Source organism: Hermetia illucens, chromosome 1 (genome assembly GCF_905115235.1).
Source record: "Hermetia illucens chromosome 1, iHerIll2.2.curated.20191125, whole genome shotgun sequence".
NCBI lineage: Eukaryota > Metazoa > Arthropoda > Insecta > Diptera > Stratiomyidae > Hermetia > Hermetia illucens.
This window is the reverse complement of record NC_051849.1, coordinates 131,931,102-132,177,741: the sequence shown is the minus strand read 5'-3', so window position 1 is coordinate 132,177,741 and position 246,640 is coordinate 131,931,102. Positions and strand designations below refer to the sequence as shown.

Genomic DNA, 246,640 nt, shown 5'->3' with positions numbered 1-246,640 from the left:
TATTTAAGCAGATATCGGAAAGGGACATATTTTGAGGACTAGATTTCATCTAAGCGCACTTTGCTGATTTTTTTCGGATTTTTGCGGTGGGCAGTTTCCGAAAATAACTCCTGTCTCACGGTCAGTTCTTACATTTTGACTCTTTACTCACACACTTTGCAATCCACGGCAAAACTGATATCAGTTTCGGAAAGCATTAATCAAGACCTTTCATTTTATACCCTACACGCTTCATTTTATACCTGAAAGATTTTTAACATGCTTAGACTCGGGTTATTTCGACTAAAGATTTTAACAACTATCTATCCATGATCAAATTTGAAAAGATGACACATTCTAGATCATAATATATCCACCGAAGAAGATCCTTTAATGGATAAAAAGGCTAGTTACCATAGCATGCAAAATCAGAAACAGATCATTCGTTTTAAAGTTGGGGTAGGTTTAAGTTAGGATTTCCTCACAATATTACTTCACTTTTGTGACTCGAACAACCAGTTATTTCAAAATTTGATAAGACGAAGGGAACGTTCTTTCCTATCTCGAAAGACACTCATCTCGATCATCATGATACCTCTAATAAAAGTCTTAGCCTAAAATATATTTTATCTCTATCATCATCATCAACGGCGCAACAACCGGCGCAACCTAGACCGGATACCGGTTGTTGCGCCGTTGATCGCAACAACCGGTATCCGGTCTAGGCCTGTACCGACTCAAATAAATTTAATTTGTAATAGTGTTTTACCACGTTTAAAAAATTTATTAGAACGGAGCAGAGGATATTCGCGGTGCAAATCAACCAAAATGATATAGGCTCGTCGGTTTCTCCCATTCTAAAGCATCGTACAATGGTAATATCAAATTAAAGTAGAGAATGTGGCATACAGAAAGTTTATTCACATGACAAGAGTATTTCGGCGGAAGTACAGTTTTGAAAGAAAGTCTCACCCGAGATGGTTTCTCTGATGATTGTAAATCACACGTTAAAAAAAACGCAAATGGCGGTAGGTCAGGAACAAGTTACTCCTCTAATTCTAAGCTTCTTTAACAAATCAAAAATAGCCTAAAATTTCGCCCAAAGTGGAGATAAACTCTCCAGACGCTCGCTTCTAGGGCAGAGAAGCGATGTAACCGGAAACAGCTGAATAGAGATGGAGACTTTAGACCTTCTCACCTCCTCAAACAAAATTTCTATTTTCTACTCTCAAGCCAGCTAGAGTCAAAACCTGATGGTGTCATCGCTCTTTTTAATTTACAAACGTGGACAAACAATATCGGCTAGGTTTTGCATCACTATGTGGGTCATGATAACCTTTGAACTGCCTTCATGTAAGGGTTTCTCACAGTGTTGTTTGGCTTAAGCTCACTTTCTTTTACTCCAACTAAATGTATGCCTACGGTGTCTCTAGGCGTTAAATTAAATGTAAATACTGGGACGATTTTATTTCTTCTTCGTCAGTGAAAATTTGCAGGAACAACTTGTTCTCTTCTCAATCCCATCGTAGGGGAGTTATAGTACAGAAGAAGGAAACAAGTTGTCTGCGAAATATCGGTATATGAGGAAGCATTGAAGTTTTTTCCTGAAATATCGGTAAATGCGAAGTAGTATTAAAAAAAAGTAATCAATAACGAATAGAAAATAAAATCGTCTCATTATATTGTTTTCTGTTAGCGATTTTTGCACTTCTTATTAAATTTCATCCATTTGTTCTGAATAAATTTAATTTTCCACCCCAAATCCCTGTCCTATAGCATAATTCCGGTCCTCTGCGGTTTCACCCAGGGTAGAAAGCAAATCATCAAACGCTGTTTCTGTCCTCGGAGTAGCATGATCGAAGTGGCGAAAAGGTGTTATCTGCTCCGTTACGTAAATTCAAAAACAGGACATATGTATGAACAGGCTTAGGTCTGAGTTTCGCTAGCTGGACTTTGTCCTGTTTATAATTCATATACCGGTCATTTATGTTTTTCAACTTATATAATGGGGTACATAAATATGTATATAAGTATTCACTTAGAAGGAAAATGTTGGCATCGCAAATCAGATTTTTTCTCAACTCTATTATTTGAAAGTTTAAACGTGTTTTTCTCAAAACTATGTTTTTTGATACAAGCTTCTGTGTAAGAAACTTTTCCAAAAAAAGCCTACTGTACGCAAATCTTAAAACTTGTGCTTAATCATTTTGGTGTGCAATGATATTACCTTCCATTCTGTTTTAGAATACGTTTGTAATGCTTCAGTGTATCGTTGTATTTTCATTTCATTTCATTCATTTTCTAATCGTCTTCAAGATGTTCAACAATTTTTTTCCTAGGATGTACTGTAACATACTTATTCTTCAGCTTCTTAATGTTCTTGACAAACGAGATGTTTAAGAGGACACTTTCAGTGGTACAAGATTCTAATACCTGGAATTTTTACTGAATACCGTCGTTGAGTAGCGTTCGAAGGTTTCAAAATCTTACCATAAACCGTTGACAAAAGCAAAAGGTCCTAGCCGGAAGACTGGCCCGCCTCTGAGGGATAGTAGCCGTTTCCAAAGGATAATGAAAATTGGAGTTTTTCAATTTGCAGGCCTACAAATTTCTATCCGTCCTAGTCGCCTTTTACGACAAGCAGGGAGCACTTTCAATATATTTTCAATTACCAACTTGAAAGGGAATCACTATCTCAGTGTGGCATCCATCTACGCCTTAGGACGTCTGTTACACGTAGGGGCTTTTCCTCCCTATTCTAACAAATATGCTTGGGAAAATCTACGGGCGGAATTAAATTCACATATAGAGAATAATTGAAAGCATTTATAGATACTACCACATATGCTTTTACTCGATTGTACCTAATGAAACTTTCAAACTTTTATCTAATCCAAACTACTGATTCTTTCTTAAAAATCTTTATGTATTTGCACATTTGATTTCCTTATAAATAGTTGCTCATAATACCTTACGAAAAAAGGGGAAATTTTTAAACTTTACCATTCTTAACAATTTTCTTTTTCTTGCATGAGAGCGGATTGGGGTTTTTCGGTTTCTTTCTCTTTTTGTTTGTAAGTATATCTGTGTGTACTGGATCCTTCCGTAGAGTCTTTTGAGCTTTCGTCAGCAAGGAACTGATTTTCTGCGAAGCGATATCTTTAGTCTTCTTTGACGGAGGTTCAAGCACTGGTGCAGATCTGTGTAAATAAAGCAATGCTTGCCCAGGAATCTGCCGAAGGTAATGCTGAAGAGATCGATCTTGTGTAGTAACTATAAACTTGCTCACCTTCACCTGAAAAGAAAGAAAAATTACGTGCAGAGGCATGTATGAAATTCGAAAGTTCACTCATTTACTAAAAACGTGAATTTAGGGGCTGAAAGACCAATCTACCGATTTACCAAAGTCATCATGTTCCCAATTATAAAATTATTGTCTGTTAAATATTGGTACCTTCACTGGAAGGACGGAGGAGCAAGAGCCCTTCGGAAAAGGTGCATTTGTATTTGCAACAAAGAGAAAAAACTGCGGCATAGAACGTAAACGTGCCAAAAATGGCTAGTAAACTTCTCTAATTTGATAGTCCACACACTCAATATGGTGTTGGCAATGGTTTTCTACGATTCCACCAAATTTGATTTGATGACGGGCTGATGAGGCTCACCATTATATTAGCTGATCGCACAATTCACTTTTTCACCACATACGCACCACAGACAAGTCAACCTAATGCAATAAACTGGACACTTGGGACGGCGATAGAGGTCTTGTCGACTTGTTAAAAGCCGAAACCAACGCACACAGTTTATCGAAAACTTCTGTTGCGTTATAACAAAAACGGTTAGGAAGACTTTGTTTATCCTTCACTTCCACAAGCACTGCCAACATTTGAAGCAACTCCACCTATCAACGCCACTGAAGTCGAAGAAGCAATAAAACGAATGAAATTGGGGAAAGCAATAGGACCTGACGACATCGCATCCGAGCTCTGAAAAGCGAAGAACTGGGACCCAACCAAGTGGTTCAGTGAGTTCTTCAATCCAGTTATTTGCGAAGATAGAATAACATTTGACTGGCAAAAAAGTATCACAGTTCCAATATGGAAAAACAAACGTTATTTAGCAGAGTGTGCAAATTACCGTAACACATTCAAATCACAGTGAATCAGCCCGGGTTTTTCCAGAAATGGAGAAGTACTGACGCAATACACGCTGCATGATTACTCATAGAGTAACAATATGGGAAGCAACGCCCTCTTTACATTGCATCTCTGGATCTAAAGAAGGCGTTTGACCGTGTGCCACAGGAACTCATCTATTATGCTCTGCGACAACACCTAGAGCCAGAAGAACTGGTGCGTTGTGTTAAATTGCTCTATCACGATCCGAAAAGTAAAGTTCGAAATATGGCGTTTCGTGTCTCTGTCAGTTTTCATTAAGGAAGCCCCTTCCCACCAGCCCTCTTTGTTCGTGTTGTGGACACTGTCACACGGGACATCCAACGTCCAACGCCCTATACATTGCTTTATGCATTGAAAATTATTAAATAGATTGTTATCCACGGACCCATACAGGATATTAAGTTCTTTATGACTAAGACTTAGCGATCTTATGATAAAACCCGGACACGGGAGTTTACGAGCGAGGCATGTACAAATGTTTCAGAATCACAATAATATGCACGATATATGGTTACCATTTACATGGTACACCTCTACTGAAGTGCACTTAAGCTGTTTCAGGCCTCCCCGAGAACCCTATACTTCTCTACTGTTTGTTCGCCAAGTGCTCCTGGGCTACCCACTCCTTGCATGGGCTAGCCAGTTATGGAACTGAAGCCCGCCTTCTGATCAACTCGTCCAAAGGTTACTAACCTTTGTCCTTTGTTCGAAATCGAGAGAACATTCGCATAGAACAATCTCAAATTAATCTTGGTATTGAGATAATTGTATTTCCATTTTGAACAAGGCAGCGAAGGCGGACCTAGTGCTGTCAATGCGACGAGCGACAATAAGTTCGGTGCCGCCAACAGCAGAGACCACGCTTCCTAAATACACAAATTGATCAATGCCTTCGATGCTCAATAATACAGATAGGGGAAGTGTAATGGTCAGTCAGACAGATAACCTTGATTTGTTGGTGTTTATCTTCAGTCTGAACCTATTGGACTCTCTTTCCAAATTCAAAGTCGCGTGAGAGAACAAACTGGTGTCATCAACGTATTCGAGGTGTTTAAGAAAAGATGTGTCCACTAAAATCTCCGCACAAGGCAGCAAGATGGATATAACCGATAACAAGAATATCGATGAAAAAATGCAACCCTGGTGGCCGAGAGAGTAATCAAACCGACCTTTGCAATCTGAAAATTTTCTGGATTTAGGAAGGGAGGCAAATAGATTCGACTGAAGTGAAACACTAACAGACCAAGGTTTTCAGTCTAACTGGTCATTGCACTCTCCCTACCTACCTCCTTATTATATCAAATAGATGTAGCATTAGCGATCCGTAATGAAAACTCATTCAAAGTATTTTCTATCAAATTTCGTGTATTTATTCTATCGAAAATAGCTCAGTTGGTCTTTTCAATAACTGGAGGAATGATTATATATAATACTAACTGAAGCTGACAGACGTTGTTCTGCCTTTGTATGTTTGCAAAAACTATGGATTTTTTTCGAGTACTGGAAGAAGTAAACCAGTCAGATCAGAAGCAGGCAGATTGTAAAATCGTGCAACCCACTCTTTTGGTGTGTAATATATCCGGCGTGCATCCCGGTATTCTGGTATTTTAGTAATAGAGGCTCGATGTTCTGATTTCTTCTATTTCTGCTTCCAGTCGTGAATGTTGTTCTTCACAAATTTTAAACTGCTCTACTGGCTGACAGTTGCCGTGCATGACTGGTTGATCTTCCAATGTTCGATTCTTTTAGTGGCATTTTAAATAGTTTTCAGAATTTAATGTCTGTAAATTATTTAATTTATCTATGTTTGTCTCTATACAATCAATAGACAATATTAAATCAGAAATAATATAATATAATTTTCATAACAATCCTTTGAACGGTTTAGGTGCCTACAAATCGCAAACGGATATATATACCAAAATCCATTTTTAAGGTGTTGTCACCGTATACGTGAAAAAGGGCTGCAAGCTGTGCGCCGAATATAACCATGTAGGTTATCAAATGAAAGGTCTCGATTAGTACTTTCCGAAGCAGGTATTAGTTTTGAAATTGGTTATACAGAGGAGGAATGCGGGGATCCGAAAATGGTTCGAAATGTTCCATGCACATGGTATCTGAGCCTCAAAATAATCTCGACTGCGATATCTGCTCAAATAAAGTTAATTATAGAATATAATTATATTTTGGAAATTTACTGCAAACACCCTTAACTTCATCTTGGATTAATAAAATGTTGGAAAAGTGTATAATTGAATATGAAGCATCAACAAAGATATAACAGTTCAAATTTACCTCTTTCATGTCAAATTCCTACTTCATGGGAGACAAAATGTCAGTACCAGATTGAATTGAATACCGGGTACGTATATACACTACGTACTAGGTATAAACAGAAACATCGTGTAGCAAATATTCGTATCTAGTGTAGCAAATATTCGTATCTAAAGGGTCAACAAAACCTTTCATACCTGAACCGCCGAGTTTCCGGTTTCCCCACTTGTTTAAATAAACGAAGAGAAGAACAAAATCATGACACAAACCCAAAAATAGACGCCAATCAAACCAACCACGACACTAAATGACTACAAATTCGAACAAGTCCACAATTTTTTGTAATTAGGCACAACTCTCATAAAAAACAAAACCGAAATAAACGAAATTAACATTCGGATAATGCTTGCAAACAACAAAACATTTTACCTCGTACTGCCACTTCTGAAAAAAATATATACAGGAAAACAACATTTACAATACATGATTCAGCCTGTCCGAAGAAGAGAAAGTCAATGCTTTCGAACGTCGAACCCACACTCGCTGTTATTCATATTAAGATTTGAAAGCTCCAATAGGCAGGTAGACGACCTGTATGTACGACAAAAGAATTCCCAGGCAAGGTGGAAGGGAATCGCCCGAAGGCTCTCATATCCTCGGACTTAGTAGACAATGCAAATTTCACATTGCTCGTTTTCCTAAATTAGAGGAAGCGATCGCTGGACTGAGGCGAATAGAGACGTAGACTTCGAGACGCTTGGTATCGACATCGCATTATAGGACCATACGCCTCCTTTTCGAAATCTAGTCCAATTTAGCCGAAATCCGCCGCCCAGTGGAAAAGGAAACAGATGTTATTAGCGTAGTTAAGAGGGAACGAGGAAAAAAGACGATGCATTGTACCGCCCGTTCTCATAACCTTTGAGCCGATTTCTGACAAGTTCTTAACTGCAAAATTTTGGTCCACGAGTATCATAATTAAGCAGTGCTACGCACCAAAGAATATTTTCCATGTAGAAGAGGACGTTGCTTTCTATTAGGAAGCACACACAGTTCAGGAGAGACTTCCTAAAGGTGACATTCGGATCGTAATTGGTCAGAGATGTGATAGGAACGCATGGTATCGTTGACCGTAACAACAACGGTGAACGGTTTGTAGACTTCTGGAACTTCGGTCCTCAAATTGAATAGACAACTTACTTGCCCCTCAAAAAACATAGACTTTGAACAACCAGCTCGAAAATATTTATAAGTGCTGAGTTGCCAGGGAGCTTAGAAAACCTTGCTGACTTCGGGAACATGCAGGCTGCTCAATGAACGTAAGAAGCTGGGAGCTTTGTTGATGGTTGTTAGCGCGATGCCCGGGAATTTCACCACCGTGAAAAAGTACGTCCAACTCTTAAACTCTCTACAGAGTTGTTACTTCCACTCATCCATTAATGCAGGCAATTTGAGAATTTCCTTTCCTTTTCTTTAGTGCAACAACTGGAGGAGTATACACACGCTTCCTGTTTTCGTGAAGGTATTAGCTAAAACCATTCTGAAGCGCATCAAGGAACACTTCGAAAGCTTGATCGATATAAAGCATTCTGATTTCCGCTCTGGATCCTCCTGTAACGACCACGTTAACACCCTTCGCATTATTGTGGAGCAATATGTGGAATTCAAATCGCCGCTCCACCTGCTCTTTATCGATTTCAATAAAGATTGATACACTAGGACTATATTTTTAAGGCTATACAAACATTTTTAAACATTTTTTATTTAGTGTGTCATTATTTGTCATTCCTATGAGCTATATTGATTTTCTAAACCATACTAGTGAACAAGGGAACATCCGAAAATAAGATCTGTTAGCAAACCCTTTTATTTGGAAAAAAATCTTCTATCGAAATACACACCAAGTTGTTGGAAGCACTAGCGGACTCTCTTCATCCTTATATCACAGTTGCACGATAGTGTCCTGACTTTAAATTGGTTGGAGGCTCCATAATATATCATCACCGCCTAGTTAGCCCATCCATATCACACACAGCTAACAGCGTAAAAAAATCGAAGACAGGTCGTAGCTGACCAAAGAGAGGCCATCAGAAAATTAGTTGGGGTCACAAAGATAAAATATCGCAACAACTAGTACCAACATGACATGTTAAATAAACAAGTCGGAATACCCGAAGCTCGGCACTTCAGATAAAAGGTTCTGTGTTCACCTTATCTGAGCAAGTCTCTATGCACGTTTTTCCAGTTTTTCCATTCGTACATAGCTAAGAATCCAATTCACGCATTTCCATTTTACTTTGTGGACGGAAGCATACATACGTACACGTTCATCTTATTGAACACTAGCCGCAAATTTCACTAGCATATACGTATACACGCACATGCAACTCGCCAGAAATTAAAATTTATATTCAAATAACTAAAAACAGCTAAAAAAGAAAGGCGAATGTGTCTCCGCCGTTCATATAAATTCACATTACACATATGATGATGACCTCATACACGTCCTAGAATGCAATAAATTTACGTGAAATTCAATATTTTGACTTTCAATAACTTTGTTAATAATATTTAGATGCGTTCCAACTTCCCAGAGTTATGTCCTATATTATCGCCTATGTTATCACAAAAATTTTGTATTTCTAGGATAAAGTTAAGGGGGTTTTTCACCAAATTTTGTATCTTTAGGACAAACTTAAGGGGGTTTCGGGTAAATTTCCAAAATATGTTCTCAGAACGAAACCTGTTTCACTTTTTGGATCACACATTTTGAGCCTTCACTCTCCTATGTTTCACCTAATGTCAGAAATAAGATCAGTTTCAAAGTACTAATCGAACCCTTTCTGATACCCCATGACCATATTCTGTGCAAAAAAAATTGCGCTCCCATTTCGCACATATGGGGGAGTCCCCTTTAAACTCAATACAAAATAGCGCCACTCGCTGCATGAAAAGGAGCACACAGACCACATGTTCTGACCAAATTTCGTAATAATCGGTGCAGCAGTTTCGGAATAAATCAGATGTACCATGCAGACAGACGGACAGACAGACATTGAATTGATTTTAATAAGGTTTTGTTTCACACATGAAGTTATGATGGCTATTATTAGCGAATCGGGTTTTACATCTAGCTTATTGTCCATATGAGATATCCAACGACGTCAACCTGTTTTCCCCTTTTCCCGTTTCTACTTCTACGTCGATTATTTAGAAATAATAGAAGCAATCGCTGCTATAGAGGCTTTTTTTGACCCAGGCAATGCGTTAAAGTCTTGGAAAAGAAGCTTGTCAACGGCTACGTAAAAAATTAAGTTTATAATTATATTTGTACTTTCGATGTTAGATCCCAATTACCATTCCTTCTTGAACACCTTTCGTATAGTAACTATCAATAAAGAAAAACAAAGCAACATATTTACCATATCTCGTACACAATCGGACCCCCCAATCGGTTTTCCTTCATGCCCGCATTTAAAAACTGAAAACTGCTTAACAATCCTAGTCGCACCAATTAAAGGTTGACCCAAATGCTCTGCCTCAAGGATGATGCATTGCGTTGTAAAACATCTAAGATCAGTTTGCAAATATTTTTTCAGTTGATCTTCTACTGCAACTTTATTCTGTAAATAGGAAATGAATGAATTTCCAACGTTTATGTCCATGAAAAAATACTCACTTGTAGCGCAGCTTGGCAAAAAGTGGCGTCAACTAACACTTGATATGGCTGTTTGTAACCAAAATTTGTTGCATAATATGCAAGCAGCTTCGAAGCTTTTTTGTTGCGCAAGATTTTCATTCTGTATTCGTTTCCATTAACAAAGTCCTGCAGAATAAAACGACAATTTTTGTTATAAGATTTACGAGAATTCTACATACGATCAAAGGAAACTTGACAATAAGATATAGAGGGTATTTCGGAGCCTAGGCACTGTATAGTGTCAGCCTCTTGATTTTTTTTTAGATTTTTCAGTTGTGTAGTTTCTGGTAATAGGTTTGGTAAAGAAATAATCACTTTCGACTCCCCGCATTCTCCAAGTTTCCAACAAATGTCAAAATTGAGACAGGCGTCGGATACCGAACATGTCTATATTTGCTGAAAAAAAAATGTACACCCCTTTATTGCATGTATGGAGACCCCCCTTCAATTTTACATAGAAAAATATAACCTTTCCTTTCCTTTCCACCAAATTTGGTTGCGATCGCTAAAATCGTCTCCGAGAAAAATGCGTGTGACAGACAGTAAACCGATTTTAATAAGGTTTTGTTTTACACGAAACCTTAAAAATTATTAACGGTCTTAAAGATGTATTCTTCCATCTTTAGTGTTTTCAACTGACTAAGGCTATTTAATGTTGTTGCTACTTGGTTGTTTGTAATATGAAAGTGTTAAAATTTTATTATAAAGTTAAAAATATCAGCAGTATAAGCACTTATGAGAAAACATCTCTCTGAGTTAGTAAAGCCGATATGAATACTAGATTGGACGATCAGGTTCGAAAGGGAACGGATTTGAAATTTGCTGAACTTGAATTTTGAATAAAAAATCTGCAATTTGAAATTGTTGAGAGATTCTTCCCAAATTTGTCAGAAACTGAAATAATGCCGAAATTTTCGTTAGCTCAAACACTAAAGTAATATAGATACGGTTTCTTTGGGCCAGATAAGTATTCTGATAATTGTTAATTTTATGCTTGCGGAAAATGGTGTTTGGATTAAATAGCTAATTACATATCGATGACGAATTCAGTTCCTCCTTCGCATCTGGTTATTATGATATTCATGTATAAAGTGTTGTACCACTGTACCACATGCTTTCCAATTTCAATTTACAGCGGTTATTATACGCTTTGTGGTAGTCGAAGAGGCTTTAGATGGATACTTTGAGGTATTGCCTGCTTTCTGTTTGGTTTCAGTTGACGTTTTCATCGTCACCGTGGTTGGATGCCTGCTTTTGAAGTTCATGGATTTAGCTTTCACCTTTCTTTTCTTTCCTTATTTTAAGAAATCATAGCCTCCTTCGCATTTCAAACACTTTCGTTTGACAAACCACGGCCCTCGGTCCCTCAGCTTAGACTTACACTATCTGATGACAATAATTCCAACATTATATGTGTGTATATCAAATTGCAATTTTCAAAGAGCTTTTGATGATTTCAATGATCGTTTCTTCAGTTAGAGTCAGCTGTTATGAAATTTATTTATACTATTTTATTAACACTAAGAGGGCAAAGACCCTCTTTTAAGTTTGACATTGATCGGATTTCTGAGACTTGCCGAGCTATATTGGCCATTTTCTTTAACTGCGCTTTGGTACGCTTTTGCACTGTATAATACAGTAATTTTCTTTTAACTATTTAAAACCCTTTTCAGATAATTTTGGTGAGAGCAGTAAGGCATAGCGCGTCAAACACACCAACCTGCCGGTTGCCAGCAATGCACTGCAACTGTTTCCACAATTTTCCGAGAAGCTTGCACTTCTCCCCCCATTGTCCCATGGTAAGCAATTCTAGGACGCCCCACTTGTAGGCCATTCTGGAAATTAAATTATCGCCCTTCCTGAGTTTGTGACCTATTCACTACCACTTGCGCTTTCTGATTAACACATTCACGGATATCAGGCCCGTACGCTAAACCAGTTCTTCATTAGTTATTTTCTTAGGTCATTATTGCCGTTCTTCCCTTGGGTCTCCTCTTTGTCAATAGCATCATCTCATAGTTCCACGCTTTAGAGCTGAAGCATTAGGAGGAGTCGTGTGTTAAACGTAGGACCTCCAATGTTTGCCATTAGCCCTTCTCCGCTGCTGCCTTGATTTGCTCCAAAAAGACTTTTTCGGAGTCGATGAGGAGCAAGTCGAGCGAAGGTCTACACTTCGCCCACTGTTCCGATGATCTAAAGAGTGTTAATGTGGTCGATACCGGAGGATCAAGAGCGAAAACTAGCCTACTATCTGTCGATACTCGGTGATTGCCTTGAGTGCACAGATATTTGCACTTCTGTTTGAAGGGGAAGTCGGCATGTAGTTGCTCATAGAAAGCATTTTTCTTCACTATATCGGGAATCTCCGTTGGTAAGTACAACTACGCAATTGTAGTGCTCCTTAACCTGTACCAGAACCTTACAGTCAAGATCATACTAAAAACCAGTCCCCGGTCAAGAGAGCGCGATGCAATAGTCAACAGCAGCTGTCTGACACCGGGACGGTGGAAATGCCTACATTGAGCACGAAGTTTAATTAGTGCCCATTATGTATTTTGACAAATATTACCATTCCACTTACCTTGAAACGATTAAAAACAGTTTTAAATCCTTGAACCGCAGATTCTCGCCCTCTTATTTCAGACAGAAAATTGCCCGCAAATTTACTTTTTCACATAAAAATTATATTCGTACTCTCGATTATTATTATTATTGCTTCAGGAGAAACTACGAAACTTAAAAATAATTTTCATCCCATTCGCTAACTCCAGCGTGAAGTGCTCAGAGCAAAACTCATCTGACGGCCGTCAAATGGTTTGTTTTGAATGAAGCGTGGACATAACAACAATAGAAAGCGCACAGGTTGTCAAAAATAACCATGTGCTAGAGTTAGAAAGGGTCAAGCATATGTGTATGAATAAGATAAAGAATAGGCCATGCGATAGTTGAGGAAAGAACCTCCTCAGATGAGGCAGTCCTAACTTGGTAAATTGAAAGTTCCCACCAAGGAGTAAATTTTAATTTCAAATATTCAGACATACCAATATTGATTGTGTGTGCCCTTTAATATAAATGTGTAGCTCAATTAGCTACAAATGAAAAACAGCGGCAAATCAGTTGGTTGTTCTGAACAGATACCTAGCACTCTGCAATCAGGAATAAATTATGAAATCAAGGTTTTTTTTACGAAGCATTGTGAACGATTGAAAAGTCACTGAAGCTATTCGTTCTAGCTCAGAAAAAGCCGTTACCACCCATATGGCAAATAAAGAAAATAAAATTAATGGCGCTTCCAATCTGATTTAGATCTAGGCCTTGAAGCGTGTAAGAGCACCTCATGTGAAAACGGTAACGGTACGCTAAGAGGCAATGTGGTTCGCTGATTTCGCTGAGGCCTTCTTCTTCTTTTTCTTCAGCCTTTGTCCCGTTCACAAGCGGGGTCGGCTCGTCGTGATCGGCTTCGCCATTTGGCTCTATCGAATGCCTGATCTGGGTGCAATCTCGAGGCTTTCAAATCCCCATCCAGCGTATCAAGCCACCGCTGCTTAGGTCTGCCTTTTGGTCGTTTACCATCGACTTCGATGTTCAGACCAATCTTTGCAAGTGAATTCTCGTTTGCACGAATTGCGTGACCATACCATCGAAGACGCCTCTCTCGCAACTTTTCCACGATCGGTGCAACCCCATAACGATCGCGGATTTCCTCATTTCGGACGTGATCTAAACGTGTGACGCCACTAGTCCAACGTAGCATCTTCGTCTCCATTACCGCAAGACGTCGTTCATTGTCTTTTATGGTCGGCCAACACTCAGAACCATAGAGAGCGACTGGACGGACGACATTGCGGTAAATTTTAGATTTGAGACGTTCGTTGATACGTCGATCACAAAGGACACCAGTTGTGGAACGCCACTTCATCCAGGTTGCGTTAATGCGTGAAGCAATTTCATAACGCAGCTCTCCATTGGCTGATAGCGTTGACCCGAGGTATTTAAATCGCTCAGTTCTGGGCAGATCACTGCCGCTGACAGTGATTGTGCCTGTTTCATGGGGATCGGTCGTCAAAAATTCAGTTTTGTTTAAATTCAATCTGAGACCGTGTTGCATGAGGCGATCATTCCATTTTTGAACAAGTTGCTCGAGATCATTTTTGCTATCAGATGCTAGGAAAACATCATCTGCATAAAGCAGTGTGTAGGGCGCTGGACGTTGGATATCCCGTGTGACGGTGTCCATAACAAGGACAAAGAGGAGTGGTGAGAGGGCACTTCCTTGATGAACTCCAACAGAGACACGAAGCGGTTTTGATACACCCGCCATACTTCGAACTTTACTTTTCGGATCGTGGTAGAGCAACTGAACCCAGCGCACGAGTTCTTCTGGCACGAAGTGTTGTCGTAAAGCATACCAGATGAGTTCGTGTGGTACACGGTCAAACGCTTTCTCTAGATCCAGAAAGGCAATGTAAAGAGGGCGATGCTTCTCACGGTGTTTCTCCATGAGTAACCGCGCAGCGTGTATTGCGTCAGTAGTTCCGCAGTTCTTGACAAATCCGGCTTGATTCACGGTTATTTCAACGATTTCGCGAATACGGTTGTCAAGAATACGTTCAAAAATCTTCATGGTATGGGAAAGTAAGCGGATCGGACGGTAATTTGAACATTCTGCTGGGCTACCTTTCTTTTTCCATATTGGAACTGTGGTACTTTCTTGCCAGTCAGATGGTGTTCTTCCTTCCTGAATAACCCGGTTAAAGAATTCACTGAGCCACAGTGTTGGGTCCCAGCTCTTCGCTTTCCAGAGCTCAGATGCGATGTCGTCAGGTCCTGTTGCTTTCCCCGATTTCATTTGTTTTATTGCCTCCTCGACTTCAGTTGCGCTGACTGGTGGAACTGCTCCAAATGTCGGCAATGATTGTGGAAGTGGAGGATGAGCAAATTCTTCAGTTGAAATCTGCTCGAAGTATTCTCGCCATCTATCCGTCGCGGCTCGACGATCAGTAAGCAAAGTACCGTTCTTGTCATTAACGCAACAGAAGTGTTCGATATCCTGTGTGCGTTCATCACGGCTTTTAGCAAGTCGATACAGATCTCTCTCGCCATCCCGAGTGTCCAGTTTATCGTAAAGATTTTTGAAATGGTTCGCTCGGGTGACAGCGACCGCTTTCTTTGCTTCCCGGTTGGCATTCTTATACATTTGCCAATTAGCAGGCGTTTTATCGTCGAGAAATTTGTGGTAGAGGCGTTTCTTTTCACGGACCTTCATTTCAACATCATCATTCCAAAGGCAAGTATCTCGGTTGATGTACCGCTTACCCGGCTTGGTGACCCCGAGGGTTGCAGAGGCCGCTTTGTGGATCGTGTCTTTCATTTGGTTCCACGATTCTTCCACATTCGTAATGGTTGGCAATCGTATGAGTGAGACCGTTTCTTCTTTCTTCTCACCAAATCGCCACCATTTAATGCGCGGCGGGCCAGTGCGTTCCTCACGCCGTTTTATCGGTGGCTTTATTCGCAGGACAGCAATCAACGGCCGATGTTGAGGTGCGATGGTCTCATATGGAACGACTTTGCAATCAGTGACAGTGGTAAAATGTTGGCGTCTTATGAGAATATAGTCGATTTGCGTTTTATTGTTCCCACTATAAAATGTGGGAAGATGAGACAATCGTTTGATGAACCATGTATTCATAAGTACAAGGTCATGGGTGTCCGCAAAATCGATTATACGCTCGCCACCTTCATTGCGCGCTCCGAACCCCTTTCCCCCATGGTACCTGTTACCGTCTGCCTTTTCACCCACATGACCATTAAGGTCGCCGGCAATGATTATGTAATCGTCAGCAGGCACGTGACGAGTCTTTTCATCGAGAAGTTGCCAGAAGGCATCTTTCTCGGCATCAGGTCGGCCTGTCTGTGGTGCATACGCGGTGAAGAAGTGAATAGTGCGATCAGCTGATATAATGGTGAGCTTCATCAGCCGATCATCAAATCGTTCGACTTCTTTAATGGCATCACGGAAACCCTCTGAGATGGCAATGCCAACACCATATTGAGTGTGTGGGTTACCAAAATAGAGAAGTTTGTAGCCATTTTTACCGCGTTCGCGTTCAATGTCGCAGCTTTTGGAACCACACCATCGGGTTTCTTGCAGAGCGCAGATGTCAATGCACCTTTTCCGAAGGGCTCTTGCGAGTTCCTCGGTCTTTCCAGTTAGGGTACCAACATTTAGCGTGCAGACACGTATTTGTTTTGTTCGTTGTGTGTGGACTAACTTGCTTACGTCCTGACGCCGTCCATGCGTCAAGAACCCTTGCCCATTTCTCGACAGGACCGGGGCCCGTCCTGCCGCGTCGACTGAGGTGGACGCCCTAGCATTTCTCCGAGGCCTGTGACTTAATCCGATCATCATGTTTGTAACGACATTCTATGCATTTTCTTGATTTCGCTGAGGTACTTGTATATAACTAAATTGACAATCACGACTGCAATGCCTCTGCTACCAAGATGCGAACCGTGAACCCCCATCATATATTATTTACTAATTTCCCATCGAACTGAACTTTAAGAATTCACTCGGAAGTCGTAAAACAGAATTAAAAGGGATGGAAATTTGGAAATTCTATTGAAGCCTGCCTGCTTGTTGCACTCAATTTTCTCAAAAACGATTACACCAATTGTCACTCGCAAGAAGGTGGTCAGTGCCTATGTTATCTAGTCCGCAAAATACTCTCCATTACGAAATCTACTCAAATAAAATTAGAAATAATATATAATTATTAATTAATAAGGTACTAGCAGTGGTTAGAGCACTAGGCTGTCATACGGAAGGTCGCGGTTCAAATCTCACTGGTGGCAGTGGAATTTGCATCGTGATTTGACGTCGGATACCAGTCGACTCAGCAGTGAATGAGTACCTGAGTGAAATCAGGGTAATAATCTCGGGCGAGCGCAATGCTGACCACATTGCCTCCTAGTGTACCGTTACGGTCTTGAATGAAGTGCTCTAACACATTTCAAGGCCCTGATCCAATATGGATTGTTGCGCCAACGATTATTATTATTATTACTAGCACTGAGGAAGGACGCACGTGGTTTCCGAAGCAACTGTATGCGGGGGAAAACATAAAAATATTTACAGGATAAGGAAAAAACACCTAGTTCTTTTCTCAACTTATATACCAACTGTAAAAAATAACGTGGACATTAATTTCAACTTAGTAATAATATATAATTATAATTTGAAAACTTACTGCGTTCCTCTTAGATCCATGGCATTATACTGGTAAGGGGAATCCTTCTCCTGTTACCAAAGTTATAGTAAGTCAAATTTGCCTCTTTCGCGTCAAATTACCACTCCCTAAGACTCATCAGCATTTCATCAGTGTGGCGTTTCTCTGAATAACAGTATTGTGGCAAATCGTCTAGTGTTTTTGATGGCCGTAACTGATGGACTTTTTAAATAAAATCTATCAGACTGGCTGGACTGATGATAATTCGAGTGTAATGCAGTTGTCATTACGTTGTTCATCGAAACATCACTTCCGAATGGTTTCAATCTTTAAATACTTGCAACAAAAATGTTTTCTTGTCGTCTTGTTTATACAGACCACTTCAGCCCATCAGTCATTTCATCAGCCGATTTTTGTTGGTTTGACTTATTGCAAACTGATGAAATACTGATCGTGCAAGGTCCGCCAGAGCAACACCCTGACCGTCAAGTTGTGGATAAAATCCGGCTCAATAGGTTACGGTGAGCGGGTCAATTAATCCATATGGATGAGGATGATCCAGTCCGCAAAGTCCATAAGGGCAATATCTATGGTATAAAGAGAAGACGAGGCAGACTCTGCCTAAGATGGAGCGATGGCGGAGATCATGACGTCAGACAGCTTTTGGGGATATCGAGGTCCAGCCGACCTCGGCGCAAAACCGGGATGTCTGGAATTCCTTATTAAGGCAGACCTAGACCGGATACCGATTGTTGCACCGTTGATGATGATGATGAAGGTCAGCCTCAAAAATAAAATGTCAGTATTAAATCGAATTTTAACAGGCACAATAAATACACTAGGAGCTTATAACCATCGTCTACCCAAATATTGTCGCATAAAAGATCAACAAAACTTTTCACCTGAAGCGCTGTGCTTCCGGTTTCCGCCTTAATGAGATTTCGGTCAGTTTGTGTTCTCTGCTATGTTGTTTACTAGTTTTAACAAGAGTCGTGGGCTCAGTTCCCGATTTTCTGTAGTTATGTTTTAGTGAATAAAGACGTAGCTCTCCCAATAACAATGAATTTTTATTGATGTAAATTGTTTTTTACTATGTTTGATGATATGATTTTACTCTGAGATTTTTTATATACATCGAAATTTACTTGGCTAATCTTTTGATCCTAATTACATGTCCCTGATTACATCCCTTCATTACCTTCCCCGTTAACATTACGCATATCTAATTATTCGAACAATTTTCTTCACTTATGCAAGGGTTTTCATCGTCTACATATGCCCCCCAAATTTTACCTTCAAGGGTACAGTCGCTTCCATTTTATATGGGCAGACATCATACATCTCTAAGTACACAAAAAGATAAGTTGCAATTTAAAAGGGTACTTTGAAGGTATCGCATAGATAAGAAATATTGTTAAAAAGCAAATGAATTTCCAATTTACAGACTTTCAATGTGATTGCAATTCATTTGCCAAAGAACGTAATTTAATTACCATCGCCATCAAGTTTTGAAATCTTGATCGATTACTGTTGTTGTTTTACGATGCTGATGTAACGAAGAGTTGTAAGTTCCAATTGAGTAATGATAAACAATTCTACTGATACCTACAGGAGAAAATTGATTCAGATTATTCACGACACAGTTGCCTAGTTCACGGAATAACAACGAATATTTCACAAAAATTTTTAAAATTTTTCCCGGTATTTTTCTTATGTCATGTTAAAAAATGGTAACTTTTACTATTTAGTAGGTTCACCCTATCCGTATATAATTCTACAAAATTATTCGTTGTACTGGTTAGGATTGTCTCATTCATAGTTTCCCCGTCTGGTTGTTCTGGTGAGATTGTTCGCGGTGGGTGTAAGATGGTGTGGCGTTGAAATCACTTCTAACTGTTTCTTCTTCCGTTTTAGTGGTCTTCACTATATTTACCAGTTGTGGAAAATACAAAATAGAGTGAAGTGGTAACAATTCGGCGTAATTGAAGAGTCGCTTTTTGTGAGAGACCATCTTTCCATGGAAACGTCGGAAGTGATTGTCATAAACGAAAACGAACCAGAATCACCCGAAATGGACGTGGATATCTTAGTTCAGGACAATGATACGTAAGTCACACCGAGTATAATAGAAATAACAATAACGGCGGCTCCCTTACTCCGTCAGACACCCTTTAGCCCAAGTGTGGGAGGTCGGAGCGATGAAATAGAACAGTCAGCACTTCTTGCCTTTGACAGATTGCACTTTTTCGACGAAAGCCTTCTTCAGAAATGCGGTCAACGCAATGGTGGCCTGTTTTATTCATTTAGTAGATGTTTAGACGAAGAAATCGGGCTTATCACCCAAACCGGGGACTTGCGGTTGAGGTTGTTTCGTAAGTCCCCCATTACCACAGCGCTGTCATTGCGTGCGCACGGAAATGGCAGCGCAATGGTCTGCATTAGCCTAAATGAGGCCTAGGACATGAGGTCGGCTATCTCCCAACAGATATTAAAAAAAAAAATACTTTGCGAGTCAACAAACATGACGAGGTGACTCAGGCTGCATGAACCCATTGTCGTTTCGGTCAACCTTTCTGTCATTCCAATCGACTTGGATGTTCGATTTAGTTTATTTTGGCCAACAAGTTGTCAGCGCGTTTCTCGCGCAAAACTTCAATGGTATCAAACTATAATTGTTTGTTTGCGCAGAAGAAAAGGAGAATCTGGCGGCAAATCGGGACGCAGCGAAATGAGATTTGAGACAATTGCTGAAATTGGACGTGAGTGAAATTCTGGATGGTCTGGATGGGTGATCATTGGTGATGATGTTTTAACGGTCCAACGGAGGATTTGATTACGACCCTAAATCCAATCATATAAAGCGTCTTGTTGTTGCTTGTAGTTCCTGCTGCACTTATTTGGAAATTTGGGTGAACAAGTAATTGATTACTAGGGTGAAACAACAAAGGAGCAAAGACTGAAGATCACCACCAATGAAACAAACGTTCTTATTCCAATGGATCAACACATTCTTCGGATTAGCATAGAAAATCAGAATATTGAAGGCTTCGAGCAATTTTTCTAATCAGATAACGATCTTGATGATGGTGGCATTGAGCATAGAACAGTTAGGGTTACGGGCTTCCCGGGATATAGGCGTTATTACTGTAACCATGATCATGGATTTGCTGGCATAGAATCATTCATCATAACATGAAGCGCATCCTACATTATGCGGCTCTGGAATGCTTTTTTTGAGCGGTGGGTAGTAACCATTTCATAGTTTTCGGGCTTTGCTCAGAGTTTTGTTTGCATAGTTATTTTATCTATTTAGCGAAATTGAACTTAGGGCCAATAAGTTCTTCCTATTCTTTTTAAGGTTTTGTGTAAAATAAAATCGATATACTCTGTCTGGCTGTCCGTCCATCTATTTGTCAAGACACTTCCTCAGAAACGGTCGCTCTTATTGATTCAAAATTGAGCGGAACGGTGGGAACTGCGAACTGTGCTCTTTGACATTGATATTGATGGTCCCCAGAATGCTCGCTTTCTATAACGATGTAAGCGAAATGAGATGGTGGGACCCTTGGAGAGTACTCCTCTCCCTCCTGTGGCATTGCGCTTTTGTTCTCTGGAAAGCCAAGCGGTTGCGGACGCGAATCCGATATTGGATTGTTATTGGCTGCCATCGGAAAAAGCGCTCTTTTGATCTGAAAGATGATTTGACTGCGAGGTTTCAGTTCAGGCTAAATTGCAACACAATTACACAATGCTTTGCACCAACGAAGATTTTTGATATAGTAAAGAAGGATGCTTTCTGTGAGCAATTACATATATTCAGTTTAGTAGAGGCTTGCTAAAGATGATATTGTCATGGTGATGAGTAATCTGAATGACAAGGTGGGCTCTGACAAAACTTTGTTTGGAAATGTGTTGGGAATGCGCAATCCTAGTGACCTTAACGACAATGGTGGGAGGTTTGTTGAATTTCTACAGATTTCAGCGCCTGGTCTTTTATGACAGAGCTTACCCCATGTTGGGTATCGGAGTATAGCAAAAATCCTTGGAATATTTGCTTAAGGCTCTTAGGCCACAACAAAGATTACCAATCCTTGGGACGGGTAATGGGGCTAGTAAAACTAGTAATGGAAAACATCACGGATTGATCATAGTCTACTTTATTCAATTCTTTCTCATTTATATACAAAATTATTTCTTACCTTAAATGCTTAATCAACAAATTATAATTCTTTGCAAAAATCTAGATTGCATATTCAACAAGAATTCTTGGTTGTAATTCGTTCGTCTTGACCGTGATGAATTTCCGTCAGCGTTTTGTTCCCTATATTATTGCAGGCACAGTTGATATGCGTCGATTACCTGTTCGTACCTGGTGAGCACGTTTTGTGATGCAAGGTGAAGATCGCTGACTTGAGTATGGGGCATTGATAGATTAAATGCTTGTTTTGTATTTTGTATTTCATTCAGTTTATCTCTTGATGTGGTTCAATTCTTTTGATTTATACAGCGAAAACTGTTCGATGATCTGTTTCTCGAACACCCCATAAAGTCAGTTCAGTTCCAACTGACCGATACCGTACGAACAAACCAATTGACAGCTTTACGGTCAGCAGTAGATTTATGAGTTGTTTTCTGGAACTGCATAACAATAGAGGCGCTGACATTAGCGTCGAAAGAGATCACCATCTAATGGTCATTTGTCTTTGCTTGCGTGTTGTACCCGCAATTCTCGTAGGGTTCGGGAGCTGCGACCCCCCAAGTTTAACATTGACTGCTTATATAATTCAGCTGTTATTCGACAGTGGGAGAGCTATCTTGCTGATCGGGCGGCAGATAACTGAAACAATTTGCCTGATAATATTTTAGAGCATGAGCAGCGCCATAAAAAGCAATTTTTGAAGAGGCGTCACAAGATCTGACTAACTGTGGAACTATGGGAACGGATCGAAGAACGCAAGGATTCGAAGGCCGTATAACATGTGCTGTAGTCCCGCCTTTGTGGATGAAATTGTTAGTTACCGTCAAATGCAAATACGGACTGCTCCTCTTCATCAGAGTAAACCGCTGGGTTCGGTGGTTTGCCCATAGAGGGGTCCGTGAACGTGCGTAGACGTGGTTAATGCGCTATGCCCCATTAAGGGATAAATGGCAACAATATATTTCTAGACCGGCTTTTATTCGCAACTGAGCTTCTGTTAGTATCTTACCTAAAACAGGGATTCTAAAGTTGACATCATTACTAATCATAAAATAAATTTTATCAGGAAACCTTACCACCATAGCTTGGTTGTATTTTGTTCCATTTTGAGGTTTTTGTGTGAAACAAAATCTTATTAAAATTAGTTTACTGTGCCTCTGTCAATCACACCCATTTTCCCATAAACTGGTATTCTTATTAATACTATATGGTGGAAAGGTTGGAACCGCCTCGCATGGAATAGGTAACATCTACGTTAAATTTAAAGAGGTGTAAATTTTTTTTTACTAATATGGACTTGATTAGTACTTTCGGAAGCTGATTTTAATTTTGACATCGGTAAATAGTCTGACAAACAAAATGCATGAAAATTTCAAGTTTGGTACAAATAGTGTAGATTTTTGGATAACGCCGTGGACCATGCTGAGTTTCGGGGTTGGAACTGTGAAACTGGTAATTCACGCCGCGTAGTTGTTTATTAGGAAACAAACTGAGAAACAAAAGACAAAAAACTTCTTTTTCCTGGCGAAAACAAATATGTAAACCACTATTATCTCATCGTCCTAAAAATTCGGTAGAATCCCTAGTATTAATAAAATTGCTTTGACGGTTATAGTTAATATCTTGTTCTAAATCATGTTGTGGTAAACGATTTTTATTGTATTTGATTTTGTTGACAATTTGTATAAGTGGATGCATAAATAAATTGTAGTTATGTCAAGGGGTGAGTGATTCTAAAAAAAATAAACAGCTATAGAAATTCCTATTTTAAAGAAATTTCCTGTAAACATGTGTTATGACCTATCTTCTAGTAAAATACAAACTTTTTGCAATTTTACTTTCTAGTGTCGCATATTGAAAACGCAAATATTGTTTTTATGGTTGCAACGGCTCTCGAGAAACTTGTCACTCTCCACGTTTCTGGGGCGGTCTACTCGCTGGCCATCTTGGGATAGTGAGCTCCACTGTATGTGGCACCCAGCAACGCAATTGTCCCCCTTCCCCTTAATTGAAACTTCTGCCTTCTGATCAACACGTCTGCGGCCAATTGACCTGTGCGACGATGAGTTGTTCGTTTAGAATTGTGTCAGTGATAAGTCGAAGACAAGACGACGGCTTGGGATTTTTAAGTAACTGTGGAGATGTTGTTCCATATTGTACCCCTAGGAGGTGGCTGATAGGAACGTGAGCTAACACACAGACAGTAATATTATATCTATGGGGGACCAAATTTTGTCACAATAATGGCAAATTACTACATTTTAGAAATTTAGCCGGAAATCCCCTTAAGTTCATGCTAGAACTGAAAAGAAGAAAAATTGGCACTTGCATAAGAGATAACATAAAGCATAACTTTGAAGGAAATCCAACCCTTATTAACAAAGTTATAGAAGGTGAAATTTTTAGATTTTGTGTGAATTTCGAGCATTCTAAACCGTGTATGACGTCATATCAGAAAATATCAATTCTTCAATACCACACAAAGTGAGCTTACGTGAATAGGAGGTCGGAGGGAAACATTTCGTTTTAGTTTTTTATTTTATATATCAATATCAATTACTCCAGACAGGCATATATATATGAAGCTTTGGGGTAGTGCCTAATTCAGATATATTGGGTTGGGGAAAAAGTAATGTCATATTTATGATCGAATTTTAACGCTTTATATAACATACTTGGAATTATCCGATTTATGTCAGATATGCGCCATTTTGTTCGCAAACTTGTTGCTATTTAGAAAGCAACTCCATTATCCCCCTCTTATAAAACCCCCCCTCCTTATTTGCAAAAAAACTCAGACAGCCATATTTCGCAAGCTTCTTTTGAGGCGAACTTAGTAGCACCAAGAGCGTTTTGCATGGACCGGAAGAGATGGTAATCACTTGGTGCCAGGTCCGGACTATACGGTGGGTGCGATAGGACATACCATCCGAGCTCCCGTAGCTTCTGGCGGATCATCAAAAATGTGTGAGGCCGAGCGTTGTCCTGGTGGAACAGAACACCATTCCTATTAACCAATCCTGGCCGCTTCTGGTCAATCGGCTGCTTCAAACGGTCAAGTTGCTCACAGTAGAAGACCGAATTGAGGGTCTGGCCATAGTTGAGCAGCTCATAGTGGATGACTCCCTTCCAATCGCACCAAACACACAGCAAAACCTTATAATAATAATAATAATCGTTGACACAACAATCCATATTGGATCAGGGCCTTGAAATCTGTTAAATAATAATCGTTGACACAACAATCCATATTGGATCAGGGCCTTGAAATCTGTTAGAGCACTTCATTCAAGACCGCAACGGTACACTAGGAGGCAATGTGGTCAGCATTGTGCTCGCCCGAAATTATTACCCTGATTTGACTCAGGCACTCATTCACAGCTGAGTCGACTGGTATCCGACGTCAAATCACGATACAAATCCCACTGCCATCAACGAGATTTGAACCGCGACCTTCCGTACGACAGCCTTGTGCTCTAACCACTCAGCTATCCGGAAAGCAAAACCTTCCTGGCCGTCAATCTGGGCTTGGCGATGGTTTGGGCCGGCACGCCGTGCTTCGACCACGATCTTTTTCGCTTGAGATTTTTTCCCGTCAGCTCGTGTGGCACTCAAACATCCAGTTTTTTTTTTAATCCAATCTTCCGCAAATGGTTCCAAACGGTTTTATGGTCCTTACCCCAATCGAGTGAATGCTCACGTACCAGTCTACTTGGATGATTTCGACGATTTTATCGGTTTGTACGACGATTGGCCTACCAGTACGGGGTGTATTTTCGACATCCACTACACCAGAACGAAATCGATGGAACCAACGCTGTGCTGTGCGAATCGTTACAGTATCGGACCCATAACCTTCACAATTTTTTTTGGCCACCTTCGTTGCATTTTTACCTCTCAGGTAGTAAAAATGTAAAATATGACAAATTTCTTCCTTGGTGGACGCCATGTTTGACGCGCTATAACTTGAGACTGAAATTTACGATCATAAAACTGTCAAAGAGACACCTGTAGCCCAGATTGTCGTCTTCAAATCACCGTATAGTATGACCCGATGCGATAAGTAAACCACAAGATATGTTTAAGTGTCGCCATTTATTGACAAAATACGACATTACTTTTTCCCCAATCTAATATTTGTACATTGGACAAGCGGTGTTCAATATACGTACGTTATATGTACATATGTATGCTTTTGTGCAGGAAGTAAATCGGAAATATGTGTATGATCAATTTATATACGTGCATATATAACTATAGTATTTGGTAATATGCAATGTTTGTTTGTTTAGGGTGAGCATATTATCTGCGTCTGTATGTACTTATTTTTTGTAGTTTAAAAAAAAATGAAGGAATATTTTGGGTTTTTAGCCATATATGTACGAATGGAAGAATGTGCATAGAGAGTTTCTGGCATAAGATGAACACAAAACCTTTATATCCAAAACCCCAGCTTCCGATATGAGGTTGACTATTATCAATACACTGCTTTACATTAAATTATTTATTTAAACAGCTTTCTAAAAAATAGAGGGCAATGGGATTTTTAACTATGTACACACGGAATTTTTATGCATTCATTGCTCCTCACATAGGGAAACACCAAACCTTTTATACCGCAAGCGTCAACCTAGATGCATGATTGGAATACGCATTTATTCGTACGATGATTTTCTATGCATGTATGTATGTATTCTTACTTCCGCAAGTGACTACAAATATTCGTATTTACGAATGTGAATACGAATTCCATTGGATTCATATTTCCAAGTGCGGATACGAATTCTTTTGCATAGAAATATTCATTTTCGGCTGAATTAACGAATATTAGCTCCTTAATAATCTGATCATGTGTTTGTTATGAACATCCTGAAGGCAACCCCTAATGAAAATGTGGTTAACCTGATTGCTCGTACGTTGCCGATCGTCCAAATCGTTTACCACTGCGATTTCAAAACGATCAGGCAACACGCACTGCTACATGTGACAGTAGCCATTTGAATCAATGAATCTACTCCTGGAATCGCGATAAATGCAGCAGAGGAGATTTCGCTGTGATTTCAAAGTAGCCACAAGTTACTTATTCACCATTCACAAAAATGTATTCAAACTGCGAGTAAATTTTTTCCGCACTCACCTCAATATCTCTCGGCCCGAACGGCCGTTGTAGCGATTTTTCTTCCTTTTTCAATTGATCTTGCGGCTTACTTTCCCCAACTTCGCAACTTGACAGAAAACTCATCCCGACCGTATGCCTATTCAACTAGAATCGCTTTTCAAAAGATGTCGTTCAATCTTCTTTGCATCTTTTTAAACAGTAAATTTGCAATTTCTTTTAAGTATGATCATGTGAAAATTAGCATTGGAAAAATTTGTTTTGAATTAACCAAGATTTACACTATATCCCAGTTTGTGGATTTTACATTGAAACTGATTTTTTAAAAATTATTTCAGCATTGCCGAAGAAAAGAAAAAGTTGGGAAATGATCAATACAAAGCACAAGACTACCAATCAGCGTTAAAATCATATACCGATGCCATCACTTTATCTCCAAAAACAGCAAGTTTTTACAATAACCGTGCTGCATGCCACATGATGTTACTGGACTACAAATCGGCATTAAGTGACGCTCGGCGGGCTATAGAGTTGGATAATACCTTCGAAAAAGCATACGTTCGTGTTGCGAAATGTTGCTTAATATTGGGTGATATAATCGGAACGGAGCAGGCTGTGCAAAAAGTCCTTGAGCTGGTCCCAAACAGCACTGCCGTTAAAGCAGAACAGCAAAATTGCGCTCAATTACGACAATTGGAGGAAAAGATTCAGAGTTTCTACGAAAAAAAAGTATACCGAACTGCAGTGTTTTTCCTAGATAACGCACTGAAAATAGCCCATGCATGCACCAGATATAAGATAATGAAAGCCGAATGCCTCTCGTTCTTGGGAAGAATAGATGAGGCGGCTGACATTGCGGTAAACATCATGAAAGTCGATACGACTTGTGCTGATGCAATTTACGTGCGAGGTCTTTGCTTATATTACAGTGACCACTTAGACAAAGGTATTGTGCACTTCGAACATGCCCTACAGTTAGATCCGGATCATCAAAAATCGAAAGAATGGCGTGTGAAATCTAAGGCTCTGAAAGATAAAAAAGAACGAGGTAATACGCAATTCAAAGCTGGTAAATATCGTGAAGCGCATGCTCTTTACACTGAAGCGTTGAATATTGACCCCTTCAACAAAGATATTAACAGTAAGCTGTATTATAACAGGGCGTTGGTAAACTCTAAGTTAGGTAATCTTCGTGAAGCGGTCGCTGATTGCTCTAAAGTGCTCGAAATCAATGATCAGTATCTAAAAGCCCTTCTGTTGCGTGCAAAATGTTATAACGATTTGGAGAAATACGAAGAGTGCGTGAAGGATTATGAGGCAGCATTGAAAATCCAAAAGACGCCTGACATCAAAAACTCCCTGCGTGATGCCAAATTCAACTTGAAGAAATCGAAACGTAAAGACTACTACAAGATTTTGGGTGTTTCGAAAAACGCAACAGATGAAGAGATTAAAAAAGCTTATCGGAAGAAAGCGCTTGTACACCATCCAGACCGTCATGCCAATTCATCCGATGCTGATAAAAAGGCTCAGGAACTTAAATTCAAAGAGGTTGGAGAAGCATACGCCATTCTGTCGGATTCAAAGAAAAAACTTCGTTATGATAACGGCCATGATCTTGACGACGAAGTCCAAGGTAAAAACCAATAGGAAATTTATTTTTTTTATCCTCAACGGTATATTTTGCTTTTCTTTCAGAATTCGATCCTAATCAAATGTTCCGACACTTTTTCCAGTTTTCCGGTGACGGCGCAAACACGTTCAGCTTCCAGTTTTAAGGTTTTATTTCATATACTCTCTATAATATGTTGTGTAGAACGAATAAATCTTGCTTACTTTATGCCCTTTGTCTTTCACATTCTCAGAGTTACTGTGCTAGTTAAACGAGGAATATCCTTGTACTTAAACTGTGAGCTGAAAATGTAATTTGCAAGTTAGGTTCCTAACAACTTGTAGACTAACAAAATTGTCGCGGTAGTATTACATTAAATACCTATTAACACGTGCATATAAAAGACGACCCTTAGGTCAATTATTGTTTTTTTTTATCTCTATAAAGCATGAATTGAATTTTCAATTATTTCCATGAAGTCTAGAGGGTCGATGATGATACTACTACTCTCTCAATTGTGTTAAAAAGAAATACAAAAAATAAATACCGAGTAAATTACAAGCGGCTGTGTTTTCATAATAGTTTCGACTGGAAGTGTGGTTGTATATCTGCGTAGAACCACATTATGTTGCATGGTGCGACGCACATGACGGCACTTGGAACTCTTAATGAAGCAACATTTCATATTATTACCACATCGGAAATGAATTGTGATTATTACATTAGCATCGGCAAACGAAACCTCCTTCCGGTAAGTATACTCAGCTGACCGGCACCATCTTCTAACGGTAAAACTATGAGAACATCTGAGAAAGTCTTGTGTGCAAAATATACGCAAACAAAACAATGCAAGTCAGTTGAAGAGCGTATGGCAGCTCCAGAGCGTAGGTACATTTTTAACAAACTTGTTGTAAAATCTAGTTGGCTTCCTCGAGGATGGATTCTCGTATTAATTGGTTTGGCCTCCATGAGCCAAATTGACCAGTAAATATCTCGATTTTTTAAAGTGAATGTTAACTTGTCACATCTGAAAAATCAACTTTTGTGCATAAGTTAAGATTTAAACTAAATCATATAAGAATGCACCGGGTTTTTTCGAAATACTTTAAAACATAAAAATCTTTTCGCTCTTCAAAACAAAAGGGAAAAGTTCAAAACTTGCAAACTGTCGCGCACTATTTATTTCGAAATGAAATTGTGGGTAGGTAGGTACGAAAAAATCAGGACAGGAATTTCTGTTGGAAAATGTTAGAAATTTTCCTCTTTCACGAATTAGATGATAAACCTGATTTAACTATGCTAACTTTGCATCGGGTTACTAGATATAAGGCGTGGAATTAGTTGGTAAAACGATAAATAATTGCTCTCACCAACAAAAAGGCAGAACAGGCAAAACAGCTTACATACTTCGAATTTCGGTCCCCTTAATAGGGGAAATCACATTAAGAGGCCGATTTTCACGTACTTGACTTCAATCAAATTTAGTCTTACGCATAGTTCGAGAAACTTTTGAGAATTTATTGAACTAATTTGAGTCAAAAATAACGAAAGTTACGCGGCATTAATCCGCTGACTAGAGTCCCCCACTGCGGGGCGTGTAGCGACTCGAATTTTTATCTGAAACCAATAAGGTTTTGATTTTGTATTACTAACTTATTTTCTAAGAATATGAACCTCAATGCAGGGAAAATAATAAAAATTAAAAGTTTGCAGCTGTTGAAAATATCACTCCGAGTGTTGGTTGATATTCTTCGTACTTTTGTAAACATCCATACCTCCAATTTTCATAATGATCAGTTCATTACTTTTTGAGTTCGAATTCCTACAAATGTGAAAAAAGTCATTTTGAGAAAAACGTGCTTGGAAAACCCTTTTTCGGATATGACGACATTTCTCACTCTTAGCATTTTACCGACCGCGAGCGGTTCAACAGCTACTCACGTCCGATCGCCTGCTCAGCGGCGGATTCTCTCTGATTCCGGCTCTACTTTGGTTTGTCTGTCACGGCAGAATCTGTGCGTTTCGAATGCTCAGATAAAGTTGCTCATTTTTTTGTAAATTTATGCTTATTTGATCTATTTCAACGGTTGTTTAATAATTACATAATGTATCATAACCTATGAAATAAGAAATAGGTAATATTTTTGCAAGGTATGATATGGTTCACAACAGTCGCCTTTATGTAGTGGAATATTACAAAATTTAGAAGCAAAACATTTTCTACTTGTTTTTCTTTTTTTTGAACACCACAAACCGCTATATCTGTCCATTTTTAAGGTTTTGTGTAAAGCAAAACCTTATTAAAATCGATTCAATGTCTGTCTGCCTGTCTGCCACACCCATTTTTCTCCAAAACGGCTAAACCGGTCCGAACGAAATTTGGTGGTCGAATGGGAGCTATGAAATCCCACGCATACAGCGAGTGGCATAAATTTAGGTGGAGTTTAAATACATGCAAAGAGCGGATTCAAAATTTTTTTTCACCAGATATAGTTGTGTTGTCTCGATTTGTACTTTCCGAAACGGACATTAGTTTTGGCATAAATTGCAAAGTGCGTGAGTAAGGAGTCAAAATGTACGCAGTTGAAGTGAGACAGGACTCATTTTCGGAAACTACCAAACCTAAAAATCCGAAAAAAATCAGGGCGGTGCGCTTAAATGAAATCTAGGCCTCAAAATATGTCCCATTTCGATATCTGCTCAAATAAACTTACTAATAGTGTATTACTACTTTTTAGAAATTTACTGAAAAACCCCCCTTAAATTCATCCTAGGGCTTCCAAATTTTGTACCAGCACAATGTTTCGTATATACGTGCTAAAATTTGTGGAAATCTGGCAATTAACGCCAAAGTTATAGCAGTTCAAGCTTAGCAATTTCGCGGGAATTTACTGCTTCCAAAGCCATGCAAATCAGATGCTGACGTCATAATTACCCGGAATAATTGACATTCGCGTGAATTTATGATGCGCGCATTTATGAAGAATCTATTTATCTGCAGCCCTTTTTAAGGTTTTGTGAGAAACAAAACCTTATTAGAATCGAGACGGTGTCTGTCTGTCACACCCGATTTATTCGGAAACGGCTCGACCGATTGTCATGAAAATTGGTGAGAGTATGTAATCTGGTGTTCCCTTTACATGCAGTAAGTGGCGCCATTTTGTGTTCAGTTTAAGGGGGGCTCCCCATATATGTGAATGGAAGGTGCAAATTTTTTTTCACAGAATGTAGTCATGTGGGGTACCAAATGAAATGAATTAGTACTTTTTGAAACTGGTTCCATATTTGATATTGGGTGAAACATAGGGGAGTGAGGGCTCAAAATATGACCCACAAAAAGTGTAACAGGTCAAATCACGGTGGTGCATCTCTACAAAATCTAGGCCTCAAAATATATCCGGTTCTGATATCTGCACAAATAAGGTTAATAATAGTATATTTCCACATTTTAGAAATTTACTCGGCACCCCCCTTATGTTCATCCTAGAAGTACAAAATTTGGCATGCGTGTAATGAAGAATAATAAACAATTTGGTCAAGTTTGAAGAAAATCCAACTACTATTAACAAAGTTATAGGGAATAAAACTTTACCATTTTTCGTGAATTTCATGCAGTCTACAACCGGCATGACGTCATCATCACATGTCAATTCGTCAATACCACAACGAAATGAGTTCTTATGAATGGGATCGGAAAGAATTATTTTGTTTGTTTTTTAGTCATTTGTATATGAATATCAATTACTCCAACCAGACATGTGTGTATGTAGGTATATAGTATATGCGTGCTAATGAACTTTGCGGATAATGCCTAATTCAGATAGATATAAGAAATCGGAAATATGGGTACGATCAATTGATATACGGGCATATGTGTACAGCATTCGGAAATAGGCAGTTTGTTTAGGGTGCGCGTAATATCTATGGCTGTAATATATACGTATGTCTCGTAGTTTGGAAAAATATGAAGGAATATGTTTGATTTGTAACTATCTACGGATAGAAAAATGTGCGTTGAAATTTCTTACATAAGATGAACACAAAACCTTTATATCCGAAGCGCGAGCTTCCGGTATTCCAACTTGTTTATATTTGATGTTGGTTAAATTGTTGGCATTTGCTAATAATATTAAACTCAGAGTGTGAAGCGTATGAGGTTGACCATTATCAATACAGGGCTTTCCATCAAATGATTTATTTAAATCGCTTTCTAGAAAGTAGAGGGCAATGGAATTTTTAGCTGGGGCTGTCGTGCACTCGTCGCTCTTCACATCTTTTTCTTTTTCTTCAGCCTTCAGTTCACAAGCGGGGTCGGCTCGTGGTGATCGGTTTCGTCATTTTATTTGATCAAATGCCTGATCAGGATGTAATCTCGAGACCTTTAAATCCCTATCCAGCATATCAAACCACCATTGTTTTAGCCGGCTTTTTGGCTGCTTACCATTGCTTTCGATGTTCTGACCAATACTGGTTGGATGAATTATGCAGTTCTCCATTGACTGATAGCATTGACTCGAGGTATTTAAATCGCTGAGTTCTGGCAATGGCAGTAACCTGCCCTTCGAGATATTTAAAGCGCTCAGTTCTGGCAATGGCAGTAACCTGCCCAGAACTGAGCGATTTCAATATCTCGGGTCAATGCTATAAGCTATAAGGAGAACTACGTTATGCTCCGCACATAGGGAAACACAAAACCTTTTATACCTGAAGCGTCAAGCTTCTGGTTTCCCGACTTGTTTTCATTATTGGTGGAATTTTATATTTTCCAAAAGATAGTTGTGATTTCTATTAGATTCCCTCACCAAGTGTTCCAAAAAGGCATTTCCAATAAATAAATTTACACTATTCTTCACATTTTCTGGAAAACTTGGTATAATTTTTATGCCGGAGCTGCCTTCGTAAGGTTCCAAAGTTATCTGCACTACTTTTTTCGTGTTCTTATGAATTGCTATACCTTATTGCCAGCATAGAAGCTCACTTCTGAATTGTCTCTCAGGCCAATCTCACAATTCTAAATAAAACTCAACTTTTTAAAACGGTATGAAAAGCAACACAACTAGCGTATCTAAACGACGTACCTCAATACTAAACGAAAACCTGCTTATATAATAATAATTATATATCACTATGGTAACCGATTGATATTAAGCGTCAGGAATACAGAGCCTATTAATAGGCTACCGGTCGGTAAGTGTTGGCGAGAAAAGGCCGATAAATAGGCTGTCGGTCGGTTAGCTTCGGCGATAAGAAGCCGATTAATAGGCTACCGATCGGTAAAATGTTAATTACAAACAAAATATAGTTACAAGAAATAAAATTCCACTGGCGTCAAGTAATTATATAAATACAGGTGAGTTCTAAAGGTGTAAGTACTAACCCAAGTGTCAGAGCTTCCTCTGCTACTGCCTCAAAGGTCAAATAGGAGAATCCAATTACGGCATATAATATTAATGTCCCGCAACTACTGAAATCCTTAAATGGCAAGGGCCCAAAGGCGACGCTAAAAAACACGAGGGGTGATAGAACCCTAATTTTGCGGACCACACAGGGAACCATGGCAAAATTTTTCGCTCATTAAAGAGCATGGGCTTACTGCCACCACAAAAGCCCGTCCATCCCTTATAACTCAGGCCATAATTAGCCACGGTCTGCACAGAGAAACTGACGCAAATTATGGCCGAACTCATTTCAGAGTACCGACTTCTGAAAGCTCGCTCGGTTACAAATTGTAAGACCAAACAAAGTAAGGCCCTCCATAGGGAAAAGTCCTCGCTCTCTATCGAATCTCAATTTGGTCTTTTTACAGTGAACTTTGAGCCCGGCCGAGAGTTAAATGAAGTTTTCAAGGTGAAGTACATCCTTCTTCAAAAGATTACCTTCGAAAAAGTGGAGGATGTTACAACTGCCAAAACTTCGGGCATATTGCCCGAAGTTGCGCGATAGTGCACAGATATGTTAAATGGGTAAAGAGTGCGTGGGGATGCTCAAGACACATCACGGAAATTACGCACTGCGGCCAAACTCGGCAACCTGTAAGCTATCGTGGATATCCAGCTTATAAAGAGATGGTAGCCAGACCGGAAGCTTCCAAAATCAGGAAGGCAACTGTGGAATCTTCAGTCAGTCAACTGTGGAGTCTTCAGACTCAACTTTCACAGTATTGGACAGCTCAAGCGTGCCATATGCGCAAGCTGCTAAGAAATCTCTAATCGTACGCAGTATTTCTAGCGATTAAATTATTTGAAATAACTAAGACTTGATTTTTTCTATTCGTTAGTGTTATTTATTGGTCTTACAAATACCGATATTTCGGGAACCACTTGTTTCCTTTATCAGTGAGGTCTGATGTTAGCACTGATGAAGGGTGCAAGTGGTTCCCGAAATATCGGTTTTTGCAAGGCCAATAAGAATTGGTTGAAGCGCCTAGTCACGAGCAGCACCAATTCGCTTTTGGAATTAAATATTGTCACATTCAACTCCGCGTTCCTGATTTCACACCCCCAACGTGCCACCGTTCAATTGTTAATCGACACTCAGACTTATACTGCATTTCGGAGACTCACTTTAAAAGCAAGCATGACGTAACGTCTAACGGGTATAACATTATTCGGAACGATAACAATTCAGGCACTGCCCTCCTGGTTCGAAAAGAAAATGTTTTAAGGAAGTCGTCAGCGCAACTAGGACATGACTTGCAAGTCGTGGGAAATCTCCAGTTAAAGTCAAAATAACTTCTTCTCGAGGGCGATTTCACCTGGCACAAGGCAGTCAAATGGGAAACGCCTGTTCAAATGGATCCATGACTTTCTTTCGCTCACCAATATTGAGATGGTTTTCCTAGATACACCGACAAGACCGAGTAATCAGTCTATCCTCGACTACTTTCTGCTGTGTAATGAAAACAAACAAAATTTTGAGATGAAATCCATTTTGCAATTGAACTTCAACTTTCCTCGTCTTCTCAACTGCAAAAGCGAGTCCTAACGACTATTAGATCCTTCGCGCAGATAGCCTGGGACAAATTAAAGTCAGACTTAGCGCCTTATTTGAATATGAAAAACCCGAAACTGGTTCAGATAAAGAAATCGACGAAGCAATAATTGTGGCCAGCGACGCCATCAACACTGCTACACGCAGAAATACCAAGCTAATAAAAGTCGGTGAGTTCAAATATAATTCTCTACCACATGATATCATGTTGCACATGAAAGTCAGACAAATATGGCGCAGAGATCTCAAGCCAACTTTTCACAAATATGGAAATAAAGTCAATTTAGGATACAAAGCATTGTTTCCCGAATTAATTGCCCGAGTACAATTATTCGGTAAATGGTGGCGAATTTCCGCAATAAAAAATTAACCCGGAAATTAGCAGACATAAAACCCGGGCCTAATATGTTTCAAAATATAAACAGGTTGACGGGTAAACACAAGTCCCGAAACTTCACTCTTACTAAGAACAGTTCTTGCGGAATCATTTGAGGCTCAGCTCAATACTTCTCCGCTTCGAAATGATCCGGCCTTAATTGCGACTGTTGAAGCGACAATTAGTAAATTTCTTTGCAAATAATCTAATAAGTTAGTGACCTTTTCGCCTACGATCACCACAGTCAAATCGGTGGATTCGCAACATTTTCAACATGGAAAACGAATCTTCCGATCTCTTGCTAGCAACATCAGGAGTATCGCAAGCATCCATTTCAGGGCCTAACTTATATAACATTTTCATGGCTGACGTTCCCATTCCTGAGACCGGCACTGACATTATTCGATCATACCCTTATCTACGCGTCAAACGTCCCCCCAATAAGATCGCTATTTCCGCTATTGGGGCATTAGAATAAATGAGGCCAAAAACCCATTATCTGTTACGGAGCACCAACGCGGATTACCTGTTCCGACCCTGCCAAGAATAAATGTAAAGCATTTGAACGCCGAGTACTAAGATATTGCACCGGCATATTTTACAACTACAAGACCAGAAAGGTCGGAAAAAACGTCGAAGTCTGGAACAAGAGTGGAAACACTTCAAAGATATGTTTTCAATTTGATGAAAGGTTTTTCGAGAAAACCGAAGACAACCCAAATCCATTAATTCCACAACTATACCAACAGAGTAACACATCCCCATTGGCCATATTTCTCAGGCCCTGCCAAATTTTCCATATTTGACACTCCTGGCTTGGTAGGGATAAATAAAGAACAAGCACAAGTTACTGTGCTGTGCAATTGTATATAGTAGTTTTAAGTATCCTAAGTAATTAAGTATATAAATAGCAGTTTTTTAAGTAAGTAAAATAAAAACCCTCTGGTGCTTTTAGTGCGAGCGCCTTTTTTAAGGTTTTGTGTAAAACAGACCCTTATTGAAATCGATTCACTGTCTGTTTGTCTATCACACGCACTTTTCTCCAAAACGGCTAAACCAACCCGGACAAAATTTGGTAGACATATGGGAACTATGAAATCCCACGCGTACAGTGAGTAATATAAATTTACGTGCAGTTTAGAGGGGAGCCCCCATGCATGTAAATTGGGGGTATACAAATTTTTTCATCGAATATAGTCAACCCACATAACTCATCAAAAGAAAGGTCTCAATTGGTACAAATCTGATGTTAGCTCTGTAAAGTGCGCGAGTAAGGAGTCAAAATGTACACATTTAAACTGAGACACAACTCATTTTCGGAAACTGCCCAATCTGCAAATCCGAAAAAAATCAATAAGGTGTGCTTGGATGAAATCTAGGCCTCAAAATATGTCCTATTCCGATATTTGATCAAATAAACGTACTAATAGTTTGTTACCAACTTTTAGAAGTTGACTTGTTGTGAAATCTAAGCCTCGAAAGATGGCCGTTCCGAAGCTCAAACAAACTTACTACAATCGAAACCGAATATAACGACAGATCGGTTGTAACAACCGAATGGCATGATCCCGACCGAATTTCTATATAAACTAATAAGGAAACATACCGCCTATAACGATATCGGATACAGCGACATATCAGTTACAACGTCGAAACTTTGTCGATATTCATCGGCTATAACAACCAAGCGTTTATTTGTTCCAGTAAAACAAAACAATACGCACAATTTTCTACCTTATACATACTAATCTATGGAAAAATTTTAACTTGTGTATTATTATTCTCCACCCTAACCGAACCTCTTTCGCGCTCTTTGCCATTTGACCTTGCATGTTTTACGACTTACATATTTAGCGCGATAGTTGACCGCGTGAATGACATGATGCAAAAAAAAGAGGAAAGTGTTTCATATTGAAGAGAAATCACATATTATAAGGACATTACAAAATGGCAAGTCAAATAGTAAAATTTCAGAGGAATATGGAACCTCAAACTCTACCATATCAACGATTTGGAAGAATAGAGATAAAATAAAAGCTCTTTTTGAGAACAACTCTTTGAAAACTAAACGATCGAAGACTTCTGAACATGAAGTTATAGAAGACCCTTTATTAAGTTAGCTTAAACATCAGAGGGCAAATAAGTGGCCCAATCCTGCAACAAAAAGCTAACGAATTCGATGAAACTGCATTGCTTTATAATTTAACCCCCGATAAGACACTTAAATTCAAAGGTCAGCAATGCAATGGTGAAAGGTTGTCTAAAACAAGAATTACAGATCGTGTTAAAAAAAACTTTTAGTGGTAGGAACCGCTAAAAAATCGCGTTGCTTTAAGAACATACACTCGTTGCCTAGCATTATGAAAATAAGAGGAGAAACTAAAAGCTGGACGCTTCACGTATGAAAGATTTTGTCTATGACTTTTATAAAGACATTTGAGTGTGTATTTGTCTCATTACTACCTAGCAGTCTTGAATTTGCAAAGAAGCGACAACTTTGATATTATAATTTTTTGGTAATAGTACGATTTCCACCAAACTTGGGACAATGTTATTGCCTATATTGCTACATGGTTCTTAGGAAAACTTATGAGTGGGTTTGCAGCCATTTACTAAAAATTATAGTAATATATCATATAGTGATTTGATTTTTTCTTAAGATTTTTCGGTTGGAAAATTTCTGAGAGAGGGTCCGTTAAAGAAATGAACATTTTCGACCCCCCCTCACTCCTCACCTTTCCAGCCAATGTCAAAACCAAGACGGCTTCGGAAAGTACTAACCGAAACGTTTCATTCGATACCCCACGTGGCTATATTTAGTGAAGAAAAATTGCACTCTTCCCCCTCTTAAATTCGACGTAGAAAAATGTGACTCACTGTATACGAGAACGTTCAGTTCCCACGTTTTCATCAAATTTGGTTTCAATCGCTATAACCGCCTCCGAGAAAAATGCGTGTGATGGACAGACAGGTAGACAGTAAACCGATTTTAATAAGGTTCCATTTTACACAAAACCTTAACAACGCTAGGTCATGGATGACGTCGCTTATTTTTGAAAAATGGCTGCAAAACTGGGATGCAAAATTGAAAGCTGGAGAAAAGAAAATTCTTCTCCTAGTAAACAACTGTCTCGCGCACCCTGTAGTCGCTATTCTAAAATGCTTTTATGTTTTTACCGTCCGTGTATTTTACAGCTCATGGATCTTTAAAAACACGGTACAGAAAACTTCAAGTACTACAAATGCCTCAGCATATTGAGAACGGCAAAGATACAAAATTTTAATGATTTTTTTTAGATATCTCTCCATTACAAGTGTAGGACGATGATGATATTCGCTAGCGAGAATGATACTATCTTCTACAGATGAAGATGACAACGTACCACCAGTTCAATTGGCTGCTCAGCTGCGAGGATCTACTGCTACAGAACCAATGATTGAATTAGAGGAATTTAGTGGAATAGACGACAACGCTGCCGTGCGTGTCTAAGCTACAGAAAAAGAGATTCTTGCAGAAGCTGAAAGTAACAATCATAGCAATGACGAAGAAAACGAAGACCAGCAAGACCTTCAAGAACAGTTTCAACCAATAACAATATGCGAGGCACTTAACGCTATAACAGTTTTACAAAAATTTCTTGCCCTTAACGACCAGTTTAATAATGATGATACCTGACTATGAAACGTAAAATGCAAATGACCGATTACTTTAAAAACTTAGTGCAGTCTACGAACTGTATTGTAGCTGCTTCATTTTTTCATAATAAACTTTTTTATTTCTTTTTTCCACATTTTATTTGAAAACAAGTTCATAACCCATACCCATACTAAAAACATATATATGACTAGTTTTGTATGTGTTGCCCATAACAACTATCGGACATCCAGTCCGAAGTATACGGTCACTTCAATGGCGTTATATCCGGCTTCGACTGTAGTAGTATATTACCAACCTTTAGAAATTGACTGAAAACCCCCCTTAAGTTCATCCTAGGATTACTGCAACGGGATAGAGCACAGTATCGTGCATACGCATGCCAAGTTTCATGAAAATCCGACTGTTAGACAGTTATGAGAACTTTTTTCAAAAATTGATTGTACACATCTAATTCTACATAAGATATATTACAAAATTATATATAACATAAAGTTTCAAAATAATTTTGAGCACGTTTTTTTCCGGCACTGTATGAAACCGCTTTTGGGACGTAGCCGATCAGCAGCGTAGCACCAAAAAAGCACATTTTTGATAGCGGTTGACAGGGCATCAATATCCTCCGACTCTTCAGAACAATTGTTGCCTAAGCAGTAAAGTAGTTTTTCTACTGTCGAATGACAGCTGGATCATGTAAGCAGTGGACCTTAATCATGAGGATTGAAGCGCTTTAATCCTGCGTGTCGTCGCGGGCGCAACACGAAGATATGCCACCATGAAGTGATGACCTTGTCCAATACCTTCCCTTCCTGTGCACATCTGGGGCACAATTCCTAAATCAAGTGCTTATTTACGATGTGGTGTATTTGACTGCATGATCGTTAGCGGTTGGTTGAAATCCAACTAGCCTAATAGCAGGCTCTATGCTCGGACAATTTGCCACCAATTACGTAGCGTTAAAAATTGCAGATATTTACAAACCCTAGGATCCCCAATGAAGCGTGTCCTGGACCGGATTCAGCTCATAGAAAAACTCTGCCTTTGTATCGGAAGTTTCCGTTGATGTACAGCACTGCATTATTGAGGTATTTCTCATTCTTCGCTGAAATCTCGTTGTCAGCAATCTGCCTGTTATTCCCAGAGGTGAACATTATTTTCTTCGATTTCTTCGCAGAAATCGATTAAATAGTCAAATCTAAGCAAAAAGTGTTTTATGAAAATTGTTTGTACAAGTAATAGTTTTGGAGTTATTTATGTTTAAACATGTCGTTTTTCATCTTTGTTTCAAAAACAAAGAGTCTTTTCATTTTTGTATGTGTAATATCGACTGAGTTACAGCTCCTCAAACGTAAATTTGCAATGTCTAGAAAAAATTTAATATTTTCAATGGGGAAATTGATCTGAAACTTTTTCAAAGTGCTTGCTTGATATCATTTCTATATAAAGTACATGGTTTTCGAGTTATTTGCGAAAAACTATTGAAAAACATATATGAAAAAACGACGTGTTTGAACATAAATAACTAGAAAATTACTAGTATGAAAAATTTTCATAAAACATTTTTTGCTTAGAATAGGCCGTTTAATCGATTTCTGCAGTTATTTCGAAGAAAAAATTCCCACCCTGGAGCGGGAGCTTAAAATATTTCGTTTTTTTTCGAAGCCTTAATTCGTCGCAAATTCTAATCGTTTATTTATTTGTGTATGAACTTTCTCTCCTATAAACAAAAGTTGGTAGAAACGCTCTATTAACTATCCTTCGCAGTTTTGCTCTGCAATCTAGATATTAAAATATATATATTACAGTTCGAGGGTATGATTTTATTTACTTACATTACAGTTGTCTTGGCAATTTCTTCGATGTCCTACTAAAGTTTTTCCATTGGGCAAGCAATTTCGCAACTTTTACAATTTGGCCCATCGTTTTCACAGAAACACGAACTTTTTGGCTGTGTTGATTGTAGCCTTTAATTTTGGTTTTAAAAATCTTCTGAATATCGAATCCCATGAAATGTAACACATTCTATCGGTCTATCTAAAGTGAAATTTGGAAATGGTTTATTGGCCGAACGTTTCAGAGGTGGAAATAGAAGTTAATATATTGCCGTGAAAGCCTTATAGCAAAAACGATAATTTGTGACAAACGTTCAACCAGGTCCATAGCTATGAATGGTTTTAGCCGCAGAATTTTCAAGCGTGAATTTCCAAAATCTCTTTCAAAATCACCAATAGTCCAATTGAAAAAATCAAAATCACAATAAATCCGATGTATTTCTTATGAAAACAACACATTTTTCTCAAACGGTTACCAAGCTTACGACTAAATAAATATCTTTGTAATTATTTGCTAGTTAAATACTTCTATCTGAAATAAGTTCCGCTAGCTTTATAAACCTTGGGGCAATGTTTTTCAGCGAACTCTGCATAAGCGGCTTTTGACCCCACATTTATTACTTTTCCCGTACTATGACGATTCCATATATGTACAGCAATAGAATTTTTTGTTCTATTCAACACACTTTCAGTAAATGATGGATCAAAGAAATGTTCCCACTTTGGCCAAGGGATCGCGTAGAAGGCTTCTATGGGAAACACTTTGAAACCAGTACATCGGTTACGAGTCATCAACTGAGGAGATTTAGTTCGACAAATATCGTGGAGAACACGTGTTATAACTCCAGGTCCGTTACTTCCCCAGTTATTGCCATTAAAATTCATTTGAAAATTCCTAAGACAGGCAGCAGCAATTTCATGCCCGAAATCTTCATTATCAAAATTCATAACCCCTGCAGCTACGTGCGTGTCTGATTCAGCTCCAGCAAAATTGGGCTTAATGTTCTCCAGGCTTCGCAGGATAACGACATCAAGATCGAGGTATGTTCCACCCCATTTATACAACGTCAAATATCGCAAAAAATCTGAAATGTGTGATTTAACATATTTCGAACTGAATATTCCGCCGTCCTCCAGCCATTCGGAAATTGGTGTATCAGCTGCGTACGTCCAAAGGTTTAAACTTCGCAGATAAACATTAGAGTAAGTGAGGATAGCATCGACTATCTTTGATTTGGACGTGTTACTCGAATGAGCAGGTGAAGTGAAAAGTACAAAAACATCCAAGCTCGGATTTGCTAACGCTGCCGACTCGATGGCACAGGCTTGTCTTGATGTTAAATGTAGTTGATTCAACTCAGAGCACGATGTTTCATGAAAGAAAATGGTCTTTCCCGGAGTTGGCTTCCTTTTGCTCAGTAGAACATCCTCTAGTAGAAACTCCTTTCCAGACGACGAATTATAACGAAAGCATACTTTGTTACTGTTCGAGCAGGCTTTGTCATTTGCAGAATTGCACGTGGTACGGATAATAAAAACAATGATTACACATACAAACGCAAATGACCCATAGTATATGGTCTTGATTTGTGGAATTCGTCGAGATAATTTAAATGAGAGATTCATCTGAAAAGACAGAGACAACATATTAGTTTTGTTGGGGTTGTGTTTACTGAGCACAAATGTTGATTGATTGTCATTTCAATATGAATATATTTCGGATCGTATCGATACTAAGAGCAAGCATCTACATACATCTATCACTTATTTTGCATACAGGGTGAGCAATTGAACTGCTACTTTTTAAAAAAGGTATTACTGTTTTATTTTTAATCGATTTTACTGTGCCAAAGGAAAAAATGTTCAGAATTACAATGTAAATTCGGCAATTCACCACTTTCGGCCCGACGAAGCAATTCATTGGTTCGTTCTGCTGATTTATTAACGTTGAGGTGTTGTAGGGCTCTAATAAAAGCTACTTGTGAATTTCCAGCCATATATAAAGCAATCACACTATTAAAGTAGTTGTATGATGCAATATTGCATCGCACATGCCACACGCAATGTGATCTGTTGTAGCGATCCAGTCTAGATCGCGGCGACTCAGTTTAATGAACGAAGATACGGTGTTGTGAATTTTTATGATAAATTATTAAAATCTTAGAAATTTAAACTATTTTTAAATTTCATAATTTGTCTCGAACAAATTATTAGTCTTTCCCCTTGTTCTATTGGTCTTCTCGAATTCATTGTGTACTTTTCAATGCTAGGTGATACAAATCTATTCAACTTTCTCAAGACATGCGGAAATATAGGAAAAACGTATCTTCGTGTAATTGCAGTTTACAACCGAGATTCCAAGCAACATCATCGTTTTCTTCTGTTCCATTATAATGCTAAAACAAGAAGGAGTACCTCTTCGTCTGAACTATGTACTCATTTTTACTCAAATTTCATGAGAAATGTTGGATAGTACTAAACCTGCTGGCTAGGAAGCAATCACTATACTGAATCGCTAATAAGATATCGCGTTGTGTGTGACGATGCCATATCGCCGAGACAATCTCACGATCTCTGATCGCCGCGACAGATCGCTTCCTGTATGCCAAATTTTTTAGAGCCCCACAAATAATGTGCTTTCAATCATTGATATAATGTAATGAAATGTATGTATACTATTGGTAGTTTAGCGGTCAAAGGGTAGTATAGGTCCCAGGGCAAAACGTGGATTGGTACCCACGATGGAGCACAAAACCTGGGAAACGCCTGCTGGACCAACATCAAAAGCTCTACTCATCATCATCATCAACGGTGCAACAACCGGTATCCGGTCTAGGCCTGCCTTAATAAGAAACTCCAGAATCCCGGTTTAGCGCCGAAGTCCACCAATTCCATATCCCCAAGAGCTGTCTGGCGTCCTGGTTTACACCATCGCTCCATCTTAGGCAGGGTCAGCCTCGCCTTCTTTTTCTACCATAGATATTGGCCTTATAGACTTTCCGGGCTGGATCATCCTCATCCATACGCCCACCGTAACATATTGACCCGGATTTTATCCACAACCCGACGGTCACGGTATCGCTCATAGATTTCGTCGTTATGTAGGCTACGTAATAATCGTTGGCGCAACAATCCATATTGGATCAGGCCTTGAAGTGTGTTAGAGCACTTCATTCAAGACCGTAACGGTACACTACAGTACACTGTAGACGACAATGTGGTCAGCATTACGCTCGCCCGAGATTATTACCCTGATTTGACTCAGGTACTCATTCACAGCTGAGTCGACTGGTATCCGACGTCAAATCACGATACAAATCCCACTGCCGCCTGGGAGATTTGAACCGCGACCTTCCGTACGACAGCCTTGTGCTTTAACCACTCAGTTATCCGGACACTAGGTTTCTTAGTCAGCCAAAAAATGAAACCTGCTGTTATCGGCTTTGGAAATATAAGCGAAAGGCTATGCACTCTGCGCTTGCGAAGCAAGGTTAGCCTCATAAACGTTCATGCCCCTACAGAGGAGACTGCAGAGTCGGAGAAGGATACCTTCTACGAGGCAGTTGAGGGGACCATCGAAGCCTGTCCCAAGTATGATATCAAAATCATACTTGGAGATTTCAACAGTCAAGTAGGGACGGAGCCCGTATTCAGGGGATACGTCTGCTCCCATAGCTTACATATGGATACCAACGATAACGGATTACGCAGTATCCAGTTAGCAGTATCGCACGAAATGGTTGTTGGAAGTACCTGGTTTGCGCGGAAAGCGGTTCACAAACATACGTGGGCCTCTCCAGACGGGACCACTTTCAACCAAATTGACCACGTGCTGATTGAACGCAGCCACCTCTCAGCCTTGATGAATGTCAGAACATATAGGGGGGCCAATATAGACTCGGACCACTATCTCGTTGACATGGTGCTCCGAGCTCCAATTACGACACCACTTACAATCCCTTCTGAAAATCAGGTGAGAGTGAATACTGAAGCCATCGTAACAGGGAAATGGATGACGCAATAATCGCAGTCAACAGAGGTCCTGGAGATGAAGCATCAACAAATAATCTTCACAACCACCTGAAGAACGTTATCATTGATACGACCACAAAGATACTTGGCCCCAGCCGCAAAAAGAGTCGGAACGGCTGGTTTGACGATGAATGTGAGCTAGCAACGGAACGGAAGAATGCTGCATACCGAGTAATGTTGCACTCTCAAAGAACGCGGGCACGCGCAGAGACTTATCACGAACTCCGTCGAGCGGAGAAGCGACTTCACAGACGGAAAAAGGAAGCCTGGGAAAACCAACAGGTCTGTGAACTCGAAAAATACAGAGAGCCACTGCACCAGGCACGCAAGATTTACCAACAAGTCAGCAGGATGAAGCCTTACACACCTCGATGTTCATCCTGCCGAGACAAAGAGAGAAATCTGATATCCGACAGAATGGGCATATTGGAGCGATGGGTTGAGTACTTTTATGAACTACTGAACAACCAGAACATCGGCGAGTTGGAGGTCCCGCCAACTGAAGACGACGGACAAATACTGTCACCACCGAGTATAGAAGAAATAGTCCGTGCAATTCATCGGCTTAAAAATCATAAGTTGCCAGGAATCGATGGAATTACAGCCGAATTGGTTAAATATGGACGTGGTTCATCAACTTGTGCTCAAGGTATGGAACAGCGAATCAATGTCTGACGAGGCATTATCTGTCTCATACATAAAAAGAGAGATATCACACAGTGCAGCAATTATAGAGGTATCACGTTGTTGAGTACCATCTATAAGATATTCCCCGCTATCTTGCTAGGCCGGATAGCCCCATACGCCCACAACATCATTGGCCCATACCAAAGAGGCTTCACTCCAGGCAAATCAGCAACAGAACAGATTTTCTCTGTGCGGCAAGCGATGGAAAAACTGTTGGAATATGGACAACAGTTGCGCCATCTATTCATCGACTTTAAAGTCGCCTATGATAGCATAGCCAGGGTAAAACTGTACACGGCCATGAGAGAATTTGGTATCACGACGAAACTAATAAGACTGACTAGGCTGACCCTGACCAATGTGCGAGACCAGATAAAAGCAGCAGGATCACTCTCAAGACCATTCGACATCAACAACGGTCTACGACAATGGGATGCCCTATCATGTGTTCTCTTTAACCTGGTCCTCGAGAAAGTGATCCGTGATGCTGATGTAAATGCACGAGATACGATCCTCTTTAAGTCCACCCAACTACTGGCCTATGCTGACGATATCGACATCATGGGAAGAACCACCCGAGACGTACAAACTGCCTTCATCCAGATCGAGCAGGCGGCTATCAGGGCGAGATCTTGGGCTGCACATCAATGAAGGCAAGACAAAATATATGGTGGCAACGTCAGCACCGAAGACCAACCAACCAACAACATCAAACTGCACTGGTCAAACAGGAAGAATAAGGATAGGAGAATACAACTTTGAGACCGTTGACAATTTCTCCTATCTAGGGTCGAAAATCACAACCGATAACAGCTACGATGATGAAATCCGCGCACGGTTGTTGTCAGCCAATAGAGCCTATTTCAGCTTACAAAAACTTGTTAGCACTGATGAAGGGAACAAGTGGTTCCCGAAATATCGGTATTTGCAAGAATAAATACCCACACCAACGAAAAAGAAACAACAAGTTTTTATTACTTCAATTTACAAAAACTGTTCTGCTCGAAACGTCTCATCATAGGGTCAAAGCTCTTACTGTACAAGACAGTGATCTTACTAGTTCTCATGTATTCTTCGGAGGCTTGGGTTCTTAGCAAGAAGAATTGCGAGCTCTTAGTCGCGTTCGAGAGAAGAATTTTTGGCCCCCTACATGAGGATGGACGTTTCCGTAGCCTACAGAACGACGAAACCTATGAGCGATACCATGACCGTCCGGTTGTGGATAAAATCCGGCTCAATAGGTTACGGTGAGCGGGTCACTTAATCCGTATGAAGGAGGATGATCCCACCCGGAAAGTCTATAAGAGCAATATCTATAGTAGAAAAAGAGGACGAGGCAGACCCTGCCCAAGATTGAGCGATGGCGTAGGCCAGGACGCCAGACAGCTTTTAGGGATATTGAATTGGTGGGCCTCGGCGCAAAACCGGGATGTCTGGAGTTCCTTATTAAGGCAGGCCTAGACCGGATACCGGTTGTTGCGCCGTTGATGATGAGATTGTGGCATTAAAACGGCGCACCACAGCGCTAATTGTGCTCCTCGGAGCATCCACTGATACCTACCTACCTACATTCTGTATATGTGCTTGATATTGGGGGATTTTCTCGATAGATCTTCTCAATAGCCAAACTTCCATCAACCATTCTATTCTTATGGTTTTGTGGGAAGCAAAACCGTATTAGAATCCAGTCGATGTCTGTCTGTCGGTCACACTCGATTTATCCAGAAACGGCTGAATCGGATGTCACGAAAATTGTTGGGGGTGTATTCATTTTACATATAGCAACTGGCGCCATTTTGTGTTAAGTTTGAAGTGGGGCTCCCCATACATGTGACTGGATGGTGCAAATTTTTTTTTTATAGAATGTAGCCATGATTATGCGTGAGTATAATATCGATTAGTGTCCGGATAGCTGAGTGGTTACAGCACAAGGCTGTCGTACGGAAAGTCGCGGTTTAAAGCTCACTGGTAGCAGTGGGATTTGTATCGTGATTTGACGTCGGATACCAATCGACTCAGCTGTGAATGAGTGCCTGAGTTAAATTAGGGTAATAATCTCGGGCGAGCGCAATGCTGACCACATTGCCTTCTCAGTATACTGTAGTGTACCGTTACAGTCTTGAATGAAGTACTCTAACACACTTGAAGGCTCTTATCCAATATGGATTGTTGTGCCAACGATTATTATTACTATATCTATGGCTGGGTTTTTATATACGAATGGAAAAATGTGCGTACAAAAGTTTCTCACATAAGATGAACACAAAACTTTTATACCCGAAGCACCAGCTTCCGGTATTCCGACTTGCTTTTAACATCATCTGAACTAATTTGTTCGGTACTTATTAAAATTAATAAAAAAAAACATGCACAAAAGTATATGAAAAATATTAAGAAAGATATTTCTGAATACTTGTGATACTTTTGTGAATGAGAGGCTGATACCACGGTTAGTTAGATTCTAAAAATAAGGATATTTATGTGAGGATCAAGTATTGGACCAATGAGAAAATCAATGATATACGTGTATTGCAGTAGAACAAGGAATTCTCTAAATTATGTGCAAACGGAATAAAATAAAGTCAGTACTGAGCGGTTAATGAGCTTTACCAAGAGGATAAGAATTTTAATTAAAATAGTTTCTTTTATAGGTATGCTTGCACGAAACTAACCAGGAATCAACGCAGAAACGAACACACACAAAAAATAAAACAAATTGAAAGAATCGTTTTGACGAAACGAAGTGTGAACAAATTTCTACGCAACGCATAATCAAACTGTTAAGTAAAACTATTTAGTGCCATTTCTGATAGAATGAGGAGGAGCCTTAAAAAATATGGAATATGAAGGGGTGGAATCCAGAAGAACCAGTGACAGTCATATATCTAGATATCAATGTACTATTAATAGGCAAAAAATGGATTTTTCATTAGTAGTGAAAAATACAATCCAGACTTCCAGTGTGGCTAGGAAAAAGGTATACTAGGATCGAATTGAACATAAAGCGATACAAATTTTGAAGGGCTCCAACCATTTTAACAAGAATGTGGGCCAAAGGAGATAAGAACACCATTATTAGGATAAGTATTGGACATATATTTTATAATTAGGTTAAGATTCGATTTTGTGGAATAAAATTCAGTATATAATAATATATAACACTACCTTGATCAAAAAGTTCCAGAAATTACCACCGTGTGGTGTTCCTACTGACTCGTTTTAAGTTCTGCCTTTTCTTTTATTAGGTTGCCACATCTTTTACTGATATTTGCTTAAAATTTTAGTATCATAGCTCAGCGGCTTTGAAAGTCGTACCGTGGTAAGTACATATGACTGCGTGCGTTTTGGTTTTGTGTAAAACAAAACTTTATTGAAATCGATTCAACATCTGTCATACCCGATCTACCCGGAAACTGCTGAACCGATTGTCATGAAATTTGGTGAGAATTTAAGGGGGGCTCTCATATATGGAAATGAGGCGTGTACATTTTTTTTCAGAATATGGTCATGTGGGGGCTTGATTAGTACTTTTCGAAGCTAATCTTATTTCTGATGTTGGGTGAAACAGAGGGGAATGAGCGTTCAAAATGTGTGCCCCAAAAAGTGAAACAAGTCTCGTTCTCAGAACCTATCCAGTCGAAAATTCACAATGGGGCATCTATACGAAATCTAGGCCTCAAAATACATCTAATTCCGAAACCTGCTCAAATGAAGTCAATAATAGCATATTCCTATATTTTAGAAATTTTCCCGAATATCCCCCTTAATTTTATCCTAGAAATACAAAATTTTTTGGGGCATAACTTTGCGAAGTTTGAATGAATTCCAACCACTATTAACAAAGTTATAGAAGCTCAAATTTTGCATTTCATGTAAATTTATTGCACTCTGGGAAGTGTATGACGCGTTAACACCGTATCATCGAACTTATATTGCGGAGTCCATGGGGACATTTTCGTTTTCCTTTTTTTTAAAGGACATGTGTATGTATATGCATGTGCTAATTAGGTTTGCGAGTAATGTCCAATAGGATAGACATGTGTGTACGTTAGTACCGGTGATATTTACTTTAAGGGCATACATGTATGCTTTTGTGCACTTTTGAGAGTTCCTCACATAAAATAAACACAAAACCTTTACACTCGAAGCACCCAGCTCCAGTATCTTGACTTGTTTACTTACTTGTTTTGAAAATGAAAAATGAAAACAAAACTGATCATATTGAATTCAGGGCCTCGAAAAAATGCAAGGGCGTTCACTTTAGTCGACATGACAGGACGAGCCCGGGTGGTGTCGAGAAATTAGCAAGGGTTCTTGACGATGTCAAGACGTAAGTAAATTAGCCCGAGCAAAACAAATATGTCTGCATCTTGAATAATGGTACCCCCAATACAAACACGGAGGAACCCATAAGAACTCTTCGGAACTGGCGCATTGATATTTCTGATCTACAAGAAACTCGATGGTGTGGGGCCAAAAGCTATAACGTAACAAAAATGACTATAAACTTCTCTATTTAAGGAGGTAATGTAATTCTGTTAAGTGAAGTTACACTGCGTCCCAGGAGAACTATTGTGCTCTTTTACTGGTTGTGAGTGGAGAGAATATTGCAAGTATGATTCGGAGGCCCTTCTTGGTGAACAACCATTGTAGGTTGGTTTAGTATAGTTCCCTCAGCCATTCTTCGTCAATTTCCAACGTTCTAGTCATGAACCCGTTTCCAATTCGATTGAAGGGCCCTGATCCGTGTAGACGGTCCTACTCCCTCATTGCCGTCTAACCCAACATGGCCTGGACACCAGAGTATCGAGAGCTTATTGTGAGAGTCGAGGATGTTCAGTCTCTCAAGGCGTTCCCGTACCAGTTCTAATTCACCTGGTTGGACGGAAATTAGTTCAACACGCAGAAGTGAGTAAGTGGCTTAACTTACGCTTGAAACTAAAGAAAGGCACTCAGCATTGATATTGCAAAATTTTTGTTTAGGTTAAAAGAAATTGAGGGAACCGTAAGATTATCTCATAGAAAATTTTGGAGGTAGAAAGAGTTAACCCCTTGTACCTAGGGATGGTGTTTGCCCAAATTAAAAACTTTTTTTTATATAACAAAATGTTCAATGACCACGGACTAGTTTCTTCTCAAAATTTGCTTTCATAATTAACTCTCAATTAACTAAAAAAATAATCAAGTAAATTAAGAAAAAATAAACGCGAACTTAGATAACTTTGTTGAGTGTTAATAAAATAAGCTTTGAAATATTATATGTAAAGATAACGATCTTCACTCTTCTTTGAAGGCGATTGCGGGAATAGTTCCAAGGTCGTAACCTCATTTAAATGTTATTTAAGCACGTCTGAGTATTAAAACCCCTGCAAAATCTTCTTAAATGATTCTTGAAATTCATGTTCAGAAGTCAAAATTCAGGCTAAGTTGATTAACCTCGCTGGAATAAGGTAAAAAGCAAACGTTACCGTCACATCATTGACACTTTAGTTTTCACTGCGTTGGTGATTAATCATAGAACGATGTTATTAGAATGAATGAGACGTGGTAAACACACCCATACATTTTTATGAATTATCATTCACACTAATTTACATAGTTTCCATCAGTAATGAGTTTTTCCTTGAAATGTAATATTACCGGCGAAGTGGTAACGAACTTCCTCCAACATGATTCTGAACGAACGAGGGAATCCTGATTGAGTTTTCAGTGGATGTTTACGATTTTGTTCTTATTTCTTCTCACTGCGCGTTTCAATTTTAAATCCGACTTTTCAACCGTTTGTTTTCCCGTCTACTATAGTGATGAATAAACATTCTAGAACTCACGTTTTAACGCGTTGAATGGCAGCCTAAGCACCCTCAACTAGTAGGGAGCAAAGTGGCAGGTGCAAAACTAAAACTATTGATGTTTTAAAGAACTTAAGAGCAAAAGAGTTGATAAATTAATGGAGTATAACATTACAATTATTGGATTATTGCTCGGAAATTGTGAAAGGAGAAAACATGAGATTTCGAAATTACCTTCTTTACAAGCAATTCGATTCCTCATGTAGAATCGTTGTCAGTTTTAATGCCGCAGGTGCTGTTCCTTCTAATGTGATAGAAGATAGTTTAACTTGCTTCTAAACATGCCACTCATTAATGCTGATTAACGCACAACCACCGCGCTACCATCGGCTTCATGTAAGCGAGCCCTCTGTTTACGAAGGGCAACTGTCACAATTCAAAGCGTCTTCTTCTTCATCAACTAGTGAAATGTTTACTTCTCGTGCTAACTTACTTACGGAATTCACAATAAATTTGCGGGGAAGTACAAAATCGAATTGGAGCTGTTCTTCCGATATGGAAGTTCCCATTTTAAAGTCTAGCTAGGTAGTAAGCAGTCGTACGTATGTATGTACTATGTACGAATATATAACAAATTATGCCATAACCAGAGAAGACGTCTATGCGCTTTGCTTTTAATTCCTTTAATTCCTATAATTCTATTAACTTCATCGTAAATAACTTTTTGAAGATTCCAAGTTTAAACCTCACAAACGTAACTGCTTGGGCGACTGGTAGTTACAAGCCTCGAATTATTTTAGACATAAATTAGTAATACGGTTTGGTATTTTTGAAATGTTTTCACCACAGACTCTCTCTAGTTCAACTTGAAAATGTATGTCTCCTGTTGACTTCTCTGTGGAACATAGGACATAATTTTGTTCTCTCTGAAAATATCTGTGTTGGATGAATGAAAGAGCTCGATTTATTATCACCAACAATTCGATATCTCTAAAACCTGTCTGATGTCCTAACCTACGCCATCGCCCCATTTCAGGCAGGGTCTGCCTCGTCTCCTTTTTCTACCATAGATATTTAGACTTTTACACTTTTTGGGTTGGATCATCCGCAGCCTCATCCACGCGGCTAAGAATTCGCAACTTTTCTTGCTAAGAACTCAGGTCTCCGAGGAATACATAAGGACTGGCAAGATCATAGTCTTGTACAGAAAGAGCTTTGACTCTATAATGAGAAGTGTCGAGCGAAACAGTTTTTGCAAGCTGAAATAGACTCTGCTGGCAGCCAACAACCGTGCGCGGATTTCACCGTCACAGTTGTTATCGGTTGTGATTTTCGACTCTAGATGGAAGAAGTTTGCAAAGGTCAAAGTTGTAGTCTCCTATCTTCATTGTTTCCGTTTGACCACTATCGATGTTGTTGGTTTTTTGTTCTTTGGCGCTGACGTTGCCACCATGTACTTCATCTTGCCTTTATTAATGTGCAGCCCGGGATCTCACACCGTCTGCTCGATCTGAATGAAGGTAGACTATGTATCTCGGGTTGTTTTTCCCATAATGTCAGTATCGTTAGCGTAGGGCAGTAGTTGGGTGAACTTGAAGAGCATGGCGCTTCTTGCATTGACATCTGCATGGCGAATCACTTTCTCCAGGGCAAGGGTAAACCGTTGTTGATATCGAATGGCCTCGAGAGTGATCCTACTGCTTTTATCTGGTCTCGTACATTGGTCAGGGTCAGCCTAGTCAGCCTTATAAATTTCGTCGGTATACCGAATTCTCTCCTGGCCGTGTACAGTTTTATCCTGGCTGTGCTGTCATTGGCGGAATTTAAGTCGATGAACAGATGGTGCAACTGTTGTCCATATTCCAACAGTTTTTTCATAGCTTGTCGTAGGTAGAAAATCTGATCTGTTGTTGATTTGCCTGGAGTGAAGTCTCTTTGGTATGGGCCAATGATGTTCCGGGCATATGGGGCTATCTGGCCAAGCAAGATAGCGGAGATTATCTTATAGATGGTACTCAGCAACGTGATGCCTCTATAATTGCTACACTGCGTGATATCCCTCTCATCAGTTGATGAACCGCATGGTGTAGTTGGTCACCACCATATTTAACCAATTCGGCTGTAATTCCATCGGCTTATGGTTTTGAAGCTGATGAATTGCACGGATTATTTCTTTCATGCTTGGTGGTGGCAGCATTTGTCTGTCGTCTTCAGTTGGTGGGCCCTCCAACTCGCCAATATTTTGGTTGTTGAGCAGTTTATCAAAACGCTCAACACGTCGCTGCAGTATGCCCATTCTGTCGGAAATCATATTTGCCCCTTTGTCTCGGCAGGATGAGTATCGAGGTGCATAAGACTTCATCCTACTGACTTGTTGGTAAAACTTCCGCGCCCGGTGCGGTTTCCCCTGTAATTTTCGAGTTCACAGACCTTTTGGTTCACCTAGGCTTTCTTTTCCCGTCTGTCTTTTCCGCTCGGCGGAGTTCGTGATAAATCCCCGCGCACACCCGCTTTCTTTGACAATGTAAGATTACTCGGTATGCAGCATTCTCCCCTTCCCTGGTTTGCTTACATTCATCGTCGAACCAACCGTTCGACTTCTCTTGCGGCTGGGGCCAAGTATCTTTGTGGCCGTATCAATGATAACGCTCTCCAAGTGGTTGTGGGCATCATTTGTTGATGCTTTATCTCCAGGACATCTGTTATTATTGAGGCATCCATTTCCCCCTTAAAGGTGTTACGGAGGATTTCATTGTGAATGATTTTAGTATTCGCTCTCACTTGATTATGAGGTGGTGTTGTAATTCGAGCCCAGAGCACTATGCCAACAAGATAATGATCTGAGTCCATATTGGTCCCCCTATAGGTTCTGATTTTCATCAAAGCTAAGAGGTGGTGGCGTTCAATTAGTACTTTAAAAAACAGATTTAAGATTTGACATTGATTACGAAATTCACTATTGCTGGGTTTAAAAGTACATATTTGTAATGAGACAGGACTCATTGATAATACTATACTACTAGCTTTCCGTTTTCGAGTTGTTTTTAGTTAGAGCTGAACTTCTAGTAGGATTTATGAGTCTTTCTAAGGATAAGCGTAATAAAATGTTTTTTCATGCGGTATGGCACTGTTGTTCTTTGGTTAGCCTGACTGAAATTATGTTGAATTTGCATTTGGAAAAATGTTCACATATTTCAACCAGCAGAGTTAAAAAAAGAGTCTGTTTACAAAACTTTGGATCAGACAGAAAACGCAATGAAATAGTTCAGTGTTAAATACTAATCGAGCCTTCCAATGCCGCGGAGAATATAATTTCTCGAAAACTTGCCACTCTTAAGGAGAGGCTCTCCAAAAGTGATGTTATCTGTGTACTGGAAAATCACAACACTACGGTGGGTTCTCGAGCAATTAATAGATAACTACCGCTTTATTAACTATAACAGTAAAAGTGAAAAGAATTAGAAAACATCTACAGTTTTTACGCAATACATAGTTGACGCACTGATTGAGCACAGAGTTTCGGAAAAGGAACTTGGTCGACAGCATCGGAATCAGAAGTAATTTTTTCTATGTGTACAGCAAAGGACTGACATTGACTTCAGAAGTCCCTATTACTTAAAAGAACGTAACAACTGAATATACTTGCACTGCTGTGAGCTCCAGTTCTGAAATTCAAGGCAAAATATGTTGGCAAGCTGGCATAGGAAACTGAAATCTTAAATTTCTCTTCAGGACATTTGGGCACAAGGTCTAGGTTAAACTATGGTTGCCTCTAATATCATGCAAGTTATCGTCCGCGACTATGTTACGCTGGAAGCTTCAGAGAATTGTAGAGCTTGAAAAGTTGAATGTACTGTATCCAGTTTTAGGAACCAGACATTGCTGCAAAATAAAACATTTCTTTTACTGCGAAATGGCATATTGAATACTATTTATGTGAGGAGGGGATTAACTGAAGGTACAGGGTAGACACCAGATTTGATGTTGGTCGAGGACATACTTATAAGACCATCTTCTCAACCTAAAAAAGCATTTCAAACGACTACAACCAAACAACTGTAAAGTCCATAAACAGCCAGGTTTCCCAGATTTTTGTTGATATAAGAATATGATACGTGCTCGATAGTTCCATTTGTACAAAGCTCGTACTGCATACGTATTAAGTAAGGCAAACTACTCACTTTAGTGTGTGGCAATTTATTTACATAGGGTATCTTAACGTACAGTAAATTTATGCAAACCGACACTTTTGACCTACTCTAACTATGTGAATGAAATTAAGGGGGTTCTCCAGTTAACAAAATATAATAATACATTATTATTAAATTTATTTAAGCAGGTATCCATATTAGGGGTATATTGCGGCCCAGATATCCTATACAGGTAACTGACTCTTTCCTAACTCGTGCTATTTGCAATCTTCGCAACTGATGCCTAAATGAATTTGTTTCAGAAAGTACTAATCCAGACCTTTCATTTGATACCACCCACGACTATACACTAAAATAATTTACACCCTTCTTTTGGACCCCTCAAGCTTAACGTAGAACAATACCACTCGGTGCATGTGTAAGCGTTTTGGGAAAAGTGGAGCGATTTTAATAAGATTGAGTTTCCTTCGAAAATAGATGCGTTACACAGATTTTTAATTGCAAACTGACGATTCGCATAAGATATCACCACAATAAAGAAACTACTAGTAAACTTTTAATGAATGACTTATTGTTGTAGCGGCGCACACGCAGCAGATACCGCACATTTCAACAACGGCGGTAAGTCTTTTTGTAAAATCCAATTTGCTTTCTAAAAACTATTGTTAGCCGCAGAATACTAATTGAAAAAAAAACAAGTAATTTCAGCGTGATAATACACCTAGCGAATATTTGTAATGTAATCGGACTTGTCAGCAGCTCTGCATTATTTTATGCTCTGTGCAAATGAGGTACTATGCCACTGCACACTTGTAACAAACCTTATATTTATTCTTGATTGGAATTGAGGGAGCCCTGAATCTGCCATCCATTTGATAGCGGCCTGGATCAACTGGAGAGGAGCTGCCTCTCACTTTTCTGGTCTATGGGCTCCTTGTTTTGGGCTTACACCTAAAGTTAAAATTTTTTTGCAGAAGGCTACGATTTTTGTCCGCAGCGTAACCGAAGTGGCCAAAAGCCGCGCGATTTTGAAATAATTTACCTTTACCTGGATGGCCTGAACGAAACCGTAGTCGTTTGTAAAAATGTTGTATTTGTATTCAAATCACTTGCCAACTAGAATAATATCTACAGTCTCCCGCTGACTCCTGAATTTTGATCAAATGACCCCGCACTCGGAAAAACGAACAAGGACGATCCCATTGATCATCGTATGTTAAAAGAAATTATTTTTAACTAACCCTTTTAACAAAAAAGTCCAGATTAAAAGTATGTCATTGAAGTGCAAGCAGTACCGGGTGGAAGAAATTCTTCTGCTTCAAAATTTTAAACTGAAACCCTTTATCGCAATCTCTCTGTACCACTTCCAAGCAACATCTATCAGACTAGCGGAATGGATTGATGAGGTAACTGTATGTAGTCTATTCCCCACCAAAATTTAAAATTACAACGGATCTATTCGAACATTTGAGCCACATCCTTTTTGCTACTGCAGTAGTGATTTAGATTTAGATAATAAGATTTAACAAATTATTATGTTTTTTATACAATTCAAGATCGATTTCAAAGACGTACGTGCGGAGATGTAACTTGGACGGCTCTGTCCTTTGTTCAAGACTGGAAAGATTGGAAAGAGCGACTTTCGGAACATCACAAGAAAGTACACAAAATGGAGAGGAAAGTAGTTCTAAATACAATACTCCGTCATCTAAACTCACTGAAAGCTATTGAACAATTATAGGATAAACATTTATTTAATAATAACAAAAGTCAGCTCCACTTCGGATTAACGTATCATATTACAGACAGTTTAAAATTAGCATTTATGTTTACGGATGCTAGTTCAGTTACTAAATATTTGAATGCAAATGGAACTTCAATAAATCCGATGTTTGTGCTGTCATGACACAGTTTGCATGTAGACGGAGTTGCTGTTAGCCCTGTGTTCGATCGTTTAACTATTCTTCGCATTGGTCCTATAAGTGTTCCGCATTTATTGCAAATTAATGTTGAAACTTTGTCAGAATTATAGAACAAACGATCTTGAAGCAAAAACGCAGAGCCATGTGAAATCAACGCGTCACGTTCCATTTCCCCAAAACGAACACCACCTCCACGTTTTCTTCCTTTGATCGGTTGCTGCGTAATCACATCTACCGGTCCCGTGGAGCGTACCTACGAAAAACGAATTGCAAAAATCAACTTATCACTTATTTCAATATATTACCTGCCACTTGTCGAAAACCATATGCCTTAGTCTTTGATAATAGACAACACCGAAGAATACATCGGCAACTATTTCGCGGCCGTCGACGCCGCTGTACATTCGTTCTGTTCCATAATAATTGTAGCCGCCCGCCTGTAGCATTTTACCAAAATAATCGATTGCCGTATTTTTTTCTGAAAATCTGAAAGGAGTAGCATCATGTGCTAATCCGTGAATTGCAGCACTTTTCCCTGCCATCGCTTCTATCATCATAGCAATCGTCATTCGAGATGGGAATCCATGTGGATTGAAAACAATATCAGGTATTAATCCACTTTCGGTGAAAGGTAAATCTTCTGCTGGATATTTTTGGGAACATATACCCTTCTGACCGGCACGTGAAGCGAACTTATCACCAATGTTGGCTTTTCTCTGGAAAAAAAAGAAAAATATTTTAATAAAAATAAAAGCAGAACTTTTTCGGTCTGCATTTTTTCTGTTTTTGTAGTATTCATTCGCATTCCAAGCAGTTTTTCGGTATTTATATATGTCTGCTGAAATATTAACAATACTCGGCATCATTGTCGACCAAGTTCTTCATTAGTTATTGTCGCAGCTCAGAATACCCTAATGACACGACGCATACATGGATTGATGAAAGTTTGGAGCTTTTGAGAAACACTGCCAGTCCATTTCCACGTACTACTCTCAATTTGATGTTAGCGTTGAGATAGTTTGTATTTCCAAATTTTGGACAAAACAGCGAAAGCGGATATAGCACTGTTCGGTGCCACCGTCGGCAGAAACAACGATTCCTAGATAAACAATACAATACAAATATGATCGACGCTTTCGCTGCTTTATCCAATAAGGCAAATAAGTAAAGTTCGGTGATCACTCAGACTGGGTTGATGGTTTTGTTAGAGTATATCTTCCAACTCAAATCCATAGCCATTTAGCCAAGTTCAGTTTCTCTATGAGAACAAGCAGATGTCATCCATGGTATCATAGTCGAGGTGTTTGAGGAAAGATGACAAATTTCATTATACATTAAAAATTATCGGTGACTAGATGCAATATTTGCGGAATCTGCTTTCGACTTCGAATTCCGCTGAGATTCTGGCTCGACACAGCGCCCTTATAGGTCGCTCTAACCAGTTTGCTTTCTGTCCATCAAGTCTTCGATGTGTTCCTTGATGCGTCGCAATATGATTTTCGTTAATATCTTTGCGACAGCAGGAAGTATGTAAATATTCCTCGCACTCAAGATGGGTGTACTTATTCGGAATTTTAGCGATCATCCCTTTTCCACTCGTTGGGAAAAGTTCTCAGATTCCCAACATTTACGAATGAGTGAAAATACTTTAACAACTGTGCAGAGACTGCAGGAGACTGTGCAGAGACCGTCAAAGTCGGCTTTACTCCGTGTGAATGTCTTAATGGTAAAGATAATTTCGTTTCTCTTGGGTGGAGCAGTCCGTATCCGAATGTTACGGTGGCTTGCCATATTATCCAAAAGATATGGAACTTTTATACGTTCAAAAATTGAGGTTAAATGCCCTTTCCACTTCTTCAGCTGCTCATCATCCTGGAAAAAAGCCTACAATTAACGTCTCTCAGGCGAAATTGTTATTTCCTTTTGTCACGGCATAAAATAGGCTACAGCCAGGACACAAATCTCTATCACTTTCAATCGCCTTTTACGACAAACAGGGAATACGCAAATCCCTGCATACATAATACAGAAAATATTCCAGACACTCATTAAACCCAGGTCAATCGACGTTTAAAATTGAGTGATTCATAATGTAATTACGAAACTGATATCAATGGCACGCAAAGCCGATACACTGTTTAAAAATGGCGCTTCTGTGAACTGAGGCTCTGTCGAGAAAAAATTTAAAAACTATCTAAAATAATAGTGGCGACTAGTACATGTACATGTAGGCCAGTTGGATAGGGGACGTATTCTTCTCCAACTTAAGGTTTCAAGTCGGTCTTATGTATGTAAGTGATGGAAGTTAACATATGGTATTGGATACATTACTACAGGCTTAACGTTTATAAATCACTTCGCATTCAGAGAGAGTACTCGCAAAATAACAAAGGAAATGCCGGAACTAGCCTTTCGAAGGTAAGTTATTCACAAAGGACAAAATTCGAAACAATTGCACATTGCGACTCTCTTCCTCGAACTACCGATAACATATTCCCGGGGGAAACGACACCATACTGTTATTTATTTATTGTACGATACATAAACACACATGAAACAAGAGGATTCGTCAAAGCACCATCTATTTCGAATAGGTCAGCATGTTAAGACAAGTCTTCATAGCACAGCGTTGCATAAGATAGACTCGCAACAACAAATTTCAACATCAGCTCTACTTCCAAGAGCAAATAAAAGAATATACCAAAATTATGATCATAATCTAAGATGTAGATACTAACTGGAGGATTCAACTTTTGTGTTGGCTACACAGATGATAGACATTTTGAACAGCCCAGCATGAGCATTGAGTCTGGGTAACAACTGCCTTTGTTTCTAGAGCGAAACAATCTGTCGGTCATGCCCCAATAGGGTTAAATATGGAAAAGGGGATATAGACAGCAGACAGTCAGTATGAAACGACAGGCAAACAGGTGGATAGACAATTGACTTACACAGTAAGTGCATATAAATAATTGCCAAGTTTAAGTTTCTGCATAGAGAATGCTTAACCACCTGTTTGTTTCATACCCAATAACCTGTCTGCCTGTTGTCTGATACTGACTGTCCGATGTCTGCAACAGACTCAGATATTTGTCTGAGATAGCCTCAAACATTTGCCTGATACAGAAGCAGATATTGTCTGAAACAAATATGCCCAACATTGCTTCCAGGAGCAAGTTCGATGACTTAGAGTTTCAAAAACACAGCACAGCGTAATGTAGAGAAATACCCATTGCACCAGCCGGAGAAGCAAATTTCGGGTGTTACGGTCCCGTTGATCGCCTCATGAAATAACGTGATGATGGTCACAATTTAGATTTCGATTTCTTCCAATGAAAAGTTTAACAACAAACTTCTCATGTAAATTTACTATGAGAGAGACAGAGAGATGTAGAAGAACTTCAAGTTGTTACTTACTTGTTTGCCATTTCCCATGAATTGGAATACTCTGACCTGATACGATCTTCAATAAAAGCATACATTGGGATGGGAAATGCAGAATGGAATGAATACCGGATAACTCACACATTTGGAAAAGATGCCAATTCCACTGTTGGATAATTTGCGTTTTGAAAGTCCGGGAGATGGTGTACGGGGGATAGACAACTATGCTTCATATAATGTTATTAAATTTTTTCTACTTACTGGAATCCTTATCGTGATGCAAATTTTCTTAGGAGCATTCAATGCAAAACTTCCACAATATCGGACGTTATCTACAACAGCGTCTTCCTTCTCTTCGTTTTTTACAACCTTATATGTAGCTTCGTCTGTGTCAAAGTAACTAGAATTTAAATACATATTTATTTGACACATCATATTAAACATTTATTTCAATTACCAATAAAGAACACATTTATACGTTAATTTCGTCCCAGGGGCCGGTAGTCCATCATTATCGATATATTTCGCTAACTCAGGGTCATGTGGATTGCGAGCAAAATAGTCATTGCCTCGAAGTTCAATGAATTGCGATTTATAAATGCTGCCGTAAGCAAAGCCCCGTTCATGAGCCGATTTATTAATTATCATAGCATCTTCCATATCATATCCCGTATATGAAATAACTGCCACAATTGCATTTGTTCCCATGGCAAAATCGTCCAAATCAATATTATCATAGTGAGTTGTTCGGAAAAGTGGCGATGATGGCGTTTGCAGGCGATACAGTTTTGTTTCCGATTGTAAGTTGAAATTTTGACATGGAGTTCCCATGGTTTGTTTACCCATCTGACATTGATACATGTTACTATAAAGAAGGAATTAGACTGATGTTAACTGTTTGTCTAGCTTGCAAATGGAAATATTTTAGACTATTATAAGTCAGCTGTCTTTAATATTACGTTATAATTATTCTAGTAAGGAAGAAAGCCCTGATTATCGATTTCTCCACTCCTTTATATCTTAGATAGTATCATCGTATTGAATGGTAAAAAATATGTAATAAAACCCCGACAGAAAATGTCTATTCTAGTTGTTTTATAGTCGAAAATGGTGGTCATAAAAGCAGCAAAATGATTGTCATTAAGCAAATTTGAATTGCTGAAGTCTGATAAGAAGCTTTATAGAAAGAAATATTGAAATGGCTTTAGGTTTAGGCTTAGGGAAGGAAGAGATAAGGGTCGTAAAATGTTTCAAATCAATCAGAAATGAGGAAATAAATAAGAGCAGATGCTGCGGGATGTCTACACAGAGAACGTCTGTTTGTCTAGGCAAAACCTGGACAAAGATTACTAAGTAACACCAAAGGCAGCTGCCAGCAAATCAGAAATTCCACTACTAAGTAGATAACTCATAGGGGAGTCGTGTACAACATAGGATATTGCTATCTCTGCAGTCTATTAAGTTATTGATGGTGAAAGCCCGTGCTTGGTGTGTTTACTGACCCTGAATCAGATAGTAAGTTTCCAACAGGAACGAGATTATAATAACGACTTGCACGAAGAATTTCAAAACACCAAATTGGAATCTGAAATGTCCATACGTTGAGCAGATAGATAAGAACAAAATTAACGAACATGGCAATCCAGGAAGTTGAGAAGAAAGTGTTAGCAGCGAAATCTTCCCCAGGTGAGCACGTTCTCATTAAGAAACATAAATGAAACGGTAGAGTGAATGAAAAATACGGGTGGAAACGTAACAAAAGAAACCATCAAGGATCCAGCGTAGCAGAAAGGAATGATTTAATGTAGAGTGCTGGATTGCCTTGGATGTTAAAATACTATTTACAAACAGCAAAACGAGTGAGTGAGATGTTGTGAAGGAGTAAGCGCAGTCGAATGAGAGTTCGCAGATAAATTTTGGGTGGTGGGAGAAGTTGGACGATGGGAAATAAAACACATCGTGAAGTTCTACACCGTATATAACGAGTCGAAAGCATCCATCTTTAATCTGTGCAAGAGTTATGGTTTGTCCTCATTCGCACCTCTCGTTCTCTTCGAGCTTGAAAAGAGAAACAACTCTAATGTCTATGTAAGATATGAAAACACACATTGCTAACACAGAAGCTCCTTTGGATTGCCTATAAAGCGAAACTGTAAACATGTATGTATATTTGCTGTAAGGAAGCATCACATCTAGGATAATTGCAAGAAATTTTACGTCTTAGCTTAGTTCAGGGTTTATGTCTATCATGGTTCGTATCCCATCGGAAATATGCCTTTCACGTATGCTCAAAAGTCGTGGTGTTACTCATAGATTAAAGAAATCATCATAAGTGGAACTGAAAAATCAACAAATATTCAAAGGTTACTCCGAACGAACATCTGTACTTACGCTTAAAAGAATAAGCACTTCAAATATGAAAATAAACAAGACTATTTCGAAAGGCAATTGCAAACTTATATGGGAAAAGCAATGATGGTAGAAGCAGATAAATTGTTTTATATATTTTCGGCTAAATCTGTTGGGAGCAAATAACTTTATTGAAGATGAGTTTTCACTTATTGTGTTTTAAGGGAACGGAACTGAAAGTTTGGTGGATGTTTCAGGCGTCGGACATAATTTCGACGGCAGCTGGATTGAATCAGGTTTCATCAAATTTAAAAAATTATGTGAGAAAAAGTTGATTTTAACGGAGCGATAAACTTTTTCTGACTAGTAGATTAAAAAGGAAGATAAATTATTGTTTAGGATAAATGAGGGATCCTAAGTCCACAACCACTTGCTGTTGGAGATAAATTAAACCTTTAAAAACCATGAAGGGTGCTTGGCTTAGTAATCTGAACATATGCATTCAAGGATTAATAAAGTGAAAAGACAAACTTACCGTGGAGATTGATTGCAGTCTGGCATAGGAATCAAGTTTGCTAAATTACTCAAGAATGAAGTTTTGGAGAGTTCCATATGAGTCGTTACATTGGGGTAAATTTCTTTTACATCAATTGCAATGTTCATGTACACTTGTTCAAATGTCCCAATAAATTCAACTTTATTCAGATGTAAATTTTTCACTGGTCGCATCATTCTTGCCGGTCCAACGAACAGAAACAACCCAGAATATTGGCCTTTCTCCTCGTAAGGTAGAGAAACAATTTCCATCATCTGTGGCAATTCCCCATTAACTTTCAAATATCTTAACTTGTCCACTATTCTGGAGACATCTACTTCTCGGATGTATCCCAAAACTCTGCCTTCTAGCATAACACAAGTGGTGTGCTCATTGGAAAATTTCCTTGAACTAATGGGAGCCATTCCAAGCTCAATGAGTATTTCAGGAATTTTCGCTACTAGTGTTTTATCCGGAGCACCTGATATCTGACAGTTCACCGTCAAATGGTTAAGAAGACCGCATGGAGCGCCATCGGGAGTGTGAACAGGACAAATAAAACCCCAAGCGTCTGGTAATAACTGCCGAGCTTCTGTCGTACGCATTGTTGTGAAATAAGATCCTCTGTGTACAGCTCGAAAATGTGACATATATCGCATTCTATTGATATTTTCTGCCATTATTACAAGCCCTGTACTTTGCATTAATCCGAGGCCGGAGCGGGACGAAATGCTTCCAGTAGCCAAAAATGATTCTATACTTCTGGTGATGGTTCCAGCTTGTCGTATGCAAGCTGCGAATAAGGCAGGACTCAAATTGGAAGAGCCGTCGTTGCATTTTTTTAGTATTGATCTTTGCAGATAGATAAGCCACATTTCTATCCGTTCTATCAAGACTCTTTGGTATAAATGTCCTCCAAGTAACACGTCTTGCATCATCACTCCATCGACATTTTCCACCTGTAAGCAAAATAAAATAAGAAATCACAAGATTTCCACATTCAATTCATTGTACGAACCTTTGTTTTTTCCTGTGCGCACTGAAATAGTTTCTGAACCATTAGAACAATGAAGTTGTATTTATCTTCATGCGAATAGAGATGCACTAAAATCCTTTCATTAAGGATATAATCAGTGATTGCCACATTCTCCGTCCATGGAGGCAACTCGATAAATCTCGATCGAAACAATTCTCCGACATAATTTTTGCATTCAAGCTGTGTGTGTATTCCTTCTTCGTGTAACTCACGGAGCATGTTTTGGATGCACTGAGAGTAGTATTGATCAGCTTCATAGCCTCGCAATAGATCCGAATAAATGATATCATCGGTTTTATTCGTCAGGGCCCTAAGCAGCAGACAAACAGGCACGTACGAAAGCATTTTACTTTGGGAAAACATGAATTTTGCACTTCCGTTATTTAAGTAGTGAAGTACGTTGTTGAACGACGTTTCATCATTTCGTGCCGTTCTTACTAAGATTCCAAGGTCGCTAAACAAAGCGCCTCGATCCTTCCAAACACTTCGTTTCACTGCGATGGGGTAGTTTCTCCGAGTCATTAGTAACATCCGAATCATCTTCTCATTACCTTTGACTATAAAATAACCACCCCATTCATTTTCGTGCTCACCTCGTTTAACTAATTGCTCTGGAGTGAGGCCTTTTAAGTTGCAGGCATCGGACTAGAAGAAAATGCAAATGTCTAAGTCGATTTGAAAAAAAATTAACGAATCTACAAGGAGATGAGAATTGTTTGACAAAATTCAAACTGTAGATATGTATAGCCAAAACTTACTGTCAATCGTCTGCGTGATTAATGGCAAATCAAATCGGAATAAAAGAAGCCGGGTATTTCGGGTGTAAAGGTTTTGTGTTCATTTTATGTGAGAAATTTCCTATGCACGTTTTCCATTCATATATAGCTTTCTATTCATATATACCCTTCAAATGGTAACGACGTCATACACGTCGTAAAATGCGATAGATTCACGTGAAATGCAAAATTTTGACATGCTATAACTTTGTTAATAATAGTTGGATTTCCTTCAGACTTTCCAAAATTGTACATTTTATTTATATTTATTTTTATTAAAGGTACCAAATTGTGTACTTTTAGTATGAACTTAGGGGGGGTTTCGGGAAATTTTCTAAAAGATTGTATTATGCTGTTATTAACTATATTTGAGCAGGTATCAGAATGGGATGTATTTTGAGTTTTTTGAGATTTTTTTTAGTTACCTATAAACGTTCTGAGAACGAGACCTGTTACACTGTTCGGACATACATTTTGAGCAACCACCCTCCAATCCCCCAATATCAGAAATGAGACCAGTTCTTAACGTATTATGTAAAAAAATCTCACCTCCCTTTCGCATGCATTTGCTATATGTAAAGGGATTCACAGATCACATTTTCTCAACAAATTTCCTGACAATAACATAAGCCGTTTCCCAATAAATCAGGTGCGACAGACAGACGGGCAGACAGACATTGAATCAATTCTAATTTTCTTTTACACAAAACCTTAAAATGGAATAGAGGAAGTATCGGCAGATAGAACTTTAACATTTTCTGGATGATTTGCTAATTTACAATTGTGGAAGATTGCCTCTTTCGTAGCTCACTTCCGATTGAGGCGATGACGCGGGATTTGCACGGCTTTCTAGAATATGGAAGGAAACGTGACCTATTTCGATCATTTGCCTCTACGGTGAAACCCTATCGAAATTATTAACGTACATTTGAACATCACATAATTGCAAGGATACTACGGGTAACAAGGGGTTTTTTAATAAGCCCCTTTGGATCAATTATTTCCTCCATTTTTCCCTTGCTAATTTTCAGTGATACTGTGCTTCACATTCATTATCATTGCAAAATAATGCTGTGGCAACGAATAAGTTTACATCAGCGAAACAAGTACAAAAGTAAATGCAAACATCTATGCCAACTGGGATTCGAACCCAAGGCATACGGCGAATTAATTGTGAGACTATAAAAATATCTGAAGTAAAGGGAAAGATTTCCAGTCCCTATTCAGATGTCGTGGGGACAGGCAAAATATCAAAATCGTGTTCAGAGTAGAGATTGTAGACAACATTTTTGATTGAGCTTTCACAAGATCCACCATCGATATCTTTCTTCGAGCGCTGTTAATCTGCAGCAACCTAAATATCGCAATTGGATAGCAAACACGGAACAGTCTAATCTATTGATCAGAATGTACCGAACACGAACTTTCTATATTGATTTAATGATACTGAATCAGCGAGCATTACAAAGTATCGTATAAGTTGATTAAGTCTAGGAACATTCGCAGGTTGAATCTCAATATATCAATGATACCAATGTTCACGACAGTTTCTTTATATAGCTTATTCTAGCGTTAAATTTTTTTCTTTTCGATATTATTATTTTCTGTAATAGATAATACGTCCAGCTTTTTCTCAAAACATGTTTTTTAGTGCGCACCCTTAGCGCAATTGGCCGGTATGCCGAACATATCTTCCTCCGGTTGACAGCGTGGTTCAACGCTCCCGCCCAGACAGGGGCCGCGTATAGCAGGATCGACCTCACCACTCCCGCGATGGGCAGCCTGCGACTATACTTCGGCCCTCCCACGTTAGGCATCATCCTTGCAAAGGATGAGCTGGCATTTGCTGCCTTCTCTCGCGCATAATCTAAGTGTCCCTTGAAACTCAGCTTGGCATCGATCATCACCCCCCGGTATTTGACAACCGATTTTGAGACGACCTCACGATTACCAACCTGGATGGTAACCGTGTTGTTCTTCCTACGGTTGGTAATGAGGACCGCCTCCGTCTTTTCGTCTGTCAGGTCCAGCTTGACCATTTGTAACCATGACTTGATGGTATGAATGGCTTCATTTGCATAAAGCTCCACGTCCTCGGGATGCTTTGCAATTGCAACTACCGCCAAGTCGTCCGCAAAACCAATCAACGTTGTCTCCTCCGGCACGCGAAAGCCAAGCACTCCGTCGTACATTATGTTCCACAGCAGCGGTCCCAATACAGAACCTTGAGGCACGCCTGCTGTCACAATGTACTCCTTCGGCCCGTCGTTCGTCTCGTACCAGAGAAGTCTGTCCGAAAAGTAACTCTCGATGAGCCGAGCCAAGTAGCTAGGAACACCCAGTTTGGCCAAAGCGCCCTTAATCCCGCCCCAGTTGGCTGAGTTAAAAGCATTTTTGACGTCCAGCGTCACCAGAGCACAGCATTTGCCAATGGCCATTGCATTTCGAGCCAATTCCACGACCTTTGCTACTGCATCGACCGTAGAACGGGCTCGCCGAAACCCATATTGCCGCTCTGAAAGATCACCCGCAAGCTCGATGAACGGGAGCAGCCTGTTGTATATCACTCTCTCCAACATCTTCCCCATGGTGTCTAAGAGACAAATAGGGCGATATGAAGAGGGCACGCCGGGTGGTTTTCGGGGCTTCGGTAGCAAGACCAGCTTCTGCCTCTTCCACTGGGCGGGAAACACTCCTTCCGCCATGCACGATTCGAATGTGCTTGCGAACCACCTTGTTCTGGCCTTGACCGCCACCTTCAGAGCCCCGTTCAGAATTCCGTCCAATCCCGGAGCCTTGCTGTCCCCAATACGTCTGCAGATTTCCCAAAGTTTCTCTTCGGTAACATCAGGGATCGAGAAGACGTCCTGCTGAGCTGCCAGTTGGGGTTCTCTTTCGTCCTGCTCCTGCTGCGGGAAAAGAGTTGTAATTATTTGCAACAAGAGCCGTGGGCATGCCACCTGAGGTGATTTTCGCCCGCCGATCTTCTTCATTACAACTTCAGTTGGCACTTAAGAATACATTCGTAGTCTTACCTGGTTACTTACTTAAAGTGATAGAAACTTCTGGGCTAGCAACTCGGATAGAATAGGATAGGGACTGAGCCCACGGCTACAATCTCCAGCTTAATCGAAGTAAGATAGGGGAGAGCACTCCTTTTCCACTTGCAGCAATGTGCTTTTGTATTCTGAAAAGTCAAGTGGTAACAGACGCGAATCCGGCGTTGGATTTTTACTAGCTAGGCAAACATCACAATTGTGCTATGCACTAACGGAGACTTCCGATATAGTGGAGAAGGACGCTTTCTACAAGCAATTACACACAGTTCAGGAGACACTTCCTAAAGGTGATATTGTGATTGTGGTGGGTAATATGAATACCAAGTTGGGCTCTGGCAACACTTTGTTGGAACATGTGATGGGGAAACAAGGGCTTGGCGACTGTAACGATAACGGCGGTAGGTAGGTCGATTTTTGCAGCTTCCGACGTAGCCGTGGATAGCACATTCTTCGAGCACAGAGCTTGTCATAAGGTCAGCTGAAGGCCAATTCCCTGCGAGCAATTAGATGGACCACATTGCAATTATAAGTTGGATTAGCATCTGATGGTAGCTTACGTTCGCGTACGTGTTGCGTCTGTTAATTCTTGGAGTGTTGGAGAAGTGCGACTTTCCAAGTTCAACATCGGCGGCTTATGTAATCCAGCTCAAGGTCAACGTGGGTTGAACTCCTATACCGATAACGTATTGTGCACCGTGACAAAATGGTTTTTTTTATTACGTACACTAGGCTTCGCAAAGGCATAACATCATAAGTCGTTACTATCTTTCAAATTATTCATTGTAGATGAATTCAAAAAAAAAACTTTAGGGAGGAATTCCTTTCCTTTCCTTTTTGTGCCCATAATATTGCTTGTCTCTAACTTTTAATCATCCACGAAAATGTCGTTTACCCTTTTTTTTGGGTCTGGAGCCAAATATATTTATGGCGCTTCAGTTGATTATGAAGTTCATTTGTTGATGCTTTATTTCCGCCACATTTGATAGTTGCGGTTATTGTGGTATTCATTTTCCCCTTATAGGTTTTACGGAAGGTTTTGGTGTTTGTTTACTCTCCCCTGATTCTCAGTGGGGATTCCAAGTGGTGTTGTTAATCGAACGAGGAGCACCATGCCAAAAGGATAATGATCTGAGGCCATATTAGCTTTCCTATATATTCTGACATCTAAAAATGATAGGAATGACTGCGTTCTTGTTATAGACACTGTCATATGAGACATCCAACATCCAGCGCACTCAACAGTATTGTACGCAATGAAAAACTGCGTTAAGAAATTGCTTCACGCATTAGCGCAACTTGGTATTCTTTGCGATTGATGTATCAATGAAAGTCTCAAATCTAAAATTTGCCGACCGAAATACCGGTGGTTCCATACGCCGGATGGGGATTTGGAAGCCTCATGACTACACTCAGATCAAGCAAATGACAGAAGAAAATGGCGAAATCGATTATGACGAGCTGATCCCGCTTATAACCGGGACTAAGGCTAAAGAAAAAATAGAGGAGCGGCTTCGCTCAATTCACGCGTGGTGAATTTGAGTGAATGTAGTCTCATCTGGAAAGATCCACATATGTTTATGCATCTCCTAGGGAGCCTGAATACAAGTCCCGTCTTTACTTAGTCCTTCGAGGGTTCGTTCCCCGTAGAATGTATACTTCTTCAACTCAGTCTTCTTCGTCTTAGTTTGCATCTTCCGAAACTTATTCATCGTCCATTGTTGTGTACACTAAATACAGCATTCATGTCGTATAGGCTGGACGAGGAAAATGAGGCGCATATTGCTGACCATAAAGTATATTTCCATACGGCGAATATTTGTAGTTCCAACTCTTTTTAATTACAATTTACTCTTGACTTCAAATAGTACCATTTTTCCATAAATTTTGAATAGATTGTTAACTCCGCTTCCATGCAGAGAATGGACCACCCACCGGACTTTATGACCATACCTTCGAACACGATAATATCGCAATTCCTTCAAGATGACTGCAAGGTCATGTTGATTGCAAATGTCCTTGTTTCGAATATGATCATAGCGGGGTGTGTCGGTGATCCAACGAAACATTTTTGCCTATATTGTCTTTGGAACTGGGAACTATAGAAGGCACTGTGCTAGATTTTAAGATGCCAGTTTTGAAGCGCTCTTTCGTTGCGCTTATGTGTTGAAGCAACTTCATGGCCCAGATCACTATTGGCTGAAAACACGGATTCTAGGGCACTTAGATCGCTCAATTTTGAGTCGCTGTTACTCCCAGTGCTTGTTTCATTGGGGTCGGTTATCTGAAACCAGTGTTGTGCAGTAGTTAACTAATTTGTTAGTTAGTTAATTATTCGACTAACAATTGATTCATTTATTAATTGCAATGATCGACTAACAATTGATTAGTCGTAATCGCGAGCAACTATTTAATAATTGACAATTACTCTTCTAACTAATTCTATAGAAATCGGGCGTATTAAAGTTGTATGAGTTGAAAATGAAGGTTTTTGTATAAAACCAATCATTTTTTAAAATTCTGTGTCTGTCCATCTGTTGGTAACTTTTATTACAAAATAACTGAATTTGGTATTTCGAAATATGATGGGCGGTATATGGTCTACGAAATTGTTAACAAGTAATCAACGACTTGATTTTATGTTAGCATTGTTGTTATTTCGTTTAATAGGGGCTTCAAAGTGAAATCTTTATCTTATCTTTATGGAATGGGTGCGGAATACAGGTTGTTTTCTACAGAAGAGATGAGGGTTGTTGCTGTTAAACTTTGGAAAAAAGGGTTGACGTTTAAGGATTTGCGGCGAAGAAAAAGTGCAAAATATTGAGTTGCCGAATGTGAAATTTTTCGGGAGAACTCAAATAACTTGTTAAAATCCAACTGCAAAAAATGTCTCAAAGCAACACCAAAAATGAAAATTTTTTCTACGTGCGGCAACATAATTTTTCTGAATTTTACTGTCAGAAACACTAAAACGGCAACCCTATTTTTTTCGAATTCGAACAGTAGCCCTAACCTCTTCTATCCAAAACGATCTGCGATCCGCGCCTATTAACATAAAAGAAATCTAAAAAGAGCAAACGAGTATCGAATAACGACATCAACACTGTTCCAGCATTCCCACGCTAGCGTAACTCAAATTTCAGAACATCTCCCAGCCCCAAAACGTCTATGCTAATTTTTACAAAATTCATAAGGAAATCACAAAACCTTTCAAATGTAATGCGCTTACGTTTCCAATCATATTCAATTGTTAATTATTAATCAAAATCACTGAATAATTCATTAGTTAACTGGTTTTCCAATTAATTGATTTCTATGCAACTAACCATCAATCAATTGAAATTATTCGAATAACGAATGAAAATCAAAAAATTTGTTGCTCATTTTCGAATAATTGAATTCTCAATTGTTAGTTGCAGCTAGCTTTTGAATGAATTAATTTCATTCGTTAGTCGCAGTTTACTTTCGCACAACACTGAATCTGTGTTTCCATCAGGTTTAGTCGTGGACCGCGCTACATTGGATGTTTGAAGCAGTTCGTCAAAAACAAATAAGATTTGACAACTGAATAAACGTTTTTTAAGGTCTGTTTGTCTATCACACGCACTTTTCTCAAAACCGGTTATAGTTATTCGTTTTGAGAATGATGGGGTCCTAAGTCCGCATCAACTTAATGCAGGACCGGACCAAATTTGGTGCTAAGTCCGCATCAACTTAATGCAGGACCGGACCAAATCATCATTCTCAAAACGCTCAAAGCTCTGGTCAATAAGGCGGATTTGCGCTCAATATAATTCGTAGGCATGTCGTGTTCTACGAATTATATAAAGGAGCATTCAACATCTGCGAGCCGCTACGGTCACGCTGCTCCCAGGCCAGAGGTGAGGCAGCGTCTGACGATTTGCCTCTCCCCTGGTAAGAAACCGTAAAGCCGTCGTCGCTTGACCGGTTATAGTTAGTATGATGGAAAAGTTGGACCTGTTAAATTTCGTGTTACGTAAGGTTTAAGGGTGGCCTCATTCATGCAAAAGGATGTATATAATTTGATTCGGAATCCGGATAGAATATTATAGCGGAAGCGGTTCAAGTCTGCTGGCAGATGAATTCCAATTGTGATTGGATGTCGAGTCAGCTGGGAACGAATACCTGAGTCCCGGCGATCGCAATGCTAACCACAGTGCCTCCTACAGTGTACCTCTTGTAGTGTACCGTTACGATCTTGAATGTAGTTCTCGATCCAATTGGATTGTTGCACCAACGATTATTATTATTATAATTTCAGCCTTGTGGGTTAACAAATGAAAGGTCTCTATTACTTTCCGAATCTGACCATTGTTTGAAAAAGGGGATAAAAAGTGATCACATGTTTCTCATCTCAAGATTCCCCCATACCAATATCTAAAGAATCTAATAGTAAATTACTCTATTTTTTTAAAAATTGGCTGGAATCCTCTTGAATCATACAGTAGTATAGGCTGTGTCATAAGGCGAAACAAACCATATCGGGTCAGGGCCTTGAAGTGTATTACAGGACTTCATCCAAGGCCGTAACGATGCACTATCCGGTTACACTAGCCTGTAGGAGGCAATGTAGTCAGCATTGGGCTCACCCGAGATTATTACCCTGATTTGACTCAGGTACTCATTGACGGCTGCTGCCAAATTAGGTGAAAATCGAACTATTACTTACAAAGTTATAAAAGCTCAATTTACTGAACTCCAATGCATTGAATATCAATATCTCACACAGTGAAGCGCATTGTTTGACATACGAAATGCATATATTCGTACATTCCGAACTACTTACGAATGGAGCAGCGTGAACTCAAATATTCTTACATAAAAAGTACACAAACCTTCTATACCTGAACAGCCAAGATTCCAGTTTCTAACTTGTTCTACAGTAAATATTATTCTCCCCTTAAAATAACTCGCTCTTTTTCTTCCATGCTTTATACTGGCTTTGCAGTGCTGAGTTTGATATTTGCAGCTGACAGAAGAACCCTCTAATTTCTGTTTTAAAAACGCACCACTTTGCTATCTATCTATCTCATTCTAGAGATTTTTTTCTTATTCAATTTTCACAATGTTCTTCAGTAGAACAAACGCAAACCGGAACAATTGTTCGAAGTTCAAATCGAGAAACTGACCCTGAATTCTCTCAACTGGAAAACTATCAGCGCTAGCGTTAAGCTCGACCGTGTTAGGCAAAACCATGACAAATCTATTTTTCGACACTAACAGCGAACCCACCTAACACAACCCAAATGAACACTATCCTTAAATTCAAAACTAGTAGAATAAACGCTAACATATCTTTTCATGGGATATAAACAGTTCATTAAGTAAAACAGCTATTGGACACCAGATTCAGAGAGTATTGTATGACTAAGACCGTAAGATGGAATAAGCTTGCTCGTGAGAAGTGATTTCATTTTTCCCGATATAATATGTCAGTCCTTGCAGAGAGAGTCACCCTTGTAGATACTTTGAGTCCATAACAAACTCGTAACTTTCGTAAAGCAAACACTAACCTTCAGCATTATAGGCACTTCCCCTAACTCTACGTCCACTGATGGCTTTTGTAGTCCGTTTATGTTCCAGCCGATCCTCGCTGAACACATTCCCTTGTAGGTCTCTCCCCGTTGCCGGCACTCCATGGGATACACCTTTTTATCTTTAGTACCAAATGCGTCAGGAGGCACCGAGGGCGAGGAAATGTGTATACTTTCCACTTTGACCTCCACCTTTTCACCTGTCGGTAGTTGAAATCTCAGCGGCGTAATGTTGGCCGCTGAGGTATTCAACCCGTTGGATAACATTTGGTTGAAGGAGTCAATGTGAGGTTGGCCCAATGAAGTGAGGATCTGAAATCAACATTCGTTATAATCGTTTTTCAACAATGTGACTGAAAAGTTACCTCATTGAAGCCTTTTTTGAATTGCTTGAACTCTGGACGGGAATTGGTTAGTGGCAAGTTCTCTTTCATCGTGGCTTGTTTCAAATATTCGACGTACTCAGAAGCAGGAACTCGAGCGAGTAGAAAACGCGGTGTCCAGGCCTTACTACACGTGATAATAACAATGTCACATTGACAGATGATTCCGGGGAGTTAGTAATCAAACATCAAAACAGAGTGCTTCTGCCTTAACAAGTGACATCTATATTGTACTAGTACAGATTGCGATGGAGTGAATATCGCAACCGTGGAAAATTCCAGTCAAATGCATGACGCCATAGATTCCATATTACACTCTACGTTATACTTTTACATTCACTACCTTGAGATGCTTATTCGCAGTTTATAGGAGTCAGTCCAGTCATTAAAGCTCTGAATTCTTTCAGTCAAGGCCGATTAACATGAAATTTGGGGTGGGTGTAGAGGGTGACATAAGACGCGAAAGTTATATAGCGCGATTAAGTCAGCACTTTTCCACTGTCATTTTTATTTTTTGAGATATTTTGAAAAAATTATTCCTTTTTTGGGAAAATGAAAAAAAAAAATTAGGGTAAATCACATTTTTTTTCGAAACTATATCCACAAAATTTTCAGAATTTATTGCAAGGGGTTAAATGCAGTAGATTTTCGAAGGATTCGATTCACTCTCAATTTATATGAGAAAATCAGCTTTTGTTTTTATTGATTTTTATATTAAAAATTCAGATAATTACATTATTTTCATCATAGATCCAGTATTATTTATCCCACTGACTTCTATTATACCTCATTTTAAAGGAATTTCAAGCACTTTAAACGAGCTTTAGATCAATTTCCACCAAAATTTACTGATTCTGGGTTATTTGACCTTGAGAGCATTAATTTTTTTTAGAAATTACGAGTTTACGCTTGACGAGAAAGAATTCGGAGGTCGCACACGATTTTCGACTTTAATGGTTGGACTAAATATAAAAATGATATGTCTGCAGTAAGTACTATAAAAGTGTACAATATAGATACCATACACACTCATGTAGATACCATGGACATATAAATAAAAAGATATTTGTGTTCAACGAAAAAGTGCATTTCTGCAAAATATATTTGGTATATAAACTCGGTTGGATTTTTTTTAAACCTTTGCTTCTGGCATTACAGTATTAGTTAAAAAACAACAGGCGATTTTCTCTTATTTGAGTTTGGTGTGTACTTTTCTTCAGCAGCGTGACTTTCGCAGGTGTACAAATAATTAAACAAACACAATTTCGTTAAAATTTTGCTGTATTCTTGTAATTTAAACGGCCTGATCTGATTATGCTTCAGGTTAAAGTTGCATAATTCGGCAAATCCTCACGCGACCTCCTCGCGGTGGCTGCTGGAAACCGTCTTCGGACGGGCCAAGAGTGTGCAGGGCCGGGCTAGGAGTAGGCTCAACTAACTGACGGAGATCATCATCCTACCTGCACTGGAGGAGGTCTTAACAAGGCACCAAGCCAAGGTGGGACAGCATACGCCGAGGACTGCGTGGCCAATGGGTAGCTTGGTCTTTAGTATGCGAACTCTGAATACCTTGGACACTTTCCCAACCCAAAGCAACCGCAGGGACCTCCCGGAGTGAGGCGGCAGGCGGACTAGTGGTTTCCAGCCAACTGCCGTCAAGCTGGGTATAGTGAGTACTAGGCATAGTACTCCCAACCCGAAACCACAGTTAGATACTAGACAGCTACCACACTCCCCCTTGCCCCTCAAGGGGGGAAATCAGTGCGAGTACACATGATTTCAAATTGTTTTGCCCTTGAGCATGAGCGAGATGTAACGAAAATCCGATCAGCTGTGTTTGACATACCGACCGAACTTGCCAATGTATTGGTGAAATTGGCAAGTTTTTGCTTATGTAAAAGTGAATACGTGAAACAACTTTTTGCTATATGGGTGAGCACGCCGTAGTACCAGAATAGCAAAAGCTCACCGATCTCTCTCTTACCAATACGATTTGACGAAGATTATGCCTTTTCCTTGTTAACCTGATGTGTACAGATAAACTTCTGCAAGCACATTCGCAAGTGGGGTCATTTTAGTAAGGGTACTGCCTATAGTAGATCTACTGTGCCCGAAACTTTAGAGGTTAGGGGATTCCCTCAAAAGTAAAGACCGACAAGAACGCCGGTCACCGGAAATCAGCTAAGAAGCGTCCACTGGTGTCCTGCTCAAGAGCCAGTACCAGAAAGCCATGCATATTCTCAGCAAGATTGCTAAGAATAAGGAGGCCGGTACTGTCGACGAGCGGATTGAAAAAGACCTCGCTAAATACCAGGCGATTGTTGAGGAATACAACAGCAAGTGCCTGGGAGACGAGCAGAACGCGAAGCCCATCACTTCGAAACGCAATCGATCTCAAGACGAGGTCGAGCAAGATAACAAGCGGAGCAAAGCAACATCCACGAACTGCGAAACCGTTCAGCGACGTGGTCAGGAGGAAATTATGCGGTGTTTACAACGATTAATTATTTGAAATAATAAAAAACTTGTTGTTTCTTTTTCGTTGGTGTGGAATTTGTTCTTGCAAATACGATATTTCGGGAACCACTTGTGGTGGTCAAAGGGTAGTATAGGTCCCGGGGCGAAACGTGGATTGGTACCCACGATGGAGCATAAAACCTGGGAAATGCCTGCTGAACCAACACCAACAGCTCTACTACCAAACCCTATCTCCACCTCCACGTGGTGACCGCTGGGAGCTCTTTCTTGACGAAAAGCTGCAGACGGAGAAGGATGAAGGCGAGTCTCCCGCGCCTAAAAACGGGACAAATTGTACCAACTGGTCCTCCAGGTTGGGGGTTGGGTAGGGCTGACAACCCTACACGGAAAACAACCGTTACGAAGCCACAACAGGAGCCTCGGATAGGACGGATATTAAAACGACGGACCCGGCAACGACAAAGGAACAACGATTTGCGCATTTTCTCATGGAACGTGCGCTCCCTGTACAGAGATGAAGCTGATAAGCAGCTAGCCGATACCCTGTCCCAATATAGGGCTGATGTAACAGCGTTGCAAGAGATGCGATGGACAGGGACGGGTTTCCTGGAGAAGAGCCACTACACCATATATTATAGCGGCCATCCAGTAAACCATGTGCTCGGAGTAGGTTTCTTAGTCAGCCAAAAAATGAAACCTGCTGTTATCGGCTTTGAAAGTATAAGCGAACGGCTATGCACTCTGCGCTTGCGAGGCAAGTTTAGAAATATAAGCCTCGTAAACGTTCACGCCCCTACAGAGGAGACTGCAGAGTCGGAGAAGGATACCTTCTACGAGGCAGTAGAAAGAACCCTCGAAGCCTGTCCCAGATATGATATCAAAATCATACTTGGGGATTTTAACAGCCAAGTAGGGAAGGAGCCCGTATTCAGGCGATACGTTGGCTCCCACAGCTTACACGAAAAAACAAATGATAACGGACTGCGGACTATTCAATTAGCAGGGTCACACGAAATGGTTGTTGGAAGTACCTGGTTTGCGCGGAAAGCGGTCCACAAACATACGTGGGCCTCTCCAGACGGGACCACTTTCAACCAAATTGACCACGTGTTGATCGAACGCCGCCACCTCTCAGCCTTGATGAATGTCAGAACATATAGGCGGGCCAATATAGACTCGGATCACTATCTCGTTGGCATGGTGCTCCGAGCTCGAATAACAATACCACCTAGAATCCCCTCTGACAATCAGGTGAGAGTGAACACTGAAGCCATCCACAACACAACCCTCCGCGACACCTATAAGAGGGAAATGGATGCCGCAATAACCGCAGTCAATAGAGGACCTGGAGATGAAGCATCAACTAATGATCTTCACAACCACCTGAAGAACGTTATCATGGATACGGCCACAAATATACTTGGCCCCAGCCGCAAAAGGAGTCGGAACGGCTGGTTTGACGATGAATGTAAGCTAGCAACGGAACGGAAGAATGCCGCATACCGAGTAATGTTGCATTCTCAAAGAACGCGGGCACGCGCAGAGACTTATCACGAACTCCGTCGAGCGGAGAAGCGACTTCACAGACGGAAAAAGGAAGCCTGGGAGAACCAACAAGTCTGTGAACTCGAAAAGTACAGGGAGCAACCGCACCAGGCGCGGAAGTTTTACCAACAAGTCAGCAGGATGAAGCCTTATACACCTCGATGCTCATCCTGCCGAGACAAAGAGGGAAATCTGATTTCCGACAGAATGGGCATATTAGAGCGATGGGTTGAGTACTTTGATGAGCTACTGAACAACCAGAACATCGGCGAGTTGGAGGTCCCGCCAACTGAAGATGACGGACAAATACTGCCACCACCAAGTTTAGGAGAAACAGTCCGTGCAATTCATCGGCTAAAAAATCATAAGTCGCCAGGAGCCGATGGAATTACAGCCGAATTGGTTAAATATGGAGGCGACCAGTTACACCAAGTGGTTCATCAACTTGTGCTCAAGGTATGGGACAGCGAATCAATGCCTGACGATTGGCAGCGAGGCATAATCTGTCTCATACATAAAAAGGGAGATATCACACAGTGCAGCAATTATAGAGGTATCACGTTGCTGAGTACCATCTATAAGATATTCTCCACTATCTTGCTAGGCCGGATAGCCCCATACGCCCAGAACATCATTGGCCCATACCAAAGAGGCTTCACTCCAGGCAAATCAGCAACAGATCAGATTTTCTCTCTGCGGCAGGCGATGGAAAAACTGTTGGAATATGGACAACAGTTGCACCATCTGTTCATCGACTTTAAAGCCGCCTATGATAGCATAGCCAGGGTAAAACTGTACACGGCCATGAGAGAATTCGGTATCCCGACGAAATTAATAAGACTGACTAGGCTGACCCTGACCAATGTGCGAGGCCAGATAAAAGCAGCAGGATCACTCTCAAGACCATTCGACATCAACAACGGTCTACGACAAGGGGATGCGCTATCATGCGTCCTCTTTAACCTGGCCCTCGAGAAGGTGATCCGTGATGCTGAGGTGAATGCAAGAGGTACGATCCTCTTCAAGTCCACCCAACTACTGGCCTATGCTGGCGATATCGACATCATGGGAAGAACCACCCGAGACGTTCAAACTGCCTTCATCCAGATCGAGCAGGCGGCTATCAGGGCGAGATCTTGGGCTGCACATCAATGAAGGCAAGACAAAATACATGGTGGCACCGAAGACGAATCAACCAACAACATCAAACCGCACTGGTCAAACACAAACACGAACAAGAATAAGGATAGGGGAATACAACTTTGAGACCGTTGACAATTTCTCCTATCTAGGGTCGAAAATCACAACCGATAACAACTACGATGATGAAATCCGCGCACGGTTGTTGTCAGCCAACAGAGCCTACTTCAGCTTACAAAGACTGTTCCGCTCGAAACGTCTCACCATAGGGTCAAAGCTCTTACTGTACAAGACTATGATCTTGCCAGTCCTCATGTATTCCTCGGAAACTTGGGTTCTTAGCAAGAAAAATTGCGAACTCTTGGCCGCGTTCGAGAGAAGAATCCTCCGAAGAATTTTTGGCCCCCTACATGAGGATGGACGATTCCGTAGCCTACACAATGACGAAATCTATGAGCGATACCATGACCGTCCGGTTGTGGATAAAATCCGGCTCAATAGGTTACGGTGGGCGGGTCACTTAATCCGTATGGATGAAGATGATCCCACCCGGAAAGTCTATAAGGGCAATATCTATGGTAGGAAAAGAAGACGAGGCAGACCCTGCCTAAGATGGAGCGATGGCGTGGGCCAGGACGCCAGACAGCTTTTAGGGATATCGAATTGGTGGACCTCGGCGCAAAACCGGGATGTCTGGAGTTCCTTATTAAGGCAGGCCTAGACCGGATACCGGTTGTTGCGCCGTTGATGATGATGATGACTTGTTCCCTTCATCAGTGCTATAAATACAACCTTATTGCCTACAGATGAACAAACTTGTTGGCAGACTAGTACTGGATTGGAGGGGCATCTCACGCATCCATGCTAAGAACCCGGGTAATCCAGTCGGATCTGGGAGGCAACCACTTGACTAGAGCTGTAAACAGAGGCATGCTTTAGGTGGTACCAATTCTTCAGTGATTTTGTTCATAGTGATGGACGAAATTTTGTGAATATTGGACAGCAGCGAGGTGAAGGTGGTGGCGTATGACGACGACTTGGTGATATTAGAGACTGAGATGACTGGCATCATGGAAGGAGCGTTGCGAAAGGTGTGTTTTTGGGCCGCAAGATGCGGACTGCTATTCACTACCAAGACAATGGTATCTGAATTCCACTTACCGCGTTTGAATGAACAAACATTGGTTTTTTACTTTAATGTAAAGTAACTGCGTGTAATCCTGGATCCAAAGTTACATTGTAGATTGAACATATAACTACGGGTTAAGAAGGCCTATATAGGCGTCTCTGTCTGCAAGAGAACTTGTGCAAAGAAATGAGACCTCCGTGGATTTTCTCTCTCTACACTGCTGTGTCCTAACGCACGGCTCTATTGTTTCGTGGTAGGCTTTGAGCAAAAAGTACAACACAACGAAGCTTAATAGGATTCAAAGAAGGTGCCACCGGAGCTTTGCAGTCCTGCCCGGAGGATGCTCTCAATGTACTCCTGCATCTCCTCCCCCTGAGCCTCCACGTTAAATATGTTGTAGCGTGCAGTGCCGTCAGATCACATGAGTCCGGATGGTGGACAGCGAAGCCCTACGACTATAGTAATATGCTAGACACGGGAAAGCTGGGAATTCCCCACGGACTACGCCATACGCAAGCGGAACTTCACGAGAAACTTTTGTATGGCCTTTTCAGCCAGGGTTTTGGAAAACCGGCGGCCTGTTGCAAGGTTATGGCAAAGTATTTTTCACTGACGGATCAAAAATGGTCTCGGTGCGGACGTTTTCTCGAATACCACACAATGTATCCGAGTCGTATGGTCTCTCAGGTTTCGCCAGTGCATTGCAAGCTTCAAGTATAACTAAGAAGCTTGTCGATGGTTGGGGGCATGCTCCGAGCCCCAAGCGACCCCCTCAGCGACGACATCCTCCAGGCTAGTGGGGCCGTGCAGGATTAACCAGGCGGGGCTCTGCTCTTGGCAGTCCTTTGGCGGGTACAGTCGGTGCTTCGCTGACGACTTTCAAGGGCGCGGACTCTAGATGGCGAACGCTCACCACTTGTGCGAATCCGATCATGGGAGCTCCTTTGCCAGACGCGTGCAAATGCATACAAGTTTGCGGCAGTCTATATTGGGCACTGGCCCATAGGGAACCATGCCGCCAGGCTTGGTATACTCTACAATTCGCATTGCCGAAACTGCGGAGAAAAGGAGGAAACCCTCAGTTAGGCTCCGGACGCTGTGTAAACCTTTCTTTGGGTAATTTAGAGAGATAGGGGTGGACTGGACTCTGCCTCTCTGCTAAATTATGTGAGTGTAAAATAAAAGGGAAATCAATTCCACTAAGAAGGTTATACAAATCGAACACTCGACTACCTGACTAGCTCTCTCCAGGCGCTCATTGAAGTTTCCAAATAGTTCTTGTTTTTACACGTTTCTTTTAGAATATCTAAAAGAATGACCCTTCACACATATCTATAAACAACGGAATCTATATGGGTGCAACTTGTTTCCCATCACCAGTAGTTTTTGAATATTTAGAAGTAACACAAGTTTTTAGTGGCCTCAAAGTCTTGGCCGGCAGTGTATATTACCATCTACAATTGCTAAGGGATGGGATTTGATGCCGTAATACAATTGAAATATTTCGGCATCAAGGCCAATTCGTTAGTGAGTTCAAATTTATGAAACATAGTATTTTGGCAAATGGTGTACGACGTGCAAAAGTGCAACAACTCTGCTCACATTCTCGGGTAAGTCAGCAATGATCGATGGTTATTTTTGTGGACTGAAATACCAAAGTGTGGTAAAGGTCTGCCCCCGTGCTTGATAATAATCGACTCGGTTTGGTTATTGCCAGCATGGTAATCCGGATTCAGTCATGAAATACCATACAATGGGGAATTCCAAGAAAAAGTACATATTTTCTTAAAATATCATTTAATAAAATAACTTAGATTTGTACAGTAAACCTTGCTAGTTGTAATTTATGTTTTAAGTATATTTTCACTTTCACATTTAACATTAAAGCATTCGAAGTCATTTACTCTTAGTATTCGATACATAATATAATATTCCGTAAGCTTACCTTAAAAATATAAAAACGTATAAAACAAAATATTCGGTTTATACTAATATAAGTCTTATACACATTACAATGGCTTAGATTCGAATGTATTGTGAACAATTAGTAAGTGCTCCGCTTCAACCCTATCCCACCGATCACTTTTCGTTCCTCTGAAGGAATCGAACGAACCGCGGCTGCAATCCCCGATTATATTCGTGGTAAGTAGCACGTTCCTCACTTTCGCTTTTCGTTCACATTATCCAACATCAGATATTCGGGGTTGCTAAATGCATCTTTGGTTCTGATTCTGTTTATATCACTGTTTTTAGCGTTTATATAGTTATCATTGCCAACTTTCCCTAAACTGGAATCGGGCACTTTGTTAAGACTTGAAAACTGTTTGGAAGGTGAGGGGATGACATCGGGGCTAAGTTCTGCTTCCGAATCAGAACCTGCACTTCGATTGAGCATCGGCACTTCTTCTGGGATTACGCCCTTCCTACGGTTCTTCGAAGACGGACTATCGAGATTATTCGAAATCGTCGGTGAAATAGGAGTCGGGAACACAAAGTGTTCGGGCCGTACGTAGTCATCTTGTGGACGTGGGCTGAATATGGCGTTCCCAGATTTTGGATTCATTTGCACGTAGTCGGCGTCTGTAGAAGCATTTGCAGCTGAAAGTAAGAGATGCGATTCTAGTGAGTTGTGGGTGGAATTTTTTCTTTGGCCTTTCCATACCTAGTTCAGCAATTAATTTCCCGTTAACGTATCGTGGTGCTTGTGGCGCGGCCTCTTCAGGACATCCCATTAGAGCCAGATAATCGGTTCCACCGGTTTTGCAGTACTCCGAGTTCATTTTCAAATAAGGATCATTTAGGTCTAAGTAATGCTGTTTGGAAATTGTTGTTACTACTGTTTTCAATGCAGAGTAAAATAGGTCTTACGTTGGTGATATCGTCTCCTAACATCTTCGCGAATCTTCTCTCCAATTCACCGAAAGGTGGTCGCATTTCTGGGTTCGTGCTCCAGCATTCCAGCATAATATCGTAGCTTGAAAACGGGTATATTTTTAATAATTCAAAAATATATATAAGACATGAATAATTACAGTTCTTGATTGGCATATTCTGGCTTTTCCATTCTATATCCATCCTTCAACTTAAGATATAGACTTTCATTTGCATCCATTCCAGGGTATGGTACTTTGGCTAGTGAGAAGAATTCCCACAAGACAATACCAAACGACCAAATGTCGGAGTGCGTACTGAAAATCTGATCACTCATTGACTCCAAAGCGAGCCATTTGATTGGAAGTGGCGCTTCGCCATGTTTTTTATAGTTGTCGCTTTTGTACATTGAACGAGCCAAGCCAAAGTCACAAATTTTAACGACATTATCGTCACAAAGTAGAATGTTACGGGCAGCCAAATCTCCGTGCAAAACTTTCCGAGAGGCTAAATAATCCATTCCACGAGCAACTTGGAAAGCCCAGCTTACTAAATGCGTTGTGTTGATATCCATGCTAGTTAGTTCGTCGGGTTTATAGTTCGAACGCCATGCAGGCTGGATAGAGTTGTTGGATAATATGACGCTCTCATCACCTAGATTGAATCCATGCGTTAAGGAAATCCTTACATTATGTTAAGAGAACGAATCATCATTTTTAAAAGTGGAATAAATTTTTAGTTAATGCACTATCCTCTACATGAGATGAGTTGCTCAACACTGTCCTGGAAAGCGTTTACTATACTAGCAATCCGTGGTGAAAGGGTAGTATTCGTCCCAGGGTGAATATGTGGATTGGTACCAACGATGAAGCATAAAACCTGTGAAACGTCTGTTGAACAAACACCATCAGCTCTACTAGTAAACCTTATCTGTACCTCCACGTGGTGACCACTGGGAATTCTCTTAGGATAAAGGCGAGCCGGCGAGTTTTCCGCGCCTAGAAACGGAGCAAATTGTACCATCTGGTCGTCCAGAAACTTGATACGGAGCCGCAAAAGGAGTCTCGGATTGTATGGATTTACAATGACGAATTCAGCAACAAAAACAGACGAACGATTTGTTAGGCTATTGCTTCGCAATCCTCCGTAACACTTTTAAAAAGGAAATGCGTGCCGCAATAACCACAGTCAACACCGCTCCTGGAGATGAATCATCGACAAATGATCTTCACAATCACTAGAAGAAAGTTATCATTGATACGGCCACACACATACTTGGCCCAGTCGCCAAAAAGTCGAAACCGCTGATTCGACTACGAAGGTGAGCTAGCAACGGAACGGTAGAATGTTTCACTCGCAAGGAACGTGGTCATGCACTTCGTCGTGTGCAGAAGCGACTTCACAGATGAAAAAAAGAAGCCTGAGAGAACCAACAGGTCTGCGAACTCGAAAAGTACAGAGAGAAACCGCACCAGGCGCGGAAGTTTTACCAACAAATCAGCGATATGAAGCCTTATATACCTCGATGCTCATCCTGCTGAGACAAATGATTTTGATGAACTGCTCAAAAGCCAGAATATCGGTGAATTGGAGGCCCCACCAACTGAAGACGAACGGACAAATGCTGCCACTACCAACCATGGAAGAGATAGTCCACGTAATCCATTGGCTTAAGAATCATAAGTCGTCAAGAGCTGATGGGAATATAGCCGAACTGGTTAAATATGAAGACGATTAATTATACTAAACGGTTCACAACTTATGCTCCAGGTGTGGGGCAGCGAATCAATGCTTGATGCCTGACAAAGAGACATTATCTGTCCCATACATAGAAAGGGAGATATCACGCAGTGAAGCAATTGTAGAGGTAACATGTTGCTGAATATTACTACAAGATATTCTTCGCTATCTTGCTGTACACCCAGAACCTCATCACCATATACCACCCCAGGCAAATCAGCAACAGCGTCATCTTTTCATTGACTTCAAGGACGCCTATGATAGCATAGCAAAGGTAAACCTGTACACGCTATGCGAGAATTGGGTAAGCAGCAGGATCACTCTCGAGATCATTTGACATCAACAACGGTTTAAGACAAGGAGATGCCTTATCGCGTCTCCTTTGTAACAAGGCTGAATGTTAGCGGTGATACTGAGGTGAACGCAAGAGGTACCATCCTCTTTAAGTCCACCCAACTACCTGCCTACGCTGACGATATTGACATTATGGGAAGAAAAACCCGAGATGTACAATCTACATTCATTCGGATCGAGCAGGCGACGAGAAATCTTATGCTGTAAATCAATGAAAGCAAATGAAACCAACCAACCAACAAAATCAAATCGCACGGCTCTAACGAGAGGTATAAAGATAGGAGACTACAACTTTGAGACCGTTGACAATTCCTCCTATCTAGGGTCGAAAATCACTGCTCTACCATAGGGTCAAAGCTCTTACTGTACAAGACAATGGTGTTGCCAGTTCTCATGTATTCCTCGACTTAGGTTCTTAGCAAGAAAAATTGCGAACTCTTGGACGCCTACGAGAGAATGAACGATTCCGTTATGAGAATGACCGATATCGCTCCAATTCGCACACTCAAGGCGGGTGCCCTTCTTTGGAATCTTAATGATCATCCTCTTCTTTCATTCTCTGGGAAAAGTTTTAGATTCCCGGGATTTTCGTACCTTGTTGTCTATATCGTAAAGCCATAGCTTTCACCGAGATTAATACGATGTTGGCTAGTTAAGAAGGGAGTAATGATGGGTTTATATTCGGCTGGATAGTTGGGTTCGTGTGTATAAGTTGACGGATTGAATGATTATACCCTGCACTTTCATTACATCGTTGTGGGGTCTAGGTGATATCCCATGGTATTGCATTGTTTGTTGTTTTTGTAAGTGTAGGTATTCTCCTCCGGGCGTAAGAAATTCAAATTCATGGCTACCATGAGAGATGAAGGACGATTTACAGATGTTATGTTTTTTCTTCTGTAATACTACAATCGAAATACGATGCATGTCCCTGAAAGCAATAATTTCGTGCTGGTGTAAGATTGTATAGTATCAGGGCTTTGGGCTTTGGTGGCGAAATTCCAATCCATGATTGAGGTCGGAACAGCTTCTAAGGTGGCATTGCATACAGAGCAAATCCAGGGTCCTAGATTGAATTTAATGTTGGCGCAGATGTGGTGAAATGATAGTAGTAACGCTGCCGCATGTTGTTCTACATTCTCTTGAAAAACGGATGGCGTAGAAGAAACACATACATATATATGCCCTTCTTTCATCAAAGTTATTATGACAGCTCTTGGTCTCGGTGGAAAGTAGCACTCCGTTGCGAAGATCTCCTCGCCATCAATGGCGATCTTGTTTTGGTTCCCTCTGCTTGTGACAAAACTGTTCAAAAAGTGGAATTAACTGCCAAAGGAATCGGGAAAACAATGATTCGAAAACTAAATGCGTAAGTCAAAGAATTGTCGCTAGCGGGCAAAATCTTAGGGTTGTGGTTACAATTTCGATCAACTTATTTATTCATAGGCAAAGGATGACATCAAGGAACACAACCTTAATCAGGAATCACGGCAGTAAACAAAGCATTCTATGCAGTTCTGCCTATATTGAACTTAAGGGACATCTACAAAGGTTATGAAAGGGGCAGAGGCCGAAAAAAAAGAATCTATGTCTTCATAGTGTCATAGTGTCCGGATAGCTGAGTGGTTAGAGCATAAGGCTGTCGTACGGAAGGTCGCGGTTCAAATCTCGCTGGCGGCAGTGGGATTTGTATCGTGATTTGACGTCGGATACCAGTCGACTCAGCTGTGAATGAGTACCTGAGTCAAATCGGGGTAATAATCTCGGGCGAGCGTAATGCTGACCACATTGCCTCCTACAGTGCTCTGTAGTGTACCGTTACGGTCTTGAATGAAGTGCTCTAACACACTTCAAGGCCCTGATCCAATATGGATTGTTGTGCCAACGATTATTATTATTATTATTATGTCTTCATAATACTGAAAAGTGCATTTTGACACAGGAGTCAGGGGAAGTGATGAATATATACCTAAGAATGAAAGAAATGCACGGACAATTAGGTACAACCAAGTAATGTAAGATTTATTTGACGGTTCACGAGCACCATAATATATAAAGCTCTGCAATCTAGAATGCCCTCGATACTTCGAACCGGGATATCAGACTTCCAAAACTACTGCTAAGTGAACATACGCAATGATACCAAGCTGAGAAATATGAATCATGGGAGGACTCAGTCGACACAGCAGGCAAAATTGTTCTTTTTTTTTTAACAGGAGACCGATATCATAGATTGCGGATCATAGTTTTTCTTAGAAAATTTTCATATTTCAGTCGACAAAAGCATGAATAAGTGGATGAAATGAATATATTTGAAGGATTTATACTTAAAGATATATTCTTGTGTAGCTAGGTACAAGGACACTGATGTAAATCCGGAATTTGTTCATGAATTGCCCTCTGCCAACATTTGTATGTAAAATTGCAGTTAATATATATTGCCACATCGCGTTTATAATAGGTCAAATCAACCCACACAAATATGAGCCGATAAGATGACCAACGTGCAGTCATCGACAAAGGGGATTTTTCAGTGATTTGAGGATAGAAAATTAGTATAGTTTTGGGATTTTGGAAGCCTGGATGAGGCGGGGGAGCTTCAGTCATGACTTTGTGGTTCTAAGCAACAAGGGGTAGTAGGAGACTCCAGGAGTCCTTAGGATAAGGAGGATTTTGGAGATGATGTTGATGTTCTAGCTGCCCAGCAATCTGCCCTCTGCTTTATATACCACTGGTTTCTAGATCTTTGGGTACTTTCCAATTTAATCTGCCATGCCTTGACTAAATGTAAGGGGGTAGAGCATAATTGAAACAAATGGCAATGCAAACCCATGTAGTATCAAGAACGACTTGAAGGCCACCATTTCCGAATAAATTCGAAACTAAACGTAAAGTATTATCCTCCGTTAAAAGAGGAAGTTTGCGTAAACTGTTCTCCTAATTATTGAAAAATGATACTGAATCCAATTTTGATTCTCATGATTCGCTCTCCAATAACATATTTAGAAAATCTCACCTGGTATTGTAGTCATTTCAGTTGTTGCACTATTGACATTAGCACTCACATAATCCACTCCAGACTCTCGAACGTAATTGATACTGCCGTCGCCTCGTGGTTTGCTGTTATTATTCAAATGGGGGTGTGAGAATGATAATTTAGCGTATTTCAAGCCTTGGCTACATTTCAGTGTTTCAAATGACGATACAGTTGCGAAAGTGATTCCATTAGTGATGTTAGTGTAAAAAAATCCAAGTTTCAACCCAGGAAAACATGTTATATATTAAAAAAGGAAAGATATTCATAGAAAACTGATTAGTATGAAAGAATCCATCACCAAATAAAATAAATAGACTGTGATATTGGTTAATGATTACGTTGTGCACTCTAGAATAGCTTAATTCTAGCTAGTGGGGTATGCAATGACTACTTTCTCTTAATTTTCTGATACTTCAATATTCACGGAACAATTACTCATTTTCTACTTCTAACAAAGAATATTAGACTTATTTGAAGTAAGATAGTATAGGAGAGGTGGGAAGAATGCGTGGTTACTTCTGAGCCACCTTTCATTATTATGTCCTCCCCAGGATCAAAAAGGGTTTAATGCGTCCCTTCATTGCTTACCTCTTAAAGCTATTTAGATTTATTAAGAAGTAAGATTGTTAACTAGATTGGAAAGTAAAATTAATGCCAATATATTCCTGAAAAGAACTTAATTTCTAATAAATAAGATCATATAAGATTTATGGCAAAATTCTTGAGTCGTTCTAGTTTGCTGGTATTGCTAGCTTAGTCTGGGACTTAACTGGGTGACAGCAGCAAACGATGCCATATATCTTCCAAATCCCTTATAATTACGTGTTAGACATAATAGGAAGTTATTCAAGAGTTGAAATATAAAAGTTTCCTGAATTATTTTAAAATGTCAGGGAAGAAATACTAGTTCAAAAGCTTATTAACATCATTCCATTGATCTAATTCAGAGTCTTTTGTAAATGGTAATCGAAAAAACCGCTTTACTTCAGTCTGGCTCGAAGCACGAGAGATTTCGGGCGACATGGCCATGAGTAAAGGTGTAGTTAAAAATTATAAAAAAACCATGCTAGTGTAAAAATTCAAACCGAATTCACAATTAACCCAGGGTGACCTCCATCTATAAGAATTTTCTCTGCGTAAATGTACATAATTCAGATTATAAACGAAGAAAATGCTTTGTGAATTGTAGGAGGAAGTGCCGTGCATTACATTTAATTAAATTCGCTAATGTGGAGAAATTGTCTATAGTTCTAAATTACACGAATGCTCAGACAACTCCACCTAGTCATGACTGTGCGCTATATATGCGGCATTGTGGCAGAACGCAGTAATGGAAATATGCACATTTACCGATTTACTTACCTATTATACTCATAATCTCCAGAAAATCGCATCTCTTTCGTTATAATTGACGGATCAATTTGATCGGTTTTCGGATTGATTTGGTTTATGAAGTTTTTACGATTTTTCAGTAGAAAGTTTTGAACATTTCCAAATCGACAAAACTCAACAATAACCATAACTTCTCCTGAAACGTGTCGTTAAAATAATAAAAATCAGTAGCCCATATGTTTCTCTAAAATAGAACTTACGTTTAGCAATATTTTTGGTTACCGCTCCCAGTAGGTTTACGACGTTGAGGTGCTGTCCTAAATGGACCATTATTTTCAGCTCGGATACGAGAGCTTTCATTACTTCATTGTCAGCGGTTTTCTTAACCATTTTGACTGCAACAGTAGTTTCCTTTTCTTCAGGTATAATACCCTCAGCAACGGCTTTAAGGACGACACCAAACGCGCCTGCTCCTAATTGTTTTCCTACAGTTTTCGTAAAGTAATTTGGTAAAAACTTCTGAGCGAAGATACGACGTGCTGTTACCTAATTTTAATTTCTCTTTCGGGAATTCAAATCGTCTGTCATATGGTAGTAAGTCTGCTTGTTCGTCAAGTGACAATGCTGGATTAATGTGTTCAACGGCACCTTCTTCGAAGTTTGCGAGTCCTGCAGCTTTGAGTTCTTTCCGTAGCTAAAAAATGTTTATTTGTTAATAAATAAAGGAAACATATGGAAAGTCTGTTTTGATATAGGCAAGTCCCCATTTATGGTTAAGACAAAACTAAGCTGGCCGTTTGCATACATTTTATACTTGAGACAAATACTAGAATCAAAAACCTTCGTAAGTTACGGAAGATATTAAAGGGATTCAGGCCCGAAGGTAGATTTTTTATTGATTGAGGACTGCAAGTCCGCATCCACTTGATTTCGGACCAAAATAAATGGAGAGCAACTTATTTCCACGTTTTCGGTCAACGGACTTAGGACTCCTCAGACAAAAATCTAACTCCGATCAAGCTTTAGTCAAACTATAGCAGATTTACGCTGGTTGTAATTCGCACTCATGTTGTGTTTTGCGAGAGTATAAAAAGAAGCGTTGAAATCTGCTAACTGCATCCGTTACACTGCTGCCAGAGCAGAGGCGAGACAGCGTTTGATTATCCTCGATGAAACCGTAAGTTTTCATCCTTGAATTCTGAATGTTGGTCTTGGGAAAGAAATTAATTGCTGTTGAAGCGATCTCGTGGCTTGTATTGAAAATAATCACCCAATTAATTGAAAACTTATGATTTTCAGTGTTCAGTGTTTCAGTGCTCAACTCAACCAGTTCGACGCATAAATACAACTTCAACTTCTTGGGAAAAATCTTAAATTGGCTCCAGAATTAAAAAAAGGCAGGAAACCGGAAGCAAGGCGCTTTAGGTATAGAAGATTTTGTGTTCCCATTGTGAGGAACGATCAGTGGATGACAATTCCGTGTGTGTACAGTTAAAAATTCCATCACCCCTTATTTTTTAAAAACCCATCTACATAAATAATTTGATCTGAAAAGAACTGTATTGATAATAGTCAACCTTATACGCTTCACACTAGCGGTTCAATATTATTAGCATTATTAACAATGTAAAGAAGTTGAGCTACAACAGATACAATGAAATTGGAATAACGGAAGATGGCGTTTCGCATATAAAGTTTTTGGGTTCATCTTATGTGAGAGAGAATTGTCCATTCGTATATAGCTAAAAACTCAAATATTTCTTCCTATTTTTTTTCAAACCACAAAATATATGTACAGTCAACCAATTAAAAAGGTGGAGTATACTTGGACACTTTAAGTTATCAATGAACAATGAGCGGGTGTCCTGCGACTTAAATGAGCTGGTCATTAAATATTATAAACGCATTAAGAAAATAGCTCAAGAACAAAAAAGCCAAAAGCGGGCTGTTCATCACGCAATAAAAAACTTTGAAGAAAGTGGCTTCGTTTCTTGCAAAACAGGCGGTCTAACTGTGAAAACCTAGTCGGAGTAAACAACACGATAGATTATAATAGGTTTTCCTAAAATCATTCGCAATTTTCTTCACAAAGAGGGAATAAGAGCTTCTATTCCAAAGAAGAAGCCATCGCTTTCCCAACGATAAATTGAAAATACAAGTTGAATATGCTCAAGTGGCCATTAATACGACAGAAGAACTTTTAAAAACTGTTATTTTTCTATGAATTCAACATGTTCGGTTCCGATGGCCTGTAATTGGTCTGGAGAAGAGTGGTCACTGCCTTAAAAGTTTTTAATATTCAGCCAGCAGTTAAACACAGCGGTAGCAACATCATGATGTGGGGTGTCAGGGCGTCTAAAGGACCAGGATTACTGCATATAAACCAAGAAGATGTCACGAAAATATACTAATTTGACACACCAAGCCAGTATATACCAACAACGGTTGCTATATTGGGCTTGTCATCTGATATAATGTTAGATCACTACAATGATCTAAAACACAACTAAAGTCGTTAAGGAATGGGTCCTCTATAATGTCAAAAGGATTCTTGTTCAGCCATGTCGTACGTCGTGCGTACACTTCGAAAAGGAGCTACGCAAAAGAAGGACAAAAGGCAAAAGGAACTTGAAGAATCACATAAAGGATATCTGGAGATCTAGTCCTGCAGAAGTTACCATTCTCTGTCTCATGTTCTCTTTGCATTAAGTTTAAAGTATGAAGTTTTGTTTGACTGCACAAAACGCTCATTTTTTTGTTTTGTTGGTATTCTTCTGTTTGAAATAAAACTATTCGAATGATATAATAATAACGGTAGAATATGCACATACAAATGTATTGTTTTTTTTCTACAATAGGTTATCTAAAATTATGAACTGGAGATTGTCATTTGTCCCCAATGGCAATCAAGTTTAATGGACGGCGGTTAAAGAGAAGCTTTTTCGTGTCAACTGATTTTGTAATAGCGTAACATTCGTCGTAACCACGAATGTCACATGGAGTCAAAAGCTGATTTATAAACGACATACGCTGTCGAGTTAGTTCCTTTTTGCAGGACAGCCTGCTTTACAGCTATTCTTTCGATTCTTTATAGCTTCTGTCCTTTGTGCGTTTTGCTCCTTAGCTATAAATTTATGAAGCTCCTCTAGCGATGTGGCCACTTTTTCTCATATAATGGCATTTGACCCCAGAAAAACGAATGCCTTCGCGTAAAGTATTAACCTCAACTGGTGTCATCGTCTTAAGATTTTTACGCGCGATGTCATTAACCATTTGAGATGCTTGCGCAGAGAACTGCAGTAAAAACCTTATAGATGGTGGGAAGACAAGTTATTGGTCAACTATTTGAAGGGTAAGAGGCATAAGGGGATAAGAAAATTTGTCCCTTTGGTGGAAACTGGTGGAACCCATCAATAGCAATCATCTCATTGAAATTATTCGCCAATAGCCTGCGCTCTTGGAACGCTTTAGCTAAAAGTTGTGCCGGTTTTTTCAAGGGCCTTTTTAATTTAAATTCAGTTATATCGGCCTATTGGATTCTGTTCCAAATTTGTGACGCGGTGGTAGGCACGAATGATAAATTTGTTGACTTGGTTCGCCCCAACCGTACGACTTCTAGGTCTTCCGTTAATGGTGGTTGACGGCAAAATGGTCAAAACGTTGAAAAACGAAGAGCCACCCTAAATCGTGTCGGGTACTGTCTTCTTGTCTTTAGGTTTCCTTTGCAAGAATTTAAAGTTGTGTCCCCAATTTCTTCCCACGAGTAATAGGGAATAAGGTAGGGATGTAATAGGGAATAGGGAAGTAATAGTAGTAGGGAAGTTGTCAACCCCGCAACAGAGTCCCATTCAAAATTTGGACGAATCGCTGGAGATCAAATTTTTTTGGGAAACACCAACAAAATATCATCTGCTGGATGCTGGATATCTGATGTGTCTATGACAAGAGCAAAAAGGTCTGGCGAGAGGGCACTTCTTTAGTGAGCATCACCTGTTACACTTCGAACTCTGCTTGCCAGATCCCCGTAGAGCAATTTTCATCAGTGTGAATTTCTCTGGTGCCGACCGATGAGTCGCGACGAACAGATGGCAGGAAGCCTATCATCACTGCAGAAGTTGAAGAGACAATCAAACGAATAAAATCAGTGAACGCAACAGTTGCAGTTGAGAACTGGAAAGCAAAGAGCTGAGGCACAACATTCTATCCCAGTGAGTTTTTTTAATTGAGTTGTTCAGAAAAAATAGAAGCTTGGTTGACTTCATAGATGGAAAGCCCGTGGGGCGGTGAAATAGCTAAGGGTGATCGTCAGGCTGCACTGAGAATACGAAAGTGGCCGCAACTTAAATGCGGATGAATCAGCCCTATCTATAAAGTACTTTCTCGAGTTAGATGAGCATATCGGAAGGGCAATATCCCTAGGATAAAAATGTATATACAGAGACTACCGTTGCTTTTTATGCGCGATTCCGATGGGTCTGATAAGCGTATTTTTATGATTGGAAGTGCAACACAATTTAACTCCTTTAGTCCCTCTACCATATTATAATTCAATTGCTTATATTGGTCAATCCAAATTGCAGCAAAATGAACAGAACTTTTGGTTAATTTTAGAATAGTTTTGCTTGTTTCCGTACCGTACACATCTTGTGTGAAAACATCTTTTCGCGTTAGAAAGCGAAATTTCGCTGGAAGATTTTGCAAAAGCAAATTTCATTCTAGAAGCTGCAAAATTTGCTAAAATATTTTGGTGGTTAGTTGCTCCCACCACAATGCAAAACTGTTTCAAGAAGGCAGGGTTCGTCAATCTGAATAATGAAAGCCTTCCAGAACTTGATGCCTTTGTCGATAAAAAGGTCATTGATTTAAAAATTTTGGAACATGAATTTAGAGAATACCTTTAATCAATGCAAGTATTGAGTGCTGTGGAGAGATTACACATGAGGGAACTATAGCAGAAGCCACAACGAAAACGAAAAATCCATAAAAATTGAAAGTATAACACTAACTGCTGCATATGGTGAAGCCTTATATGCACTTTCTGAACTCCAGAAGTATTTTCATAATAATGAAAATGTTCACCTTAAATTGATTGAGGAAGCCATTTTAAAGAAGTAAACAAAACTACATTTTACACAACCAAAAATCATCGAGTTTTTTAATAAACGAACATTATTTTTTTTTAAATCCACGTCTTGACGGATAAACCCAACAATTGTGCAATTATACAACGGTTAACGGTGAATTGCACAATATTGCATTTATCCGAGTTCCTACTCAATGCACAGCCCGGTTAAATGCAAAAGATTTTTACGCCACAATTGATTACATTTGAGGGGGTCCAATTCCAATTTTTGACAACCGTTTTTTTGTATTTTACTGTTATTAATAGTCACTATTTTCAGCACAATGCTTGTAAGGAAGTTGACTATAGCAAGGAAAATGAATTGAAAACCAAAGTAGAGAAAAGAAAATGACAATTAGACACGTGGATGTCATACAGTTATGCGCCAAATGGACTAAATAAGAGATATATAGGGATATGTGTGAATAGTGATTTAAACTTGAATTACGGTGGACTTATCTGACTGCAACTCACCTTCTTTTCACGGCAAAATCGTATACATAGGTATATTATAAGCAATACCAGCACTATGAATAAAGCAACGATGCCTAGTATTACTGATAAGCGTAACCCTGGCAAATCTGTTGAACAGAAAAGCAGTATATTTATTACTGTTATACATACAGTGCTTAAAAAGTAAACTTACTTGTTATAGCTACAGAAACACTTCTCTCGGCGGATCCTAATCGGTTCGTCACAACGCATTTGTAGACTCCTTCGTCTTCCGGTTTTATGAATGGTATGTTCAGTATCGAATTTCCGTGGTTAAGAAAACGCCTTGTGTCATTTTTGCCGAACTGGAGGGGTACATCATTTTTGAACCATGATATAACTGGCTTTGGAAGACCTTTATGTTGACAATCAAGTTGAAGAAATTCACCAAGTTTTTTGCCAATTTTTGAACCGTCCAAATTTGAATGAGTGATAGCTGGCGTTTCAGGGGCTGATCGAGAATAAATAAGATAAGCAATCATATTTGGGGGCCGTTCCAAATTAATCTTGATTAATTAATTTAGAAGAATTGTTTATAAGAGTACATCTAACACTCGCAATTGTAGCACTTACCATTAACTGTTATGTTTATATATCGACTTTCTGGTGTTGAGTCGTCATCTATGAGACTTGCACGACATTCGTAGAGTCCGGCTTTATCAAAATGAATATTTTTCATAGTCAATTTCTTTTTATATGAATATTCAGATTCCGTAAACTCAACTTTATAGTCTGGAAAGACATGAAATTTATCACTTATTTTGCATGCATGGATATGGATAAATTGATTCTTTACCCAAATTCGTTTGTATTAGGTTCTCATCTTTATACCAATCGATGTTCCCAGAGTAGTTATACGCAAGAACTCCACAATTAATAGAAACATCATCCCCTGCCGCTATCACGTGAGACTCATCTATTCCAAAAATTGAAAACGATTCGTGTGGGTGATTTTCAAGATCACTTAATAGGATTTGCGTGTCGGCTGTGTCATGGCCTTCCGAATTATTTGCTATACATTTGATAAATCCAGGCGAATCTGGGGTGAATTTCAATTCCGAAATTTGTGTCAAAATCGTTTCTTCCAGAGTGCGAAAGCTGTTGTTCTATAGGATAATTTGTAGAATTCAATTAGTTAAAACATTTAAGGTTAATTGAAAATAAGTATTGAAACTGTTAAAGCCAATGAAGATATATGGAATATTATTTCAAAACAACAGTTCGTGCAGACTGAGATAAAGCGTGCAAATAACGTAAGTAAAGATAGCGTAAAGAAAAATATGCAGTGATTACAACATTGACAAGTGAATAGCAATACCTCCTGTCGCACCAAAAATTACTAATTATTGAATTTCAATAAAGTTCTAATATGAAAAAATATAACTTCAAACCCGGGATCTCTATCTAATATGGGATATTTCTTAACGTTAACCTAATCTAATTTTGCCTTCTCCCTTCTTATTCGATATCTAAATGGTTTGAACTTTTTTGAGCTTTGCTTGAATTGTTCACTTAACAGGCCCGAAAAGTGACTAAATAACATTAGCAAACAAGATTGAAACGAAATAAATTCTAATACGAAAGAATAAACCTAACATTTTCCATCTATTCGAAGTCAAAGTAAGGACGCATGACAACAATATATGAACAACAAATAATGTGGGGAAATATTCTATTCATATATGTATTCCGCGGGAATTGGATGAGAATGAAGTCGTCTATTTAGGCGTCACCACCACCTCCAACTCACTCCGCATCTCTTACGTTAACAAGGCACTAAACTGTGTAAATAGCACTTCCAAAATGCTATATCCTATTGGTCGCTTGAACCAGCTCGTTTCATAAAAGTTCAAAAACAACAGTTTATTAGAACTTTGAACACTTTCAGTTGTATCTTGGACATGTGGGAGATTTGTTAGCAAGATTAAGGGGAGTCATACTAGAAACGGCAGCACCAAAAACCAACCAACCAACAACATCAAACGGCATTGGTCAAACGGGAAGAATAAAGATAGGAAACTACAACTTTGAGACCGTTGATATTTTATCTAAGGTCGAAAATCACATCCGGTGTTGGCAGCCAACAGAGCCTATTTCAGCTTACAAAAACTGTTCCGCTCGAAACGTTTCACCATAGGGTCAAAGCTCTTACTGTACAAGACAATGATCTTGCCAGTCCTCATGTATTCCTCGGAGAGTTGGGTTCTTAGCAAGAAAAATTGCGAACTCTTGGCCGCGTTCGAGAGAAAAATCCTCGGAAAAATGTTTGGCCCTCTACATGAGGATGGACGATCCCGTAGCCTACATAACGACGAAATCTATTAGCGATACCATGACCGTCAGATTCTGGATAAAATCCGGTCCAATAGGTTATGGTGGGCGGTTCACTTTATCCGTATGGATGAGGATGATCCAGCCCGGAAGTCTAAAGGGCAATATCTATGGTAGAAAAACAAGGCGAGGCAGTCCCTGCCTGAGATGGAGCGATGGCGATGACGCAAGACAGCTTTTAGGGATATCGGGGCAAAACCGGGATGTCGGGGTTCCTTATTAAGACAGGCGTAGACCGGATACCGGTTGTTGCGCCCCGTTGATGATGATGATACTAGAAACATGACCACGATATGCACTTCTGGGATTGAATACAATATAAATCCGGTCCTAATTGACATAATTAAGTTGAGTGAAATTATGCGGTGTTTCCAACGATTAATTAATTGAAATAATAAAAACTTGTTGTTTCTTTGTCGTTGGTGTGGATATTTATTCTTGCAAATACCGATATTTCGGGAACCACTTGTTCCCTTCATCAGTGCTAACAGTGGTTCCTAAAATATCGGTATTTGCAAGAATAAATATCCACACAGTGTTAGCACTGATGAAGGGAACAAGTGGTTCCCGAAATATCGGTATTTGCAAGAATAAATATCCACACCAACGACAAAGAAACAACAAGTTTTTATTATTTCAAATAATTAAGTTATTTTTTCCTAATGCTCGGGAAAGACCACTCTCTAGTATTTCTTTGTGAAAAATTAATGAACTATTGAATTAGTCTCTCTCTTTGGGTCATTTCCCTCAAAAACTCTAATGACTGTAATAGATCGTACAGATATATTAAAATATTTTGAGTAAAAAATGGCCACACACAAATAGGCAAGGCACCGTTTTTTTCAGGCGTATTTTCTTATGCAACCGGTTCTTTTTATGTTTTGATTTTTGCACTTCTAGAAAATAACACACTCAGAAGATATTATCATCACTTAAAGTATCCGCTGTTAAAAGACGAAAGGGTAAGGGTAGAAAAAAACTAACTAGCAAAATTTATCAGAAGAAAAAAGAAAAAATCAACAATGAAATGAACTATACTTTGGAAGGGTAGAGGCTGCGAACAGCGAAGCAGCTATGCTTGCTAACCAACCAAATAAAAAGAAATAGCACGAAAAGGTGTGGCGAAAGTTATTCAAGAATACAACTAATAATAATCGTTGGCGCAACAATCCATATTGGATCAGGGCCTTGAAGTGTGTTAGAGCACTTCATTCAAGATCGTAACGGTACAGTACAGTAGGAGGCAATGCGGTCAGCATTGCGCTCGGAAGAAAAATACAAATAAAGAGAGCAAATTGAACAGTAATAATTTTTATCTAAAAAAATAAGCAAGTCCGATAAAGAGGATAAATATATACATATGTTTGCCATAAACCCCTGTGTAGGGTACAGCATCATCGCTGTCGATTCCTGGCCCCTGCCTCCACGTCCTACACCACACCTTTAATGTGTAACCTCTCCACTCCCACTTCCGCTTTCTGGCCTGTTCCTCTGCGAAGTGCTGTGGTGGGCGATTCCCATGCACTACTCCCATATAGTAACACAGAAAGAACACTGTCACGAAACAGTCTCAATTTGATGTTAGTTTTGAGATACGCAATTGCATTTGCAGATTTTCGGTAAAACAACGAAAACGGATAATGCGCCGAGCGACATGACGTTCGGTGCCATCGTTGCCAGAAGCAACGCTAAATATACAAACTGATCAACGCCTTCGATGTTCTGCCCATTAATGCAAATAGGGAAAGGGCCATGAGTAGTCCGACTGATACTCTTCGTTTTGTTAGTGTTTATCTTCAGTTCAACTCTACTTGCATTCTTCTCCAAATCAGGAGCTAAAATCCATGATTCGGTGAAAGCAAGTAGATGCCGTTAATATAGTTGAGAGGTTTTTGGGGAAAGGCGACATAGTCCAATGAACCCCCACTTATTCTCGAAGGCAGCATCCTCACCGAGAAGAAAAAATATTGATGACAAGATGCAATCCTGGCGGACTTCGCTATGGACTTTAAATTCCTCTGAGATTTTACCTCGAGATAACACGTGACATTTTCCGCCATCATAGCTTGCTGTGATAATAACTATTAGTTTCTCATGTGTAGAGAATTCAGAAATGCTGCCTGCTCACGCTGCAGAAACCTTTTTTGAAATCGACGACGAGCAGGCTAAGCGGAGATCTGCACTGTGCACACAATGATCCGAAGGGTGCTAATTTCACAGTTCTCAAACATTTTATCGGGCGAGTTACAAGAAGAAAGTTTTTCGCTGCTTAACGACGGCCGGATCGCAGAGACGAGTATCCTTAAAAGCGTCCTGGCTTACACCATCGCTTCATCTTAGACAGGGTCTGCCTGGTCTTTTTTCTATATAGATATTGCCCTTATAGACTTTTCGGGCTCAATCCTCTTTCAAACGGATTAAATGATCTGCCCACCGCAACCTATTGAGCCGGATTTTATCCACAACCGGACGGCCATGGTATCGCTCACAGATTTCGTCGTTATGTAGGCTACGGACTAGTCCATCCAAATGTAGGGGGCCAAAAATTCTTCGGAGGATTCTTCTCTCGAACGCGGCCAAAAGTGCGCAATTTTTTTTGCTAAGAACCCAAGTCTCCGAGGAATATATGAGGACTGGTAAGATCATTGTCTTGTACAGTAAGAGCTTTGGCTCTATGGTGAAACGTTTCGAGCGGAACAGTTTTTGTAAACTGCGTGTGCACCCACAACAATAGAGTTTCGAAATTTGAAGGTAGCTAACTCAAAAAAAAATTAATGACAAGCCTATTTAAGGGGCTAGCCTATTGTTCGTTAATTTTTTTTTTGCAATCTTTTTTCTTACATATTTTGATGTTGTGTTAAAAAATTCCTATCAATATCTAAATCCGTTTCGATTCTACAGTGTTGGAGTCCACCTCAATTCTATTATAATTTTTGGAACGTAGTAACATATGTTGCACTATTATTTATTTATTTTAATAAGATAAATTATTAACTTCAAAATTTTAAATTTCAAATCGATAGCCTTCGTCATATTTTTATGATAGGTTAGAAAAGAAAAGTATGTTTTCGTGTTTTAACAGTCGACCAACTCCTAAAGTGTATTTTTAAACCCCACTGAACTAGAATGAAGGTCTGGCTTCTATTCGCTTCCAAAAAAATTAATCAAAACGTTTATCTGATCTCAATACTCATGAGTACACTAGATGGTGATTTAAGAGCCTGTCGATCCCATCCAGATCATCAAATGACCGAGTAAAATGACGCAGCTGATCAAGACTAGCAGGACCCTGCTTTGAACGGAACAAAGGCTGAAGAAGAAGAAGAGGAAGATACTCTTCAGCACACTGCAATACTAATTAAGGTTGAAATCAAGTTCTGTAAAAGGCAAGTCGCCAAAAATAATTATTATTATTATATTAATTTAGCAAGTCCTCTATGACTTTTTCTTAAGGGGGACATCCCGTGTGTCGGATCCGCTGAATCGAATTTTTTTTGGCATCAATTGTATCTAGATAGAGTGTAGAATATATGGGCAAAGTGATTTTTTGATATTCAAAGTCGTTCGGAAATTATAGTGTTAAACACGTGATAAGTCACATGCTAGCGTTATGTCGATTGCCGTAATAAAGCTCGTATTTATCGGTCCGAATGAGGTTCGAATGACTTCGTTAAAAGGACAAGAATTGAAGCTAAGGCCGTACATGTGTTTCTTCAAGAAACCTAAGGTTTATATGAGATTGATGATCAGTTAAGGTTTTATGGCTAAAAATCGCATTCTACTTTTTAAATGCGTTTTTCTCGAAACTGCATGTTGAAAGTTGGCTGCCACCATAGCCCAAAATCTATCCAACGAAATTCTTTAAAATTTTCACCACTTATTCAGAACATATTTCTACGGTCCGCAAACTAGGATAATTACGATTCATTCAGTAGTTTTTTTTTATTCATTGAAGAAGCCGTAAAAAAACACCAAAATTCAAAAAAAAAGTTTAACACGGCACCAAAAATTTAGCTTTTAATATTTTTTAGTAATCCTAGTTTGCGGACTGTAGTTAAAATGCCGTTTACTTTTTTCTCTAAGATGATCGCAGCGCCCTCTAGTGCGGCAGCAGAAAAACACTTTTTTTGGAATTGGGTGTATAAATTGCTTTGCCCCCTTAAGTTAACAAAATAGAATGTACAATTAATGCTGCTGATAAGTTTATATCCTACTTTACTTCAAATAACTTTTCTAGGTAGAAGTGCGTGATTCCGTTTTTATTAGTTAGAAAGATTTTCTGCCAAAGAAAGAAAGATATCAAAGTGTCGAAAAATATTTTTTTTCGTTCGGATATATGCTGAGTACCGTTAATGTACAACCACATTAGCACCCTGTAGAACGTGTCATTAGCAGGAAGAAACATTCTTTGTTGCTCACGATGGTCGAGCAATTACTTTTCAACAAGGATCTATGCTATTTATTTAAAAGAAAGCCAGGGCCCGTCACCATAAAATTCCAGTTCATTCTTCAAATCCAACTTACCTCTAATTCTTCCAACTCATCAGGATTCTCAGGTACTATTTCATTAAACTTAAAAATATGACAATAAAAAGCATGCCATTAAAATAAATAAATAAAAAGAAAATATGATAAAATAACAAACAAAAATTCTATGGCACACATAAAAATTTAGAATTGCAACCACAATTTGTATTGAAACAGGAAGAGTACCTGGAACAGAGTTGGACTGGATGCCGGACAATGCGGCCATTTAGGTCGAATTAAGCAGGGAATCCACATCCAAGAAATTCGTGGTTTTGGATATCCTGCACATCTGCACGTCAAATTGGCTTTCTCGCCAACCTGCACATAGTAAACCTTTTCCATTTGCACGGCTGGCTGATCTGTCAAAAGTGCAAATAAAATTTTTCGATATATTTATGATATCCTATGTACGCGTCCTATGGCTTACCTCTTATATATAACTGGAACTCCACTTGTTTCACGACATGATCATTATACGCTTTTAGAACGTATTTTCCCGTGTCTTTAAGTTCGATATTATGGATTTCCAGTAAAATACTGTCCGCAGTCATTGTGATTTTGTATTTGTCGCCGGCTTCGTCTTTAGCAGGTCCCTTCGGATTGATTTCTACACCTTCATTGTTGTACCAGGTAAATTTCGGTATGGGATACGCTTTGTATTTCACAAGCATTTTTGTCCGGCGCTTCCTACGGGCTGTTTCAATTGTATAGTGATTGCTGGGTTCACTCATGTTGATATAACTTTCCTGTGGGTCTGGAATTAAAGGATTAAGAATGAGACAGAACTAGCTTCATAGATTCCATGTAAGAAACATGCTAAGGTAGGCTATTTGATTTAGGAGCCAGGAAAAGGCAACAACTCTATATATACACAGAGGGTAATTCAAAAACATTCATCCGGTTCCAATACGAGCATTAACAGTTGGCAGCTTCTATTTAATCCAATCTATACTCCTAGAAATGTTCCAAAAATCAATCAGAAACTAGAAGGCGACCAACTACACCAATCAGTAAATCAACTTCTATTCAAGGTATGGGATAGCAAACCAATACCGTAGAGTAGACACGTCGGACGACGATGGGTAGCAGTCTGTTGTAGATGACTCTCTCCATCATCTTCCCCATTGTAGCCAGCAGGCAGATAGGATGACACAATGCTGGGTTTCCAGGTGACTTGTTAAGTTTCGGAAGCAACATGAGCTTTTGTTTTTTCCACTGGACAGGGAATATTCCTTCTGTTAGGCACGCCTCGAAGGTGGTGGCAAAAAGGTCAGGCCCCGTCTCCACTGCCAGTTCCAAAGCTGGGTTGGGATGCTATCCAAACTTATGGTCTTGTTCTCACCAATCCTATCACATATTTCCCGCAGCTCCTCCACAGTTACTGGAAGTATTGCGCCCTCATTTAGCTGTACAGCCGTTATTTTCGTTGTGAGGAAATAGAGAGAATAGAGTGGTAACAATCTGTTTTAGGATGCGCGGACAGATTAGCTGGGGTGATCTCCGCCACCTTTTCATCACCACCCTGTAGGCTTCTTTTAGGTGACCACGTTGTTTTCTGTGTGCCTCGTTGCGACCGTCGTCACCAGGCTTTCTCCTGAGCTGGAAACATGCGACCCCTAAACTTGCGGTTTCGTTGTTCCATCAGTAATTGGGTTGCGTACTGGGGAGCAATCGCCTTGTGGGCATAGTATCATCGCAATGTCCGTTACCCATCGGGTAATTTGGGTGGCTATGTCGGATTCGAGCGCCACGGAAAGCTTTCGCTGCCCAGCCAGACAAACTACTCGCCATTCTGCGAGAACTACGAGAACTTTCGAGTTCGATTCGCCCTTGATGTCCATGCAGATTGCCGGGGCCGCGCTGTAAGTATAGTCTTCACTGACGTGCACCACGGCTCTACTGGCTAAACGGCACTCACTACCACGCCTAGCTCCGCAAATGCTTTGAGGCGAACACGTCGACTCACATTAGTTGTCCGACTGCCTCATTCAAGAGCCCACGCATTAAAATCGCCTGCTATTATGGTCGGTCAACTCAAACTCTTTCATTCAAAACCAGAGTGCTCAGCATCTGCTCATACTCGCCAAGTGAAGGGCTGGGTGGAGCAGCTGCAGATGTGAACTTCTTTCACCTTCGCTCTGATGAAGACTTCCTTCCGGCGCTGCTTGATTCGTTTGGTCTTTGACCCAAACGTTACCACCGTGGTTTCGATATGGCTCATTAATTATGGGCGCATCGATGAGCTCCTGATTAGTCATTGTTTCCAACATCGTTTGGGTGATTCAGCGTCAAGGATTCTTCCTCATCGAAGACTCCCGCTACACAATTCCTACTGGGGGTCGCGAGCGCGGGGTATGTGCCGGTGTGGGGTGGGGATCTGCGAAGAACCGAGCTTTTTCTGAACGCTAGTGCCGGTGCCAGGTCCAGTTCCTCCCATATATTTGTAACATTAGATGTCACAGTGGCTAAAGTTTCCACTACTGAGGCACTGCGGTCGTTAGGTATCGACGGCCGGGAGCCCGCTTGTCCACTCCCAAAAACCGCCGGCACTCGGTTTCCTTCATGTTTGGTTTTATTTCTGGGTATCCTTCCCCGAATTTATTATCTGCCATGGCGGTAGCCTGAAGCAATTGGCTAGAGGATTGTTTCTCAAAGAAAAACTCACGAAGAGAATGCAATTGATTGTAGTGCACTGTTTTTAAATATATATATACATATATATATTTTAAATACATAGAGATTGTAACAACTGTGCATCATTCACTAGTTCAGTTCAGTTTCTGTACACAAAACTATCGAATAATCGTATGATCTATTTTCAAATTGATTCTTGACGATTGAAAAAAAGGGATTTACTTGTGGGAGGAAGTGGGCTTAATGACTTTAAATTCTGTCGTATAAAATTTGCTTTGCACTTACCTAAAATTCTAACATACATAGATTCATTATTACGATTCAATGAATGGTCTAGAACACCGCACGTATAATATCCCGCATCTTTTTCGCTAACATTGAAAATCGTCAGTTCATTTTGACCAGTTTCTAATTCAATGGTGTTGTTATTTGTTGTTTTTGTAGTATCCGTAACAAATGCTCGTCCTTCCTGAAAATATATTGAAGTGTAGTATTACTATTAAAGAATGGTACTATGTAGCAAACAAAAAACACTCATTACCATCATTGCTGCATTAGCGTTTGGTAAAGTCCAATTAATTGAGAACTGTACTGAAGGACGTACGTCAACGGAACATTTCAATCGCAACTTATCTCCTTTGATGGCATGGCCGTGCGTTTCAGATTCAATTGTTGGCCGATTTATAAAATCCGTTTGAGCTGAATTTAGTAGGAAAAACACGAAACTGTTAGCTGAGGGATTAATTTTAAGTCAACTCAAAAGCAACATGCACTATTTGAATTTAAGCAGGAAAATCAAGTAACATGCGTTCACTCGAATACTGAATAATAATTATGTGCTATTGCAGAGAATTATAATGTTTCCTTTTTTGAAAAAGTAGTAATATTCAAAGAAGGATGTAGGCTTATATCATATCGTTTTTGAGCAGCAGAATTCTTTTTACAATTTATACAAAAAGCCGGCAAACATAAAAAAATATTCCCAAGCGGTCCCCGATTTTAATACTAACCACCTCCTGCAATGCTTAACATCAGCGATTGGACGAGAGTTATTTTTTCCTCTCAAAAATAAAAATGTTTAAAGAGTTTTTGAGAGATATAAAATATGTCTATACATATAAAAGTATAATAAAAAGAAAAAAAAATGCGAGAGAATGTTTCGTGTAATTAAATGTTATCTACATCCCTCTTTACAATTTTCAGCTCTGGTGGATGGGATTCCAATATATTAAAAGGCGGGCAACTTGCAGTTCTTTCAAAGCAAATCAAATACATTATCTGTGCAATAGCATTTTTTTAGATATATGGCATGCATGTAACTAAAAATTCTAGCTATTTGTACATTACAATAGACAACACAAAGAAATGAGAGAAGATAAGCAGCAGACAGAAAAAAACCCATAACCACTTTTGGAAAACATTCAGTAAAAAACATAGAAACGTGCAAACATTTCCATAGACAACATTAGATTCAGTGAAAACAATTACAATTGCGACGAGGTAAGTCCTGTCCTCGACGTCTACGTCCAATTTCAGTAGAACTAGGAGCAAGTTTGAGGTGATTAGTAGTAGTGGAACCAGCGGTGGCTGGTGTAGATAGAGTTTTTGTTATACGTGTATGGTTAGATGCATGATCGCTATTAGTCCTGGAGTTTCTAGTTACTCGAAGGAGTTTGGGAGGAATCGGCGTCGACGTTAACATCGGGAAGAATGTTACGAAATGCGACGTGCTCGCGACAGATATGCTTCGAGTAGCTTTAGTAGTGAATTCATTAATAGGGATTGTGCTTTTACTGAAATTGTTAGGCGTTTTATTGACATTTGTGTTTTTAGAAACCATCACCACATCTTTTGAACAATTATTATTCCTCAACTCACAACCGGTTACTATAACTTCTATGTACGTCATTTGGTTATGGTCGGATTTCGCACGGCAAATGAATATGCCTGCGTGGGTTATATGTATCAATTTGGCTATGTATCCTACTTTCGGGTCGTAACGGTTCGGCATATCGAGAGCTGACTGTGAGAGATGAAAAAATAAAGTAATATTAGTGTAAAATACAATATGGATCTCCTAAGCAATTCAAAGGAGAGACATTCTCAAGATAGTACAATACGCTTTTTTTGTTTTTCACCTATTTTTGTTTATTTTATTTGGCTGCTTTCCTAGCTTTTTTCTATCGAATGAGGAACATATTCCAGACTTGAAACAGACCAACAGTAAAGCAGTTGAATTCAGTTTCGACTTACAAGATTATTTCGTTTCTTTGTGTCTCATTTATTTTATAATTCTCAATATTTGCTTTTTCAATAATTGATTAACGTATATTTGTATGTATGTACATAGGTAAAGCAAAATTATAAAATATAACCTACTCCGGACAGTAAGATGAAAGAAATAACTTTCCACTATTGGCTCCTGAACATTTTTGTATGTAAGTACACACTGTAATGTCCCTTCTTTCTGCACATTTGATAATATGAATCCAACTGTTGGGTCATATCTAGTCTATCATTTGTATATTAAATCCGTGTATAAATATTTTTTACTTTTCCTGATATTATATATTGTAAGGGTTAAGTGCGAATTGTAAACGAAGCTACAGTGCGCACTTAGACCGATGAACAAAGGATGGAGGAATGAATAAAATAAACCATTATAATATAAGACTTGTTTTCAGACGAAATTAAAACAATTTTTTTTAACTCAAACCTCCTTGAAAGAAACTGAATTTATCACAAAGAAAAATTTGAAACATTACCTCATCCTCCCGCAGTAATTCCACTTCAACATTTTTGGAAGATGGTTTACATGGTATTATTGCATCGGCGTACTGCGCAGCCATGACTACCAAATGCGTTGGAACGAGAAGTCGATTAGGATCTGGAAGTATAATAGTATAATATAATATATGAAAAAATACCAGGTTGGGAAAAGAATATTACGGTTTTTCCTATGAACTCCACTTTTCTTTTTTAAGGTTTTGTAGGAAACAAAACCTTACTAAAATCGGTTCAATGTCTGTCAGTCCGTCTGTCTGTCTGTCACACGAGATTTACTCCGAAACGACAGGAGGGCTATATCTTATGAAATTTTCTGACAATAGGTTCAACTATTTCCGAGGAAATCAAGTGTCGCGGAAAGACAGACAGACATTGCATCGATTTTAATAAAAAAAAGTTAAAAAGAGCGGAAATTTGTTTCCACATCCAATAAATTAATACAAAAAATGTATGACCTAAAAATGAATTCATATAAAAAAATTGAGTAGAACAACTTACCATTAACAAACAAATAAATGGTTTCTGCTTTATACAACGTTAGTAAAATGTCCAATTGTGCATCATTTGTGGAATTGAATTCCGTTTCAAGGCAGTAGTATTTTCCCACATTCTCCACTTGGACATCGCGCAGAAACAAGGAGCTTCCATGGGGCAAACTAGATCCAGACTTTTCAAATGCCGTTATTTCGTATTCCACCATGATCTCCGGAAATCGCCATGTTACAGGTTTTTTTGAGCGACATGTCAAAGTGAAATCGGTGGCTGCCTCTAATGTCACGTCAGGTTCGGAGGGTATGATTAATGGAGCCCCGAACTTTTCGCTGCCCAATTCAAAGTTATCCAGAATAGGATCGGGTGTTGGTACTGTAAAGAGAAATATAATTCGTATTAGTGCTATTCCCTTCGACATATTCAGAAAAGTGAAATTATTTGAAAAACAAAACCTTAAAATTGCATTATCCATTTTGGTCTATTCTGCTTCACTTTAAGACCAAATAACACATTTGCAAACGAATATCTACAGAAATTGAACACTTTCGAACCGTAAAGTAGAGAATACACAAATACAAATAGGTGCACATATCTCCTCATGGAAAAGACAGGATCACAATCAGAATTGCAAGAACTTCCAGCAATTTACAGAAATATGTACATATGCATGTGCTACGCGATTAGAATAAGTAGAATGGAATACATCGTCTTGTCGATATCACCTCAAATATGAATGACACCATTTGAACTATTTGTCTGTTTAATTAAGGTATTGAGTGATTTATTGTAATCGCAGAATTTACGATATTTCTCGCAAATGCGATGAACAACAAAATTCGTAGAATTGTTCGGTAAATATTCATATGTATGCATGTGCATATTTGCATATCATTGCCGGGTAAAGAAATTGATGGAGTGGAAATCGGAAGAAAGAACAATAATACTTGAAAAAGCCAAGTGATATTCCGCCTTTTGTGCAGCCATTGCAAAGTACAAAACACTACACTCGCGACGGCTTGTGACGTCACGACTGGAATTCAGCCTTATTTAATGAGCATACAAAAGTCCTCAACTAAAAATTTACAAAATAAATGGGAAAAACACCTACTGTAAATATTAAAACGCACCCCATCGATCTTGCAAACCCTAATGCCGATGATTGGAAAGTTTTGTGCGAAACAAAACCTTATTAGAATCGAGTCGATATCTGTCTGTCTGTCACACCTGATTTATTCGGAAACAGCTGGACTGATTGCCACGAAAATTGATGAGATCGTGTGGTCTTTTGTTCCCTCTACATACAGCCAGTGGTGCCATTTTATGTACACATACATGTGAATGGAGGGTGCAATATTTTTTTTCACAGAATGTTCTCGTGGGGGGACCAAATGAAAGGGCTCAATTAGTACTTTTCGAATCTGGCCCACATTTGATATCGGGTGAAACGTAGGGCCCTCAACAGGTCTCGTGCTCAGAACCTCCCCAACCAATATCTGAAATAAATCACATGTGCATCTAAACAACATTTAGGCCTCAAAATACATCCCGTTCCGATATATGCATAAATAAAGTTAATAATAGTATATTACCATATTTTAGAAAATTTAGCCGGCAACCCCCTTAAGTTGATACTAGAACTACAAAATTGGCGCTTGCATAAGTTATAACATGGGGCATCACTTTGGGAAGTTTGAAGGAAATCCAACTATTATTAACAAAGTTATAGAAGGTGAAACTTTTACATTTTGTGTGACTTACGTGCATTCTAAAACGTGTATGACGTTATCATAACATATTAAATCGTCAATACCACAACAAAGTGAGCTCACGTAATTGGGAGGTCACAGGAAAACATTTTGTTTTAGTTTTTTGATCATATATATATCAATTTCACTTACTCCAGATAGATATATGTGTGTATTTATACGTATATGAAAATGATGCTTTGGGGTAGTGTCTAACTCTGAAAAATATATTTGTACATTAAACAAGCAGTATTCAATATACGCACTCTATATCCACTAAATTTCCAGAATTTATTGCAAAGGGTTAAATACAGTTGGTTCTTAAAGGATTTGACTTACTTCCAATTTATATAAGAAAGTGGATATTCCCACATAATATATGCATATATTACGTATTAGGTACTACTGGGATAAATGTCCACTCAAATGTTTTTATTAAGGGGGGGGTAGGGTATTTAATTTTTTTTTTTTTCATTTTTTTTTTATTTTCGAAATTCAATCCGTAATATCTGAAGAATATTGTGTTAAATTTTCAAGTCAATTGGAGCAAAATTGACGAAGTTATGAGTATTTTTATACCTGCCGGATTTTTGTACCTATACCCGAACCAACCCCAACGCCCCGAGCTGAAGCTGAACGACAAACCAAAAAAGGCAGGATTCTTCGTAGGCAGGAGCAAAAAGATGCATTAGACATCATCGATGATAGCAACATGCTCTATGGACCTGGCATTGATGACTCAGTGTGAGGTATGTCGATAAAATTCGCTTATGAACGTTTTAACTAGATTTTTTTGTGATTAAAACTTTAAAGCGTTTTTCCCACAACTCACGTTTTCAAAGTCGGTGCCCCTCATAACTCCAAAACTACTGCACCGATCCTTTTGAAATTTTAAACACTATTTCTGTACATCATTTACGAGGTAACGCTGTCGAGTTTTTTTTTTTTTTATTCATAATTTTGATTTTGCAATAACAAATTAGCCGATTTTTTTCCACAAAATTGTGTTTTTCACTTTAAAGTGTTCGAAAAAATTAAAAAAAATTGGGGAAAAAAAAAAACTCGACAGCGTTACCTGGGGAAAACTATTATCTAACGAATGAACTTTGATTTTTTGATTTCAAATGATCCAGCACCAAGTTATGAGGGGCACCGCAATTCAACTTTTTTTCGAGACACGTCCGAACAATTGCTGCCATTGCCGTATTTTTTAATATTTCTTTGTAAAAATTTGATGAAACATTCTTCGAATGTCATACTTTAATGTACCATTGGTTGAGTAAATAAATTTTAACTGTGTCGTTAGAAAAAAAATCACAAAAACATGGCTTTTTTTGTACGATTTGACCTTACCCCCCCCTTAAAGGAATGCACTAAACCTTTCATAACCAGAGCTTCCAGTTTTCGGTTTCCGGACTTGGTTTTCATAAATTAATTCTTTTAATTTGAAGTCAAATGTGTCGCTGGTATTATTGGAGATCAAATAATTCTTAGGAATTAAGGAGCTCGGCTGCTAAAATAAGTACATTAAACGCCACCTAATGCGACTATTTTGGTTAGGTTGCTTTCCTCCTTTTTAGATAATATGATTGAGGATTACACCAAAATTATTTATGTTATATCTAAATTGAGTTCAGCTTGTAAAGTTTTAGTCAAGTGGATTGACACAGATATATAATAATTATAATTATGTTAGGTAATTTGCACAAAATTGCAGCAAACATCTGAATTGAATGTAGATTATCTAATAATCGAGATATTGTAAATATAAATGTGTTTCATGAACATTTAGGACTGCAACTTTACAAAGCTTTACCAGCATTTCATGCATTCGCCGATTGTAATTGCATTTTTTGAAAAGGCAAACAAAGATCATTTGTGAGCAAAGAATTTCAGAAGGCATTCGTTAGCTTAGGAGACACGTCGATTGACAGCGACGAGACTTTTTCAAAAATAGAGTTGCTCGTTTGCAACATGTACGTGTTTGTTAGAAAATGGTCTTTGAGTGTAGTAACAGAATTGGTATGTAATGTCCCTATAAAATTACAAAGTAAGAAATACGGAGGAAGCTTTCTTAAAAAAAGATTTTGAAAATTAACTTCTCCAGCAAATAAGAATAGTTCACTATATTTCGCACTTATAGAACAAGGAATAGCAGGGGCTGGACACTTCGGGCATAAAAGTTTTGTGTTTATCTTGTGTGAGACACTTTCTATGCACGTTTTTCGTACACAGTTACAAATTTTAAATATTCTTTGATATTTCTCCAAACTGCAACTCTGTTCATATGAGTTCACATTACATGATGATGACGTCATACACGTCTTAGGGTGCAATAATTCACGTGAAATGCAAAATTTGGACTTTCTCTAACTTCGTTAATAATAGTTGGATTGCCTTCAAACTTTTCAAAATTATATCTAATATTATCACATACTGATGCCTTTTTGTATTTCTAGGATGAACTTAAAGCGGGTTCTTGGGTCTGTTTCTTAAGCAAGATGCTATTGTTCACTTTATTTGAGCAGATATCGCAATGGAATGCATTTTGAGGCCTAGATTTTGTATAGATACATCATTGTGATTTTTTCACATCTTTTGGTTGAATAGCCAGACCTATTGAAGGTCATATTTTGAACCCTCATTCCCCTACATATATTGCACTTTTACTTTTTTGGGGACACACTTTGAATCCTCACTCCTCTGCATTTCACCCGATATCAGAAATATGATAATTTTTGAAAAGTACTAATTGAATCCTTTCATTTGATAATCAACATGATTTCGTGAGAAAAAACATTTTCCACCCACAAACCACATATTCTCACCAAATTTTGAGACGATAGCTCCAGTCGTTTAGGAGTAAATCTCGTCTGGCAGACCGATATCGAATTGACTTTAATAAGTTTTTGTTTCAAAACCTTAAAAATGCTACTTCAGAATAGATATTAGCGGATGATAAATACAAACTTCGATGGTTTGATGGATTAAAGTTATCACCGTCAATGAAAGATATTATTTTGGATAGCGGGGATTCCGAAGATAATTTTCAATTCATCATCATTAACGGCGCAACAACCGGTATCTGGTCTAGGCCTGCCTTAATAAGGAACCTCAGACATCCCGGTTTTACCCCGAGGTCTACCAATTCGATATCCCTAAAAGCTCTCTGGCGTCCTGACCTACGTTATCGCTCCATGGCAGGCCGGGTCTGCTTCGTCTTCTTTTTCTATCATAGATATTACCGAATTAAGTGACCCACCTACCGTAACCTATTGAGCCGGATTTTATTCACAACCTGACGGTCAAGGTATCGTTCATAGATTTCGTCGTTATATAGGCTACGGAATCGTCCATCCTCATGTAGGGGCCCAAAAATTCTTCGGAGAATTCTTCTCCCGAACACGGCCAAGAGTTCGCAAATTTTCTTGCTAAGAACCCAAGTCTCCGAGGAATACATGAGGACTGGCAAGATCATTGTCTTGTACAGTAAGAGCTTATGGTCAGATATTTCGAGCGGAACAGTTTTTGTAACCGTGCGCGGATTTCATCATTGTAGCTGTTATCGGTTGTGATTTTCGACCCTAGATAGGAGAAATTATCAACGGTCTTTTTCAATTGGGTAGTGTTAATTGTATAAATAAATTATTCAATTTACTTAACTGCTTATTATAGTTATGTGCGCATGTAACAGCGAAAAAGGTCTTACAATTGAGGAAAATTTAGAAGATGCGGAAAATGAAATTTATTGTTAGTTTTAACTTTATTATTTTGTCAGAAATAAAATAATTATTTTGTAATTTCTTTCAAAAGTGTATATCTTGCGAAATGCCCTCTAGCAATTTAATAATAGTTACTTTATACACTCATTAAAATTTAAAGAAATTTGTCAGAAATGATATAAAATATGAGAAAAGTGCAATGGGTCGTTCAGATTTCCATCGTATACCGAAAGATAGTTTCACATTTTTCACCCTCGTTTTCGTGATCTTTTCACTTTGCCTTTCGACACTTTCTACTTCCGAATTGGGGGGGGGGGAGCTATTCAGATTTGCCCTTCCAGGTAGTTTATTTTATACGTGAAGAATATAAATGCGAATTGTCAGAAGTGCAAACTTTAAGTGTTTTTTGACTTTGGGCCTTCTGGCAGCTCTTTAGTCTCCACCAAGCCTTCTGGCAATATTTCCATGCATCTGTGGGTCTTTGCTGGATGTCTATGCAAAAATTCCGGCGTGCAAGAAGTTAGTTTTTTTACGAGATTTTGACAAGTTTGAAAACCCGCTCACACTTTTGTCTTCAAGTAGGCCTTCTAACTTCACTAATACACTTCAAGGCGTTGATCTAATGGGATTGTTGCGCCAACGATTCTTATTATTAACTAAGTTTTGCAGTCTAGGATTTCGCAAGTATATTTGAAGTTTTGGACTCCCTTCCTCCATTTTTTTGCATCATGTGTTTCTGGAGCGACACACTCGTCGTACCCTCTGGGTTAGTGGATCCCATTGTAATGCATGTCTAGCAATGGAGTTATTGTCAGCTGTGAATGTATGACCTATTCACTACCCCTTTCGCCTTCTGATTAAGATGCCCACAGGTGTCTGAAGCTCAAACGACGAACGTTGACGAAGTTGTCGGTTCGAATTTTTGTGGGATGATATGATGCAGGCAAGTGTTGATAAAACCTTAGTTTCGAGTAACAGCGATGACCACTTTTAATGCGCTGCTTCCATATAGGAGAACAGAAAGAACATTGCCACGGAATAGTCTCAACTAGATGCTGGTGCCGATATATCTGCGTTCACAGATTTTAGACAAAATAGCGAAAGTGGTTCTGACGTCGTTAACGTGTCAAGCGATATTGAGTTCGGTGTCGTCTTTAGTAAGATCTACGTTTTCTAGATATACAAATGAATCGACGTCTTTAAGACTTTGTCCATTAATTGAGATAGAAGAGTGCGGTAATCCATCAAACTGAGTTGGAGTTTATCTTCCGATTCTGTTTGCCTCTCTCTCCAAACCTAGGACCATTTAGAAAGGTGTATAAACTGGTGAGAGAGTAGATGTTATCAGCATAGTCGAGGTGTTTGAGGCAAGAAGTGATTCTTTCAAGCTCTCCACGTCTTACTGAGGGTAGTTTGCTTATTTGCACGTTTCTTTCATCTCACCCAAGGAAGCCATTGCTATTGAACTTTTAAACTCATTCAATGAATGGGAGAATGTAATATTTTACCAACTTTTAAATGATTCTGAAACAGATGTATCAACATAATATATCCAGTATTTTATCATTCTACTTCTAAGAAATTCCTGCATATCTTCTATTATCTGTTGCAAAGCTAACTTAAGGAAAATGTTAAGATCACTCTACATTTGTAGATTAATGTATACAGTGCCTGTATAATTGTAAGTTGCAAAATTTTAAGTGATCTAATTTACTCGTATACGAGAATTGAACTTTCTAAATGAAATAAATTGTATACAGTTCCGAAAGTTCCATTTACCTGCGAAACAACAAAAGGTCGCAGCTCTTGATGTATTCTTAGAAATTACAATAATTTATATGACTATGAGGCCTCCGTAAATTCATGCATCATACAATCAGAGGGTAAATGAATGGTTCTGTGGATAAGTACATTAGTGCCGAACAATGAAATCTCCACTTTCCCTGAACTGCAGGTCATTTAATTGCAAAGTGTTCAATCTAGCTTTGTTAGAGCAAAGAAAGTAACGACACTGAAGTGCAACTAAAATTGTTTCAGCCTTTATTGCACTTCATAACAATACCACACCAGCCTACATACATTTTATTCATATGAAAAGAATGCCTCAATAATTTACCCAGAAACCAGTTGCTTTCTGGTCGTGCTTTCCAAGTCGAGAACGATTTGTTGCTTAAGGTTTTGTGTAAAACAAACAAAACCTTATTAAAATCGGTTTACTGTCTATCGGTCGGTCACAACTATCTTTTTTTTGTTGAACTTCATGTTGTGTACATTTTGAGTCTTAATTCTTCAGCTGATATTGAAAGTTAGGCCAGTTTTAAAAAGTACTAATTGTTACCTCAATGACCATATTCGAATAAAAAAAAATACATCCTATTTGACATGGAACATAACAAATTGCAAGTAAAGAGATTCGCAGGCAACACATTCTTACCGAATGTTGCGACAAAATGTTCATCCGTTTACGAATAAATTGGATGTGATCTCGATGGCCTCGATCTTAATAAGGTTTTGTTTTACGTAAGACCTTATAAAATGCAGGTAATGTTTAAATGAAATGCAGATATCCAAATGCGAGAAGCGTGGTTCTGTAACAGAATGTTTTATCTATAGAATGGAAAGCAATATGTTTGTGCAAATTTATGAAAAGTGCGTGCCTGCTTTGAATTTTACATAAAGTTCTTAAGAAAAGACAGCAACAACGATAGAAGGATAAAAGAGTCACTATAGGGTGAATAGGCCCTTATGCATCAAACAATGTTCAATTCATCAATTGACAATGACATTGAATGAAGCGATCTAATATATTGAGAATCATCAAAATGCTCGCTTTCTCCGGTTAAAAAGGAGTTACGACAGTGGAGTTCGAACGTTCCAGGATAAACGACACGACCCGTTCCTAATTTGAATTTACACTTTAGACCGGGAGGCGATGACAATGTCTTAAACACTATCCTCAATATATATGTCAAAATATAATTGCAGAAATTAGAGATATATAAAATAACACTGGATAATACCACGAGGCTGAATTCGATTTCAACTTACTCATCATATTTAATCCTGTTTGTGAGAGGGTCCGTATATCTTGAATGGCCGTGTTGCAGATAGGCTTCTCAGGGAGTAGGTGAGGTAAACTGAACCCGGTTTAAATGTATTTACAATTAAGGTCGAACCCCGATGCCGGCCCTCACGACTGCCTGAATATTAACTGTGAGATTCCGGTCCGGAATGGGGGATATCTCAATAGTTCAGTGGAGAGCGAGGCTTTTTATGAGCAACTGAACACAGGAAAGACTTCCTAAAGGTCAGATTGCAACCGTGATGGCTAACCTGGATAACAAAACACATTCTCCTTATTTATATTAATGGGTGGATTTTTGAAGTCGTCGATGAGTTTGTCTACGTTGCTAGCGTTGTTTCGGTTTATTAACCATAGAAATCCTCTTCGCCGCTTTATTCAAAATCTGGAAATGCAGATACTTCAACACCAATATCAAGTTGAGGATGTTCCAGAAGGGAGCAGTAGATGCTAAGCTACGGCCACTGTTACCTGAAAGCTCTAAACTTTCATCAACTCATGTCTGGTTTTTTCATCGAATTGGCTACATCAAATATGACGCACGCTCGTTTTTCTCGGAAAACCGAAGTAGATCGAGCTCATGATTCGTGTTGATATTATAGTCTGTATGGAATGTACTTAAGATAGCAAAAGATGTACTTAAGATGCTGTTAAGTCATACTTTAATGTCAGGCTTTGATGGTGAATCTTGCAGAAAGGGTGTACTCAGTACTGCTCACCATACTTTACATAAATTGTATGTGCAAGTTCCTCTTCTCTTCGCAATTGCACTACAACTTTCCGATCTTCATATTTACAGTCTGTTACATAAGAGCGTGGTCACTGTTACACGTAGATAAAAAATCAGAGCGTCCTGTTTCTTTTTCTAGGACATAGAGGGCACCTCAGTCCTTCATGCTTTTTGTAAAAAGTCAGCTCTCTCTCAAATTTAGTCTTCAATTGAGTGGTTTTTCGAAATGAGTGCTGTTTACGCCTCTCGCTTTGAGGCAATTTTTCTATGTTTGCTTGAAAAAGGACCCAAATTAACGCAAACTGCTGCTGCGAAATATATGGGAAAGTCGAAGCAGTTCGTTAGCAAGTGGATAAATCGTTATAAAAAGGTCGGTAGCGTTGATGATTTTCCTGATTGCGGAAGTGCAAGCAAAGTCTCAAAAAAAGACGAAAAAAAGATTCTCGCATTGTTCTCGAAAGATCCAACTTTGACTTTACGTGGAGCTGCTGTGAAATTGAAAGCAAAAGGTATTGACATATCTTACGGAACGATTCGCAGGCACTTGCTTGCCAATAAACTGAAATATCGCAGTACTTTGGAAAAACCAATGTTGAGTGCAAAACACGTTGAAAACCGAGTGGAATGGGCGAAGGAAAACTTGGACCGCGATTGGAGCAATGTAATTTTTTCTGATGAATCCTCCTTCTGGGCATTTCCGAATATCAAACACGCCTGGACAACCTCCACCAGTAGGATGCTTTAACGGACTGTTAAACACCCCGTCAAGGTCCATGTTTGGGGGTGCTTCTCAAACAAAGGTTTCGGTACTTTGTTCTTATTTACCGAGAATTTAAATGCCGAAAAAATGAATAAAATATATCAAAAGGCTTTGTTACCATCTGCTAAGCAATGGCATATCAAGAAAAATGAAAGCTGGATCCTTCAAGAGGACAACGATCCGAAACATCGGAGTCAAGCGTGTAGCGAATGGAAGGCGCAAAACAGAGTTGCCACTTTAGATTGGCCATCTCAGTCACCGGATGCAAATCCCATGGAAAATGTGTGGGTTCTGATGAAAATGCAGCTTCGCACACGCAAGCCATGTAATTTAGATCAACTTTCTCGACAAATTCGGAAAATTTGGAGGTCTTTTCCGGTAGAATATGCAGAAAAACTAGTGGAAAGTATGCCCCGACGGTGCCAGGCCATAATTGACAATGCAGGAGATAGGACTTGCTACTGAGGTATTTGCATTGAGTATTGACGACCAAATTATCAATAAATTTGCGAATTTTCGAAAAATCAATTGTTGTTATTATTTAACAGTGACCACGCTCTTATGTAACAGACTGTAATTGAAATTACATTCGACATGGGATCTCATTCTCTGCTTTTCAAGTTCAAAGGAAATAGCTTATGTATATTTGTCATGAAAGAAGCTTGATGTAATCGGATAAAGGATTACTATGTATTCCTAGAAAAACGGAAAGAGTGCACTTGATTGTATTATAATATTTTTACATCAGCGATACCTCTCCCTTTCTGATGAGGTGGGATAGCGATCGTCAATTTTCCGACAGTTTTTTCGTGCAAGTTGAGGTTTATCCTTGCTCGTCTCCTGAGAGACTCTAAATCAGTGTTATTACTGGAATGACGAAGAGGCTGATTTTGTTTGGACAGTTTTGTTTTCAGAGCCACATTAAAATAGTCCTAAAATTCCCCCAGTAACCTAGATTTAATAATTATTGTTATCGAAGGTATTATTGCTTGCAATATGTGGAAATATTTGTGCATAGTATATGTCGGCTGTATCCTTCATTCCCGGTATGTTTTCCACAAAAAATTATTTTATAAAGTATTTTTCCTGACCCATCTTTTATGGGTATGCATTCATAAAATGTGACCATGTGGGGCTCAATTAGTACTTTTCGGAACTAGTCCCATATTTGATATCGGGTGAAGCGTAGGAGAGTAATAGCTTAAAATATGACCCCCAAAAAGTGTAACAGGTATCGTTCTCAGAATCTAGCCAACCGAAAAATCTGAAAAAATCACAGTGGTGTATCTAAACGAAATTTAGGCCCCAAAATATATCCCATTTCAATGTCTGCACAAATAAAGTTAATAATAGTATGTTAGCATATTTTAGAAAATTAGCCGAAAACCTCCCCCTTGACGCCATCATAACATGTCAATTCACCAGTTCCACAACAAAGTGAGCTCACGTGAATGGGAAGTCACAGAGAAACATTTCGTTTCAGTTTTTTAATCATTTATATATCAATATCAATTACTCCAGAGAGATATATGTATGTAAATGCAGCTTTGGGGTAGCGCCTAATTCAGATAGATATATTTGTATATTAAACCAGCGTACTTCATATGTACACATGTATACTTTTGTGCACGAAGTAAATCGGAAATATGTGTACGATCAATTTATATACGTGCATATATAAGCATGGTATTCGGTAATAGTCAATGTTTGTTTGTTTAAGGTGAGCATAATATCTACGACTGTAATATGTACGTATTTCTTGTAGTTTGAAAAAATATGAATTAATATTTTGGGTTTTTGGCCATATATGAATGGAAAAGTGTGCGTAGAAACTTTCTCACATAAGATGAACACAAAACCTTTATACCTGAGGCGCTGGTTTCCGGTATTCCGATTTGTTTTTTTTGTGTATAGCAAAATCTAATTGAAATTGAAAAGTTTGATGCGAATCCTATAATTTTTATTTTAATTTTTTTAATATCAAAAACTATTGTTGTGGAAATCACTTAAGCACAAAACATCATCTGTTGAATGAGATGAGGTAATCAAAAATTTCAATGAAGCTTTTACGTGCGTACTTAACATCAGAGAAGACTCTCAGCTTCTGGGTCCCGGCTGCTCTGAATTTTTGGTTTATGTTGTAATATTTAATTTTACTGAACAAAACGAACTATTTAAGTGACAATCAATCTGAAGAATTTATTCCTCCAGCGAAATGGTTAGAAGTGTTCTTTATCATGGAATTGTTTATGATAAGACAATGAACATTCCGAAGGCACGAGTCATTGTTTCCAGAAGTTGGTTTTGCATTAGAAGCCTTATGTGTAATATGGGTATTTACTCAATCTATGCATTGTATTATATGAACTTTATTTTACTCATTCAATGTTGAAAGTTTTTCATTTCTTCCAAGCGTAATGAGTCAAATGCTGCAGAACACCCAACTTTTCTATGTACTTTAATGCTATCGGGATTTCCTGTTCCGAAGGAAGTTCAGAGGTATTCCATTCATATTTTATAACGGCGATTTCCTATTCAAATTGATTTCCAACTCGATCCAGATATCCCAGAGCACTAGTTTACATGGCTCAGTTGCTAGAAATAATTTGCATGGGTTGCGTTGCAAATATAGTACATACTCTGTCTTATGTCTAGTATTCGTGACCAGAATTAAGTATGCGTAAATGATTCACATGTGAAAACTACCGCCAAGTGTTTTCTTTCAATTAGGGTGAGTGAGTGTGTGAGATGTGATCATGAATGAGCTGTGCAGGTGACGCTTTCCTAATATACATGCCCGTATTTCAAGGCGTGATTGATTTCGTCGTGTTACCTTTTTTAGTCGTTCATAAATATATCAAGGTGTGTTAAGTTTCCATGGATAATTACTCAGGGTATATTGTTGAAAACAACTTCAATATCAATACGCTCTTGGGGTGTTGCTTTTCCCTACTTAGCTGGCAATGTCCATGTTTTGTTACTGGGCTCACTGATTGCGTAGAAACAACATACTAATTTCTTATCGGGAAGGGAGATTCATTCATCAACTAGGGAAGGGGGGGGGGGGGGGGGGGGGGGGGAAGTGGCTGAACAATATCCTATATTTTTCCCGGTTATTGATGTTTCTACTTACTCCGTTTATGTAAGCTTATTACTTGCACAGTATCAAGTATAGCGATAATGAAGCTGAGCATATATGTATAATATAACATATTTGCAATATAAACAAGTCGGGAAACCGGAAGCTTGACGCTTCAGGTATAAAAGGTTTTGTGTTTCCCTATGAGAGGAGCATAACGTAGTTCTCCATTGGTTACTGCCATTGCCAGAACTCAGCGATTTAAAAATCTCGAGTCAATGCTATCAGCCAATGGAGAACTGCGTAATGAAATTTTTTCATGCATTAATGCAACCTGGATGAAGTAGCATTCCCCAACTGGTGTTCTTTGTCATCGACGTATCAGCGCACGTCCGAAATCTAAAATTTACTGCAATGTCGTCCGTCTGCCACTCTCTATAGTTCTGAGTGTTGACCGACTATAAAGGACAATGAACGGCGTCTTGCGGTAATGGGTACGAAGATGTTGCATTGCACTGGTGACGTGACACGTTTCGATTACATCTGAAATGAGAATATCCGCGATCGATATGGGTTTGCATCAATCGTGGAAAAACTGCAAGAGAGGCGTTTTCGATGGTGTGGTCACGTAATTCACGCTAACGAGAATTCAACAACCAGTATTGATCAGAACATCGAAACCAATGGTAACCCGGCCAAAACAATGGTGGCTTGATACGCTGGATGGGGATTTAAACGTATCGCGATAACATCCTGATCAGGCATTTGATAAAATAAAATGACGAAACCAATCATCACGAGCCACCCCGCTTGTGAACTGAAGGCTGAAGAAAAAGATGTGAGGAGCGACGAGTGCACGACAGCTCCGAGTAATATAGCTAAAAATTCCATTGCCCTCTATTTTCTAAAAAGCGATTTAAATAAATCATTTGTTGGAAAGCCCTGTGTTGATAATGGTCAACCTCATACGTTTCACGCTCTCAGTTTAATATTATTAGCGAATGAAAACAATTTAACCAGCATCAAATATAAAAAAGGGCTAGGGAGAATTAGATTCTTCTTGAATGGAATTTTAATATTTCACTCGAATTTCAATTATTTTCGTTAATTATGACGTCAGCATCTTATTTGTATGGCTTAGAATGCTGTTAATTAGCACGAAATTGATAAGTTTGAACTCCTATAACTTTCCCACTAATAGTTGGATTTTCATGAAACCTGGCATGCGTATGCACGAGGCTGTCCTCTATGTCGGTGCAAAATTTAGTACACTTAGGATGAACTTAAGGGGAGTTTTTTAGTCTATTTCTAAAAGTTGATAATATACTATTAGTAAATTTGTTTGAGCAGATACCGGAATGGGACATCTTTCGAAGATTAGATTTCACATAAGTGTTTTACACAAAACCTTAAAAAGGGCTGCAGATAAATAGATTCTTCATAAATGTGACTTTAATATTCCACGCGAATGTCAATTATTCCGGGTAATTATGACGTCAGCATCTGATTTGCATGGCTTTGGAAGCAGTAAACTCGCGCGAAATTGCTAAGTTTGAACTGCTATAACTTTGGCTTTAATTGTCTGATTTGCATGAAATTTAGCACGTATATACGAAATATTGTCCCCTATGCTGTAACAAAATTCGGAAGTCCTAGGATGAATTTAAGGGGGGTTTTTCAGTAAATTTCTAAAAAGTAGTAATATACTATTAGTAAGTTTATTTGAGCAGATATCGGAATGGGACATATTTTGAGGCCTAGATTTCATCTAGGCGCACCACCTTGATTTTTTTTCGGATTTTTAGGTTGGGTAGTTTCCGAAAATGAGTCCTGTCTCACTTCAAGTGCGTACATTTTGACTCCTTACTCACGCACTTTGCAATTTGTGTTGTCAGTTTCGGAAAGTACAAATCGAGACCTTTCATTTGATGCCCTAAACAACTATATTCGGTGAAAAATTTTTTTGAATCCCCCTTTTGCATGTATGGGGAGCCCCCCTTTAAATTCCACCTAAATTTATGCCACTCGCTGTATGCGTGGGATTTCGTAGTTCCCATCTGTCCACCAAATTTCGTTCGAATCGGTTTAGCCGTTTTGGAGAAAAATGCGTGTGACAGACAGACAGACAGACATCGAATCGATTTTAATAAGGTTTTGTTTTACACAAAACCTTAAAAAGGAGAGGTTGTATGGATGCTGGTGGTCAAAAGGTGATATAGGTCCCAGGGCGAAACGTGGATTGGTACCCACAGTGAAGTATAAAACCTGGGAAACGCGTGTTATACCAACACCAACAGCTCTACTGCCAAACCATATCTCCACCTCCACATGGTGATCGCTGGGAGTTCTTTCTACATGAAAAAGACGGAGGGGAATGAAGGCGAGTCTCCCGCGCCTAAAAACCGGACAAAATGTACCAACTGGTCCTCCGGGTTGAGGGGTTGGGTAGGGCTGACAGCCTTACATGGAAAACCAAAGTTACGAAGTCACGGAAGGAGCTTCGGACAAGATAGATTTCAAAACGACGAACCCGGTAACGACAACGGAATAATGATTTGCGCATTTTCTCATGGAAGAAGCGCTTCCTGAACAGATCGAATGCTGCTAAGCAGCTAGCAGATACCCTGTCCCAATATAAGGCTGATGTAACAGCGTTGCAAGAGATGCGATGAACAGTGACCAGTTTTTTTGGAGAAGAGCCACTACGCCATATATTATAGTGGCCATCCAGTAAACCATGTGCTCGGGGTAGGTATTTTAGCCAAAAAACGAAACCTGTTGTTATCGGCTTTGAAAATATAAGCGAAAGGCTATGCACTCTGCATATGAGAGGCAAATTTGGAAATATAAGCCTCATAAACGTTCACGCCCCTACAGAGGGACTACAGAATCGGAGAAGGATAGTCTTCTACGAGGCAGTTGAGCGGTCCCTGGAAGCCTGTCCCAAGAACGATATCAAAATCATACTTGGAGATTTCAACAGTCAAATGGGGACGGAGCCCGTATTCAGGCGATACGTCGGCTCCCATAGCTTACATAGGAATTCCAATGATAACGGGCTGCGGATTATTCAGTTATCAGTATCGCACGGAATGGTTGTTGGAAGTACCTGGTTTGCGCGGTCCACAAACATAGGTGGGCCTCTTCAGACGGGATCACAACCAAATTGCCCATGTGCTGATCGAACGCCGCCACCTCTCAGCGTTGATGAACGTAAGAACATAGTGCTCCGAGCTCGAATTACAACTCCACCCAGAATCCCCTCTGACAATCAGGTGCGAGTGAATACTGAATATGGCCATCAGTTGCACCATTTTTTCATTGACTTTAAAGCCGCCTATGATAGCATAGCCAGGGTAAAACTGTACACGGCCATGAGAGAATTCGATATCCCGACGAAATTAATAAGATTCACTAGACTGACCCTGACCAATATGCGAGGCCAGATAAAAGCAGCGGGATCACTCTCAAGATCATTCGATATCAACAACGGTGTACAAGGGGATGCCCTATCATGCGTCCTCTTTAACCTCGTCCTGGAGCAAATGATCCGTGATGCTGAGGTAAATGCAAGGGGTACGATCCTTTTTAAGTCCACTCAACTATTGGCCTATGCTGACGATATCGACATCAAGGAAAGAACCACCCGAGACGTACAAACTGCCTTCATCCAGAAATCTGCGTACGGTTGTTGGCTGCCAACAGAGCCTATTTCATTACAAAAACTGCAAAAACGTCTCACCATAGGGTCAAAGCTATTACTGTACAAGACTATGATCTTGCCAGTCCTTATGTATTCCTCGGAAACCTGGGTTCTTAGCAAGAAAAATTGCGAACTCTTGGCCGCGGTAGAGAAAAGAATCCTCCGAAGAATTTTTGGCCCTCTACAGGAGCATGGACGATTCCGTAGCCTACGTAACGACGAAATATATTAGCGATACCACGACACAACACGGATCACTTAATCCATATGGATGAAGATAAGGGTAATATTTATGATAGAAAAGGAAGACGAGTCAGACTCTGCCTGAGATGGAGCGATGGCGTTAGTCAGGACGCTAGACAGCTTTTAGGGAATTGGTGGACCTCGGCGCAAAATCGGGGTATCTGGAGTTCCTTATTAAGGCAGGCCTAAACCGGATACCGGTTGTTGCGCCGTCGATGATGATGTGTGGATGTTCATGCTGCACAAAGGAGTGATATAGAATTATATTTGTTTACAAAAGTAATAAAATATACTGGGATTCGTTTGAAATATTTAGCATAAGTCGGAAAATCATCCGCAATGTGATCACGTTAGACAGTGTGGTCCTATTCACTACACTGCGTTATGAATCTTCTCTAACTTAGCGCATTCTTTAGTTTCTTATTATTCGATTTGTCTCTATTTAGTGAATATAAGTATGAGTAAACATGAAATAGGAACTTCTTCCAGGTGAAACATTTGGCCATTGGTAACTTGGATTCACACATTGTGATATACTGCATAAGTTGAAATCGTGTAACTCGGATAGCACTCTCCCCGATTTCAGCTCCGAAAAATTCGTTAGCAGTATCAAGCAGCAACTAAATACCTTGCTAGAGATGTGAAGTATGAATAATACATAATACATGCAGCTACAATAAGGAGAGAATCACAAATATTGCTGTGGATTGAATGCGATTAGAAAATATTTACTGAGACTATTTTTTACCGAAATGTTAGTCATAAATGACGCTTTACTTCGACATGATCCCACCTGCTTGTAAGTATGGTTAGCAGTACTGAGAATCAAATAACAAATGAAATGTTCAATGACTAGTAGGTTTGGAGTTTCCTCGTTAAATATTCTCGTCTGTAAGAATGCGACGATGTAATTTATATTTGTGGGCCTCTTTTATTTGTAGTGTTGAACTGAACCCATAACCAAAATATATCCGTCAGGAGGGTGCAGTTACTACTTTTCACCCAATGCATTTGGTTGTTGTTGCGTTTATGTATGTTATACAAATTATTTGAGGTTTTTATTCCAACGAGTTACTATCATTCCTCTAGTTAACTCGTGCAAAAAAGGCATAATTTTGTGAATATTTTTTAGATGACGCAGTTGCAGCCTATTTATTAAAACCAATGGTACATTAACTTATGACATTCGAAGAATATTATGTAAAATTTTCATGACGACATATTAAAAAATAAGACAATGGCAGCAAGTAGCAATTAACTCAGTGCTGGATAATCTGAAATCAAAAAATCAAAGTTCATTAGATGATAGCTTTCCCCAGTTAATGTTTTTCGAAATTTCAATTTTTCACTTAGAAGTGAAAAACGCAATTTTTGTGGAAATAAATCGAGTATTTTATCATTGCAAAATAGAAAATACTAACAAAATTGAAAAAAAAACTGTCCAATGTAACCTCCTAAATTACGTATAGAAATGGTGTGCAAAATTTCAAAATGACGAATCCTGCCTGTATTCTGTCAGGTCCCGGCTCCGCTCGGCTTGTCGCGCTTGGTCCATTACTGATTCGTATGCCTTGCATAAACGTTAGTAAAGCAAAAAATCTTCTTCGCCTGCAACCTCAACGATGCCAGAGGTTCCATTCAAGGGCTTTAGTGAGATTTTCCAAATAAGTTGGTTCGAACTCTCATTGCTGTTCTGCGTAAAACCTCCGACAAATCTCTCCAGGAGGACATCTTTGTTCAGATCTTCATAGATTGGCTTGATGACATCCAAAACATCCTTGGGAAGAGCACTATACCTGTGTTTGAACGAATCGAATGCTTTACCAGCTGCAGCTTTTCAAATGGCATTCGAACCACATATAAGACGTGGTTGGACGGCTATATCTTTCTTAGTTTTACTTCGATTCATTTCAAATTTTCTCACAATATTCTTCAAAGGTACTCTATTCAGAGAATCAAATACAATGAAAAAAAGTTTAAAAACGCAATTTCCACAAGCTTGGTGAGTGAATTAGAAAATTGGTCAGGATGCTGGAGGACGAAAAAGGAGTCAACTCACCAATAAGATGCAATTGCAAGGATTGAAGCTACTTATAAGAGATTGAATGATGGGACGAGAACACGAAAGAAGCGATTCGAAAGAGTAACTTCTCATAATCGAATCTGGGATTCGTTCCATGGTAAAGAGGAAGCATACCCTGAATCAAAAGTAAACAGGAAATTATGCTACCGAGGAGGACATAGTCGCGCGTATGGCGACACTGTCCTTCCTCAAGAAAGCGCGAAGGTACTGGCAGTACGATGAATAAAAACAGACTGGGTTGCCTGTTGCATTCGCGAACAGCTGATAATTATAAAGGGATTCAAATTATTGGAGTGTGGACACTCATTCAAAAAGTGTAAAGTTAAATAGGATCGATCCAAACTATGCAGCGGATCCGGAGTTTAAGGACATACAGCGAACAACTGCGATAAGAAGCCATCTTGTATGTTCTGCAGAAAAGACCAGCGCAAGGACGCTAGTCACACTGGCAGTAATAGAGTTGGTGTTCAGGAGGGTCTTGAAAACTATGAAATTATTATGAGGATAATATAAATAAATCCGAATAGTAGATGTCGTTCCAATCAGGCAACCATGTAGAAATACAAATTATAGTGCGTTGATTCAGGACAAGAGTCAACAAGCCAGAGTGTGGACGTGTGCGAAACAAGCGTTCGAAGAAATCGGTCAACTGGGCCCAATTAAATGGCATTGATTTTATAGCTGCTCCGCTCGATCCAACGAAGTCAATCGACGATCTAATCTAATATGTTCTCAATAATATTACAATCCGAGGATCGTGGAGGAGAAGGGGGTATATCGCTCCCGAAATATAATCAAGACAAAAAATTGTATTATACTTTGGGGAAGTTACTCCTTGTCTATTAACTATAGGCTGGACTACAAGCATCAGGCGAAAATTTAATCTCTTGGAAAATGCCCTCGTTGTCCGTCCCCTAGCAGCTCCACACCATAGACTAACGATTGTGAAGTACTAACTAGTCATTTTTTGAGTTCTTGATGCCATTATTACAAGTTTTTAGTTCTGGTCGGATTTCAATTTTGCCTACGAAAAGACAGTTAATTCATGATCGCTCTCATAAGGGATTTTATTCCGCCTTGCATCCAACAGGCTGTACGTTACATCCTTGTAAAAAACACAAAATATATAGAACTTCTTTTATACCCTTTCTGAATGCTTATGTAGTTCTTACGACGGTGTTCACATTTCAATTTCAGTCATTGTAAATTAAGATCGATAGTGCATTATTGCAAAAATCGAAACCGTGATAGAAGCAATCGCGGCAGTCAATTCATGCCCTCTGAATTCACGTTTTAAAGGAGTGAAAAGAATCTTTGCAATAATCCCCAAAGATGTAAGGAATGCGCTTAACTTGGTTAACTTGTCCTTCATCAAAATGCCGTCTATTAGAATAAATACTCCTAGCTACCTGAGGAATATTGAATATAGTGAAGTCATGACTGCTACGAAATATCGGTGGACCTAAATCCACGACTGTAGTGTTTTGCCCTCTCTGGAGTCATTAGTTTGATTTTGCTCTATACCGCTCCTGCATGCTGTGTGGTTTTAAAGCCCGAGGAAATCAGAAGAGGTTTTTGGCGATTATATAGGATATGTACCCTGATGGTAAGTAGCAGCATTTGAAGGATATCGGATGACGCTAGTTGTAACCGTTCTGCTGCCCAGAAATAGATGACACAAATCTACACCAGGAAATCGACAACCTAAAACGATGTGAAAATGTACCTTTGGTACGAAGCAAAGAAAGTAAATACAATTGCTGACATGGTTAGTAAAGTTCATGCAATATCGGAAACCATGTTTAAAATTGTATTTACAGCATAATTGCTAACCGACCACGCGAAGTAACATCCAGAGATAGCTCCGCGAGTATGGCTTACTACTTCGGCGCCGATTTTCTGTTCGTGAATCCTGCTGTTCCCGCTGACAGTGTTTCGTACATTTCACGTCCATCATTCACCCAATAATAATATTACTATAGAACTCGCCTGAGTGTACTAGTTGTGTAAAACGGTCTGCAAAAGTAGTGCTTATTCGAGTTTCAATTATGTAAAAACCAAAATTTCCTCACACAGAAAAACACAAACCCATTCATGTCTATAGCGTCCAGTATTCGTTTTCCCAACTTCTTTATTATTTGAGGAAGTAAACATATTGCAAAAATAACACTCACACCTTGAATATGAATGAACTCATTGGGGACGTTGGTCATCTAGGTGGTAACTTGAAAGCCTCACGACCCTGTCAAGCCTATGAATTGCGAATGCAATCCAAACGAGCGGACTTCACTTTGCTAAATGGTTCGTCTATGAACCTTCCTTGATCTGAGATGGATATTTCAGCGGTTTCAGCGAGATAGCAGAAACCGGAAGCTCGACGCTTCAGGGATGAAAGGTTTTGTTTGTTTCGTATATTTGAGTGTAGTGTAGTGTGGAGAGTATTTTAAGGCTTGGACAATGTATAAGAGCGATTTCATGATTGTTTTCCGATTTTTCGGTTGGGTAGTTGCTGACAATGAGTCCGTTAAAGATATCATGACTTTTAACCCCCGCACTCCCAGCCCACTAGCATATATAAGAACCCCTTAAACTCCACGTAGAAAGATAAAACGTACTGCATGTGTGGGCGCTTAAAGTTCCCACCAGGCCTACGCGGGTACCATGCTGATAATTTGTTCAATTTTTACCTAATTCGTTCAAGTTTAGCTAAAAGCGAATAGAAGCCAAGAAGAATTATTACGCCCTTTTTCTCGGACGTTCCTGTTTCAACTGCTGAACGGAGTGGACTATTGGATCCTACAATGTTTTGGTATTCTGGATAAAAGTAGATAATAAGTTCTGGTAATACTCACATGCTATAATGCTCTCCACAATAACGAGACACACTATAAGAAAAGCTAAATAATTCATCACTGCACATGGTTTCAGTGAAAGCGTTTTAAGGGACTCCATTTTTACTCAAAGAGGTGTTCACAGAGCCAAATTATTCGCACTAATTATTCAGGTCTTTTTTCAAACTCGCACTACAGAATAAGATACCGTTTATCATGTTTATCACTTGAATTTGGGTTTCACTTTATCATTTTTCAAGTATCACATCAGCATACAATAGGACCATGACGAGAAAGCTTGGATGTGATCGAAATACGAATCAAAACATTGATAAATTATTAACACAAGACGCGCGCAGTTTTCAAGGACTGTTTATTTCGCGTTTACTGGCAAAGTAGTGCGGTCTGCACATTGACGCGCGTTCCGGTTATGCACATTCAAATTGTTACATCATCGACAAAACTCAATTGCCTCACGCTGAATTTATAGAATTCTATTATTGAGTAGAGTACTTGGAGTTATGACTTTGTCGTGTATCTGAAAAGAGACAAATATGTATATTAATAAAGAACGAATCTGGTTAGTTAACACTTAAATATTAATGAGACCTGGAAACAACTCCGGGTGAAATCATTAATGGGTTAACTCTATTTGTTGCGCTAAAAATAGTTTATATTCATGATTTTTACGTAAACTACGAAATTATTTTTGAAGATTAAGCGACCCTTAATTACGCATCCAGTTGTTGTTGGGTTTGACTAATTGGAGATCCCTCTTTTTTGAGCTAAATCCTAAATTTCCAGAGGTAGAGGCAACTCATCAGACGCTGTCTCACCTCTGTCCCGGGAGCGGTGTGTCCAAAAGTGGCTAATTTCGGCCTAGTTTGGATATAAAGGTGGATTTCACTTGAATATAATTCGCACTCATATTGTGTTTGCGATTATGTTATTATACTATTATATAAAGGTGTGATTTTCCACCACCCAGGGCAAAGGTGAGGTAGTGTCTGATGAGTTGCAACACATTTAATTGGTTGTTGTAGTTACACAGCAGCAAATTTTTGGTGCATTATTAAACTTTTTTTTTCGTAAATTTTGGTGGTTTTTCTGAATAAGTCATGAAAATTTCAAAGAATTTATTTCGATAGATTTTGGGCAGATTTTCAACATGCAGTTCCGAAAAAAATACGCATTTAAAAAGTAGAATGCGCTTTTTAACCATAAAAACTTAACTGACCATTAATCCACTATATATTATAATAATAATAATCGTTGGCGCAACAATCCATATTGGATCAGGGCCTTGAAGTGTTTTAGAGCACTTCATTCAAGACCGTAACGGTACACTACTTTACACTGTAGGAGGCAATGTGATCAGCATTGCGCTCGTCCGAGATTATTTCCCTGATTTGACTCAGGTACTCATTCACAGCTGAGTCGACTGGTATCCGACGTCAAATCACGATACAAATCCCACAGCTACCAGTGAGATGTGAACCGCGATCTTCTTGCGTTCTAACCACTCAACTATCCGGACACACACACATCCACTATACCTAGTCCATAAACCTTAGGTTTCTTGAAGGAACACATGTAAAGCCTTCGCTTCAACTCTTATGATTTTAGCGAAGTCATTCGAACGCCATTCGGACCGATAAATACGCGCTTTATTAAGGCGATCGACGTAAATCTAGCATGCGACATTTTACCTGTTTAACACTGTAATTTCCGAACGACTCCGAACATTAATAAACCACTTTGCCCATATATTCTACACTATATCTAGATACAATTGATGCAAAAAAAATTTGATTCCTCGGATTCGACACACGGGATGATCCCCTTAAATATGGTAGTTCTAGTATTTTGGCGCATTAATTTTCCATTGTTCGCATTTAAAACTAACAACTGACTCTTTTCGGACCTTCGCACTCTACCCTTTTCCAACCAATGTCAAAACTAATGCCAGCTTCAAAAATTACCAATCGAGATCGATGATTTGAAACCCCACAGCATTGTACTCGGCGAAAAAAAATAGACACACTCATTTTCCTTTGTTATGCCCAGGTATATTTGTGTACTGGAAGAAATCAATAAATCAAATGATACACTTGCCCTTGAACTTCGTAACCACGTAGTCGCGGAAGTAATCGGACCCGAGTCTGCAATGGGAATCAAGTGTGCGCCCGTTTTCTAATATGCTGTAAAACACTTTTTACAGATTCCTGAGTAGCTCCACCAATATGAGAAGTGGATCTGGCAGGTCAGTGGGGCAAATTTATCTTGCCAGTAGAACAATGCTAGCCTGGCATTTCTTACTGAAACTTCAATGACGATTTAAGCACAATATAGCCATTGGATCAATGAGGATATTTCGATGCATTTTGTACTCATAGTCCTTATCGTAATTGAATACTGCTTTATTGGGCTTTTAGCTTCACGCCGTGTTTTTTTCTCTTCAGAAATCACAGCAACCAGTAAACGTTTTTGTTTGAAGATTTATAATTCGTGCATCTAGTTGTTGAGATGTTTCGGCAGTCCTTGAAATGGAGGCTCAAACTCTCATGTTGTCAAGTCATGCACCTTGCTTTTCCGATGTTTCAGCAGCTCTTGAAGTAGAAGCTCTGATCCGGTTCTATTTTCGGCGTTGGTCTTATTTTAGCGCCATCTAGGGGCAGTTTACGCTACCAGTGAGATTCGAACCGCGACCTTCCGTACAACAGCCTTGTGCTCTAACCACGCAGCTATCTAGACACACACGAAGTGACGAGTAGGCCCGAACTATTCGCGAATATCATTGAGGCGTGTCTGAAAGAAGGTATATCCCCGGACCATAGAATTATCCTACCCTCACCCTCAGACTCAGCTTAATATCGACTTTTACATGTCAATGAAACGGTAAAGGCGTTGTCTGTCTTTTTCATGATGAATGTAACAAGCATGGATTTGCACCTGGGAAAAAACACAATCAGTTCTGGCAAGCGCTGTACCGTGTTGACTTAGGTAATGGATAAGAAATATTGGCTGGAATAGTTGTCACTGAATACTTGCTGAGAGTCGTACTGCTTTATGTGCCGCTCGTATGGATAGAAAAGCTTACATATTGGCAAAAGTGGAAAAAAGTTAAATACTGTTCACCGCCTGATGGCTTTCAGGGTTTGCAGTGCCTTTAGAACAATAGAGGGTGTTTTAAGAGATAAAATCCCAATTGATTTGAAGACAGAAGGATTTATCGGCAACGGGGATTCGTCGGCATAGGCATGTTGTCATAATATAAACTTGTAAATGTTGAAAGCGCAGATTGTACGAGTCGTCGAAGAGTCGTTGGTCGAACGAAGTTATTCCTAAATTTGCGGAATGGATCGAGTCACTTGTATATAAACTATAACCTTAAACTTACAGCACTTGAAGGGCTATTATAGATAGAACCCAGGCCGCTTTGGATTGAATGATTTTCTGCATTGTCTTAGATTAGCACGTTGAAGACGCCGAAAGGCGTACTGAAGGTCAGCGTATGCTTTGAGAAGTTGAGGCAATGTTGAGCGAGGTATTGAGGGGAGCAAGAGCGAGAAGGCTTTAAAGTATTTGTCTATTGGCAGGGAGGAAGGGGTACGAGTGGTTGGTTAGTAGGTTTCGTTCTAACTCGGTAGGAATTCAGTTTGAAGCTTATAGAAATCCTGAACAAACTTCTTCAAGGTTGGGAATGAATTTTATAACGGAAACTGTCCTCACAACTAGGCAGCCTTAATGCTACACAAGTGATGGGTTTGCAGCAGCGAGAAAAGCACAAAAATCCATGCCACCCAGGATTAAAACTCTGGGCAACGAAATCAAAAGGCTATCACTCATCAAACCCAAGCATCGCGTCTTGTTTAGTGTATGTGAAATGTAGATTATTAGCCGAATTTTCCTTGCCGAAATCTGCTCCGATTTGTTTGGATGCTCTGTTTGAGAATTTGTAGAGGATGAGATCCGTTTTTGATGATTCTGATCGGGTAGTGAAATAAACAACAATAGTCATGGCGAGACGGTGGCTTTTTCCTAATGAACAAATAAACTCTCCACAGAAGAGAATTGAAAAATAAGGCAAAATCGATTTTTTCAAAGTTTTTGTCAATATAAACTTGGACCCAAATTTGGATATGATGGTGATAGAAGCTAACCATGCCTGTTTTTCCGGGGTCTGCTCTTCGTGATCGGTTTTGTTCTATCAAAGGCCTGACCTGGATGAAGTCGCATCTTGAAATGCTTTGAAATCACCATCCAGCGTATCAGGGTACTGTTGTTTTGGTCAGCCTTTTGGCCGCTTACCATTTTTGGATATAAGTAAGTAACGATGCAGCGTGTATTGCGTCAGTTGTTCTCCAGTTCTTGATAAATCTGGCTTGATTCACGATTATTTGAACTATTTTGTGAATATGGTTGTCAAGATTGCGCTCAAAAATCTTCATAGTATGGGACGGCAACCGGATCGGACGGTAATTTGAACATACTGCTACCTTTTTTCCTATTTGAGTTTCTTACTAGTCAGATGGTGTTCTACCTTCCTGAATAACCCGCTTGACGCATTCATTGAGCTACAGTGTTGGTTCCCAGCCCTTCGCTTTCCAAAGCTCAGAAGCGGTAAATGGTGTACCAATCAGGCCCAGGGCGGAGACTAGAGGTGATCAATTACTTAAATTACATGGGAAAACCAAACGCATACACTTGAGGTTTGAGATATTAAAAGATTTCTAATATAATTATGGAAAAGATTGAATTTTTAAGAAATTGAATTTCGTTGCATGTTTCTTCCTATAACCTCATTAATGACAACACTAGTTTCAAAGAGACGTCGAAGGAGTCACTTCAACCTTCGCTTGAAGGACCGAAAATCATTTCTTTTATAAAACTGAAGAGAAGAAAGCATGAATATGGCGGGTACAGGAATAAAATTTCAACCTTACCAATGCTATCCAGTCCACGGGGACAAAAAACGTGAATGCAACGTTGGATTTTCATAGGCAAGAAGTTTCTGATGTTTCGATCATGCATAGCAGGCAGGTTTTCGACAAGGAGGCTTTGACTGGAGAAGTTGTTGTGATTGGGTGTGGATATTATGTCACCTTATTGACAAAAAAAGCATCGAATGAGTTCGCGGAAAAGAGGTCCAATTCTGCACTTTGAAAATGGCTTCAATCAATCACTACAGCTGTTTGAATTGTGATATTCCTCGAATAATTGTCCAATTGGCAATGTTCATGCAGTTTTTCCAATATACTTTGCAGCTACCATATCTGTTTGACAATTTTCCTAATACGAACCGTTTCGATAAAGGGAAGTTCAAGACGTAAATAGTGGAGTAGATGCGAGATGAAATATACGAAAGCTCTGCTACATTAACTAACAATCAACGAAATTAAAAAAAAATAGATACGACACTTGAAATCTTGCTGATTAGCGTATCCATGAGAAATTCATTTTGTGCTGTGTTCCTTCATGAAGGGAGGTATCACTCTGGCTCGGAATGAGTACTTGGGCCACTAATAATGGTGGCATTTGTAGATCTTGTAATTGTAGTATTTGTAAATAGATCTTTTGAAAGCCATTGTATAGTTGAATAATTGAAACAACTTGAAACCGATCAGATTACACTAAATATAATAACAAATGAAGCGAGCATGAGCGTGAGAAGAATCTGAAATAAGGAATACTCTATAACATGGAAAACTGACATAAAATTGGCCGTAATCATCGCAAGAAAACTTACATTAGTAAGTAGAAAGTAAAAAAATGAAATCATGGAGGACTGAGCGAACTGTGAAGTAATGAAAAACAAAGTAAGTTTGCAAACACTAGATTCTAACAACCTTTGCAAGATAAGATAATTTTGTTCTAAACACTAAAGGCACGCACGTAAATTAAGCTTTATCCACTTGAGAAAGTTTTTGAAGTGAAAGGAAACGAAAAATTCCACACCACTCCCGAAGTTTTCACTAAACTAACTGAAAATAATGCATACAACAAACAGCCAACTTTTAATCTTTTTTAAATGGATAAAGTTCTCAGGACAAGTGTCGCAATATCTACTACAACTATTCACACCATAAAACAGATAATTTTATTACATATAAACAACATTCAGATTGCTCTTATCAGCAATACGTCGAAGAAGAAAAGGCGCGAGTAGCATAATGTGATTAATTATTCTTATTTATGGTTGTTTTGCCACTTATTAAAAAAAGGAATAACAAATTCAAATACATTTGTAAATGGGTACGTATGTCCGAATGTGTAGATTTCTTATCAGCACATTCCGTTTCATTATAGAATACATGTACCGCAAATGCCTTTCCCTGCTTCAGCACTGTAGATAAACTTTGAGCACTATACAATGATATTCTGGGTATAAATAACAATATTTATTCCGAATCTGCCGCAAAATAGGAAACAAGTCGAGGAATCGGAAGCTGGACGCTTGAGGTATGGAAGGTTTTGTGTATTTCTTATATAAAGACATTTGAGTGTGCATTTGCTCCATTAGTACGTAGCACGTAATATATACATATATTATGTGAGAGTATTCATTTGCGGGTGATGATGACATTCATATGGTAGTCTTGAATTTGTAAAGAAGCGACAAATTTGACCTATTATAACTTTCTTGGTAATAGTGTGACTTCCACCAAACTTGGTGATAGCTTGGTAAGATGATGCACCATTTTGCAGCCTACATTACTGCAAAATTTCGCGGTGCTAGGATGAACTTAAGGGGAGTTTTGCAGCCATTTAGCAAAAATTATAGTAACATACTATTATTAACTTTATTTAAAACAAGTCGTGAAACCGGAAGCTCACCGCTTCAGGTATGAAAGGTTTTGTGTATTTCCATTATAAAGAGATTTGAGTGTGCATTTGTCTCATTAGCATGTAGTACGTAAAATATGCATATATTATGTGAAAATTTCCACTTTCAAGTAATATTTACATTCATAGTCTTGAATTTGCAGAGAAGCGACAGTTTTGACCTAGTATAACTTTGTTAGTAACAGTGTGATTTTTACCAAATTTGGCAGGATCATGCTCTATGCTGTAGCCTACATTTCTGCAATTTTGTGATTGTAGAGTGAACTTAAGGGGGGTTTTCCTGTCAATTACTAAAAAATCTAGTAATGTACTATTATTAACTTTATTTTAACAGGTATCGGTATGGAGAGTAGTTCGGAGCCTAGGCACCATATAGCGGCAGCCCCCTGATTTTTTTCAGATTTTTCGGTTAAGTAGTTTCTGAGAATGGGTTCGTTAAAAAAATGACCACTTTCAACCCCCCGCACTCCCAAACTTTTCAATAAGTGTCAAAACTAAGACCGGCTTCGAAAAGTACTCGAGACCTTTAATTTGATACCCCACATGACTATATTTGATGAAAAAAAAAATGTACACCCCCCTTTTGCATGTATGGGGACCCCCCCTTAAATTCGACGTAAAAGGATGTAACTCACTGTATGCGTGAGCGTTCACAGTTCCCACCTTTCTACCAAATTTGGTGCCAATCTCTATAACCATCTCCGAGAAAAATGCGTGTGACGGACAGACAGACAGACAGACAGTAAACCGATTTTAATAAGGTTTTGTGTTTACACAAAACCTTAAAAATATCAGTATTTCGGAGGCTCGGCACCATATAGTGGCAGCCTCTTGTTTTTTTTTTCAAATTTTTCGGTGGGGTGGTTTCTGAGAATGATTCCGTTAAAGAGATGATTAATTGCGACCCCCTGCACTCCCCACGTTTCCAACAAATGTCAAAACTAAGACCGGCTTCAGAAAGTACTAATCGAGACCTTTCATTTGATACACCACATGACCTGAAAAAAAATTTACACCCCCCTTTTGCATGTATGTCCCCCCCCCCCCTTAAATTCGACGTAAATGGATGTAACTCATTGTATGCGTGAGCGTTCACAGTTCCCACATTTCTACCAAACTTAAAGTCAATCGCTGCACCCGTCTCCGAGAAAAATGCGTGTGACGGATAGACAGACATACAGTAAACTGAATTTATTAAGGTTTCCTTTTACACAAAACTCTAAAAACGCAGTTGGTAAATATGTGTAATGAGAAACTGATAAGTGAAAACGGGTTTCTTTTTTGCCTCGCCACCAAAAGAAGGTTAATCTATACTACATTCTTCAAGGCTATAAATCATCCACAGACCAAATCTTCTATTAGATTAGAGGCAAGGCCTGTTGTGTTCTGGAGTGTCTGCTTCCTGCCATGTTGAAGGGAGGACGCGGGATTAATATCCTTAAAGTGGCATCAAAGTCCTGCCTTTCTGAGACTGCATCACTGGTTATTGATATTGAGCCGTCACGAAGAAGCTACATATTTAATTCCGAAGTAAAGTTACCTTTGGCGTCTGAGTCTTTTAACTTTCCCCTGCGAATTCGTTCAATCGGTCAGGCCTTTTCATTTATCAAATAAGTCTCCAAATCTGTCTAGCTTCCTCCTCTTTTATGCATATAATTCACTTTCTAGATTTCCCTATTAAGCCGTGGTCTTTTACGCCCACTTTTGTTCAATTGATGAATATGTGGATTGGCAATCACGGAATAAACCAAGCAAGTTTAACTCTGCAAAGTCAACATTCCAGAATTTTACCTTGGATTTGGGATAACTTTAACAGTAAAGAAGGAGAACATGCTAGTAAATTTAGGATGTGATTAAATATTGAAGGCTTCTAAAGATATTGCAAACGTGCCTTTGTCAATGGGTACTATCTCTTACCTCAAAGAAAAAGATTGTTGCCGTAAATCCCTAAGTGGAGCATAGCGCGTCGACCTTCATTCCCGGCAATGTGTTTCAATTCTCTCCAAATTTTCCGAGAAACATGCACTTCTCCTCCACTGTTTTACGCAACGTATTTCTTGGGCGGCACACTCATTGGCTATCCTGGGATAATACTCCCGCCTTCTGATCACCACGTCCACAAGCATTTGGCCCATGCGTTGGCTAAGTTGTAATTTTCTCAGGCTAAAATACCCCGATGATATGCCGCTGACATCAAGTTCAATGCGGCCGTCGGAAGAAACAAGGCTTCAACACAAATTAATTAATGCTCTGCCCAATAATGCAAATAGGAAGTGGGTCGTTCGTGTTTACCTTCAGTTCAGGTGTACTTGTCCATGACTTGGAGGGGGAATAACAAAATGTCATCAGCGGTGTCCAAATGTCTGAGGAAGAAACAGAGTCAAATCATCCTGGAAAGGGTCTCTTATAATGAGAAAAAGTAATATCGGCGACAGAATGATACTGGTATCTTCCACACTCTGGGAAAGGTCTCAATTGCCAGAACTTCCGTATAAGTGGAAGTAGTACCTCAGTAGAAACTGCAGGAGTAGTGTTGAACGGAGAGACCAGTGGATTTCTCCTGTTCACTTTTTTGGGGATTATAAGGCAGAATGTGTTTCAGTTTCATTATCATCATACTTAATGCTGTGCAAATGATAAGCTTATATCAGGGGGACAGTACGAATACGAATATATATCCAAGAGGAACGAGATCCGAACCAGGGCAACGAAAGCGAGAGGCTGGAGCACAACGGTGTCGACTACATTATCATTATGATTTCGATGATCGAGATAATTTAACTTCTATTTAAAAGATAATGATCATAATATACAGGCACTTCCTCTACATGTTATCATTAGCTAAGTCATCCACAAGAGGTGGAACTTTGCCGAATATTATACGATCGAGAACTGTGAATGAGGAACCGATTGTTGACGTTTTTATCCAGACCATCGAACAATTTGCGATCCTGTAAGTTCTTTCATGATGCGGCATACAAATCATTTGCGGTAGCTTCTGCTTCGTTAACAAGAGCAATCATAATATTTTTTGTAGTGGTGTCCAAACTCTAGCGCGTCATGCTCACCACCACTTGAAGTGATCAATTGAGTCCTCAATTTGGGGGACCGAAGATCTCTTATCCTACGAAAAGCGGCGAAGGCAATACGTAAGCGAAGGTGGGCGATCATTAGATGATGATCCCTTTCGAGGCCGATGTCAGTGGCCCCTTTGCAGCAGACACCTCCTAAATCGGCTATTAGTTGAAACCCATGTGCTCGAACAATGTGAAATTAATAACGAGGCTGTCAAAGTTGTAGAAATCCATGAAACTTTTGCCATTATCGTTTGGGTCACAAAAATCGTGTTTAAGCTTCACATTATCAAGGAAGGTGTTGTCAAAGCCCACATTGTCATTCAAATCGACCATCACGATCACAATGTCAGGAAGCATCTCCTGGACTCCATTTAATTGCTCATCAAAATCTTTTTTTCTCTCTATCGGAAGTTTCCTTTGGTACCACAATATTGAAATGTTTCGCAGCCTGGACCGCAACTTTGCAGTGACCATCCTATACGAAATCAGTTTTTCATTCAATCTAATTCACGCTTACTTCCGCAAGGTTTTCTGCAGTATAATAGTACAGTGCAATACACGCGGCGCGCTAAAATCTGGAAGTGCAGCTATCTCAGCACAAAGTTCAAATTGAGATTGTTTTGTGCTAGGGTTCTTTATGTGTTGCTATATGGGATTCGCACATGGAAAGTAAACTCCACTGTTGCCAAAAAGCTCTAAACTTTCGTCAATACTTGTTTGCGTCACACCACCAGAGTAGGCTGACCTGATACAATTACAATCAGTGGTATGCACTGTGTGCAGAGATGGCAGTGGGCAATCGCATTACTGGCATGCACAAGGAATCCATTCTACCAAGGTGACTCGACGAGCGCTTGTCATCGTGTGGGGAGCTGAAGCGTAATTCGGGTAACCATGGACAATGGCGCGTAGGTGTGGTTGACGCGCTATACCCCACAAAGGGGTGAATGACAACCATATACATATATGACGAATTGGGAAAAAGCTGGACCTTTCCAACCGTTTCCTTTTCGGACTCTTGTTTGATGTTTATTAGAAAGCAGAATACTAGACAGCGAAAGAGCTTCTTGCCTTTACTGAGAAGACCCTGTTTTTCTTCATTCAAAGTCAAGTTCTAGTTTCATGGTCTAATCCCGCTCTGATTAAATGATGCAGAATATCAGTGCAGGTGGTCTTAAATTTATTGATCTTGACAACTTGCTTCACTGCCATGTTCCAATCTGAAGATAAATTGTTGTTTATGGTGTCAATATGTTTTTAAGTCGCTTGGTGAAGAAGCCAAATCATAGGAACGTTGGGTCAGGTAGAACCGAAACAGGCACTGAGAGTCGAAGATCTAATTTTCATCTGTAGGGATCAAATTACAAAAGGATTCTAAGTTGCCTATATATGGTTTTATTTAATTTAAGAAAGATTTCTGTTAAATTATCAAATAGGTATAATTTCTGTGTATAGTTCTCAGCAGCAAGACAAACATAAGATGAACGCAGACCCCCATAAGGACTGGGATTCGAACCTATAACCGCGAGGTTGAGAGGCTGACGTTCTATCCCTCCAACGATCGTGATTATAATACACTTTTATTTGTGATTTGCTCACACTGATCCCCCATCCCCCCATCTGATCCTTCAGTCGTTTTTAACAATACACAAATTCAACAACGGGTAAGTTTGTGAGGCTTTATTGTGCCCCACAGAGGTCTAACGAACACGTAGAATCGAACTGGAGCTGCCAAAGAAATTCCGTGCAAACATTTTGATTTGTTCGCAAAAGCTTTTCTAGGTTCGCGCCCTGCTGTGCTAATTTCACACATCGTCAACAATCTATCTTTGTACGTGGGTCTCAATTTTCGACGTAGCTATTCAATTAATCTCTCCACATGAGGAATTGATACAGCAATCAGAACACTGACTCATAGTTTCATAATAGCTGTTGAAATCCTAGTATCAATTCAAGGATATTCTAGTCACCTAATGACCTGTTAGTAAAAATTTTGCCTGTCGTTCAGTCAGTAAATTAGAACAAGTTGGAAATCGGAAGTTCGGCGCTCCAGGTAAGAGAGGTTTTACGTATTTCATATGTGAGCATTTTTCATTGATCCATGGAAATCTTTTCTTCGGCAAGGACGTTTCGAAAGCCTACAAATTTCTATTCCTTCTAATGGCCTTCCATGACAAGCAAGGAATACTTTGAGTGAATTCGCAATCCCCACTTTGAAGTAGAGTCACTTCACGAGTCACGAACGTTTGAAAAACAAGAAAAATGAGTGTCCAAAGAAGTGAAGGAAAGGGACAACGAATAACGAAAAGTTACTTGTTTAAAAGATACGAATGTAATCTTTTCTTTACTGAATTCTTGCTAGAGAAGATTTATTATGATAATCTTAAGTGATCAAAATGGAAAGAAGGCTTTTCTGCACCTCTGATGGAATAAGAAAAATGTAATTTATTATACACTTTATATATTGCTTATATAAGCATATTTGAGTGGTAATTTGCTCCATCGGTATGATATTGGTGTGGAGAGTATTTTGAAGCTTGGATACCATGTGCATGGACCACTATATTTTTGTTCAGATAATTTCCGAGGATGGACCATTGAAGCAACTGACGCTTTTCGGACCCCCTCCCCCTTTGCAACTAATGTCAAAAGCAATACCAACTTAGTTCCGGGGGCCCGAAAAGCGTAAGTACTAATCGAAACCTTTCATTTGATGCCTCACATGAGTCTTCCCGGTGAAAAAAAGTTTTACACACCCCTTTTGCATGTATGGTAACCCTTAAACTCAACGTGGAACTCTGTTACAATGGGATTCACAGGTGCCACCTTCCTACCGAATTTCATATCAATAGAAGTAACCGCTTCTCAGATATAAGATGTGGCAGACAGACAGAGGGACGGAGAGGCAGACAGTAAACTGAAATTTTGAAAAAAGTGTTCTAGTTAAAAAAACTCAAAATTAATAATGGTTATTGCCGCCTCTGGCCCTTGTGAGTTCTAGGAGTCGGTTTGGCAATTATTTCATGAAATGTTGGAGATCCGATTGGGGGATATTATGCCACTCCTCTACCACAGCAATCTTAAGTTCTCCTATGGTCGTAGGGGCGGGTACTCTTGCTCAAAAATTATTCAATTGAATTAAGATCGAGACTATGTGTCGCCATGATAAAACTTGATAAGCTTTGTGTAAAACAAAACCTTATTAAAATTGGTTCATTCTCTGTTTGTGTCTGCCACACCCACTTTTCTCCAAAATGGTTATACCGATTGGAACAAAATTGTTTGGACATATGGGAATTATGAAATCCCATGCATAGATTGAGTGACATAAATTTACGTAGTTTCAAGGGGCACATTAAACGATAAATGACATTATATTTCTGTGCCATTTTCAGGTTATTCTTGTCTATTAAATATGGGGCTTTATCTCCAGATTCAGTTTAAGGTTTTTAGCTGAGTTGCGTATAATCAACAGGCAGTCACTACAGAATGACGTGATTAGATTTTTATTCGCTCATAGATAGGACATCTCCACAGGGGGAAAGATAACAACAAATACATAAAGATCTATTGAGTGCAATATTTCCTTCACATTTTGGAAAGGTGGACGAAAATGTTGTCCTCCGTCATATTTTGGCTCCAGCTAATGGCATTAGTTGCCAGGTCCGCAAATTAGATGGATATGTAATAACAAGCTGGCGATTAGCTAAAGGGGTATGAAATGAATCTATCTAATTATAAAAGTAATCCGAGAGTTTCAGTGGCTTTTTAAATATATTTTGTATCGTGCCGTATACTAATTAACTTAGAAGACTCCTTGCAATTAAGGTGCCGGGCATAAAGGCCACCATTATTCAGACACTAAGTTAACTTTTTGTGCTTTTGTTCTTACTCCACTTATTCTACTTTCTAGAATAATAAATAATCTCATTTAGCGACATTAGCATAGGGTGTGTCTGGCGTATTACAGCCAAATGATATGCGGTTTCGTTTTTACATTCTACCAGTAATATTCGTTTCTCGGGGAAAACACGTTCCTGGAGTACTCGGGTGTAATGAAATGTTAGGGAAATTCAAATCCGTTTAGCTCAATAAATAACGAAACGCGAAAGGAGTAATGGGACAGAGAAAATAATCAAGTCGCTTTATATCCTCACAGTAGTAGCCGCTAAGACCAATTCCAATATGAGCACTATACTTCGTTACTTTTCCTAGCGATAATTACTCGAATGCATTTATGTAATTCACTCGTTTTTCATACACATATAATACTGCCACATGCCAACAAAAGGAGCTTTTGCAATAAATAAACGGACTCATGAAATATAGTTAGTTACTTGTGAATATAACTTTGGGCTATAGAAACTTCGTCTATGCTTTTCTTTCATGACTATTTACTGGAGTTATTTTTGACAGTTAGCTTTTCTTTCAATTAAGGGAGTCATCCCGAGTGAAGACCGTTTTTTAACGTTTTGTGTAAACACAAAACCTTATTAAAATCGGTTTACTGTCTGTCTGTCCGTCACACGCATTTTTCTCAGAGACGGCTGTAGCGATTGACACCAAATTTGGTAGAAAGGTGGCAACGGTGAACGCTCACGCATACAGTGAGTTACATCTTGTTACATGGAATTTTAGGGGGGGGGGTGTCCCCAAACATGCAAAAGGGGGAGGGGGGCATTTTTTTTCATCAAATATAGGCATGTGGGGTATCAAATTAAAGGTCTCGGTTAGTACTTTTCAAAGCCGATCTTAGTTTTGACATTTGTTAGAAAGGTGGGGAGTGCGGGGGGTTGAAAGTAATCATTTCTTTAAGGGGGCCATTTTCAGAAACTACCCAACTGAAAAATCTGAAAAAAATTGGAAGGCTGCCACTAAATGATACCTTCCATACCGATATCTGTTGAAATAAAGTTAATCATTTTTAGTAATTCACCGCAAAATCCCCCTTAAGTTCATTCTAGCACCTAGATTTTGCTGTGATGTAGGCTAATGTAGGGCATTATCCTACCAAGTTTGGTGGAGATCGCACTATTACTAACAAATTTATAATACGTCAAAGTTGCTGCTTCTTTGAAAATTCAAGACTATGAATGTCAATATCACCCGAAAGTGGATACTCTCACATAATATATGGACATATTACGTGCTACGTGCTACGTACTAAGAAATACACAAAACCTTTCGTACCTAAAGCGTCCAGCTTCCGGTTTCCCGACATGTTTGGGTTTTTTGGAAATTTTTTGTGAAGAGCTGGATAAAGATACAAATACAAAATTTAGATTTAGTAATATCTTGAGTGTGCGTAATAATTTTTCTAGCCCGATCGCATAGTTCGTTATTGAAATACAAAGCAATTTCTACTACCATCTCCAAAAAAAGTTGTTTTTCATCTGCCACGCTAGAGGGCGCAGTGATTATCTTAAAGTCCGCAAACTAGGATTATTAAAAAATATTAGAAGGTAAATTTTTGGTGCCGTTTTAAACTTTTTTTGTGGATTTTGGTGTTTTTTCACGGCTCCTTCAATGAATAAAAAAAAACTACTGGGTGAATCGCAATTATCCTGATTTGCGGACCGTATAAATATGTTCTGAATAAGTCGTGAAAATTTCAAAGAATTTCATTGGATAGATTTTGGGCTATGGTGGCAGCAAATTTTCAATATGCAGTTTCGAGAAAAATGCATTTAAAAAGTAGAATACGATTTTTAGCTATAAAACCTTAATTGACCATTAATCTGCTATACCTAATCCATAAATCTGGCATGTGACTTATCACGCCTTTAATACTATAATTTCCGAACGACTCCAAATATCAAAAAATTACTTTGCCCATATATTCTACACTATATCTAGATACAACTGATGCCAAAAAAAAATCGATTCAGCGGAACCGACACACGGGATGACCCCCTTAAAATCCCAGTTAAATTTAAACTTGCTGGAAAGGATTCATCATTCCTTATTAGGTTTTCAAATCTTCTTGGAAATTTTAATAACCATAGACAAAATATTAATGGTTTCTGTATCTTATGATTGTGTTCAAATCGCAATTCAAAACGTTCCAGAAATTTACCAGGTAGAATGGTGGTAAATGCCCGTATCCCTTAAGTTATGAGTAACTTGCCTCTTAGGTTTCTTATTATTATATTTGGTAATGCAGAAAGTCATCAAAATTTTAATAAGTGGATTTGGGTGTTTTAAAACGCACAATAGAAATTGTTTCCCGGTTGTGAGTTGCTGTGTCTGTCTTTGAGTCTGAGCACTCAGACCCTAGTGGTCCTCTGTCTAATGGAATATCCCAGATTCGTTTGTGTATCGCAGGATTCCCGTTAGTGGATGTGACATTACCAGCTGTAGTTGTCCTTAGATGGACTCCGCTTCCGCTTCCTCACTACAGCCCCGATTCCTAAGCAGCATTAAGACTACTACACTATTCTCTGGGAGAGAAATTTTATTGAGTAAATTCATTTTAGTTCTGGTTTTCTATATTTTGGCTATGTTTTCAAAAGAACTAGTACAAAACAACTAACCAGGATATAAGTGCTCTGCGTCGTGTTAGCATTGAGGTAATAAATGTTTTCAGGTATCCTTCTTATATGTTGCTCCAAGTTCGAAGTATTGCCACCTGACGCTCCTAAATGGTTGTTGGCTGAATCCTGGGTACATAGTACTTTAAATATTTTTAAATAGATTGGGGTCAGGACTTTGTGAAAGTCAATCTAAGCGAGTGCAATGTTGACCATATTGCCTTCTATAGGGTTGCAGTACCCTGTATTCTGTAGTGTACCGTTACGGTCTTGAATGAAGTGGTCTAATACACTTCAATGTCCTGATCCAATTGGATTGTCACGTCACCCACTATTATTATTATTATTAATCCAAAATATCAATTCCGCAGTTTTGTAGGAACATTGATACCTAAAATATTTTTAATTTTTATATTCTGTGTACTAGATAGAGGTAACTTATTTTTCTAAATTTATAAATTATGAAATTATCGAGTAAAAGTAATGGATTCTACGTACAATATCCGAGTAACCCAGTTTTCGTTGGCCAACAAGATTGCGTCAACTTTTTGTTCGGGTATGGGCTATTTTGCAAGATAAAATTTTCTAGTATTCATTATTCAACTGTTTTTCTAAACTATTTGTGGCGCGGCAGGATTCGCAGCATTCGAAATTTATTTCGAATGTTGCGAGTGCGAGCGAATAGATGGCGTGGATCTATCCACTTTGCGGGAGTGGAGGACCGGCGAGAAAAGTGTGCCATGAGTTAGGGGCAGAAAAGAAACAGATGAAGCGAGACTTCTCTTCTGCCTCTAACGTTTTGGAAATGAGGTATCCAACCGTGGCTCTGAACTCGTGACTTAAAATTAAAAATATCGTTTGTAATTTTTCTCTCTTAGAGATTTGAATGCAGTTTTAGTACGACTACCCCACTACAATGTCAATTAACAAAGTGTTTAATTAATAAAGTTAAATTCAAAAATAAAATTGGATAAATACTTAATTGGTGACCCCGATATTAAAAAAGTGACAAATTGTCCGCCATCGCCGCCATTGGTGAAGTTCTATTAACGACAAAATTCGTCCGAGCAACACGGCAGAAATAGAACTTCCAAAGACTGAGAAATCCATCAAAAACATCAGTAGACCGTACGGCAAGCGATTTTCACGCGTTCGCATCTACAGTTGAGTGTGGAGTGCCGTTGTAAACATCACGAAAACGTGTCGCATCTCCACATCCCGAGTCGGAGCAGAGGCAAGAAAAAACGCGAGAAAACTTTCTCTACACAGTGTACTGCGCGACACACGACGGACCCTCACCAGAAGTAGATTTTCACGCGACTTCCCGTACGCGCGCCCGCACAACACCTTTCACGCACCGGACCAGTCATCATTGCCACGACCTTCCGACAATCTTTGCAGGAAATACTATCCGCGCTTCAAAAGTGTTCCCAATGTGTGTGGTCGGATTAATGACGTAAAAATAATAAATCCGGAAAATCAGAATTGTGCAGAGTCCAGCCAGCGAGCAGGTTCAGAGCAATTTGGCGCTGCAGCGTTCGGAAAGGATAAGTTGAACAACCGCCCGGTCTCCTCGCAGTCAGTGGCCGCGTCATTGCCGTCGTCATTTTGGTGAGCGTTTCTGCTGCACATTTTCCTTGAGAATTTAGGAGTAGTCGCCACAACGATCAACAACAGCAGCAAACGGACGTCCCCAGCACCGCCAACGCCGCAGCTACAGCCGACAAATTCGACCAGCGCCGCCGTCGAGGAGGACCCCAGCTCGGCTTGAAAGTTATACTTAAGTGAAATTATTGTTCAATATATTAAAAGTTAAAAAGTGGAAAATAAAAAATTGAAACCGCTGCAAGAGACGGCGTGGAGGTGTACGTACGCCCAACCTTGGCGGCCGTTCAACCACCGTCGGATGAGGTGGGTGACTTGAGGCGCGAGATTGCCGCTTTAACAGCCAGTGTGGCCGAGATGCGGGCGACGTTGGACGCTCAGCGTTCGGGCGCCAGATCGCGAGCACGCTCGCGGTCTGCCACCCGAAAAGGGCGATCAGGTAGCAGGTCGTCAAGACAGTCCACGGACCAAGGGTTTTGCTGGTACCACCGCAGATTCGGGGATAAAGCGACAAGATGTACGCTACCGTGTAGATTCTCTCCTACCGCAAAAAACTAGGTCCGCGGGGGGTCTTGGCGGCGGCCACCCAGAACGCAGCGCCACGTCGCCTAACTATTTTCGACCCCCTCAGCGGGCGCAGCTACCTCATCGATACTGGTGCGGAGGTTTCGGTTCTTCCCGTACCTCGGCAACATCAACTTTTCCCTCAACCGCTCAAACTTGCGGCAGCAAATTCCTCCCGCATAAACACGTACGGGTATAGGCAAGTGGACGTGAGTCTTGGCTTGCGTAGGACGTTTTCGTGGCGTTTCATCCTGGCGGATGTCAGCTTCCCCATACTAGGCGCAGACTTCCTGTGTCACTATGGATTGCTGGTGGACTTGCAAAACAAGTCTCTTATAGATTCCACGACCAACCTTAATTCGTCGGGACATATGGTATCTCACCCAGGCAATAATCTTTCCGTTCTTTTAGAAGACATTACCGACTCTCGTGTTCGGGCACTTCTCCAAAAGTTCAGCCAGATTACTACCAACTGTAGTCTCTCCAAACCAGTGAAGCACAATGTGCAGCACCACATTATCACTACTGGTTCCCCGATCTTCTCGAAAGTGCGTCCTCTACCATCTCAGAAACTGGCAATTGCACGGAAAGAGTTTGAACAACTCGTTCAACAGGGTATCTGCAGGCCCTCAAACAGCTGTTGGTCTTCCCCACTGCATATGGTCCCTAAGCCAAACGGCGAATGGCGCCCATGTGGGGATTACAGAAGGCTAAATGCACAGACTGTTCCTGACCGATATCCAATTCCACTCATCCACGACTTTGCGCATCACCTCGCGAATTGCCGCATCTTTTCGACCTTGGACTTAACCAAGGCTTATCACCAAATCCCAGTAGCTCCTGAAGACATTCCAAAGACGGCAATATGCACACCCTTTGGACTCTTCGAGTTCACCCGGATGACTTTCGGATTGTGCAATGCGGCGCAAACCTTTCAAAGGTTCATTCACTCAGTCCTGCGAAACCTCGAGTTCTGTTTCGTATATTTGGATGATGTTTTGGTCGCTTCTTCCACTGAGTCTGAGCACTTAGCCCATCTCGAGTGCATTTTTCAACGTCTCCTTGAGGCCGGTTTAGTCCTAAACGTTGAGAAATGCAAATTCCTTCAACAACAGGTGAGATTCCTCGGCCATTTCATTTCCCCTGAAGGAATACAGCCCGACCCAGACAAGGTGCAAGCGATAACAAGCTTCCCGCGTCCAAAGACAGTGAGGGAGTTGAGGAGGTTCTTGGGCATGCTGAACTTCTACCGTCGTTTCCTGCCCAAGGCCGCCCATCTCCAGTCCATTTTGAACGCGTACTTGTCTGGCCTCAAAACTAAGGACACACGAGAGATCGTGTGGTCTGAAGAGGCTATCTGCGCGTTTGACAAATCCCGTCAACAACTGGCCGACGCTACACTCTTGGCATTCCCTCTGCAAGATGCACCCCTAGCCGTTTTTGTTGATGCCTCTGACATCGCAGTAGGTGCTGCCCTTCACCAAAAGGTGGACCAAGTTTGGCAGCCGTTGAGCTTCTTCTCGAAGCAGTTGAATCCCGCTCAACGGAACTACAGCACCTACGATCGCGAACTGCTCGCCGCATACCTGTCCATCAAATACTTCCGTTTCTCCCTAGAAGGCAGGCCGTTCACAGTGTTCACGGACCATAAGCCTCTCACGTTCGCTTTGAAACAGAAGCCCGACAAAGCGTCCCCTCGTCAGCTTCGACACCTGAGCTTCATAAGCCAGTTCACGTCAGACATCCAGCACGTGTCCGGGAAGGACAACATTGTTGCTGACGCTTTGTCTCGTGTCTCCGAAGTTAACATCCCCGCCTCACTCGATTTCTCGGCTATTGCCAAGGCGCAAGTGGATGATGCAGCACTTCAGAGCCTCAAGTCCAACCCCAAATACAAATTTCGGGAGTTGCCCATCTTCGGCTCAAACCTCTCGCTCTGCTGCGAAGACTCGGAAAAGGGACCTCGGCCATACATTCCGGCCACATTTCGCAAGGAAGTGTTCCACGTAGTTCACGACTTGGCGCACCCCGGCATCAGGACAACAAATCGGTTAGTCACCGAAAAATACTTCTGGCCCTCCATGAACAAGGATATCAATTCCTGGGCCAGAGAGTGCATCGCATGCCAAAAGTGTAAAGTCTCCAGGCATGTAAGGAAAGAAGTGGGCTCATTCCCCCGCACTACCAAGCGTTTCCACACCATACACCTCGACATAATAGGGCCTTTGCGAGACTCGCACGGTTATAAGTATTGCCTCACAATCATCGACAGGTTCACGCGGTGGCCTGAGGCAATACCTCTGAAAGACATTACGGCGCAATCATGTGCTGAAGCCCTCTGTCGAGAGTGGATACCTCGCTTTGGCGTCCCTGCAGTGGTCATCACTGACCAGGGAATGCAATTTGAGTCCACCCTTTTCTCCGAGTTAGGCAAACTCCTTGGTTTTAAACGCCAGCGGACTACTGCATACCACCCGCAATCCAATGGGATGCTGGAACGTTGGCACCGGACGCTGAAAGCCGCCATTATGGCACGCGACGACCCGTCCTGGACTCAAGTCTTGCCTCTCGTCCTACTCGGCCTTCGAACAACCCGCCGAGAGGAATTTGCTGCCAGCCCCGCGGAGCTGGTATACGGGGAGAACCCGAGACTCCCAAGCGATCCGGTCTTCGACAAGAGATCGGGTCTCACGGAGTCGGGGTTGGTGCGTCTGCTGAGGGACAATCTCCGACGCATCACTCGTCAGCATTCGAAATTTATTTCGAATGTTGCGAGTGCGAGCGAATAGATGGCGCGGATCTATCCACTTTGCGGGAGTGGAGGACCGGCGAGAAAAGTGTGCCATGAGTTAGGGGCAGAAAAGAAACAGATGAAGCGAGACTTCTCTTCTGCCTCTAACGTTTTGGAAATGAGGTATCCAACCGTGGCTCTGAACTCGTGACTTAAAATTAAAAATATCGTTTGTAATTTTTCTCTCTTAGAGATTTGAATGCAGTTTTGTAGTTGTACTACCCCACTACAATGTCAATTAACAAAGTGTTTAATTAATAAAGTTAAATTCAAAAATAAAATTGGATAAATACTTAATATTAAAGGATTCGGTTGACAGATGATCTAGGCAGAAGACACTTAGCAGGTAGCCATTCTCTAACTGAAGTTCAAATTTACTTCATTGTGGGAGCTTCCCTACACTTCTAGCTGGTAACGTAAGGTTTCAGAAATTTTTTTTTTGGCTGCTAGTGTATGCATATGTATCTAGAGCACGAAAAGAACTTTTTCTTTTAACCGAATTTGTTTTAATGTAACCAGAAATTATGCATTATATTTTCGGCCATGTCATGGTCAAAATTGGTTTTAAGATGTCCTATGGCAAATCAAATTTTATTAGAATCCTTTTACTGCACTGTCACAGTGAGTTACATTGGTCGGTTTTGAACCTAAGGGCGAAGTGTATTCAAAAGAAGAGTTGCCATTTTTTTAATCGAATATAACCCATAAATGAAAGGTTAGTACTTTTCGAAACTGTTTTTAGTTTTGACATTGGCTGTACAGGAGGGACGAATGGAGATTAGAAAGGGATCGATTATTTCAACGATCCATTCTCAGAAACTACCCAAGCGAATACTTTTTAAATGTACTACAATACCAAAATTGATAGACCAGTACCTTACTCCAAACTACAATTTTTATTTTACAGTGTAGATATATATTTCGGGAGCAACACAAGTACAAAGCTACTAAAAATAATTGAGATTATACGGTTCTTTTTATACTTAAACACTAATTACCTAAATTAAGTATTTTTAAAAATTACAAGCAAAAATCTTCCATTCCATTCCGTTCCAAGCAAGGAGGAAATGCGTCCACCATGGAAATTGTTGTGATGTATCCGTTTGCTGTTTAGCAGAGGGTGTGAGATGCAATTCAGGAGCAGAATATATACCGATTATTGAAAGACCGCTTGATTTGGATACTCCTTAGGTGTCGAGAAAAAATAAAGAAGGAAACGAACATTGCAATTTTGGCCAGGGGATAAAAAGGTGAATCCCTTCAAGTAACTTCTAAAAAGCTAACTAGGATATATGTATTATAAAAAGTCGTGGGAAGATGAAAGAGGTACAAAGGAAAAAACAAAACTTATCCTTCCGATATTCTCGCCAAAGTACGAAAGTCCTGGGGTTTAACGTGAGTACCTGCCGTGAAGGCTTAATCCCACGGTCCTCTTCGGACACGGATTGATTTTGGGACTACAATCAGAGCCCCGCCATGCAAGCACAGCGGTCCTGGTTTATACCGAGTCCAGGCTCAGCATTCATAACTAAGGGGTACGGCACCCGCTTGAGCTCCGAGGAGCTCTGCCCGCGATGAAGGCATAAACACAACCACCATGAAACTCCCACTAGGGGTCGCCAAAGTACGAAAAAATAAAATGAGTGCAAGAAAAGAAGGATGCTTAAAGGTACAAGCAAGTGTCTACAAAAGACAGAAAGAAATGCAAATGGTTGCCAACTGAGAAGCTACGTCCTATGCACAGGTTTTTAAAAGCAAGGTAAAGCAGAAAGAAAATGATCGCAGAGGAAAACAAACAAGAAGAAAACAAAGATACTTTAGTTGAGTATTTAAGGCACAACTCTTATCTACTATGGTAAAACCATGAGAAAAATATTGATAATTTATCAAAAAACAACAACAAAATTCTCATATAATATTTTATTTTGTTTTCTCCACTCATGACAGACATTTTTCCACCAGAAACCATGACATGACAAGTTGGCATGAGCCCCAACTTCGGAAAAACATTTTTTGAACTTTTACATGAAGCTTTGGTAGAACTGAGATCGTTTGATAGAAACGAATACCATTGTTGGAGAAGAAAACACACAATCGTATTAGTATGGATATCATCATCGCCTTTGTTTCTTGTATAATTAGATCAATTAGAATTGGTCCGAGAAAGATACAAATTATATCTTTTCCTAACAATGACCCAAAAAATACATTTTAATTTTTCAAACTTTTCACTCACCAGTAAATCAGAAGTAACAAGTTCTCCTATTTGTTGACTCTGAACATTCCAAAGCAATATTCCTTTCTAGCCACGCGCCAGAAATTTGAAACAATTATCAATTTAGCCGAGCTTGAGTTTAATTCACAACAATCCCACTGTTCGCTGAATGGGGGGCTAAATTTAGTGAAGTGCGCCGGAGAACAGATTAAAATTCCATTTCAAACATGTTCCAGATGAACAACAAACGCGCTCTTTTGTATTAGCGAAATACGATGCGAAGTCAAATTTTTCCAGACAGTTTTGTCTGTTAACCAGCAAAAATGATATATGGCTTTCTGACAGGACTTTTTCGAGAATTAAAGGTCTTGAAGAAGTGTAGGATTGTTCAGCGAATCTGAATTTGATTTAATATTTTCTACAGAATCTTGTGTGGTTTTTTTTATAGTTTTCTAAGTTAGCTGTTAACGGGAAAATGTCCAATACGTTCAAATCTGTGCACATGAGCATTTTAATAATCATAGAAACAAGAATTTAAGAGAGAATTGCATTCCTTTACCTTGGACTAGAAAAGATTCGCGCATAAAAAGATATTTTGTATCGAAAATAGTTTGTTTCTGAAAAGAGAGTTAGCCGAGATTGATTTATTGTCCTCAATTACAAGCGTGAATTAGGCACAGAAACAAAGATATTTATTCATTGAATGTCGAAATTGGGGCTCATACAAAACTTAGTTATTTCAAAATCTGATGGTTTCCCTTTCTTAAAAATTGCGTCACACGACAATGTTAATACTTCAAAAGATCATAGCGCCTTCCCGTCTAGAGGGCTCATTTCTGTTTAGCAAATTAAACGAGTTACTTGAGCGCCGCTTACTCGTTCCCGTGGGCCCAGGTTCGAATACTGAAATTATACCGGAACCTGCTGGATGCTGGTACGTATTATACAGATAATATTTATATCCCAATAGAAAACGCTTTTGTATTAGATTGCCTTACCTGAAGCATTGCTACAAATTGATCCATAATTCATGAATTATTCAGAATTCATCGATTAAATTGAGCCGAAAATGTTAAGGGCCAATTCCGTGACCTATCCACTGAAAGTCAGGGTCATGTGGACTATATGCAGCCGAACATCATTCTGAGTTCCTTCACACTCAATTGGCTGCTACCGACAACACGTCATGCATTTCCACTTAGGCTTCCTGAATTTATTTGGTCTACATTTAACGTTGGCTGGTTTTTGTTGGAAGTCATTAAGTTGAATGAAATAAAACAATTAATTGGCCAGATTTCAATAAGAGCGGAGTGGGCTCATAATAGCGATCTAAATTTGGCCCGGCCGGATAAACACATGTCTGGGTGGTTTGTTTAAGATGTTAAGGCTTGAGTGCAATATGGAATAATGTTCCGGGCAGTTGTAAAATTGAATGGAATTTGTGAAGCTGAAGATGATGTCATTTAATTATTCTAAATCAAGGGTTTCAGAAGACTCTAATTCTAGAATCGGGGCGAGTAGTTTAGTGTGGAATTTGGCCAATTGGATTGTGGCTATAGCATTAAAGTGTTTGGTTACGGGGGATGTCTAGTAGCAGTAGTGGTAATTGGAATACCAAAGTTATAGTCGACAGGCCATTATATGCATGTAATTTAGAACAGCTACACCACTACATCATCGTTCATAGGGCACCAAAGTCAGTAAACTTTTCCAGCTAATATCGACCCCATGTAGCTTTATACGACGTTCGCCACAGTTCCTTCCCATATATCTTTAGCCAGTTTCCCCCATAAATTTTGTTATTCGCATTATACAATGATAATAAATTACATGATTTGCTACAATTTGCAAATAGACAATTGAATGGTTTGAGGTATAATGTCATCTCCCGTTATAGTGTACTTCTCAGGCATAAACATTAAAATGAATATTATTGTGGGGTGGCTTATATATTGTGAATTGAATTTTTCAATTAATGGTGGGCAATATATCATTTTGAATTTAATTCAAGTATAATTGACGATTATTTTTTATGTTAGAGAAAGAATGTTTAATTGGTTATGTTCTAGGTAAGAGGATGAAGGTTTCTTATCGCTCAATGCAGTTCACAGCAAAGCGAACATAATTCTGGATTTTAGAAGCAACTTAGCACACGGAGAGTTTCCCAGAGAGGTTTAACTGTACTATATACTAGACTAAATTCAAACTGCGCTGTTCCCATCTGACAATTTCGTGAAATCCTACACATGCAGTGAATGGCATCATTTTGTCGGGAAGGTATGTATAATTTCTTTCCTCCGATTATCGGGGTAATTTGCCCAGCGAAAGCTAAGGAGCAGGACTTTCTGAAAAGAGGCCTACTCTTGATGTCAGTTGCGGAAGCCAATAGTAAGAGGCGATAACGTACGATATTAAAGTAATCGGATCCATTCACTGAAAGTACCCAAGCGAAAAATCCGAAAAAGTCTTGATGCCAACATATGAATGAACCTCAAGATACATTTCATCTAGACATCCTTTGTACCTTTTGGAAATAGAAATTCCTGGTCATGGCGGTTACTTGGAGGGTCTTCCGCCTCGAGGAGTACACAAGGAAAACACTACTACTGTGATGGACTGAAGGCCTGACCTAAGAAAATTGTCTAGGGATGTTTTGAGGCTCCACGAGGACTTCTTTCAAATCTGAAAGTACGCCGAGACGAGGTTCTGGGTGGAACCAATCCATTGAAAGTATCCGCGACTCAGCAAAATTCAAAAAGATTCTGTCCATGAAACAGATCTGCAATCTGCAGATAGGAAGTCTGAGGAGAGGCGAACAGAATTGTGTATCTGGATAGCTGAGTGCTTAGAGCATAAGGCTGTCGTACGGAAGATCGCGGTTCAAATCTCACTGGCGGCAGTGGGATTTGTATCATGATCTGACGTCGGATGCCAGTCGACTCAGCTGTGAATGAGTACCTGAGTCAAATCAGGGTAATAATCTCGGACGAGCGCAATGCTGACCACGTTGCCTCCTAGTGTACCGTTACGGTCTTGAATGAAGTGCTCTAACACACTTCAAGGCCCTGATCCATTATGGATTGTTGCGCCAACGATTATTATTATTATTATTATTATCTTTTCAACGAATTATTAAGGAACGAATTATCGGGATTCGACTTTAATAGCATAATATAAAATTTTTAGAAATTTTGTGGAATTCATTCGAGAATCAAAAGATTTGGCATATTATTGGCTAGGCTAGGTTATGGTATGAAACATTATGTTACCATTTTCGGTAAAAATTTCATCACTGTAACTCGCTAAAGTGGGTAGTGTCTGACATACTAAATGCATATGCATTACCAAGCTACGAGTAAATCGAACAGTTTTGCGCTTCACTATTGCCACGCCTTTTGTTTTTACCATAGATATTGCCTCTATAGTCTTTGTCGGCTGGATTATCCTCACCCATGCAGATTAAGTGACCCGCCCACGCATCCTATTAAGGCGCATTTGTCACCAACTAAACGGCCGTGGTATTGCTCAGAAATTTGGTATAGAGGGCCACAAATTCTTCAGGAGATTCTATTCTCAAACGTGGCTAAGAGTTTCCAAAAATGTCTCCAAGACCATTGTCATATGCAGTATGGACCTTTTGATGGGACGTTTCGAGCGAAATAGTTTTTGTAAAAATTTCAAAATTTATGAAAGATTTTAAGTGTTTCAAAATGTGAATTTTAATTTTGAAAAATTGAATTTGAAGTGGGGTTCGTGTTATGGAATCGGATTGGGAGTTGCTGAGTTCCTTAACAACAATTCTCTGAATAGAGCCTTTTTTACCTCTTTAACAATAAACAGCTCCAGCTTCTTGCTTTCTAACAACACCATAAATCAACAATGCCAATAAACGATAAATTGAGAAATTATTTGGACCACGTTTTTTTTCCGCTCAAAAAACTGATGGCAATAATGAAAGTGGATAATTCATGACTTTTTTCAAAAATTGAGATTACATATCTAATTGCATATGCTACAAAACCATATATAACACAGATTAAAAATATATTCCTTTTGTAACGGAAACATCTTCAGTAATTTTGAGCACTTTTTTTTCCGCAACTGTACATTTGAATATTGTCATATCTTGGATACACACGCTAAATTTTAATAGAAATTGGGCCATTAACGCCAAAGTTATAGTAGTTCAAACTTAGCAATTTCGCGCGAATTCACTGCTTCTGAAGTCCAAATAAACTTACTAATAGTATATTACCAACTTTTAGAAATTGAGTTCATCCTAGCAGTACTAAATTTTGCCTAGAGGTCAGCATCATGCATACGCATGTCAAGTTTAATGAAAATCCGACTATTAGCGTCAAAGTTATAGCAGTCCAAACTTATCAATTTTGTGCGAATTAGCTGCACCCTAAGCCATGCAAATAAGATGCTGATGTCATATTTAACGAGAATAATTGGCATTCGAATTTTATATTAAAATTCCATTCATGAAGAATCTACTTCTCCCCAGCCTCTTTTGTATCTGTTGTAGGTTAACTTCTTTACATTTGCTAATAATATTAAACTTCAAGTGTGAAGCGTATGAGGTTGACTATTGTCAATGCAGTGCTCCCCATCAAATGGTTTATTTAAATCGCTTTCGAAAAAATAGAGTGCAATGGAATTTTTAACTATGTTGCACGGAAACGTCATGCAATCATCGCTTTTTACATCTTCTACTTTTTCTTCAGGCTTTGACCCGTTCAAAAGCGGGGTCAGCTCGTCGTGATCAGTTTCGCTATTTTATTTTATCAAATGCCTTTACTGGATATAATCACGAGGCTTTTAAATCCCCATCTAGCTTATCAAGCTACCATTGTTTCGGCCGGCCTTTTTGTCGCCTAACATTGACTTCGAATGTTCAGACCAATATTGGCCATTGAATTCTCGTTAGCGCGAATTACGTGGTCATACCATCGAAGATGCCTCTCTCGCAGTTTTTCCACGTTTGGAGCCACCCCATATCGTGTTACGCCACTAGTCCAATGCAACATCTTTGTCTCCATTACCGCAAGACGCCGTTCATTGTCTTTAAACGTCGGCCAACACTCAGGACCATAGAAATCGTCAGGACGGACGTCATTACGGTAAATTTTAGATTTGAGACGTTCGTTCTTACGTCAATCTCAAACAACACCAGTTGTGGAACGCCACTTCATCAAGGTTGCGGTAACAACAGACGCTCGGACAGAACTGAGCGATTTGAATGTCTCCAGTCAATGCTATCAGCCAATGGACAACTACGTTATATTCCTCACATAGGAAAACACAAAACCTTTTATACGTGAAGCGTCAAGCTTCCGGTTTTATATAAAACCTTCAAAGTTGACTAGTGAACATACTTAATTCTCAACGGTGCTTATCATTTGACTTTTTTTCATTTATCATCTCTACGACACCGAAAATCTGTGAACGCTTTATTCATCCCAATCTACTAGTTCATTGCCGCAATCCAATCTATGGTGTCCGAACCTCAAGTGGTTTTGAAGTGCCATTCGCACAGCTTCATTATTCCCGTTTAGCTAGTGTACCACAGTTAGAAAATCATCGCAGTTTATCCAGCTTATTAGAGTAACGCCTTTGATACTCTGTGAATCAATAAACAGTATAACTTTATTTTCTGTCAAATTCGCAGGTGGACTGTCACGGCTTTACTCCGTTTGATATAAGAGATGATTGGTGATGGTGATATGGTTACCAAAACCATTTCTGCTCATCACATGCTCGAACAAAGTATTGTTAGAGCTTGGCTTTCGAATCACCCATCACAATGTCACCTTTAAGAAGCCTTACCTGAACTGTGTATCGATGCTTTTCTAAAACATTCTTGTCCGCTGTATCGGAAGTTCCCGTTGGTGTGTAATATAGCATAATTGTGACGCTCCTTAATCTAGACTGAAATCTTGCCGACAAGATCCTTTTAGAAACCAACCGTATCTTAGCTTATGAGATATTGCCTAATTGCCAAATTCTAGGGACCTTCGTTCTTGCGGTGTTTAGTTATATAAACAACCGAAAACCGTTTTCAATAGCCAAAGGTTAGCTGTGAGATCAGAGGTGCAGTTCCTGGCTTATAAATTTCTTCTGTTTTATGTTTTGAGTGCATTTGTAAGTGCTAGTTATGTGAATCAATATTTTTAAGAGCTTTTGAATGCTTGACAAGTAAATCCCAACTGGAGTTTGTTCATTTATTTTTCATTACTTTGACGATAATTATCTAGCTGTTCAGAGGCCCATTAATTTGGTGTTTTTGCTTATATCAAGTTACATATTCTGCTAGTCATTAAAGCCTCGAACTTATACAAACTATAAAGTATCTCGTAACTTCCTTTTCTTGGATTACATTTAGTAAACAGTTGAAGTGCAATTAAAACCGAATTGCTGCCATGTGCGTCAAATTTCTATGTACACTTGTCTAACGTTTCGTCACAATATCGGTTCCATGTTGACAGTTCATAGTCTCACCCGGCATTAAACATTTCCCAAACGATAATTCTTTTTCTTGATGAAACTATAAAGAAGAATGTACACAAGGATAAACAATAGCTTCTTTATGATCCACCACTAAAACATTTACAGCCCAATCAACGTTTGCATCTTCCATGAGACTATAAACAATTCGGTAGTAATCAATTAGAATGCCGTAAACTTCGAAGTGGGCCGTGCCACTTTATAAAAATAACAAAGAGTTCAGTTTGTTCCAAGGGAAACCTGTAGATGGTGGACGATGTGCAGCCAGGAAAAAATAGCTGGAAGATGGATGGTTATGGTGAGTGAAGTATTTTATGTTTTCGCATTCTTTGCTCCTCCTGGAATATGGTAAATATACAAATACCTATATTTTTAATCATCGGCTCTTTAACCTTCTGTCATGAAATTCTTTGAAACTTTCTGCAAATAAAGTTCGTTTTTGTTAGCCAAATTAACAATTTTATTGCTGGAGCATGATTCGTGTTTTCGAGTGACTTGTTGGCATGCCGACAGCCAGTCATCAACACGCCATTTTCGCCCAGGACACGCAAGAATTCGTTCACAGTGCAAGCAGTAAACAGTTCCGCAATATCGTACTCGTGTACTTGTAGATATCGATTTCGGGACGTGACACCAAGGTCAGGACCTGCAAGCACAGGTATAAGGATTTCCTAATTTTCTGAATTGAAAACATTAAAATATATCGACCTACCGCGAACACATAGGTGTATATTAGCAGAAATGTTCTAAATATACTATATATCTGGTTGTAAACATTTTTTACCTTTAGGCCTCGCGAACTTGCGCGAATGGGGACAGAATCATGATTTTAATAGAAAACTAGGATGGCACGGAAGTATAAGCAAAGTTTGGAAATAGATTTCAACCTAGGACTGCAGAATTTGGCATTTACATTCAAGTTTCTCACTCATTGAATTGAAAATAATAAGAATTGAATTTTCAGGTTGAACCCTAGAATGTATACATACAAACCCTTTTATGGGTGGTTTTCGGCATTGTATATACAGTAAAACCTCTCTAAGTCTAATTCTCTTAGTTGCAAAAATTACAAATTAATTAAAATTTGCAACCACATACTCCACGTACTTCATATATTTATGTACATATATTTAATATAAAAGAATCATATCATACGCAGCAGTAGAGACAAAGAAACTTCTAAACCGAATAATTGTTCAAATTGAGTGTCCACATACGATTGTAGAGAGGTTAAAAGCAAGGACGCAACCAAAAGAAAACTGTTCACGATCTAGATGGGTGACCAAACTTGGGAGACAACCAAGAGCAACAAGTGCTGTATCAATTACCAATTGAATCGTATGCTAGTGCATAAAAACAATCTGAAGAAGGATATTTGGAAGGACAAATCGAGTGAAAAAGCAACCAGAATGTCTGAAAAAAGCGTGAGATACATGGAAACCAAAAGGGCAAGAGCAAGGAGGACAATCTTGATTTCCTAGGGCAGCAAGGTGATAGTTTAACACTAGAGAAGAGCGCCAATCGTAATTAAACTCAATGACCAACATTAAGATAGCCCAGGAAAACCTTCATAATGGGGCAATTTTGAAGGATAACTTAAGGATCGTGCTGGCACAATAACTCCAGGAATGCAGGGGTAGATCCGTGGTCAGCAAAGAAGAAGTTTGATGGTAAAGGGAGTATTTCTTATGACAAACCAGGAGGTTGCATCATTGTTAAATCCTAACTAAACTTCTTATTGGAGATTTCGTGGCTATCCAATATCCATTGAAAGTCCGAAGAGTGAATGCCTCTTTGAATTCGTTGTTAGTAGGAAGTTAGATATACTGAATGTAGAAACTAAAATATTTGTAACTAGCACACTAGCTGAAGAGCTTCGAAAGAACCCTTTCTATGGCCTCACAAAATAATCAGATTTGATGTTGAGAATAATTTTGAAATAATCAGGAATCTTGGGAGAGACGTGAGCAATAATATTGTTTATCGAGGGGTAGATGCTGATACCTGGAATCAACTCGAACCGAAAACAACGTTAGAAGACTTCAACAGAGTGCTTATTGACGCGTTTGAGGCCACGTGGTGAAGAATTTCTGAGCTCATCTTCAAGTAATGTTCTTCAAAAGTAACAATATGCGCCGTATATTCCGCACAAAAATGTAAAACTACTGCGGAGCATTGAAAAGTTTTTTTCACATCTTATGGAACAAGCAAACCATTCCACTTCGCGTCAATAAAGTTGAAGTCAGTATGCAGCAGCTACCAATGTAACATCTTCGTCTCCATTACCCTGAGACCCGCTTCATTATCTTTTATAGTCGATTAACACTCAGAACCATAGAGGGCGACATTACGGACGACATTGTGGTAAATTTTAGATTTGAGACGTTTGTTGATACGTCGACCACCAAGAACGCCACTTCATCCAGGTTGCGCTGTAAAATCGCTCAGTTCTGGGCATATAACTGCTGCTGACGGCGATCGTGCCTACTTCATGGGAATCGGTCGATAAAAATTCTATTTAATTCTGAGGCCGGGTTGCATTTCATTTTCAAACAAATTGATTGAAATTATTTTTGCCAGGAAAATGTCAACAACATAAAGCAGCATAAACGGCGCTGTACGTTTGATGAACACCGACAGAAACACGAAGTCGTTTTGATACACCCAGCACAATTCAAACTTTATTCTTAGGTTCGTGGTAGAGCAATTTAAGTCAGTGCACAAGTTCTTCTGGTACGAAGTGTTGTCGTAGTGCATACCAAATGAGTTCTTGTGGTACGTAGTCAAAAGCTTTTACTAGATCCCGAAATGCAATTTTAAGAGGGCGTTGCTTCTCCATAGGTAACCGCGCAGTACATATTGCATCAGTAGTTCCGCAGTTCTTTACAAACCTGGTCGATTCACGGTTAGTTGAGCGATTTTGCGAAAACGGTTGCCAAGAATGCGTTTAAGAATAATATGTAATATGAACACTCTGCTGCACTAACTTTCTTTTTCTATATTGGAACGGTGGTGCTTTCTCCTCAGTCAGATGGTCTTTTAGCTTCTCCAATAACCCGATTAAAAAATCCACTGCGCCACAGTGTTGGGTCTCAACTCTTCGCTTTCCAGAGCTCAGATAGGTTGCCATCAGGTCCTCTTGCTTTGAACAATTTCATTCGTTTTATTGCTTCGTCGATTTAAGTTCCGCGGCCATTTGGAATGCTACAAATGTCGGCAGTGCTTGTGGAAGTGGAGGATGGGCAAATTCCTCTGCTTGAACTGTTCTCGACATCTATCCATCGCGGCTTGTCGGTCGGTAGGCAAAGTACTGTTCTTAAGTGTTCGATATCCTGTGTGCGTTTCTGTCGACTTTTGACAAGTCGATGTAGATCTCTCTCGCCATCCCGAGGGTCCAGTTTCTCGTAAAGATCTTTGTAATGGATCGCTCGGGTAACAGCTATCGCTTTCTTTTCTTCCAGATTGTCATTTTTGTAAATTAGCCAATTGGTCAGCGTTTTATCTGCGAGACTTTTTTTGAACATCGTCATTCTAAAGCCAAGTATGTCGATTGAAAAATCGCTTACTTGCCTTGGTGACCCCGAGGGTTGCAGAAGCCGTTTTGTGGATTGTGTATTTAACTTGCTTCCACGATTCTTCCACATTCTTGTCATTGAACCTTAGCAACGGTGGGAATCATTCCTAAACCCATTGTGCGAACTTTTTAAGGTATTGTATCAACAAAAATCTTATTAGAATCGATACATGTGAATGGACGGTGCAAATTTTTTTTCATAAAATGTATCCATGTGGGGTATCAAATGAAAGGGCTCAATTAGAACTATTCGAAACTGGTTCCATGGTTAATATCGGGTGAAACATAGGGGAGTAAGAGCTCAAATTGCGACGACCAAAAAGTGTAACAGGGCTCGTTCTCAGAATATATCCAACCGAAAAATCTGAAAAAAATAACAGTAGTGCATCTCTACGAAATCTAGGCCTCAAAATACACCCGGTTCCGATATCTGCACAAATAAAGTTAATAATACTAATATATATTTCCACATTTTAGAAATTTACCCTGTAAAAACTGTTCCGCTCGAAACGCCTCACCATAGGGTCAAAGCTCTTACTGTACAAGACAATGATCTTGCCACTCCTCATGTATTCCTCACAGACTTGGTTCTCAATAATAATAATAATAATCGTTGGCACAACAATCCATATTGGACCAGGGCCTTGAAGTGTGTTAGAGCACTTCATTCAAGCCCGTTACGGTACACTACAGTATACTGTAGGAGGCAATGTGGTCAGCATTGCGCTCGCCCGAGATAATTACCCTGATTTGACTCAGGTACTCATTTACAGCTGAGTCGACTGGTATTCGACGTCAAATCACGATACAATCCCCAATGCTACCAATGAGATTGGAACCGCGACCTTCCGTACGATAGCCTTGTGCTCTAACCACTCAGCTATCCGGACATCTTGGACACTTGGGTTCTTAGCAAGAAAAATTGCGAACTCTTGGCCGCGTTCAAGAAAAGAATCCTCTGAAGAATTTTTGGCCCCCTATATGCGATGGCGTAGGTCAGGACACCAGACAGCTTTTAGGGATATCGAATTGGTGGACCTCAGCGCAAAACCGGGACGTCTGGAGTTCCTTATTAAGGCAGGCCTAGACCGGATACCGGTTGTTGCGCCGTTGATGATGATGATTGTACAGTGAGGATAATATCTATGGCTGTAATATGTACGTATGTCTTGTAGTTTGGATAAATATTACGGAATATGTTGGATTTGTAGCTATATATGGGTAGAAAAATGTGCGTTGAAGTTTCTTACATAAGATGAATACAAAACCTTTATACCCGTATTCCGACTTGTTTGTTTATTAGTAGCACGTTAATCCGCAGGTGCACCATCCTCACGTTTATAATCCTGTTTCAATTTTAAAAAATATTCAACACGATCCAATTAAAAGAAAAAAATTTAAAGTGGTGCATCCATTATATTCGTTCGTTTCACTGCCTCCAGTCTTCTACAAAATTTCATGATATTTTAATAAATTAGATTCAAACGTTCCCGAGTAAACTGTATGAGACAGAGAGCATATCTACTTACTGAAAGTTTCCGGCGAATCTAGTTCAGTAAATTAACTAGGAATTTACACTAGAAATATCTGACATTAAATGCAATTAGTGAGTAGCGGAAATCAGAGCTAATCTTTTCGGTTAATTCTGAAAACGTACTTGTTATTATCAATTTACGTTTCCATTAAGTCTAATTTCGCGTTAATTGTACAAGGACCTCATGTCAGAATTAATTTCCAGGAGAGAACGCAATGTCACTCCTTCCTGTCCTGGGATTATTCCCCATATGAATAATAAATTGACTTTATTTGATTGCGTATTCGTGTCTGAATGGACAACACACGACTCCTAATGGAACGTTATTTAGGTAACTTCATACCATTGCAAGATATCTATCATTTATGACTTTTGTGGCTTCTAAAAATAAACCTTTTCAATGAAAGGCCGAATCAACCGAAACGTGAAAACATTTCTGAGTGTTCTGAAACGCTTGAGCATACACATATATGTACATATGTGAATACATTACGTATTTTCCCGGAAAATTGCAAATATTTGCATCAAATTCGCTTCGATTTCCGTTGGTTTACTTATTAGCTAACACAGCTTAATTGAAATGATTTCATTGGCGGCTGCATGCATTGATAAAATTAGATTATTTGCCTGTGGCTTTTAGTTTTCCGGATATTTGGCATAGATCCTGGTCGAAAATAGAATGAACATACCGGGATCATATGCTTGATTATCACAAATATGTACTGTTTTTTGGATCACGATTATACGACACGCGTCGATTTTATCTCGATAACACATGGTCTCACTTCAAAGTGGTTTTTGGATTCGTTTAAATGTCTTACTAGTTTTTGTCTTTTCTGTTATCCCTATCATCATTGAAACAGTTTGATTATCTGAACTGGCACTTTTAACATCCGAAAAACATCAGAATTTTTGGTTGGGACGCTAGCTTCCGAAGAGCTACTAGAAATATAGTACTATATATTTTCAAGATTACTTACTTATTTCCCACAAATGAATTTGTTATCAATAAACAACTCGACATCTGAAACAAAAAACATTAAAATATTTAGCGAATGTGATTACATCTGTACATATACGGTCATAAGTTGTTAGGAGCATAACAATTATTGTGGTTTTCTAGGAAGACTTTGTAAAGGAGGTACATCCAACGATAACGTAAGAAATGTATGTGAATTGTCCTTTCTAAACTTTAGATTCACGGATGATAAGCCCGACTGGTTATTTGAGATTATCAAGAGGACAGAGCTATAATTTCCTTTAAAAAATTTGTGATTCTAACCGTTCAAGTCCGTGTATCCCAATTGAAGTACTCGTCGACACATGCTGACTCGCCTCACTGTTCGAGAAGGTGGGGCATATGCACTGGGCTTTCATATATCATAAAAAAAATTCCAATAGCTTGTATGGACCTTAAGACGCTGGTATAGGCTTTCAGAAAAATGATCAATAGTTTTTCAATACGCTAGAAAAGATAAGCTTTACCGAATATTCTTCTTCGATATGCTTGATTGATTTTCAATTTATATGATTTTCCGATTAAGAAAAATTAAAATAGATTATACTATTTGCAAAAATGTTTGGAAATTTTCTTGCTTGTGGACGTAAGGACATTGAAATTTTACAATACAAATTTTGATTCATATCTAACAAGACACACTTCATCAAACTTATCTTTTATAGCGTGTTGAAAAATCGACTGGTCATTCTAATAGCGCGATGGTTGAGGGGGTAAAGTTTCAGCCTCCCAATTTCGCTGTTCTGGGTTCGAATTCCAGTTTTCATGGGTGGCTGTGTTTGTCCCCCTGTTGTGAGCTTACCACTTGTACAGCGTTAAGTGTGACGATAGTCAAACAGATGTATAATCTGATTGCATGGATGCACTATACTCCACCAAGGAGTGAACAGGAAACACTAATTATTCTGAAAGGCTATAACTCGGGCCTAAAACTCAAATATTAACCAATATCAGGTTTAAATTTAATATGGTCAAACAAAAAATAGTGTGGCCGAATAAAGTGAATATTTTTTAGGATAGCCAGTATGTAAATAAGCTGCTTGAATGCATTATAATTATTTTTTAAATAGAACTCCCGTTAACTTTGTAAACTCTACTGTCTACTACTTGCACCCCTACATTGGTAACGATTTTTCATTTTGGCGTATACAGATAGTGCCAACTTATTTATCCAATTCCATATAATAATGATACAATCGAAAAATATTTCCCGAAACTTCTATTGCAAAAAATTTTAAATTGAACGAGTGACAGCGAATCTCCGAAGGCACTTCGGGAAATAGTTGTTTTGCGGTGTACACGATATCTCACGATAGAATCATCTGAAACACAAAAATCAAAATACATTCGTTAAAGGAGATGTTTCTTGAGGTAATCCTGGAAGGATTTTTTTGTCGATTTTTCATTCTCCGTATCACTTGGAAGCCAAAAACTCAATTTTTGCTAAAAAATCAATTAATTTAACGAAACTTAAAATTAGTAACTATTAAAAAAAGCTCCCAGGCATACCTGGACAATTATGTGAAGAAGCATTGTGATTTAAAGCTCACTAAAAATCCGGTACTGATTTTCAATTTAAAAATTCGATTGTCGATTTGATGGGTATAATTATTTGATGTTTAACCCAAAAAGAGAGGTCCGTGGACCACAAGATTTGAAGTAAGTTGCTTCGCAATTGGTCTGGTCCGCCATCAAGTTGATGCGAACTCAGGACTCTATCAATCTTCAAATAAAAAAATTCACTTGGGCCTAGTTCAGACTTGAACAAAAGGCGTTTTTCATTTGAATTCATGTTGTGTTTGCGATTACAAGTAAATAGAGCGATTACCACCAGTGGCCACTTTCGATTACACTGCTCCCAGGGCAGAGATGAGTTGCCCCTGCCCTGGATGGAACCTTCAGTGGATTTTATGAATACTTTGGAAACTTCAGGAGGGAAGAGGATTTTATATTACGCACCGAAAATGGCAGCCATAATATTGTCCTTGTCATTCCCGTTCTTTTATACAACATCGGTCTGACGCGGCGAAGCAACACTAATTCACAGTTTGCCAACATATGAGTACTCTTAACTCATTAGGAAAATGGGGAGACGTTCGCCTAATGTGTAAACATTGGGTAACAATTAAATGCTCTCTTCACCGTTTTTTTTTGCGGCAAGCAACCTCCTAGGGCCTTGACAGATAATAAGTTGATTGCTTTGAATTTGAAAAGCAACGAGTGGGGCCCCATCTCGAATGTTACTTCAGTTCAAGAGAAAATTGATATATGGAGGGATAAACTGATTCTCGGAGCAACCATAAGAAAGTTGTAGTTGCCAGGTATTAACATGGAAGCCTCCAAAAAACTATTGACCAGTGATGTATCGTTTTACGAGATAGTAGCATTCCTTAAAAAAGGGTAGAATGCTTTGCTCCCAACAAATAATTATAAATGGTACATTCTCCATGACCCCTCAGTTGCCTACTCCAGGTTGTGCCAGTGTGAAGAGGGAGCCACCGTACATATAACAGATGTGTATGTGGCCGGCGTTATCACGATGAAAAAACCAGCCTACTTTTCGCCTCAGTTCCAGCCTAAAAGTGCTGGTAAACAGTTCAGGGGAATAAATCTCCGATGGACAATTCTATGAATATTAAAAAGACTATGAACACCACCTTCTATGAGAGTTGGGTGTTTCACTGGCTGAACGCTTGCTGCGTTTCCAGATCATACTCGTAACATTAACTCTCATCATCTGTAATTATTTTGAGCAAAAAGTTTGGGTGTTTTTTTTTCAAGTTCTGATTCAAAGTTAATCGATATCGAAATTTTTAGCCTGGTTGAAAAGCCGTGGAACAACACTTTTTATTTGCAACTCCTCTGCAATTATCCGCTGTCATTAGCAACAAATCACGCCTACTTTTTTGCTGGTCAATCATGAAATGGAGAACATCCTTGATTTTTTGTCGGATATTTTCATCGTTTCGAGATATTGAAGGCGAAACCACTTTAGGAGGTTTTCAGAATGGTTTTGTTATTGCATAGATCGATAGTTTTAACTATCTGGGATACGCTGGTAAAATTGCAAGACGAAATTGGTGTTCTTTTAGATTTTTTTAGCGTAAAACCGAGCGATTATAGGGTGCAGGTTCCAGTTCGAATAACATTAATAATAATTATATTATATTTTACTACCAAGCCCCCTTTAAATTTATCCTAGTATTAGATTGTGTGATTTTACTGAACGCTAAGACATTATGGAGCGCCAAAATCACAATGAAGTGAATGCGATCCGTCGTAGACCATCCCTCCTCGTCTCTTTTCCCCTTTTGGGGATATCGCTGCCCTTGTGATTAACCCCAGTCAAGTCGGGTGGGTACTTTGACATTCCGCAATATTAATACTCATTACAATCCCACGCCTCGACGAAATTGGCGTGGTTTTCTTCTAACGTGTCCTTTTACTGCCATTTTTATGACCTCTATTCCTTTTCTTTCTGGATAACTGTTATACTTTTAACATTGTTATCATATTTCATCTTAACCTTTCATCTCAAATGTGAAAACCAACAGAAGTTTAAATTGCGTGAAAATTAGTGCGTACAGACAAAATCGGATTACAGATTTGAATACAGCGATGTCGAAATATATGGAAAGACTATTTTTGAAAGTCCATGCAATCAAAAATAAACAAAATAGAGGAACCATTGTTGCTCTTTATAGTTCCATGAATGAAATGAAACGAGTCTTTGTCTAGTATTAAAACCGCAAAAGATTACCGGCATCAATAGTACTCCATTGAATGAATTAAAAACAAATATAATAAACATTTCAATTCTGGTATTGTAGACCTACTTTCGGAAAATATATTACATAAATACAAGATAATAATTAAGAAGAAACGAACACGCGAGGATATTATGAATCACAACCTTGGAGTCATCCCAGATTTGCTGAAATCAAGCAAATGCTTTTGCAAACATATATTTTTAGAGAATGAACTTCTTGACCACAATGACATTCCACTGGTTCGTCGAATTAGACATACCGCACGGGAAACCATTTAATATAAAAATAAAATGAAAACACAATTTATTATTAGCTCGGGCATTCGGAAACTGCGAAAAACAACTGGAAGTGAAAAATCACCATTTTTTCAAGAGGAAAATTGCTTCTGTCTTGAAGAATCTAGATCAATGCTTGTATTGAAAAAAAGTCTGGATGAAATGTTTTGATGAAATCATGCTGGCTTTAATTTAGTTCATTAATCAAAAAACACAAATGTTTATACTTGCAGATCAACGACGCCACTGAATCTTATTCGATGCTAAAGTTACCTGAGTTTCATGATGAATAGAACTCCAATCAGTGGAACGTAGTTGAACTTATAAATTTTGGGATTTAGCTATGTTATTACTAAAATAGAATCGATATTATGGTTGAATCCGATGTCATCGGTGCAAATAATATTAGCATCCAAATATATGGTATTTATGACATTACTATGTGCAGAAAGACGTTGCTTGACTACCTAATGATTATCATAAATGACGGAATTATATACATTTCCTTTAATACATCGAAGCACTTTGAAAAAATTTGAATGGACTTTCAACATATTTTTAAACGGGTCGGCCATTTTCAAAATCTTTCACAATGATCGAATAAGTACTTCTAAGTTAAAGCATTACCGCAATTCTATTTCGCACTTGATGTCCTACGCAAAATTTGAATATTTATCTTCTTGTTTATGACGCCACAGAATAGAATATTTGTAATTCATATACCTCATATCTATATGCTCTGTTTACATCCACAGATATGGACCTTTCTTCTATCTATCTGCGTTCAGTCTGAGTGACGTTAGACAGTGTTGTCGGAAGCGGAAAATAATATCAAAAGAATTTGACAAAAAGGTACTAGGTGGTGGCGTACTTAGGTTCAAGTAAGAAGAAAAGATTTTCACCTTTGCTGCTGTATATAGTGCCATACTCGTGTATACCGGGTAATGTGACTACCAATATTGTTGGGACCTTGCGAAAAATTGAGAGAGGAGGTATCTAAACCTGTATGCGACAATGCAATGAAAAGATCAGAACATTTATTCCCACTTAATACTATCTGTACATAAAAAGACAAAGAATATGAACTAATTGAGTGCAAAACAATTGGCAAAGCAAGAGGAATGAATAAAGTTCTAATTACAAGTCGAGGAACCGGAAGCCGGACACTTCAAGTATGAAAGGTTTTGTGTTTTCTTATGTGACGAACTTTGAGTTCATGACAGTTCCCAGTGTGTTAAAAATTCAAACGAAATTTGTTTTTTAAAGAGCCATGTACGCAAACAATTTGGTCAGGAAAGTCCTATACTGATAATAGTCAACTTCATACACTTTGTACTGTAGGAGTTCAACGTTATTGGCAAGTGCGAAGAAGTTCACCGAAAACAGATACAAACAAGTCGGGATTCCGGAATCTTAGGCGCTTTAGGTATAAAGGTTTTGTGTTCATCTTATGGGAGGATGCACCGCTTTCGATTCATAGATAGCTAAAAATATTCCTTCATTAATTGCTAAACTCCAGATATACATAGACACGAATATTGTGCTAATCCTAAATAAACAAATGTTGGCTATCCAAATTGGTCTAACGCATGTACTTGAAGTAAATACAAACTGGTACTAACGTACCATATGTCTATCTATTAGACATTTCCCGTAACCTTAATTAGCACATATGTTACGTATACAAACAAAACCTTTCGAGTTCATACTGATATTATTAAAATAACTAAAAAAGGAAAACCACGCCATTCATATAAGTTCACTTTATGATGATGATAACACTTAGTGCCAGAAGAACTCGTACGCTGGGTTCAACTGTTCTACCACGATCCGAAAAGTAAAGTTCGAAGTATGGCGGGTGTATCAAAACCGCTTCGTGTCTCTGTTGTGTTCATCAAGGAAGTGCCCTCTCATTACTCCTCTTTGTTCTTGTTATAGACACCGTCACACGGGATATCTAACCTCCAGCGCCCTACACACTGCTTTATGCAGACGATGTTTTCTTAGCATCTGATAGCAAAAATGATCTCAAGCAACTTGTCCAAAAATGGAATGATCGCCTCATGCAACACTGTTTCAGGTTGAATTTAAACAAAACTGAATTTTTGACGACCGATCCCCATTGAACAGGCGCAATCACTGTCAGCGGCAGTGATCTGCCTAGAACTGAGCGATTTAAATACCTCGGGTCAACGTTATCAGCCAATGGATAACTGCGTTATGAAATTGCTTCACGCATTAACGCAACCTGGATGAAATGGCGTTCCATAACTGGTGTTCTTTGTGATCGACGTATCAAAGAACGTCTCTAAAATTTACTGCAATGTCGTCCGTCCTGTCGCCCTGTATGTTTCTGAGTTTTGGCCGACTATAAAAGACAATGAATGGCGTCTTGCGGTAATGGAGGCGAAGGGGGGATGGGAATTTAAAAGCCTCGAGATTGCATCCAGACCAGGCATTTGACCACGACGAGCCGACCCCGCTTGTGAACGGGAAAAAGGCTGAAGAAAAAGAAGACTTTATATGATGATAACGTCATACATGTCTTAGAATGCAATAAATTTGGATCGCGTTCATCCAGAATTATGTTCTATATTATGGTCGATACTGACTTCTAGTATGAACCTGAGGGGGTTTTCCGGTAAATTCTTAACACATTTCTGCAGATATCGGAATGGGATGTATTGTGAGGCCTAGATTTCATGTAGATATAGGTTGTTCGGTTATATAGGTTCTGAGATCGAGATCTGCTTCAGGGATACACATTTAGAAAGCCTTATCTCCCTAACGTTTCACCTTATATTTCCCCGTTTCGCATATATGGGGAGCCCCCCTCAAACTCAACACCAAATGATGCCATTTTCCATATATTGGGTTGGGGAAAAAGAAATGTCGTATTTGTGATCGAAATTTGACGCTTTATTTAACATACTTATAATTATGCGATTTAAGCCAAATATGCGCCGTTTTGTTCGCAAATTTGTTGCCATTTAGAAGACAGCTTCACTATTCCCCTTTATAACCCCCCCCCCCCCCTCCTTATTTGTAAAAACCTCAGACAGCAAGTTTTCGCAAGCCTCTTTTGAGGGCAACTTAGTAGCACCAAGAGGGTTTTGCATGGACCAGAACAGATGGTAATCCCTTAGTGGCTGGTCCGGACTATACGGTGGGTGCGATAGGACATCCCATTCGAACTGCCGTAGCTTCTGGCGAGTCATCAAAAATGTGTGAGGCTGAGCGTTGTCCTGGTGGAACACAACACTATTCCTATTGGCCAATTCTGGTCAATCGCCTGCTTCAAACAGTCGAGTTGCTCACAGTAGAGGACCGAATTGAGGGTCTGGCCATAGTTGAGCAGCTCATAGTGGATGATTCCCTCCCAATCCCACCAAACACACAGCAGAACCTTCCTGGCCTTCAATCCGGGCTTGGCGATGATTTGGGCCGGCTCGCCGCGCTTCGACCACGACCTTTTTCGCTTGAGGTTGCCGTATGTGTTCCATTTTTCATCACCAATTACCATCCGCTTCAAAAGTGGGTCACATTCGTTCCCTTTGAGCAGTGCATCGCAGGCGTTGATTCCGTGCAAGAGATTTTTTTGTATCAACTCGTGAGGTACCCAAACATACAGCTTTTTTTTAATCCAATCTTCTGCAAATGATTCCAAACGGTTTTATGGTCTATACCCAATTCCTGGCCAATCGAGCAAATGAGTATGACCCGATGCGATAAGCACAACACAAGATATGTTTAAGTGTCGCCATCTATTGACAAAATACGACATTTCTTTTTCCCCAACCCTACATAAAGGGACTAACACATTACACTTTCTCACTGAACTGCGTGACAATTGATTCAGCCGTTACCGAGTAAATGGATTAAGATTTTCACGTTAATTATGGCGTTAGCATCTTATTTATTGAAAAGTTGGTAATATACGATCAGTAAGCTTATTTGAGCAGAATTCGCAACGGGACATATTTTGAGGCCTAGATATAAGCGCATCGCCCTGTTTTTTTCAGATTCAGAGTTTTTTTTCACTGTGTGCACATTTTGATTCCCTAGTGCTGTATTTTATAATTCATGTCAAAACTAATACCAGTTTCAGAAAGCATGTATTAATCAACACTTTTCGTTTGATACAACACACATGACTATATTCGGTGAAAATTTTCCTTCTAAACTCCACGTAAATTTATGCCATATATCCACCAAATTTCGTTTCGGTCAAAAAGTGTATATGACCTGAAGTTCGAGCAAATGCTGCAGATGCGAAACCAAGTCAAGCGTTACCCAATGGGGAGGCACATAGATTCGGCATTGGACATTATGTGATAACTATTCTCGAGTGGAGAAGGAAATGTATTTGGTTTTGCCCTACTGGAGAAAAGACGATTGTTCTACGCCTAAGGTGCGTTTTGTAACAACAAACAATCTGCCCATTATAGTCCCTTTACAATCCCAAGTTACTTGATTCCCGCCACCACGCTACATCGCGAGTTTTAAGCTCCGTATTGAGTTAGGTACAAAATGCAAACAAGTTGAATACCAGAAGTTTACGATTGCTGTTTTCTCGGTTTCCTCGCTTTTCTTTCTGCTGGGCGTATACTCTAAAAGTGAACCTGTCTACCCGTGCATGTGTAGTGACCGCGGCTGCGCGACGGGAGCGGAATTTCATTCGGCTCTTTCTTAATTAATTTGCTTAAACAATGCATTTAATAGTGTGCAATTGCCTTAATGTTCGCCGCAGATTGCACATTATTCAATGCATTCGAGCGAATTGATCTTGACAGGAGGCGAATGATTTGCCGCATCTGCAGGCGCATGCGCATGTTGCCGCAACATTGCCGAGTGAGAAAGGCTATGTAGCGGGAATAGAAGCGGTGCATGAACAAAGACAGCGAGGATGTTGCTGGGGAGAAGAGTTTTGGCGGCAGGGGATTTGGTTTTTGGGTGCTGAGTGAGGACGGAGGAAAAAAAGAGGAGCGGTTTTGTTTTCTGGCTTGAGTATCGAGGAAGAGGAAAAATTGAATTGAAAAATCTTGGAGAGGAGGAAAAGGAAACGTTGAATTGAAAAAGTCTTGGAGAGGAGGAAGAGGAAACGTTGAATTGGAAAAGTCTTGGAGAGGAGGAAGAGGAACGCAAGTGATTTTTAAACGAAGGTTCAGTGAATAAGTTCAAATCGTTGACAAATCGTTCAATCGTTAACAAATAATAAAGGCACAGTGATTTAAAGCAAACAGTAGAAAAACAATTGAAAGGACAGATAATCGAAATATCAAATGAATAAAGTTAATATTTAGCGGCAGAAGTAGAGTGTCGGAATTCCCGCGCTGTGTATAAGCCAACCCAAACACATAAAAAAGTGAAGTACGAAATTATAGATAGAAAGTGAATTAACGTTAGTTTTTTTTAAGGACTATATATCTTGTAATGATTAATATTTTGAATTTAAAAACAAAAAATAGGTACACCAGCCGCCAACCGAGCTCGGCGTGACGACCTGGGTGAGTCATTGTTTGGATTTTCTTTTTATTTATTTTTCATTTGTTTTATTATTTTCTTCTTTGTATTTGAACAATTGTTTATTTTTATTTTCATTTTTGTTGTTATGATTAATATTATAGAATTTGATAAATAATGATTGCATAATCTGAAGTAGTTTGAGGACTTCCTCCCCTTAGTTCCTCCTTGCTCCCGCAGAATTCCTATAAAAGGGACATCCTCTAAACGAATCACTGGCCGGAGGATGTCGAGGAAGGGTGGGAACCTCAGAGGCCGCGCCTCGTACAAGATCTGAGGCGGAAGAGACGGCAATCGAGACGGCGATCCGGCGTGGATCTTCCCCTCCTTGATCGCGGCACTCGGGTCCGGAGACTTACGGCACCACGCGCGCGGTCGAGCCGGTTTTTTTTTATTTTCCAATTTAGCTCGCGTTCTGTTTGTCCATCGATAGGCCGTCGCGAAATTCCTTGTAAAATCGACTTTAAAATCCGGTGCGGACCCACGCATCGGAAAAGGCACGTTGTTATAAGTAATGAAGCGTGAGGGATCAAAGCGCTCAAAGGACCCCCCCACATTCCCGAGCCTGGCTAGCACAGAGGCGTGCAAGAACGTGTCGACCGAGCACTTTGATAGAGTTTCAATCTTTGTGGGCAGACCTTCACGGTCAATCTTGCCAATTTGTTTAGCTTTTTGGGATAGCTCTGCCCTCTAGGTCGTTATCGGCCACTCAGGATGATCGAATTGATCTCCTATTCCACTATTATCATTACACATGTCGCAACATTTTCTTCCAATAGCGTGACACTAGTGTTACTATTTCCCCGGCTCAGAAGACCTTTAGAGAGAAGTACTAAGATTGTAGATCCTTTGCTCTAAATGTCGGATGTGGCCATCATCTGTGTTAGTGTTGTTTAAGTCTACATATGCACATTCTTCCAAGAATGTAATATTATTGAGTATTGCATAGCCTCAAAAAATATAGCACCTTTGCGTAAAAAAAGGATACAAGAAATAAGAACACCTAGGAAAACCTCGAAATATAGATTTCCGTCTGACGAGCTGCCTCTGCCCTGGTACGAAACTTTGAAGTCGTCTTCGCTTTTTATTTTTGAAAAAAGTTAAAAAGATAAAAACGTATATATTCGCGTTTAGTACCAGAAACTTTTCACTTGAGTGAGGTACTGATGCGCAATAATTACACATATGGATTACATTCTGTGTATAATATTTTAATGTGAAATAGACTTATATGGAAGAGGAAACCTTACAAAAACAGAGAAAATAATGACATTGTAATATTAATGGGTGATGCAAATTTCACGATGAAGCGAAGATCTTGACAAACTACATTAAAATGTACTCGCGATTGATTTGCTGGTCAGTATGCATTAGAATGAAGGAATTATATTGTAGGCAGGGTGTTGAATGCCAGTCGGCACAATTTTAAATAGATATTTAAATCAGAACTAGTAATCCCTTTTCTACTGAATGTGGCTATGTTTGATTTCAATTATTTCCGGAGAAACCTTAGAAATGGAGGACAAAGACAAATACAAGGACCTATCAGGATACACAAGGACTTATCAAGATACCCGGTCAGAGACGCCCACATTAAATAATTATGGCGTTATTTGCTAGCCCGGAAAATATCTACATCAATTCACGCATTAAATGAGAGCTACTTCCCAACAAGTTGCACTGATTCAAAGACAAATTTTGATCAAGACGAATACAATGTTAACTGCCTTTGTATCAATAACACCACCCAAAGAAACGTAGAAGTCAAAATGTACGTTCATATGTATGTATGTACTACATGCTATCACAAGCTACGCCACTAAAGTCGGACATTTGAACGCAGCTAGGGGGAAAGCAAGATGTAGACTTAAAGGCGCCATCTAAGATAGTATTGTACATATATAATAGTTCCAGGCATTAACACAAAAGGATGTCTGTTTAACGTAGAAAAATGTTTGCTTACATGTATGTACATATGTGTATAGGGATGCATATCATATACGAAGGATATGAAAATGGACAGGCTGATTTTAAAGTCCTTAAAGCTTTTACGACCAAATAAAATCGTTTACGCTGCTCAGTAGATACATAACATCATACGTGAAAAGGGGAATTTTATTGGATGTTCATTTTCATATGTGAAAAAAAAATTTTCATACAAAAGTTTTCAATAATTTTGAAGTATTCGTTGTAAAGGTTTTGTGCAAAAGAAAGTCGTTATTAGATTGGATTTACTTATGGTCACTTGTCCGTTAAAAACAGTTTACTTGAAAATGGTTGAATTTGTTGTTATTAAATTTGGTTTCACTTTTGAGTATTAGTGAGAAGTGTCCTCGTTGCATATGGCGGAAATTTGTATGAGGACTCTGAAAGCCGTTGAATTGACGGAGGTCTCCGCATATATGCGAAAAGGAGTTCTAACTTTTTAAGGATTTGTGTGAAACGAAAGCTTTTTAAAATCGATTCACTGTCTGTCTGTCTGTCACACGCACGCGCTCCATACCGGTTAAACCGATTCGAACGAAATTCGATGTTCAGATGGGAGCTATGAATTGGAATTTAAAGCTGGGTTCCCCATACATGCAAAGAGAGGATGTACGAAATGAAAGGTCCCGATTAGTACTTTCCGAAACTGATATTAAATTGTAAAGTACGTGAGTAAGGAGTCAAATTGTAAACACTTAAATTGCGACAGGACTAATTTTCGGAAACTACCCAACCCGAAATTCTAAAAAAATCCGGACTGTGCGTTTATATGAAATCTAGGCCTCAAATTATGTCTCATTGCAATATCTCCTCAAATAAACTTACTAATAGTATATTACCAACTTTATTATTATTACGTTCTCCCTAGGAGTACTAAACTTGCATACGCGTGCTAAGCTTCATGGAAAGTTAAATCATTTCAAAGTTATCAATTTCGCGCGAATTTACTGCATCTTAAGCCAAACAAAAAAGATGCTGACTTCATAATTAAAGAGAATAATTGGCATTCGAGTGAAATATCAAAATTCCATTCATGAAGAATCTACTTCTCCTCAGCCCTTTCTTGTATCTGTTGTACTTTAACGTCTTCACATTTGCTATAATATCAATACAGTGCTTTCTAGATCAACTTATTTGTGTAAATGGCTTTTTCAAAAATAGTCCCAATTGAATTTTCAACTATCTACACAACGAACTGTCATGCATTCATTAATCCTCACATAGGGAAATGCAAAACCTTTTTTACCTAAAGCGTCGAGTTCCGGTTTCCTGACTTGTTTTGTTTTCATATGGTTACATGTAGATCAGATGAGCCACCTTGATTAGCTATATTTGAAATTAGTTAAACATTATAATATAATTGAGCAAATTAAATAACTAAATCATCACGGAGAACCTTCCATTCAGTTAACTCCAGAACATAAGTATATTAGACATAAAATTTACTGATCAATATTGCATTATCCTGAGGCGATTAAGGTAGAAGCGGTGGTTTCGGAAAGGCCTGCAACAGAAGATTCTGAAAACGAACAGAAGATCCGTTTAGTTCTTGAAAAGTTATTTCTTGAGCTGGAATTACCCGTAATCTCCTATTGTAACATATGACCCATGAGAAATTAATGCTAAAAATGGTGCACGTCGAGAACTGCTAAAAAACATCTTTCACATGCACAACTATCAATACTTATTTACAATTTTCGGTATTTACAGAAATTGTTCCAAAAATGTGGCACTGCAAAAATTGGCAATTTCCCTTTAGTGGATGTTCAACTATCTCGGTTTTAGGAAACTTTCACATATCAAAAGTAAAAGTAACATGGCAATTACTAATCCGTACCTCTCTATAGGGGTCCCTATAATCTTTTAATGTTTTAATAACATCTTGTAACAATTACTGAAATTTTTAAGTACCATTCCAGGCTTTACAATAGATTGAAATCGGGTAGGTATTTTTGTCGTGAAGCAACAATTTTGTTCTGATCACAAAAAACCTACCACTTCCTACCCGGTCATAATATAATCTTGGGAAGCTTAGCCGGCTAAATTTGTAGCCACATAGACAAAATCAGTGAACATCAAATACACAGAAAGCATTTCCGGAACTTAAAGTTCTAGTTTTGCTCACCTCAAATGAGAGCTCGGGTGAATCATGAAGCAAGCAAATTACGAGAATACAATTTAAAAAGTTCAAAAATCTTGAATTTCACTCTACTGATATCATCATCATTAGCCAATGATTCATCCATTATATAGGAAGCCGATTACTTAGAACCTTACTCCAGATTCTTAATACAGAAAATAACTGAACTAATTGCATAGTGGCTGTTTAATGCAGGACTACGTCGGCACACACCCTACTTTCAAATGTTTATAACTCAGAAATATGAATACTACAAGAATGGTTTGGAGATCTTTTTAGTACCAAAGGTTTAGTACCTTTAGCAATATTAGAAGTTCATTAGCATCTCAGTACTTTTTAATTTTCTGAGATTTCAGTACCTTTTAACAGAAACCGAAACGAAATTAATATTTGGCAATATCACGTTTTGCTGAATAACAAAATGAAATAAAATTTAAACTGACGATGTTACATAAAATTCGGAAAAACAAAGCGGCTTCACACAAAGTTGTGTATAAAGTAGGAGGACCCATTGCGGAAGCTGTCGAACGTCCCATCATTCGCAGTTTACGAAAAAAAAACAAGTCGGGAAACCGAAAGCTGAACGCTTCAGGTATGAAAGGTTTTGTTTGCTTCTTGTGTGAGTATATTTGAGTGTAGAACTATCCCATTTGTACGTAGCTGGTTATGTGTATGCATTTAGCATGTCCGATTTAATACTTTGGGTTGTAAATTTATACGGTAAAGGCAATTTTGAGTTACTTGCTAATAGTATGATTTTGATCAAACTTGAAGATAATATGCTTCATATTATATTTTATAGTACTACCAACTTTTATAACTCTGAGATAAACTCAATTTTCCCAAAATAATGGTAATATACTATTATTAACTTAATTTGAACAGATATCGATATGGAGAGTATTTTGAGAGCTGGGCACCATATAGAGGCAGCTTCATGATTTTTTCCAGATTTTTCCGTTGGGTAGTTTCTAAGGATGAATCCGTTAAAGAGATCATCACTTTACACCCCCGTCTTTTTAACAAATCTCAAAACTAAGACCGGTTTCGAAAAGTACTAACTAAGACCTTCCATTTGATACCCCACATGACCATATGCGGTGAAAAAAAATTGTACACCCCCCTTTTACATGTATGGGGCCCCCTCTAAATCTCAACGTAGAAGGATATCACTCATTCCATATCTGGGGGTCCACAGATCCCACCTTCTCAGCAAATTTCGTGTCAATCGGAATAGCCGTTTCTGAGAAAAGTGCCTGAACAGACATTGAACCGATTTTAATAAGGTTTTGTGTTGCAAACGAAACCTTAAAAACACTCAAAAGCGTCATCATAGTAGAAAAAGATGTTCCGACATGCACGGGTGGACAGGTTGACTTTTAAAGCATGCACAGAGCATTGTGGGGAGGGAAGTTTCATATTCGCCCGGTAGAAAAGAAACCGTTCATCTCCGAAAATAACCGCGAAAAAAGCTTGCATTCGTGAAAGGGCGTGCTGTAAAAAACTTCCCGTATTCAATTCTAGTAAAGGTAAATAACACCTATTTAAATTTTGTAGATAAGCCGTCAAAATGCAATCGCCAAGCTTGGTGGGGGAAGCAGTTAAATTGGGGCTTCAAAGCGAGCAGAGTGGACAGATTGATATTTTTTTGACTAGAGTATGAACTAATGCGCCGTCTTTCATATTATTACAAAACAACACTTTGTTTTCCAATAGGACAACAGCACCAAGTATATGTCATTCTTGGCAAGAGAATGGTTATTGTGTAATGTCCCACGCCGAGTCTATATGCCTCCCCAACTGGTAAACCTTAAACTGGTAGCATTTACCCGAACTCCAGGTTCATATACGGCACATCCCCTAAAACAATTATTTCCGGAAAGCATTGTGATTCAGTATCTTTCAAATTCGATGTAATTGCGTACCCAACATTCAAATTGAGGCTTATTTTTTTGCTATTTATTAGAATCGGTTTATTTTTCATTCCCTGCTAATACTTTTGAACTCGATTATGTTAATTTGCTTGGCCTTTCTTTTATTATCTGTATTACGGGGGAGTGAATGCTCTGGTATTTTCATTGTGTCGTCCCATACGTGTTTAATTGCGCGCTCTTTAGCCTCCTCCTCCCTAGAATAATTTTCCGCTGGATACCAGCAATATTGGCAGTCACATTAAGCAATGTACTTAGTTATAGTGCAAAATGCAACAGCAGCAGAAGTGCATTTTTTTTCTTCTTACTTTAACCTAAGTACGCTTATATAAAAGTTCCATTTAAAACCTTTTTGTAACATTTTTCGATATCATAATTTTTCCGCTTCCCACAGCACTGGCTCAGAAACAAAACCTGTCTGACCAAGTAGCAAGCAAGTTTTACGCTAAGTTGTTTTCGTTTGACGGCAATATTGGTATAGTTGCAAGGTACTCTCCACAATATAATGTTGCCCTTTCTCAACGTGTGAGCTCTCCAGTGTCAATTCCAAAGTTTTCACACTGTCGATAAATGAAGCGGGGATGGAAACTCAAAACATCGCTAGACAAGGATCCGTAAAATGTACTATGTGTCAAACAAAAGAACGACAATGTCGTCCAGTTCGTTATGATCGCCATTGCATACAGGAGCGCACCAAAGGCCTTGCTACCTTGTCATTTCTTATCTCAGATACGACCCTTGTAAACTTCCGAGAAAATCGGGCGTTGAACGCAGGAAACATCAACCGAATCTCAAAAATACTAAGAAGTGAAACCGAAAATAACGAGCGAAATGGCGGCGATTTAAGACGGGAGAATGGTCGATATTCAGGTTACTGTCGAATGGGTAGCAAACGCTCCCAAACCAAATACAATGTTCAAGAAAATGCTGAAATTCATGGATAACAAACGATCGAAATTACAACCAAAACATGCTGTTCTGAAACAGTCTTATGTGATTGAGATGATCAGTACTGAAGCGGATAGAATTCGCAATACGTGGACTTCCTAAGCAAATTGTTAGGGACAATGGAAGGGCAGTCTGGGGCACAGTTAGATACTAGACAGCTACCTCACTCCCCCTTGCCCCTCAAGGGGGGAAATCAGTGCGAGTACACACGATTTCAAATTGTTTTGCCCTTGAGCATGAGCGAGATGTACCGAAAACCCGATCAGCTGTGTTTGACATACCGCCCGGACTTGCCAATGTATTGGTGAGATTGGAAAGTTTTTGCTTATGTGTGGTCTGGGGCACAGTAGATCTACTATAGGCAGTACCCTTACAAAAATGACCCCACTTGCCAATGTGCTTGCAGAAGCTTATCTGTACACATCAGAGACGCTAAACAAGGAAAAGGCATAATCTTCGTCAAATCGTATTGGTAAGAGAGAGATCGGTGAGCTTTTGCTAGTCTGGTACTACGGCGTGCTCACCCATATAGCAAAAAGTTGTTTCACGTATTCACTTATACATAAGCAAAAACTTGCCGATCTCACCAATACATTGGCAAGTCCGGGCGGTATGTCAAACACAGCTGATTGGGTTTTCGGTACATCTCGCTCATGCTCAAGGGCAAAACAATTCGAAATCGTGTGTACTCGCACTAATTTCCCCCCTTGAGGGGCAAGGGGGAGTGAGGTAGCTGTCTAGTATCTAACTGTGGTCTGGGGTACAAGAACTTGAAGAGTTTTGCGCTTCTCATCCAATTCTACACACATTGTTGGCCTTTTATCATCCATAACGGCGACGCGGAACGATTCTCCAAATAGACAAGGGGTCTCAGGAAAACAAGAAAAGATCGTGCAACTGGATTTCTAGAAACCGTAGATCATCAAGTGAAATATTCTTTGGAAAGCGAGTGCGTGAAGCTGCGTCTGATGAATTGCCTCTGTTGTGGGGTTTTGGAAGAAATAAGTGGTTTGTTCAAATTGAGAAATGCGTTGACGAAAAGGAAAAGTGGTGAATGGTGGCCATGCAGATCTGCTAGGACAAAGTTACTGTGCCTCTGAGCTAGCCACGTTCTCGAATGTAGGGTGAAGGGCCCTTTTGGACATTTTATTTGTATTTCTATTACGCTGCGACTGAAATGTCTAACAGGTTTAGGGGTTGATGGAACCAGACAAAAATACAAAACGCGAAATTAAATCGATAAACAAAAAAAAACAGTTCGACCAAGTAACCGGCAAACTGTAAACCAGTGCGCCGCGATCGAAGAGGGCAGTTCCATGACGGATCGGTGCGGAGCGCTTTATTGGATGTTCACCCTTTCTGGGCATCACAGAGCGTAAAACTTATAAGAAAGATGCCCTCATCTGAAAGAAAGTTCATCTATGATATGAAATAGAAGAGCGGGAGAGTCCTCAATTAGTAAGCTATTTCACTAGAGCTCATTGTGTATTTTGAAGTTAGAAGTTCGGTTTATTACCATTTAAAATGAGAAAAAAACCTTTTTCCTCCTTGTTGGGAACACAATGATCCCCAGTCTCTCCTCAAGACACAGTGTACGTCGGGCGAGAAGCGTCTCTATGATTGTGATCCCCAACACGGCGGAAGAACAAGACTCAAAATGATAATCAACATTCAGCGAAAATCTTAGTGTGAAAAAAATCAGTTGAAAAAATGGCAACGAAATTCCGGCTTTTGTCGGGAGCGAATTATCCAGTGAACTGTCAAAACTGACGTAAGAACTGGTTGAACGAAATTATCATCACGTCTTGGGCGCATGGGTTCATATACGAAATTATCTAGCTTATTGGCAAGACTTAACTCCGAGGTGCTCAGTATAAGGTCAATCAGAACGATAGGTTCAAATTCTCGATATCCCTTGTACACTTCTGCTGTGAAATCACAAATCCAAATGCAGCGCTAGCCCCTCAATCGTGTTGCTGTGGGCTCGAGTCCCGTTGCTTATGGATGTTTGCCTTTACCTTTGGGCTCAGTGCAGTGCAGATACAACAAAATTGAAGATTTCTAAGGAAATAGGGTGATAGGAAGATGCGAGAACAATCGCGTTGGTTGTGGAAAATGTACTATAAAAAAGTTTGTTAAAGATAAGAAGTAGGTTGTGAGGAATTTTTATTTACAGGATTGAATTGGAAAATGTAGCTCCAAGTAAATATGTAACAGAATTACTAAATATTATAAATATATTATTGGCATAGCAGGAGCCAGATAAGTATATAAATAGAATGTATAAAGACACTAACAAAGTAGACAAGAATCTGAAACCCTGAACGTAGTTACGAAATCAGGGAAGTTCCCCTCAGAGAAAATCTTTCTCCCTACCTGGATAAAGGTTAGAACAATTTAACGTTGTTGTGCTTACTATCACGCTCTATATTGCAGGTATTTCTGTATTCGGTTCGATTTATGGTGGTTACGGTTACCTCTAATCGGGTAGAAACATATTGTTGTGATTTGCCACAACATAGTGAAAACTAGGACAAATTATTTATCCCCTTTTTTCTAGGAACGAATTGACTTCAACGGACGCCATCGACACTTATTCAAACTGATAAGAACTTTTGGTGGTTAATTTTCACAATCTTTACATAATCTTTAGTGAAAAGACTAAGAACCTCTGGATAGCCTTACCTTTAAACGTTCTACATCACCTAACGAACGTCAAACCCCCAAACCTCACTGGTGCCCCTGGAAGACAAGTATTTCAGAGGTCAAATATATAAATTTCATTCCAATGTCAAGAGGAAAATAACGAATTTCAACTCTATTGTATTGAAGATATCATGAAATTATTCAAGCATGTATTTACTTGAAACAGATATACTCCTTAATGTGAAGAGTGCATTTACCTTAAATTCAATGATCGTAGAAATTGGGAATAATCAGTTCATTAACACGAGCCATTTCTACTTCGACTGTGCTATATCTGAAAGCACCAAGCGACCAAGTGAAATTTGTTCCATTTTTATCCCGTTTACAATTCATCAGCCTATATATTATAATATCTTGTCTTCATCATTGTCTGAAGTGCTTTGAATTTTTTTTACTTAGTGGTTGGGTAATTCTATGAAATATGTGTTATTTATAGATATTTATATGAGACCTGTGTTTGATTAATGTATAGGTTTGGGATGGTTAATAATTATTCAAATGGGAACGCCCCTACTTTAACGTTCTAATTTTTCTGGTTATTTAACGTGAGAGTAAGGGCTCTTCCCCTCGGACACCACCTTGTCGTGGTGGGGGGCGCCTGCGGTAGTTTACTACTATACTAAGGGTGTCCAAAAACACATGAAGTTGGAAACAAAAGATTGTAACTTTCCAAGTGGTAAGAAGTCACAGACTTCGAATCCACCCGCAACTTTGAAAAATTAGGCCGAGCCATGGATTTTAAAGGTCTCGTCAGATGTCTTTTCTTCCACGGAGAAATCTGTGGAAGACAGGCTCTCCATTTCAGTGGAAAACCAACACCCGGTGTCTACGGCGCGGTCAGCCAGAAAGGATAGTACAGCAACTCTCCTAATAAGAGGAACTTTAAACTTGACTACGGCCGGCCTGTCGGTGACACTGTTGCCTAACTCGCAAGCAGAAGGGACTACATGCTTGCCTGTCAGAACCTTCTCCTCCACCTCTACTAAGAAAAACGGAAGAAAGGGAAGCTGGTGTTGTGGACGCATCTGGTCTAATTACGGTATGTGGAAATAGATGCATGCATCCCGGACACCGTGAACCTGGGAGGGCTGCCAGCCGGCGACAATGGAAGGCACTGTGAAAGAAGGCGAAGTTTCTAGGGAATGAGGACGGGGGCCGTTGCCAAACCACCAAGTGTGGCGATATGCCGAGAAATCGGGTATCGCTGGTAACTGGTAGATTCACACTGAACGCAGCAGATTTTTCAGTTAGTGGCGGCTTTCATATTAAACGGCACTACAAACATGAGAGTCAGTCAAATTAACCTGTAGCATGCCAAAGCCTCTTCCTATCTACTGGTGGCAAGGCTGGCAAAGTTGCAAGACTATCCTTGTATATTTCTGAGTCACGAGCCATATGTTCGTTTAAACAAACTCAAGGGGACTAGGATTTTGTACGATGAAAGATCCTCAAGGCCGAGGGCCTACGTTTTGGTGCTCAAATTGTTAAAAGCAACCATGTTGAGACAATTCTATTCCCAGCACTTTGTTGCGGTCAACTTACAAGACCAGGTTAATGGTAAGGAGAGAAACGTCATAGTTGCCTTTGATTACTTACCCTATAAATCTTTGTGCCTTCCGTCGACACAAGAGCTAAGGGATCTGGTAGTGTATGCAGAATCATGTGGCCTTCAACTCTTAATAGGTTATGATGTAAACGCACAGCATGTTTGTTGGGGTAGTAGCAAATGCAATCCTAGAGGAGAGAAGTTGTTTGAATTTATCATTTCAGCTGGTCTGATGGCTGAGAAGAAGTGAAGTAATTGATCTAATCTGCACATCAAAGTTGGTAGAGTGGATTAGATACTGCCGAGTGATAGATGAAGTCTCAATCTCAAATCACCATTACTTAGAATTTAGTCTGCAGGCGAACAGTATGTAATACAAAAACGGAATCCCAGGAAAACGGATTGGACCAAGTTCAAACAATTTCTTGGCGACATAGTAGACCTCCCTAGGAGACTCCTTTGGCGATAGAAGATCAATTGGAAACTCTCAACCGCAAACTTTTAGAGTGTTTTGCTTTTGAAGCTTATCCTATTTCCGGAACACGGTAAAACCAACGGACGACTTCTAAATCGCACTTGCAAAAGCAATAAGGAAGAAGACTGGTTAAATTTCTGAAACTCACAGCGTGAATATAAGAGGCTCGTAAAACGTTCGAAACGCGACACTTTTAGAGCATACTGTGAGGAATTGGAAGGTGAATGGGAGACTTCCTGGCTGAGAGTCCTTAATAAGGATGAGCCGGCCAAGTTGGACTCTCTTGGAAAGCGGGATGTTACTTTCACGAGTTCTAGACTTGAGTCCATACAGACTGTCTTGGAAGTACATCATCCGGGAGAGCAAGTCTCAGAAGTTGGAGGAAGAGGACTGGCGATTTCTGTAAAGCATTCAACACGAAGTTGTTGCAAGAGAAATTGGGACACTGCGAGAGAGGTTGTTACTAACGAAAAGGCGAGAACTACTATACTATCATTTGAACGCTTCATCCACCCAGCGATGTTAAAGGAGGGTATAGAGCACTTAGAACGACTTCTAAGAAATATTTCTCTTGGATGTCTTGCTGTAGGTGGTCTTCATACCTAAGCTGGGAAGATGACTATTCAAATCCAAAGAACTCCAAAGAACAGGCAAATCAGCTTAACACCATTTTTGCTGAAATGGCTTGAGAGATTGGTTGAGCGTCACATTCGCGAGAAGGCGCTAAGGTCGCACCCACTAAATGAAAACAAACACGCTTATCAACGTGGAAAGTCCTGTGAGTCTGTTTTTCACTTTTTGGTTTCAAAGGTAAAAGACGCAACTCAGAAAAGCGAGTACGCGATGGAGGTGTTCGTGGACATTGAAGGGATATTTGACTGTGCGTCAAAAGCTCTACGATGCCACCAGAGGGCATGGTGTCGATAAAACTTTAATTAAGTGGATCTACGCTATGCTAACGGAGAGATTTCGGTGTGCTGAAGTGGGTATTGATCGCTACCTAACAACGGAAGTGACGAAAGACTGCCCTCAAGGAGGTGTGCTATCGCCACTTCTGTCTAGTATGTTGATCGACTAAACACTATGCGAACTGCAAAATCTCTCAACACACGCTCAAGCTTATGCGGATGCCGTGATTGTGCTAACTGTTGGTTGGGATCTCGAAACGGTGTATAAAAAAACATAACGCGCCGTTGATTTGATTGACAGTTCAGGCATCGACTTTCAGTAAATCCAAATGAAACTACAATGTTATTATTTACAAAAAGGAGGAAACTATATGGTCTTTCCCTTTCAGAGATTAGGGGTACAACCTTTCAACTCTCTGAAGAAGTGAAATATCTAGGAGTTATTCTAGACAAGAAGCTTCTTTAGAACAAACATGTAGAAATAAAGATGAAACGAGCTTTCACAGCTTATGGGCTGTATACAGCCTATAGGCGGACCTTTGTCAAGACATAGGGACTTAGGCTTCAGGTAATAATGCACCCGTAGGGTGGTGGGTTAAGGTGAAACAAAATAGCTTTACTGCAAACTAGCCGCACTGCAAAGAACTCTGTGTCTGAGTATCAGCGGTGCTATGAGTACGACATTCGCCGCAGCTCTGCTTTTTGTATTACTCAATTTGCAGCCCTTGGATTAGCTTATTTAGAGCAAAGTAATGAGAGCAGCCCATAGACTTCTTCGGTTAAATCCAAGGGGAAGCAATAGACATGGGGGCACAGCACACAGACCTTCGGAAAGTACTAATCGAGACCTTTCATTTGAGATATGACTTTATTTGGTGAAAAAAAATTTACGCCTTCCTTTTGCATGGGGACCTCCCCTTAAATTCGACGTAAACTCGTTGTATGCGTGAGCGTTCACAGTCCCCACCTTTCCACTAAATTTGGTGTCAATCGCTACAACCGTCTCCAAGAAAATGCGTATGACGGACAGACAGGCCTACAGAAAACTGATTTCAATAAGGTTTTGTTTTACACAAAACCTTAAAAAGTAAAAATGAGATGTGGAAAGAGATTGTGGGCTTTCCTTCAAACTTTCCAGTATTATCTATCTACTATCTAAACTGAATTTAAGGGGGTCCTGTATGAAGGCCATTTTTTTCGCCTTTTTTAGAATTTTTTTCTGAAAAACTGGATAAAAGTACAAATACGAATTCTTCATCATACATTTATTAATATCTTGTGAGCATGCGTAGTAACTTTTCTAGCCCGATAGCATTGTTCATCATTGAAATGCAAAGCAACTTATAGACCCCTCTCCAAAAAAGGTGTTTTTCTGCTGCCACACTAGAGGGCGCTGTGATCATCTTAAAGGAACAATGTAAACGGAATTTTACCGTTCGGACTTAACTACAGTCCGCAAACTTGGATTATTATTGAAAGCGAAATTTTCGGTGCCTTGTTTAACTTTTTTTTGTAAATTTTGGTGTTTTTTCAAGGCTTCTTTAATGAATAAAAAACTACTGAATGAATCGCACTTATCCTAGTTTGCGGACCGTAGATATGTTTTACATACGTCGTGAAACTTTCAAAGAGTTTCGTTGGATAGATTTTGGGCTATGGTGGCAGCAGATTTTCAACTTGCAGTTTCGAGAAAAATGCATTTAAAAAGTACAATGCAATTTTTAAGCATAAAATTTTAACTGACCATTAATCTGTTATACTTAGTCCATAAACCTTAGGTTCCTTGAAGAAACACATGTAAAGTCTTGGCTTCAATTCTTATCATTTTAGCGAAGTCATTCGGACCGATCAATTCGCGCTTTATTACGACGATCGACGTAAACCTGACATGCGACATTTTACCTGTTTAACACTGTAATTTGCCCATATATTCTACACTACTATCTAGATATATATAACTAATGCCAAAAAAAAAAAGTCGATTCCTCGGATCCGACACACGGGATGATTTTCGGATAAGCTTTTAAAATATAATAATATTCCATTATTATTATTTAGGCAGATATTATTTTTATAGTCTGAAAAAAAAAAATCGCACACACCATTTCGTATGTTAAATTCAGCGCAAAATGATACCACTTGTTGCACAGATCACATATTTTCAAATTTGGTGACGATAGCTTCCGTCTACGAGTAAACCGGATTTGAAGAGGGTGCTAGCTATGATCTTGAGCCGTTGTCCCGTTCAGAAGCAGGGTTAGTTCATCTTGATCTGTCAAAGGCCTGATCTGAATGTAGTCGCTGGACTTTCAAGCCACCGTTGTTTCTGTCGGTCTTTTGGTCTTTTCCCATCGACTTCGATAATCACACCAATTTTGGTAAGTGAGTTCTCGTTAGCGCGAATAACATAACCGGACCATCCAAGATGCAACTTATAGACCCAAGATGCTTTTGTCCCGATCATAACCGGGGACGGTTCAAGGGTGCTAAATACCATATGAAGGGAAATTCATTATCTTAGGGTGGCTTACAATTGACCCGTGCTAGAAACACATCGACGTAATAATAGTTGCGAATACTCAAACTAGGCCAATTCAATGGACTTTCAGCAGTTTTTTTAACTTATATAGAGTCAAACAACACAACATATTTTTAGAAGAAATCGATTATGACCTCCGAGTCCCCGAACTTATTCTGATTGCTAAACCGAATATCATTTGAAGTAAAATTCTATTGTGCAATTCCATCTTCCCTCATTATCAAATTTGTTTTTGATAGACCTCATTAATCATGAACAATTCATTAATAAAATCCCTCATCAACAACTTGAATCATTTGTTGACTTTCATGTGCTATTCAATTGAAGTAACGAGTCAGCGATATTAGCAATCAATAAGCTGGAATTGTGGTAGGTTTGTTTGTTTACTATTTGTTATCAGTCTCCGAAATTGAATCTGCAGGACGCCGGATCTGGGTAATCGTTTTTACGTCAATTGCTAATTATTGATGTTTTTCTCAAGACCTTCAAAACTGATAAAAGGCAATTAGAACTAAAAAGTGACAGTTGGCCATCTCTTTTAACCTCGGTATCTTGCTGGAAATGAACCTGACAGTTGTATTTACATGCAGTGCACAAGAGTTATCAAAAACGCAGTATTTCAAGCGTACATAAATGGAGTGCCGGATTCGGTTGTTTTCGAAAACTGGACTGACGCCTTCCATGAGAAAGGTCAAAAGTCGCTAAGAATGAAAATTTGCTTTTGGTGTTGCAAAAATATAACATTCTTGCAAAATCGTCGCGACTCCAGTATTTTCGTCCTTGGACATTTAGAATATCTGCATTTCCGCGAATATTTAAAACAATTTGGTTTCTTGTTTTGAGTTCTTCGCGGAAAATTCACTTGTTGATTGCACAATGCTTGTGGAGATTTTTAGTTTCTACCGAACTTGAAAATTTATATTATATACGATTTTCTTACAACAACGATAATGTTCAAACCATCGGCCGTGGATTGCTATCTTGCAAATCAAGCCACCGATAAAACAGCGTGAGGAACGCACTGGCGATCGCTGCTACCGAGCCGTCCGTTGCAAAGATGTTTACTATAAACTGGACACTCGGGACGGCGCAAGAGATCTGTATCGGCTTTTCAAGAATCGACACTAACACTTTGGTTGCGTTAATGACAAGAACTGTACTTTGCTTACCGATCGACGGGCTGATAGGAATAGATATCGAAAACATTTCGAGCAGATTTCAATGGAAGAATTTGTTCATCCTCCACTATGACAAGCACCGCCGCTGGATGATGATTTGAAAGCCGGGCGACTGCATACAGATCAGGCTTTTGATAGAACAGAATAATGGAACCGATCAAGACGAGCTGACTCCGCTTCTGATCGGGACATAAGCTGAAGAAGAAAAAGATTTAATATCAGCCTTTTATGGAGAAGCATCTGCCCTGCCACGGTAGATGTGCAGGATAGGCCCTGGTTCTGTCAAAAAGTCAGCAAGGTCTGAGCGGCGTTAGAAATATTTTCCAGTATGCCAAATATTGGTAATGCTACTGATAATACGGAGAAACTAGCAAAAACCTTTCAGAAGAGGCATACTGACATCTGCCCTCCGCAAAAAACTCGATGGTGTGATACCAAATGCTACGGAATATAGTGTGAATGCGGGAAAACTGCTCTACTTTAGTAGCCCACGCACTCAATATGGTATAAACATAGCCATCTCTAAGCGCTTGCGTGGCGCCATTAACGAAATCAAGCGAATGATGACCGGTTGATACACGATTCATTTCTTCATCGCATACGAGCCACAGCGGGGTCAACCCGACCCAAAAGAAAACAATTATTCTCATTCGAACAGACCACTAGAAAGATCTTTACGATACACTGGACACTCAAGATGATAGGGTTTTTGTCGTAGGCGGTGCTACACGGGACATCTAGTGTTCAGCCCTTTACACTCACGTCTCACACAAAGCTGGTCTCGTGTAACTTGTCCAAAAGTGGAATGATAGTCTCAAACGGAACAAAGGACACTCGCTATCGATATGGGGTTGCGGTCATCCTGTAAAAATTCCAAGAGAGGCGTCTTTAATGGTGTGGTCATGCAATTCTCGTTGATGAGGACTCATCTGCTAAGATTGGTCTAAGTATCAAAGTCGCTGGGAAACGACCGAAAGGCCAATCGAGGCAGGCCTTGTACGTTAGATGATTTGAGAGTCTCTCGAGTTCACAAGAACCAAGCTTATGGACGGATAAAAAACCGATCGAGGCGAGCCAAGCCTACTGCTGACTGGGGCAAAGGCTAAATTAGAGGGAGAATATATCATGCTACTGATACTGTCATTTTATGCTAATTAGGGTACAATAAATTCACATTTGCTCTACTATAACTCGGTTAACAATGATAGGATCTCTTTCTACCGTGTTTTACATTTCTGTAAAATTTTGTTGTCCAAGAGCGAATTTAGGAATAGCTTCCAGTAATACTCGATTGGTGATGGTATGGAATGTTGCCTAGATCTTTTGTAGAGGCAACATCATGATTTTTTTCCTGCTTTTTCGGTCAGCTTGTCTCTGGGGACGATTTTTGTTTCACTTCTAATTTACACTTTCTGATGGCCATTCCTCTATCTTACAACCAACCAATGTTTCGCAAACTGTAAATCGTAGCACACATGATTATATTTGAAATCTCAAGGGATTATACGCATCCTGTGAAACCCGATTGATCCTTGGTTGGTATCGATTGAATTCCATACGTCTCGACGTTGGCAGCTACCTTTTGGTTATCGGCAACAAATTTACGTATAAATCTAATCAAATATTATGGCAATGTATTTCAGTGTATTTTCATGTTTTAATTCGATAAAATTATTTTGTAATATTCGCTTTTCAATTTGACTAAGATACATATGTATAAATTATTTTTTGTGTGAACTTCCTGGTTTGAGTCTGCAGTATTGTATTAACACGTTCGCTACGAATGGTATTTAAGAAATACGTCACCACAGACCAGCTAGAAATTTATTTATTTCTGTCAGGTGTTGTGGGTTTTGGTTGTCACTGGGCATCTTAGAAACACTTAGGCGTGCTCGTCATAATACTGGAGCTTCATCCGAAGACAGATTTTCGCCAGGATAATAAATGCTGTGAACATTACGCAAGATGCGTTCAATTGCTTGGTCAATTTTGTGCAATCGGCCAGAAATATCGTTTCTTGAACATATATTTCCAGGGTAGTTGTAAATAATGTTATTGCCCAATAAGACTTTATACTAGGCAGCTCCGCCATGTTATTTACATAGCATGCCTAGGTAAAGGAGGAGGGTTTCAGACAAAGTGCTTTGTACTATCCTCAGTAAAACAAAAATAAAGTGCTGCGATCAGGGAAAGAGATAAATATAGTTGGAGCTATTCCAGTATACTATATACTACCTGATCATTCTTGGTGACAGGTCTCGTGATAGGCCGAGCAAGCAAATGCAGCCAAAGTTGTTAAAAACAAAATGATCGTGTTGAGTCATAAACCTCGGAAAATGGGCCCCGGTCCTATCGAGATATGGGCAGGGGTTCTTGACGCATGGACGGCGTTTGAGTAACATAAGTAAATTAGTCCAAGCAATACGTGTCTGCACGCTAAATATTGGCACCATTACTGGAAAAACGGAGGAACTAATAAGAGCCATTCGGAAAAGGCGCATTGATATCTGCGCTCTACAAGAAATCCGGTGGTCTGGTGTCAAAAGTTGCGACATAGAACTTAAACGCGGTGAAAATGGCTATGAACTTCTTTATTTTGGTAGCCCACACACTCAATACGGTATTGGCATTATCATCTCAAAGGGTTTCCGTGATGCCATTGAAAAAAGTCGAACGATTTGATGACCAGCTGAGGAAGCAGGCAGATGGCAAAAGGAGGAGCGTGCAATGAGAATGGCGAGCATATAATCGATTTTGTAGACACCCGCGACCCTGTGATTATGAATATATGATTTATCAAACGATTCTCTCATCTTCCTACAGTTTATAGTCGGAACAGTAAAGCGCAAATCAACTATAGTCTCATAAGACACCAACATTTTACTACCGTAACTGATACGAAACCATCGCACCTCAACATCGACCGTTGATTGTCGTCTTACAAATCGAGCCACCGATAAAAAAGCGTGAGAAACACACTGGCTCGCTGGTATCAGGGTGGCGATTTCGTAAGAGGAAAGAAGAAATGATCTCATTTATCACCATTACGAATATGGAAGAATTGCGAAATCAAGTTAAAGACACGATCTACAAAGCGGCCTATGCAACCCTGGGGATTACCAAGGCAGGTAAGCGATTCCTCAACCGAGATAGTTGGCTTTGGAATGACGATGTTGAAACGAAGGTCCATGAAAAGAAAGGCCTCTACCACAAGTTTCTCTGGCCAAATTGGCAAATTTACAAGTATGCGGGAAGCAGAGGAGGCGATCCCTGTCACCCGAGCGGTCCATTACAAAGATCGATACGACAAACTCGACACTCGGGATGGTGAGAGAGATCTGTAAAGCCGATACGAACGCACACAGGACATCGAACACTTATTTTGCGCTAATGACGAGAACGGTACTTTGCTTACCGACCGACGCGAATATTTCGAACAGATTTCAATGAAAGAATTTGTTCATTCTCCACTCCTATAAGAATCGGAAATTTGGAGTAATTCCACCTGCCAGCGCCAAGTCGAGGAAGCAATAAAACGAATGAAATCGGAGAAAGCAACAGGACCTGACAACATGGCATCTGAGTTCTGGAAAGGGAAAAGCAGAGATCCTAATACTATGGCTCAGTGAATTCTTCAATGGTTATTGAGGAATGTAGAACACCATCTGACTGATAAGAAAGCACTACCGTTCCAATATGGAAAAAGAAACGTAATTCAGCAGAATGTTCAGATTACCGTCCGATTCGGTTACTTTCCCATACTATGAAGATTTTTGAGCGCATTCTACACAGTCGTAGTCGCGTATTGAAATAACTGTGAGTTAAGCCGGGCTTGCCAAGAACTGTGGAACCAACTGACGCAATACCCACTGGGTGGTTACTCATGGAGAAACATCGCCCTCTCTTCACATTCCATTTCTGGATCTGAAAAAAGCGTTTGACCGTGTGCCACATGAACTCATCAGGTATGTTTTACAATACCTAGTACTGCTAGCTTAAATTGCTTTACCACGATCCGAAAAGTGAAGTTCGAAGTGTGGCGGATGTATCAAAGCCGCTTCGTTTCTCTGTCGGCATTCATCAAGGAAGCGCCCTCTCACTGCTCCTCATTGTTCTCGTTTTACACACTGCCGACGGCAAGCGCCGTATGCTCTTCTTTATGCAGATGATGTTTTCCTAGCATCCAATAGCAAAAGTGATCTCGAGCAACTTGTTCAAAAATGGAATGAATAAAAATGTGTTTTTGACGACTGATCCCCATGAAACAGGCACTATTACTGTCAATGACCTGCACGGAATTGAGCGATTTAAATATCTCGGGACTATGTTATCATCAATAGAGAACTGCGTTATGACATTGCTTCACGCATTAACGCAACCTGGATGATGTGGCGTTCCACAACGCCGCAATGTCGTTCACCCTGTCGCCCTCTATGATTCTGAGTGTTAGACAATTGTAAAAGACAATGAACGGCGTCTTGCGGTAATGGCAATGAAAATATCACATTGAACTGGTGACAAGCCTTGATTACATCTGAAATAAGGATATCGGCGATCGATAAGGAGTTGCACCGATCATGGAAAAATTGCGAGAGGCGTCTTCGATGGTTTGGTCACGTAATTCGCGGTTACAAGAAGTCACTTGCCAGGATTGGTCTGAACATCGAAGTCGATAGTAAGCGACGAAAAGGCTGGCCGAGACACGGTGGCTTGATTCCCTTGATGATAATTTGAAGGCCTCGTGTCTAAACTAAATTGTGTCAACTCATGTGCACGGGATAAAGGCTAAGGGAAAAGGAAGAAGAAGACTTTGTACTGGACATCTGGATATTTCCAATAATGTTGCACAACCTCAAAAACGTTTTAATTCTTCAGACGTAGTTCCATTTATTCATACATAAACCGTGTTTTTGTTTGTATGCCAAATCTTCCTATATTTGCTGGAGAAAATCGTCCCTCATGGTGTTAAAGGGATGTATTGTTCATGGATCGCTGGAGACAATTGACAGGATTCATCCAATGTTGACTGATAAACAACGGGTTTCAACGCAGGCGGCGGTGAATAGAGTGGTAATGGAATTCAATTAAACCGGCGACACATATATGTGACGCTTGGCAGCGAACGCGTTAAAGAAATTGAATAAGAAGTTTAAAATTGAAGAGGCAAATTCAGATAAAAACAAGTTGAAACGTTGTGTTCCAAGTACTTCACTATTTCAACATTTTCTGTTGACCGTAATGCAATACACGTTTTTCTTCCCCCCGCACCCCCAAAGCAAAGTATTCCTCGATTGAATTAAATTAGTTCTTCTGTTTGCTTATTTTTCCTTCGCCTACTTAATGCTGATATGCACGTATACCCACATAGCTAGTGAAATTCTAAAAATATATTCTTGGCGAGAATTCTCCCCCGCGGTAAGAAACAGTGGTCATTAATTGACGGGAAGCATGTGCTCCTTCGCTGTCAGCGTTATCCGCACCATCTTTAAGGAATTCGATAATTCTTCCGTGGTTCTCCAGCCATAAAACAATATAACCAATCAAATAGCTGGCGTGCACCGCGCTTGTCTTCGCCGATACTTGTACACATGGGGGCTGCTAAATTGAACGATAATACCACGGTAGTCTTAATGTGCACTTTTAGCTCTCAGTAGCATCCTTCCAACAAACACGTTAAAATTACTTGTTGGAATGGAGAAGTTCCGTTGCTTGGATTATAAAGAAACGTTGCGAAATTGGTTCAGCAATACATGATTTTGCCAATTTTATTGTGCTCCTCACGGTTCCAGACCAATAAAACAAATTAAGTGGTAACATATTTGGTTGAGTGCCTTCATATCTTCGAGCAACAATAGTAGCTAATAGCTTACAAGGGCTTTTAGCTTGTATGAGGCACCACATGTTGTACCCACTTATGGCGTTTTTTATCTCGGCATAATATTATGTTTTAATCCATTATCTATACGCGTTCGTGATATAATCGTAAACATAAAATATGTGTCGACTAATCGTGTTAAAACTCGTCAATTATGACCTTCAGCTAATAGTCCAATTTCAATATGGACATAATTCTAATTGAATGATTGGATGTCGTCTGGAGAGTTACAATATGTCATACACGTCCGGAAGAAAGATCTTCTTGGCTTTCCCGTTTCAAATCACCTCTTGGAAAATGGTGTTTCGATTTAAGGAGGCGATACGCAGACATTGCTTGATTTACATGTATAATGATCCTATGATAAGTAACTTATTCATCCAGTTAATATTCTTCCTAGCACACTCGTTAAGAATGAAGTCAAGGAGGGATTTCTGAGGTACAAAAAGGTAAAGACGAAAAAACAGTTAGATAACCGTTGAGGTAGGAACTGCACAAAAAGAAAGTCTTTCATCTGGAATTATTTCATTCTTCCACTCCTTGAGATGGAACTCCCCCAAGTTTGTCACCATATGCAGGCTTTAATAGCGCTAGAACAAATTTCCTTTACAGATACACCTCGGCCCGATTGGGATAATAGATTCCACCGTAAGGTGTACAATACGCACTTCCTTTATGTGTGACCAACCCACTTCCGCTTTCGCCCACTCACCAACCCATTCACATCAACGTTCAGTGCCAACGACGTTCTTCATTCGAAATTATATCAATCCGGAGTCCGCCGATAACTCCGTGCAGGCAAGTATTGATTTATAGCTTCCAAGTAAAAATGGAGGTCATTTTCCCCTTTATTATAATATATAATCATATATCATTGAATTCATATTAGAATAATCCTATATTATTATAATAGCCATCAATTTGAACTAGGACCTCACCCTCAGATAACAATAGTTGCGTCGCCATTATCAAAATGACATCATGTTGAAGATAACTTACGGAAGACTTCCCAGAATACCATAGTGCAGTATTTTGAAGAGGGGAAGGCCGCTAAAGTGCTTTCACAAGCTGAAGCCATTGAATCGGTGACCTTTCGTTCGAAAGTGCGGTCTAACCTGGGCCCAAAGATCCCCTTTAAATAAATATAATCCCTGCCGTTGGGTGCATTCTGAATGGATGATGCATTCTTTAGTAAAAACCTTCACAAATACAAGTCGACAAACCGAACGCTTATCGCTTCAGGTATGAACGATTTTGTGCATCTCTTATACAAGAGAATATAAGAATATTTGGGTGTACCTTGTACCTTGTTTGTGCATTTAGTTTGTCGGACTATTCTCTTTAGTGTGATATTTACACTCAAAGTCTCAATTTGCAATAAATTTGCACAAACGTGACAAGTTTTACCTGTTATAACTTTCTTAGTAACAGTGCGAGTATCATGCTCTACAGTACAGCTTATGTTACTAACTTGATGATTCTAAGATAACCTTAAGGGAGGTTTCCAGCCAATTTTTAAGAATATAGTATTAACTAACTATTAACTTTATTGCACACCATCTGACTGGTAACGAAGTAGCACAGTTCCAATATGGAAAAAGAAATGTAGTCCAACAGAATGTTCAAATTACCGTCCGATCCGGTTACTTTCCCATACCATGAAGATTTTTGAATGCACTGTTGACAACCGTATTCGCGAAATCGTTGAAATAACCGTTAATCAAGCTGAATTTGTCCGGAACTGAGGAACTACTGACGCAATACAGGCTGCGCGGTTACTCAGGGAGAAATACCGTGAGAAGCGTCGCTCTCTTTACATTGCATTTCTGAATCTAGAGAAAGCGTTTGACCGTGTGCCACACGAACTCATCTCGTATGCTTTACGACAACACTTAGCGGCAGGAGAACTCGGGCGCTGGGTTCAATTGCTCTACCACGATCCGAAAAGTAAAGTTCGAAGTATGGCGGGTGCATCAAAACCGCTTCGTGTCTCTGTTGTGTTCATCAAGGAAGTGCCCTCTCATTACTCCTCTTTGTTCTTGTTATAGACACCGTCACACGGGATATCTAACCTCCAGCGCCCTACACACTGCTTTATGCAGACGATGTTTTCTTAGCATCTGATAGCAAAAATGATCTCAAGCAACTTGTCCAAAAATGGAATGATCGCCTCATGCAACACGGTCTCAGATTGAATTTAAACAAAACTGAATTTTTGACGACCGATCCCCATTAAACAGGCACAATCACTGTCAGCGGCAGTGATCTGCCTAGAACTGAGCGATTTAAATACCTCGGGTCAACGATATCAGCCAATGGAGAACTGCGTTATGAAATTGCTTCACGCATTAACGCAACCTGGATGAAGTGACGTTCCACAACTGGTGTTCCTTGTGATCGACGTATCAACGAACGTCTCAAATCTAAAATTTACCGCAATGTCGTCCGTTCTGCCGCTCTCTATGATTCGGAGTGTTTGCCGTCCGCGATCGATATGGGGTTGCACCGTTCGTGGAAAACTGCGAGAGGGGCGTCTGCGATGGTATGGTCACATAATTTGCGCTAACGAGAATTCACTTACCAGGATTGGTCTGAACATCGAAGTCGATAGTAAACGACCAAAAGGCAGGCAAGCCTCGAGATTGCACCCAGATCAGGCATTCGATAGAGCCAAATGGCGAAACCGATCATGACGAGCCGACCTCGCTTATGAACGGGACAAAAGCTGAAGAAAAAGAAGAAGAATTAATTTTATCATTATTATTAACTTAATTTAAATAGGTATCGGCATGAAGGGCATTTTTAAGCCTTCACACTGTATAACTGCAGTTGTATGATTTTTTTAGATTTTTCAGCGAGTAGTTTCCGTGAAAGAAATTATCATTTTCCAGACCTCATTTTCCCCCTCCTGCATCAAATGTCAGCTTTGGAAAGTACTAATCCTTTTATTTCATACCCTACATGACTACATTCGGCAAACAAAATTATACCCCTCTTTTGAATGTATGGGGAGCACCCCATGATATTACTCACCACATGTAACGGGATTCACAGTTCCCAGCTTTCGTAGCAATAAATGCAACCATTTCCAAGAAAAGAAGTGTGATAGACAGGCAGAACGATAGTAAACCGATCTTAGTAAAGTTTTCTTTCAGATAAAACCTTAAAAAAGTAAATTGAATATTTTTCCCTAAAAAATGAAGTAAAATTTTTAGGTACTTACCCTTCAGATTAATTTTATATCTTCAGCTGAAAATAGAGGAAATTCGGAAATGAATAATGAATGGAATATAGTACGCTAAAGTTAAAGTTTTAAATTAATTTACATAAAAATAATCCAAGTTTGGCGAATTGTTCATTCCAGATTTTGTTCAACCCAAGAGCAGTTATAATATTTTCACGATTTAATATCTTTGGCTTGCTAGTAATTAGATTTTGGTTGCATCAAAATGTGCCCAAAATATTCTTGGACGTTTTTTAATTGAATGACTCATAAAATTTCGGTTCATCAAATGTTGAGCTGCCCCAAGCAGTAATTAATGCTGAGCTAAACGAACGATTGGAAAGGACCGTTGTATTTGGGACTGATAAAGGAACGGCTGGCCCAATTTTTGAAAAATTTCCTTCAATTCATTCCGTGCTGGAAATTTAAAAAGAAGATCGTTTGATCCCGGTTGCCAATGATGGTAAAAAAAAAATGACGGAAGTTTATAGGCCTATACGTTGAGTACCAGATCAAAAATTTGGTAAGAGGCTTCTTGTTACAATAACAAGTCGGGAAACCGGGAGCTGGACGCTTCAGGTACGAAAGGTTTTGTGTATTCCTTAGTACATAGCACGTAATATATGCATATATTATGTGAGAGTATCCACTGTCGGGTGAGATTGACATTCATAGCCTTGAATTTGCAAAGAAGCAACAGCTTTGACGTATTATAACTTTGTTAGTAATAGTGCGATTTCCAGCCTCCAGCCTCGCGATCTTTTTCAGATTTTTCGGTTGGGTAGTTTCTGAGAATGGCCCCCTTAGAGAAATGATCACTTTCAACTGTCCGCACTCTTCACCTTTCCAACAAATGCCAAAACTAAAACTGGGTTCGAAAAGTACTTACCGAGACTTTTAATTTGATACCCCACATGACCATATTTGATGGAAAAAAAATTTACACACCCCTTTTCCATGTAAAGCCTTAAAAAGATAAAAATGCGTGTGACGGACAGACAGACATTAAACCGATTTTAATAAAAACCTTAAAAACAAAAAAGATCATTCTTAAGCCATCATATTTTAAAGTCGATAAGAGTGAAAAAAAAGTAATTTGTCATATTTTACTGGCCAGAGATGGCATACCAAGTATAGGATTCCGTTCCTACCTACTGTAATATATTCGTAGGCAACCAGCTGTCATTTACATTACACAAATGTTTTTGTGGAGCGTAAATAATAATACTTTTCAACGTTTTTTTCTGAAGCAAAACCCGATCTGTCACCCCCGATTGAAATTTGATGAGATTATGTGGTGTGTGAACCCCTTTACATTTAGTATGTGGCACCGTTTTGTATTGAGTTTAGCGGGGTCTCCCCATACATGCGAGAGGGGAGTGTATACTTTTTTTCACAGAATATGGTGATGTGGGGTAGTACTTTTCGAAACTAATCTTATTTCTGATAGTGGGCGTAATATAGTGAATGAAGAGGTCAAAAGGTATGTCCCCTAAAATGTAAAAGGTCTGGTTCAATCATTTCAAATCTAGATCACGAAGTCCATCCCATTCCAATACCCGCTCAAGTAGAGTTAGTAATAGCATACTAACACATGTCAGAAATTTATCTGCAAATCTCCCTTAAGTTAATTCTAAAAGTACAAAATTAGGCACTATTATAAGTAATAGCCTTATACACAATTCTGTGTGAATGAAATCTAAGTATCGTTAACAAAGTTATAGAATGTTAAAGTTTTGCATTTCATGTGAATCTATCGCAATCGAAGACGAGTATGACATCATCATCATCAACGGCGCAACAACCGGTATCCGGTCTAGGCCTTTCTTAATAAGGAACTCCAGACATCCCGGTTTTGCGCCGAGGTCCATCAATTCGATATCCCTTAAAGCTGTCTAGCGTCCTGGCCTACACCATCGCTCCATCTTAGGCAGGGTCCGCCTCGTCTTCTTTCTCCATCATAGATATTGCTCTTATAGACTTATTTCATACACAACCAGGCGGCGGTGGTATCGCTCATAGATTTCGTCGTTATGTAGACTACGGAATCGTTCATCTTCATGCAGGGGGGCAACAATTCTTCTCTCGAACGCGGCCAAAAGTTCGCAGTTTTTTTGGTATATACCCCGCTGCTATATATCCGCGGAATACATAAGGACTGGCAAAATCATTGTCTTGTACAGTAAAAGCTTTGACCCTTTGGTGTGACGTTTCGAGCGAAACAGTTTTTGGAGGCTGAAATAGGCTCGGTTGGCAACCCACAACCGTGCGTGGATTTCAACGTCATAGCTATTATCGGTTGTGATTTTTGACTCTACATGGGACAAATTTTTAACGGTATCAAAGTTATAGTCTTCCATCTTTCCTTGTTTTCGTTTGGCCAGTCCGATTCGATGTTGTTCGTTCGTTGGTTTTTGGCGCTGACGTTGCCACCATGTATTTCGTCTTGCGTTCATTAATGTGCAGCCAAAGATCTCGCGCCGCCTGCACGATTTGGATGAAGGTAGACTGTACATCTCGAGTTGTTCTTCCCATATAATATCGTCAGCATAGGCCAGTAGTTGGGTGGACTTGAGTATAGTGCCTGTTGTATATACGTCTGCATTGCGAATCATTTTCTCCAGGGGCAGGTTAAAGAGGACGCATTATAGGGTATCCCCTTGTCTTAGACCATTGTCGATGTTGAATGGTCTCGAGAGTCATCCTACTCCTTTTATATAACCTTGCACATTGGTCAGGGTCAGCCTAGTTGGTCTTATCAATTTCGTCTGGATAACGAATTCCCTCTTGGCGGTGTACAGTCTTACCCCGGCTATGCTATTACAGGCGGCTTTAAAGTTGATGAAAAGATGGTGCAACTGATGTCCATATATTTTTTTTGAGAATTGTGGGGTCCTAAGTCTGCATCAACTTAATGCTGGACCGGACCAAATGGGGAGGAACTTACTTCGTCTTTTCTTGGTCCACGGACCCCCCGCTTATGGCTTGCACCCAAACTATACAAAAATGCCAGGCGATGACGGCTTTACGGTTTCTTACCAGGCCAGAGGCAAATCATCAGACGCTGCATCACCTCTGCCCTGGGAGCAGCGTGACCGAAGCGACTCGCAGATGTTGAGTGCTCCTTTACATAATTCGGAGAACACGACATGACTATGAATTATATTGAGCGCAAATCCGCCTTATTGACCAGAGCTTGGCCAGAGCTGAAAATACTTAGGATCCCACAATTTGCATATATTGCAGTCATAGAGATTATCCTCACCCTAAACAAACAAACTGTCTATTTCCAAATAGTGTACATATACATGCACGTATATAAATTGATTTAATGTACAAATATATTTATCTGAATTAGGCACTACATGCAAACTTCATTAGCACACATATACTATATACCTACATACACATGTCTGTTTGGAGTAATTGATACTCATATACAAATAGCTAAAAAACTAAAACAAAATAATTATATTCATATGAACTCACTTCGTAGTGGTATTGACGAAGTGATATGTGATGATGACATCATACACGTTGTGAATCTTGTCAACTCCTGGCACCTTCCAATTACCTGCCTTTTCAAGGGCTGTTTCTACGTCGACTTCAGTTACGTCAGGCATGGTCATTTCGGGGAGGGCCTCGCACAACCGCATAAAGTGTGGCAGCCACACTGCTTCTAAATTGCAACATCGGGGTTCGCTCCAAACACTTTTCCAGAAGTCTTCCGCCTGATCCAGATCGAAGTTATTTCCATGACCTGAGTTAGTGAGATTTTTATAAAATCCCCGTTGGTTTTGGAAGAGAAGGTGTTGTCTGTCTTTCGCTGAAAGCTTTTTTGATATCTACGGATGCAATTGGAGCATACTGCAAGTTTCTGCTTCAGTACCTCGAGGATTTTTTCGATTGGCATATCATAGGACAGGTGGTAGTTTCCAATGATGTTGGCAACGCATTTGTGCACTCTGTTTGGAGCGAACTCAGCCGTTGCAATTTAGAAGCGACGTGGCTCCGACACCTTATGCGTTCATGCGAGGCCCTCCCGGAAGAGACCATGACATTATTGAAACTAATGTAGAAGCAGCCCTTTGAACAGCAGGTAATTGGAAGATGCCAGGAGTTGATAGGATTCAAAACTTCTGGTTGAAATGGTTCAAGAGCATTCACAGGGTATTGGCAAATCATTTTAATCAGATGATTGTCGATTCGAAAATAGTACCAAAATTTTTCACTAATTTTGACCAATTATTTGTCTTCCTACAACTTACGAAGGTTTTCACTTCAGTTCTGTGCGCGAACATCTCAAATCATCTTGATGTTCATAAATTGATAGTTGAGGAACAAAAAAGATGCACAAAAGGCTCCCGAGGCTGTAAAGAACAGCTTATAATCGATACGGTCGCTGTAAAGCAGGCTGTTCATCAGAAACGAAATATCTCGACAGCGTACATCGATTTTACATCAGCCTTTGAGTTCATATCACATTCGTGGTTACTGCAAGTATTACGCTTGTATAAAATCAACCCGAATGTTGTCCTTATCCTCAGAACAGTAATGAAGAATTGGAGCACCAAGCTATCGATATGCTCACAAATACCAGGAGAGATACCAATCAGGCGTGGCATCTTCCAAGGCGACTCTCTAAACCCACTGTGGTTTTGTTTGGCTTTGAATCCGCTGTCCCATCTTTTGCATGAAAGCAAATACGGGTTCCAAGTCAAACATGGCATATTGTCGAAATGCACATTAAGTCATTTAATGTATATTGACGACGTCAAATTGTATGCCAAAGACCAGAACCAACTTCGCTCCTTGCTGGACATCATCATCCAGCTCAATATTAATATCGGCATGCAGTTGGGTTTGGAGAAATGTCACATGAAAACAACTGTTTGAGGAAAACACACTGACAACGATAGATACAGCTAAAATAACATCCGAATTGAGGGTATGGATTCGGACGACGTCACCTGCTGTAGCAATAGTCAAATCTAAATTGCTGGAGGAATTTGAACGGCTTCTGGATCTTGTCCCTAAAACTGAGCTGTTCGGGCAAAATAAAATCATGGCAATCAACACATTCACCATTCCCGTCCTTCGTTATACTTTCGGTGTGATACAGTGGAGTAATACTGATTTAGAATCTGTCAATAGACGGGTAAGGGTAGTTCTTGCAAACAACAACATGCATAATAGAGTTGCCGAAAAATTGAGGATCACTATCCCACGTTACCAGGGAGGAAGGGGGGTACTTGATTTAAAAACATTGCACTACAATCAAGAGCATTCTCTTCGAGAGTTTTTCTTTCAGAAACAATCCTCTAGTCAATTACACCAGGCTACCGTCATGGCAGATGTGGAAAAAGAAACCCATTCACCGAGGTCATATAAAAAATATGTTGTTGCCAGGCATTGACATCGAAGCCTCCAACGAATGGTCAACTAACGGTGTGCTTTTCCACGAGACCGAAGCATTCCTAACTTCAATTCAGGATGCTTCGCTCCCAATAAAAATTATAAATGGTACATTCTTCACGATTCCTCAATCACCAACTCCATTTGTAGGTTATGCAATTGTGAAGAGGAGAGCATTTAGCACATAACATCTGCGTGCAGGATGTTGAGCAGTACCGAGTACACCAATCGTCATAACTCCATCTGCAAGATTCTCCATCAAAACCTTGCGTTGAAGTATAACTTGGTGGCAACTTACCATCCTTACTACAAGTACACTCCGCAGAGAATCTTTGAAAATTATCTGGTCAAACTACTGTGGGATCACACTATTGCCACCGACCACAGTGTTAATCACAACAGATCCAATGTAATTCTGCTTCTCAAGGACGAACGAACGTGCTTCATAATCGATGTAGCCGTACTGTTAGACCGGAACATTATTGAAAAGCATCAAAAAAAAGCACAAGGCTGTCGTACGGAAGGTCGTGGTTCGAATCTCACTGGTGGCAGTGAGATTTGTATCGTGAATTGACGTCGGATACCAGTCGACTCAGCTGTGAATGAGTACCAGAGTCAAATCAGGGTAATAATCTCGGGCGAGCGAAGTGAATGAAGTGTTCTCACAGTCTCCAAAGCCTTGATCCAATATGGATTGTTGTTTTGATAATAATATAAAAAAAAATCCGGGTCTACTACAAAAGATCGAAGTACTAGTAAGGTAGTAATTTCAGCGACAGGATTGGTCCCGCAGAATTTACATAGAGCGCTGAAAACGTTCGATCTTAGAGCTGGACTATACATGGAGATGCAAAAAGCGGTTATCCTTGCAACCTGTGCTATAATCCGGACAATTCTGTCCGGTAACAATCTGACCTAGTAGGCTTTAGTCTTGATCCCGATTGTCGGGATGTAGCAATACATTTTTGCATGGTCACACACACTTTGCATTGAAAAGCATCATCGCTATAATGTGGGCCTTTGGATGTTGCCTTCAGCCCATCCTTAGCTTGGTTACCCCTCGGTCCGGTTGAGCGGGAAGAGGGTCTGTAATGCTAAACTTTACAACAGTTTGAAGTATCGGTAAAACAATTCCCGCCTCTGAGATGAACCTAACTTATGTCAGGTTTGGATTTATGTATCGGCGCGGCGAAGGGGGCCATTTAGAAACCAGCTGAACATTTTGTTATCTAAGTTCTGGATTATTGTTGCCGTTGTATTAAATTTTGTTTATTTATTAAAAGTTCATAGAAAAAAATGTTCCTCTGTTTTTTTTCCGCAACTTATATTTTATTGTATTGAACTTGCACAACGCAACATATTTTAGAGATATATTAGATTACTTATAGGAGTTGCAACCAGTAATTTTGTTTTCGAAAATAAATATGAGCCTATTTACGTAGCACAAGGGTAGCCTAAGTAGACATCGAATCTAAAATATGCACTTTACAGGATTCCTATTTGCTAACAGTAAGTTTTTACAATATTATTCTTATTATGTCATGGAAATCTATTACAGAATGCGGAAAGAAAGAAGAAAAAAGTTTCTAACATTCTATCTGATTTTATATTAGAGCAAATGAATCAATCGCGAATTGTTAAGTGTCGCCCATAAATAAAGCCAAAGAATAACATTTTCCAATGTCAATATGAAAAATGCTTGTGCGAAACAAAATCTGACATTGATATCATTTGGGATTCAGAAGCACAATTGTGGCGAATGGTGCTTGGTTAGAAAGGGGATTTAGTTTCCCACTATGTTCTTACGTTCGTGGGTTTACACCGCCAATTTTATGATAACATCATGAAATATGTAGGCTCAAGCAATATTAACTTCAGATTTAGATAGAGCGAGAAAAAATTCAAGATAAGATGAAAAATTCAAGCAATTCATGAATTTACGACTAAGGAGTGTTTCTTTGGCCCATCTCCACCTTCTTCTTTCAAGAAAATTTTATCAGTAAGAAAGCCCACAACACACTTCAACTTTTGCACTATTGCCGAATTTCTTCGCCTAAGTTTCTCGGATATAAATGCAGGTTTTCATTTATCTCTTTTTATTATTAACTTTCTACAACCGGCCCCGCAACAGAACCAGTTTTCGAAAAATACTGACCATCACTCCACACTACCTGGGGTATTTCTATCGGTCAAGATCACGTAAGGTCCATAACCTCGGAAAAAACTATCCAATCTATGGCGCAGAGAAAACGAAAATTCAGCTGTATCTTTTATCTTCCTTGATTTTCGAATAGTTCGGGCAGTGAATAATTCATATCTTCTCACTCACGTCATACACTACAATTTCGTCGTAAAATTGCTGAATTTTTTAAAGACCACATATCGGAAACGGCCAAATTACTGTTTTATATGGAATCCATTAGTCATAAATCCAATGCCACGATTGACTAGTTTTGAATGGGATTGTCTGGGCTGGGCATTCCGCACCGAAGTTTATCTTCTTCCAGTTGGACCGTCCCCGCTGCATAGTACCTACGTTCCGTGGATGTGTTTAGTTTACACACAGGTAACCAAGGTATCGCAGCATGCAAACATTCTAGTGTATAGAACGTGTCGAAACTAAATATTGGAATGGGAGAGCTAAACAATCTCTCATAGTCAGACTTTTAAAACACGAAGCATGCGAGCTGCTTTGCAGCTAGCTCCGGTGGAAACGTGCCTGTAACATGTTAGAATGGACTTGGATGGACTTTTCCCATTCACAACGCTTTTCTGGAGATAATGGAAAAAGCAAGGTGAATCCCGAGTACAACTTGACCATAAATCTCAGCCATAACCGTCTGAATAAAATAACAGAAGAGAAAACTGACTGGAGATAGTAAAGCAAGAACGTTAAGGGGACCATCTAAACTACTGCAGTTTCAAGGCTTATTGCTTTACTTTAACAATATAAATTAATTTGTTATTGCCTCACAAAAAAGCTAAAAGCTCAAAAATTATAATAGTTCAAATCAAATATAATAAGAAACCCAACTAAATGCGTGAAGGATTATCGTCCACGACGTGAAGGTGAAATTTGAAATTGAAAGGGAGAAATAATTAGAAATCTTCCAACTGGATTGCTGAATAATAGTGCAATCTTCCACCCTTCCGGCCAGAATGTTGTCTTCCGAGGGCGATTTTGTCTGTAGCGGAATGGAATGGAATTTATCGTGCGGCCATCAAAAAGTTCCTTCTGCTTTCACCTTGCATCTGTACGGTTATCTTCGGGGATAGGTGGGTGTAATAGATATGGCGATTCAAAATTTCTACATAAAGTACGTTTTATTCAGGTTAATTGAGTTAACATGTTACCATCTGTTTCCTTTGGGGGTGATGTATGATATGTTTGTATGGCTACAATGGGCCAAGAATGTTCAAGTGGCTTACGAGTTGATATTGCCAGGTAATGTTGAATAAAATAATAAAAATTAGATTGCGGTCAATTTGAATAGCACCCTATTCTTAGAAAAAAAAATGCAAAAGGTTAATGGATGGAGTGGCTCAAGAATCGGATTCTGGTGCGTCACTTTGTAAAGTTTTGTTCAGTTAGCATGAGTAGCATTCTTACTCCCGATTCGAATAGGATGAAAAAATCATCAAATAATAGATGAGATAAAGTAGGAAATAGCAAAAAGGCAACACGCTATCATTACGCGGCTGGAAGGAATGGCAATACAGTCACCGATTTATACCCCCTCTCCTCCAACACCACCCACGGGGTGAGATAACATGTAGCAGTTCGCTACTGCTATGTGCCCAGAATATATGGAAGCTACGTTTTGACTCTCCAAGTGGTAAAGAGTCGAGTTGTTTTTTGAGAAGCCTCACGAGATGAAAGCATGCTCTTTAGTTCAGTGGTAAATCTGTACTTAGTGTATATGGCGCAATCAGCCAAAAAGGAGAGTAGAGCAACTCCAATGATGAGAAGAATTGGAAACCCCATTAGGGCCGGTCGGTGGTACTATTACCTAATCCTCCCAGAAAACGAAGAGGAAGGCTCGGCATAAGAGTGCTTCAGCCATCTCTCCCGTCTCTACCAGGAAAAGTATAAGAAAGGAAAACTGGTGATATGGGCGCAATTGGTCTAATACCCACATTTGGAAACGGATTTACGTACCGGGAACCTATGTTAGCTAGTAGCTAAGCACTGAAAAAAGCAAGTAAGTAGCTACCGAAATAAGTACTTATCTGCAAAAATAAAGATTTATTTGTAAAAGAGAAGCTATGCGTTTAAGATCTACAAAGACTTTTCAAACATTTGAAACGATAACCAATCTCAAGACCTGTGTCCTGATATCAATTTTTTCAGAAGCAACCATCATCATCATCAACCGGTATCCGATCTAGGCCTCCCTTAATAAGGAACTCCAGATATCCCGGTTTTGCGCCGGGGTCCACCAATTCCATATCCCTAAAAGCTGTCTGGCGTCCTGACCTACGCCATCGCTCCATCTTAGGCAGGGTCTGCCTCAACCCATGCTGAGACAATTTTGTTACCAGGACTTAGCTGCCGTCATCTTACAATACCCGGTTAATGGTAAGAGGAAATTCGTCATAATTGCGTTTTTGTACCTACCCTATAATTCTTTGTGCGCTCCACCGACGAAAAACGAACGGATCTGGTAGTGTATGGGGGTGAGGAGACTGAGCTATTAAGAGGTTGTAATCCGAACGCGAAAGATATTTGTTGAGGAAGTAGTAAGTGTAATCTGACAGGGGGAAGCTATCATTAGTCTTATGAATGCAAACGTGGGGTGATAGAATGCAATACAAAAACAGAATACTAGGAATACGGATTGGAGGGATAAAACCATTTCTGGTATAAAGGTTTTATGTTGACCTTATGTGATTCACTTTGTTCACTTTCTATCTAGGTTTTTCCATTCATACATAATTTATTCTTCTTCTTCTTTTGACTCTGGCTCCCTCAAAAGCGGGGTCGGCTCGTCATGATTGGTTGCGCTATTTTATTTATCAAAGGTCCGATCTCTCTGATCTGGTTGCGAAGCCCTCAAATCACCATCTAACTTAGCCACGGTCGTTGGTCAGATGGTGTTCTACCTTCCTCAACATTCTCCATTGAAGAACTCACTGAGCCACAGTGTTGGGGTCCCTGCTCTTCCCTTCCCAGAATTCACATGTGATGTCATCAGATCTTGTTGCTTTCCCCAATTTCATTCGTTTTATTCCTCCTTCCTCGAGTTCAGATCCAAATGTCGGCAATGCTTGTGGAAGTAGAGTATGAACAAATTTGGAATCTGATCGAAATATTTTCGCCATCCATCATTAACGCAACAGAAGTGTTCGATATCCTGTGTACGTTTGTGTCGGCTTTTGACAAGTCCATACAGATCTCTCTCGTCATCCCGAGTGTCCAATTTGTTGTGTAGATTTTTATAATGGACCGCTCGGACGACAGCGACTGCTTTCTTCGTTTCCCGGTTGGTATTCTTGTAAATTTGTCAATTAGCCAGCGTTTTATCGTTGAGAAACTTGTGGTAGAGGCGTTTCTTTCCACGGACCTTTACTTCAACGTCGTTATTCCAAAGCCAGGTATCTTGGTTTATGAATCTCTTACCTGGCTTAGTGACTCCGCCTTGTGGATCGTGTTTTTAACTTGGTTCCATAATGCTTCCACATTCGTAATGGTTGGTAATTGCGTAAATGAGATCATTTCTCCTCTCTTCTCACAAAATCCCTACCATTTAATGCTCAGCGGGCCAGCGCGTTCCTCGCGCTGTTTTATCGGTGGCCTGATTCGCAAGACGACAATCAACGATCGATGTTGAGGTGCGGTTGTCTCATAGGGAACCGCTTTGCAGTCAGTGACGGTGGTAAAATGTCGGCGTCTTATGACAATATATTCGATTTGCGTTTTACTTTTCCCCACTATAAAATGTAGGAAGATAAGAAAATCGTTTGATGAACCAAACATTCATAATTACAAGGTCATGGGTGTCCGCAAAATCGATTATACGCTCGCCACCCTCACTGCGCGCTTCAAATCCTTTCCCCCCCTGGCATCTGTTGCCTTTTCACCCACGTGACCGTTAAGGCCGCCAGCAATGATGATATAAGCATTAGGGGGCACCTTACACGTTTTCGCATCGAGAAATTACCATCCTTCTCAGTATCAGATCGGCCTGTATGTGGTGCGCGATGAAGAAGTGGATAGTGCGATTAGCTGATACCATATAATGGTGAGCTTCATCAACCGGTCATCAAATCGTTCGATTACTTTAATCACGTGACGGTAACCCTCTGAAATGACAATGCCAACACCGTATTGAGTGTGTGGGCTACCAAAAGAGAGAAGTTCATAGCAATTTTTATCGCGTTTGCGTTCTATGTCGCAGCTTATAACGTCAGACCATCGGGTTTCTTGTAGAGCGCAGATATCCATGTGCCTTTTCTCAAGAGTTCCTCTGTGTTTTCAGTAAGGTTGCCAATATTTAGTGTGCGTTTTTGATTTGCTCTAATTAATTTACTCACGTTACTTATCCATTTCTCGACAGGATCGAGGCTAGTTCTGCTGCGTCGACATGACGAAGTTCCATTATACTCTCGTAGGATCGCATGAATACTTTCGTCTGTGCTTCACTGGACATGCTCGGATACGCTGGATCGTATGAATAAAGTTTTGGAGTGCAATCAATTCATATGAAATACAAAACTTTCACCCTCAATAACTTTGGTAAATATAGTTGAATTTCCTCCTAACTTCCCAAAATTATGCACTATATTATCCCCTTATACCAACACAATACAATACTTCTAAAATAAACTTAAGACGGGTCTTCGGGTAAATTTGTGAAATATGGTAATATGACAGAAGTAAAATATCTGGAGTTATTCAAGGTAAGACGCTTCTTTGCAACAAACATGAAGAGGTAAATATGAAACGTGTTCTCACAATCTATGGGCTCTGCCGACGGAACTTTGACTTGACATAGGTACTCAAATTTAATGTAATAATGTGGATAAATGTTGCTATTATTAGGTCAATGCTCGCCTATGCATGCAGGACAAAAGAGCTAGCCTCATTACAAAGAACTGCATGTCTGGATATTACTAGTGCCATGAGCGCGACATCGGGCAGCTCTAAACCTACCAGTCAATTTGGATAGTGAGAACAGCTCATAGAGTAATTCGTGTAAATCTATGGGGGCGCAACGGACGTAAGTGATACAAGAAGAATGGAATCGAACTCAAATACAGCAATCTACCTCTCAGATAAAACTGAACAAATGGAGTGTCAGTGGCATTATAATAACAAATCGGGAAACCGGAAGCTGGGCGCTTCAGGTATGAAAGGTTTTGTTTGTTTCTTGTGTGAGTATATTTGAGTGTAGAACTATCCCATTTGTATGTAGCCCGCTAAGAATATGCATTTAGCACATCCGATTTAGTACTTCGGGTTGTAAATTTACACAGTAAGGCAACTTTGAGCTACTGTAAGTTTGTTAATAATAGTATGATTTTGATCAAACTTGGAGATAATATAATATTATATTTTATACTACTACCAACTTTTATAACTCTGACATAAACTTAAGGGGGGTTTTACTCAGTTTTCCCAAAAACAACATAATTTGAACAGATATCGATATAGAGAGTATTTTGAGGCCTGGGTACCGTATAGAGGCAGCTTCATGATTTTTTCAAATTTTTCGGTTGGGTAGTTTCTGAGAATGGCTCCGTTAAAGAAATCATCACTTTGCACCCCTCCCACTCCCCGCCTTTTTAACAAATCTAAAAACTAAGACCGGCTTCCTTTCATTTGATATCCTACATGACTATATTTGGTAAAAAAAATGTTTACACCACCCTTTTACATGTATGGGGACTCCCCCTAAATCTCAACGTAGGAGGATATTACTCACTGTCGGGGGGTCCACAGTTCCCACCTTCTCACCAAATTTCGTGACAATCGGTATAGCCGTTTCTGAGAAAAGTGCCTGTAACAGACAGACAGACGGACAGACATTGAACCGATTTTAATAAGGTTTTGGTTTACAAACCCGAGATCATTACCTCGATTTGACTCAGGACTTAGCTGAATTGACTGCTATCCGAATCAAATCACGATACAAATTCCACTGCCAACAGTGAGATTTGAACCGTGATCTTCCGTACGACAGTCTTGCGCTCTAACCACTCACCTATCCGGACGTCAGTGCCATTGGCTAATGTTTTTATCACAAACTGGAAACAGGGTTTCCACAAAAATAGTTACAGAAAGCAGGCGGAACATAAACGAAATTAGGATATCTCATTAAACGGGTATGCCTAGTACAATGGACCACTGCCGTGAGTTCTCAAGACTCGCTATACACAGACAAGCATCCGAGAACCGCATAACATCTCGGGAAGTTCTAGTAAGCCAGCATAGCTTGAAACTAATTTCCATGGGTGATTCCTGTTTATTGCTTTTGGGAAATATCAGGCCCTTTCGAAAACAATTGAGGGCTACCCTTTGTGCGGGGCTTCAATAAGATAATAAATTCTATGAACAAGGATTCCTTCATGTGGACATATACCTGCGAAGTACTTTATAGTTTTTTTGATCTTGTTATTGCTTTCAATCTATTATCTTGGCATAAATAATCCCTTCAGACAATTTCGTGTACCATTCCGGGTAATCGACATTGATATATAAGTGGCTACCCATTCATATGAGCTTACTCTGTTGTGGAATTGACGAACTATATATTATGATAAAGTCATACTCGATCGCACGAAATTCAAATAAAATGTAAAAGTTTCACATGACGAGGAAAAATGCTGTGCAATAATCACACTCGTTGTGAAGAGCGCATTCAATTCCGCCAGATGAGTGGGTCCCTGATCAACTTAGGCGGGCCAAAGCACCTGGTGCGTGTCGTTGCCGACTCCTGATCGATAGGCTTCTGTGCTGCGAATTGGATGGAGGAATGAAATTATATCAAACGACATGTGGAGTTTCACAAGGGTCGATCTTAGACCCACTGTTGTGGATTACGCAGTCTATGACATTAAGCCCTGATTAGAGAATGCTGATATACTTCTAGCAGAGCATAAGACGGAAGTAGTACTTATTACCAAGCAATGCACGTCTATGAAGATCAAAGTTGGAACTAGAACCATTTATTCCAAGCCTGCGCGTAATGATGGACCATAGGCTAAACTCCAAATCACATGTGGAGTGTGCAGCAACCAAGGCATATACCATTGGAGTACTAATTGTGAGAATTCTACCAAATATAGATGGCCCAAGGCCGTGCCGTCGACAACTTATTTCGAGGGTGGTCAGTTCGATCCTACTGTATGCAGATGCACTGAAAAATACAAGTAAGAGAAAGATTGGAACTTCGTATCGCGTAAGTGCACCCCGAAAATGTTGCGCTTACAGAAATGGATCGAGCGACCCCACGGCGAGGTAGGTTTCGATCTATCCCAGATCTTGAGCGAACACGGAGGTTGTCGAGCATATCTGTATCGATTTGGGCATGATGATTCGCCATATTGCCCAAAGGGCCCGAATATTACAGAAGAAGCAGAACCCGTTTTATTTCATTGCCCGAGATTGGAAGCTGCAACCGAAGAGTCTTTTACACTCGAAAATATAGTGAAACATATGTTGAAATCAAGGGGAATATGGACCGTAGACGAAAGGGTGATGGCAGCCACCCATAAGAAACTTAAGCAGGAAGAAGCCAGACGGAAAAATGAACGAGAAAGGAACACGAATTATAACACAAGTGCAGGATAAATTCTGATCCATTCCTGCGACGAAGAAGGAGGCGGTTTTAGTGGGTAACCATGTGGCAGGAGCCAGTGGCTGGGGAAGCTTTTCACCTTCCATTGACAAAAAAAGACAGACAGACGGACAGGAGGATATCGAATTGATTCTAATAAGGATTTATTTCACACAAAACTTTAAAAAATGGCACACACTAAATATGTTACTGCAAGGCAATATATGTTACATTTTATATCTGGGGATTTTAGCAATTAGATCTTTAGGCTGCCACAGAGAAAGTTTGCGGTTCAAATCTCATGGGCGAGGACAATGCTGCCCACATTGCTTCCTACAGCGTACCGACCTGTAGCCTACCGTTGCGGTGTTGAATGAAGTGCTTTAACACGCTTCAAGGCCCACGACTAATTGGATTGCTGCGCCCACGATTATTATTATATAAACATATTTGACTTCCTTATCATATAATATTATTTTTAGCCCTGATGTTTTAGCACTTTAATACTCGTGCGTTTAAGTTGGCTTTATTTTCGTTGTTCGTTTCTTTTAAATATGACTACCTGCAGTTCCATTAACTTAGTTTTAGCTATTTCTGTAGGCAACTATTATAACTCTGTGTCAAATCAGGGTTATAATCTCGGGCGAGCGCAATGCTGACAACATTGCCTCCTACAGTGTTGCTGTAGTGTACCGTTACGGTCTTGAATTAAGTGCTCTGTCACACTTCCAATATGGATTGTTGTGTCAACGATTATTATTGGTTTTTATTGGTTGTAAATGGAATATCTTCCCAAATATTATTCATCCTGCTGTTCAAGTGTGCCAACTTTGGATCCATTCTCTACTGTCTTACCCTGAAATCATTGTCGATTATCGGAGGGTTATATTTGGTGGTTAAAAACGTTGCAATCTTTTTTATACAGCCGCCAACACCTTAAATATCCGTCACTACATCTAGCATGCAGCATTCTTCATTTCAAAGCAAACGGTGGTTCTCTGCAACTAAACCAATCTTCTTGATGAAATCAATTAATAGCAAACCAAAATCATGTTCAATTTCTCGGCTCAGAAATTGTTGTTCTCATAGTAGACAAGCTAAACTTCTTTGTTACCTTGTTTTTTAATTGAAACGTTTCAAAACTCACACAGTTTACGTTGATGGAGGTTTGAGAATGTATCTTATTTTGCGAAGACGTGATTGTGCTTACATCATTGCAGATACCCTTCTTCAAGGGCTTCTCAGGGCTTTTATCAATAAGGGATGATGAAGGAAATGATTCCATAAAATTTGGAGGACGAACATCACAGTATATTGGCTTTGCAAAGGCGCATCTTGTTCCTGAGAGGATAACATATACGGACATAGGGTTGATTCCCCATTTAGTGTCAATCAAAATGATTACATAAAAAATCCTGCATTGATGACGATCGATTATTTTACAGGAGGTAGAGGGCAGATTTTGTATACAAAATTAATAGATATATATATATATATACTACACACTGATTGTACCAAATGAAAGCGTGATAACTGGTGCAGTGAGAATATTGTATTTACACTTAGGAGTAAATGTGAAGATGCCAAATTCAAAAGTCTCCGGTATGGAATTTTGCAATTTTCCGTTGGACTCCCAATATTCTAATTAAACGTGAGCGTTATGTAGTATGCACCCCGATATTATCCGATTAAAATTTCAAAAGCTGCACCTTCCATAGTATTAAATCGGTAAGATTTCCATGGATTCATCAAAATATGAGAACATGACTTGCATACATTTCTGAAGAAAAGACAATGGCGTTGTGTATCTCTCTACTCTGAAGACGGGTAAATTCAGCTTTATAACAAATTTATGGAAAAGGAAGCATTTCTCTGCTGGTGGAGAACAGAGATGATACTGTGCTTTGAAACTGCATTTTGAGTGGATTTTAGATTTGGATTATGCTCGTCAACAGGAGATTATAAATGTAACAGACAAGAATTAACCAAAGAGAGTAACCGAAGTGAAAAGTGAACTAACAGTCAAAGGGAAAAAGCAACAAATTAAAAAACGGGAAGAGAAACCCGATAAGTATAGAAAAACCGCATGAAAAAAAGGTGCATTCCCTGGAGTGGAGTGAGATAATAAAGACATATAAACAATTTTACTAAGATTTCTGCGAGAACGTACAATGTATGCTATCCCACAAAAATCTACCTGGGTCCGAGGGGTATAACTTAAATTTAATCACAGTTCATGTTTCCACCGCAAAAAAAAGGACAGCAATCTCGGTCTCATATCACTGTTTTCGACTTTACTGCAATTGTGCATTTTGAGTTCTTATATCAGTGTCCTGTGATTTGGGGCTTAAGAATACACGCAAAGTTTCTCTGCTTGGCATAAGGGACGATTGAAAGGGATAGACATTTGTGGGCTAGCAATCTGCAAGTTTGGAAACTGCTACCGAAACGTCAACGACGCCTTCTATAAGTACTGACCTCACGGCTATCGAACACGGACTATGATTGTTTTCTAGAATGTGCGAGGTCTCCTCGACAACGGTAGCGTCACCAGAATGCTCACTTTCTTCAGCTCGAGCGAGAATTCCAAAAATATAAGCTACCGCCAAAGCGTGCTCTCTTCGCCTGGGAGCCGAGTTCTGACTGCAAGATTACAGCCCAGGTTAACGAGCATAACAATTATACAGTGCTATGCACCAATTGAGACTTCATGTATAGTAGAGAACCATACTTTCTACGAGGAATTATACACTACATTGTGATTGTCACGGATGATCTGAATGCCAAGGTGACAAGCAATGACGACTTTGTGATGAGCAGTAGATTTAGGAGTTTCTTCTTAAATGTGCGAGTTGCGTCTTAAGTCTGCGTCCCTCCAAAGGGATCGGCATCTGATAGTGGCTTGCGTATTGCGTCTGCCACCTTTCGCAGCGTCGGAGAGCTGCAACCTCCTGAGAAATTAGATGAGCATGCGGGCCGATATCGAAAGTGCTCTTTTCTCGGGTGCTACTCAGGTCGTAGACCATGTCCCGGAGGTGCGTCATAAGTTCTAGCTGATTGCGGAATCGTGGAAACGAGTCGATGAACGGAAGGGTTTGAGGGCTTTACTTTCCGCCGCTGCGAGTGATGGCGGGGATGAAGCTCGAGCTCGAGCTCCGATACCGTTCGAAATTCCGAAAAATTCAACGTAATGTGCGTCGTGACAAAAGGGAATTCGTTATTGAGCCGATGAAGGAAACAGTAGCTGCCTCAGATAGCACTGATTTCAGAACCGTATAGCACATCCTTCGACGATCCTGTAAGGGACATGAACCGTCAAATCCTCATCCACGATGGAGAGCAGTTGAAGGTGTGGAGTTAAGCCTTCACCTGCACAGTAACACCTGCAGTTTCGCAGATTTGCTACTTTCTACTCCTCGTATGGAAATCATCAGAATTCCCGAGCGTGGAAAACGAGGACAATCCTTTAAATTCCAAAGGGAACCCGTTTTGAGTGTGACAATTGGAGAGCTAACTGCATACGCCTTGCCGTCGCATCCTGGAACGCATCAAAGAACATCTCGAAAGTAACGTTGGTGACATCTGCTTGCTCTCTCGCCGGATAATAAACCTTAGCTAAATGATTCCGGATTGGGAAGAGAGGCAGGTAGAGTTGGACTGAAGATAAGCACCAACAAAAACCAGGGTTCTCAATCTGCCGAGTCCTCGTACCCTTCTTACCTGCATTAATGGGCAGTATTTCAGCATAGTGGTGTAGCTCTCCAAATGGCTTTCGGAGAAGATCGCACTCTTCCTCCACTGTCCTACGCCACGTAGTTCTAAGGACCCACTCACCGATCATCCTGGGATAATGGATTCCATTGCATTGTACAATCCGCATTGGAGTTGTCCTCAATGTATGATCTATCCGCTGACACTTTCGTCTTCTCACCAACATGTCCAGGGGTAACTGGTCTGTACGTAGACAAATATCTTCATTTGTTATTTTTTCAGGACAGAGTGCCCCGACGATAGATTGCAGACATGACTTAATGAAAATTTGGAACTTTCAAGTAACAGTGGTGCTACTTCCATAAAGTAGTATCGAGAGAATATTGGTAGGAATGAGACTCAACTTGAAACTGGTGTTGGGATAGTTTCACGTCCACAATTTCAACAAAACAATGAAACCAAATGTAGCGCTGTTAACGCGTCGAACGACACTAACTTCGATACCGCTGTCAGCAGAGACAACGATTCCTACGAATCCTTGAATACTGACAATACCATTCTCCAGCCACATGGAGAACGTCACCGATAACGATAAGAAAAGGTATATGCGAAGCAGCTCGCAGATATCCCTCAACTTACCGCATTCAAAACGGCCGGTCTTTTTCGAAATTTCAACTATCACTTTTTCAGTTGTTCATCATCGTGGATGAGAAGTCTACGAGTTAACATTCTTCGCATCACCATCGCAAGCTTTACGACCACCTTTAAGCTCTTTCGTAATGCAAAATCTTTTGTCTCTCACCCCCAAAAAAACAAGATGGGACGAAAACGGTAGACTTGCAACCATCAATTATACTGTGCTGAAAATTATTCAAGGATGTTTGTTGGGATGAAACTAAGTTTAAATTGTTCGGTTTCGATGATATTAATTCGCTTAGACATCTAAGCTGACATCCCTACGCTTTGCACTACTAGATATCCTCAGTCAAAGATGGGTGGATGAACGCACCTGGTCAACCCAATTCGAAGATCGTAATAAAGTCAAACAAAAATAAATGTAATAAAGCTTTTTGCGTGGGATATAAAAAATTAGCTTCCTTTGGCTTAGCTTGGACTTAAAGTAACGGCGGCTTTAAGTTGGATATAATTCGCCCTCCAGTTCGGGGGTACGATTGTAAAAAAAGGAGCAATTTCTATCTGTTCCCACTTTTGGTCACTCTGGACTGTATGAAATATGTATGTATGAAATCTCATGAATAACTTATTTCTCATATTACCTGATGTCATCGACTAAAAAGAAACCAATTAGCTGTACAACCATACTTTGGTTAGGCTAGGGAGTAATGCCGAGAAGGGTTCAGATGCATCCCACTCGATTCGTTTCCGAAGTGTTAAGATTCTCACAAGACTACACCGACCTTCAAAGGCTCTCGGTTTCAACCATATTACGGGCAAAATAATCCAAAAATTACCAAGATATGCCATCATCCAACTGACACACGTATTTAGTGATATCCTCCGATTACTTTCCCAAATACTGGAAATTTTCCCAAATAACGATGACCCCGCAAGAAGGCAGAGATCCAACGCTAGTAAATGAAAATTTCCGAGACTTTAATTCAAAGCGCTGAGAAAAATGTCTTCCTATAGAAGAGCTATGAATTAATTTCCAACAAGACGGGAAGGAATCATTACATCCTTTTGAACAGACATCGCAATTGTTTGCATGGTTAAGTCTACAGCTCCCGTTTTACGACCGCACCTGTGACTATTTAGGTAAAGGAACTTTGTATTATTGCCCCTCCCTCCCTCGACTAATTTATCATTTTCTCACTCGTACGTCACATTTCATTGTAACAACAGTTTACGGCGAAATGACATATAACGAACAAACGAGCAAACAAACAAACCCATAACGAGTCAACTTTAAAGTCGGGAGTCTGTTTTTCATTAGACGCTCAAAAATTCGGATAAAAAATCGATATTCTGTGTTTTCTAATCGAAAATCAAAATAATAAATCCTTCAGTTAATTGCCCACTGTTTGAATACGCCGCTCGCGATCATTTCAACGTGAAGCAGCTCTGGTATATCCACACATATACTCGTATATGTAGATTGCAATGAAAAGATTTCTGAAAGTATCTACACAATTGTGAATCTCAAAAGAAACTGTGTTTATTGTACAACCGATAATCCATACCTGGAAATGCTTCTGTCTGCAAACGACTGCAACTCGCCTCATTTGTAATCCAAAGTGGGTATTGTCCGTAAGAATTCCTGGCAGAGGCATCCCGAAATATGGGAAACTATCCTTGCATGCCATCCGGACTCCAATAAAGAAATATTGGATTTTAAAATTTTTAACTACGACTTAACTTTATGACCCGGCATGCACCCAACCATAAAATCAGAGCAATAATCATTGGCTCTGGGCGAGGTTCACCTGAGAAGGTGGAGTAAGAAGTTGATTTACTCTCCAGGCAGTCGATGAGCGAAACCAGTTCTTCCCTCATCGCACCTTCCATTAACCGAGCTAATTGTTTTGTTGCTGTGCGAAGAGATTTCCATCAAATCGGCCGATGGTGCCTTTGTGTTCGCCAATGGAGTCAACAGGTGTTTTATTGTCTCTGCTTTTAGGTGGCTCGTTAGAGTAGTGGAATGCCAACGTTTGCTTTGTTTGTTTTGATACTACAGATAGTGGGCCTCTGCCATGGAAAACATTACCAAATAGTCTTCTATCCGAATGAGGCTTTCTGTTGAAATCAGCGAGCGTATGTCGCCTCGTTGGCCCACTGAGTAGTTCGTGACAGTTTTAATGCTTGCGAGTCATGCCATTTTCGCGATATTCAGTCTGTATGGCTTTTCCAGGTTCGCTTCCTCGAAACGGTGAATAGCGTTCGCTAAGGTCGTTAGTGACCGATTCATAAATGCCGTGGCAAGTACCAAGAAAAGTGTCAGGTGAATTTGGCTTGGCTCCAGTTCTGCATTTCTGAATTAATGGACAAATTGCGCTGTGGTTGGTGTTGAATGGAAAATGAATCATTTATGTAAATTAAGACTGGCTGGAAGATTTTCATACTCAACATACAACTTTGTGTTCGTAGGTTGCTACTTTTAGGTCATCCATAGAATAAGTCAGCAGCACTTAGTAATAACCTGGGTGTATCTTCTTCATACGAATCCTAGAGTTTCGCAGAACGCTAGAAATAGAATGCAAACACATCAGGATTCCATCAAAACTACCTAGTTGGCGTCTGTTGGAACACATTTTCCATTTTCCACAGACTTACGGAGCTTCGTAGCAAAAGAGTCAGTACCGATAAAATGACCTGAATCACGGAACAAACGTAAAATGTTTATTTTTCGAAAATAGTATAACCATGACCAGTCAATGTTTACTTCACTTTAGTTTTAAACTGCGATGGAGGTAAAAATTACTTGAGTACTTTTCAATCCAAGGGTTCAATTGTTTCGTAACTTAAATTATTTCTAAAATTAATCAATATAAGACCCTTTTATTTTGAAAGTGGCATAAGTCACTTTCTCAGAAAAATCAAGTTAATGGTATTAGGTTGTTGCAAATGAAATGGCCGTTTTGGTAATAAAATAACAGTAACAACTGTAAAGCCTACAAAAATTTATTTATTTAATCAAAATAGCGGCCATTCGATTCAAAACACTTCTCCCAACGAGATACAAGAACATGTATGCCAGTTTCGTAGAAGTCCAACTGTCGGGTGTTGATAAATTCGTCGAAGGCAATTTTGACAGCCTCTTCGTTCCTAAATTGTATTCCGCCAAAAAATGATCCAAATGCTTAAAAAAGTGGTAGTCAGTTGACGAAAGGTCCGGTGAATATGGTGGATGTGGCAGAGTCTCATATTGCAATTCGTTCAACTTTTGAACCGTTGTTCTGGATGCATGAGGTCATGCATTGTCGTGAAGGAGTATCACACCACCTCTAGTGTCTCGAGTTGAGCACAGTATTTGTGTGCATTTATCGTTTCCCCAGGTGTCAAAAAAGAATAGTGGATAACTCCAGCTGTAGACCACTAAACAGTCACCATTATCTTCTTCGGATGGAGGTTCGGTTTCGGCATATGCTTCGGTGACTCATCAGCATCTAGCCATTGTGCTGATCCGCGACGATTGTCGCATAATATGCACTTTTCATCACATGTCACTATTCTGTGCAAAAAGGGATCGCTTCTGTTGCGGGAGAGTAAAGAACTGCAAATTTGCTTTCTATGCGCCATGTTTTGTTCCGTAAGGGCATGCGGAACCCATTTGTGGAGCTTTTTCACCTTTCCAAGTTACTGCAAGTGCCGGGAAACTGTCGAATAGTGTACGCCCAGTTTCTCAGCAATGTCTCTCACAGACTAACGTGTGTCAAATTCGACTAGCAAAGGCAGCTCGTCATCGTCAATCGATGGTCCTGGATGTCCACGTGACCCACTTTGAAGGTTTATGTCGCCTGACCGGAATTTTTCGAACCACCGCCGTGTGGTTCGTTCGCTTACCGTATCAGCGTACGAGAACCCCCTTTAAACTCCATGTAAATTTATGTTACTCACTATATGCGCGGAATTTAATAGTTCCCATATTTCCACCAAATTTTGTTCGGATCGGTTTAGCCGGTTTAGTGCGTGTGACAGGCAGACAGACAGTGAATCGATTTTAGGATTTGTTTTACAGAAAAGCTTAAAAATGGATTCATCATATTGTATTGTTAGGATTTTCTTCCAAAGAAGTTTTAACTAGTTAACGGTTCATTTTGGATGTTCCGTAAGTCACACAACTCTAACAATTAATGTTTTATTAAAAGTAAAGGTTTGCAAAGTATGCTTTTGAATTATTTTCAGTATAATTTAAAATCCTGTGATCCTGAGTTGATATTATAGTGGAATTACTTTATTTTCTTATAGATGATGTCATGAGACAGTGGAACAAGCAAAACGTATTTATTTTAGTTATAGAATTAGATCGCTTTCAATGTGCATCATTATTTTAAAGAAACAGTCCCTGTCGCGTTAACCACAGAAAAAGAGAGATCTTATCAGGTACTTTTATGGAGTCATTGGAAAACGAAATCTGCCGTATACGTAATGGAAAATGCAGGAACAAAAGCAGTTATCGTCCACACTTTAATAAGGATAAAAGAAATTGTAGCAAATAATAAAATTATTTCTTCCAAAAAATAGCAATTAGAGCTTGCTGTTTAAAAAATGTGGAAATAAAATAACTCAACTTTAATAAGTTTGCAGACTTTAGGAAGCGAATTTCTTTTTAAAAGCTATAGTTGACCGAGAGAGAAGATTAAGAAGACTAAGGAACCAAAAATCAAAACAAAGGCAATGTCAGTTTAATTATTATTTAACATATGAAAATCCAAGTGTATTAGTTGGTGGGAAACCCTTTTCAATTTCAGCCCATTTATCCAAAAAGATATTTTATACACACCAAATGATTATGATAGGTGTCTGTTACAGAAAATCTTTGATACTACATAACATAACACTTTCAAAATAAATGGCTCATATGTGGATGACTTCTATCAATTTATAGAAAACGTATTTTTCGAGTCAAGGTTGAAACTTACTTCAACAACAATCTACTAAGTGGGTGAAGTGACTTTTCTGTTAATCGATTCCTAGATGGTTACTACACGATAAAAAGTCGGAGTGCAATCAAACTTCTGCTTTTTATCTAGATACTATGGTATCACCAATTTCGTCATTATGTATGTCGTCTATTCTCTTGTAGGGGACCAACCATTTTTCGGAGAATTCTTCTCTCGAAGGCAGCTAACGATCCGGAATTTTTCTTGCTAAGAACCCAAGTTTCCGAGGAATACATGAGGACTGGCAAGATCATTGTCTTGTACAGTAATAGCCATAGGGTCGGTGAGACGTTTCGAGTGGAACAGTTTTTGTAAGCTGAAATAAGCGTCATCGTCGTAGCTATTGCGGTTTGTGATTTTCGACCCTAAATAGGAAATTATCAATTCTCGATGTTGTAGTCTCTTATCTTTATTGTTCTTAATTGATTAGTGCCATTTGATGTTATTGCCTCTTTCGTTTTAAGTGTCTTGCCTTAATTAATGCTTAGCCCCAAGATCTCGCGCCAGTTACCACCTGCTCGATCTGGATGAAGGCAGTTTGTACATCTCTGGTTCTTCCCATGATGTCGATATTGTCAGCATAGACCAAGAGTATCACAAATCATTTTTCCCAAAGCCAGGTTAAAAAGGATTCACGATAGGGTATCCCCTTGTCTTAAACCGTTTGTCGAATGGTCAAGAGAGTGATTCTGCTACTTTTATTTGGCCTCACACATTGATCAGGATGAGCCAGTCTTATCAGTTTATTCGGGATACCCAATTCCCATATGGCCGTGTATAGTTTTAATTCAGCAAAAAAGAGTTTAAATGATTATTCCTGATACATAATCTAGAGGTAGTATCAACTATTGATAACTTTTGATAACATTATCCTATAACAATGAAGTCGAGTTACTGAAAACAACCATTAGTGATACAGGATACGGGCCGGTAAATCACATACCACGCACTAAGAACTGAATGCTATCATACTAAGCAGTAGATATTTTGCTCCTGGCAATGAACCAAGTGTTTTTTAGATCGGGCTATTGTGAGGAAAATCGATTTACTTCACAGCCTAAATAATCGCTCCTAAAACTTGTTTAACTTTTAGCGACCAGGATGACCAGAAATCAACGAATGACCAGAGGAGTTCACCACGTCATCTAAGCCCGGTAATAGCGAGCACTCCGATCTGCTGAAAGAGAATAAGAAAGTCTGTCTGATATGAAGCTCAGTCAGCAAATTAAGGGATGAAGTTAAATCTCTAGAAATCAAGTTTCAGACAGTGATATCTGCACCGCAACAGTCTACATTCATATAAGAGATACCAACCTGAACAACGTCCACAAATAGCGTTAACACGAAATTGGCGAAGGAAAACGACAAAGTGGTAGTAACTGAACTCCATAATTCAATGTACAAACAAACAAAAAGAAAAAGAAAAGGTTGTTACTAAAAATATAAGTTCCCACCTTAGAAAGCAAAATTACCACTTCTAATTTTAACCACTCAACTAAAAAAGCTTAGATACAATCTAAATGTTCAGTCATTTCATGGTATTTTTTAATGAAAACGAACGACACCCACTGTCATGACACTCATGAAATTGCTTGCCTTTTTTGTTTAAGATAAACCGGTTTCATTAGAAAAAAATGAAAGAAAATGTGAAACCTTCTTTTCATAATACAGGTACGCTATGCTACCCAGAAGAATTTAAAATTTAAATATATTGTAACCGCGAAAAAAAAATCCGAGAATGACGCACTAAAATATGTTGCCCCCTTAAAGTGTCTTTAAAGAATGCAAAGGGAGATAGGACCCTTGTTTTTGTTGAATCATTTCAAAATATGTTTTTCTTATTAGAGAGAAGGGATTAGACGTCCCACCAATCCCAAGGACCCAGTCTCTCATCATAAGAGTGCTCCACAGAGAAATGGGCCATAAGGATATCCTTTCGGATCTTACTATGGAAAACCTTAAATTGATTAAATTGACATTTCGTTCCATCGTTAATTTTATAACAAAAAAAAGAAAAGTCTCACATGAAGAATTCTTCGCTCCCAATCGGGATTCTTCATTACCGCTTTCAACCCTTCTCAGGAGCCTCACGAGCTTTTTAAAATGAAGAGCATGCATCTTCATCAGAAGATCACTCTTAACACAGTTAATAGTATTGTTTAGGAAGCAAAAAATTGCGGTCCAGCCTGCTTCTCGCTGATGATCAGTGACAGTTCGCTGGTATCAAACTACTCATGAATTTTTGAAGTTATAATAAATGCGTTCCTGATCTAACATGCCTGCAGTGTTGATTCTATGCGGTGATACAACACTTAACCAGAGTGGGGAACTCTGTATAAATGAATACACAACTCTTGCAATCTATCGTCTTATGGTTGCTTTTGAGCGAGGAACGACCGCTAGTCTCGCCGAGATGACAAACTGGAGCACGGCTAAGTGAAATACATTACGATCGATAAGTTTCCTGGATTTATCGCCTAAGTATATTAGTCAGCGAAATGGTGGCGAATACCGTAAGGGTATTTACGGGTGAATATTCTACTAGCAGGTGTTAAAACCGCGCAAGGCAGGTTTCAACGCATAAATAGGTTAACGGTAGAAAAATGATTCACGTAACTTCGTTCTCAAGAATAGAGAACCTATCTACAGTGATACTAGAAAAGCGAAAGTCCTTGCTGCTATAACTTCGATTGTTGCTCCGACCCCTGACATCGGTACTGACCTGATCCAGTCTTCCAGTGACACGGTTACCTTCACTTAGAAACTAGACCCCACTAAGATAGTTGAAGCCATCGGGAAATGTTACCAAAACTTAGGTCTCAAAATTAAGTCTTTTCGGAGGAAATCTACATACTTCTATATCAGTAAAAATATAATAGGTGCATTGACTAGCATCTACTATTTTTTTCGAAACAAAGTAGGTCTTAGCATCAGAATCAAACTAATTCTCTACAAACTCCTAATATGACCAGGTCATATGTCGTATGTCACGGAGCTCTCTATGGATCACGTGATTAACAAAAGCCGTAGAAAGGTGAATGGCGTTTGAATGTTAGAGTTAACGACATTGAACTGGTATGTCTTACAATTGGAAGAGAAAAAATCTAAACGAAATGCCGAAGTATATCAACGATCTAATGTTAAATCTTTTGTGGAACACGTTCTCAGTTTTACTTGAAATAGTTTTCAAAAGAGCAGGACACCATCTAGACCATAATATTAGACGACTGTACCAGCAGGGTGAAACGTCCTCATGACCCATATTTTGCATGCCTCTTTTTTTTTGCAATACTCCCTGTCCTTGGTAGGGACACATAAAGGCTAAAGCGACGAGGTGATGCTAACGCGATGAAGGTGCTTCAGATCTTGAAAAAGCGTTTGTGGCTATTTTTTAATCCTTCTTCTTTTTCTACAAATCACCTTAAAAATTATACTAAAAATGGTTTTTGCAGGTAATCATGCGTTCACAGGGCGCCAGCAGATTCTCCGCCATTCCTTCCACCTAGTTCAGAACAGATTCCGCAGTGTGACTAGGGTCGATGGAGCATTTTTATATTTTGTATAACTCATATATATTTCCTGTTCACTAATTTGTGAAGTTCACGACACCCACCCAGTCGCTTAATTTATAGTGTTTTTAGGCTTTCATTCTGATGAGCCTACAGGAACGGAACAAATACAAAGACGAACAAAAACATCCCTGACACAACTTGAATTCAAAACCGAAGCGAAAGATTTTGAAGTTGACGTCCCTGGCCCAACACCGCATGTTCAATATACAGGTAAAATGTTAATATAATACAATATATGATCCAGCCGTTTCCATAGTTTTCAATCATGACAAGCTCTCTCTCTAATTCAAATAATGCTTACAGATATTTCTTGAACTGTAAAAAGTGTTGAGAACGTTTTGGGGGTAAAGTAACAACCTTTCAATAACGAAGACTTGAAAGAGAGACGAATACCATCCAAACATGTTTTTGAAAACTAATTCAATAAACGCAAATGTTCGAATAAAAGAACGCTTGACATAAAAATTGAAATTACCAGATACATTTGTATGATGGAACTAACAATACTACCTACTTAATATAAAATTTCCGTGAGTAGCCGCTAACGTAAGATTTTTCCGGAAAAACCTTAGTATCCAATATGTTATCCAATACCTTCCCTCCTCTAGATTCGTAGCCACTACCTGAAGTGAGTCATCAACGCTTTTCTGCGCGATTCTCAATTGCTATCTCTCTGCAATATTGATAGGAAAATTTATCTGGTATCTTACGTCTTAACCGCCTTATCTGAGCTAACAGACTTTGTAAACAAACCGTTTGATTTGCTCGAAGATTATCACGCCAGAGAGCTGCATTCGAGAAGGAAACCTGGTCTGGGTTTTTCATCGCATATCAATCACCACAATTCCGGTTAAGACGTGGATCGGTTTCCAATGCTTCGATTCATCAAATATGTGACGAATGGAGTTTGTTATCGTGGCTTGGAAGACTTTTTTCTGTACATTCACGGCTACATTTAGCGGATATGCTTCTTTGAATGTATCCGTTGTTAACATAAGCGCTATATAGTATCTGGTTATCATTTGAGATAATGCTTCTCAATTTTATACTTATTCTGTCTTCATGTGCGGTCTTAACTAAATTAGTAAAGAAGGCCAGCGAAACGAGAGGCAAGAATTGCGCAGTGGAGACAATGAAAATCTCTTGAAGTAAAATGCCCGCAAATCAAATCTTAAGCTTGCTTAACAACAACTGCACAGGAATTACTTTGTAATGAATCCTTGCAGGAGATAAGAACTCCATAGTTTGTCAAAAACCAACGGGGCTCAATTTTTTCGTCCCTTTGTATCGTCGATCGTTTTACTAGGTACACAGTGCCATTAATATAGAGCGAAAATGTGTGATTAATTTCAAAAACATTCTGGAAGATGCTGCACGATCAAACCTTTAATTTAAACGATCCAACAGCCTGGAAAGAAGTCTAGTGTGACAACAACTTTTAGCAGCAGATGAGCCAATACATGGGAAGAGAGGAGCAATATTAACATAACACGTTTATACATGGGTCTTACTTGTGAGTTGGAGTTTAAGTAGACATCCTAAGTCTTCCTTGCTTGCCGTAAAAGGGGACCAAAAGGGAAAAAAATTTGCAGATTGCAGAAACGTCAACAGGGTCTCGGATAAGGACCGAGCTCAAGGCTATGAAAACAACAACAATCAAAAACCAACTATGATTAGTTGTGGTTACATCCGTTCCTCGACAATTGTATTGAAGGTCCTCAAAACGCTTTCTTCAACTCGAGCGAGAGTTTCAACGATTTGAGCTTACCATTTCAGGCGAAGCAAGGTGGTGGGACTCTAGAGAGTACTCTTTTCCATGCTACAGCAATGTTCTTTTATTTTCTGGAAAGCCAAGCGGTAGCAGACGCTGATCAGGTGTCGGAGTGTTAGTCACGGCTACCACAAGGCACGCTCACTCGACCGGGAGGTCGGTTTTAACAGTTTGGAGAAAACATCCAATGCAAGCTAGAGAGCATCACAATTGTACAGTGCCATGCGCCAACGGAAATTTCCAGTATAGTGGAGAGACTTCCTAAAGGTGACGTTCTAATCGTGATGGGAGATCTGAATGCCAAGGTGGAGTCTGATACAACCTTGATTGGACACGTGCTGGGGAAGCATGACCTTGACGACCGTAAAAATAATGGTGAAAGGTTGGTGAATTTCTGTAGCTTCATTGGTGGTACATTCTTTGAATACAGAACTTGCCATGTATGGCAGTTGTGTTTCAATTGACCGATACCATAAGCAATTAGATTGATCACTTTGCGATCAGCAGTAGATTTACGATTTGGATATGCACAATGAGCGCTGACGTCGGCCTCGAAGGGGATTTAATCACTTGATCACTTGCGTGTTGCGCCCGCCAATTCTCACAAGGTTAGAAAGCTGCGGCTCACTAAGTTCAACGTTGCTGATATAATCCAGCTGTCGTTCGACAGCCAGAGAGCTATTTTGCTGATCGAAAGCAGGTACCCTGAACATCCATAAAAAAAATCCTCTCTCCTTTCCAAAATCATGGAAGCGGCTCGATAAACGAAAGTTAATGAAGACTCTGTACATCGCTGCAAGTGATGGAGGGAGTGACGCGCTCGAGTTTCATTAACGTGCGAATTCCCGGAAAGTTCAACGTAGTTGGCGCCGTAACAAACGGGAATTGTCCGAATAGCTGAGTGTTTAGAGCACAATGGTGTCATACAGAAGGTCACGGTTCAAATCTCACTGGTGGCAGTCGAATTTGAATCGCGATTTGACGTCGGATACCAGCCGACTCAGCTGTGAATGAGTTCCTGAGTCAAATTACGTAATAATCTCGGGCGGACGCAATGCTGACCACATTGCCTCCTATAGGGTACTGTAATTCCTGTAGTGTACCGTTACGATCTTGAATGAAATGCTTTAACACACTTCAAGGCCCTGATTCAATTGAATTGTTGCGCCAACAATTATTATTATTATAAAAGGGTATTTATCATTGCGCCAATCAGGGAAGCAGAAGCGGCCGCAGGTACCAGTGATATCAGAACCGGATACCACATTACGAAAAAACTTCCATGTGGTAGTAATGTCCTGTAAGGGAGGTTAACGTTCGACTTCTTATCCATGATGAGGAGCAGCTGAAGAGGTGGATTTAACAATTCACCTTCACATTAACTCCTGCAGTTTCCACAGATATGCTACTTTCACTCACTGGGATTCGAGACTTGGATAAACGAAAAAGGAAGTGATCGTTAAGATTTTAAAGGGCGTGTTCCCTGCCGTCGCACATATAATAGTTAAAAGATTGATAGAACGCATCAAAGAATATCTCGAAAGCTTGTCGATGGAGAGCAGGCAGGTTTCCGCTCTGGATCTCCGCACATTGCCTACCTCAACATGCTATGGATCATTTTGGAATAATGCACGGAGATTTGATCTCCGCTTGAACATCGATTTCAAGAAGGCTTTGGACAGCGTGAAAAGCGAGTGTACATGGTGTGTTCTTCGCAGCAAAGTCATTACCAAAGGACAGCTATTACCAAAGCGAGATATGAAGGCGCAAAACGTCACCTCAGTAAAATTTTAGATGAATTTGAAGTCCAAAGCGGTCTCCTCCAGAGATACACGGTGTCACCGATGTTATCAGTGGCGTTCTTAGGATGATGTGACGGACTTCCATGGACCATGCCATCTTTCCTTGTAAACCATGTTGATGACATTTATTTGCTCTCTCTCCAAGTTATGGAAACTGCAGAGGTAAAATAGAGTACGACTGAAAATAAACACCAACAAACCTAAGGTTCTCAGTCTATCTAATTATAGAACTGCCTCTACCTACTTTAGTGGGTAGAGTATAGAAGGCGTTGATCAATTTGTAATCTAAAAGGCGTCGTTTCTGTCGACGATGGTACCCAACTGAATATCCCTCGGTGTATTAAGAGCGCTAGATCCGTTCACGCTGCCTTGTATAAAATTAATCAATGGAAATGCAATTATTTCAACACAAGTTCTAATTGAGGGTGAGATGTATGTGCGTAGCACATGGAAAGTAACCACCACTGTTATTCAAAAGCTTCAAGCCTAGGATGTGTCATCAGAATACGCTGGCCTGATACTATTTCGAACAAAGAACTTCATCGGCGCTCAGACCAGTTACAGTTACTTAGGATGCAGACTTAGTTCCCTGACATTTCAGCTGATACCGAAAGTTCAGAAAGTACTAATCAAGCCCTTTATATGCCCATATTCCGAGAAGAGAATTATCTATGGAGAGTCCTCCTTGAGAGGTTTCACAAACCGCACATTATTCCCAAGTTTCGTGATATAAGAATTAGGCGTTTTCGAATTAATTGGGTCTGACAGAAACAAAATAAATTATAATAAAGAAATTTGAATTTTCTATTCGTCTAAATTTACAACTTATACAGCCCATTATTATCCAATTTTTTAATGTCTTCTGATCCCATGTATCTGTATGTTAGAAGATAAGAAATTATTGTCAACTGGGAGGGACCAGAAGAATGCATGGCGGGATATGCCGAAGTCTTCTACACGGGCAGCTCCAAAACAGAACATAGTTCTGGAAAAGGAGTTTATCTTTCGGATAAAAACCAGAACGGGGCATTTTCCTTAGGGCAATATGCAACTGTCTTTCAGACTGAAGGGTGTACTATCCTAGGGGCAGTAACCTGGGTGATTGACGAGTGAAGGGCAGGATTGTAGAAGGAATGAAACTATCAGCGGCATTAGCTACTTCAATTTCAGTAGCATCACATCCACCGTACAGTGGCAGCTTCTTGATCTTTGTTAGAAATTTTTGTTTGAGTAGTTTCCGATAAGGAATCCGTGAAAGAAATGACCACTTCTCAGTCCTGCCTCTTCCCTTGTGCATTAGATGTCGGAACTAAGACTAACTTTAAAAAGTATTAGCCGAGAGCCCATGCTATATTCAGTGAAGAAACAATTGCCTCCTTTTTGCATGTATCGGGACCTCTATAGATTCTACGTAGAACGATGTAGTTCATTGCAGGCATGGGCGCCCGCAGTTCCCACCTTCTATCTTGTTAATCGATATAACAGTTTCTGGGGAAAATACCTATGACAGATAGGCAGGAATCGGACAAATACTGGAATGCAAATCCAGGGACAAATATGAGAATATCTCATGTGATACGAGTCCAAACTGGACTAAAGCAGGAAAGCAGGGCTGTCCGTCAATCCAGCCAAAGCCATCATTGTACCATTCACTAGGAAGCGTAAACATGATCCCCTGCGAGCCGTGGGTTACCTGGCATATAGTGAAGCGAGAGGCAAAGGTAAAATATTTGGGAATTACACTGGACCAGAAGTTACTCTGGAAGACACATGGGAAGCTACAAGGGCTCTGATGAGAAGCAGGTCTATAGCAGGAGAGAAATACTTTGAATATAAACAGCAATAGTAAGGCCGGCGGTAATCTGGGTAGAAAGAACTGAATTCGGCACAACAACCAGAGAATTACACAAACTTCAAAGACTGGCACACAGTTAGATACTAGACAGCTACTGACTCCCCCTTGCTCCTTAAGGGTGGAAATCAATGCGAGTACGCACGATTTCAAATTGTTTTGCTCTTGAGCATGAGCGAGATGTAACGAAAATCCGATCAGCTGTGTTTGACATACCGCCCGGACTTGCCAATGTATTGGTGAGATCGGCAAGTTTTTGCTTATGTATAAGTGAATACGTGAAATAACTTTTTGCTATATGGGTGAGCACGGCAGTAGACCAGAATAGGAAAAGCTCACCGATCTCTCTCTTACCAATACGATTTGACGAAAATTATGCCTTTTCCTTGTTTAGCGTCTCTGATCTGTACAGATAAGATTCTGCAGCGCATTTGCAAGTCGGGTCATTTTAGTGTGGGTACTGCCTATAGTAGATCTACTGTGGACTGGCAGGGATGTGTATCAGCGGGGCAATGCGGATTATAGAGGTATCACGTTGCTGAGTACCATCTATAAGATATTCTCCACTATCTTGCTAGGCCGGATAGCCCCATAACCCCAGAACATCATTGGCCCATACGAAAGAGGCTTCACTCCAGACAAATCAGCAACAGATCAGATTTTCTTTCTGCGGCAAATGATGGAAAAACTGTTGGAATATGGACAACAGTTGCACCATCTATTCATCGAATTTAAAGCCGCCTATGATAGCATAGCCAGGGTAAAACTGTACACGGCCATCAGGGAATTCGATACCCCGATGAAATTAATAAGACTGACTAGGCTGACCAATATGCGAGGCCAGATAAAAGCAGCAGGATCACTCTCAAGACCATTCGGCATCAACAGCGGTCTACGACAAAGGGATGCCCTATCATGCGTCCTCTTTAACCTGGCCCTCGAGAAAGTGATCCGTGATGCTGAGGGAAATGCAAGAGGTACGATCCTCTTTTAAGTCCACCCAACTACTGGCCTATGCTGACGATATCGACATCATGGGAAGAACCACCCGAGACGTGCAAACTGCTTTCATCCAGATCAAGCAGGCGGCGCGAGATCTTGGGTTGCACATCAATGAAGACAAGACAAAATATTGGGTTGGGGAAAAAGTAATGTCGTATTTGTGATTGAATTTTACGCTTTATTTAACATACTTAGAATTATCCGATTTAAGTCAAATATGCGCCGTTTCGTTTGCAAACTTGTTGCCATTTAGAAGGCAACTTCATTATCCCCCCTTTATAAAACCCCCCCTCCTCATCCGAGCTCCCGTAGCTTCTGGCGGGTCATCAAAGATGTGTGAGGCCGAACGTTGTCCTGGTGGAACAGAACACCATTCCTATTGACCAATCCTGACCGCTTCTGGTCAATCACTTGTTTCAAACGGTCGAGTTGCTCACAGTAGAGGACCGAATTGAGGGTCTGGTCATAGTTGAGCAGCTCATAGTGCTTGACTCCCTTCCAATCTCACCAAACACACAGCAAAACCTTCCTGGCCGTCAATCCGGGCTTGGCGATGGTTTGGGCCGGCTCGCCGCGCTTCGAGCATGACTTCATCACCAGTCACCATCCGCTTCAAAAATGGGTCGAATTCGTTACGTTTCAGCAGTGCATCGGGGCGTTGATTTTGTCCAAGAGATTTTTTTCCGTTAACTCGTGTGGCACCCAAATATCCAGTTTTTTTTTTTGGAATCCAATCTTCTGCAAATGATTCCAAAGGGTTTTATAGTCCTTACCCAGTTCCTGGCCAATTGAGCGAATGCTCACATGTTTGTCTACTTGGATAATTTCGACGATTTCGGTTTCTACGACGATTGGCCTACCAGTACGGGCTGTACCTTCGACATCCACTACACCAGAACGAAATCGATCGAACCAACGCTGTGCTGTGCGAATCGTTACAGTATCGGGCCCATAAACTTCACAAACTTTTTCAGCCGCCTTGGTTGCATTTTTACCTGTCAGGTAGTAAAAATGTAAAATATGACGAATTTCTTCCTTGGTGGACTCCATTTTTGACGCGCTATAACTTGAGACTGAAACTTACGATCATAAAACTGTCAAAGAGACACCTGTAGCCCAGATTGTCGTCTTCAAATCGCCGTACAGTATGATCCGATGCGATAAGTACAACACAAGATATGTTTAAGTGTCGCCATCTTTTGACAAAATACGACATTACTTTTTCCCCAACCTAATATATGGTGGCGACGTCAGTACCGAAAACCAACCAACCAACAACATTAAACCGCATTGGTCAAATGGGAAGAATAAAGATAGGAGAAAACAACTTTGAGACCGTTGACAATTTCTCCTATCTAGGGTCGAAAATCACAACCGATAACAGCTACGATGATGAAGTCCGCGCGCGATTGTTGTCAGCCAACAGAGCCTATTTCAGCTTACAAAAACGGTTCCGCTCGAAACGTCTCACCATAGGGTCAAAGCTCTTACTGTACAAGACTATGATCGTGCCAGTCCTCATGTATTCCTCGGAAACTTGGGTTCTTAGCAAGAAAAATTGCGAACTCTTGGCCGCGTTCGAGAGAAGAATCCTCCGAAGAATTGGCCTACATGAGGATGGACGATTCCGTAGACTACATAACGACGAAATCTATGAGGGATACCATGACCGTCCGATTGTGGATAAAATCCGGCTCAATAGGTTACGGTGGGCGGGTCACTTAATCCGTATGGATGAGGATGATCCAGCCCGGAAAGTCTATAAGGGCAATATCTATGGTTGAAAAAGAAGACGAGGCAAGCCCTGCCTAAGATGGAGCGATGACGTAGGTCAGGACGCCAAACAGCTTTTAGGGATATCGAATTGGTGGACCTCGGCGCAAGAGTATATTCCAGCCGGAAATATACACCATAGAAACCTCCATCTATGTTCTGGGGTAGCGCCTGGCACTTATGTCGTAGGTCGAGGCACCTGGGAGAATACTCAATACCAGATGCCACATTGAAATACTTGGAAGTAGGGAATATACTGAAATTCCTGGCGCTTATGGGCTTGCTTTACATACTTTAGTTAATAGGTATACAAAAACCAATAAAATTGGGTTCAAAGTGGGAGTGCTACTTCCCTTCACTCTATTATTATTACTACACACAACTTGTGAGCTGTATGAGAGGTGGTCAAAATATTTTGGCCGCAAAAGATTGAAGTATTTTTACATAAATCAGGAAGCGGAAGTGGCAGTTGCTAGGAATCATCTCAAGGAATGGCGATATTTCACTTCTAGTAGGAACTATGGGTGGAGCTAAAGGGCACAAACGATTCGGAAAATCCGAGTCATGTTAAGTCAAACAACCAAGAACCCGAAACGATGACACTTAATGGTTAGAGTAATTCCACACCCTCTTCACCTTCTTCTATTCATGAAGGTTGCTATCGGTGTGAGACAAGTTCTGCAACCGAACAGTGTTGAGCTTGCCTTGGTCTCTATTGGGCTTCCAATAAGGCAACTGGCAAGCTTGACTTGTTTTCGCCTTTCTTCCCCGTATGGTCTCCAATTGCTGCAATCATGCACGAATAGAAACTAGAACTGAGTGTTTTGCTTCAATAAGGGAAATTGTGCAAGAGACGAGTCAACAAGTAATCCAGCCTTCAAGATCGCCTCCATTTGCTGTAACATCACCAGCGAGTATGCAGTTCTGGGAACACAGTTTCGAACTCTTTCGTAATTTATGAATGAAAAGATTATTCTGAAGAAGGAGCTTGCGTAGTATCTTACCAAGATTCGTTTCCGTTTATCCCCAGCTGCTGAGTTCAAACTCCAGATTTTTGCTGATTCCGACGCAATCCCAGAGTTTCCAAGGAAATCACAGTCAAGTTTAGTTGAGCGTGTTGGTCACAAACGTTTTCCACTATCACATCTCATCTAGAAAATCTGCGGTCACGAGCTTGGCGCGTTTTTACGCGGTGAATCATCCGCGACCGGCGAGGGCCAGGTAGCGGGGCAAAGGTGGGTGCCCTGGCCCCGATTCCACGTCGCGACGGCGCTACTCTCTTCGCCTGCACTTATTCGCAATTATCTGCGCGACAATTGCTGCTTCGTCACTTTGCAAATCTACTTTGCATTCACGCCGACTCACTAGCACCGGAGGGAAGCGGACACATCACCAACACTTCGGAGCGTACTAGCACCTGTGGAAGGAATGGTTAAAGGGCAACGGGTCAACCGAAGCACTGCAGTTTCAACGTGAATTCTAGAGCACTCGAGCACTTTCGGGACAAGTGAATGCACACAACAATCGGCTGCACCGAGAATCTACCAACGGAAATACACAGAACCAAACACCGGCAACTACGCAATAAACTTCGCACGTACAACCCCGCTGGAAGCTAGCTCTCAACTGACTCCATGGAATGAAATTTTCTCTTGTCAGTGCCGGCTGCACAACATCTGCATAGCGTCTGCAAACTGGTCATTTCCACTCCAGGCGCTGAGTGAGAATTCATTGAGTCACTTTCCCATCGGTCCACTCCATATGAAATTCACTGTAGAGCATTTCAGTGCTTCCCAATCTATAATGGGAATCGATTAAAGTTTTGTTTTCACTAACTTCCATAGTTTCGTTAATGCCTGCAGATTTTTTACCCCGTTTTATGAATGCCACAGTTGATAGATGTCAATTGATCAATTTCTTGCGAATTTACTGCATCTTGAGCCAGGCAAATGAGATGCTGACGTCATAATTAACGAGGACAATTGACAATGAAATTCTAAAGTCCCATAGATGAAGCTATTTTTCCCCAATTCGCTTTAGATCTTTGGGTGAACTTCTTGACAATTGCTAAAAATATGGAACTGTAGTGAGAAGTGTACGAAGTTAGCTATTATAAATACTTTCCAGAACAAATTATTTGCGCAAATTGTTCTTTAAAAAATAGTATATTTAACTACCCGCGTAACTGTGCACTAAAAGTTCCTCACATAAGGACAAACATGTTACAATGATAGTAAGCCGTTGCATCACCTTGGCACCAACACGCCAAGGCTGTCAACCAACCAAAACCCCCTAACAGGTTTGCCAGTCGTCAACACCAACGGCTGGAGCTAACCCGAATGCAAGCAGTTCAGCGAGATGAGGGTCTTGGGGGTTCTTCATTCTCAAATATATCTCCCTGCGCGGACGCAAAGATTTTATCACTTGCCTTGACTCAATAGTCAAAAACATTTTTTTTTTTGGGAGTAGGGTAGGTGAATACGAATGCGAATATGATCCCTCCCCCGGTCGAATTCAATCTTCTTTGTAATAAGAAGAGCCGGAACATAATGTGCAATACGATTCCAGCTGCTAGAGATCTTCAGCATCTCTCTGACAATGTTGTCTGAAGTGCTCCCCTGTGTCTGCATAAAGCTGGTGACGAAAGCAGTCCCACCTCTCGCAAGGGAAAAAAGCGTGTTCGGCGTCGTCCGTCACTCCATTGCAGAATACATAATCCCGTGCAGGTAAGATTGAAAACCTCTTAAAAGTTGGATAAGGAAGTAATGCGTAACGCTGCTGCATCAACACGGCGACTTTGTCGTCGATTCAACATGCAGTTTTAAAATCGCCGCCAATTCTGTCCCACAAGCTGCTGCTTCATCGAGCACCAGTGTTGCCTCAACTCTGAGGCGCCGCCGGCGACTGCAGCCAACGAAACTGACGCCATACCTAAGTCGCCTCGGTCGACTAATTCTCTGCCTCTATCTGCCACGCACTATTCCAGTGCGTCTATAAAAGATTGTATCAACCCGATGACGTCCGCTACCCAACTGAAAAATCGTCCTCCATCCGAGGGAATTGAACGTCGCCTCGCCGCTGAAGCAGCTGTCCCTGTCAAGGCTAGCGTACTCCACCACGCGCGACGAAATTCTGGCCTATATCAGAAACAAATCCAACTCAACTTTGTCACCTCTTTCATGTGTGAAGCTGACGAAGGACATATCCCCACGACTTCGATGCTATCGTCCAATCTTCCTTTTGGCCACAGGGGTTCTTCGTCAAGCCTTATCGGAGGTCTAAGTGAAAATTTCCGGCCCGCCCGCCTGCCTCGCGGAACTTGAATGATTCCAACAACTCTACGCTATTTTATCAAAATATAAGGGGTGTAAGGAGTAAGCTGTCGGATTTCAAACTGTCTGCCTTAGCATTCATTCATTCATTCAGGCACATCATGTCATTTGCATTTCTGAAACCTGGGTGGATGACAGGATTTTAGATTCTGAGCTCCTCGAAGGTAACTCTGTCTTTCGTTTTGACAGAGACTGCGCTGTGCTTGGCAAAACAACTGGCGGAGGTGCCCTAATAGCTGTTAAGTCCCCTCTCCGTGCCGAAATCATCTTTTCCTCCTCCTCCTCGTCCTACGATTCTGTCACCATGCGTGTCCGCCAAACGTATGTCTCTTTATCATATCGTGTGTATATTTTCCCTGGCTAAGCCCGCCTTCTCTGTACGAGGATTTCGTCAACAGATTATCAGAGGCCCTAATCGTTTTGTTTCCCTCACTTCCTTTCATTTTCTGTGCCGACTTTAATCTTCCTATACTCTTCTGGCCCATTACTCCTGGCCTTCCCTCCCTCCTTAATAACTCGACCCACCCTTCCCTTCCTCTATCTACTTTTATGTACACCTGTGACGCTCTCCAGTTTAAGCTTTCTAGCAATCACTTAGATCGCACTCTTGAGCTTTTCCTCTCTCACATTCCTGTGTGTTGTCGTTCCCAATCCTTTCATGCTCCGTCTTATGTTGCCCTTGACGCCCATCATCCTGCTCTCGAGTTCAGATATCCTGACTCCATTCTCCTGTCGCTCGCAAGCCTACACCCCCCGGAGTGCCCTCCAGCGCGGCCCTGTCTGCTCCAAGAGCTTCGAAGAACTTCCCGATTTTCACCCTCGTAACATTCCATGGCAAGGGGGAGCGTCGCGTTGGTGCTCCCCGGCAAGCAGCGTCAACAACTCCGAACGCGATGTACTGATAATCACTTGCCGAGAAGTCTTCTAGGACTCGCCACCCGTCCACCAATGATACCACAGATTCCGACGCAACAGTGATGTCAGAAATGCTTCCTTCACAGTCTGGGCGCCGAAACGTTGGCGTGGATCCGGTGTTTGAAACTACGAGCCCGGTTCTCGCCACCATTTCCAGAATCCGTTTCGCTCTGAAGCCTGACTGAGGCAAGCCCCATTCAAGAGCCCTGACATTAAAATCACCTACCAGGATTCGTCCCTCCGTGCTCGAAAAGGCACCCTCCAGAGCATCAAGCTGGCGCTGAAAGTCCGGCATCGCGTCGTTCGGCGTCAGGTAAACGCTAAAAAACGTTATCCCTAAACATTGGATCCAGACAAACCCGTTCTCCCGGCATTTGGGAAGAAGACGAAGTAGAACGTCGTCCCGAACTGAGATGGCAGCGGTGCCCGCTAAGTCGAGATGCCATGAGGACGGGTCCTTGTATCGGTATTGCTCGCTAATCAGTACTAGATCAGCATTTACTTCCGCAGCGAGCTGTGCTAGAAGCTGGTGGGTGGTTGCAGTCCGGTACATGTTAATTTATAAGATGCGGATCATGCGGTTCACACCCTAGCCCTCTCGAATTCCGCCCCGAAGATCGGACCCATCCCGAGTCCGTAGTGTGTGCGATGCTCTCACCAGACGCGCCACGATCCCTGCTGGGAACGCAACTCTCTCGCTTTCCTTGCATCTCCGGCATGCTGTCCTCTAGTCTGGACCCTTGCAAGCCGCTGACGTGTGTCCATAGTCCAGACTATCTGCGTTCGCACCCTGCATAGTCGATTTTGATTCCTCCGCTGTTAAGGAGTTTCCTCGCATATTGCTCGGGGACTTCCACCACATTAAACCCACCCGAGGTAGACTACTCTAATAGAGACGTGCAGTCGGGTTAATACCACTGAAAGTTCCTTCACCATTTTGCTTTCTTTCTCATGGGGGCTCGGATGACATGGTGCCCATGCGGCGGCCCTCCTCAACCTAAATGTTCACCTCCTGCCGCTTGAAACATAACGGAGGAGCCCTAGATACTCGGGAGAACTGACGCTTTCTTGGGGAGGCCTAAAACAAAATCAATTTCTATTCAATGCATGATTATTATTCATTTACCACAATAAACATATTACACAATTCTTAAAGTAAATGTATATATATGTATTATGTTACATATTAGCATATTTATTAAACTCTGCCATGCTATTAACATAGTATACTGCTCCCAAGCCCAGGTAAAGGAGGAGGGTTTGAGGCAACGTTCTCTGTACTATCCTCAGCAAAACAAAAATAAAATGCTGAGATCAGGGAAAGAGATAAATAAATTATAGTTGAAGTTATTCCACTATGCTAAATCCTACCTGGTCTCTTTTGGTGACAGATCCCACGACAGGCCGACCAAGAAAATGCATACAATGTCGTTACAAACATGATGATCGCATTGAGCCACAAGCCTCGGAGAAATGCTAGGGCGTTCACCTCAGTCAACGCGGCAGGACGCCCTCCGGTCCTGTCGAGAAATGGGCAAGGGTTCTTGACGCATGGACGGCGTCAGGACGTAAGCAAGTTAGTCCGAACAAAACAAAAACATATCTGCACGCTAAATGTTTGTACCCTAACTGGAAAGACCGAGGAACTCGCAAAAGCTCTTCGGAAAAGGCGCATTGATATCTACGCTCTACAAGAAACCCGATGGTCTGGTGCTAAAATCTGTAACATTGAACGCAAATGCGGTAAAAATGGCTATAAACTTCTCTATTTTGGTAACGCACACACAATATGGTGTTGGCATTGTCATTTCAAAGGGTTTTCTTGATACCATTAAGGGGGTCATTCCGTGTGAAGGCCTTTTTTTGCTTTTTTAGAAAAATTTTTTGTGAAGAACTGGATAAAGATACAAACACAAATTTTTTACCATAGATTTATTAATATCTAGAGCGTGCATAGTAGCCCGATAGCATAGTTGGTTATTGAAATACAGAGCAATTTATACACCCATCTCGTTTCTGCTGCCACGCTAGAGGGCGCTGTGATCATCTCAAAGAAAAAATGTAAACGGCATTTTAACGTACAGACTTAACTACAGTCCGCAAACTAGGATTATTAAAAAATAGTAAAAGGTAAATTTTTGGTGCCGCATTAAATTTTTTTTTGTGGATTTGGTGTTTTTACACGGCTTCTTCAATGAATAAAAAAAACTACTGGGTGAATCGCAAGAAATATGTTCTGAATAAATCGGGAAAATATCAAAGAATTTCGTTGGATAGATTTGGGTTACGGTGGCAGCCGATTTTCAACATGCAGTTTCGATAAAAACGCATTTAAAAAGTAGAATGCGATTTTTAGCCGCAAAACCTAAGCTGACCGTTAATCTGCTATATCTAATCCATAAACTTTAAGTAAACACATGTACAGCCTTCGCTTCAATTTTTGTCCTTTTAGCGAAGTCATTCGAAAGTCATTTGGACTGATAAATACGAGCTTTATTACGGTGATCGACATAAATCTGGCATGTCACTTATCACTTAAAACTAAAATTTTCGAACGACAATTGATGCCAAAAAAAAATCGATTCCGCCAATCCGACACACGGGATGACCTCCTTAATGAAGTCGACCGATTTGATGATCGGCTAATGAAGCTCACTATTATATCAGCTGATGGTACTATTCACTTCTTCACCGCGTACGCACCACAGATAGGTGCCATGGGGGAAAGGGGTTCGGAGCACGCAAAGAGGGTGGCGAGCGTATAATCGATTTTGCGGACACCCACGACCTTGTACTTATGGGAGCAGTAAAACGCAAATCGACTATATTCTCATAAGACGCCAACATTTTACCACTGTCACTGATTGCAAAGTCGTTCCCTATGAGACCATCGCACCTCAATATCGGCCGTTGATTGCCGTCCTGCAAATTAAGCCACCGATAAAACAGCGTGAGGAACGCACTGGCCCACGACGCATTAAATGGTGGCGATTTGGTGAGAAGAAAGAAGAATCGATCTCACTTATACGATTGCCGACCATTACGAATGTGGAAGAATCATGGAACCAAATGAAAGACACGATCCACAAAGCGGCCTCTGCAACCCTCGGGGTCACCAAGCCGGGTAAGCAGTACATAAACCGAGATACTTGGCTTTGGAATGATGATGTTGAAATGAAGGTCCGTGAGAAGAAACGCCTCTACCACAAATTTCTCGACGATAAAAGGCCTGCTAATTGGCAAATTTATAAGAATGCCAACTGTGAAGCAAAGAAAGCGGTCGCTGTCACCCGAGCGAACCATTTCAAAAATCTTTACGATAAACTGGACACTCGGGATGGCGAGAGAGATCTGTATCGACTTGCCGAAAGCCGTAATGAACGCACACAAGATATCGAACACTTCTGTTGCGTTAATGACAAGAACGGTGCGTTGCTTACCAACCGTCGAGCCGCAACGGATAGATGGCGAGAATATTTCGACCAGATTTCAACTGAAGAATTTGCTCATCCTCCACTTCCACAATCATTGCAACATTTGGACCAGTTCCACCTGTCAACGCAATTGTGGTGCTCAGAGGTGGCGGCGAGGAAGATGGGGCGGCAACCCTATCGGCCAAACCAAAACCAAGTGGCCGAGGAGAACCTCCATAGTGGTGGCACCGGGAGACGCTGTAATCACTTTGGTTTGATGGCCGTGATTCAGTAGGCGAATGCTCCAAAGGCCTAATCAGGGCGATCAGACCCGAGTCTGCACGGGGACTCATCTGAAGTGGCAAATTGGTCACGAAACCTTACCAGGGGTATACTGGTACCATGGGAACCGGGAAAGCCCCTGGACTCACATACTTCGGGTGAACTCCCGTTGTATGTGAGTACAACTCGGTTATTTGCGGTTGGCCCCCCTAGTGGGAGTTTCATGGTGGTTGTGGTTGTGCTCAAGCGAGAAGAGACCTTCGGGCCTCGACGTGATGTTGCGTTTCAACACGGATGCTGTACTCCTTAGTTCGGTAGAGATTT

At 39.9% G+C, this 246,640-nt stretch overlaps 5 protein-coding genes across 15 annotated transcripts; 1 reads left to right on the top strand and 4 right to left on the bottom strand.

Annotated features, from left to right (window-relative positions):
- Positions 1–2,884: 2,884 nt before the first annotated feature.
- On the bottom strand, positions 2,885–13,009 carry LOC119646563 (rRNA-processing protein UTP23 homolog). 2 transcript variants are annotated; one of them, XM_038047043.1, is made up of 5 exons: positions 12,716–13,009; positions 10,114–10,260; positions 9,857–10,057; positions 3,269–3,274; positions 2,885–3,211 (listed from the first exon to the last, which is right to left on the bottom strand). In XM_038047043.1, exons 2-5 carry the CDS (start codon positions 10,231–10,233, stop codon positions 2,972–2,974), a joined length of 567 nt encoding a protein of 188 aa, XP_037902971.1. In that variant the 5' UTR covers positions 10,234–10,260; positions 12,716–13,009; the 3' UTR covers positions 2,885–2,971. The 2 variants fall into 2 exon arrangements, with proteins under 2 accessions (XP_037902971.1, XP_037902970.1); XM_038047042.1 differs by having other exon boundaries at positions 2,885–3,274; positions 12,716–13,002.
- A 6,082-nt stretch (positions 13,010–19,091) lies between these two features.
- Positions 19,092–28,853, top strand: LOC119660436 (dnaJ homolog subfamily C member 7). Its single transcript, XM_038068990.1, has 4 exons — positions 19,092–19,221; positions 19,281–19,472; positions 27,019–28,316; positions 28,379–28,853. Exons 2-4 carry the CDS (start codon positions 19,384–19,386, stop codon positions 28,456–28,458), a joined length of 1,467 nt encoding a protein of 488 aa, XP_037924918.1. The 5' UTR covers positions 19,092–19,221; positions 19,281–19,383; the 3' UTR covers positions 28,459–28,853.
- A 12,711-nt stretch (positions 28,854–41,564) lies between these two features.
- LOC119646862 (lactosylceramide 4-alpha-galactosyltransferase-like) lies at positions 41,565–52,093 on the bottom strand. 2 transcript variants are annotated; one of them, XM_038047484.1, is made up of 2 exons: positions 51,888–52,093; positions 41,565–42,771 (listed from the first exon to the last, which is right to left on the bottom strand). In XM_038047484.1, the coding sequence occupies exon 2, from the start codon at positions 42,769–42,771 to the stop codon at positions 41,674–41,676; it is 1,098 nt and encodes a 365-aa protein (XP_037903412.1). In that variant the 5' UTR covers positions 51,888–52,093; the 3' UTR covers positions 41,565–41,673. The 2 variants fall into 2 exon arrangements, with proteins under 2 accessions (XP_037903412.1, XP_037903413.1); XM_038047485.1 differs by lacking the exon at positions 51,888–52,093 and adding an exon at positions 51,505–51,646.
- Positions 52,094–57,547: 5,454 nt separating this feature from the next.
- On the bottom strand, positions 57,548–74,964 carry LOC119661624 (DNA-directed RNA polymerase I subunit RPA2). The gene is made up of 8 exons (XM_038071044.1): positions 74,783–74,964; positions 74,397–74,729; positions 65,013–65,675; positions 63,995–64,953; positions 61,568–61,975; positions 61,372–61,510; positions 58,032–58,442; positions 57,548–57,979 (listed from the first exon to the last, which is right to left on the bottom strand). The coding sequence occupies exons 1-8, from the start codon at positions 74,849–74,851 to the stop codon at positions 57,599–57,601; spliced, it is 3,363 nt and encodes a 1,120-aa protein (XP_037926972.1). The 5' UTR covers positions 74,852–74,964; the 3' UTR covers positions 57,548–57,598.
- Positions 74,965–82,872: 7,908 nt separating this feature from the next.
- LOC119649969 (platelet-derived growth factor receptor alpha) lies at positions 82,873–239,983 on the bottom strand. Of its 9 annotated transcripts, XM_038052417.1 has the most exons (25): positions 239,379–239,983; positions 202,077–202,102; positions 186,312–186,368; positions 167,016–167,059; positions 130,811–131,327; positions 108,818–109,183; positions 108,298–108,419; positions 107,021–107,555; positions 106,074–106,231; positions 105,818–106,001; positions 103,326–103,652; positions 103,085–103,257; positions 102,896–102,943; positions 96,837–97,146; positions 96,614–96,772; positions 96,195–96,491; positions 96,023–96,129; positions 90,973–91,120; positions 90,687–90,911; positions 90,457–90,622; positions 89,074–89,234; positions 84,125–84,617; positions 83,961–84,066; positions 83,755–83,905; positions 82,873–83,711 (listed from the first exon to the last, which is right to left on the bottom strand). In XM_038052417.1, the coding sequence occupies exons 5-25, from the start codon at positions 130,908–130,910 to the stop codon at positions 83,251–83,253; spliced, it is 4,797 nt and encodes a 1,598-aa protein (XP_037908345.1). In that variant the 5' UTR covers positions 130,911–131,327; positions 167,016–167,059; positions 186,312–186,368; positions 202,077–202,102; positions 239,379–239,983; the 3' UTR covers positions 82,873–83,250. The 9 variants fall into 9 exon arrangements, with proteins under 9 accessions (XP_037908345.1, XP_037908404.1, XP_037908336.1 ...); XM_038052476.1 differs by lacking the exons at positions 107,021–107,555; positions 186,312–186,368 and adding an exon at positions 107,912–108,044; XM_038052408.1 differs by lacking the exon at positions 186,312–186,368.
- Positions 239,984–246,640: the final 6,657 nt, after the last annotated feature.

Coding starts and splice junctions, on each gene's coding strand:
- LOC119649969 (XM_038052417.1), bottom strand. CDS start 130,910: ATGGAGTCCCTTAAAACGCTTTCACTGAAACCATGTGCAGTGATGAAT. Junction 83,906..83,960: donor TAGGAGACGATATCACCAAC/GTAAGACCTATT, acceptor ATTTCCAAACAG/CATTACTTAGACCTAAATGA. Junction 83,712..83,754: donor GAAATTAATTGCTGAACTAG/GTATGGAAAGGC, acceptor ACAACTCACTAG/AATCGCATCTCTTACTTTCA.
- LOC119646862 (XM_038047484.1), bottom strand. CDS start 42,771: ATGAATCTCTCATTTAAATTATCTCGACGAATTCCACAAATCAAGACC.
- LOC119660436 (XM_038068990.1), top strand. CDS start 19,384: ATGGAAACGTCGGAAGTGATTGTCATAAACGAAAACGAACCAGAATCA. Junction 19,473..27,018: donor TTAGTTCAGGACAATGATAC/GTAAGTCACACC, acceptor AAATTATTTCAG/CATTGCCGAAGAAAAGAAAA. Junction 28,317..28,378: donor TCTTGACGACGAAGTCCAAG/GTAAAAACCAAT, acceptor CTTTTCTTTCAG/AATTCGATCCTAATCAAATG.
- LOC119661624 (XM_038071044.1), bottom strand. CDS start 74,851: ATGAAAGAGAACTTGCCACTAACCAATTCCCGTCCAGAGTTCAAGCAA. Junction 74,730..74,782: donor TCAAAAAAGGCTTCAATGAG/GTAACTTTTCAG, acceptor TGTTGATTTCAG/ATCCTCACTTCATTGGGCCA. Junction 64,954..65,012: donor GCGCACAGGAAAAAACAAAG/GTTCGTACAATG, acceptor TTTTGCTTACAG/GTGGAAAATGTCGATGGAGT.
- LOC119646563 (XM_038047042.1), bottom strand. CDS start 10,233: ATGAAAATCTTGCGCAACAAAAAAGCTTCGAAGCTGCTTGCATATTAT. Junction 10,058..10,113: donor TTTGCCAAGCTGCGCTACAA/GTGAGTATTTTT, acceptor TCCTATTTACAG/AATAAAGTTGCAGTAGAAGA. Junction 3,275..9,856: donor CCGATTGTGTACGAGATATG/GTAAATATGTTG, acceptor CTTTCTTTTCAG/GTGAAGGTGAGCAAGTTTAT.